At 36.8% G+C, this 219,635-nt stretch overlaps 2 protein-coding genes across 2 annotated transcripts; one reads left to right on the top strand and one right to left on the bottom strand.

Annotated features, from left to right (window-relative positions):
• The first annotated feature begins 8,451 nt into the window (after positions 1–8,451).
• On the top strand, positions 8,452–145,950 carry CNGB3 (cyclic nucleotide gated channel subunit beta 3). Its single transcript, XM_028108924.2, has 18 exons — positions 8,452–8,562; positions 12,027–12,102; positions 21,556–21,682; positions 67,346–67,500; positions 70,601–70,753; positions 71,738–71,946; positions 78,298–78,348; positions 81,357–81,443; positions 84,711–84,775; positions 85,515–85,637; positions 95,351–95,492; positions 100,812–100,971; positions 102,204–102,301; positions 115,980–116,063; positions 122,998–123,116; positions 142,828–142,974; positions 143,381–143,552; positions 145,690–145,950. Exons 1-18 carry the CDS (start codon positions 8,452–8,454, stop codon positions 145,948–145,950), a joined length of 2,340 nt encoding a protein of 779 aa, XP_027964725.2.
• A 19,875-nt stretch (positions 145,951–165,825) lies between these two features.
• On the bottom strand, positions 165,826–216,675 carry CPNE3 (copine 3). Its single transcript, XM_028111441.2, has 16 exons — positions 216,569–216,675; positions 202,390–202,527; positions 201,934–202,113; positions 199,848–199,922; positions 198,376–198,447; positions 193,137–193,220; positions 190,286–190,375; positions 185,693–185,791; positions 182,627–182,713; positions 181,393–181,452; positions 180,766–180,899; positions 176,024–176,078; positions 175,892–175,943; positions 172,059–172,192; positions 170,469–170,705; positions 165,826–168,944 (listed from the first exon to the last, which is right to left on the bottom strand). Exons 2-16 carry the CDS (start codon positions 202,519–202,521, stop codon positions 168,834–168,836), a joined length of 1,602 nt encoding a protein of 533 aa, XP_027967242.1. The 5' UTR covers positions 202,522–202,527; positions 216,569–216,675; the 3' UTR covers positions 165,826–168,833.
• Between the last annotated feature and the right edge of the window lie 2,960 nt (positions 216,676–219,635).

Consider the following 219,635-nt stretch of genomic DNA (forward strand, 5'->3'; position numbering starts at 1 on the left):
TGTATAAACAATCACAATTTGGGATGCCTGGGTGGCTCAGTCAGTTAAACATCTGACTTTGGCTCAGGTCATGATCTCAGGTTCCTGAAATGGAGCCCTGCATCAGGCTCCACGCTCAGTGGGGAGTCTGCTTTCTCTCTCCCTCTTCCCCCACCCCAACTTGTGTGTGCGCATTCTCTCTCTCAAATAAATAAATAATCTTAAAAAAAACCCACAACCACAATTCAACTTCTATAATGGAAGTGAGTAATGTTATATTAGCACCAAAGAGCAGTTGACCAAGTCTGCCTCAGTGTGAGCAGACAGTAAATGAGAGTAAAACTCCGCAGAATAGTTAATGCTCATGATAGGTTTGAAGGAGGAGGAATTCACTGAGTAGATGTGGAAAGGTAGGATATTCCAGACACAGAAATGACATCTGGTTAATTAAGGTATTATAGTAAATGACAGTTAATGTGGCCAGCATAGTGCCTTAGTAGCCATGTAACAACGATTTGCTAAAGTATTGTTGAATATTAACAATAAATATGAAATATATACCTAATTTTCTTTATAGTAAATATGTCATAGTACATATCATTTCCAAAAGGCACCAAGACACTGATTTTATGTTCTTTTCATTTTTGCAGGGTTAGCAAAACACTAAGTTCAAAAAAATCCGAAGAAACTTCCAAATATATTCATTTTTCTTGAGTTGATGACATTGAATATTTAATGGTCTTACAAAGTGGATTTATAGCAACATATACTTAGAGGAAATTTTCCATCATACAATATGTATAACACTCTAGAAATATTTGCCAGCATGATTTTATGTGATGACAAATTTAGAGTATTTAGATTTTTTTTTCAGTCACCTGCGGGTGTAATGTGTCCTGCAACTCAGCTAATATGAAGAATTTCTAAAACTAAAGTGATTTTAAATATAGTGTTTCACTTAGAAATGTTCTCTGTTTCTCTGATTATAACATTTGCATTACCTTTAATTTATAATTAAAATGCATGAACAGAAAATGTAGCAGATATTAAGGGTAAAAAATGCCTTCAGGAAATTGTTAATAACTAGTGGCATCTGTGACTAATGCATGCTATATTGGTTTAGACTGTTACTAATAGAATAAATGTTTTGAAAAAAAATCCTTATGTTAGTATTTTATAAACAGTAATCAGGTCGTGATGGATCTGTTATGTGAATATAGATGGGGTAACTATGTGAAATTTCCTCATTCTTTTACATTATTTTGAAAAGTTGATGAGCCTGCTTCAGTATTTGCTTCCAATTATGGACTATCATTGTTTATTTATTTATTTTTTATCATCTAGTGAGCTAACTGAAAGCACTTCAGTTAATTAAACCTCATGATCTACTGTTATATAAGGAGATTAACAGTACGATTTGTAAAGAAGATTGTCTATATACAATTAGCTTTCTAGCCAAGCCACTTTTAACTGGATTTTTTTTTCTGTATTCTAAATTTATGGATGATCTGAACTTAATATTTTAGGAATTTCTGAGTTATTATAGATTGTTCTTAGTTCTAAGAAAAAATACATCCAACTAATGAAAGTGGTTTCTGATTTATCAATAATAGTTGTTGGTTATCTCAACAATAAAAGCCCATGTACATGAGACAAATATATGAATCCTTGACCCAACATGAGAATGTTATTACTTTTCAACACTCAAATTTACCAATGGTGAAGACTTTCTTGGTCTCTTAGGTTGAGAGAGGAATGTAAAATGTAGCCTTTGAAAATCTGAGAATGATTATTAGTTCTTTATTTAGAAGCCAGAATCTATTTCATCTTTGGGTTTTAGCCTCAAGGTTCTCACAGTCTGCTGGATGTTTAATTTGGAATATCTTGAAATCACTTTACGATCAACCTTCTTAAAATAAATTTATCTTCTTTACCACTGATCTCGTAGCTCCTTCTGACTTGCTATTTTGCTGAAGGCACTATCATTCCTTTATTTCCTCCCTTATACTTATTATGTGAACTAGTTGCTTGTTTCTTGGACTCCTTTTTACAACTTCTGCTCCTTATTCTTTCTTCTTCAATCTCATTTCACAACCATATCTAAACACTTAGAAAATGCTTTACTGTTGTAATAACTTCTGGGTTGGCTAGAAGCTGCAAGCAACGCATTTGGAGTCCAGATGCTTAGCTCACATGTGTGGGGAGAGGCAGAAACCCACCCCCAAAAGACATTTAGGAGTCCAGCAGAGCAGTTGTTTTGAGCAATGTTGTCCATTTTTTTCTGTAATATCAAAGAAGTCACTGGTTTCATTGAATTTAAATTCTGAAATTGATTTATAAGTATCTCCAATGTTGACCATCCTAATGCACTTGTTAGAAATTTTAAAAAGGAACTTATTTTGAAATAATTTAAAATTTACAGAAGTTACAAAAACATTGCACATAAATCAGTATCTGTTTCATTAAGATTCCCCAGTAGGATCACATTTTACATTTTTACCACATTTGTTCCCTTTCTGTCTCACTGTCTCTCTATATATACGCTAATTATCCTTAGTCATTTCCTGAACCACTTGAGAGCAAGCTGCAAACATGATGTTCCATCACTCTGAAGTATTCCAATGTGTGTTTCCCAAACAAGGACACTCTCTTCTATGGCTGCCATTCAAACTTCCAAATCAGGGATTCAACATTGATATAACACTGCAATTCAATCCATACCCTCTAAATTTTCTCAACCATGTCCCTTTTCCCTTTCTGATCCAGGATGCAATATGGGATCATGTGTTGCATTTAATTTTCATGACTCTTCAGTGTCTTTCAATCTGGAATGAGTTCATCTTTTCTGGTCTTTTATAACCTTGACAATTTAAAAAAGTACCAACCTATCTTTCCATAGGATGACATTGTCTATTTTATACAACCTTGTCAAATTAATATTTTTGAAAAGTTTAATCAAATCTCTCAGGTAGTACAAGTCTAAATTCTACACTGCCTCTCTTATGCTTACAGTTGAGTTTGGAGGTCATGAATTTTCCAAATATTGTTTTGTCACTCATATGTCATTTATTGGATATTGCCACATATTATGCTCATGTTCATCTATTTGTTGATTCATGTATTCATTTATTCAGTCATTAGATGATTCAATAAACATAATAACCAGAGACATTGAAAGCCAGTCACATTATATGCATTATTTCACTTACTGCTCATAATTCCTTATCAGACAGGTTTCATTATTGGCCCCCCAAACCCTGAAACTTAAAGAAGTCAAGTAATTTGCCCAAAGTTGCATAGTTAACAAACTGCAAAGCTGGGACTCTGATGTCAAAACTATAGTGCTCTGTGAACTTATCTAATGACCACTGGAGATGTAGAAATTGAGACTTCCTGTCTCACAGCTTAGTGGAGAATACCGGCATGCAGATGAATAATGTTAAGTATCTAAATGCAGGGAATATAATTCATCCATTTTGAGTCCTGGCAATGCTTTGTAATACATAGACATCCAATATGTCCTGTTAAATAAATAAATGTATTAATGGGGAAGGGTTAAAAATCACCCTATTAATTACTTAATTATACTTAAGATTTGCAAATGTATTTTAACTTTAACTCTATTTTAATTTGAATATTCAGTGAAAATTACCTACATTTAAAAGTGTATGTAATTTTAAAAATTGGTTGCAAACTGTCTCTACATAGTCAGACAAATATAGAAAAATTTGACCATTACTAGTAAATCTGTATGATAAATTATTAAATGAATCTTCTTATGGGGATGTATATTACTTGAGTTAAATTACTGCATTTAATTCATAACATACTTTCTAAATTCATAACATTTAATCCATAACATATTTTCTAAATTCTCCACCTCATTCTTTTTCTGTAGTGTACTACCAGCTATGTAATTTCACTTATGTAAAGTTTTTGTTATGCCCATTCCCAATTTTCCAGAACAATTGTAACTAAAGTATTTATGAATGTGAACTAGTCCAATCCTCTGTCCTTAGGTGGTGTTCCAGAAAGAAACTTATGTGTATTATTATGGAAATCTATAACAATGAACTCACTTTCTCTTCTTAACATTTTGATATTTAACATATTTATTATTTGAATAAAATTGAAATACCAACACGAGTCATTAGAAAGAGGCATAGTTGACTTATCAGGGAAAATAAAATATTTGAAATTAGAGAATGTGAATTGAAGATTAAAGTCCAGCACTTACTAAGTGTATGGATTTTAGCAACTCACAACTTATGTGTAAAAAAAAGGAAATAAGCATGACTCCTTTTTAGTATCCCCTTCTATAAAAATCTTTTGATACCTAATTAAATTATATGCTTATGATAGTGATCTATAATTTTAAAAATGTTTAACAATAGAAACATTTATTTATTTATTCAAGAGAGAGTGGGTGGAGGGGCCAAGGGAGAGACCCCTCAAGCAGATTCCCCACTGAGCACAGAGTCTGACATGGGGCTTGATCTCAAGCCCTGATATCATGACCTGAGCTGAAACCAAGAGTCTGACACTCAACTGACTGAGCCATCCAGGTGCCCTAACAATAGAACCTTTAATGGTAATTATAAATAATAGGTTAAAAATTTATATCAGCACAAATTGAGCACCTTATATCAAGAATGCTAAAAATAGGTTATGTTATGTATCTATATATACACACATATGCACACAAAACTGCTTAGTCGATAATCTTGTTAACACTTGTTGTTATAATAAATCAGGATAATTATTTTAACATTATTTTCACCAAGACTAGCTTAGTAATTATTATAGAGGACCAGTAACTTATTCTATAAACACATATGGAGAGCACAATGAAATATAACTGCCTACTCACCAAAATTGTTATGAAACAATGGACACTCATACATTACTGATGGGAGTGTAAATATTACACCAACTTTAGAAAACTGTTTGTCAGTTTCTAATGTAGCTAAACACATATCTACTCTGTGGCTCAACATTTCCACTCCTAGAAACAAACCCAAGAGAAATGGATGCTTATGTCCGCATAAAGACTTCTTTGGTAATGTTTAGAGCAGCTTTATTCATAATTAGCTCAAAACTGGAAATAACCAAAATGTTGATCATCAAGAAGTTAGTTAAAAACTACCTAAAGCAATCTACACATTTAATGCAATTCTTATCAAAATACCAACAGCATTTTGCACAGAGCTAGAACAAACAATCCTAAAATTTATATGGAACCATAAAAGATCCCTAATAGTCAAAGCAACCTCGAAAAAGAAAAACAAAGCTGGAGGAATCACAATTCCAGACTTCAAGTTATATTCCAAAGCTGCAGTAATCAAAACAGTATGATCCTGGGACAAAAATAGACACATAGATCAATAGAACAGAACACTCAGAAATGAACCCACAACTATTTGGCCAATTAATCTTCCACAAAGCAGGAAAGAATATCCAATGGGATAAAGAATGTCTCTTGAACAAATAGTGCTGGGAAAACTGGACAGCAACATGCAGAAGAATGAAAACGAACCAAACAAAAATAAATTCAAAGTGGATTAAAGACCCAAATGTGAGACCTGAAACCAATAAAATCCTAGAAGCAAGCACAGGCAATAACTTCTTTGACATTGGCCGTATCAACATTTTTCTACATATGCCTCCTGAGGCAAGGGAGATAAAAGTAAAAATAAACTATTGAGACTGCATCAAAATAAAAAGCTTCTGCACAGTGAAGGAAACAACCAACAAAACTAAAAGGCAACCTATGAAATGGGAAAAGATACTACAAATGACATATCTGATAAAAGGTTAATATCTAAAATATATAGAGAACTTATAAAACTCAGCACCCCAAAAATAAATAGTTTAAAATAAGTTAAAATAAGTTAAAAAATAGTTTAAAATAAGTTAAAAAATGAGCAGAAGACATGAATAGACATTTTTCCAAAGAAGACATCCAGATGGCCAACAGACACATGGAAAGATGTTCAACATCACTCATCATCAGGGAAATGCAAATCAAAACTACAATGAGATGTCAAATCACACTTGTCAGAATGGTTAAAATCAACAACACGAGAAAAGACAGGTATTGGTGAGGATGCAGAAAAAGGGGAACTGTCTTGCACTGCTGGTGGGAATGTAAACTGGTGCAGCCACTCTGGAAAACAGTATGGAGGTCCCTCAAAAAGTCAAAAATTTCAATTGCACCACTGGATATTTACCCAAAGAACACAAAAATTCTGGAGCGCCAGTAGGTTAAGTGTCTGCCTTTGGCTCAGGTCATGATCTCAGGGTTCTGGGATCAAGCCCCGTGTTGGGTTCCTTGCTCAGCAGGGAATCTGCTTCTCCCTCTCCCTCTGCCTCTCCCCCCTGTTGTGCTCTCTCTCTCTCAAATAAATAAATAAAATCTTAAAAAAAAGAACACAAAAATTCTAATTCAAAGTGATACATGCACCCTGATATTTATAGCAGCAGCATCTACAATAGCCAAGTAATGGAAACAGTGCAGGTGTCCACTGACTGATGAGTGGATAAAGAAGATGTGGCACACACACACACACACACACACACACACACACAATGTAATATTATATTACTTGGCCATAAAAAGGATGAAATCTTGCCATTTGCAATGACATGGATGGAGCTAGAGTCTTATGCTAAACAAAATAAGTCAAAAGACAAATACCATATAATTTCACTCCTATGTGGAATTTAAGAAACAAAACAAATGAACAAAGGGACAAAAAAAGAGAGAGAGAGGCAAACCAAGAAACAAACTCTTAAGTATTGAGAACAAACTGATGGGTACCAGAGGGGAGGTGGGTGGGGAGATGGGTTAAGTAGATGATGGGGATTAAGGAGTGCACTTGTTGTGATGAGGACTGGGTGTTGTATGGGTGTTGAATCATTATATTGTGCACCTGACACTAATAGTACACTGTATGTTAACTAACTGGTTGAATCATTATATCGTCCACCTGACACTAATAGTACACTGTATGTTAACTAACTGGAATTTAAATAAAAATTTAAAAATTCTATTCAGCAAAGACTTGAGTTTCTATTCTATATAAAGATATTGTGGGAAGAAAATAAGTCTCCTCCTTCAAAAAATTTAACTTTATTGGTTCAGAAAAAAATCCATGGTGCAGTAGGATACATTTTTTTAACAATTTATGAAATTAATAATCCAATGGAATTATCTAAGCTTGTAAAACTAGGAATCACTTATGTCGCTTTTATGATATTGCAGTGATTTGTAAGAAAATTATAAACTTGTAATAAGTTTTAGAACAAATTCCTTCTGAGCAATGAAATACATATCATCTAAAATGTTTTTATCAAATATATTTTCTGTTACAAGCTGAATTATATTTTCTCAAAAATTCATATTGAAGTCCTAATCCCCAAAACCTCAGAATGTGACTGCTTTTGAGTTAGGGTCTTTAAAGAGGTAATTAAGTTATAATTATAAAGCTCATTGAGGTGGGCCTTAATCCAGTATGACTGGCATCCTTATAAGAAGAAGGAATTGGGACACAAACATGACCAGGGTGAAGACAAAGTGAAGACACAGGGAGAAGATAATAGCCATCTACAAGCCAAAGAGACCTAGAATACTTCCCTCCCTCGTGACCCTCAGAAGAAACCAACCTTACTGACACTTTGAACTAGGACATTAATAATTCTTCCAAAACTGTGATAAATAAATTTCTGTTGTTTAAGTCACCCAGTCTGTGGTAATGTGCTATGGCAGCCCTAGCAAACTAACATACTCTTTCCTTAATTCTAATATAATCATCATTATGAATCTGAGATGAACATTTAGGCTATTGGGAATGCAAAGCCTCATTTTCTCATTTTCCACTATAGTTTCTAAGAGTTCCATTAATCTGATCAATTAATAAAATACTTATTTAAAAAAGACCAGAGGGACAGAAAAAGGAAAAAAATAGTTATCTCATGGTGTAAGACTAGAGATGGGAACTCTGGGGGAACTCTTCCTTATAAGTCCTGTTCCTTATATTATAAGCCCTTATGCTAATATTATTTTTTAATCATTTGCATGTTACTTTGATTAAATTAGATAGATGGAGATGGGTAGGTGGGTAAATAGAAAAGAAAAATAAATAAACAAACCAATGGGCAACGTGATCACATTTAAACAATTCAAGTTAACAGTGAAGTTTTGTTTAATCCTCCACTTATAAACTATTCTCAGGGGCATTTTGACTCTTTAAAGTTCATAAACAGAATTCAAATCACCCAAGCAGAAGTAATTTGCTGCTTTTAAGCCAAAGTCCTGACTAGCTACAGAGTTGCCTCTAGGAATTAACGAGAACAAAATCCCGATTAAACAACTAATTGGCTTGTCTACTAATGAAAAGAAAAACAAAGTACATTGCTCTACCTTAAGACAGAGTCGTAAAAACAGAAGTTTTCAGAACCACCTCAGAGAAAATGTTTAAATTGTTGACAATAAAATCCAACAAGGTGAAGCCTAGAGAAGGGAATGATGAGAATAAACAAGGTCCTGATCCAAGCAATCAGCTTTGGCAGCCCACAAGACAGGTATGTACTTACATTCCTAAATCAGTATTGATTATTATCATTTTTGTCTAGTGATGGATTTTTGTCCAGTGTTTTAATATATACTGTAGTATGTAAGATTGCTTTGTTGTTTCACCTGCTACCATTTGGGTCATGCTGTTTGTCTTTGGAGTTTTATCCACATCATTTTATACATACTATATATATTTGCTTTATTTTTTATATATTTGCTTTAAAATGATTAACAAATGTTTAGAAGGAGTTGGAAAAGCCAAGTAGGACTTCTCGTTGCTGATTTACACTTCTACATAATCCAAAATGAAATAATTTCTCAAATATTAAATGGGCTATATGAATTAGTTTTCAACAAAGAATGTCAAGCATCCTGGCTGTGGTAAACTACAATTTAACAGTAATTGCTCTAGACTAGGAGTTCTTGAAAAGGGAACACTTTAGCCACTCAGGACAATTGGCAGTGTATGGAGTTATTTTTGATTTTCACAGCTCAGGGGTAGAGATGTTACTTGCATCTAGTGAGTAAAGACCAGAAATTATGCTAGACATCCTAGAATGTATAGGACAGCCCTTCACAACATAAAATTATCCAGTTCAAAATTTCAATACTGCTGAAGTGGAGGAACCCTGCTCTAGATAAGTATTTTTCATAAATTCTAGGTCTACTCATCTGTATAATGAAGATAATACCTGCTTCGTAGCCTTGTTGTATAAACTAGAGACAGTATATCTAAAGCGCATAGTAGAGGCTTCCCAAATGGCAATTATTATTATTATTATTACTATTATAAGTAATTTGTGTTTATATGACAGATTTAAGTCCAAAATGATAATTATATGATCAATATTCACTTACAACTATCTATAGAATAATTTTCATAAATTACTGACTAGATTTACCTAAAAGTGCTATGTAAGATTTTTAGAGCAATAATTATTTTCCCATCTAAAAGAATTGGATGAAAGATGTCAAGTACAAGCAGGACTGTACCTCAGGGACTAAAATAGCATGGTCTAATGATTCAGGTTTAAATGAGCCTAGAGTATAGAAAACACCAAGATTACTTAGCATTGGCCCTGGAAAATTTGCCTTTCATTTCCGATTAACATTGACTGCAATGGAGAGCAGATATGGAGGATGTGCTTAGCATTGCTTCATGAGAGTGCCCTTGACTTCTTTCTAATTCTTATCCTGAAATAAATAATCCCATGCTTTGAAAATTATTAATATGCTTAAAAACTCATGAAATATCACAAATGTTGAACTGAGTATTTTCCTTCAGCTAGTCTTGTGTTTCTTGCTGGGAAAGTCACTACAATGATATTTAACGCCTGCCTATCATGATTATTTTTCAAAAGAGCACATAAAAATAACTAATATGTTATTCTCTCAGAGAACATAATAGCTAACAATAATTACTATGTGCCAGGCAAGGTGCTAGCCTCTTCCAAGTACTATTGTATTAAATCTTCAGAGTAACCATGAGTCCTGTTATAATTTGCTGCTTACATACAACTAACAACTGGCAAAGCTTGGATTGGAACGCTGTTCTATCTGACTTCAGCACCTGAGAGCTCAATCTCAAGGCTATACTTCTTCAGAACAAATGAATATTAGTTGAATCAACTTTCTAAATACTCTACTCACAGGATAAAGGAATGTTCAAGAGAAGGTGAAAAGAACAAAAACTCCTTACAGAGTTGTCTTTCCTTCAGAAACAGTAATACTGAAGAAGTACCTACAGTAGACACAGGTAGAACAACTCTTGTGTATATCCCATGACATAAATTATCCCATAATTTATGGATGTTAACATGAAGTCTACTGACATCATGTTATATCTTAAAAGGCATATTTTGGGAAATTATTTGCGTCTACTCTTTTGATGTAATAACACGTTGGTAGAGGAAATAGAGTTATTCTCTAGTTTCAAATATGCTAAGTATTAAAAATGACAGAAAGTTAAAACCATTTTTATCCACAGAATATAACCTTTTAAAATGGCATTTAAACAACAATTTTCTGAAATACAAATAGATGATTTGAGGCCTATAAGAAGATATTCAGGAATGAATAAATCAATTTACATTGTTCCTTTAAAGTGTCATTTAAAGAGTTAGTTCTTAAACCAAAATAACATAGGTGACTTCCATTTGTCAATAACCAATAAATCAAGATCTGCAAACTCAGACTAATCCAAACTCTCATACTACAGAATAAGACACCATTCACATAAATCTACATTTGTATACATGAAAAGACTATGATGAATATGTTTATGAATAGCATCATAATATGATGTAAAAGTACTTGAAGTGAGAAGGTTTTACCACTACTCCATAATATATCCAGGGATCCATATCTTTCTAGCCTCTTAAGCAATTTCCTACTCAATAACATAAGAATAATAATAGCTGTCTTGCCTAACACATATGGTTACTGTCAGGCTTAAATTAAATCATCTGATTAATTTATTTCCAGTTTAAAATGTTCCTGACATACAGTGCCTATAAATAATGTCAAACTCCACATCAAGGCTTATGAGACTTTCAAGGCCCTTGTCCCTGCCTATTTAGCTAGCTTTATTTTCTCACACTTTTTCCCACTCAACCACTTCTACTTTAGTCTCCCCCAACCTCCTGTATACAATCACACCTTGGACTTTTGGTGAGCAGGCATCCTCTGCCTGGAATATTTTCCATGCCCTGTTCATCAAAAAAAAAAAAAAAAAAAAAAAAATCATCTTGATTTGTAATAGTCTCCTCCCTTTCCTTCTACTCTGGTAGAATTGACCCCTCCACCTTTATGCCTTGTTCTAGCCTCTACAGACATTGTCTCATCACCTATAACATTTCCTTGCATTTACATTTTTGTGTGTGTTTTTTTTTCCCTACTAGACTTTGAACAGCTCGGGAGCCAACATTTCTATGTTCTAACCTTATATCTTATTTCACTCTGTCCCCATAGGAACATCCTCAGACACACACTGGCCACATCCAGTGAGACATACATACATTTCAAAGGAAAGCTTAGATGCTCAAATGATGAGGTAGAGGCAAATGAAATCACAAAGAGAAGAAAAAAGAGAGTTCTGAATTAAGAAACTAGACACTTTCTTCTCTCCATCACTTTAAGTTCTACTACTAAAGACATAGACCAAGACCAATAGTAGGGCTGTGGGGAGTGAGGACTGAAATTGGGAGGAACATGTGCCAGAGAGATGCAGCAACCACACTGAGAAGACGAGTGCCTGAGGCCAGCAAGCTGTGAAGGTCAGGGTTGATTATGCAATAGTAGAGCCAAGAATATTCATTTAAGCACAAGAATTATCATTTGTAGTATACCATAAACAAACGATAAACTTTAATGATTGGCTTGTTCACTGAATGAAAACCTCTGTGTTATATTTTACATTTAAATTTACTTTATGTAAATTCATCATGTACAATCTTTATTTTGTTTCTTAAAGGGAGAAAACAAAAGTGAAAAGAAATCTCTCCAAACCAAGATGACTCCCGTTGAAGAGTCACACACCAAAATACAAGGTCAGAACCCAAATCTATAGGAAAAAGATCTATAAAGTAAAATGCATATCTCTCCAAAATATGTTACCTTGACTAGGTTGATCACCTAGGCTAAATCATACTTGAGATACTTTAAAGATCTGAATGTTTACAAAAATATATATTTCTTCATTCAGTCACTTACTCAATAGATGCTTTTTTATTACCTACTATGTGCCAGGCATCGGTCTATGGACTGGGGCTAAAGTAGCAAACAATATGGGCCAAGTCTATATTAACATAGGCATATAATGAACAATATAATTTCAGATAAGGGTTATAAAATAATAAAACTGATGTTGATTGTACATGTTTAAAGTTTCAATGCTCAGACCTCTGCTCTTCTTCCTTTAAACTCTCTTCATTAGAAATCTCATCTACTCCTAGGGCTACCATAACTCATTCCTCTGTTAGTGATTCCATAGCAGACCCAATTCCTTTTTTAAGACCATCCAGTATTTTCTAAGTAACCACTGGAAATATACACATGTATGTTCTGCTACCATTCTGTTTTACTATGAGTTATTTTATAACAGTGATGGTTTCAAATCAATACTTCTTCTCACATAAAAATAGAACCTTAATGGTTTGAAACCAAAGATCACACTTTGGGATGAAAGTTTATTCTTATCCTTGTTATTTTTGAAGTGTATTTATAAGCTTAATTTTTCATAGCTGGTAATAAAAACTCGTGTGGAAGCTTCATTTAACAGAGAAGCTTTTTGAGTGGAAAGGGAAAAAAATAGTTTCATTTAAATCTGCAGACTTAGCATGTCTTCAAAGGCCTTAATAGGAATAACAGTTATATTTAAGATATTTTGTTTTGAAAAAGCAAAATTATTAGTGTTTAAAGATAGCCTTTTATATGTGCTTGGTATTTTTATATTCTTCACTTCAAAACATGCAGGTGCACAATATCTGCAGATGTTGATTTCTGATTATAGAACTCTTATCTTCTGCAGAGCATGGTTTAATTTTTATCTGCCATGGAAATGGAAGAACGTAATACATTTTGGATTCAAATAAAGATAACTTTCTAAAGTCCTCTTTTGATTATAATCATCTTTCTTAGGTTTCCACTTCACTTATAGTACATTAAATCCTTCTTTAAAAAATGTTTTGGTACCAGTAGAAGATATGTAAATGACTTCCCTAGTAGTTTATGATACAGTAAGGTGACTTAGTATGGAAATGGATCAAAGTTAGGTGCCCATAGCTAGTATGGTATGTTAGGTTGAATAATGGCTCCTCAAAGACATCCATACCTTAATCCCTAAAAATTATGAATTTGTTATATGAGGTGAGGGGAAATGCTGATGTTATTAAGTTAAGGATTGTGAGATGGGAAGATTATCCAGAAGGCCTCAATATAATTAAGGGGTTCTTGTAGGAAGAAGGCAGGAAGGTCAAAGGCAGAAGAAGATAGGATGATGCAATATGAAGATGGAGGAAGGGACACAAACCACGGAACACAGGCAGCCTCTACAGGCTGGAAAACAATAAACCCAGTGTTGTTCTAAGCCTTTAAGCTTGTTTGCTACAGCAACAGAAAACTAATCTATATGGCTTTAAAAAACTCTACTTAATTTTTTTTAGTTTTATTTTATTATGTTATTTTAGTCACCATACATTACATCATTAGTTTTTGATGTAGTGTTCCATGACTCATTGTGCATAACACCCAGTGCTCCATTCAGTACGTGCCCTCTTTAATACCCATCACCAGGCTAACCCATCCCCTCACCCCCCTCCCCTCTAGAACCCTCAGTTTGTTTCTCAGAGTCCATAGTCTCTCATGGTTTGTTTCCCCCTGCTTCATTTTTCCCTTCCTACTATCTTCTTTTTTTTAAAACATATAATGTATTATTTGTTTCAGAGGTACAAGTCTGTGATTCACCAGTCTTACACAATTCACAGCGCTCACCATGGCACATACCACCCCCAATGCCCATCACCCAGCCACCCCATCCCTCCCATCCCCCACCACTCCAGCAACCCTCAGTTTGTTTCCTAAGGAAAATACTCTGTACTTTAAAAAGTAACAAAAAAGAAATAAGAAATTGAGTTTTGCTCCAATCAATAACATAAATTCAGTATACTGGCAGTATATTTACTAGAAAAAGCACTTGTTTTAGAATTTGACACGCTTGAATTCAAATTATATTTCTACCACTTAATAGCTTTGAGTGACCATAGTCAAGAGAGTTGACATCTCTGAGTCTCAGTTTGCCCATGTATAAAATAAGGATAATACTGTCATAAATCTTCTAGGTTGTGAGTACAAATTAAATTAGTTACTATATGTAAAACATTTAGCACCAAGGTTGATAAATTCCAGTGTTGATAGAAGTCAGATAGCCTAAATGAGGATCATGCATGCCCTGTCTAAGGAGGCTAGAGGCTGCTTAGCCAACCAATCACTGCCATGTGGGGATGAGAGGCAAGTGCTGCCAGACATCGAGAGAGACGGCAAATACAAATTTTAATTTGAAATCTCCCAATTTTTAAATGTTGACTTTTCTAAGTGTTTCAATATTCTCTTTTTAAATCACTGAAAAAAAAAACTGAAATCTTGTCAAATTTAGCCCATATAACCATGTTGTGACCTCTAACCAACCACATGGTAGGTACTTGATGTTATTCATATGTATGAACAGTGACAACCCTAAACAAGATTCTGAATCTTGCAGTGTTTTTATTTATCCTCTTACTCTTCCCTTTCTTTCGCTCATGCCCTCCATCCCAAATTTGTGTTGCAAACACACTGCAAGTGTGGTGTCCTCTCTGGGCCTCCCTGTGCCAAATAGCTGTCTACAGCCAAGATCTCTAGGTTCCAAGTCTAACACATTTCCAGGTCTGTAGAGGTGTCCCAGGCCTTGCCAGTTCCCCACCACTCTCCAAACTGACCTAGGCTGCATCTCAGCCAGCTCAGTTTGGACAGAAATCTGGAAAGCTAAAATCTGCTCTAGAACTTAAAACTACTCTAAAAAATAAAATATATTAACTTTTCAAACATAGCAGAAAAAAGGAGGGAAAATCCTAGCTTGTTTAAACAAGAAACCATTCTTTAGTCCTTCGCAATAACAATTAACTTATACAAATTTATTTTGCCTTGTATGGAATAGGAAAATAGCCAAACTATGTACAGAAATTTAATTTTTAAGAATCAAGAAAGGCTTCCCTATATAAGATCAACCAGTTCAATTGTCATGCACAAGAGTTACTATAGCTAATTTTAGTAGTATAGTCCACTTTCTGTAACTGTCAATTCTATTCATCAACCAAAGAATAAGGTGGGAATATAGGAACAACAACAACAAAATGAATGAAGCTTTTAACAAAACTACTCAAGCATATTTTTCTGCTTCATCCAAAAAGAAAAAAAGAGAAAAAAACCCTTATGTCGTAAACAATTACAGTTATTTTTTTAAAAAAGATTTTATTTATTTATTTGACACAGAGAGAGACAGCGAGAGAGGGAACACAAGCAGGGGGAGTAGGAAAGGGAGAAGCAGGCTCCCCGCTGAGCAGGGAGCCCAATGTGGGGCTCAATCCCAGGACTCTGAGATCATGACCTGAGCCGAAGGCAGTCGCCCAACCAACTGAGCCACCCAGATGCCCCAACAATTACAGTTATTAAGCTTAATAAGAAATATTCTTTCAAAATGATACCTGATGTGATGATGAACAAAAGAAATGAGAAATGAATGAACACAGCATGTGAAATTTCTGAAAACTTAATCTAGAAAAAAGACAAATATGATGTTCTTTATAATTTGACATGATGAAGACAGTTCCTAACCATGCAGATTTGGCAAGGGACAGAGACATGATTTGGCAAGGGACAGAGCCTTCAGTGGCAAGGGCTCAAGGGTAAGAAAACCTATGGGTAACTGGAACTGGAAAACCATTCAAGGAACAGAGCCAGCCCTAGGAGCTAATTGCTTTCTCTGCCTCTTGCTCATAGTCAACATGGCTTCATTTCTCATGACCACTGCATTTCTCTCTGCATATCTACTTTGGACTGCTCTCACTCCCGTCTACTCCTTTCCCACTCTAAATTCCAAAGGGAATGGTCTGACTTAGATAGCAACCATTATTTAACTGGGCTGAGCCTATCACACCACCACCCAAATCACAGCCATCTGTGGACTGACCGCCTTCTTTAGGTCAGGTGCCCATCTGTGTGCACAATCAATAACCGTAGAACAGAGATGGCTTGCTAAAGATGGAGAGGTAAGGAGAGCTGATCAGCTAGGAGAAGTTAGGCATAGACTTTATTCTTTGTTTTAAATATCAAACAGAAGACCAGACTCTTAACTGAAAACTTCCTCGGTTTCCACTTATTTATAAACTAAAAATTTAAGAGACTCTAACCAATATGGATAGGATGTTCTATTTTTATTTTTTATTTTTCTGATAAAATGCCATATATTTTATAGTTGGGATGATTTAAATATATCTGCATAATTCAATTAAATCAAACTAGATTTTTAGGCTTTTTTCTGCTAAAGAATATACCTGATTTGTAAGAAGTTGCATTCTGCTTTCCTGATTCCTGAAACACTTTTAAGTAAATAACAGCTCCTGCATGCCTCATATATGTCAATGCTGTGCAGCTCTGAAAGAGTTAATAGATATATTTTTTAAAAAGATAATTTACCCCAGTCGGGCTGGCGGAACACTTTGTGTTTATATTTCATTTTTCTTGAATGAGGTCTTTATCTAATCCTCACAGAAATCCCCATGACAAAAGTATTTCTCATTTTATGGGTGAAGAAACTGTTATAGAAAAGCAACTTATCCAGAGTTACCCAGAGAATTAGTGATATAAGGATTAGAGTTCTGTGCTTAGTACCCAGAACCAGTAACTTACCACACTCATTAATACCTATAGATAAAATGTATTTTCTAGATGAATTAATCCCAGTACAAAAGTACCTGAAACAAAGCATGACATTGAGAGAGGACAGGATCCCTAATCCTGACCCAGTACCAAAGCGACCTTAGATGGATCTGTATTTCTTACTTGTTGATTTATTCATTTCTTTATTTGTGATGATGTATCTTAAAATAAAAAGAAACCTGCCTAAATATAAAAATCCCTTCAGGACTTTCTGGCCCCTTAAGGCTGAGTAGAGGACTTCTAACCTCTGACCCAATGTGAGGACCCCATCTTACCTCCCTCAGTGCAGTCTCTAGCGTTCCCTGCATACCTCCAGCAACAGGGCTTTCATTGCCTCACCAAGCCATATGTTTCGCTACTAGACAAGTTTAGTTTTTAGAATGTTTGGATTTTATTTGCCTGTTTTGTAAATCCCATTGATGGATCTTTCTTCTGCCTTCTGGTCTATATGAAATAAGCCTTTTCTCTTCTGTGCAACAGCCCTTCAAAGAATCTGAAATAACTGCTATGTCACTAGTTGGTCTTCAGTACTTTAGCTAAAGACCCTGAGTTCCTTAACCATTCCTTGTGAGATGGTTTCCAGAACTCTCACCTACTCCGATTCCTTTTCCTCTGGGTTTTTTAGAGATTACATGAGCATTTGTAATATAAAGTATTACATTTTTCAAATTCTGTGACATTTTCGGACACCCCTTCAGGTTCCATTTTATATGCATCCCTATAATGTTTGCCAGCTTTCTCCATGTCATTTGACAATCCACAAAGATATCATAAAATTTCAAGTATGATCAAAATGTTATAATTAAAATTATTGTAAGAACACTATATATTCTAGTAACTACAAAATTAAACACAGGCTGAGTCAAAAATACCATCTTGAGTGCCAGAGAATAATCATAAATTATACTCTTCTTAAAACTGTGTTATTTATCATTTTATTCCAAACGTTCATTCATTATGATGAAAATGATAGTGTCATTTATGTATGTAATCAAAGTACTCAGACTTAGTTTTTGTTAATTCACCTAACATCTAATTACTCAGATATCGTTGGTGTGTAATAAAAGGAGTTTTGTTTTTGAGACAGAACCCACAATGTATTTGGTGTTTTAAGTTAGAAATTCAGGGGTGCCTGGGTGGCTCAGTCATTAGGCGTCTGCCTTCGGCTCAGGTCATGATCGCAGAGTCCTGGCATCAAGCCCCGCATCAGGCTCCCTGTTCCGTGGGAAGCCTGCTTCTCCGTCTCCCACTCCCCTTGCCTGTGTTCCCTCTCTCACTGTGTCTCTCTCTGTCAAATAAATAAATAAAATCTTTAAAAAAAAAGAGTTAGAAATTCAACCAAGGGATATCATCACCCACATCAAACATTCCAACGAATGAAAGCATTTAAAAGTCTTTCCCTTTTTATATCCATCCAAAAAAAAGTCAACTGAACCAACACCTGTCTAATTCACAGCCATATTCCCAAATTAGGTTCTTTGGATTTCTCCTTTTCCAGCAATTATTTAGTGCCACTGATAAAATGTGGAAGGTTAATGGCTTTCTGTATCACTTATTTCCTCACTTGAAGACAGAAGCAGATGTTTCACACCTGCACAGGTCTCTACAATGTGCTGCTACAAGGGGCCCAAGCAGTTTGAAAGTGTATTACAGAGGCCCAGAGTGAGATGCTGCCAGGCCAAATACAGAATCAGCCAGGTGTGTGGAGGGCAAATTCAGTACTCATTCTTGCACATTCAGTAAAAGCAACCATATCAGAACATTTTGATTCCAGATTTTACTATCTGCCAGGGGCTCACATTCCAGGGCAGAATTTGACTAAGTGTACTGATGAGATCTGGCAATTGCTACACAATGTGCAAAGAGCACAGTTCGCAGAAAAGACGTACACTATTCATTTGGGCAGCTACAAAAGCGGGAATCCTGCTCTCCGTGTGTGAGGCTGGGGAAAACTACAATGTGAGGTTGACAAAACTTCACCCAGATGCCAGCCCAAGATTTGCCGTGTATTTTAGGTTTCTTTCGTGATGAGAATGGTGCAAACAATCTGACCATCTGTTCACACAAACAAATAACATGCTGCATGGATAAAAAGACACCCACACTGACTAGAGTTGACAGGGATCCTTTTGTTTTAAGTCCTCATGAGTATGTTTAAAGTTGTTCTGCTTTGAATCCAAGAATGGGCAATAACTGGTTTCTCATCTTCACCAAGGAGCTATGATTAAGGACTTATTTTGTAATAAAAATGCTTATCCACAAAGCAAATTAAGCTGGAATTAATTTCTAAACAGCTTAGACCTGCCATAGTAGAGGCAGCGTCATTTTAGAAGGGGTTGGTAATGTCTAGAAAAGATCTAGTAAGGTAAAAGGATCTAATTAGAGTTACTTTAATCCAAATGTTATGATGATAAACAGAAATTCCTTATTAGAAGGGAAGAAAAGAACTGTTACAGAATAGTCAGTAATTTAAATGGTACTAGCAGAAAAGTAATACTGTAAATGTAATGCATATGCTATAACTTGAATGAGTAATGGAAGTATGTGATGCAACTTATATTCACATGCTTTTATAAGAAATGGTCAATAAAGTCCTCCTAAGAAATACTCTGTTTTACAGATTCTGCTTTTTTTATATTCAGAAGGGATGTTCTATTATTCTTTTACTCATATTTCTTGTTCTATTTCAATACTAATTTGGGGGCAGGAGTGCAGGTGCTCCTAGAAAAATATATGAACACAATGGTTCATAACACTTTTTTGGCCCAGACTTCTTTGAAGAGCTCATGTTAACCTTAAATCCTCTCCATGTAAAAAATGCATACAACATACAGTCTCAAAAGTTCCAGTCCATGAGCACACTAGACATCTGTGGTCAGAGGTTAAGAACTCTGCTCTAAAAGATCTTACAGTAATTACCTCAGTGTTTGTAGATATAGGAAAAATATTTGGCTGTCACTTTCCTAGGCAGCAATATGTAGTATAATGTTAGAGATTTGAAAAATTATTTTTTTGGTTAGATAAAAAGAAATGGGAAAATATGGCTTGACCCAAATACATAGGGAAAATAGGTCTTTCTCTCTTATTTCTACCAAAAGTCTCTTAGAGTACAAAATGACATATTGAAAGTGCAATTTTTTTACTCTGAAATCTGTTCAATACTGATAAGCTCACTAGTATACCACATGTGCTTGTATAAAAAGGACCCTATCCTGGCTTCTCAGTAAGATTCCATATACGGGGAAACATTTCATCTGGAATATAGTCTTTAGACACAGGCTCCAAGGACATGATTATAGTAATGGTCTTTTCTATCCAAAGTCAAAGTTAGGAATTTGAAGGTTTCTCATTTAAACATACTACTGTGGTTTCTATCTTCTAGCCTAAATTACTATAATTCCAAAATAAATGTAAGTAGGAGATACATAATGAAGAAACTTGTTTTCGGAAATCCAGAGGTTTAAGCTTCTTAGTCATAAACTTTTGAAAACTCTTAAGTGGTGAGTTCATTTTATGATTCCCTTTATTCCTGAAACATGTTCCTGAAAAGTTTTGTACATTGGAAGATTTTAGATGGATCATAGAAATTTTCATATTAAAAGACTTATATGGTAAAAACTTTTGTGAAAGTGATCACCCCATGATTTATCATTTTTGTGAGTCCAGATTTTCAATATTGGATTGGCTTAAGTTTTTCCAATTATAATGTATTACAAAAAAATAAAAGTTACGATTTGAGCATTGATTCTAATTTCCTAAGCACAGTACATCCAATTAAAAATAAATTAGAAACTGTGGACAATGAATAACCATTAAATTTTGTTCATTCTATTTCTTTGCTCCTTTGTTTTCTTTTTACATGAAGCCATTTACTTTCATTAAAGTCTTCTCTACAATCCAAATATTTACAGTGAATTGATTATTCTCTTGGTACACTACAATTTAAACTATATTAATTAGAAATTGTATTTGTAGGCTTGAAGGGAAATTTTTAATTTTTGGACTGAAAAATGAAACTAACATATATTAGTTTGCATTGTTTATTCAGAAAAGATATCATAGCTAAAGATGATCGGACCAAAAACAAAAATTTGGTTTCACTAAAAAACTAGAAAGCAAAATTCTAAAATAATGTCAGTGATATCACTTCTGCCTGTTTTATTTTTCTGAATTTTATGAGGCTTCAGTTTCAGCCACAAATTATGAATAATACTTTAGCAGAACTGAAATGCCTTTTGAATGATTACTCCTTATTAATCTCAGCTTTGCTAGTTTCAAAGAGGAATATACTATATGAACCTTTTGTTACATAATACACCAACTCTAAGTATACGTTTTATCAGCCTGAAGGTATCTACAAGATAACGTCTCCTGCATAAGGTCCTACTTTGTTTAGCAGGAATCCTAAGAGAGGCATTCTTAAGACTATTTTGGAGAAACAAACAGGATCTCTGTAATTTATGCTGTCCAATATGGCTTATCAAGAGTGGCATATATTCTTCTGTCTGTATGTTTTTCCCTTTCCATAGATAAAATCTCCGAGAAAAATTCGCTCAAAGATCCGACCACAAACCCTGACCATCAAAATCCAACAGAATCAAAGGGAACAATGCCAGAGCAGAAACAAATGGAAACTGGGAAAGAAGTCCTAGTCAGGTGAGAATTCAGTAATACACATAATACATGTTAGATATATTGCCCAGACCGCACTGAAGAAATCAAATGCCTATTCCTCGCTTTACCTGAGCAAAGGTCAAGACAACAGTAGTCACATAACACAGAGGAACTGGCTGGAAGTTAGAGGTTGTTTCTGTCCAGTTCACTGTCCCTTACTAGCTAGTCCTGGCCACTAATCAGGATCTCTAGGCAGCCATTTGGCTATAGGCCAAATCATACCAGCAAAAACATGGCAGTCACACGTCTGAGTCATTAATATCATCATGGAGGGGCGCCTGGGTGGCTCAGTCGATTAAGCAACTGCCTTCGGCTCAGGTCATGATCCCAGGGTCCTGGGATCAAGCCCCACATTGGGCTCCCTGCTCGGCCAGAGGCCTGCTTCCCCCTCTTCCGCTCCCACTGCTTGTGTTCCTGCTCTTGCTGTGTGTGTGTCTCTCTCTCTGTGTCAATTAAATAAATAAAATCTTAAAAAAAAATCATCATGGAAACCACCTACATATTCACTAGGCATGAATTTTAAAAAGAAGGAATTGAAGAGAATATATGATTCTTCTCCGAGTTCACAAAGAAACAGTCATTCCAATTCTGTAAGCATTTTATTGTTTAATTATTATTTCCTTTCATCTGCTAAAGAAAGTGTGGCATGGTAACCAAGAATAATTACAGAAACAGGTAATCTTTATGCCACTGAAGGAATACAGTTTTATAAACACTTCCCACAAAATTATTAGAAATATCACAAAAGAGATGACAATTTCAGTGAATCCACAATAAAACACAACTAGGAGACTCTTCATTTTGCCACTTCTTGGCATGCTATTATGTGCCTGCTGAACCAATTTGAATTGCTTAATTATAGTTAATATAATTGCAGTAGGCTTATGAAACAATAAAAGCACCCTCTTATTTAACAGACAAGAAGAGTTGTCATTTAAAAAGAAATTAGAAGTATCTATTTCTCCCCCCAATTCCCCTCCCCACTTCTTTCTCAGCAGCTCCTCCACTTTGTTGAACTGTGTGCTGCCAATAAGAGTTAGAGTGATAAACTAGGACCCAATGTATTGCAGACTGAAAAACAGGCATCAGAAATTGTATTTTCAATAAATACAAATTTGACTATATATGAAATTAAACACGAGCTCACTCTACCACATGCATACACGTAAAAAGTTGTTTGACAAAAATTAAACCTGACATACTATTTAGGCAGAGAGATGATTAAACTCTGGGATAAAGACTAAAATCTTACAACTGAGCTAAGTAATTATTTATATTATTTTTATAACTGTTGGTGTTTATAGAATGATTTGCACTTCTTTTAGTGGGTCATTATTATCTTCACTCTACAGATAAGCAGCCAAGGCACAAGGAGGTTAATTAGTTTGCCTACAGTAATAGGGTCAGTTCAGCCAAGACTGGACTGCACAGGACTTAAATTCCTCAGTGGAACCTTTTCCTCCCTCTCATCAATAAACTTACTTTAATCAACAGCTTAACCTTCTGAACCAATCTCTCTTTCTACCATTCATTTTAGTATACTTAATTTTTTGTAATAACCAATGGTGATAGGTATGTTTTCAAAGAACTGAAGTGGAAGCCATAGCTAACATTTTAGGAATACATTCCTCTTAACCCAAATCCATTTCCAGTATTGTACTCTTCTGAAATATGAAAATGGAAAACTTTCAGTTACCCAGAAAGTGGGTCAATCAGCATATCTCAAAAACACAAAACTCCTTGACATGACTTCTAAGACCATGCCTGGTATGCCTCATCCCCTACCTTCTTATCCCTCTACTCCAGTCACACCGGCCCTATTTCAATCTCTTGTACCTGTGAATTGATTTTTCTCTGGAATAATTGATTATTCTTTCTGCAATATAGGCAGCAAAATGGCTTGAGAATTATTGACAAACTGAGTAAATCCAAATTAGCTTAAAACTCTTACTTTATTGTTACATGGCTGGTCACACTCTTCCTCAGGAATGAGTGAAAAACAGCTACATTGAAGGAGCAACTTTAAAGGGTCACTACCCTTTTTCATACCCACCTCTGCCCATCTTCTGAATGTGACAGAAATTAAAGGTATAATCAATAATATCAAACTGTATTTCACACAGAGACACTTTTGACTGATATTATGGGAATCCTAATGTCTTAATACCATGTACAACTTACCAAAGCCTTCCCATTTTGATTTCATAGGCCTTAATAGTACCACATCTAGAATCCTAGACAGCAGGGTTTTTATACATCACTAGAAAATATCAATTATAAAATAACTTCCAATTGGCAGTGTTATTTCACAGTACTCTCAATGAGTAAAGACCATTTTGGTATTTGCAGTTATTAAAAATCAACAACTTCAACCTTGAGCAAGCCAGGTTTTAAAAAGTTTCTTTTTTCTAGAAAAACATTAAGGATTTGATTGATTGCAGGCAATAGATGCTTGCCAGTAGCTGCTTCTCACCTCAGTTTTTTTAATTTGCAAGAAGTTAGATTATTAATAAATAAAATTTTAAAGTAGATTTCTTGCTCTGAGTGCATTTACATTATCTTCTGCCTTAAGTCCTGTATTGAATAGGGATTATGTGTGTAGGCTTATCAATAAGTGTTGAGAATGCATGTTGTGGATTTTGCTGTCTCTGTGTGAAATACAGTTTGATATTATTGATTATACCTTTAATTTCTGTCACATTCAGAAGATGGGCAGAGGTGGGTATGAAAAGAACTAATAGTATATATATACTGTACTATATATACTATAGTATATATAGTAAATCTGTAAATATATAACAGATTTATTGTAAAGAATTGGATCACACGATTATGGAGGCTGAGAAGTCCCAATATCTTCAGTCAGCAAAGCTAGAGGCCCAGGAGAGGCAATGGTGTAGTCTGAATATGAAGGCCTAAGAACCAGAACTGTCTGTATAATTCCAGTCCAAAGGCTGGCAGACTTAAGACCCAGAAAGAACCAATGTTTCAGTTTGAGTCTGAGGGCAAGAAGCGGTCATGTCCCAGCCTGCAAACTGGAAGAGATTTCAAAACATAACATACTGGCAAGCTGATCATGGACTTCCAGCCCCCAGATCTGTAAGAAATAAATTTCTGTTGTTTACATACCACCCAATCCCTAATACTTTGTTACAGCAGCCTGAACTAAGACATCACCAACCCAACCCAAAACTCTTCAACATAGAGCCTTTGTAATGTTCCCTTGTGATAAGGGTCTCAGATATTGTTTTGTAAGGAGAAAAGAGTATAGATATATGTTTAAGCCAAATTCAGATATTATGTCTATTTAACTATTTATATAAAAACACAAAAAGGTGAGTAAAGTTTATGTTATTATTATAAAGATGTAAATTCATAAAATAAAAATCGCTTCTGTGATTTTTTTCATCCAGGCTTCAATAAGATTCTAAATAAAGCCTAAAACTAATTTTCTAGCCACAGGAATAATATTTATCTCAAATACAAGTCAGCCCATGAGGAGATATTTTTCAAGATATCCAGGTATTACATGTCCACAGTTCTGACTGGAATCCATTTGTATTAAACTAGCTTGCTTTCTTTATCCTTTCTTTTTATATCCTTTCACAACATTTTCTAAGTTGTCTGTCCAGGGAAAAGAAATTCTTTGCAAATCTTCCCTGAAAAATCAACCAATTCATTATCTCATCAGATGAATCATTTAGCTTCTGAAAGACATGGTGTTCACCCCTGGAAGGTCCCATTGACGTTATTTGTCCATTACCAAGAAAAATGGCCTATTTCTGGCATTCCATCTCAGCACATTCTTATTTTTTAATATAAAAAAGTATATTTTGATGGACACTAATGAATAGCAAGCAAAAGAAGATGTGTTTTGCCTGGAAACATCAAATAGCTATGTCTGGAAAAGGAGACAGAGTTGAATGGCTGATAGGTTAAGTAGTTAAATGATGAACAAGCCAGTGAGTGAAACGTTCAGTGCCCGTGACTGGGGTGCACTGCAAGACTGACTTTCACAGTATAGTATATGGCTTTTCATCACCATTGCTACCCGTAATGCAGAGGAGGAAGGTTATTTCTATGAATAGTCTTCTTTGTCCATAATAGCAATCAGTCTCTATTTGGGTGGTTTTAAAATAGGCAATCATTTCACAGCAGGAACAATGAGGACAGAATGGAATTCAGAATCTTATCAGCACTCATAAACACTGCCATTTATTGTCTTCTAGCTAGAAAAAGCAAGACCCACTGCAGTAAAGACGCTTAAAAATCCATATGTGATTTTATAGTTGAAATAGAAAAGGGATGTCAGCTATTGAGCTTACCAAAATAAAATACAATTTATACTTGAATAATTTAAAAGTTGTAAAAAAAAGGAAATCAGTTACGTATTTACCAATTTTATATAATGCATAATAAAAATTATGCACTATTACCTTTAGGCCCAGATTAAAATTTTCCTCTGTGGTAAGCAATACCTTTATAATTAGGCATTGCAAACACTTTTAACAATAGATTGGCATCTGTCTTTAATAATGGCATCATTTTTAATAATGATTGCTACTGCTATTTCTAGCAACATGGCAGACTAAACATTTATAGAAAATTCTTTGGGGAGAATATAATTAAAAATACTAGATAAAATATAAAACCTACATTTGAATGAATGCCTGAGCTGGTAGGAAATAATTCTATTGTTAGAAAGTTTCACGAATTGGTGTTTGCTCTGAGAATTTATTCCAAACTTTTATGGCCTAGATCTGGGTTAATATGTGCGATCGATGAGCCAAAACCTGGGACTAAAGTACAAATGAGGACAGGTTGGAGACTCCTCCATAAAACTAGAATTCTAAAGGATAACTCACTAGAAGGTAAACTATCCTCCAGAGAGAAATAGTGGGAATAATACTTGTCTTTGTCCTGGCTCTGAGTGGAGAAAAAGGAAAGAAATTTGACATGGGGAGAGGAAAGGAGAAAGAAAAGAAGAGAAGCGGAGAGAAGGGGGGCAGGGGACAGAAGGGAAGGAAAGAGAAAGAATTCTTAGCCATTAGCGTTATTCAAATAAATCTGGAACCAGAATTCCTATGACATCTGTATCTTAGAAAAAAAGATTGAAGAAAATGGTTAGGTTTGAGAACTGAGATATCTGCCAAAAACAACAACAAAATATGGAAGGAAACAGTCTTTAAAACCATGTCTCAAAGGATCCACACAGATAAAGTTCTAATGAACATGAATTCACAATCAAAAATTATTAGATACATAAGGAAATAAATCACTGTGAACAATACAGCAGAAACAATAAACTTCAATATTAGACTCTTAATATCTATAGATGGTAAAATGATCAAAAACAGCACATAAAATAAGTATATTGGGGCACCTGTGTGGCTCAGTTGGTTGAGCGTCCCACTCTTGGTTTCCACTCAGGTCATGATCTCATGGATCATGAGATGGGATGGAGCCCCAAATTGGGCTACGAGCTCAGTAGGGAGTCTGCTTCTCCCTCTCCCTCTGCCCCCCCACTCTCTCTCTCTTTCTAAAATAAATAAATCATTTAAAAATAAGTATATTAAATATATTTAAAGAAATGGAAGAGAAGATTGAAAATAAGGCAAAGGAACAAGAAATTGTCAGAATAGACAAGGCATTTTTGCAACTGAACTAAGAAGAACATCTAGAAATGAAAAATACAATCCCTAAAATTAAGAAGTCAGTGAGCCAGACAGATGATTAGACAGAGTTAAAGAGTTGGTAAAGTGGATGATAGATCTGAGGAAATCACCCAGAATTGTACCATGGAGAGAAAAAGATGGAAAAATCTGAGAGAGAAATTAAGAAGCAAGGAGGAAAGTGTGAGAAGCACAAAATGCATATAATCAGAATTCTAGGACATAATAAATCAAATGGTGGAGAATCAATATTCGAAGAGAGAATACAATTGATGAAAGATGGTAATGCTCAGATTCTGTAAATCAAATGAATACAAATCAGCATAAATAAAATTAATTAATCCTAAATATATTCTAGTAAAATTTAAAAGTACAAAAGGCAAAAAAAAAAAATATTTAACTTAGCCAGAAAGAAAATACAGACTACCTAAAATAGGAGAAGGAAACTAATATCTGACCTCTCAACAGTAACAATGGAAACCAGTAGACAGTAGAATGACTTTATCAAGATTCTAAAAGGAATAATCAACTTAGAATTTTTTAATTTATTTTTAAATTTTATTTTATTATGTTATGTTAGTCACCATACATTACATCATTAGTTTTTGATGTAGTGTTCCATGATTCATAGTTTGCATATAACACCCAGTGCTCCATTCAATATGTGCCCTCCTTAATACACATCACCAAGCTAACTGATCCCCTACCCCCCCAAAACTCTCAGTTTGTTTCTCAGAGTCCATAGTCTCTCATGGTTCATCTCCCCCTCTGATTCCCCCCCTTTCATTTTTGCCTTCCTACTCTCTTGTTTCAGAGGTACAGGTCTGTGATTCATCAAGCTTACACAGTTCACAGCGCTCACCATAGCACATACCCTCCCCAATGTCTATCACCCAGCCACCCCATCCCTCCCACCCTCCACCATTCCAGCAACCCTCAGTTTGTTTCCTGAGATTAAGAATTCCTCATATCAGTGAGATCCTATGATACTTGTCTTTCTCTAACTGACTTACTTCGCTTAGCATAATACCCTCTAGTTCCATCCACATCATTGCAAATGGCAAGATTTCAGGTTTTTTGATGGCTGCATAATATTTCATTGCATATATATACCACATCTTCTTTATCCATTCATCTGTTGGTGGACATCTTGGCTCTTTCCATAGTTTAGCTATAGTTCAACCTAGAATTCTATACCAGGCAAATTATTCAAAAATAAAGGTAAAATATAGGTATTTTCAGTCCAACAGAAATGAAGGGAGTTCAGGAAAATTTTAATGTATGTTGGGGATAATGTAGAACATGAAATCAGCCATAATACCCGGCTTACTAAATGTAACACAGAGGCGGCTGGGGGCAAGGGAAGGTTTTGGAGAAGGGCGTGAGCCTTTGGAATGCGGGTCTGCATGACCACTCTGCTGTTGGAATGCCGTGGGGAGTTACCTTCCCTGAAGCTCTCTTAGCCCAACAGCCACCCTGTGATCTAAGAGATGTCTGCATTGTCCCTTAGGCTGTGGTTAGTAGAACACACAGATTAGCATATTTTATCTTTCCCGTAAATCCTCTCAGTTTCAGTAAGACCCCTTGTGACATATCACGTGCTTGAGAAACTGTGATAAGGATTTGTGATTCTCCTGAAGGACCAATAAAAGCCGGAGCAAAGAAGAGCAAAGGGTCCTTGTCTCTGAGCGTTGACCCCCCCTTGCCTTCTCCTCTCTTTCATGGCAAAGTCTGGAGTCATCTTTCATCCTTCGGTACAGGGATTGCTGGCTATTGCCGGCAAATGTATACTGCAGAGAAAAGAAAAAAAAAAAAATCTAAGAAGGAAAGACTCAAGTTGGATTAGTCAAGGATCAGTCAGGGAAAAAAGAGTTTATTCTAAACATTTCAAGAAGAAAGAAATTAAATACAAGGAATGTGGTAGTGTAAAAATTGTTGTAAGAAAGGGTGGGAGAGCACAGCTCAAAGGTGGAGATTGCAACCCAGAAATCAGTAAGGGCAGAAAGCAGCAGCCACAGCGCCCACCATGAACTGAAAACTGGAGACTAGCAGTAGAATATGGCGTCTGAACAAGGTTCAAGAAACAGCTGTTGCTTCTGGGGAAGTACGCTCTAGTTTTCTGCCAGATGAAAACTGAATTGTGCTTTCCTTTCAACTTCCAAATCTCCTACAAATGTCTCTCATGGTCGAATCTAAATCTGAACCCTCCTGACAAGGGATTCTCAAAAATAAGGGACTCAGGCTTTCAGCCACTCTTAGTAACATGGGAGAGTGTAAAAAGGAACAGAAATGCTATTGACTGAAAATAAACAGTCCAGCACAGAGATTCAAAAAGTGAGCAAAGAAAATGCAAGCATGTGGATAAATAGAAAAAAAAATTTTACACCATAAAATAATCACTATAATGTCTAAATTGGGGGTAAAAAATTGAGATAGAATTAACTATCCCCTCTACAGTGAGGTGATTGGTATGCAAGAGAATTAAGGGTTTGACTAATTTTAGAACTTCTTAATTAAACATATAGGTTAAAATGTCTTTGAAGAAACCTAAATTAGTTAAAGCAAAATATTTAACCTCCATAAGCAAAATTTATGTGGTTTTAGTACCAAAGATAGTAGATGAGAGCAAGAGAAAGCACACAAGCAATTCTGCCAATTACAAAAGGAAATTGATAATTCCATACTCCTAGAGAGAGTGATTTTAAAATACTTCTTTGTTTATTAATAGACCAAATATTTTAAGTCATCAAAGATATACTATCTTTGAACAACAGAATTAACAAATTAAATCTAAAGGACATTTGGAGAACCCTTATATCCATTCTTTAGTAACTATATTTCTTCAGTAACTGAAGAATACAGTTGCTTCAAGCTTACATAAAACATTACAAAAATTCATGATATATTATGCCAAGGTACACTGTCAAATCTCCCAGGAGCTCTTTAAAAATACAAATGTTTGCATTCTACTCCCAGTATTTCTGACTTCATTGGTCTGGTGTGGGTCCCAGGCATTAGTATGTCTGAAAACCTCCTCAGGTGATTCTATTATATATCCAGGATGGAGAAATATTTCACTAGAATATGAGGTAGGTCTCACAAATTTTAAAGATTTTATATCATATTGAGTATATTTTCTAACTACATTGCAATGAAGTTAGAAGTTAATTTTTAAAAAAAAATAAAATTTGGAGGAAAATCTCACATAATTAAAATTTAAAACACACTTTTAGTGACCTCTGGGTCAACAAATAAGTCATGAGTAAAATAAGAAAATACTCAGGAATGGGGTGCCTGGGTAGTACAGTGGGTCAAGCAACTGACTCTTGGTTTTGGCTCAGGTTGTGATCTCAGTGTTGTGAGATCGAGCCCTGTGATGGGCTCCGCACTCATCCTGAGTCTGCTTAAGTCTCTCTCCTGGGGTGCCTGGGTGGCTCATGAGGTGCCTGGGTGGCTCAGTCTGTTAGGCATCCACCTTCAGCTCAGGTCATGATCACAGAGTTCCGTCGACTCCCTGCTCAGTGGGGAGTCTGCCTCTCCCCCTGCTAGTGCTCTCTCTCTTGCTCTTGCTCTCTCTCTCAAATAAATAAAAAAATAAAATCTTAAAAAAAAAATACTCTCCCTCTGTCCCTTCCCCCTCTAAAATAAATAAATAAATCTTTTAAAAAAAAGGAAAATGCTCAGGAACAACAATGAAAATACTGCATATCAAACTTGAATAATAACTTGTTAGGCATTTTTGTTTTGTTTTTCTGTTTTGGGCTTTTTCTTTATTTTTTTTTTAACTAGAAAATTTGATTATAAAGTTCACTTGGAAGAATAAACAAAAATGGCCAGGAAGACCCTGAAAAATAATAGTAATGGAGGTGGTATTAGTCCTACCAGATATTGAAACCTATTGAAAATCTCTATAATTAAAAAAAAAGTGTGATATTGGCACATGAATAGATAAACCAATAGAATAGAATAAAAAATATAGACATAGATCTAACTACATGTAAAAATGTAGTCTCTGATAAAGTCAGCATCTGAAATTAGCACAAAAATGGTAGATTTAAATAAGTGATATTAGAGTAACTGGATAGCCCTATGAAAAAAACTAAAATTGGATCTGTCCCTCATGCTACACATGAGGATAAATTCTCAATAGATCAGAGATTTAAATGTAAAATAATTAAACCATACAAGTACTGGGCAAAAAAGTTACAAATTTCTCTGTAATGTGGAAACATACATTAAGTCCTAAGATTAAAAATTCAGAAATAGGGCACCTGGGTGGCTCAGTTGGTTAAGCAACTGCCTTCAGCTCAGGTCAGGATCATGGAGTCCCTGGATTGAGTCCCGCATTGGGGTCCCTGCTCGGCAGGGAGTCTGCTTCTCCCTCTGGCCCTCCCCCTTTTTCATGTGCTCTCTCTCTCATTCTCTCTCTCTCTCAAATAAATAAATAAAATCTTTTAAAAAATTCAGAAATAATAAAAGAAGAGCTTGATACATTTTACTACATTAAAAAAAAGACTTTGCATTTAAAAAAAAATCATAAGCAAAAGAAAAAAGAAAAAAATCCAGATATAAAAATTCTCATTGCTACTTTCTGGGAGAATTAATCATTTTATTTTGGGATTGATGGCAGGCATTTAAATTTTGCTTTGCGTTAAGATACTTTAAGATTGTTAATGACTCAATCAACTTGATATCTTTGTGATATGTCACTACCATAATTTCATTTTCCTCTTTTCAAAATGTAATACCAGAAGTACAATGGACTTAATTAATAGCATAGAGTAAACCAATATATCATGTAATCCCAGGAGTAAAACAATGATCCTGATACTCAGTACGGTGCAATCTGAAGATCCATTTTACCTCAAAAAAAAGTAATTATTAGCAGTGTATATATAATCATATATTATAAGTAATATTAATATATTATGCATATATTAATCAAATACATATAAATGTATATTTGGTGGCAAATTACTTGCTAGAGATTCCACCTGTGCTTTCTACTCTAAAGTCATTAATAATGCTGCCAGAAATGAGATGTGGTATACAAAGATGAAACAGGTTAGTATCAAATAGCAAGAGTAATTTCCTGGTAGGTGGTTAGACATGAGTCAGCAGACAAAAGACGAAAATTTTGTGAGTATGCATAATAGCCTTGAGAGAGGAACAAGCCTACAGACACAGTTTGTGGTCCTGTTTTAAATTGTTTCACTATCTATCGTGGAGAGACAACAAATTAGTTGCCTGTTGCCATAGAAAACCAGAGCAGATAAAACTTGTGTCTATTTCCTTCCTCTTGGCATAGAAAGAACTTGGAAATTAGACAGTTTTATATTGTTTTATGACACCTAAGGTATGACTTCTTAAAAATGGGTCTTCATGTTTACCTAGCAAAATGAAGGGAACCATAAGATGATTGATGCATTGATTGAAATTTTTTTGAAAATTTGCAAGTAGACAAATTCTAATTACTATGAAGCAAGCAAGACCCATGAATAAAGCACACTGCGGATATGGATACAACAGAGCAAGCCTAATGATAAAAGAGACAGGAGAGAAGGGGATAGTGAGGTGAACTTGAGTACACCTAGAGTTTCTTCCTTATCAAAAAGAGCCAATCTGAGAGTTGTCATATGGAAAAGTGAGTCCAATGATGCCAGTATCATCTGTTTTTGTTTTGGTTTTGTTTTGTTTTGTTTTGTTTCAGGAAAACCCCAAATTCTAGAAGTCCATATCTTGAGTACTACAAAAATAAACTGAAATTCTTTTGAATTATAGGCCATAAAAACACAGTTATAGGTTATCAGTTTACCATCTCTGCCTTGAAATAATAGATTGGTTCTAAACAAGTTCACTGTTAAAAAATATAAGTCCATAATAGAATTAAAGGTGTGATCTATAGGAAAAACATTCATTAATGCTGTTCCCAAGCACTTACAGAGGATAGAATCAAAACTATAAGAAGAATGTTTTGTGTCTTTAAATTAACAACTCTATTGCTTTTCTTTCAAGTATTGTTTTTATTGTTAATTTTTGGATTTTGATTTATATTGTCTTTTTTAAGTATTGTATTTTATGTATCTTTGACATGATTTAATAAGCAGTCTTCCATATGACTAGCATGTTTTTGTAGCCAATCCCTTTAATGCATTTATAATAGTTCGAATATGCATCAATAGCAAGAGCGTAGAAAAGTGGTTAGATTGATTCTATTTGAAAGTTAACTAACTGATGGAGGCTGGAAGATCTGCTCAAAATAGGTAAAATGGAAGCTCCCCATTGTGAGAGAATAAATGGAAGACTCACTGTGTTTCTTAAAACCTTTAACTCCTTGGGAAGAAGAAAGTGTTGGTCTGCCTGGGCCTGGCATTAGCAGGAGACAAGAACAAAATGAGAGGAAAGGAGTAGAGACTGGGGGGAGGATATCTCCCCACCAGATGAGAGCAGCAGACAAAAGAGTTGAGTCATTTGAGAAAGAAGAGAAAGAGATTTGCACCTAGAGAGGGACAATTTCAGGCATGGGAAGTGGCAAAACTGGCACACTGATTTGCAGCATATAGATTTTCAAAAATCAGCAAAAATGCCATCCATGCAGTTTAAGTTAAGAGAAGCAACCTAAAGTAAGCTGGCCTGTGGGGGTCAGGATGGGGAAGCTTATCAGACTCCCCCATTCTCTCTCCTTCTTTTCTGTCCAAGGAAGGGACATGAATGTTTCCCCAAGTCAGCAAAAAAGGTATGGGGTATTTGCCAGAAGGACAATTTTATCTCAAATGTTTAGCACAGGGTCTAGCATCTAGCAGTCAAAGATAACCACTTTGTAAATAAAACATTGTATGTTTTACTCTACTTCAAATAGATTCCTAGAAGGGGAATCACAAAGTGAAATACATACATATTTTTCAATTCTGATGGAACTTTTATGAGTACAATTTTGCCTTAAATATTGTCCACATTTTAAATATAGGAATCTTTTCAAATATGTCTCTCTTTACTAGCCATGAAATGCTTGACAGTTCTTCCTTAAGTGGAGGGTAATGTTTTTATTTATTGTTATCTTCTTCTAGTATCCCATAGTGCCTGGACAGTTTGTTAGATAATATAGTAAAACATGAAACTGAGGGCTTAAGTGTCTAATAATTCTATACCAATAAATGTTCACCCTACTTCTGCTGAGACAAGTAATAGCCTAGCAACTAGTTTGTGTGCCAGCTGTCAGCTTGGTAAGTTGTTCCCACCCAGCCTGATGATTCATTTCACTGTAGTTGTTCATATGCAACTGTTCACCAGGGCCTTTATTTCGGCACCCAGCTCACAGAAACAGGGCTCTTTGAGTACAGTCAAGCACTAGTTATTGTAAGACATTGGCAGACATAGAGTAAAAACTATGTTTTATAGGAAAAAGCAGCAAGGGGATAAGTTGACAAAACAAGAGTGATCAGAAGAGAAATTCCACATGCTTCCACCACCAAGTATAACAGGTGTCAGTGTCTGTATCTGTAGCCATTTATTCAGGCTTTGCTCTTATCACAACAGATGAGCTGAACGTATTTGTATCTAAGGCCAACTCCTCCACTTTGTGCTCATCCACTTTCCTCTACTCACTGACATCTTTCTGACAATTATTTCCTTTCTCTTCGGCAACATCTAATTTTTTTCTTTCTGTTGGATTATTTCTATAAGCATATAAACATGTTGTAGCATTCCTCATATTTAAATAATAGCAACAAAAATGCCTCCCTTAGCTCCAACATGGGCAGCCAGCTATTGTCCTATTTCTCTTCCTGCCTTTACAGCAAATCTGTTACCCATATTCATTGTTTTCTACTTCTTCTCCTCCCATGTTCTCCTGAACCTGTAATCAGAATTTGATTCCTTCATTCCAAAAGCTTTTATCTACTTTTATGAAAGTTTTTTTTTTGGTTTTGTCCACCTTTACCAAAGTCAACAATGCCCTTAACACTGCCAAAGCCCGTAACGGCCACTTGTCAGTTCTATGTTTTTTAAACCATCAGCAGCAATCCACAGTTGATCCCTCGCTCCATCCTTGAGACACTGTCCTCATTTGGCTTCCCAGATACCACTTTCTCTGACTGATGCCCTATCGCACTGGCCTCTTTTCCCCATCTCCCAACCTCTAAACTTTGAAGAGCACAAGCCCAATCTTCAGACCCCTTCTCTGCTCTACCTGTGTCCCCTTAGTATATGATTTTATCCAGTCCAATGACTTTAAGCAACATTGACACCCTGATGACTCCCTATTCTATAGTTTTAGTCCAATCTCTCTCCAGAACCCCAGTTTGAAATCCAATTGCCTACTTAATATCTCCATTTTGATGTCTATTTAGACATGTCAAAATGTACATGTCCAAAATCAACTCTTAATTTCTTTCGCCTCTTCCAAACCTGTTCCTCCTGCAGCCTTCATTATCTTAGTATAAGGCATCTTCATTCTTCCATTTGCTCACACCAAAAATTCACCTCTTTCTCTCATACAGTACAGCCAATCCAGTAGCAAATTATATTGGCTTTTCCTTTGGGATATAATCAGAATTTTATCACATCTCAGCACCTCCACTGCTGCTACCCTAGTCCATCATCTCTCAGCTAGCTGTTACAATATCCTCCTAACCATTCACCTAGCTTCTATTCTTTGCCCCTCTATGGTTTATATTCAACACAGTAGCCCAGGTGATGATTTTGAAATATAAATCATCCCTTTCTCCTCCAGATCCTCTAATGGTTTCCCATCCCCTGCTGAGTAAAAGCTAAAGTTTCCACAGTGGCCCACAGGGCTCAACAGTATCTGCCTCCCAGGCTACCCCTGCTTCTCTGACCCTAGATCCCACCACTTTACCCTCTTTGTGTGACCCAACCACACCGGAACAATCTTTCCTCAGATATTTACGTAACTTCCTCCTCATTTCTTTTAATGTTTCTGCTCAAATGTCACCTTATTGAAGGGGCTTCCCCTAACCACTATAGAAAATAGCAGTCCCTTTCACTCTCCATCTCCCTTACTCTGATTTGTCTTTCTCTGTAGCATTTACCATCACCTGACATACTCTGTATTTTTTAAGTGTGTATATTTCTATCTCTCCCTTATAGAAGGTTAGAAGGTACTTGAGGGAAGGGCTTCATTATGTTTACTTCTAAGTTTATAAATAAATGCTCAATGAATGAATGGGATCTCCAAATAATATAATTTTGGAGGGAAGCTAAGGTTTTTCCCATAAATTTGTGACTTCATTTATTAATTCATAAATTTAAAATATTATAGTTAATTTAAGTAACTGCACATTTTTTCTATAAATATATTTGATTAAATTCCATGTCTTATTTCACAGTTATTTTTATCACAAAATACCACCAAGTCTTTTCCAAAGACTCATAGCAAATTCACAATTTAATGTGCTTTTAAGCTCTTTGGGGTCAATAACAGAATTGAACCCTCGTGCTTTAACTGATTCCACAAGTATAAGTGTATGAAGTAGAAGTTATACATTCGATTTCCTCTCTACAATTGTTGGTTTCAGTTGCAATCATCCTAATGACTCATGTGATAACCAGATTTGGAGAAAGCACTGTAATCAGGAGGTGATTGCACTAGGTGTTTACCTCAGAGTCTAGGACATGATTGAAGATTTGAATGAAAGGAAAACGATGGTTTAAGTCTGGACTTCAGTAAGCATCAGTCCACATAACAAAAGTATCAGACAGTGGGACAGAGTAAGCCTTCTATTCAGGGCAAAGCTAATTGAAGAAAGGTTTTGCTTTCCCCCAAAATTAAGATACAAATGGTGACCACATAAAAGGGCTCTCAAGGCTGTTGCACTTTTACCCATTTGGAACTCAGTGCAGTGCTTTTCTTGCACTAATGAGCAGTGCCTTTACTCACATGCTTTTAAAATTAGAATCAGAGGTATTTTTTAAAGTAATGAATGTTTTGCTTAAACTGTACCAACATGTGTTTTGAAAGGAACTGGAAATGTAACATATGGTTCACGTAGACTTAAATAGGCCCTTGTTCAGACATTAATCTGAGAAGAGGGGCTGTTTGCCTAGTCGGCCGCCTTAGGCACAGTGATCTTTATCAATCAATCTAATCTCCTTATATCAGATATTTTATTTTCATAGGACCTAAAAAAGTACTTCACTACATACTTTATAAAGACAATTTTAAAAACATTCACTGAAGAATATAAACTACAATATGAAAGGAACTTTGTTTCTGTTTCTTAACAACTAATTTTACAAGGAAATGCAATTAAATTAACAAACTTAGATCACTGTTCGTATAGGACCTCAATAAAGAAAATTCCCAAGTTAACAATCTTCCTCATCAATGACTTGGTGAAAATGTAGCCAGGTGTAACAAGTTTCTGTCTTGATTTCTACAGATCAGCATCTGGTTCTGCATCACCCACTATTCCTATTCCCTGTGTCACTATGTGCATACCATTTGATCAACTCCACGCATAGAGGCAAATACAAATTTAGCAGCCTCAGCAACTTACCTTCTCACTTCCCACCTGACACCAAAGCCTCTGACTCCATATGTAAACCATATGTGGCTCCATCCCAGAAATTCAAAGTGTAACTCTTCTCTGAATCCTTATGTATTCACATTGGGTGTGTCCCTGATATCCATTCTTTCCTCAGTATTTGGATTTGACTGCTGTTTTTGTATGCGGCCGCTCTTCTGCTTGCAACCAGAGAAGGTTTTCTTGCTTTTAAGGGCTTACATGATTAGATTGGGCCCCACTGGGATAATTTTAAAGTATATAACCTGCAAAGTTCTTTTTGCCATTAACATAACATATTCACAGGTTCCAAAAATAAGAGCATGGACATCTTTGGAGGGGCCACATTTTACTTTTATTCACACCTGAGGTTTATTCAATCTGAAAAATTTAAGTAGTTACTGACCCATAGTGTAATTTTGGCAGATAAATTCAGTTAAAGACTGAACAAAACTTAGACAATGAAAATAAAAACTTCCTAAGACTTGAGTTTTAATTGGCCAAAGGAAAAAGCTGCCTACTCACTGACATAAATACATATGAGAATTCTACTCAAAGTGAAATATTGGCAAAGGACTTCAGCAGATAATTAGAATTCTTAGGCAATTTGCTCCTTCCAAGATGCTTTTTGAGAGGTGTGGGGAGGGGTTTATTGCCTGTGGATAGCTTTAAATGCTTGGACATGGGCTAGTTTAACTTAATTCCAAATTTAATTTTTAACTCTAATCTGTCCTTAAAGGTAGCTGCTAACACCACATTCTAGTTCCAGGGCTGCCAGTGACCCCTGAATGGAGGAGACCTACTACCTCCCTGCCATTTTTTCATACGGATGATCTACCCCCCCATATTAAAAAGCATAGATGATGTTTTGAAAGTCACTGGTTGTTTGAAATTCCCAATGCATTTTTCCACTGGAGCAATATTAAAAATAACACTTAGATGCCAAGGTAGGCCTATGGAATACAATTTACTTAGAACAGAGCTGCTTGAAAAGAACTATAGAACTAATCTGTGAGAAATTGTATTCTGAGTTCCAGTTTGGAACACATCATGGCTATAGTGCCCCTGACATGGAGCTCACTATATCAACTCCCACAGTGGATCAAATCAGCTAGAGATCAATCTGCTAGAGAGAAACCTCCAAGTCCTTGATGTGGTTTCCAAAGCCTGGGCACAAAGCCTTTCAGAACAATGCCCGCAAGGAAGTGGCAAAAGCTACAAGGCTTTGGAGATGAGGCGCTGCATGGGGCAGAATTTGTCATATAGGCAGCCTAGTCTCCAGTGATTTACATCTTTCTTTTCTTCTCAACCAGCACTTTCCACTGGCTCCATCAATGCCTTATAGCTAAGTTTTCAGCATCCCTTGCTAACAATATAGAGAAATACAGTCTAATGGATTTTTCCTCCCTTTCTGTACCTATCATAAACACAGTTCTTTAATAATTTGCAGTAAGGTTTGACTGCTAGAAACAATAAGAAATGTTATTTTTATAACATTTTTATAGTATATTTTATACCTGTCCACTGTGGCAAATTTGAACAACTACCATAAAAGGAAGGTAAAAATCATTCATAATCCCAACACTCAGATATATTTTTCAACTCACTCTTTCAGTTGAAAAATTTGAATGAATGAATGAATGAGTCCATAGGGTAAGACCAAAACGAGGTTTTACTTAGTTGTATAAGCTCCCCGGCAGTATGTAATAGTCTGCTCAGCACTGGCTCCTACTGTGCAATAGACTGCTGAACCAAAGAATGGATTAAGGTAAGAAAAAGAGGCACAGCCGCAATCAGTCACAACAAAACTTGAACTTGATTCAGAACTGCCTTTGAGCGGCGTCAAGTTTTGTAGCCATAAACATGCACTTACACTGCCCTCTAGTGCCCTCCCACTAGATGTAATGCAGCAGTATACATTATTGGAATTTGTAAAGCTGAAAAGAGATCAAAGGAAAACAATGACCAAGGGGTAGAAGAAATGATTAGAAAAGAAATTCAGTTGTGTACACTCATATAATTCCTATTATGGAAATATAAGTAATCAGAAAGCTCTTATTTTCTTCTTTTCCCAGCTTATCCCCATCCCCATCTCTCCTTACCAATACAATACACACATTTTCCATTCTGACCATGCCTGTAAGTGGAAAGGAATGGATCCCTATAATAAAGCTATGAATTAAGAATTATATATTATTTGTAAATATTTGGATATATGTGACAGATTAATTAGCCTTGTTTGAAATAGGATTCTGATTAATAGAAAAAAATAATACAGTAAAAGAAAATTAAGATAGCATCATAAATCACAAGAAAATGAAAGATTATTCAAAGAATTGTATTAGGTGGTGAGCTATTTGAAAAAAAGAGAATATGTTTGGATCCTCTCATCAGGCCAAGGAGTCAAATAGATTTCAGGCAAATGAAACTTCAAACAAAATTAATTTTTGAAAATTAAAGTTAATCTTTATCAAATATAAGGAGAACTGTCTGAGCTGGAAAATGACAAAGAAAAATGTGGTATTTCAACTAAACAAAAATTAAAACTTTTCCCTATGTTAAATAAACCGAGAAAAATATTTGCATATATATAACATATGAAAAGTTCATACAAAGAGATAAGAAAAAGAATATAACCTCAAAACCAGCAATTAACAAGTGAAAAGAGTGACTTACAAGTAAATGTGAAACCATTCCCTGCAAAGTAACCAAAACCTGCTAATTAAAATTACAGGCCATTGTTCAGCCTACCAAATTAGCAGAAATGTTGTTAAATGAATTTTCAATGTAGAAAAGAGAGGGTAAAATAGACATTCTCAAATTTTTATGACTCACCCTTAGAAATACAATCAACATGTATCAGAATCCTTAGAGATAGCCATACCCCAAAATATTCAGTGCTACCATTTTTGAGAATTTATTTTAAGAAACTATCCTTAAATGTGTAAAAAGCTTCATGGTCAAAGATAATATTGCAAGATTACTGTAATAATACAAAATATATAAGCATCTTAAATGATAGAACAATACAGAGAAGACTTACAAATTGCACTACTGGTGGGTTCTATCACACTGCAGATGGGATTACAGAATCACTGATCTTCTCAGCCCTCAAACATAATAACAGGGTCTGTCTACCTGGCAGACCACTGCCACTGGCCTCAAGCTTCATCTATTCACCTCAGCCTGTCTTAAAAATACTCATTTTCTAGTGTGCCATGATATGAAAAAAGATTAGAAAGCATTTTACAGTATATACATTAAATGTGTTTATTATGTAACCATTAAAATGTTTACAAGGAAATTCTAATTTTATAAAAAGTTGTATTATTAATAATTAAAAGGAGAATAGAGATTTGTACATATCACCTAATCTCAAATGTTTTTCAACCTGTATATAGAACAAAAACTTAAAGAATACACCCAAGTGTTAATAATGACTTTCTTTGACCAGTATACCTAAAACTCCTATTGTTTTCTTTCTTCATTTTTCTGTATTTTCTGCATCCTCAATAATAACTATGTAGTCATTTCTAATAATTAAAAAATAATTTAAGGTCTTTAACTGTAAAATATATAACAAGGAGTACAAAAAAAAAAAAAAAACTGCCAGGGAATGACCATTTCCAACTGATTATCTATTGAATAATTTTTTTAAAAATCTACCATGAAATGGCATGATAGTGATTGTCCAGTAAGAGAACTATTTTAGATAATACACTATTATACTATGATCTTCTTATTTTTCCAGCCTTTTAAATTACCTCATGAAGTCAACAGAGGATCTATCCTGAAAGACTGGATAAGTATCTCTCTAGACACAATGTAGAGAGGATTTTTGTTTAACTGGAATTGGATTAAAAGACTTCTGAGACGTCCTTCAAATCTTACCTTCTGCACCTGAAATAGAGAGAGAGCCCTAGAGAAAGCCTTAGATGTATTTCAGGAAATGCTTCAACATTGAAAGAAATGAAATCCCATGAATTCTATAATATTACCAATGTTGACATATTTTGCCATTTTAGACTTGAAAATTTGAAGTTCCAGTCTGTACTCTTTCCTTCTGCTTGCCAGAGACTTTTCTATAGCCAGTGAACATCTGAATCTAAAAGAAAAGAGGGATAGATACTCTATGCATAAATTTTGATTTAGATAATTATTAGCTCATAGCTGGTAAAATAGGAAAAAAGTTCATTTTCATAGATTATCAAAGTATAAAAAAATGAAATATTCTTTCCAGGCTGATGAGGCAGGGATTTTAGTAGAGCCTAAGATTCAATATTTGCAATATTTTGTATATTTTAAATTACATTGAAAATGACAATTATCCAGAAGCTAATAATCCAGATTTGGAAACACTCCTTCACTTTTAGTATACCAATCCATCTACTTTGAGGCTCTACTGGTTTTGATTCATACCATAATCTCAAGGTATTGGAGGTGGGGAGAGAAAAAGAATTGGAATATAAACAATTTAATCTTGTTAATTGTAACTGAGAGATTTTTTGTAAATAGAAAATAGCATTAAAGGTATGTCTTACACTAAGAAAAATTTCCAGAATTTTTACTACAACTACTTTTTAAATACAACTAGCTGAAAATATTTACTCATGGAAATTCCCTAGTGGTAAATTTCCATATGGTCAATTAAATGGTGCTGAGTATATAAGTGTTTGAAAATGGCAAACAATATACTTTAATAATTTCCAAGATGTTATATAAATGTCCTAGACAAAAGTTGTTACTCAATGACAAATTTTTTAAAATAGCACAAAGAATTTTAGATGTTTATATTAAAGTGAAATAATCCTGTAAAATATATATATATATATATTGCTTCTCATAGAATATTGCTCTCATTCTGTAGTAATTAGTTATGGAAATGCTTAGGCCTCCTTTTTTTGATTATGAAACAAAAATTTATAGCAAGTAAGTGTCTTTGTATCACAAAAACAAGAAGTTGAACATGTTAAAAAATTTTGCAAATACACTGCTATTTTATTTGGCTTCATTTGGATTGAAAAGGGAAGAAGGAAAGAAGGAAGGAAGGAAGGAAAGAAAGAAAGAAAGAAAGAAAGAAAGAAAGAAAGAAAGAAAGAAAGAAAGAAAGAAAGAAAGAAAGAAAGAAAGAAAGAAAGAAAGAAAGGAAAGGTGGGTCGTGAGCATTGTACAAAAAAAAAAAAAACAAAACAGAAAAACTCCAACAACCCTACAAATTTAGCAAAAGAGATTTAACAAAATGAGATTTGAAAATATGGAAAATTAAAGTTCTCTCCAAACTCAGCAGGTTTCAAAAATGAAAGACTTGAAAACTCTCAGTAGCTCTTCCTTTTATTGATTGTTGTGGAGGTGAGGACATTATTTGTCCTGAGTGAGCTTCATATATAATATTCAACAAGAATCAATAAGTGTTAATAAATGGTCTATCAAACATGGTACTCATATGCAGTATTTTGACGTTCAGTAGTCTTAATTCTGTTGTTTATTTGTAAAATAAGAGCCAATTAATTTATAATTAAATTATTAATAATACACCAATATAATAATGAAGATGATTTTTAAATTCTGTTATAATTTCTAATATGAGAAAATGTATTAATTCTCAAAGAGGAATATGATTTAGAATTTGAAAACTGTGGATCACACAGTTTTACATGAATCCCTGGCAGAATTCTAAAATGGATTTTTCAACATGATTTTTGAGCACTTAGAAAATAAAAAGGTGATCTCTAGATAGCAAATGGAGGTTGCTAGTAAAGAAGTCCAGTTAACCTCATTTGAGAGAAGAATTTGACGATCTCAACTTTTTTTTTTTACTAGGATAAAGCCATAAATGATAGAAGTCCCAAACCTATAAATGAACAAAATAAGATAGAAAAAGTAATATATTTGTGATAGGATAAAAGAATAATAGATTGGAATAATAGGTTAATGGCACTAAAAGAACTTCTTCATTCTTCCACTTACTGTTCTTTTAGACTTGGACAAATCTCTCAATTTGCTAGAACCTCAGTGTCCTCATGGAAAAGGAGGATAATTACATTTGAGCAGCCTTATTCATGGAGTTATAAGAATCAAATGGGATGAGAGAAAGTATAGCATAGGGAACATAGTCAATAATATTATAATAACATTGTATGGTGACAGATGGTGACCACATTTATTGGGGTGAGCACTGAGTACTGCACAGAATTGTCAAATCACTATATTGTACACCTGAAACTAATATAACATTGTATATCAACTATTCTCCAATAACAAAAAAATGATGAAAACTTTTGAAATCACGAAATGCAATTCAAATATTTTTTTGAAATATACCAGAATGAGATGTAGAGTTCCAAATAAAAATTTAAAGTATTAAATCACTTGACTATAGACTGAGAGAGAGCCACATAGAAATTGCTGGGAGACTCAGATGAGGAAAATGACTCAACATGAATCAACTATTTTAAAACAAAAATAATAACAATAATAGCAGAATGCATAGTACCACTCTTATCTGTGTTAATTAAAACATATCTATAGTATTGTTTGCTTCTTGACATCACTTCTTAAAAGGAATTCTGACAAAATAGAATGCTTCCCGAGGAAGGCACCCACAATGATGATGAAGGGGTCTCAATATCATGCCACATGAAAACATCCTCAATAACATGGTATCCTAGCAAATTAAGACTCATGATGGGAAGGAAATGATGGTTGTCTTCAGATATATTTGTCCACTGTATGGAAGAGGGGTTAGACTTGTCCTGTGTAGTTTCAGAAAACAAACTGAGGATCAATATATAATATTTGCCTTACTTTAGTTCACAGTAAAATTTTCCCAGTTAAGAGAATGAAAAGACAAGCCACACACTGGAAGAAAATATTTCCAAGCACATATCTGATAAAGAATTATTATCCAAAATATACAAAGAACCCCTAAAACTCAACAACAACAAACAAACCAACAACTTCATGATACAAAACAAACAAACAAAAAAGATAAAAGATCTGAGCGCACACCTCACCAAAGAAAATATAGATGGAAAGTAAGCATACACTTCACATTGTCGGTCATTGAGAATCGCAAATTAAAACAAAGAGATGTCACTACACATCTATTGAATGGCAACACCTGTGCCTGCAAGGATGTACAGCAATAGGAACTCTCCATCACTGCTGGTAGGAATGCAAAATGGTACAGCCACTGTGGAAGACTGTACAGGAGTTTCTTACAAAACTAAACATAGTCTAACCATACAATGCAGCAAGAACACTCCTAAAGTATTTACTCAAATGAATTGAAAACTTATGTCCACACAAAACCCTGCACAAAGAGATTTACGGTAGCTTTATTCATAATTGCCAAGAATTGGAAGCAACTAAGATGTCTTTCAGTAGGTGAATGGATAAATAAACTGTGTATAGCTACAGAATGGAATATTATTCAGTGATAAAAAAAACGATATCAAGCCACAAAAAGACATAGAGGGAAACTTTAATTCATTTTGCTAAGTAAAAGAAGCCAGTCTGAAAACACTACACACTGTATAATTCTAACTATATGACATTCTAGAAGGCAAACTATAGGGACCAAAGATCAGGGGCTGCCAAGCATTCAAGAAAGGGAGGGAGGAAGGGATGAACAGGTGGAGCATGGAATTTTAGGACAATAAAACTATTCTGTATGATATTGTAATGGTGGACCATATTAATATACATTTATCAAATCCTACAGAACTGTATAAACAAAAAGTAAATTCTAATGTAAACGATGGACTTTAGTTAATAATAATGAATCACTTTTCATTCATCAATTGTAACAAATGTACCACACTAATGTTAATGCACACTAATAGAGGAAACTGTGGGATGGGGTGGGTGTAGATATATGGGAGAAGCTCTCTGTACTTTCTGTTCAATTTGCCTCTAACCCTAAAACTGCTCTAAAAAGTCATTTGGAAAAATAATAATAAAGTCTGTACATTTTTTACTTAAGTCTTCCTAGTAATGAAAGCTACTCATATATGAAATGGGCTACTTGCGATAACAACAATTACCATACTTGAGAATGTTCAAAGAGAGATCAAATTACCGTCCTTCCTGGATGAATTAGACTTCTTTCTTAGAGTGGAATGTTATACCACATGACCCTTAAAAGACCTGTTATATCACTTTAATCCATTAGAAATGGTCAAGGTACAGCTCTCATCAAATTACTTTGTCTTGCTTCCCACTGCTTTTAAAGCCATCAGGAATTCCTCTATTTCCACCACTCCCTTTCATTCATAATTCAGTAGTGGTAGGGAAGAGTTGTGTGTGTTTGTGACAGCAAAAAGATGCTCCCTTTCCAGGAACACCACAAACTGCCTTGTTTTCAGCCACAAGTATGAATCACTCATATTCTAGTGGAATTGATCTGTTTTGTTATGATACGATGATTTTTTTGAAATAAGAATTACCTTAAAAATTGATTCGTAAATAAAATACTTCTTTCTCATATTTCATACCCAAGGTTAAGCATCTGGCTCTATGAAGAGCAAGAATTCCCAAGATGCGAAAAGAATAGTATTTGCTAGCTCTTTTTTTCCCAGCAATATGTGAACTCTGCTATATCTTAACAGTTGAGATGTTACCCTTTGAAAATCTACTAAACATACACAGACATTTTCTCCAGCAAAATATATATGCACATTTAAAAAATTGCAGGCAATTTCAGGGGTTCATGGAATTTCTGAAACCAATATAAGAACTGTTAGGTAGTCCATGAACCCTGAGTTTAAAACCCCTACAGGAGGGAAGGAGGAGCAAGATGGTGGAGGAGTAGGAGACCTAAATTTCATCTGGTCCTGGGAATTCAGCTAGATAGGGATCAAACCATTCTGAACACCTACAAACTCAACAGGAGATCAAAGAAAAGAATAGCAGCAACTCTCTAAACAGAAAAGCAACCACTTTCTGGAAGGTAGGATGTGTGGAGAAGTGAATCAAAGGGATATACGGTAAGATAGACTACTGGGGGAGGGAGCCTCCGTCAGCCGGCTACCATCAAGTGATAGAGCCACGGAGCACAAAATCCGAACTTTTAGAAGTTGGCTCTGCTGAGGGACGTCACTCCAGTGGCTAAGCACGGGGTGGAACCCTCGCTGTGACAGTGTGGTCTCAGGACCCTTGGGGTCACAGAAAGACCAGGGGTGCCTGAGTGCAGCAGAGCTCCCAGGTATCGGAATGGGGAAGCCAGCTTCAAAGACTGAGCCGAGGAGTGGACTCTCAGCTCGGGGTTCCATAAACCGTGATCTTTGGCACAGTCGGGCCCCTGCTCCTCCAGCAGGGACCCAACAAGTGGCAGATCTGGGGAAACTCCCCTTCCTGCCCTGGGAGAAGTGACGCGGGAGTGCACCGCAGGAATCTGCAGGGTTTGGAGACTGCAAACCAGGTCGTGTGCCAGAGATAGAAACGCTCAGTCACAGGCCGGGTGAACACGTAGTGCAGCCGGAGACTGGGGAGATGGGAATGATTGACTGCTTTTCTCTGGAGGCTCACTGAGGAGTGGGGCCCCAAGCTCTCAGCTCCTCCAGATGGAGATTGGGAGGCCACCATTTTCACTGTCATCTTCCAAAGCTGTACGGAAAGCTTGCAGGGAACAAAAGCTCCCGAGAGCAAACCCAAACAGATTACTTAGCCCGGACCCAGCAAGGGCACGGCAATTCTGCCTCCGGCAAAGACATTTGAGAACTACCGCAACAGGCCCCTCCCCGAGATGGGATCAGCAAGAAGAGCCATCCAAGACCAAGTTTACCAATCAATGAGAAGGGCGGAACTCCAGCACTAGGGGAATACAGCACAAAGAATTTATGGCTTTTTTCCCCCTGATTCTTCAGTCTTTCAAAGTTAATTTTTTTAATTTCCTTTTTTTCTTTTTCTATTTTTTTTTAATTTTTCTTTTTCCCTTTTTCAACCAACATCTTATCAATCCCTTTTTTAAAAATCTTTTTTTTTTCATTTTTAGAGTCATATTCTATCCCTTCATAGTAGTTAACCTTATTCCTGGTGTGTGTGTATGTGTGTGTATATATATATATATATATATATATATATATATATATATTTCTCTCTTTAAAATTTTGGGATACAGTTGCTTCTAACAGACCAAAATATACCTTAAATCTCTAGTGTATGGCTTTGTTCTAGTCTCCTGCCTGATCATATTCCCTCTTTTTTTTTTTTAATTTCTCTTCTTTCTTTTTTCAACCAACTTCTTACCAATTCCTTTTATAAAATCTTCTATAATTTTCATCCTTATGGTCATATTCCATCCCTTCATTGTATTTACCCTTATTTTTGTACATAGATAAGTTTTTCTTTCTTTAAAATTTTGGGAGACACTTTCTTCTAACAGACCAAAATATGCCCAAAATCTAGTGTGAGGCACTGATCTATTCACCAGCATGATCATATCTGATCGTATTCTTTTTTTTTATCTTTTTCTTTTTTTTTTCTTTTTTCTCTCTTTCCCTTTCTTTTTCCCTGGCTTCATTTCTCTTCTGATTTGTTTAGTGTATATTTTTCTGGGGCCGTCGTTACCCTATTAGCATTTTGTTCTCTCATTCATCTATTCTCCTCTGGACAAAATGACAAGATGGAAGAAAATCACCTCCAAAAAAAGAACAAGAGGCAGTACCAACTGCCAGAGGCCTAATCAATACGGACATTAGTAATATGTCAGAACTAGAGTTCAGAATGATAACTTTATAGATACTAGCTGGGCTTGAAAAAAACATGGAAGATATTAAAGAAACCCTTTCTGGAGAAATAAAAGAACTAAAATCTAACCAAGTCGAAATCAAAAAGGCTATTAATGAGGTGCAATCAAAAATGGAGGCTCTAACTGCTAGAATAAATGAGGCAGAAGACAGAATTAGTGATACAGAAGACCAAATGATGGAAAATAAAGAAGCTGAGAAAAAGAGAGATAAACAACTACTGGATCACAAGGGCAGAATTCGAGAGATAAGTGATACCATAAGATGAAACAACATTAGAGTAATTGGGATCCCAGAAGAAGAAGAAAGAGAGAGGGGGGCAGAAGGGTATAATGGAGCAAATTATAGCAGAGAACTTCCCTAATTTGAGAAAGGAAACAGGCATCAAAATCCAGGAGGCACAGAGAACCCCTCTCAAAATCAATAAAAATAGGTCAACATCCCGACATCTAGTAGTAAAACCTTCGAGCCTCAGAGACAAAGAAAAAATCCTGAAAGCAGCTCAGGACAAAAGGTCTGTAACCTACAAAGGTAGAAACATTAGCTTGACAACAGACCTATCCACAGAGACCTGGCAGGCCAGAAAGGACTGGCATGATATAGTCAGAGCACTAAATGAGAAAAATAAGCAGCCAAGAACACTATATCCAGCTAGGCTGTCATTGTAAATAGAAGGAGAAATAAAAAGCTTCCAGGACAAACAAAAACTAAAGGAATTTGCAAACACAAAACCAGCCCTACAAGAAATATTGAAAAGGGTCCTCTAAGCAAAGAGAGAGCCTAAAAGTAACATAGACCAGAAAGGAATACAGACAATATACAGTAACAGTCACCTTACAGGCAATACAATGGCACTAAATTCATATCTTTCAATAGTTACCCTGAATGTAAATTGGCTAAATGCCCCAATCAAAAGACACAGGATATCAGATTGGATTTAAAAAAAACAAGACCCATCAATATGCTGTCTGCAAAAGACTCATTTTAGACCCAAAGTGACCTCCAGATTGAAAGTGAGGGGGTGGAAAACCATTTACCATGCTAATGGACACCAAAAGAAACCTGGGGTGGCAATCCTTATATCAGACAAATTAGATTTTAAACCAAAGACTATAATAAGAGATGAGGAAGGACACTATATCCTACTTAAAGGGTCTATCCAACAAGAAGATCTAACAATTGTAAATATCTATGCCCCTAACATAGGAGCAGCCAATTATATAAGCCAATTAATAACAAAATCAAAGAAACACATTGACAACAATACAATAATAGTAGGGGACTTTAACACCTCCCTCACTGAAATGGACAGATCATCTAAGCAAAAGATCAGCAAGGAAATAAAGACTTTAAATGACACACTGGACCAAATGGTCTTCACAGATATATTCAGAACATTCCATCCCAAAGCAACAGAATACACATTCTTCTCTAGTGCCCATGGAACATTCTCCAGAGTAGATCACATCCTAGGTCACAAATCAGGTCTCAAACAGTACCAAAAGATTGGGATTATTCCCTGCATATTTTCAGACCACAGTGCTTTGATACTAGAACTCAATCACAAGAGGAAAGTCGGAAAGAACTCAAATACATGGAGGCTAAAGAGCATCCTATGAAAGAATGAATGGGTCAACCAGGAAATTAAAGAAGAATTTAAAAAATTCATGGAAACCAATGAAAATGAAAACACAACTGGTCAAAATCTTTGGGATGCAACAAAGGCAGTCTTAAGAGGAAAGTATATAGCAATACAAGCCTTTCTCAAGAAACAAGAAAGGTCTCATATACACAACCTAACCCTACTCCTAAAGGAGCTGGAGAAGGAACAGCAAATAAAGCTGAAACCCAGCAGGAGAAGAGAAATAATAAAGATCAGAGCAGAAATCAATGAAATAAAAACCAAAAGAATAGTAGAACAGATCAATGAAACTAGGAGCTGCTTCTTTGAAAGAATTAATAAGATTGATAAACCCCTGGCCAGACTTATAAAAAAGAAAAGAGAAAGGACCCAAATAAATAAAATCATGAATGAAAGAGGAGCGACCATAACCAACACCAAAGAAATATAAACAATTATAAGAACATATTATGAGCAACTATATGGCAGCAAATTAGATAATGTGGAAGAAATGGATGCATTCCTAGAGATGTATCAACTACCAAAACTGAACCAGGAAGAAATAGAAAACCTGAACAGACCTATAACCACTAAGGAAATTGAAGCAGTCATCAAAAATCTCCCAACAAACGAGAGCCCAGGGCCAGATGGCTTCCCAGGGGAATTCTACCAAACATTTAAAGAAGAATTAATAACTATTCTTCTGAAACTGTTCCAAAAAATAGAAATGGAAGGAAAACGTCCAAACTCATTTTATGAGGCCACCATTACTTTGATCCCAAAATCAGACAGAGAGCCCATGAAAAAGGAGAATTACAGACCAATATCCCTGATGAACATGGATGCAAAAATTCTCACCAAAATTCTAGCCAATAGGATCCAACAGTACATTAAAAGGATTATTCACCATGACCAAATGGGATTTATCCCTGGGCTGCAAGGTTGGTTCAACATCCGCAAATCAATCAATGTGATACAATACATTAATAAAAGAAAGAACAAGAACCATATGATCCTCTCAATAGATACAGAAAAAGCATTTGACAAAGTACAGCATCCTTTCTTGATCAAAACTCTTCAGAGTATAGGAATAGAGGATACATACCTCAATATCATAAAAGTTATCTAAGAAAAACCCACAGTGAATATTATTCTCAATGGGGAAAACCTGAGAACTTTCCCCCTAAGGTCAGGAACATGGCAGGGATGTCCACTCTCACCACTGCTATTCAACATAGTACTAGAAGTCCTAGCCACAGCAATCAGACAACAAAAAGAAATAAAAGGCATCCGAATCAGCAAAGAAGTCAAACTCTCACTTTTTGCAGATGATACGATATTTTATGTGGAAAACCCAAAAGACTCCACCCCAAAACTGCTAGAACTCATACAGGATTTCAATAAAGTGACAGGATATAAAATCAGGGCACAGAAATCAGTGGCATTTCTATACACCAACAAGACAGAAGAAAGAGAAATTAAGGAGTTGATCCCATTTACAATTGCACCCAAAACCATAAGATACCTAGGAATAAATCTAACCTAGAGGCAAAGAATCTGTACTCAGAAAACTATAAAATACTCATAAAAGAAATTGAGGAAGACACAAAGAAATGTAAAAACGTTCCATGCTCATGGATTGGAAGAACAAATATTGTGAAGATGTCATGCTACCTAGAGCAATCTACACATTTAATGCAATCCCTGTCAAAATACCATCCACTTTTTTCAAAGAAATGGAACAAATAATCCTAAAATTTGTATGGAACCAGAAAAGACCCCAAATAGCCAGAGCAATGCTGAAAAAGAAAAGAAAAGCTGGTGACATCACAATTCCGGACTTCCAGCTCTATTACAAAGCTGTCATCATCAAGACAGTATGGTACTGGCACAAAAACAGACACATAGATCAATGGAACAAAATAGAGAGCCCAGAAATGGACCCTCAACTCTATGGTCAACTCATCTTCGACAAAGCAGGAAAGAATGTCCAATGGGAAAAAGACAGTCTCTTCAACAAATGGTGTTGGGAAAATTGGACAGCCACATGCAGAAGAATGAAACTGGACCATTTCCTTACACCACACACAAAAATAGACTCAAAATGGATGAAAGACCTAAATGCGAGGCAGGAGTACTTCAGAATCCTAGAGGAGAACACAGGCAGCAACCTCTTCGACCTCAGCCGCAGCAACTTCTTCCTAGAAACATTGCCAAAGGCAAGGGAAGCAAGGGCAAAAATGAGCTATTGGGACTTCATCAAGATAAAAAGCTTTTGCACAGCAAAAGAAGTCAACAAAACCAAAAGACAACTGACAGAATGGGAGAAGATATTTGCAAATGACATATCAGATAAAGGGCTAGTATCCAAAATCTATAAAGAACTTATCAAACTCAACACCCAAAGAACAAATGATCCAATCAAGAAATGGGCAGAAGACATAAACAGACATTTTTCCAAAGAAGACATCCAAATGGCCAACAGATGCATGAAAAAGTACTCAACATCACTTGCCATCAGAGAAATCCAAATCAAAACCTCAGTGAGATACCACCTCACACCAGTCAGCATGGCTAAAATTAACAAGTCAGGAAATGACAGATGTTGGCAAGGATGCAGAGAAAAGGGAACCTTCCTACACTGTTGGTGGGAATGCAAGCTGGTGCAGCCACTCTGGAAAACAGTATGGCAGTTCCTCAAAAAGTTGAAAATAGAGCTACCCTACGACTCAGCAATTGCACTACTGGGTATTTACCCCAAAGATACAAATGTAGTGATCCGAAGGGGTATGCGTCCACAACAGCCAAACTGGAAAGAGCCAAGATATCCACCAACAGATGAATGGATAAAGAAGATGTGGTATATATATATAATGGAATATTATGCATCCATCAAAAAAAAATCTTGCCATTTGCAACGACATGGATTGAACTAAAGGGTATTATGCTAAGCGAAATAAGTCAGAGAAAGACATGTATCATATGACCTCACTGATATGAGGAATTCTTAATCTCAGGAAACAAACTGAGGGTTGCTGGAGTGGTGGGGGGTGGGAGGGATGGGGTGGCTGGGTGATAGACACTGGGGAGGGTATGTGCTATGGTGAGCGCTGTGAATTGTATAAGACTGTTGAATCACAGGCCTGTACCTCTGAAACAAATAATACATTATATGTTAAAAAAAAAGAACAGAAGATAGCAGGAAGGGATAAATGAAGGGGGGAAATCAGAGAGGGGGACAAACCATGAGAGACTATAGACTCTGAGAAATAAACTGAGGGTTCTAGAGGGGAGGGGGTTGGGGGGATGGGTTAGCCTGGTGATGGGTATTAAAGAGGGCACATTCTGCGTGGAGCACTGGGTGTTATACACAAACAATGAATCATGGAACACTACATCAAAAACTAATGATGTAATGTATGGTGATTAACATAACATAATAAAATGAAATTTAAAAAAAAAAGAACCCTTACTTGAGCATATTCAATATATAACCTGATCGTTTCCATCTCTATACCTTTACTCATGCTGTTTCTTCCACTAATATGCCCTCCCACCTGCCTTCTGCTGGGCCAACAATTCTACTATCTGACCTCATTATAACTAACCAACTTTACATCTAAATACCAACCAAAACATTCCTCGTTTGGTCCTCTCTTCAACTCCCATGAGACCCAAACTCGTTCCTATCCCCGTGTGCCTTCTCCCTCCCTTACCCCCATACTTTCCTCCATTATTTAAACCCACAGACCTATCACAATAATCTCAAACCTATTTGCTTTGTGAAACCCTGTCTGACAATTCCTTCCTTATCACTCATTGTGAATATCACACAATTCTGTAAATGTGTTAACATTCATAGGGTTTTTTTAATTTTGATAAATTATTAAGAAGTAATGTGACTTACCTTCTTAGTATATCCCAATACCTCTCTCATAAAAGGTACTCCATAAACACTTGATCACTTTTCCTTGGCATTTAGCACACTATAATTTATCGTAATATTGTGATGTTACAATATTAGTAATAATTTGTTACTAATTGGGTAAATGAACCAATGGTGGATTTTTTTAAAGAATAATTGAAGTGAAGTTCATTCATATAACATAAAATTAACCCCTTTAAAGAGAACAATTTAGTAGCATTTAGTACCTCCACAATGTTATTCAACTGCTATCTCTAGTTTCAAAACATTTCTATCACGTTAAAGTAAAATATTTTTCCCACTAAACAGTTTCTCCCCATTCACTTCTCCACAAGCTTCCAGCATCCACTGATCCGTGTTCTGTCTCTCTACATTCATCTATTCTGGATATTTCATCTAAATGGAATCATGCAATATGTGACTTTTTGTGACTAGCTTCTTCCATTTAGCATAATGTTTTCAAGGTTCTCCCATGTTGTGGCATGTATCAGTACTTCATTCTTTTTTATGACTAAATAATATTCTTTTGTATGTATATACTATATTTGTTTATCCATTCATCTACTGATGGACAGTTCGGCTATTTCCATCCTTGGGCTATTTTAAATAGGATTATTATATATGCTTGTACATGTACTTGTTTAAATACCTGTTTTCCATTATTTGGGGTATATACCTAAGGGTGGAATTGTAGGATTATATAATAATTCTGTGGTTAACTTTTGGAGGCCCTGCCAAAGTGTTTTCCACAGCCCCTGAACCAACTTATATTCCCAATAATGTACAAGGTATAAGGGTTCTTATTTCCCCACAACCTTGCCAACACCTATTTTCCACTTTTTTTATTATATACATCCTACTGGGTATTAAGTGGTACCTCTGGATAGTGGCTTTTAAAACACTGGGCTATTTTGAACACATCTGTAATACCTACAAAGTTGAATTTACTGTGAATCTAATAAACCTTATGTTTCAGAATCCCTCACTGAAGACTCTGTGTTGAAATTAGAATTCATAATTTTTTATTCTTTTTCTTTAAAACAGCTCTATAAATTACAAAAGTTTCCAGGGGCACAATACCTGAATTTCGTCTACACACAAGTAAATAAGAATATCTACTATTCGTGGGTGTAACAAAAATATGGCTATCTCCAGCTATGGTGGTGTATTCTTTTGCTTCCAATGTCACCATGCCTAACTTAAAGGCTTTATGACAAATATCACCAGAGTAACAAATTTAAAAACCTCGTATACCAGGTAGCATGGCAGGAACCATAATAATTCCAGCCATGTATTAATTGCGGGACACCCTGAGTCCAGGTTATTGCTAGAAAGCCAAACATAAATTTCTGTTTCCGAAAGAGTCATACATAATTCTTCTAACAATTACCTCTTCTCAAATATCAAATTAAAAAGAACAAAGCCAGAGAGTGTCTGCAATATTTTAAAGCTATACTGTCTTTTACTTTACTTTTGCAGTTTGCTTGTAGTCAATAGGATGATTCTGTCACATTCACTAACAGAAATCAAGTTGCAAGTGCAAATTTATGACTATTGATGTCCCTGATTTACATAAAAATCTGTGATGCACATTCAAAATCTGTACTGACTACAAGTAGATCAAATAGTGAGCTCCCTCAACCATGCCCATATGATTTATGAGTAAGTTTTATCGCTATGTACTGTTATGCCCTTCAGAAACTAGGTTATTCGAATTGAATATTCAGGGTAATACAGTATGTGACAGACTATACAAATTATTTGCACAAGACATGATAAGTAATTTTGACCATAAAATTTGATGATAATGTTCATCAGGAGAGTGGCCTGCCTCTCTGAAAAGGCTTGAAAATTTATGTTATATAGTACCATATGGTGTTCTTGGTTTTCCACATTTTCCTCTTGAAGATTCAAGTGTTTTTCCATCTTTTATCATAATTTTATCCTGTGCAAAATATTAGCTTTACCTTGCATATAAACAAACTAAGTTTAAGTCACTGTCATTCAATTTTAACAAATTCACCTTCAAGCATGTATTGCTAAAGTAGGACCCGAATGAATAGATTCTCACTCATTTGTGTTCCATATACCTTAAATGTTCTCTACTTTTTAGGAGAAGATGTTCACTGCCAGACTAGTTCGGCTTTTTAAAATCAAAATACTCACCTATTAAAGATCAACAAACATTGAGTTCTAATTATTTCCAGTTTTCTCTTCTATAGCTTTGTCATAATTTGTTTATAGCCTTCTATCATCTATTTTCATGCATGGCTTCTCAGTCAGACAGGCTGGGCCTCAGTTCATCTGAAAAGAGATATAATAAAACCCATCTCTTTGAGTTTTGTAAGAATCATGTGTGATATTGATACAGCTAGCATTCAAGAAAAGTGAGGACTTTCTGCCCTTCCCTCAAGAAGAGAAAAGGGGTACATAAACCAAGGAAAAAGTGTGGCTCTTACCAACATTTTACATATTTAAGCTTGCAAGACTACTATTAATGGAACAATGTCTCTCTTACTTTAATGTGCAGACATGACCTGAAGAGCTTGTCAAAATGCAGATTCTGTTTTAAAAGTTCTGGGGCAGGGCCTGATATTTTGTGTTTCTGACAAGCTCAGGAGATGCTGATACTACAGGTCTGCAGACCATTCTTTTGAGTAGCAAGGTTATAGAACTCCATGTTTCCACCGAAGTATGCTGAACTTAACTAAGCAGGTAGATGGTGTTTTTCAGGTTAATGATGGTGGGTCTTTTTTTTTAATTTGGGGTAATCATAGATTTATATACAGTTGTAAGAAATTATATAGAAAATTCCCACATACCCTTTAACCAATGGTAATATCTTAACAAGTTACAGCAAGGATATTAACAGAGATACTCCACTGATCTTATTCAGATTTCTCCAGTTTTACTTGTATTCATTTGTGGATTCATGTGTGTTTTATGTAATGTTACTGTGTGTGTAAATTCATATCACCACTGTCAAGATACAAAACAGTTCCATCAAGGATTTCTCCTGGAAAGGATTTGCCCTTTTACAACCACATGCATCTCATTCCTTATTCCTACCCTGTCCCTTCCCTTCCTCCTGACAATCACTAATGTGTTCTCCATCTCTATAATTTTGTCATTTCAAGCACGTCATATAAATGGAATCATAAATGGTATTTAACCTTTAGATATTGGCTTTTATTTTTTTTAAGATTTTATTTATTTATTTATTTGAGAGAGAGAGAGAGAGAAAAGCATGAGAGGGGAGAGGGCCCAAGGGAGAAGCAGGCTCCCCGCTGAGCCAGGAGTCCAATGTGGGACTCGATCCCAGGACTCCAGGATCACGACCTGAGCCGAAGGCAGTCGCTTAACCAACTGAGCCACCCAGGCACCCAGATATTGGCTTTTAATCAGTGTAATTTCCTAGAGAATCATTATAAACTGTTGTGTGCATCAGTAATTCATTCCTTTTTTTTTTTCTGAGTAGTATTCCATTATATGGCTGAACCATAGTTCAGCCATTCAGTCATTGAAGGACATCTGGGTTGTTTCCAGTATTGGGTTATTACAAATAAAGCTTATGTGAACATCTGTGAAAAAGTTTTTGTGTGAGCACAAGTTTTTAGTTCTCTGGGATAAGTGTCCAACATATTATATGATAATTGGATCATATAATTGTATGTTTAGTTTTATAAGAAACTGCCAAAGTGTTTTCCAGAGTCACTTTACTATTTTAAATCCTAACCAGCAAAGTATGAGTGATCCAACCATTGTCAGCATTTGGTGAGGTCACCTTTTTTATTTTAGCCATTCTGATTGATGTGGGCTGATATCTCATTGTGGTTTTAATTAGCATTTCCTAATGGCCAATGACCCTATACATCTTTTCGGGTGCTTATTTGCCATTTGCATATCCTCTTCCATGAAATGACTGTTCATGTCTTTTGCTCACTTTATAATCAAATTGTTTTTATTTTTTAAAATGTATTTATTTATTTTACAGAGAGAGAAAGACACATGCACACACTTGCACACAAGTTGGGAGGGGGGCAGAGGGAGAGAATCTTCAAGCAGACTCCCTGCTGAACTTGGAGCCTGCTGTGGGGCTCCATCTCACAGACCTTGAGATCATGACCTGAACCAAAACCTGAGTGGGATGCTCAACCAACTGAGTCACCCAGGCGCCGCAAATTATTTTTTATTTTTTGCTGTCGTTTAGTGTTATTTATATATTCTAGATACTAGATTTTTGTTGGATATATTGTTTGAAAATATTTTCTCCCATGGTATCGCTTATCTTTTCATCCTCCTAATAGGATCTTTTCATAGAGCCCAAGTTTTTAATTTTGATTAGGTGTAATTTTTCAGTTTTTCCTTTTGTAGATTATGCTCTTGGTGTCAAATTTAAGAACTCTTTGCCTAGGCCCAGATCCAGAAGAGTTTCTTCTACCTTTTCTAAAAAGTTTTATAATTTTATGTTTTACACTTAACCTTATGATCCATTTGGAGTTAATTTTTGTATAAAGTCTGAGATTTAGGTTGAAGTTCACTTTTTTGCCTTACATGTCCAGTTGCTCTAGCACCATTTGTCAAAAGGGCTATCCTTCCTCCTTTGAAGTGCTTTTGCGCTTTTGTCAAAAATCAGTTGGTGTGTTTTTAATGATGGTATGAATGTCCTACATGTCTGTCCCCAGCAGTAGATAACTAACAGCAATCAAAACTATGGCAGTGTCCCAGTCAGTACAAATTTCTTTATGAAAATATAATTATTAACAGAGAAAGAAAGCTATTATGGTCTGCTTACATCTTAAGGAAAGTTCCAATGTAGAGCCAAGCTACTAGCACTGTTCTCTCACTGAGTTTCAGCAGTTATCAGCAACTTGTAATTTCATCTTGCTTTTTACTAACCTACTTCTAATAGACACTTCATCCTTTCATTTGTAGTTTAAAAGTCAAAATTATTTAAATTTTATCCACATTGCTAGCCACCCTCTTGAACATGTTTAGTTTGGCTCTTCAGTGCTTCAGATCGATTTGATGTCTCTTCCTGGCATTAATAAGGAAAAGAAGAAGCCATGAATTTGGCACTCAGAATATCCCTTAAATATATGCACTGTCCTCCCCTTTATGTCAACATCAAACTGAATATTCATTTGCCATTATTTCTGTATTAGATACTGTTAATTCTCTACTTGGAATATAAATGATGTCTCTCTCTGCTTTCAGAGAAAAGAAACTCTGCAAATATTTTCCAATCAAGGAAATGTATTCCTTCTAAGCGTTTACGACTCACTCACTCTTAAGGAAGAATCTACCCAGGAATTTTGTCCTGTCAGACACTGAACCTCCTAATTTCTAAATGGGCAGGGACTGGGAGCTGGTGCTCTAGGGCTCTAAGAGCTAACCACAGTCACATTCAGGCCACCAGAGTATAGACTTCTATTCTGAGTCTTGTACCGACTGTGCAGAATTGTGACCTAACTCTATGTGCTGATGATTAGCACTCTGACTTCTCCTCCCTTTCCTAGTCTGATTTCCTTACTATATCTGGTTTCTCTGAGCATGTCCTGTGATTTCCTTCATCAACTCAGACAGTCTTGGTTTCCTTCTTTCTACAAATTACCTCTCTTCATATTTAAATTATTGAATTAATCCAAATGGAACCCCTTCTTGCCAAGAGCTTTCTACATACATTTCCACTGGCATCCCTTTAAAAGAAGCCAATCTCTGCTCTGAATCATGAGATTCTGCTTCTGTCTCCAGGCCACAGCCACACATACTGCTGCCAAGGCAATGACAAACCTGCCTCAAGGTAATTGACATTTGTTTGGGGGAGTTGAAATAGTTCCACACCCCCCTTGTCACATCGGCTTCTTGCTATCCACTTTCTCATTCCTAATTTTCTCATAGCAGGAGAAATTGCTAATCTAGTCAGAACCCAAGACATTGATCTGCTATGTTTTAGTAGTGATTGGGATTCCTGTGCCTTAAAGGCAAGAAACCAGGCCCTCATCCTTTCTCTAGGTGTTTTTCCTCTTCTATGCAATAAACCCATCTGGGCATGGATTACTTCTCAGGGAAGATTTCCACTCAAGGTGGGTAGGTGGGTAAGTAGACCCACAATCTGACCTACAAAATAGCATATTTCTCTTCAGCCTGTGGTTCCCAAACTTAGATTCAGGGAAAGATTTGATAATCTACTTTAGCCTCAAGGCCTAAATTGAATTTCTCAACAGAGATTTTGCCAGATTTTACATCCTCTACTAACTAAAATCCCAACTCCTTCATCTTCTTCCTCTTTTTAAACATTTTACCTTTTAAATTATATTCCTAATGTCAAAGGAAGAGGCCACCATGCAATACCTGACACAAAAATTGAATTTGTTGCTTGCTAAGCCAGACAGAGCTATACTTGGAAGGTAAAGTCTCCCAGAGTAAAGCGAAAAGCTGATTTTGTATAGGGTTTGGCAGCATGGAGTTCAAGGAAAATTCATTTTCCCTTAGAAATTTTGAGATGCTGCTTTATTAGCGTCTAGTATCCAGTAGTGCCAATGAGAAATCTGATGCCGATCTAATGCTTCTTTATTTATGGGATTTTTTTCCAACTCTAGAAGATGTCAACAGTTTTCTCTTTAATTTTAGTGTTCTGAGATTTATAATGATGTGATGTTTGTGTTTTCTCTTATTTATTTCACTTGTATTTGGTGACTTTTTTAATCTGAAGACTTGCCTATTTCTTGAGTTGTGAAAAAGGGTTTCTCTATAATATCTTTCTTTGTTTTTTTATTATTATTATGTTATGTTAATCACCATACATTACAACATTCGTTTTTGATGTAGTGTTCCATGATTCCTTGTTTGCGTATAACACCCAGTGCTCCATGCAGAATGTGCCCTCCTTAATACCCATCACCAGGCTAACCCATCCCCCCACCCCCTCCCCTCTAGAACTCTTTATCTCCAAGTTCCTAATTGATTCTCTTTCAAAATAACCTATTCCGACTAAATATCTATTAAAATATATATCCTCTCTTATCTCTATTTTTTAAAAGATTTTATTTCTTTAAATGAGAGAGAGAGCACGCGTGCATGTGCACATAGACACATGCACGAGCAAGGGGGAGAGGCAGAGGAAGAGGGAGAAGCAGGCTCCCCACTGAGCAGGGAATACATACAGAACCCAAAAATCATGACCTGAGCCAAAGGCAGATGCTTAGCTTAACTGACTGAACCACCCAGGCACACCCCTTATCTCTATTTTTAATTATGGTCTGTTTTCCTCATTTCCTCGGGAATTAATTTTTCTGTTTATTTACTTTAGTGCTTCTGATAAAGTTGATTTTGCACACTTGTTTGGTAATTCTTGGCTTATGTGATTATCTTTGTACTTGAAATTCCCCATAACTTATATAGATCCATAGTGTACAAAAAGAGAACAATAGGAGTCATCTACCTTGGAAGTAGAAGTATTTTATTATCAACATTGTTCAGGATTATCAGCATATAGTGATAATGAAAAAGAGACCAACTTTCAGTCATTTATAGGTTTTATTAAATTGGCTACAGCCCATACCCCCCCCCTTTACTGCCTGCATCTGGAGAAAATCATTCCCATTCAACCCCCTCTTATTCTACCTCCTCACCTCAGTCCACCATAGGGTAAGCCATTGCTGTAGATTCTATTCCATTTACAATATTCTTTCTACAGGGATTGTGGGAAAGAACACATTGCCAAGAATTGTACCACCCACTCATTGTCTGGACATAGAGTCCCCCACTTCTTATTCTTGCCATCACCTGGGACACAGCTCTGCTTTTCCAGCCCAAATCCCATCTCACTGCTACATCCTGGAGGCGGTGGCTTCTGCTTCTATCCACTCAGCGAAGGTTAGGGATGAAAGAAAGCAAGCTACTTCCCTACTCTGAATGTTGTTCCTTGTGTCATCATCCCAGTGATTGACCGTGGCCCCTTCTGACCTCTTAAATCCACCCCCAAAAGGTAGAACACTTCCAGAATGTCTCTCACTTTGCAACAAATATCTTCTGTGAGTGTTTTGGGCAGTGTTTTCTTCATTAATAATAACAGCAGTGCTGTGCACATCGTAATTTGTGAGAAATAAATGAGTTAACATCTGAACCCATGTGCTTTCTGTCTTTAAGAAACTTCTCAAATTTCTTGTTTTCTAGCTAGCACTTTCCTGTTTGTTTTCCAGTACTGTAGATGTTTTAAATCTTTTTTGTCATTTCTAGACATTTATGGCATTCAGCCTATTATCTTGATTTAATTTTTCATCTGCTTCTTAGAATAACATTACCCCTTTTTTTTCTAGATATGTATGCATTCTGAAATAGTCTGCTCAGGCTGCCATAACAAAATACCACAGACTGGGTGACCTAAAAAATAAAAATTTATTTTCTCGCAATTCTGTAGGCCTGAAATCGAGATCACAGTGCTGTCATGATTTCTGGTAAGACCTCTTTTCCTGGCTTATGGATGGCTGCCTTCTCACTGTGTCTTCACATGCCTTTCTTCTATGCATGCACAGAGAGAGAGCCCTCTTCTTCCAAGGACACCAATCCTGTTGAATTAAGGCCTAATCCTTATGACCCCATTTAACTTTAGTTACCTTTCTAAAGACCCTATCTCCAAGTACAGTCACATTGGGAGATAGGGCATCCATGTATGAATTTGGGGGGGGACACAATTCAGTCCATGGTACATTCTAATCAGTCAGTTTTTAAGTTAAAAAACCCCAGAAATTTACTCAGAAGACACTAAGTAAGAATAAACCTAAGGGCATATGTAGAATGAAAGAGAGGACTTTAACTAAAGAATCTTTAAAATCAGGGTGCCTGATTGGTTCAGTTGGTAAAGCATGTGACTCTTTCGAGGCCATGAGTTTGAGCCCCACATTGGGTGTAGAGATTACTTAAAAAAATTTTTTTAAAGAATCTTTGAAGTCAATATAGGACATGTTATCTTTCCTGAAGCAAAGTAAGTGCACAATAAATATCTATTAAATAAATGAATGAGGTATTCAAAATGTGCCTTAGAACTTTCCCAAGACACCATTTTTCAGGAACATTTTGTGAGCACATCATTTGACTCTTTCAGGCTGCTATTATATGGGAAAAATGATAAAAACATAGTTGTTGCCCACTTTACTCTCAAAAAGTACCTGAAATCATTAGAGAAGTTAACATGTTTATTAACATGAAACATATTAGTATTATGATTATTTTATGTTTACATTGATATGTGTACCCATTCTCTTTCCTAATGGGTTAAGATTTGGGAAGGATTGCTAGTAGGCATGTTGGTGTGTGTGTATGTTGATGTGTATGTATACATGTGTACATATGCGTCTTATGGATATAAATGTATAACCTATGTGATATTTTTATAACTTTTTTGTTACTTTAGTCTTAAAATGTTAACTTTTAACAAAGTTAGGCACCACTACATTTATGGGCCATTACAATGTGATTCACTAACAATAAAAATAAATATCTTGGACACAACCTCCAGCACTTAGAGATTAACAAAAGAAAAGATCTAGAGAGTGGACTGCTGGCAGGGATTTAGAAATAAACTTTGGAGTCACAAATGCATTTTAGCATATTCTAGACAGATCAAGATTTTAAGATAGGAAATTGTGCATCATAACATCCATATGTACATTTCCATATGTAGAAACTAATGTGTATAAACAATACCATATGCACAAGTGAAATGCGATAAACAACTCAAAATCTTTACAGCATTTAGAGGTGAATATGAGAAGAAAGCCAAGTAAGACTTGGTTGAGTTATAACTATACCAGCCCAAATTTGCTTAAAATTTGTACGTTTTATGGTCAACCACAAGATACGTTGGTAATAATCAGAATTTTATACTAATTTCAAGTATTTTCATTCTGAAATTTACTCCTATAAAAATGTCCAGTCATTCAAAGCAGGTTTCTTTTCTTCAAATGTAACTTTTGAAAACAACTGTCTGAATTTATCATTAATTATTGAGAAAACACAACAAAAGAAAAAAAACATGCTCCTCTCCCCCATTTCTTCCCAAATTGGAATATAATATTCTTTGTCCAATCCCTATCTTCCAACAAGACATGAATAATGGTTTTAAAGGACTTTGATCAACTGGAATTTCTAAAGAGTTAAGTCATTGAAAAATGGATTTAATACTTAATTAAGCATTAAGAAGAATCTGGTAAATTTACAAAAGCCAAAGTTTATTCAAGATTTTACTAGAGGGAATAAATACCACTTTTAACTGAGCTTGGGAAGTAATGAATGGAAATCTAAAATACCACTTCATAAACAAAGGCAGAGCCTGTGCACTTTTACAAAATATTTGTGAATACAAAAATGACAAAATTTGCAGTTTGTGTGCAGCATGAGACACCACTGACCTCCCTTTCCAAACTCTTAGCTTCCCTGATTTTTGTGACATTTTTCTCTTTCAGATCTACCTCTCTAATTGCTACTTCCCAGTTCCTTATCTTATGCTACTCCTTAAATGTCAGCAAATTACAAGGTTTGACCTCCCAATCTTTTCTTGTTCTATGCAGGCTCTTACCAGTAATCTGATCCACTGTATAATTTCTACCATCGCCTCTAGAAAGGTGATCCTTCGTTCAACATCTCCATCCAGCTCAGCCCTCGCTGCTGAATTCCAAACCCAAATTCTCAACTGCCTGCTGTACAGAATGTATTTTAAAAGAATTTGATTCTTCATTCGCAGACATATACTGAACTGAATGTATTTATAGTTATTTTACAACTTAGGCCTCCATCTGAGTTGCTTATGCAACATCACAGTCACCCACTTTGCTAACTTCCTGGGACTGCCACAACAAATTACTATAAACTGAGTGGCTTAAAACAACAGAAATTTATCCCCTCGCAGTTCTATAAACTAGAAGCCCAAAATCCAGGTGCCTGCCAGTTTGGTCCTTCTGAAAGCCTGAGGGAGAATCTGTTCCATACCCTTCTCCTAGCTTCTGCTGATTGCCAGCAATTCTTGGTGTTTCTTGATTTGTGGTTGCATCAACCCAATCTCTGCCTCCATTGCCACAGGGTGTTCTCCCTGTGTGTCTCCTCCCTGCCTTCGCTTGGCCTTCCTGTAAAGATACCAGCCATCAGGGGTGCCTGGTGGCACAGTTGGTTAAGCCTGTGCCTTCAGCTCAGGTCATGATCCCAGGGTCATGGGATCAAGCCCTGCATTGAGCTCCCTGCTCAGCAGAGCGTCTGCTTCTCCCTCTCCTACTGCCCCTCCCCCACCAGGTTGTGCTCTCTCTCTCTCTCACTCACTCTCTATCAAATAAATAAATAAAATCTAAAAAAAAAGATACCAGTCGTTAGATTAGGGGCCCACCCAACTGCAGTATGACTTCATCTTAACTTAGTTACATTTGTAAAGACCTTATTTTCAAGTAAGGTCACAATCTGAGGCTCCAGTTGGAAATGAATTTTAGCAGAACACTATTCAATGTAGTTCACTGACCAAACTTGAAATTTCCACTGTTATATTAACCCATATATTTTAACTCAGCTCTCTCCTTTCGAGTCAGACTTCCTCCACACCACAACTAAATAACTTCTTTCTTTTTTCCATTTTTTTTTAAATATAGCTAATAATGTCCCTCTTCTGCTTAGAATCTTGCTCTACTTCCCCATTGGTCTCAACTGACCTCATAGGTGATTTGGGAATTTATGTTAAAATGTTTGAGCCTTTGTTATACTCCACAGAGCAGCAACTGATACACTTTTTCTCCAGCTGTATCCTTTGCCTTGAATATTTTCCCTTTACATTATCAAAGTGCCATTCATCTTTCACTGTGAACTCATCCCTGACTGCGACCATCCATTTTACCTCATCAAAAGAAGTCATCCCTTTGTGTTATACTAAAGCAACTAGTTTAAACTAGAGAACATGTATCACTGAGTGTACATGAAAACTTTCCAAGAGTCTTAATAAACACAGATAGTTTTAAAAGAATCAATTTCAAGATCCACATCTTACTTAGGTACTCTTTCTTAAAACTGATATCCTGAGTACATCTACAGACCACAAGTTTCTCTTTCCTATCTCCCCTTTCACAAATGGTTTTTCTCCTGTTTTGCAAGAAAAAAAAAAAAAAGGCCTCCTTCTAACCCATCCCAATATTACTATGATGCATTTGCCCTGGAGTGCAAAAGCTCCTGCAACCCCAAACACAAGAACAATTGTCAAATATGTATTTTTTTTTTGCTTATATCCCTGATTGAATTTCAAGAAAAGAGGACTACTGTGTTAATACTATTTTTTCATCAGCTCTTTTTTTAATTGAGTGTTCTCTATACTCTTATCAAAAAAATTAAAACAGGAACAAATGTCATTCTAACAGCTAGTTTTTTATTCTTCCATAGATACATAAACAAATTTTAAAAGCCTCACTCATCTCAATAATAGAGTTTCAGTAAGACTTTCCTTCTAGTTTTCTTTACCAAAGTTTATAAAATGTTTACATATTTATGTAAATATGGTTCATCGAGGAATTATGAGGAATAATTATTTTAAAATTACAGTTAGTAATATGAACAAGAAATATCAAATATCACCCAAATGAAGCATAGTTACATAAGTATATCCATTGCTTCTCTCTTCTACCCTCATTTGTTTGTCTCATGAAAATACATGTTTCTTCTTCTCTATTTGCCTTTTGTCATTCAGTCACAAAATTACCTCAAGAAAAAATACATTCATAGCTTCTGCATATAGGTAGGTGAGGGAAAACATGGACAAGGATTACTCTATATGAGAAGCTGGGGGAAAAAGGATGAAATAACTGGAAAGGAGCAGTCAGGGGCGCCTGGGTGGCTCAGATGGTTAAGCGTCTGCCATCGGCTCAGGTCATGATCCCAGGGTCCTGGGATCGAGCCCCACGTCTGGCTCCTGGCTCAGCAAGGAGCCTGCTTCTCCCTCTGCCTCTCCTCCTGTTCGTGCTCTCTCTCTATATATCTCTGTGTCTCAAATGAATCAATAAAATCTTTAAAAATTAAAAGAAAGGAGCATTTAATAGCGTACGGTCTATAAGGAGGGTGAAAAAACTTAATCTTTTCCCTATATATACTTCATGGATCCATCTCTATCACCATTTTTTTCCTCATTTAATCCAAAAAGCAAACCACTTGGAGCCCCTGTTATAAATGAGTATGCTGATGCCCAACTACACAACTTGGTGAAAAGGATGCATCAAAGAACAATGCTCTACAAGAAAAAGTTGGCAGAAGGAGATATATCCTCACCTGAAGCCAGCCCCCAAACTGGTAAGCATTGTTATCTCAAAGTACTGGAAAAAAAGAAGTTATGAGGGGACATGTAATGTCTTAGTTTGGGTTCTCCCAAGAGCTGACCCTGAGACAATGATTTAGGTGCAAATAGTTTATATTGAGGGTGATCCAGGAAGGTGAGAGCTGACGAGATGGAGACAGGAGTTAAGACAATAAAGATGTATTAATGAGAGGGCTTCTTCTGTGGGCCATCAGACTTGATCCAGCTAACAAACTGTGTGGATCACACTTAAGGATTCTCCTGAGAAACCTCCCCACTTTTTCCCACAATGGTTACATCAATTAACATTTCCACCAACAGTGTACAAGAATACCCTTTTCTCCACATCCTTGCCGACATTTGCTATTTCTTGTCTTTTTGATACTAGCCATTTTGACTGGTGTGAAGTGATATCTCATTGTGGTTTTGATTTGCATTTCCCTGATGCTGAGTGATGTACAGCATCTTTTCATGTGTCTGTTGACCATTCTTTGGAAAAATTGTCTATTCAAGTCTTCTGCCTATTTTTTAATTGGATTGTTTGTTTTTTTGGTGTTGAGTTGTGTAAGTTCTTTATGTATTTTGGAGGAAGTGGCAAGGGTATCAATCCACCAAATCCTGTTTTCCATTAGTTAAGGGTTACTGTTGGGGCATGTTGCTAACTTTCCAGTACTTTAAGCAAGCCATCTGAGAAAAAATGCTGAGGGGGACAGACACAGGGAGCCCTCTGCACAGGACTTTTAGACCCATGGTATACGAGCAAAGCAACAGCAATATCTGCTATGGCAAGTTTTATTGTAAATATTAATTAAGAATACCCCTGATAGGGGCACCTGGGTGGCTCAGTTGATTAATATCGAATGCCTTCAGCTCAGGTCATGATCCTGGGGTCCTGGGATCAAACCCTGCATTGGGCTCCCTGCTCAGCAGAGAGTCAGCTTCTCCCTCTCCCGCTCCCCCTGCTTGTGGGCATGTGTGTGCTCTCTCTCTCTCTCTGTCAAATAAACAAAATCTTAAAAAAAAATACCCCTGATATACAAAGCACTTATTATAAAAATACAAGAACACTACCTGAGGACACAACATAGCAAAGAACATCAACAAACTAATCACATGGTAGAGTGGGGCAATTATCAGCCTCCCTAATAACTACAGAAATGTGTTTATGAAAAATTAAATAAGTGCAATAAAGCAGAGCACAAAAGTGATATATATTATGATTACATCTTTGTAAAAATATTTATATATGTATAGATAAAAATAGAAGAAAGTTTGGTTGTTTAATAACAGTTAAAAATCAAACTGTTAATTATATAGGATAGAGCTGAGGGTTGCCTTGTAATTCTGTATAAGATAAGTTGGATTTTCAAATTAAACTATGTATTATATAGTAGTTTCCCTTTTAAAAGAAGAGGCTATAATAAATCAGTCATTATATTTTGATAAAGATAAGTTGAAAAAATATTTCGAGCTTTATCCATAACTTGAAAGATATGTGTGAGACTAAAGAAGCATGAAACTGAAACCTGTGGCATGATGTATATTTGTAATGTTTCTTTTCAATGTAAATCAAAGGACTGACTTTATTCATGCTACAGAATTTGTAAGAATTAAGCTTGTATTTAAAATATCCTGTTTGTGCAACAGATGTTGGCGGGGATGCAGAGAAAGGGGAACCCTCCTACACTGTTGGTGGGAATGCAAGCTGGTACAACCACTCTGGAAAACAGTATTGAGGTTCCTCAAAAAGTTGAAAATAGAGCTACCATACAATCCAGCAATTGCACTACTGGGTATTTACCCCAAAGATATAAATGTAGGGACCCGAAGGGGTATGTGCACCCTGATGTTTATAGCAGCAATGTTCACAATAGTCAAATTGTGGAAAGAGCCAAGATGTCCATTGATAGATGAATAGATAAAGAAGATGTGGTATATATATACAATGGAATATTATGCAGCCATCAAACAGAATGAAATCTTGCCATTTGCAATGACGTGGATGGAACTGGAGGGTGTTATGCTGAGTGAAATAAGTCAATCAGAGAAAGATGTGTATCATATGACCTCACTGATCTGAGTAATTCTTAATCTCAGGAAACAAACTGAGGGTTGCTGGAGTGAGGGTGGGGTGGGAGGGATGGGGTGGCTGGGTAATAGACATTGGGGAGGGTATGTGCTATGGTGAGGGCTGTGAATTGTGCAAGACTGTTGAATCACAGATTTGTACCTCTGAAACAAATAATGCAATATATGTTAAGAAAAAAAAGAAGAAGAAGAAGATAGCAGGAGGGGAAGAAAGAAGGGGGTAAATTGGAGGGGGAGATGAACCATGAGAGACGATGGACTCTGAAAAACAAACTGAGGATTCTGGAGGGGAGGGGGGTGGGGGGATGGGTTAGCCTGGTGATGGGTATTAAAGAGGGCACGTTCTGCGTGGAGCACTTGGGTGTTATGCACAAACCATGAATCATGGAACACTACATCATAAACTAATGATGTAATGTATGGGAATTAACTTAACAATAAAAAATTTAAAGAAAAAAAATATCCTGTTTGTGGGGTGCCTGGCTGGCTCAGTCAGTAGAGCATCTTGGGGTTGTTTGAGCCCCACCTTGGGTGTAGAGATTTTTTTTTTTATTTGAGAGAGACAGATGGAGAAAGAGTACACACAAGCCAGGGGAGAGGTAGAGAGAGAGAGAGAAGCAGACTCCCCACTGAGCAGGGAGCCTGATGTGGGGCTCAATCCCAGGACCCTGGGATCATGACCAGAGCCTAAGGCAGATGCTTAACCGACTGAGCCACTCAGGCACCCCTAGAGATTACTTTAAATTAATTAATTAAAATATCCTATTTGTAACACCTTTGGGATAATTTACTAGGAAGCTTTAAATCTGCTGTTTATTTCCAAATTTCAGTGTTTTCATTACCTGGATATTGTCATTAATGTCACTATTTTCAATGTCATAATATGCTCTATCTACCTATATTGAGAAGGGAAGATTCTGAAATGTTCTGACTTCAAGAAATCCAAGCTTTTCTCATTAACCTAACCTAACCTCTTAAAAATGTGTTTTTTTTTTCTTCCCTATAAAGCAAAGCCCACAGCTGTACCATCAACACAAGAAAGCAATGCTAAGCTAAAAGAAGAACATTACTATCACATACTGTGTTTTAAATTCCAGAAGATGCCTCTGACAGAGTACCTAAAACGAATTAGACTTCCAAGAAGCATAGATTCATATAGAGGTACCATCAAAGGGTTGACTATCCCAGTGGGAGGGCTAGCTATTACCAAGAACCCCTGGAACCCAAAGTCACAGATGGCTTCCATTTCTCCCTAGCCCACATTCTGAATCTATCTAGAAAGCAGAATTTAAACTATATTAAATATGCAATGGATTGTTTGACCCTCTCTGGTGAAGGCAAGAGGTAAAATATTCCTGCCTGTTTTTAAAGGGCATGCCAGTATAATGTGGAATAAAGTAAATGTATAATCATCAAAATAGATAAGTGATTGATAATAGATAGATAGATAGATAGATAGATAGATAGATAAAAATAAATAAGAGGCAGTCCAGTCTATGCTGCCTGTAATTACTTTTGAAAAGAAAGCCCCAGAGCATTCAGTGATATGTACACTGACACCCTTCCCCCAAAAAGTCATTATGAATTATCTGTCTTCTTCCATGCCTTCACATTGTTAATTATTCTAACTGAACAAATCCCTTCCTATGGCCTCCCTTGGGCAGAAGAAAGCAATGTGTGAAAGGACATGGATTGCCTTTAATGGGCTGATTCTCTGCCTTCTCCTGGTCAGCTATACTCTTTCGGCAAGATGTGGCTTTTTGTCAACCTGTCTGGGTGATCCTGCAGCTTAACTACTGATGCACAAAAGACCTGCTGTTGCAGTTATCCAAACAGGGCATCTCTGACCTCCCTGGATCTCTTCTTCCTTGATCCATATAGCACAGTTACCTGTGGGGACAGACTCAGAATGGCCACTTCTTGGCAAGAGGAGAAGGCCTCTCTCCAATGTCAGAAGAGCTGATAAGATCACTCAACATCCCTTGTAAAGCCCAGTGCTTTCCACTGTAGAGTCATAATTGCACTGAATTTTAATAGACCCTCTTATAGCAATTTGCTTATCTCCAGAGGACAGAGCTCCAACGTTACCAAACTAAGCAAGAGAATTATGTTAACGCTTGTTACATGCCATTTGGATTTTTCTAGATCGACTCTATCTCCTGTGGCTCTTGCTTGTCACCATTGCTTATAACTGGAACTGCTGGTTTATACCACTGCGCTTCGTCTTTCCATATCAAACACCGGACAACGCACACTATTGGTTTATTACAGACCTCATATGTGATATCATCTACCTTTGCGATATGCTGTTAATCCAACCCAGACTCCAGTTTATAAAAGGAGGAGACATAATAGTAAGTGGGGCTGGGGAAAAGCGGAAACTGACAAATATCAGGTTGGACTACAAAAATAGATTTGCAACACTGTTTATTTAAGGTCTGACTAGCTATCTCTGCCTGTATGAGTCTTTAACCTCTGGAAACCACCAGTATAGTAATACTAGTAACAACAACAACAACAACAGCAACCACTGAGCACACACTATGTGCAGGGGACCATGCGTCTCCCTGTGCTTTAGTTTCCTCATCTTAAAAATAGTAATAACAATAGTACCTTCACAGTGTTGATGGAAAGACTAAATGAACTGATGCCTGGAACTGTGTTGAGTGCCTAATGAGTGCATATTAAATGTTAGCTATCATTATTATTTCAGTTAATTTCTTTACAATGCCTTGCTTAATCCTTTCAGTCACCCTATAAGAAAGATATTATTATGAACCCCATATACAGAAGAGGAACCTGAGGCTTGGAGAGGGTAGGTGAGATGCTCAAGGCACAAAGCTGGACAGCAGCTAAGGCAGGATTCAAATCCAGACCTTGATTCCAACACCCATGCTCATTCCAACTACACCATGTTGGTTCATGTTGGTTAGTTTTTCAGAATTTGAGAATATGTGAAGATAGAAAGATAAAACCAGGTCTGAAATATCAAAACCATATATATATTTTATCTAAATAATGTAAAAATATATATAAACTATGTATGCAAAAAGAAATGATTTAATAAATATTTCTCTAGTAATCACACCTCAAATAGTCTATGAGGCAGTTGTTTTCCACCATATTGCAATCTGCCATTCACCTCAATATTTTTTTTAGAATAAGGCAGACTCTCATTCATAAGAGTCTATTCAACTTCCTCAGGAGACAACCTGGTATTGAGAGAAAGCACTGGGCTATAAGATTTTTAGGACACAGACTTGTACCTTATTTATCATTGTATAGTCAGCACTGAGCACAGGACCTGTACATAGTACAGAAAACAAGTCCAAGGTCTTAGGTCTTGACACTTTGGGAAAACCTAACTTAAAAAGAAAAGAAAAGCTGTCATGACCCTTTTAATCAGTGTAGATTCACGGCACTGTCCAATATAGTGGCCCCACTAGCAAGATGTATCCAAATTTAAATTTTAATTAATATTAAATAACATTAAAAGTTCATGTTTCTCAGCCACACTATCAATATTTCCAGTGCCCAGTGATCACATTTGGGTAGAGGCTACCATATCAGAGAGCATAGAATATTTCCACCCTTGCAAAATGTGCTATTAGATAGTGCTATAACAATGAGCCATCAAGATTTTCACTGAGACAGCCAAACCATAAGAAGGAAGCCACACACCCTGCAGACAGGTGCCAATCACAAGCACATAAAACACCCCTGTGGTTTTTTGGTTTTTTTTTAATTAGTATGGTATCTACTGGCCTCTCTTCTATTCACTCTTCCCCTATCCAGGTTTATCACATCCCAATTCTCACCATCAAATGCCCTGGTCTACTTCAGAAACTACCATTCTTACCCTTAGGAGAAACTATTTTCTCCTAGACTTATTCTCAGTATTGAGAGAATTTCATAAGCAACCCAGTCAATCTAACAGAAGAATATGTTTTCACAAGCACATACACAAACCTTAAAGCTTCTACTCCTCAGCCCTTCCCCCACTAACTAGAAGGATGCTTCCTTTCCAACTGATGTCCACTGTAATATCCTCGTCACAATCTCAGTGGGAACTGCACAGAACAGACCCTCCAATGGATCTGTCACAGTAGGAAGACCAGACTGAGGGAATACATGGCACCTTGGGTTCATACATATTTTTGAAGAATAAAGGTGGGTTCCTTAATCTCCCAAATATTTTCTTTTGAATCTCCAGATAATCTTAAATTATCAAAAAGCTGAAAGGAGTAGTTTTGGTTATTGTTTTCTTTTAGAAAAAAATGTATTTGCTGAAGAAATCTTATTATTTGAAAGCTTTCCTAGAAAGAAATTCTAAAGGCAAGAGCTATAGCTGTAGCAAGAATTTATTCAAAATATTCCTTATGTGGACCTCAGAGTGCTAGTCAGCTCACCAGCACTATCCTGAGAGCTCACTGGCAGCTTGATGAATGATGATGATGGTATACAAATAAGAAATAAACAACCCACAAAAAAAGAACACTAATTTCAACCTCCATTAGATGCACAAGGGGGGAGAAAATCAATGTTTGACAAATGGAAAATGACAAAATCAGTAAGGGGAGACTTATTTTCAATTTTCTAAGAGGGCTTTACACACAATGGAGTGTTAAAAACAAGAAAAATAACCAATAAAAAAACTCAACAGGCTCTATTTAAAATGCATTATCACAAACTACAAATACAGAGCAGGAACTAATTGCTTTGTTTGTTCAAAAGAAGTTCAATGGTTTCTTTAATTTGGAATAGGTAGTGTTAGCCTTTGAAACTTGATTACATTTTGTTAAGAAGACCATGCAAGTCAAGTACCCAAACTGAAGATCTGACTACGTTTAGCTATCTATGCTACTTTTGGCACACTGCCAAATTGTTCATTCATTCATTCAACAAACATTTATTAAATAATTACAATTGTCAGGTATTTCAGGGCTGGAGGATGGAAATATTAATTCCCCCAAGGCCTTGGAAAACAGACAAGTAACAAAAGTGCAAAAGGCCACAATAGAGGAAATTAGGAGGGTTTTGCACAATATTTATTTGCAATATCCTTCTTCTGAGATGGTGTTACACAAAAAGAGAATAGAATTTTGTATCAAAGACCAATAAAAGAGTCTCTTATCTGTAATTTCCTTTAAAACAGAAACTGAAAACAGAACTGAAAATGACAATGAGGATTACTGAGATATTATGAGAATCATACCCACAACACTGCTAAACCTACCCATCACAACGATTCATGGAAATGCTCAGTGCCACCTAGTGACAATGTCAATCAGACCTAATGTTATAGTCAACCACTTTTGGCACTTAGTCTTCTCAGTTACTGTTTATAACCTGACCTGAAGAAAATTAACTACTCCCTTCTCCATGCTCTGTACACTTTATTCATACTTCTGTTATTTAATTGTTAAATAAAAATGAGGCTAATTAAGATGTAGTAGAAACAAACAGACCAGGGTCAAATTCCACCTCTGAAATTTACTAATAGCATTACTTGAAGAAAATAAATTCACCTTTTCATTAAATACTATCTTTTCATCCATAAGATGGGAATTACAGTACCCACCTCATAAACCTATTGTGAAGATTAAATAAGACAATATGTACGCCTAGGCCAGAATCTGGAATCTAGAAGACATACAGTAAGTTGTTGAATGAATCAAATGAATGAATATCCACACATTTAACTTCCCCTAATGTCTCCTATTTGCATCTGTAGCTCTCTTTCTTACCTGATAATAAGTTTCTTGAGTGTAAGGACAGTATCCAATTCATTTCCCTCTCTACCTTAGGAACTCAGAGAGTACATTCAAGAAATGTTTGAAGGAGTGAAATAATGACAATCTTCGTTCAAGGATCTTCTTTCCTTGAATAATTATTTTTATATCCATCTGTTCTATATGAAATTATGGAATTTCTATGAATTATTTATCAGAAGAGGTAAATATAATTGTACCTGGGTAGAGCTTCTTCAAAAACTTACTTTTGGAAAAGGATTTAGGTGAAGTCAGCATATCCTTTCTAAAGCAAGCCTCCCCTGAAGAAAGGTTGCCTGCAAAATGATGAGGCTTAAAAAGAGAAAGAAAATTAAATAGGGTACCATTTTTTTAAATAAGTGCCTAATTGTTACCTTTAAGCATGCTGGTTGTCATAAAACTAATGATGCCAAATTTATTTAGTGCTCCAAAGAAGAGAGATTTTAGAATCACTATATCACATTTTCATCTAATCAAAGTTTTTGTTTCATTTACATTTATTTATTCAATCATAGGATCATAGCCTGAAAGTAAAGGGATAAAAGTGCTAAAAACATTCTTCCAGGGTTAGAGGAGAGAGTGGTATTTTAACTTTGTAGCACTTGAAATGTATCTGTCAGTCCCAGATAAGCTTTGAAGGAGCTGACTGATTTTACTCAAGCTTGGTACATGATTCAAGTTAAACTTCTATCTATGTCTACCTGTGGCTCAGTAAGCCACTGAGTTTCACAGTAAAATCATTAAATGAGCATGTCTTATATATCTTCCAATATATTTCTATAAGATTTAGTATATATGTTTGGGTAAAAATTATAGCCGAAAACAGGTGAGGGGAGCAGGAATTGGGGAGTTGGCTAACCAGTATTTAACACAGGTCGGCAGTGGTTTAAAACCTCTGAACTTGGATAGTCTGGATGATAATTGTTAGAAGACACTGCTTCCATGTGTCCAAGTTATAATACTTCGGCTAACTCACCAATAGCACAAAGACAGTTCCTCCCTACCTATACTTAAAATTTAAGAATGTAAATCCAATATTAGCATTAATTCTTTTAGGTCTGAATGGTAACAAATGCCTCTTAATCCATCACTTATCACATATTTATTGGGCACCTACTATGTGTTAGATATTGCTTGCATTAGAAACTGGAAAAACTAGACAAAGATATGGACCTTACCCAAGCAATTCAGCATATGAAAGACAGACAAAAGAAAAATGGTGAGGTTTGTAATGGGAGTCATGACAGAGGTAAGTCCTAAAGATTATGAGGCACAGGGAAAACCATGTGAAGGAGAGGACACCTGGTCCAAACCTTGATGAATGAATTTCAGTTATCTGCACACCTCTACCCCCACAAAAAAAGGAACAAAACATATGTTCGAAACTCTGAAAACAGCATAGGCAAAGTCATGAAAGTGAGAAACTCTGATGCTGAATAAAGTGGATGTGGGATGCTGCAGGAGGTGAGTGAGACAGAGAAAGTAGAGCCTTTGTAGACCATGGAAGGGAGCTTGTATTTTTTTTAAGTCGTGTGGAGTCAGAGGATTTCACATAAATGGTGATTGTTAAGTAATCTGATTTAGCATGATCATCTAGCTGCCATTATAGGATGGATCAAGGGGAACAAGACTTAAGGCAGAGACCCATGCCAAAAGGAGAGAATGAACATGAGGAAATTGTACTATATGCTAGCTAATTGAACATAATAATAAAAAAATAATAATAAAATTGTAGGAAGAAGAATCAGTAGACTTGGTTGCTGGTTGGATGAGGGCTGAGGGAGAATGAGTGGTCTAGGATCACTGACCAGTATAGATAAGGATGCTCATAGGATTCCTCAAGAGGAGGAAGGGTGGGGTGGGAAGATGGTTAGGCTAGTGGGGAATGGAGAATGATGATGAATTCAGGTTTGGTGTAGATTAAATTTGAGATAAAAATTGCTAAGTGAAGACAATAGGCAGTTGCTTGTCCAGTTCAACAGCTCCAGAAAGTGACATTAGATGTCAGTAGATATTTGAAACCATATAAGTGAATGAAATTTTCTAGGAAGCAAGTATGAAGAGGAAGAGAAGAGAGCTGAGTCCTGGGGAATGTTGACATTTAATTGGCTAACCCTAGAATCAAAAAGGACCCCAAAAAGTTAGAACTGAAGAAGTAAACCAAAAACAGCATTTCAGAGTCTAAGAAAGAAAAAGTTTCAAGAACAAATATCCCCCCAAATGTCAAATGCTTCGAAAAGTTTTATTCATCTCTTTATTCCTTTATCTATTCATCTACTCAATAAGTATTTATTGGGCTCCTAATATATTCTAACCACTAACTATGCACAGTTGCTAAACAGAGTCAACTCTGTCCTCCTAACTCTCAGAAATAGACAGACATTTGGGAGTTATCCAAGGTTACCCAATATGTATAGATGAACTCCAACATCCCATTTGAAGATAGATAACCATTTAATGGAATAAACTGAATTCAAATAAGTGAGTCAAGAAATATACGTGTGATTTCAAAACATGGTGAATGCCATAAAAAATGCTAAGTACTATAAAGGATTCCTTGGGTGTGATCATGAGGAGGTTGTTGGTGGCTGTCACATTGGTAGTCTTAATGGAATAAGAAAAGTGAGCAAAGGTCAAACTGCCACTAAATTGTCATGGGCTGAGCAATAAATATGAGAGAAGGATGCAGAATAAAGCAATGTAGGCAACTATCTTAAGAAGCTTGAGTATGACAAACAATAGATCAATAGCAAAAAGAAAACAAATGACAAGGAAGATTTTATTCTGTTTAAAGAGATGAGAGGATAGAGCATATTTATTGGCTGAAGTTACAAGGAACCAGTAGAGAGAAATAACTATAAATATTTATTCAAGTGAGAAAATAATTGAGGAAATTGGGTAAAATTAATATAAAATATAAATGTAACATTTCAGGTGGATTCAAATGAGTTAAACAGACACTACAGGAGTTCTATAAAGTTTCAGGTAGGTAACTGACAGTTTCAAAATTGTTCAAATAATCCATTACCATTTTGATTTTAAGTCCTATTTATAAATTTCTTTTTTTAAAAATTTGCTTCCTTTTTGAATCATAGCCTTTATGACAAAGTATACAGATGAAGTTCTGTTAGGCAAAGGCAAGCCTGAAGTTTTTGTTTCTCAATAATTACATGATACACTTCCATGAATGTGAAAATGTGGAATTCAATGCATGAATCTTTATCAAGCACAACAAAATGTTAGTGCTCACAGTTAAATTCTGATTAAAATGTCAGTAAAGAAGTACGGAGTATTCTTTGTCTTGTCCATACAGAATGCTAGCCTCCAATTCGTGTAGCATGATGATATAAAAATCTATCAAATTTTTTCTACTTTTATTTCTTTCTTGTCCATATAAACAAAATAAAAAACAAAAAGGAAGCAATTATTTAAATAACATGGCACTTTTCTGTCCTCAAATAACAATATAATTGTGGTTTTTTTCACTCAGAATTATTTACACCCAAGTACTTTATCATCTTTTATTTGTTCCTCCTAACTCTCAGAAATAGACATTTGGGAGTTATCCAAGTTTACCCAATATGGATAGGTGAACTCCAACCTCCCATTTCAAGAACAACACTTTTGTGGCCTCAAATTTTGTGTAACAATACAAAGCTGGGGTTAGGTGCCAAATTGTCCCCATTGGTGATCTATGGTGATTAAAATCTCTTTCAATTTGTTTTCATCTCCAACTAATTTTCATTGTAAAAAATTGTCACATATTTGGCATATTCATAATCTACACTACTTTGATGAACTCCACAAGAGGATGACTATTCTTTTTAAGCGTCATATATTCCAAATTCTTAATCACTTTCTTGAATTTGAATTAAGTGCAAATTTTACGTTTATTTAATTGTGGTCACTCCTTTTGAATTCCCTTAGCACATCCTGCTTCTCTATAGCATTGTATTATAACTATTTTTGTGTTTCATTATTCCACTATTAGATTGTTAACTTCTTGTGGACAGAAACAATATTTTACTCCTATTTCAACTGCAACATGTTTTGCAAAGTGCCTTGTACAGAGTTCAGTACTGGTCAGTTCTTACTCAATTCAATTTTCTGCAATTCAGTGAGAAATAAATCATCTTTATCTAACAAATAACACATTAATGTGTTAATATCAAACATGACTAATGACTCCATGGAGAATTCAAGTGGGCAGTTGAGCAATTAGATAACAAGTAAAAAGACCACAATTCTGACACATTAGTTCTAATAAATTTATTTTAAAGATTAAATAAAAGTTATTATGATTTGAGCCAGAAAACATGGGTACTGCAGTAGCACTAGACAAGTCAACAGTTCCATACTCCTGCTCTCTTACTTATAAGACATTATTTTAGTAACTGCTCTCTATACCTCTTAACTTGTTACAAAGCTCAATATCTGTAAGGTAAAACTAATGAGGTTTGAGGATATGATGTAATTTATAAACCAATACTCTCAGTAAGGAATTTGTTTATAATAGCCAATATGGTTAATTCAAACTGGAAGTTTCATTTCTTTTCAATAGCATGAAGATATTGTGAAATGCTGTTATGTAATTAATTACATAGGGGATGTACAAGGGAATCAACTTTCCCTTCTAATATGTACGGCCTTACAGAAAGCTCTTAACTGTTCTTAAATGTCTTAAATGTTTTTTAAATGTACTCTATGTTTCAAAACCATGGTTTCAATACCATGTAAAAATTAATGAGTATGAATAAATGAATGAAAATGAATAATTATCTTACATAAAAGAATTTCTTACTGTCATCCCTGCAATCAAGAAAGTATGCAAGTGATGTTGCCATTTCACAACTACCAGGGTAACAGAAAACCAGTATAATTAAATACATGACAAATTTTAAAAATTTTTTTTAGCTGTAATAGTACTTTTAATAACTTCTCCTATTGGAGTTACTGATTAATTGTAAATGGGACTGATTCCTTTCCTCTCTCTTAACCTGCACACTGTCTAATAGATAGATTTCATAGCAGTTTATTGTTAGCATCAACCCAAATGAAGAGCAATTGAAAGAACTGAGGCATCTGGGTGAACCACCAACAATATAATCAGCCTTGAATACTGGAGAATAGGCTGAAACATAAAAATATACAACTGCGGGGCGCCTGGGTGGCTCAGTCAGTTAAGCAGTTAAGTGTCCGCCTTCCATTCAGATCATGATCCCAGGGTCCTGGGAGGAGCCACACATCAGGTTCCCTTCTCCATTGGAAGCCTGCTTCTCCTTCTCCCTCTACCTGCCACTCTCCCTGCTTGTGTGGGTTCTCTCTGTCAAATCAATAAATAAAATCTTTAAATATATATATACAATTGCAGTTAATGTGCAATTGTCTCAAATAAAATCAAGAGTAGACTTGACGTTCAGTCCAAGAGCCCCACATTTAAAATACTATTAAAATGTATTTTAACATTAGTAGCCATGCCATCTCTGAAGTATATGTGACACTCAAAAAAATTGCAGAAAATGCAGCACCTAAAGAGAGCTCAGATGCAGGGCGCCTGGGTGGCTCAGTTGGTTAAGCAACTGCCTTCGGCTCAGGTCATGATCCTGGAGTCCCGGGATCGAGTCCTGCTTCAGGCTCCCTGCTCAGCGAGGAGCCTGCTTCTCCCTCTAACTCTCCCCCCTCTCATGTTCTCTCTCTCTCTCTCTCTCTCTCATTTTCACTCTCTCAAAATAAATAAATCTTTAAAAAAAAGAGAGCTTAGATGCATGAAGATAGAATGAAATACATTGGAAGTAGCCTACAAAATAGTTTTCTTATTTTCATGGTGCGAATATACCTTTCAGTGGCACCAGGCATACTACGGAAGGCAATTTTATATTAAACAACAAATAATTCATGGTGCCTGGTCAGCTTATATATACAATGGTATGAATCAATCCATGTCCAAAAAAGCACATAAACATAATATGATTGTGAATGTGTTTTTCCAACAGTTGGATGTTGCATCGGTAATGCCATTTGATGTTTTCTACCTCTTCTTTGGGTTTAATCCAATATTTAGGACAAATAGGATATTAAAGGTAAGATAACTATATTTAATTTTCTTTTTATAGTAATGGAAATCTTGAAATGATTTATGTCCTAAAAGTATAATATTTTTAATTTTTCCCAAACTGTCCTTTTTTTCCTTCATCAATTCTATGAATTTTTTTTAAAAAGGAAAAACATCATTGTTTCTACTGATGGAAGTTGCTCTTGATTGTTTTATTCTATATCTCACAAGAGATAGTTTTATAACCTAAAATAGGAATGCCTTTAATAAATACCTAAATACAACTATAATTACAAATGAATCTATCATAATCTTTCATTATCGTATTCTTTCCCATTTGTCCTTTTTCATTGGTCACTGATTGCCCAGAACACAGGCCGCAAAACGAGAGTTAGATTAGATTATTTCTAAGTTATCTTACTCATCTAAAATTCTATAATTCTAAAAAAAAGCTGCAAACACTTTTACATAACAAAATTATTTTCATATTTGTATACAACTCAAATATCCACCAACAGGGAACTAGTTAAACAAATTGCAGGACATCTATATAATAGAATACTTTGTAACACAAGAAATTAATAAATAAAAAGGAAGTTTTCTATGAACTTAAACAGGAAGATCTTTAAGATAAATTGCTAATTTAAAAAAAGCTAATTACAGAATAGTTTATAGAACGGTACTTACTTTTGTGTAACACAAAGGGAAAAATATTCCATTTCTTTGTATTTACATAAACAGTGGAAAATTACCAAAAAATTATAATAAAAATGGTTAACTGAGGTGGGTGGGGATGGGTGACAGGAGGGTAAATCAGAATAGGGGGAGGAGTGGGAGAAAGACTTTTAAAGGCATATATTTCCTATTGTTTTTGAACTATGTGCAGGCATTACCCATTCAAAAAGATTCTAAGACAGAAACATTTTATAACTCATAGCTTCATCAGGCACCTAAAACAAACCTGAGAGTCAGGATGTGAAATTTCATGTAAATCTTTAACAATAGCAATGATAATATATTTCCAAAGACAACCTGTGTAAAAGGAACACCAAAGATTTTATAAATTTTAGGTGGTTATCTCTCACACATTGGGAAGACAACACAACATAACCTGGGGACACGGTAGAACCTGACAACAGCAAAAATAACAGCAACAAAAAAAAAAGCAGCAACTGCTCTTCGTTGGATACATATGGGGTGGGGGTGGCTGCATACTTTGTTAAACTTAATATTCATAATTTCATTTATTCCTTCAAATAACTTCATTTTAGAGATGAGGAAAATGAGAACAGGATGGAAAAATATGCATTCTATCACATATTTTTCTGACTCCAAATTCTTTACTGTAATCAAATTGGCAAATAAACTTCAAGCTGAAGGGGGCTTTCCTTCCATGCCCATAGTTTTTTTCAAGTTGAAAGGGACCTTACCCTATATTTTCACATATTTAAAACAACTCTAGAGACTTCTGGTTTGACCTTGGAATATGGGTCTAGATTGGAGCAGAACTTAACTTCCCAGGCAGCTTAGCAGGTAGGCCATCCCTCATCAAATTTATAGTCTCACATAAGTTTCCAGAGGTTCCTGCTCAGAGATAACCAACTTTCCAGGAAGACTCAGGTTCCTATAGATTTGGGAGTTTGTCTGGCATTATAATAAAAACTTACAAAATGCCAACTCTTCATACTTCCTCTCTATATCTCTAAGGTGTCCAAAGACTCTCTATATTCAGTAGCTTTTTTTAAATATAGAATGTCCTGAAAATCAACATTGGTCTTGTTTTCATAGCCCCATAGTCCAGTCACTTCACATATAAGTGTGTTATTTTAATGCACAGTTCTGTAGGAAATTTTTCATTTATCTGTCTCCAAATTATATATGAGAAAATAAATTAAAAGTATAAATTTGCTCTACAGTGAACACTTCAGCTAAACTTAAAAACACATTTGTGCAAATTTCTATTAAGAGTACAATAAGGGGCAGCTGGGTGGCTCAGTTGGCTAAGCATCCGACTCTTGGTTTTGGCTCAGGTCATGATCTCATGAGTCAGGAGATGGAGCCCCATGTCGGGCTCCTCGCTCAACGGGGATTCTGCTTGAGATTCTCTCCCTCTGCTCTTCCCCCATTCATGCTCTATCTCTCTATCTAAAATAAAGATAAATCTTTTTTTTAAAAGCACATAAACAAGTTACCACAAATTGAAATTATCTCAATCTGAACATTTGAGGGATTTTTCCTACTTAGGAATTCTGGAAAAACAAATCATTTGTGTATATTTCTAGGTAAATAACAATTACTATTATATGTTTTTTAATTCCAAATGTTCTGTTATAGTCATATTTACAGTGGATGAATTTTGAACTCAATAAACTGTGAACTAAATAATCTTCAATAGTCCTTTCTGTAAGATTCTTTGAGTCTAAGCACATTAAATAATTAAATACACTAACTCTTGTATGGATACAACTCTTTTAGGAGGCATTTCCTCTTACTGTTCTCATTTTACAGATGAGGAAATCAAGGTACAGAAATATTTAGTGACTTTTCCAAGGTCGCACAATTAGTGAAAGGCAGAGGTGAGATTGGTGTTTGGCTCTGGATTTCGTGCTCTTTCTCTTGCCTTATACTGCATATAGTAATAAAAGAGGAAGGGAGGGTAGGAGTGCATGTAGGTTGTATGAGCCAAAATAGAAATAGAAGTAAACAGGAAAAGCCCTTGAGGGAAATAGCAACTCTGTATTAGATGCATATAAACTCATTGTATCTCTTTGAACAATGTCAAGAAGAACTAACTAATGCTCATATTACCGGACTTTAAATTTTGTTGAAATAAATACACATTTAATGCAACTCGCTTAAAAATAAAGCTAGTGTTGAACAACGGGACTTAACACGTATTTATAACTTCAATGGGTTATATCATACTTTTCCTATTTTACTTATGTCTTGGGTGGAGTGCGATTTTAATTATTGTAAAATAGGGTTCTACTAGATGCTTTAAAAAGAAAAAGGGAAGAAATGTGTTTAGGCTTGATTTTCGACAAGCATTACAAACAAGACTATAACTAGAGAATAGAGATAAAATAAAGCAAAAAGCACTGGGAGTTTGGCACCGTTCTCAAATGTACTGGCCAGAAGAAAATACGACTAAACAGACCTTAGTTTGCTTGTTTTAGAGACTTATGAATGGAATTATTTTCAGTAACAAATAAAATTTATTTTACATAGTTTTATTTAAATAGATGTATTTAAAACTAACACACTTTTGGATTTCTTCTGTTTGTTTTCTACATAGTACACTTCATTTTTTGAGTTTAATCATCACCTAGAGTCTATAATGGACAAAGCATATATCTACAGGTAAAGTAAACTCAGTATACTTCCGGGGGTGACAGAGAAAGCAATGGCACCAACAGTTTAGCCAGATTTGAGAAGAATATGATCTCCCTGATGAAGAAAACAGAATAATCTCAGAATTTTGGCTATATAAAATAAAGGGTTATGTTCTAAAACAGACTTGAATATTTTGAAGTGAGATTAAGGCATGAAAATCATATTAGATTTTAGAAGAATACAGAACTAAAAATAGAATGTATTACCTGCTCCAGTCAGAACAAGTACAGATAAGCGTGTTCCTTCACAAGTTGACTTTGCTTCTCTCTCATGACAGTTCATTCTAATCCAAATTTCATTCATTTGCTCTCCTGAACTTCACTTGCACAGAGACTTCTAGTCACTATTAATTGTAGCATAAAGTCCCATGAGCTTTTCAGAGATATCCAGTTAAATCAGTGTAGCGTATTTTATGGGACTCAAAGTGGAGAGGTGACCCCTGGGGCATGTCTTTCAGGGGGTTGATTCATACCATCTGTGAAAAGAGAGGAAGGTTTTTTTTTACACTCTGTCAGTCCCAGTCAAGACACTACAGTTAGAAAACATGCAATGGCACCATCATTTTATACTGTACTAATGAGAGTTAACAGTTCACAAATTTAAAGCAAGGAGGTTCAGTGGAGACTTTAAGGAATAGAAAATGTTAAAATAGGCTGTATTCCAGAAACAACATGAGTCCTTACTTTGCATTTATTCTCCTTGGCAGAGTCATTCGAACAACTGGATACTTGCTGTTTACTCTGCACATTAATGCCTGTATTTATTACTGGGCTTCCGACTATGAAGGAATTGGAACTACTAAATGGGTGTATAATGGTGAAGGAAACAAGTAGGTTTTAATTTGAAGGAAATTTTATGGATTCTTCTTCACTTTCTGTTTCAGTGTATGCGTTTTCTTAAGCCAGTGTTTTTGAAACTGTAACTCACAACCCATTAATGGCCAGTAAAAACCTTTTAGTAGATCAGTAAGTGAAAGAGAGTAAAGTAGAAGAGAATAGAATAGAAAATATCAGTCTGTCATACCTAGAAGTTAGGTGTGTGTGTGTGTGTGTGTGTGTGTATCCTGGGTTGGCCTGAGAAATGCATTTCTTGCTCTGGATTATGATCAAAAATGTTTGAAAGCCTCTGCTTTAGACATCTGAGTGGTAAGGTAACTTTTAATAACCCCAATGCTGATTGTTAGTAATGAACAATGTTAATTATTTGGAGGGCAGGTGCAGTAGCTAATTAGTTTACCACTGAAGGATTTTATGGGTTTATGAGTCAGCTATAACCACTAACTCAATTAAACACTTACAGAGTAACAAGGATCATAAATTAAACTTGACAGTTAGATATGCAAGTATCACAGGAATAAAAGAAATCATTTGAAAAATTTAGGGCAGTAGCATTATGACTAAATAATAGCAACCTGGGTTATTTAATAGTGAGATTTCCTTTCGGAAGATACAAGAGTCTGGCATAAAGTAGACTCCCCTAACTTTCTGCTCCAATGAAATGACTTGAGCATATTATAAGGCAATGTCGTTAATGGAAAAGGACAGGTCCCAGCATGACTTTGAAGAACAACTCACAGCAGCCTTGGGAAGGAGAGCAATTATAGGACAGAGCAAAGAGAGTGAAAATACCTCACAAAAATTACACACTACCTAGAGAAAGCAGGATGTGTGTGAGAGTATAACAACATTTTTTGAACTTTTAACCAGAACTGATTTTAGAAATTTGAAGTCAGAAGACCTACTGGTTGGGAAAACATACACATATGCATACACACACGCAGAATATCTATTCCTGGAAAGTTTATAACCAAATCTGTAAGTAATTCCTTTTAGAATATGTATTAACTTAAGTATATATTTAATTTAGTATAAATAACTAATTGATATGGAAAACTGAGTGAGGCACCAACTATATTAAATAATGCCTAAAAGTGAGCACGTAATCAAACATTATTAGATGCCTCAGTCTGATAACTGTTCTTATCATATTAGCAAAATAATAGGGTTGCATCAAAATGCCTTCCAGAAAAAGTGGAGCAACTTCTCTGTTCACACCTGGATGCCTCCCTGCAGCATTTCTGGACAATATATCTTATTCCCAGGGCCTAGAACATTGCTAATTATATAAAAAAACACTTAATATATGTTACGTACTCAAAGAAGGCAGGAAGGAAGAGAGCGAAGGAGTAAGGAAAAAAGGAAGAAATGATCAGATCTGTGTTATAACAAGAAAAAAAGAACTCAGCTTCAACCCCCAAGAAACTTAACTAATGTGTGCTAATATTTTAGACTTCTAATTCCCACTCTAGTGCAGACCAGATATCCAAAGTGCCCCAACTCTAAAGTACAAAATAAATTACTTTTAATTTTTGTCATAAAATTACTTGTTATACATTTCTAAATAAACTACAATAAAGTAGTTTTCAATGATAACTGAATTCTCTAGAAAGTAAAAAGAGACTTCAAAGTCTAAAAAAAAAAAAATGTGTATACTAAAGCTGGAACAGAGTGGTGAGATAGCCACTAAGGAACAGAAATAAAGAAGATAACTTCTTACTCGGCAGGAGGGAAAAAAACAGAATGAGAAAACTAAAATTAAAAAAAAATTCAACCAGTCCAAAAAAAAAAAAAAGAAAAAACAAAGAAAGGAAGTTGTAGGGAGAAATATAGAAAATAGAAAAGCAGAGAGGCAAGACAAATTGAAAGCACAAAATAAGATAGTAAAAACAACTTAAAAATATATCAACAAACACAATTAATTAATATGGACTATATTCACCAATTTAAAGTGATTGTCAATATTAGTCAAAATAAACTTTAAAACAAAAATTATTGTAGGTAAAAAGAAAATCACCATATAATGGTAAAAGTTTCAATTCACCATCAATATACCTTAATTCTAAATGTGTATGCACTAATAAAATACTTAAATCAGAGAAAGTCATAAAGCAAAAATTAATAAAAGGAAGAGAAATTGACAAATATACCATCAAAGTGTGAGGTATCAACACACAACTATTGATTGACCAAGCCACTTAGTAGAGATATAAAAGATTAGAGAACCCAATAACAAACTTGATTTTTTTTGTTTCTAGTTTCTAGTTTTTATTTAAATTCTTATTTAAATTATAGTTCACATATAGTGTTATATTAGTATCAGGAGTAGAATTTAGTGATTCATCACTTACATATAACACCCAGTGCTCATCACAACAAGTGTCCTCCTTAATACTCATCACCCATTTAACCCATCCCCTTGCCCACCTCCCCCCGTTTGTTCTCTATAGTTAAGCATATCTTTTATGGTTTGCCTCCCTCTCTTTTTTTTCCCCCTATGTTCATCTATTTTGTTTCTTAAATTCCACATATGAGTGAAGTCATATGGCATTTGTCTTTTCTGACTGACTTATTTTGCTTAGCATAATACACTCTAGCTCCATCCACGTCATTGCAAATGGCATGATTTCATTCTTTTTCATGGCTGAGTAATATTCATATATATTCATATAATATTCATATATATATAGTAGTTAAGGTTGTTATATATATTTATGTATATATAACACTTCTTCTTTATCCATCCATCAGTCAATGGACATCTGGGCTCTTCCCATAATTTGGCTATTATTGATAATGCCACTGTAAAAATATAAACATTGGGGTGCACATGCCCCTTCGAATCATTATTTTTGTAAACTTTGGGTAATACCTGGTAATGCAATTGCTAGATCAAAGTGTAGTTCTATATACCTTTTTGAGGAGCCTCCATGCTGTTTTCCAGAGTGGCTGCGCCAGTTTGCATCCCCACCAACAGTGTAAAAGGGTTCCCCTTTCTTCACAACCTCACCAACATCCATTGTTTCCTGTGTTGTTAATTTTAGCCATTCTGACAGATGTGAGCTGGTATCTCATTGTAGTTTTTATTCATATTTCCCTGATTAAGAGTGATGTTGAGCGTCTTTTCATGTGTCTGTTGGCCATCTGGATGTCTTCTTTGGAAAAACGTCTGTTCATGTCTTCTGCCCATTTCTTAAATGGATTATTTGTTTTTTGGGTGTCAAGTCTGATAAGTTTTTTATAGAATTTGGATACTAACCCTTTATCAGATATGTAATTTGCAAATATCTTTTCCCATGCCAAAGCTTGCTTCTTAGTTTTGTTGATTGTTTGCAGAAGCTTTTTTAAACAAGCTTGATTTAATAGATAAAAATAGTACCTTGCACCCAAGAATTAGAAGCCATCCACTCTTTTTAATCACTCATGGAAAATTACAAAAAGTGGTTATTTTCTTGCCAAAAGGCAAGTTTCAATACATTTCACAGAATTAGTATCATACAGCCCACATTCTCTGATTATAAGGATAAGAATTACTCCATGGCTCTGCTCTGCTCATTGAGATAGAAAGGTTCTCATTCAAAACCTAAGCTCTGGGGTGCCTGGGTGGCTCAGTTGGTTAAGCAACTGCCTTGGGCTCAGGTCATGATCCCAGGGTCCTGGGATCGAGTCCCGCATCGGACTCCCCGCTGAGCGGGGAGCCTGCTTCTCCCTCTGCCTGCCGCTCCCCCTGCTTGTGGTCTCTCTTTCTCTCTCTCAACTCTCTCTCTGGCAAATAAATAAATAAAGTCTTAAAAAAAAAAACCTAAGCTCCAATAACCCTATTACCAGCTGTCAGGGGCACGTGTTGCTATTCTTACAAAGAAATTGCCTTTATATATGTTTTATATATATTTAAGCAGCATTTTTATATATTTTTAAGATAATTTGCATATGACAGTTATTAATATACTAACTTTTCCTCACAGTTTTTAAACACCACCTTCTATTACTATGCCCCTTCTATTACTTCATATTACTCTTTGACCTCATAAGCCCAAAGCATTTTTTACTTAACCCTTGTGATGGTGTCTGATGACCTATAAAGTGAAGGTTGCTTATGAGGTCACTGGATTTATATACTTTGTCCTCATTAGAATTAGGCAGCAAATTTTGGGTCACAAGTGGAGTATGTGAACATTTAAAATAAGAGCCAAATTTAATACTATTCCATTAATCCTCACCAGAATAACAATATCTATTCATTTTAATAAAAGACAAGGAGTCATTTTCATTTATTGAATAGATGGCATCCTGTATTCAACTGCGAAATTTGACAAAGGAGAAAGCTTAGCTCAAAAAAAAAAAAACAATAAACAAATAGTTAAGATTATTTGGTACCCAGAAATATCCCCAATATACCTTTGTTCTTTGCCCATATATACCCCAGTTTACTTATTTATGGGCCTAAAGTTTCCAGTGTCCACAAATATCTTAACAAATCCCTAGCCCCAATCCCTAACATATAGATCTTCAAATGAAAGAGTAAAAGAGAGCAAGCAAATCTGTCATGGGAATCATGGCTTTAGACAGGGTGAGGAAGGAAACAAAATTACTATACCTTAATGCTAGGGAAATTTAAGACAACTTACCCCCACTTCATTCTACACATGAAAATGATGAGACCAAGGTAGGTGAAGGTATTTATTCACGGACTCCTATACTTCAGGTCAGACACTGGCAGAAAGAAAAGAAAAGAGAGAGAAAGAGAAAGAAGGAAGGAAGGAAGGAAGGAAGGAAAGAAAGAAACAAAGAAACAAAGAAACAAAGAAACAAAGAAACAAAGAAAGCAAGCACAAGAGGAAGGGAGGGAGAAGAGGGAGGGAGGGAGGAAGAAAGGAAAGAAAAAAGAAGTGTTTACACTAGACACTACACACCCTTTGGATGTAACAAAACACACCAGAACAGCAGTGAATTCAGTGGACCAGAAAGGAGATGAAAGGCATCTGGCAGCACAACAGGGAGGAGTCTACAAGGAGATCCCACAGATGTGTTCACAGATGCAGTCTTCCTATGTTCTTATTTTAATAAGTCTAGGGATGCATAACCATTCATTTATTCTTTCATATCATTCAACAAATATTTTTTTAAGATTTTATTTATTCATGAGAGACAGAGAGAGAGAGAGAGAGGCAGAGGCAGAGGGAGAAGCAGGCTCCCTGTGGAGCAGGGAGCCCAATGTGGGACTCAATCCCAGGACCCTGGGATCATGACCTGAGCCGAAGGCAGACGCTTAACCGACTAAGACACCCAGGTGTCCCTCATTCAACAAATATTATAAACTCTTATTGTGCTAGGTCCATAAATACCTGTCTTTGTGGAACTTACCTTCTACTGAGACCATTCTCCCTCCAGTGATAAATTTATAGAAATGTGGGACTAAGGTGGATAGCAGTAGTTAAGAAGGTCCACACACAAAGTATTAAATTAGATACTTTTAAAAGTTGCATGTCCCACTATACATCCACTACAATGGCTAAAAATTAAAAAGACTGAAAATATCAAGTGTTAGGGTAGGAACATGAAGCAACTGGAACTCTCATACATTGTTGGAGGGAATGAAAAATGACAACTATTTTAGGAAAAGATCTGACAGTTTCTTTTACAATTAAACATACAACTTACATGTTGTATGTAAGTGATAAATCACTATATTCTACACCTGAAACTAATGTTACACTATATGTTAACTAACTGGAATTTAAATAAAAACTTGAAGAAAAGAAACATGTACCTTACAAACAAAAATTCAAGCCTAAATATTTACCAAAGAAAAGTAAAAATACATGTCCATTAAAAACTTATATAAGTACATACAAGAATGTTTATTTATAACAACCAAAAACTCAAGACAGCCTAGGTGTTCATACATAGGAGAATAAACAAACTGTGCTATATTCATGCAATGGATTCTACTCAGCAATAAAAAAGCAAGAACTGTTGATATACACAACAACATGAATAAATTTCAAAATAATTATTCTGCGTGAAAGACATCTTACAGAAAAGTGTACATATGGTATGATTTCATTTATGTGAAATTCTAAAACAGGCAAAACTTATCTCTGGTAGAAAACATTAGAAGAGTGTTTGCCTCCGGGAAAAGGAATGAGGGAAATTTCTACAGAGATGGAAATGTTCTCTATCTAGATAAGTGTTTGGGTTACACAGATATATACATTTGTCAAAATTCATCAAATAATATACTTAAGATTTGTGCTTTTATTGTATTTTCAAAATTTAAAAATAACTCTATACAGGGGTTCCTGAGACGCTCAGTCGTTAAGTGTCTGCCTTCGGCTCAGGTCATGATCCCAGGGCCCTGGGATTGAGCCCCGCATTGGGCTCCCTGCTCAGTGGGGAGCCTCCTTCTCCCTCTCCCACTCCCCCTGATCGTGTTCCTGCTCTCACTGTCTCTCTCTCTCTGTCAAATAAATAAATAAAATCTTTAAAAAAAAATAACTCTATACAAATATTGAACTCTGGTTAATATATTTATTCTGAAGCACTGTACTTAGAAGGAAGTGACTTACCATCTGCAAATCACTTTGAAATGCATCCAAAAAATAAGAAGGAAAAGAAAATAAGATGGATTGCTGAATGGAAAATTGGAGGGATATGTGACAAAGTAGGTAGAATAAAATGTTCATAGTAGAATCTAGGTGTTCACTATAAAAGGTGGGTGTTCACTATAAAATTCTTTCAATTCTATTTTTATAACAAAATGTTGGGGGGAAGTTTCATGTCATGTTTGTTTCACAGAAGAATTTCTGTTTTCACACTAAATGTTTTTTATGGTTTTATGTCAAATTCCGCCTTACTGCTCTAACTTGGAACTGTATATATACAGCCTGTTAGATACTTCATGTATTAAATCAGCCAGATAGAGTCTCCTTGAAAAGATCTATCTGCCTGGCATGTTAATATTAGAGGTGGACACACTTGACTAATTAAGCTAAACTTAGAAAAATCAATAAGATGTCATCTAATTAAATTACAAATCTTACCTTTGGTTGTGCATGTCTGAGTGTATAAGACATGACTGAGAAGAGATCCAAAAATAAACCTCAAAGCATTAGGGCAGAAAACTTCCAATTAACATAGCAGACTATTTTGTACACAAAAAAAATAGTTCAAGGCTAACCCTTCAGATTCAAAAGATCAATGCCTATGTTTCACATTTGACTGTTTTCTAACATCCATAAATAAGAAAATGAGAGAAAGTAACTTATATTTGTTCCTGCTAACAATGCAGTGACTTTGAAGGGGATAGTAATCCCAACATTTGTAACGGAGTTGGCCATGTAGGGAGAGAATCTAGTCCCTGTCACACTCTTGGGTAGTATTGAGTTCAATATAGTTCCTTAATTTAAAGAGACCCACAGGTCCTAGGCCTGTGACCAAACTAAATCAGGTAATAGGAAATTATAAATTGGAATTTGAAAAGTTAAAATGCAATCCATAAAATTAATTCTATACTTCTTCAAGGTGGTTCTCTTTGACATCCAGTTCACTATAATATTAGCAAGGCCAAAGAAATCTGCTGGAAAAAATTACAGTGGTAATATTTTTATTCTCTTGGCACAGTGGTTTCAAACCTTCCCTAAGAGTTAATTATTTTTCTGTTCCTATATCCACCAGGTTAAAAAAAAAAAAAAACTCATGTCCTTCAAAAGTTATTGAATTTCAAAATGAGTGATTTCTTTCTAGATCTGCTTTTGAATATTGACTTAACTGCGGTTTGATTCTTTGTAAACCTCCAACTCCCTACTGTTTGAAGATCTGAAAACTGTAAACTTTTTCACAAGAAAAAGACCACTCTTGTTCAAAGACTAATACACAATTACTTGAAGTGCAAATATTTATGCGGCATACCTAGGCAAGAAATAAAAGCCAGACTAGGGCCAGAGTTCTGTAAAAAGTACTGCTTTTCTGTGTCTACCCTAGAAACTAGAATTGTTAGTTGGAACCCACTAAATCCAATGCCTCCTTGCAACAATATATGGAGATATTGTGTATATACAGCAAATTTTTCTTTAAGGATTCAGTGGGAATGCCTGATTCAGACCATGTTATCAGAGCTATATGAAATATATCAAGTAGTATACCTAATCATGCTCAAAAATTACAATAAATGTACAATAAGGTTGTAATACCAACCTTCAATCCCACCTCACTATGGACTCTATGAAACCCTTAACAAAATGTAGCTAAGTCAATCTTATACGTTCTGTCCTAATCTTTATCATAATATTTTCTGCTGCCTTGGTTTCTAATTCACTTCCTATCTGGGCTATAATGATCCCAGTCTCTCCACTTGCAATTGTTCAAGTTAAGTACAGAATCTTTATCAAGTATATTTCTAAATTTGATTATTATATTAATCAAGTATATTGTTATTATACCTGATTTTCTTCAATACTAAATTTCTAGATAAATTACCTCTTATACCCAAGAGAAATTTCCCTTTTAAGATTGAGGTCAGTATGCCTCTGTCTCTGTTATGATTATATATTCAATAATTTAATAAGTGTGGGTAGAAAAGAGAGAGGAGGAATATATCTGTTATATTTTCTGTCAGTAAAAACAACTGTATCTAAACTATAAAGGCTCTCCAATCTTTATAAATATCCTTGATCTCACAAATCACTAGTGTGGTAGTTTAAAGATGCCTCCAAATTCTTTGCTGTTCCTCTCATTGTAAGGATTCTGTAAAAAGTACTGCTATCCTTTCCCTCAACACTGTGACAAGAGATTAAGACATTATGGAACTTCTAAGTTACAAGAAACCTTATAGCTACTCTCTGTGCTACTATAGCCACCATGTAAGAAGCCCATCTACCCTGAGACTGCCATGCTCTGAAGAAGCTCAAGCTAGTCGTATTGAGAGGCTGCTTGAAAAAAGGATACCCAGAGAGCCCCAGCCATTCTAACCATCCCAGCCGAAGCTCAGACATGTGAGAGAAGAAGACACTTTGGGCATTCCAAACAGACATAATGTGTAGAACAGAAGAACCCAGTCAACAGAATCAAGGCCCCAGATATTTGGCCTCAATAAGTCTGCCCAACTATCTTCAGTCATTAAAGTCACCCCAGCTGAGGGTTTACTCATCACGGAGCATTGATGAGCCATCTCTGATGGGCTTTACACAAATACCCAACCCACAAATTTATGAGTCCTAATAAAATAGTTGTTTTATACCACCACTAAATTTGGGGTGGTTTGTTTTGTAGCAAGAGATAAGCAGAATAGCTAATAAACACCCTCCACGGGGCTAATTGTTTAGTAATTTCACAATATTTATCAAGAAGTTTATGTTAGGGGCACCTGGGTGGCTCAGTCATTAAGCATCTGACTTCAGCTCAGGTCATGATCCCGGAGTCTTGGGATCTAGCCCCACAGCAGGCTCCCTGCTCAGCAGGAAGCCTGCTTCTCCCTCTCCCTCACTTGTGTTCCCTCTCTCACTGTGTCTCTCTCTGTCAAATAAATAAATAAAATCTTTAAAAAAAAGTTTATGTAAGTCACATGGTATTTGCTAATGTTTCCTATAGAAAGAAAATCATGATTAGGAGGAAATGTGTTATAATTTAGTAGTAATCTATACTCCCAAGCATAGTGGTATTTTAATGTAATAATAAAAAGCAAAATGTATATATTTTCTTTTCACAGGTATCTGAGATGTTATTACTGGGCCGTTCGAACTTTAATTACCATCGGGGGCCTTCCAGAACCACAAACGTCATTTGAAATTGCTTTTCAACTGTTGAATTTTTTTTCTGGAGTTTTTGTGTTCTCTGGCTTAATTGGTCAGGTAAATGGAGATGTGAATCCCTAGATACATAATGCTACTATTTTTGAAAGCCTAATAAGTCTTTATAAATTTACAGAAGAAAAATCAAAATCCATCTAGTGCTTTCTTTTTTTTTTACTAACATTCATATATTTTAATGAATTGGAGGAAGATGTGAATGAGCCAACATTGCCTTTCAATTTTTAAACTGTTAAATCTATCAGAAGACCTACCCACAATGAGTGTCAGGTTGGACTCAAAGAAAGTCAAGTTTCTAAATTGACTTCTTGGAATTTCCTAAAAGACCTTTAAAATCGCCCTTCTTTAATTAAACTTCGAATATTGTCATAAAGTCCCTAGATTAAAATCAACTTCAGAGGTAACTTAAACCAGAGGCTAACAAATGCCATTTAAATCAATTTAATTAATAAGTCATTGGTTCATAAATGTTTATTATGGCATCTCTTTGTCCTTATTCTCAAGGAATCACAGTCTAGTAAGAAAGTAAAACAATCGCAAATAACTATTGCAAGATAGTTGGCATTTGCAAGGCATAGAGCCCAATATTTTTGTGGATTCCCAGATTCATAAGAAATAAAAATCTGGATAGCATAGCATTCTTAGAAGGTATACTTCCTTGGAAGGTACTTCACATACCATATGTTTGAGAACAAAAAAGTCATGTTGAGATTTGTATCCTGGGTAAAGAGTTAGGCAAAATCACAAAATGACTGTTCCCACTAGATAAATCATCAGTTCTCACCACATTCACTGTGGTATGAATAAATCCCATGCTTTAACAAAAGTTAGCAATAAAAACTATTTTTATAACATTTGAAGCTGACCACAAATAGAACTCAATCCTACATCCATGAATATCAGGTCTGCTATCCATGGTAAGTACCAAAGGAAAGTTTGGAAAGCTCTATATTAGTTCAAAATAGGGAAGCTTCCCAGAAGAATGTATTTGCAACATCTTAAAAAAACAGATAGGATTCAATAGTTACAGACAGATAGTCCAATCAATCAGAAACAGTATGTGAAAGATGGCAATGATAAAACACAAATGTGTTTGAGGAAATAGAGAAGGGCTAGAGTGAAGAGTGCTTGTAAATAGGTTAGAAATATACCTAAGGACAAAATATTTTAAGGGCTCTGAATGTTAAAGATGTTGAACTTTATCTTAACAGCAATGGGAAGTCAGCCAACGGGGAATTTTGAACGAAGGAGAGATTCAGGAAGATTAATCAAAATATAATATGAATTGGAGGAAGTGATACTGTCTTTACAAGTGGTTTTATTATGGGTAGCTCAGTTGGTTGAGCATCCAGCTTTTGATTTTGGCTGGCGTCATGATCTCAGGGTCGTGATCTCAAGGTCCTGATCTCAGAGTCATGGGATCAAGCCCCATGTTGGGGCTAGAGATTCTCTCTCTCTCTCTCTTTTTCCTTCTGCCCGTCCCCACCTCTCTCTCTCTCTCTCTCTCTCTCTCTGGTATGCTCGCACAAATAAATAAAATCTTTAAAAAATAAAGTAGGTTTTATTATTATTTAGGTATGGTGAGACCAACAAATCAGGACACAGTTGGCATTGAAAAGATAGTTTGTTAGATGAATGGATAAAGAAGATGTGGTATATATATGTGTGTGTGTGTGTGTATATATATATATATATATATATATATATATATATATATATATATAATGGAATATTATGCAGCCATCAAAAAATGAAATCTTGCCATTTGCAATGACATAGATGGAACTAGAGGGTGTTATGCTAAGTGAAATAAGTCAATTAGAGAAAGACAAGTATCATATGATCTCACTGATATGAGGAATTTGAGAAACAAGACAGAGGATCATAGAGGAAGGGAGGGAAAAATGAAACAAGATGAAACCAGAGAGGGAGAAAAACCATAAGAGACTCTTAATCTCAGGAAACAAACTGAGGGTTGCTGAAGTGATGGGGAGTGGGAGGGATGGGGTGGCTGGGTGATGGACATTGGGGAGGGTATGTGCTATGGTGAGCGCTATGAATTGTGTAAGACTGTTGAATCACAGACCTCTACCTCTGAAACAAATAATACATTATATGTTAAAAAAAAAAAAAAAGATAGTAGGAAGGGAAAAATGAAGGGGGGGCAATCAGAGGGGGAGACGAACTATGAGAGACTATGAACTCTGAGAAACAAACTGAGTGTTTTAGAGGGGAGGGGGTGGGGGGATGTGTTAGCCCAGTGATGGTATTAAGGAGGGCACATATTTCATGGAGCACTGGGTGTTATACACAAACAATGAATCATGGAACACTACATCAAAAACTAATGTATGTTGTAACACTACACCAAACTAATGTATGGTGACTAATATAACATAATAAAATAAAATTTAAAAAAAGATAGTTTGTTATACAAACAGACCCAGAAAGAAGGGTCACAACATGCCAAGTGGGCACATGGGGAAGCACCAGGGAAGGAACAGGTGAAGCAGGGTAAGCAGATTTAGGATTGGCTAGTTTGTATAATTTTAGCAGGTTCTGGGATGTAGGGGCTGTCTCTTGGCTGGCTGGCTGGTACTTGGCTCTGGAGTGATTAGGTGGATCAAGTGGATAGTAGCCTGGAATATGAGAGTCCAATAAAGAAGGCTGTTGGGAGTATGGCCTCTGGATTGTTACTTTGCCTATGAAAGGTGCACTCCCAGTAGAGTTGTTTGCTATCTCTAGGAATTAGCTAACTCTGAGAGAGATTGTACCAGATATCAAAGCATCAACGTACAGAAAATTTAAAAATATGGTTAAGAGATATATAGGGATATGGCAACTCCAGCCTGAATATGGTAACAGAGTAGAGAGAAAGATTGTAAAGGAAACTCTAGAAAATATTTAGGTTTGGGAAGAACACACAAGCAGTTAAAAACTGTAAGTATAAAATATCATAATCATAATGGCTTAATCATTGCATCGACAATGATTGAAAATGGAAAACTGGTTTAGAGAGAAATGCAATTAATTTGAACATAAATAGCAAAAATCTTATTATTCCATAGTTTCTCATAAAATCTGTATGAGGTAGCCACATCCCCTTCAATGCTGTCTCACTTTGATAGATGAGGCAACTCTAGTTTAAAGAGATTAAGAGGCATCCCTAATTCCTACATGATAATTCACAGTTGTATGATATGGCCATATAATATTGATAGTAATAGTAAAATTTAACATGTATTTAGTACTTATTATGCCCAAGGTAATGTCTACAAGATTAAAAAAAATTATATCTAGCTTCTGTTCAATTTTCTTGTTACTCCAAATGTAGTCTTTGTACTAACAAAAGAAGAGTCACTTGGGAAATTCAGATTTCAGGCCTCACCCCAGAACTATGGAGTTATAATCTGCAATTTAACAAGACCTTCAGGTGATTTATATGCACATGAAAGTTTGAGAAGTGTTGCTTTACACACCCACACCACATCTTCCTTTACATTGAATTTGAGGTTCCAACAGGAACAGAAAGAAATATCAAGCCACTAAAAATGTCATACTAGAGCCTCCCCCTACCCCTACTGCAGAAAAAGAGTGAGACAGGAGGTACAGATTTATGCCTTAATCTCTCATAGTGAATACAAGATGCTGAGGAAAACAGTTAAAAACAAAAGAGGAACTGGGACACAATCTCCACTTATTCAAAATCCCCACATATAACCACACCAAGTACTACACCCTGGACCTGATCATCACATTTTAATTACAATATTCTATTCTCTGATACAACTCATAGAGACTGACATTTTCTCCCCCTATTCTGGAACACATGTCTTCTTCACCAACGCTACCAAAACCAACACCCAGTGTTGCTGAAGGATAACACATAAACTGTTCAGATTACTGTCACTATAATTTCTGGGCCCTCAACGTTGATCAATAATGCTCTTAATTATCCTTGGCTCCCAACTTAAAACCCTATTAAATCTCCCAACCCAACCCCCAATATTCCAATTCTCATGGCCTTAGGTCTCTTGGTAATGTTTTCCATCTGTCAAGAATGGCTTGTAAAAAGGAGATCTAGTAACTGAGGTTGTTGAAGGATATTTGGAATAGCCCCAAGGAGTAAGTCAGGGACTGAAATGGTTGTATCCTGTTTGACTATCTGCGTAGCTCCTCAGCAGATACTTTTGATAAGAAGAAAAACCTAATGACTCTAAAAATATAAACTGAGGAAGGCACCACAATAAAAGTCATTTGAGGGCGCCTGGGTGGCTCAGTCGTTAAGTGTCTGCCTACGGCTCAGGTCATGATCCCAGGGTCCTGGGATCGAGTCCCACATCGGGCTCCCTGCTCAGCAGGAAGCCTGCTTCTCCCTCTCCCACTCCCCCTGCTTGTGTTCTTGCTCTCGCTGTCTCTCTCTCTGTCAAATAAATAAATAAAATCTTTAAAAAAAAAAGAGTCATTTGAGGTAGACCTCGAAGAATGAGTAATTTTTCTATAAGCAGAAAAGGCTCAGCTACTAGAATGAATGAGCAAAGTTTCAAGAATGTAAAAGTGAGACCCTGGTTTTCCTCTGTATTATAAACCCACAGTCAAAGCAAATTTACAACCACTTGCTTCCCTCTATGTGAGTGGAAGAGGCAAGCTATATATCTTTTTTGTGCTGAGACCTTAAAGATCAGCTTTTAACCTAGAGTGGGTTGTTATGGCTGAGTTATAAACATCCAAGAACTAAAACCTGACGGTTCCTTAAGTATTGTCACAGCATTGGATGATGCTTCAGTAATTTCAGCACATTTCAACTTCTGCTGAATACTGTGCCTTAAGCATGATGAGATTTGATTTTATCTGTCTAAACAACACAAAGTGAAGTACAGAGGTTGCAATTTCATGATGAATTGAGTCTATATAGCCAGCCACACTGGATAATCTATGAAGGATGTTTTCAAAGTGAGACTCACAAAAATGGACTAGACATTCTGCCAGGTAATTGCTCAACTCTTTGTACATCCCTTGAATAAGCACAAGCTGTATAATTTTTAAAATATCAACTAACATCTTTGCAGTAATACACACGTTTGCGAAAAAGATCGTGTGCAATCATATGCATTATGTGACTGAATCCTCACAAAAACTTCACATGGTAAGTAAGACAGGTCCTATTGTTGTCCTTATGGGGTCAGAGGGAGGATATGATTTATGTAAATGGTTGAAATTAAGGCTCAATATCAGCGTGTTAAAAATCAAGTAGTGCATTAGAATGGAATGTATCTCATAAAAACTCTTAATTCAACTGGGCTTTTAGTAACTTTTGCAGTTCCTCTACCAAGTGCAGAGTGACCATATTTGTGGTTTTAGATGCAAGATGTAATTGGGGCAGCTACAGCCAATCAGAACTACTTCCGAATCAGCATGGATCAGACCATTTCCTACATGAACACTTATTCCATTCCTAAGAGTGTGCAGAATCGGGTACGGACTTGGTATGAATATATATGGGACTCTCAAAAAATGCTAGGTAAGCAAGGCATATTACCAACTAAATCCCTGTATAGCATGTCCATATAATGCAAGTTCTATAAGTTAGAAGCAAAGACTAATTGGATTTCAACAAAAGATTGGAAAACAACTGGTTTTTAGAGTATTAGTTTAATACCATGAGACTTTTTCCTACGTATCCAGACATAACTTACCAGTTACAAATCCTGGAAAAGCATTCACAGCTATTCCTGAGGAAATGGCAAGTGAGGAAGAACAGCAAAAGTAGCAGCAATAGGTTCCTTCCTTCTCTCTAACTGTAGATACTGCTCCAACTCCTTGGTTTAGGAGGGAACTAAGGACAAACAGTCCTTGGAAACAAGGAATTATGTTTTTATATAAAGGACTTTCATATTTAGAATCAATATTGGAATCAAAATAAGGATATATCAATTTTTTTCTAAATGGTTGTAAGAAAACATCAAAAATAATGAACTCTCAGAAATTTGTACCATACTAGAGACTAAGAATAGACAGGTTTGTTTATGGAACATTTTATCAGCCTTAAGGCCCATCATTAAATTCACATACAAAAAAATCTTTAATGTATTCACATTCTTCATTGAGTTAATAAGCAAGTAAATAACAATAATTTGAATTTACTCAGCACATTTCTTTTTAGATTCCATTCGCAACTGAGCCATCTTCCAATTATACACAAATTGAACAAGTCACTTACAACCTCTCTGAACTTCAGTTCTTTTTTTTGTTTCTTCTTTCTGCAAAGCAGGATTGAGAACACTTACCCTTAGGTTTGTCAGGAGGGTCAAATAAGATAGTGACAGAGCTCAGTAAGCTTTCAAATGCCACATGGTACTCATTATAACTTGCCATCCCCAGGATGTTAGAGAAGAGCTGGAATCCACAGACTCAAAAGACAAGATCTAGATCCTTTTTCCATCAAGTGGTTCACTAGCCATTGTCTCACGATCACTAAACTTTACATCTAAAGTTTCAGTAAACACAATGTCCTGAAACTATTAAGAACTATTATGTCATCAATAGTTAATATACTTTTCTCCATGAAATTGATAGTGTGATTGTGATACATAGGTATGTCCAATAGAAGTAATAAAAGTATAGAATTTGATGCAGCTATTTATAAAAAGAGTTGGCACTTTATTTCCTCAATTTTTAAAATTTTTCTTATACTTTGCTGGGTTTTTTTATTAATTATTCTGCTTCTGGGTTCATGTGTTTGTCTTTGCAAAGATGAGTCCGATCTGCTCTGCTCCCTGCCTGTCACCATGCAATTAGCCCTCACCGTGGATGTGAATCTCAGCATCATCAGCAAAGTCGAGTTGTTCAAGGTGAGCGCTTTTACAATGAATACAAAAACACCATATCAATTTCTCCATAAAGTCTAAGCTCTTGCTATATATGGCATTTATTAGTTTTATTGCCTTATGTTTTAACAAAATCAACAACCTAGAATTTATGTGGAGTTAGAGTCAAATAAACTGTGAGTCTTTCTTCAGCAGATGACTTATTCTTTAGAAGCCACTCTCCCCTAATTGGTGTCAGAAAAGAGTTCTTCAGCCTCTTCTTGAATTAATTTAAATATAATTAAACTCTACAGCTTTATGTCTTTGCTACTATGCACACAATTTCCCATTTACGAATGTACCTTGGCAATGCGTGACAAACCCCAAATTAGCTCTGGATTGGCCTGACAATCAGAGAATTTTGCCTAACCATGTCTTCTATTACTAAAGTTTTGGATTTGGAGTTTTTAGATGGCCAAATTCAAATTTAGAGCCTTTTTTTTTTTTAGAAAAAATGCATAACAGAAATTTTTTACTTTTTGAATGTTTTTAATTTTACCACCCTTGCACCTCTTCTTAATGCATTGTACTGCATGTTTTTCTCATTAACATTTAATTCTGCATGCAGCATTCACTGATTCATCTATTTAATTATCTGTTCATTCTGTTCATTCAATAGATATTTAAGTTTCTACTATATTTCAGGCGTCATTTTAGCCACTGGGAATACAACAGTTGAAAACAAATACTTGCACACATAGAGCTTAAAATAAATAAAATTATTTTATGATAATACAAATCAAATCAAAAGAGGGGGATGAAAAATAAATATGAAACATGTTTGGAGGTGATAATGCCATGAACAAAATTGAACAGGCTACAGAGGATGAGAATGGTACTGGTGAAAAAAGACTACTCTAATGAAATGTAACTGAGTGTTTAAGCAAAGAACTGCAAAAGGCGAGGAAGTGAGCCATGCAGATATTGGGGAAAGGAAGGGAGAGTTGGGCAGAAGGGCAGTATTACAGGAGGATAGACAAGATGAAGCCCTGAGTTGGGAACATCCTAAAGAAGACAGAATAGCTGAAGCAAAGGTAGAGTGATGGGAAGCAAAATAGTCAGAGGACAGTAAAAGAAAGGGAGTCTGGGGCAACAGGGTGGCTCAGCCGGTTGAGCTTCTAACTCTTGATTTCAGCTCAGGTCTTAATCACAGAGTCGTGGAATCAAGCCTTGTGGCAGGCTCTGCACTCAGCTTGGAGTCTGCTTGTCCCTCTCCCTCACACTCTGCCCCTACTCCTGCTCATGCACATGCTCTCTCTCTCTCTAAAATAAATTTTTTTAAGAAAAGAGAAAGGGAGGCTGGGACACCTGGGTGTCTCAATCAGTTAAGTGTCTTGACTCTTGATATCAGGTCAGGTCTCGATCTCAGGGTTGTGAGTTCAAGCACCATACTGGGCTCCATGCTGGATGTGGAGCCTACCTAGGAAGCAAGGAAGGAAGGAAGGAAGGGGAGGGAAGAAAGAAGGAAGGAAGGGGAGGGAAGATGGAAGGAAGGGAGGAAGGAAGGAAGGAGGGAGAAAGGGAACCAGACAGGGGGCAAGTTAATAAGTTAATGAGGGACCTTGGAAGCTGTAGGGTAAACCCTGGATTGTACTGTGAGATGCAAAAACCAGTGAGGATCTTAAGCAGAAGATGACTTAAGATCAGTTTGAAGGGATCATCCCTCCTATAATGTGGACAATAGACCATGGAAGCAAATGTGAACAGTGGGGAGACCAAATAGTGGTTATTGCAACCATCCATAGAAGAGATGATCGTGACCAGACCCAGAGTAGTAGGAGCAGAGTTGTTAAGAAGTGGCCAAATATTGGATATATTTAAAAGAAGAGGCCAAAGTTCTCGTTGTTGATTATGTGAAGGGAGAGAGAAAGGAATCAAAGCTGATTCCATGGATTTAAGCCTGAGGAACAGGAAGAACAAAGATACCATTTGCAAAATAAGAAGTTTTAGAGTAAGTATAGGGTGAGGGGGAGAGAAACAGACTCTGTTTTTGGATATGTTCGTTTGAAGTGGGAGTTAGACCTCCAGATGAAATGCCATGTAGGCAGTTTGATGAATAAATCTAAGTTCAGGAGAGATGTCCAAGCTGGAGTAATAAATCTGGGCATATTAATACATTGATGTTTTTTAAGTCATGGGACTAGATGTGATTCTCTAGGATGAAAGTGAAGGCAGAAAAGAAGATGTAATCCAGACAGAAAGATATGCCTTGAAAATACATAATCAACACCGTCGGGGACAAGATGAAGAAGCAGAAGCTGTATGGTAAAATGGTTGGGCAGAGTCACTCCCAGTGTTAGGTTCACCCCTGGCTCCATAGAATACTAGTGTTGGTCAGTATCCTAGGACTCTTTTCTTGATATAACCAGATTTTGATGAGGATATGAACTATGTGATTCTCAAATTGGCAGATGACACAAAGTAAAAAGGAACAGTTTAAAATGTGTCAGATTACAAAACTTAAAAATAACTGAATATTTTAAACAATAAGCAAAGTCAAGATTAATTTCTACAGCATAAAAGTTCCAAATTTATGTCTAAAATTGAAATATTACAAATATAAAAAGAGCCACAGTTAGTTTTATAACAATTTTTTTAACTGGACATTTTTGCTGACCTCAAATTCTGTACAATGCCCCAAATTTTAACATAATTTGGCTTTCTTGATTATTTCAACAACATATCACATTGCAAATAACCAGTTGTAAGAATTTTGCAAGGTATCCAAGGGAATAAGAGTTAGGAGTTGAATAGTGGACCAAGGAAATAGTAAAAGGATGATTTTTTTAAGATTTTATTTATTTAATAAAAAGATTTTATTTATTTATTTGAGAGAGAGAGTGAGCAAGAGAGAGCATGAACTGGGGGAGGGGCAGAGGGAGAGGGAAAAGCAGGCTCCCCACTGAGCAGGGAATCCAATGCAATGAGGGGCTCCAGGCTTGATCCCAGGACCCCAGATGGAGCCAAAGGCAGATGCTTACCTTAACTGACTGAAACACCCAGGTGCCCTAGTAAAAGGATGATCTCATAAATAAAATTATTTTATGATAATACAAATCAAATCAATGTTTGCTTCTAATGGGGAGTGAAAGCCACAAAGCTAAATTATTTTCACAGTATTTTAAAAATGTTATAAAACTCTCTATACCTTAATGACTAGCTTAACTAAGAGTAACTAACAACAATTGGCTCTCTTAAAAAAAAAAGCTTTAACATATACCACTGACTTTTATGGGATTATCTCTAATTTGGGAAGTTATCAGTTTTTAGTCTCAGAGTTTTTTTCTTTGCTTTTACATATATTTTTTTAAATCCATAAAGTCAGCAACATCTGATTGAGAAAAAAGGTTAAATCGTCACATCTTGCTAATGTTGTTCATAAACTTAGATTCATTATTTTCTAACATTTCCAATAAAAATACATTTTCTTCCAGATAGAACCTATTTCCATTTATATGTCTATTAAATAAAAAAAGTTATCTTTTTCTAAAGCTAAATGAAGTAGAAAATAAGTAGGTATGGAATCTTTCTAATTTTATTTTTGTGAAGGCAGTCTTAGTAGATTATACAAATTTGTTATTTTTCTTAAGGAGAAAATAGGCTAAATAGTGATCCTATACCCCTACCTCATAAATTACACCCAATTAATTGTTGCTTCTGAATCAGTTACATACATTCACAGAGTGTCACCTATGCACTCAGGCTGAATGCACAATGGAGAGAACATTTGAAGTATGTATGCCCAAAGGATGCTTAGGAGTCTACAGCGTAAGAAGGTAGGGGCTCCTGGGCAGGAGCCTTCTTATAACTTATCATTACAAGTTTGGGAAATTATAACCTGTTCACAGGATGAGAAGAAGTTCTTTATAACCAGAGCATGGGGTGATAACCAAAGACGAATCTAGAAAGGTCAGTTGAAGCCAGGCTATGTAGTGTGGGCCCAATTCTATAAATGAAGGAACCTGGAAAGGAGGAAACTCAGTGTAGATTTCAGTTTTACAAAGACAAGAAATGGAACTACACTGAATAGACCAGAATATCCAAGGGTAACGAAGGATGACTGTCAACTGTCGAAAACCTCCATGTCTTGAATTCGTTCTGAAAATGAATCTTCCATATCTTTACAAGGCAGGCAGACAGGAAGAGAGAGAGAGAGACAGAAAAAACAGAGAGAGATCTGGCACCAAGACTGGAGGCTGGCAAGCATGTTTTGTGTCTTTCCAATCTTCAGGATTAGGGGAAATAAAAGTTACTTGAAAATCATTTAACTTACAAAGATGTATTTTAAGATGCCCTAAAGAATATTTTAGGTTTGTATCTGAGACCTTCAGTCAAAAATTTTTCAAGGACTTTTCTCCATCTTGTAAATTTGAGAATGGATACAGATGTAATAGAAGTTGTTTGCAATGCAGGACCAGAGAATGATTCTAAGCTAAATAACCTTGCTTCAAGTTTTTCAAAGGCATGTATCTTTTCCTTTAATTTTGTATTATTTTCAAATATTTAAAAAACTGAAACTGCTCTCTCTCTCTAAACAATAAATGAATACATCTTTAAAAAAAAAAAGGAAGGGGGTACATCTGGGTGGCTCAGTCAGTTGAGCTGTTGAGCCTCCAACTCTTGGTTTTGGCCCAGGTCATGATCTCATGGGTCGTGGCGTCAAGCCCTGTGTTGGACTCCATGCTCAGCAGGAAATCTGCTTGAGATTCTCTCCCTCCCTCTCGCTCTGCCCCTCCCCACCACTCGTGCACACACACACACTGTCTCTAAAAAATAAATGAAGAAATCTTTATTAAAAATTTAAAAATAAAAATAAATAAAAACTGCAAAAAGCACACTGTACTTATTTTTCCTTTCCTTTTTTTTTTTAAGATTTTATTTATTTATTTGTCAGAGAGAGAGAGAGAGACAGAAAGAGTACAAGCAGGGGGAGTGGCAGGCAGAGGGAGAAGCAGGCTCCCCACTGAGCAGGGAGCCCGATGTGGGACTCGATCCCAGGACCCTGGGATCATGACCTGAGCCAAAGGCAGACACTTAACCGACTGAGCCACCCAGGCGTCCTGCTTATTTTCCTTTCCTCTTAGCCTTGTGAAATTTGTTTATATATTAGTGGAACAATAACTGTTGTAATGCTTTAGCAAAAGTAATATAATGCTGGAGTAATAAAAAAGTAATATAATGCTGGAGTATCATAAATTATAATAAGAACAATGTCCCATGAAAGTTGTCCACTTGATCCTTCAATCCTAACACTGTCACCATAAACCTTGCTATACCCAATTTTTACATGGCCTCTATATTAGTCAGGATAGTCCAGAGAAATAGAACCAATAAGTTATGCACATATATAAAGAGAGAAAGATACTTGTTTTAAGAAATTGGCTAACGTGAAGGGGAAAATGAAACAAGATGAAACCAGAGAGGGAGACAAACCATAAGATACTCTTAATCTCAGGAAACAAACTGAGGGTTGCTGGAGTGGAGGGGGTGGTAAGGATGGGGTGGCTGGGTGATGGGTATTGGGGAGGGTATGTGCTATGGTGAGCGCTGTGAATTGTGTAAGACTGACGAATCACAGACCTGTACCCCTGAAACAAATAATACATTATATGTTAATAAAAAAAAAAAAAGAAAGAAATTGGTTAATGTAATTATCAGGGCTGGCAAGTTCAAAACCTGCAGGTCAAGCCAGCAGGCTGGAGACCCTGAGAAGAGTTAATGTTGCAGCTCAAATCCAAAGGCAGTTTGGAAACATAATTCTCTCTTCCTGAGAGGACTTCTGGGTTGTTGTTGGGTTTTTTTGTTTGTTTGTTTTTAAATATTTTATTTATTTATTTGACAGAGAGAGACACAGCGAGAGAGGGAGTAGGAGAGGGAGAAGCGGGCTCCCTGCTCGGCGGGGAGCCCGATGCGAGGCTTGATCCCAGGACCCTGAGATCATGACCTGAGCCGAAGGCAGACGCTCAACAGCTGAGCCACCCAGGCGCCCCTGGGTTGTTGTTTTTTTTAACTCTTAAGACCTTCAACTGATTGAATAAGGCCTACCCACATAATGGAGTGTTTCCATGCTTTACTCAAAGTCTAATAACTTAAATAGTAACCTCATCTAAAAAAAATACCTTCATAGTAACATTTAAACTTATGTTTGACTAAATATCTAAGAAGGCTATAGCCTAGCCAAGTTGACACAAAATTGATCATCACAGCCCCCAAGCACTGTCAGAGTTGTATAGAATATAATTAAGTCAAAGATAAGAAACCAAGCTCTTGCTAATGCCAAATTTGAAAATTGATACATGTGTCTTCTCAAAAATAATAGCTGCTGTTTATTATTATTCTCACTATGTACTACACTGTATTATCTGCTTCAATACCTTCTTTCAATTAATTTTCACAGCAAACCTCTAACAAAGTTTTGTTAGTATCCCCATTTTAGAGAAAGTGCAAAATACTTACCTGCCTGAGGCCATAGATCTCAAAGCTGTGGGACAGGGTTTGAGCACAGGTTTTTCTTACTCCACAGTCTATGAGCTTAACCACTCTATGATGCTATTTTTCAATTCCCCACCAGCCCTATCTGGATGAATGGTAAGATGTTGAGGAACCAGAGAAGTTTTCCTAGGGTCAAAAAACAGTGCTAGCTCAAGGCCATTCTCTAGCAGTTTTCACAGAATTAGTATTAGCACACCAGTTTCACACCAAGAAACCTAAATTCACACACACTTTGCTACTCTCCTACTAAGAAAAGACCCTAAATCTCATGTGGTTCTTTTCTCTCTCAGTCAAAGCAAGTAGAATTAGAGTCAGAGGATTTTACTAAAATTTTGCTTCAGTCAATTATGGTTAATTAGTAAGATTTGCTGCTTCTACATGAGGTTATCAGCTTCTAAAGAGCTTAGAGATTAATAGTCATATTAAAATATTTTTTAAATTTTTCCACAAAAAATGGCTCTCTTCCTTGCAGATTGCATGTTGTTACAGCCCAAGCTCAAGTATTAAGCTAATAAGGAACAATTCATTTCTATAAAGCTGGGCAGTTTTCTCTACTTTCTGATGATCTATTATTTTGATTTCAATTTTTAAACATCATTTATCAAATCAAATGCTAGGGAAATCACATTTTGCCTCTACCACTAAATTACCCAGAAATGGGAGAGAATTTAATAAAAGTTCTATTGTGCCACCCAGTGGTCAGAATTTAAATCTCATCTCATCCCTTAGAAACTGAAAAAGAGCTTAACAGTAGGAAATCAGGGATCCAGATACCAAAATGAGAATGTATGCACCACCAGTCTGTCAAGGAAAACACAATGTTTCTCATTATTTGTTGCTCTAGTAAAAATGCAGAACAGATCCCAAACAGGACACCTCACTGGGACCCTGTGACTCATTGTGATTATGTGGCAAGTGAAGCCTGGAAAGGTTTTGACTTTGGTGGTAGGAAAGATGCAGGGTGGGGTGACAAACTATGTGAGTGACAGACTGAGTCAGGAATGGAATGGAAATGATGTAATTATTTTTACTAGTCACTCACGATCCCCCAGAAGTAACATCCTAATCAGATATGCCATCACATATTTTCTCTGAAGGGTTTCAAATCAGAGCATTACAGTGACACTTACTACATTTCATTTTTATTAACTTTATTTTTACCCTGGTGGTATCAGTAATAAGGTATTGTTGCAGATTTTTTTAAAGTATTTTAAACAATGAGCTTATGACCCAGATGAACTCCATTCAACTATACACCTTGAACAGTTACTCTGTCTAAAGCATGAGGCACCCATATAGTCCCTGCTCTCCAGTGCCTCCCAGTAAGACAGGGAAATTCTAAATAATAATATCCTTGGTTGTGTGATGATTATGTGACTCAAAACATATAAAGTGTTTATATCAACATCTTCCACATAGTAAATTCTATTGTTATTATTACCATATTACTAACTGGAAAATAAAACTGATTCAATCACACAGGAGTTTCTACACTGGTAAAATCAGGTTCTTCATGCGGCCCTGCTTGAACCTATTTTCAAGATGGATTAGATTCATCCACAGGGTTGTGACTTCCCACTTTGACTATGATACTGAAGCTCCCAGAAAAATAGAATTATTGTCAGTTCTCAAGGAAAGCTTGATGGAGATGACTTTTACTAGTGTTTGCAAATATTGAGCAAAGGGTTGGGTCCAACATCACTTAGAATTCAATAAGTTATGACATAGTAACTTGCAAATTATTTATCACATTTCACTTTGCTGCTCCCAGTAACTACGAATCAGTAGCATGACTGGCATAGTCAATAGTATGGGCAACAGCATTCAGAATTCTCTACTCTACACATATCACCCATCACTTGCTTAATAAGAATAGAGTTTAAGATAAAGCATTTCCTTTTATAATAAATAAGGCTTAGTTGAGAAAATCCTTGAAGACTATCGTTTATACTTAAGGGACTCCTAAAGCCACAGTGAATTATAAATTATTGATAATATCTTAAGTTCTGTTTCAAAGAAGTTAAGCAAGAATAAACCTAGAAATGGAGAAATCCTACAGGACTGAGAAGGTAGTCATTCCAAAAATAAGTTTTGCCAGCTTTTCATTTGTGTTCAGAGTTTGGCATTATTAAAAGAACTTTCTAGGTACAGGAATCACCATCTAATATATATGTTATGTTTTGAATTAAATAAAAATAGAGGGGTGCCTGGGTGGGTCAGTCAGTTGAGCTTCCGACTCTTGGTTTCAGCTCAGGTCATGATCTCATGGGTCGTGGAATGGAGCCCCCCACCAGCTCCCCATTGGGGATCTGTGCTCAGTAAGGAGTCTGCTTGGGATTCTCTCTCTCTACTGCTCCCCCAGCTCTCATGCACTCTCTTTCTCTCTAAAATAAATAAATAAATCTATAAAAATAATAATAAAATAAAAATAGAATTTCTCTATTTCTGTTCAAATCTCCAGAATCTTTATTCAAATCTGTAATACACATTTATATAGCACTGAATTTCCCATTGTTGAAAATGGAATAGTATCTAACAACTTCATTTTATGCATCACCCCATATTTACTTAGTGCCCAGCATGCCCCAAACATTGGTGAGACACTGAGGGTACAGAAGTAAATAATACACAGATCTTGCCCTCAGTTGCTCAGAATGTGGATTTAAAAGACAACAACAACAACACACACACTCTGGTGATTCCCTTTCTCTGACATCTATTGTGTGTGTGACCTTAGGGAAGTAGTCAGTAGATTTCCTGAGCTTCCGTTCCCTCATCTAAAAACCAGGAGTGATAATATATTAATTAATGCCAAGCATCACAGGAAGGTTGAAAGAATAAAACAGGTAAACATAAAAAAATAGTAAAATTTAATACAAATGCTATTAACATAATGTTAATGTTGATACTTACACAGGTACTCTCGCTTTATTTTTAAAAAGGACATTTATGAAACAATGACTGTGCTCTGACCTTCTATAAATCACAAAATTTCCTAATGGCCTCTATAAAAGAAATGGAGCTGCATTACAAAGAAAAAACACTAGCCTTGGGATGTAATTCTTTTTAATCACACAATAGTGGAACAAAGTGTATCTCAAGAAAATAATCATTTTCAAGGGGTGGGCGGTGGAGATAATTGTTGTCAGACACATAAACTATTCATCATACAAACTTCATTTACTAAGCCTAAGTACAGATGAGAAGGACCTAGTTCTAAATCACAGCTGCCCCAAGACCAATGGCACCTGTCCATAAACCAACTGGGGACAGAATCTCTTAATTGATAAAACTTAAACTGTAAGTTTTTATTACATGCAGCTGCTATGTTCCATTTACATAAATTGATACATATTCTATGCAAATGTGTTAATAAAAATTCATATTTATAACAGTTCAGATGTTTTTCTCTGAGGAAATCCAAGCTATAAGCTAAAAGTTATTCATGTAGGCACTTGCACATTTCTACTGAGGAAAGCAATAATTGTTTGCTTATCTATTTTAGAGCTCATCTCCTAGTTTGGTCTAACACTTTCATGCATTGGGTTTCCTTTATTAATGCTTTCTGCCAGTGAGCTAACCTGAAGGTAGAAGAGAAAAGATGAAATGTGTTCTTCCTCAAAGGGCATTCTGCGCCTACAAACGATCTTGGGATGTGTGTTTTACTTCATTTTCATTAAAATTAATAAAAGTCAAGTCAACATCTCATCAGTTCTTCTCCCCAGTTCCATTCTCCAACCCTCCCCAGAGGGGGCCACTAAGATGATTTCAAGGTATCTTTCCAGTCCTCATTTTTATAATTTTACTTTATATCTATACAGACATCAGTGACTATTTTGTGTAGTGTTTTCATAGCTGGAGTCATAGTGATTATATTCTACATCTTGCTTTTGTGTGCAGTCCCATTTTTTGTCAAGTTCAATCATGTCTATATACAGAGAAAGATCTGATTTATATATTTTAACCACCTTGTGGTATTCCAACCTACAAATATTCAACATTTTTATCTGTCCACAGATTGGCATTATGTTGTTTTCAGTTTTTTCAGTACTGAAAACAATACTGCCACACACATCTCTGTGTATTTATAGAACAAGAATTAAGGTCACAGGAAAACATTTAAAATCATTAATAACTCCTATGAATACAATTTAATACAGTTGGGAATTTTCATCAAAGTTCATTCCAATAAAAGGAATGAAAACTTTATTTTGGCCTACAAATTAGAATTAGGATTGTAAAAATTAATGCCAAAAAAATTGCACAAATGTAAGTGGGTTTTTTAAATCATCTGTTTCTGATTATTTACAGTGTTCTTCTTCTCCATAGATATGAATGATTGAGAGTTAGCTTCATCACAATGATATTCTAAACATGCTTAAGAACTTCCAAGTATATTTCTAATGAATTTTCTCTAAAACATCAAGAACATGAACTTTCTTTAGTGAGGGAGATCCTAAAATTAAAGTTTGTGTTTTTTCTAAGAGTTCTGAATGATCAGAACACCAGTTTCCAAAATGAAATTACTCTGAACCAATTACAACTTTAAGAGAAATCAGGCACTGGAATATTAACCATCAGAAAGAAGGAATACTTACCATTTACATCAACGTGGATGGAACTGGAGGGTATTATGCTGAGCAAAATTAGTCAATCAGAGAAAGACAGTTATCATATGGTTTCACTCATATGTGGAATATGAGAAACAAGGCAGAGGACCATAGGGGAAGGGAGGGAAAATTGAATGGGAAGTCATCAGAGAGGGAGAAAAACCATGAGAGATTCTCAACTATAGGAAAATAACAGAGAGTTGCTGGAGGGGAGTTGGGTGGGGGGATGGGATAATTGGGTGACAGGCATTAAGGAGGACACGTGATATGATAAACAATGGGTGTTATACACAACTAATAAATTATTGAACACTACATTCTGAAACTAATCATGTACTATAAGTTGGCTAATTGAATTTAAATTAAGAAAAAGAAAAGAAGTCAGGCACATAATGGGGCGCCTGGGTGGCTCAGTCAGTTAAGCATCCCACTCTTGATTTTGTCTAGGGTCATGATCTCAAAGTCATGAGACTGAGCCCCACATTGGGCTCTGCCCTCAGCACAGGAGTCTGCTTGTTCACACCCATGTTCTCTCTCTCTCCCCCTCTCTTTAAAATAAATAAATAAAATCTAAAAAAAGAAAAAGAAATCAGGCCCATTAGCCATATATTTAGAGAATTTTTACTAAAAACAAAATAACCACAATTTTTAGAAAGAAATTAATGTTTGTCATTTGCTTTAGCAAATATGATAACCTATGAGACACAGTAGGAATAAAACAAATATAAATAAAAATTATATACCTTTCACAAAACAAATATATAACAAGGAAAGAAAAGGTAAATTTTCATTTATCTAAAAGGATCTTTCTGGGGTGCCTGGGTGGCTCAGTCGTTGGGCATCTGCCTTTGGCTCAGGTCATGATCCCGGGGTCCTGGGATTGAGCCCCACATCCGGCTCTCTGCTCAGCGGAAAGCCTTCTTCTCCCTCTCCCACTCCCCCTACTCGTGTTCCCTCTCTCGCTGTGTCTCTCTCTGTTAAATAAATAAAATCTTTAAAAAATAAAAAAATAAAAGGATCTTTCTGTGTTTTTGCAAATACAAATCATACTCATCTTCAACGGACTCAAATTGTGTTATCCACATGAGCAACTTCTTGGCGCTTCTCCTCTCTCCTGTCCCCACTCCCAGGAAGTAGTAACTGCCCCTCCTCTTAAAAGTTTTATGGATGTTTAACTGGAATGTCTTATGACATGATTCACTTCTACCATCAGTTACAGCTTTTCTGTTTACTTAAAACATCATCCCAACTAGCGTACTCTCTTTCATCTTTCATAGCTCCAAGGGCATGTACAAAGGCTTGCTAGTAGCAGCTTTTCATCAATATTTGTTCGACTGTATTAAGAAGGTATTGCTATTAGCCTTGGCCTTTTTTTTTTCCATCCTGGATAACCAAAAGCTATACTTTCTCACATAAATTTTTTAAAATTCTGACTTCAAGTTCATTTGAATATTCCCTACCAATGTAGGGAGTCACGTATTCACCCATACGTGAAGATACTTCAATCATAAATTATTAACTTTCCTTATCAGTCAAACAACCCCGAAGTCTAAATTTCAGATGGATCTAGGTCAAGTGTTTGCTACTGAAGTCATTATGGAAAACTGGTGATTGCTGAAAGAATGATTATCCAATCCACAAATTGGGAGTGTGCCTTTTGCATCTCCTCCTCCTTCCTCTGCTCCTGACTATGATTAGTTCTCCACAAAATAATCATTCCTCTAAGGGATGGGCAGGACCAACCACAAAAGGAAAGCAGCTACATGTTAGCTCTGAGAGAAAAAAATTAAAATATTTGGCGAAAGCAAAAGATTCCAAACCACTATGTAGAGTAACATTTTTGAAGCATCTATCAATTTTTTTAACCTATCATATAGATAAATTATAATTCTTTGGGCACAATACAAATACACACACACATTTCTAACAAATCAAATGTGTCTCTTACACTATTAAAGTGGATACGAATATCATTTACTCAACAGATACTGCTTTTGTATCTATTATGTACAGTTACTCTGCCTTTAAGAAGATAATAAGTTGGTAAAGAAAGACATACAAGCTTGGAAAGTTAAATAATAATATCAAACAATAGTATGTAAGATGTTATAAAAAGAAAAATATTCAGATTTTTATTTTGATCTAGGTCAGTCTTAATACTAATAATAATTATCACTATTATATTATAATCATTAATAGCTATCATTAACTAAACATTATATTAAATTTTACATGAGTAAAATTTTACCATTATGAAATGTACTCTTTTAACTCGCACTTAACAGATTAGAAAAGGTTCTGTAGTAATAGGTAGTGGAGAGAGGATTAAAACCCAAATCTGTCTGACCAGGATCCAAAGGGTTGCATTCACACTATAGGTTTGTTTGTGTTTTCCTAAATTTTGGGTCAAAACAAGTCCATATCCATCAGCAATTAATATTTTAATGTTAACACAGACAACTTCTATTACTATTTATTTTCATGTCATTTTAAAATTATTTGGAATGTTGTCTTTGTAGCTGTGTCTGTAAGAATTATTTTTCTGTTATTTTTTTCTTTAGGGTTGTGATACACAGATGATTTATGACATGTTGCTAAGATTGAAATCCACTGTTTATTTACCTGGTGACTTCATCTGCAAAAAGGTGAGTGCATGCTATCTTTTGAAAGCACAACTAGTAAGTAAGTACATTTAAGGAGTTCAAATATAGTTCAAGAGCATAGTTTAAACAGAATTTTCAGGGTGAATTCTATAGCATAGAAATAATTATGACACACAGTTTTGTAAAAGAATAATCTACTCTGAGTTCAAAATGGAACAAGACAATATGGATTTCATTACTTACATAAGTGTGGGAAGTCTGAAAAGTTGTTTTGTATAAATGTAAATCATCAATTGTCACACCCCATTAATGCCAAATACTTAAAGTGGAGAAAAAAGTTATAGAAGTGAAAGGTGGTTCTGCCCTTTTTATGTCTTCAGCAAGTTATCAGTTACCTCCATTTTGCTCTCCCAATTAGTGGATAATTAATGCCACATTCTTTCCAATTTTACTGTAATTTTTACGATTATAAAAGTAATACATGCTCATTATTTTTAAAACAGAAAACACATAAAGGCATAAAGACAAAAATTTCACCACCCAGAAATAACCACTACTCATATATTATAACCTATATTTTATACTGATTAGTGACTAGATAAAGCTGGTTTTATAAAATTGACATACTGTATTTATATTTTGTCATGTAACTATATATCATATGAATATTTTATTAACTACTCAGTTATCTTTTACAACCTCATTTTTAAAGCTGCATAATATTATAGTCTATGAATATATTATAAACAACTTTCAAATGTTTGCTATTATAAATAACTCTACAATGAACATTTTTGCACATCTCTGAGTTCTAACTTAAGGGAGGAGAGAAGGAATGCTGACTTTGGGTTTTGTATCTTGGGAGACTAAATCAATAGTGAAGTCAATAATCAGAATAAAAAGTAGAGGAAGATGAGCAGTTTAAAGAAATGAGAAATGATCCAAAACCCTGGGGAGTTCACAAGCAAGTGGTGAGAAGCACTTATATCATTCCAAAATAATGTGTTAGGTGTTATGGTAAACATAAGCTCAGACTGTTATAGGACACAGAGTAAGGATACTTGTCCCACTGGGGTACTGGCAAGTCTTCCTGGAGAAGATGCTATTCAAGCCAAGTCTTAAAAAGTGAATTTACATGGGGTCACCTGGGTGGCCCAGTTAGTTAAGTGTCCAACTGTTGATCTCAGCTTAGGTCTTGATCTCAGGTTCGTGGGTTCAAGCCTGGCATTGGGCCGGGCATGGAGGCTACTTTAAAAAAAAAAAAAAGAGCCAAAAAAATGAATTTACATGAACCAAGAAAAAGAAGAAATAGGCATTCCAGATAGAGGAAAGAATTGGCATGAGCTAAGGCAGAAAGAAACTCTCTGCAGAGGAAGTTCAGAAAATTACAGTAAGTCAAAAGTTAGAACATTCTACTACCATTTATTCAAAAAAGTCAGTATTTTTGAGTGTTATGGCCAGGAACTGTGCTGAGTACTGGGTATGATCAGCACTGCAGGGGTATTCAAGTCACAGTGTACATCAGTATCACCTGAAATTAGAAGTCTGGGCTCCATCCCCAGCAATTCAATGGGTTAGGGTGGAGCTCACATATCAATATTTTTTAAAAGCTCCCAGATGACTCTAAAATGCAGCCAAAGTTGAGATTCACTGGCCTGATGGAAGAGACAAACAATAAACAAATGAAATTAAATAATACATAACTCCGAAATGTGCTAACTTCTATAAAGGAAAAATAGAATTCTCTAGGGAAGCATGTGGTGGCAATGGCACTTATTTAGATTTGGAGGTTGAGAAAGGGGGAGGTTGTCAGGTTGTCAGCCATGACCTTTACAAAATATAAAGAGAAATATTTCTGTATTAGTAAGGTGGAGAAGACAGCATTTTAGATGAAGACTTGGAGCCAGGAGGTAGGACAAAGCTTGGCATATTTACAGAATGGAAGCAAGTGATCAACTGGGATAATGGTGTAAAACAAAGTCAAAAGTATAAGGTATTTCAAGGCATCTGGGTGGAGATAGCTGGTGCACAGGTAGAAATCAGTCTAGTTTGTGAGAGGATAGAACTAGAGGTAAATCTTGGGAACCACCATATGGAAACCAACTTCATTAGAAGCTCATGAAAGGTAAAAGAAGAGGGCCAAGGCCTGTAACTTTGAAAAATGCCACTATTTATGGAGGAGGTCAAGGAAGAAGAATCAGAGAAGGAGCTATCAGAGGTAAAGGAGGAAAAATGGAGGAGAGATTGTGACATAATAGAAACCAAGAATATGCAATCCTACACAAATTAGTCCAAGGTAAAAATAAGCAGGTTGGTGATATGAAATCATTTTCATTGAAATGGGAAATATAAACCACAGCTCAGTTTAAGGACCCCTTTAGGGCAATGGTACATTTGGAATGACATGGCCTTAATGCACCAAAATGGCCTTTCAATTTGTTCCAATAACAGCAGGGACTGGAAATTGAGATAACTCATAGAAACTTTAACACCCATGCCCCTAAGCAGTGCAAATTTGCTTAACAAAATGTGAAATGCAGAGTAGATACAGCCTTCTCATTTCTAATTCCTTCCTCACATACATCCAGCACTCAATAATAAAAACAGATCAGAGAACACAAGTGAGGGGAGGAAAGGAGTAAGTAGGGGAAAGAGCAGAAATGAGAAAACATGAGACTACCTGCCACATTGCTTTGCTTTTGTTTTTAAGAGAGGAGGATTTAATTCATAGTAGATATAGACAGAGATGAAAAGTTGTTAAATTCAGCTTTGTTTTTGCTTATCATTTCTACAAATCACTGTAGGAAACAGGAAGGAAAAAACTCATATTCTATTGGCATTTGCCTTAATAATTGAAGAAATGTCAGGGCTCGGGATGAAGTTTGCAGACCTGCCTAATCTTCAAGATGACTCCCAAATATACTGAGTGGGTAGCTTGAACCATTTCAAAGAATACTTGGGAATTTTCCCAGAATCAATTGCAAGAATTAATTTGAGTGTCAGAATGCCCCTTCCGAAGAATATATCCTTCTACGTAGGAACCCTGAAAATTTGAAGTGCTCTCTCACTAAGGGTTACTTCACTCTACATGAAGCTCTTGCATTTCTACACTTTCTCCAAATTAGTACATAAACCAACCATAAAAGCTTGGTTTGATCTTATTTTGCACATGCTGTCAGACCTTGTTCTCTGAGGAATGTCTACTTCATTTGAATGCTAATTAAACTTGCAGGAAAGGCTTAAATTAGCCTAGAAATATGCAAGAAATCGTGGAAGTTTTGGTTCGTTGATTATGCCAGATCTCCTTGGAAAATTATTGAAATGATCATTAAAAAATAATTAAAAGTGCTGAACTATATTTAAATGCCCATTATGTACTTCTACCTCCAGTCAGTTGTAATAACTGCCTTTGAAAAATTGTTCCAGTTCCTTGAGAATTACTTCATGCAAAGAATAAGGAATATAGCCCTGTAGTAATCACTATTTCCTGGAGTATCTCTTGGAAAACTAATATTCAGATACTTTTCCTTTTTTTAAATAATTCATAGCTATTTTATTGGTTTTTAAGAGATTGGTGTTGATACTGGATTTATCATTAGATATGATCTATCTCTATATATTTTATAGAGTCAGGTGACATAGGTGCTACTAGTTCTAATGCTACCATCTGCCAACCTTGTAAATTTGCTCGACACTTAACTTTTCAAGCCTCTACTACCAATTTTTAAATATCTTTGACCTCACTGGGATTTTTGCAAGAATTATATGAGTTAAGATCCCTGAAAATGCTTTGCAATTATAAAGTAGCATGTTCTGATGGAACAAATGCAGGTATTAAGATAAGGAGCAATGTAAATATCAGATATTATTATGATTTTTAAAAGTACTATGTAAATGTAAGATGTAGTTGTTAACATTGATATTATGGAAATAACTGTAACAAGATCCATCTGTCTTGGAATTCTACTTTGATCTATGTTTGAGAATAAATACATGCTTAATATTATACACAGTGCAAAATTTATAAATACTTGCATTGCACAGTGCATTCTAGGCTTCCTTTTTTTTTTTTAAGATTTTATTTATTTATTCGACAGAGAGAGACACAGTGAGAGAGGGAACACAAGCAAGGGTAGCGGGAGAGGGAGAAGCAGGCTTCCCACCAAGCAGGGAGCCCGATGTGGGGCTCGATCCCAGATCCCAGGACCCTGGGATCATGACCTGAGCAGAAGGCAGACGCTTAACAACTGAGTCACCCAGGCGCCCCATCTAGTTGCTTCTAATTACTGTCATGGAGCTTTGGCTAGTCAACTGTGCTGATCTGTGCCTTTATTTTTCTTTCTGTAAAATGGAAATAATAGTGCTTACTTTACCTTCCTCATAAAAGTAATGGGAAGATAAAATGAGAAATTCAATGTCACAGATGTTAACTAAGAGGTAGAATCTGAAAACTTTAGGGTGCCTGGGTGGCTCAGTTGGTTAAGCGACTGCCTTCGGCTCAGGTCATGATCCTGGAGTCCCAGGATCAAGTCCCGCATCGGGCTCCCTGCTCAGCAGGGAGTCTGCCTCTCCCTCTGACCTCCTTCCCTCTCATGCTTTCTCTCTACCATTCTCTCTCTCTAATAAATAAATAAAAAATCTTAAAAAAAAAAGAATCTGAAAACTTTAAATTCAACCTAACAATTAGAATATGACAAGAATTAATGTTCAGGAAAGGGAAACAATCAGGGTGCCTGGGTGGTTCACTTGGTTGAGCGTCTCTTTCTTGGTTTCGGCTCAAGTCATGATCTCATGGGTCTTGAGATCAAGTCCCGTATGGGGCTCTGCACTCAGCAGGGCATCTGCTTGAGATTCTCTCCCTCTGCCCCTTCCCGCACTTGCACTCACTTTCTCTCTTTATCTCTCTAAAATAAATAAATCTTTTTTAAAAGGGGGGGTGGAATGAAAACAAACCTTAGTATTAAAGGTCTTCAAAACTTCCCAGAAAATGGTTAAACTATAATTTCCCTCATTCATAAATGAGTGCCTATATCATAAGCCCTATGCTCAGCACTGGAACAAAATAAGCCATCACAGAGCAGAAACCGTAATCAACATTGTTTAATCCTGAGTTAATTTTATTGTATTTTAATCTTTTGAAAATATGGCTAATGGGGACGCCTGGGTGGCTCAGTCGGTTAAGCATCTGCCTTCGGCTCAGGTCATGATCCCAGGATCCTGGGATCGAGTCCCGTATTGGGCTCCTTGCTCAGCAGGGAGCCTGCTTCTCCCTCTGCTTGTGCTCTCTCTCTCTCTGACAAATGAATAAATGAAAATATGGCTAACAGGAATATTTAGTGAGTTCAAATAACCCAGTCCCCTCCTGAACCGAGTAAGTAAATTCATTGTGTTCATGCTATTATTTTATTCCTCAGGGTGATTGAGACCCAATTCACTAAGAGTTATAGGTGTTATTATCCAAATAGTTTGCCTAGTATTATGCAAACCAGCTTATTTAGAATTTAACAGCTTTTCTTGACCGAATTGCAATTAGGTCTCTTGTAAGACATAGTTATTCTTTTTGGATCTTGGAGCAAGAAGAGATCTTCAAAGGGTCCCACAACCACCCATTAGTTTGGTGATTTGCATAATTCAACATAAAATTATATTCATGGCTTAAGATTTATTATAGCAAAGCATACAGTGTAGGAACAGGAAGAAAAAGGTATACATAGTTAAAGACTAGATAAATCAGGTGCAGGCTTCCTAGGTCCTACTTCTGAGAGGGTCATAAGGATACATTTTTCTCTCCAGCTTGTAGACCTAAAGACAAAGACAAAATGTCTCCACCTAGGGAAGTCCATCAGAGTCTTGAGGTCAAAAGTTGTTAAATGGTGCTGGTCACATAGCTACATGACTAGCCATGATTCAGACTCCAAACCAGATACCAAATACACATCATAAATCTTTGTGTTTACACTAAACAATGTTGACAGCCTGGTACATCCTGCTACACTGCTCTAGGCATACAGGATAACACTATTAACCGGTGACTATGTGAACATTCCAGGATTTTAGTCCTCAAGGCTTGAACAAGCATCATTGCCCTGACTCCAAGAGTCCCCAGAGATAAGCAAGACTGAGTAAAACAACCTGATACATTGACACTTTCCTTTAAATATGGAAGAAGAATAATAGCTTAAAGGTCTCCTATGCTCCAATTACTAAATTCAGACCTCAGTGTTATAGGCAGAAGGGTGGAGTTGACCTTTAAATGGCTGTAGCCCATATGCTTTTGATATACCAAGCACCTTCTTCTAAGCATAGCACTGGCACCAAAGCTGGGGTGACTATGCTTACAACCAGTTATTTCCTCTACCCGTACCTGTTCCTGAAACAATGTGTTGGGTGCCTGGGTGGCTCAGTCAGTGAAGCGTCTGCCTTCAGCTCAGGTCATGATCCTAGGGTCCTGGGATCGCGCCCTGCATTGGGCTCCCTGCTCAGAGGGAAGCCTGCTTCTCCCTCTCCCACTCCCCCTGCTTGTGTTCCCTCTCTCACTGTCTCTCTCTCTCTGTCAAATAAATAAATAAAATCTTTAAAAAAACAAAACAAAAAAAACACAAAAAAATAAAACGCTAAGGAAAGAAAAAGAAAGAAACAATGTGCTGACTGAAACATCTTTACCTGTCCAGTGGTGGCATACAGTGCTTACCTGTCCAGTGGTGGCATACAATGCTTACATGTTGGGAAGTATCCAATGGAGTGGCATATAATGGTACATGTTGGGAAGTATCACTTTCCTAATAACTTCTTTTCACGTGCTATGTCCAACCAATGTCGATAACTAACTCAAGTCTTAAGATAATTACTTTTACACTGATATTTCTTGCTTTCTTTATTTGTATTTATTCCTCTGGAACAGTTTTTATTTCTTAATTTGGGACATAATTGTCAAGAGTAAAGTGACTACTATTTCCTCTTTATATATGGCATACAGGGAGAAATTGGCAAGGAAATGTATATCATCAAGCAAGGAGAAGTCCAAGTTCTTGGAGGCTCTGATGGTGCTCAAGTTCTGGTTACTCTGAAAGCTGGAGCAGTGTTTGGAGAAATCAGGTATCTTAAAGATACATCATAAGTATTAAAGTCTATTATTCATCATAAAAGAAAAATCTTATGTCATAAAATAACTAAGGTTCTTGCTCAAATTTGGCAAAGGTTTGATTGTTCTGAGAACATAGGTAAAATAAGGATTTTCACATTTCTATTTATCCCTTCTTCCCCCAAAGACCTAGCTCATTCAGCTCCTTAGTCCCAGGACCTGGTCAGTGTCTGGCATAAGGTAGATACTCAGCATATACTGAATATGTATATATGTGAATGAATCAATGATGAAAGAAGAGGTTGGGAGAGTTAGTTGTCAGATTGTTGGAAAACTTAAATGTCAGGCTAAGAGAGCAGTTTTGAGTAGGCCAAGGAGGTGAGAAACAACAAGATTTTACAGGTCTTTTAGGCCATGGTACAGAATTTATATTTTATTCTAAATACAAATGGATACCAGTGGAGGATTTTAGGCAAAAGTAATACAATTTGAATTATGATTTTAAATGACTACTCCAACAGCTATGTGGAGAAGAGACAGTAGAAGATCAAGAATAAAATAGAGGAAAGCAATTAAAAGTCAGTTGTAGCAGTTCAAGTGAAAGACAATGGAATCTTGAACTAGGTTAGTGGCTCTGAAGGGGAAGAGAAGGTTGCACTGTCAGGCAGTTATTAATATATCAATTTCAGAATTGAGAAAATTGAAACTTTAAGGCACCAGTTATCTTGCCCAAGATAACATAGCTAATAGGTAGAAGGGACAACATTTAAACCTGAGTTTTGTGGATCAGGGTCCAGTGATCTTTGCAACACGCTACAAAAGAATGATGTTCATCCAACCTCTGACTTCATAGCTGCTAAGAAATTATCTTCAGAGTTCCAGAGATATGGATAATTTCAGATGACTTCATATTTGTATAAGAGAGATTTCCTTAGAATGCTGAAGCATCTTATTTCTCTGTTGACAATGAGGCCTCCCTTTTTTTATCATTTTTTCCTTGCTTAAAATAGAGTGGACACTCCTGTGAGGATCCTGCTTTGGGGCAGTGATGGAAACACTTCCCAGAATGTCCAAGATTTTCGTTATTTGCTCATCTTCTATTGCTTCCTTACTGGGAGTCCTTGCAAAAGTGATTTAATATCTTAGTGACTTAACCACTGCAATCTTCAAGGTCATAAAACATGCAACAGTCTAATCTGAAACATTACAGAAATTAATTAGCTGACCTCTCCCAAGGGTTGAGTACTCCCTGAAGAATAAAGCTTTATAAATACAAGTATGTTAATTGCTGATACTATCATCACAGGAGGAAATACTCTAGGAATAGAATCCAGGTGCTGCTGAGCTGCAATTGAAAAGAATCTTAGATTCTTGACAGTAACTTCTCAAATAAATCTCCTATTACCATTTGGTTTCTAAGGCCAAATTGAAACCAGTAGACCAGGCAAGCTCTATACTTCCTCAGTAGTCTGGTTGATTCAAGCAAAAGGGAGTTTTTTTGCCTTGATTCTCTTCTTGGCTATAGTGGAGGAGAAACAGGATGCATCTGGCTCTTCCCAGATACCCACAGGCTACATAGGCTCACAGCTGTCATATGCCCCTGGAGCTCTAGTTATTTATTCCAATGATGGAAACATGACTGCCAAACAAACATCTAGATACTGGAAAGATCTGGTGATCATCTTTACTACTCAAAAATGCTGTGACCTTTGTTAAAATGAACTACATCCCGCACTATCATATAGCATTTTTTTATGTTATGTTAATCACCATACAGTATCATATAGCTTTTTAAAGAAGGTTCTTTTTTCTGAGGAAAAAAATAAGAAAGAAAAGAATTGAGGGCTTTCAAGGACATTATATATTAATCTAAAAGAGCAAAGCCCTGACTAAAATATAGATTTACAGCCTGTCATGGAGAAAACCCAGACCACACTTCCAATTAATATCTGAAGAGTACAGACACCCCATTTTTAATAGAGAGACCTAGGGTCTGCCAAAGCATGGTCTTGTAGTAGTTCTGACTCCATTGTTTTCCTTACACATACACTAAGTGCCAAGTCTTATTCACCAAATGTATTTAACCACTTCCTATCCTCCTGCATCTCACCATTCTTGAAACACATCTGAACTTCTACCATTGGTATTGCTATTGTGATTTCAATAGATTTGAAATGTCCTCCCCCTGGAAAATATCTACTCACTCTTCAGGATTCAATTCATGGGTCACCTTTCTGAAGCCATCTCTAATCACCCCCGAAACAATTAGATGCTCCCTGTTCTATGCGTCCATACTATTTTATTCATGACTTTACTATAGTAGTTACCACTGATTTATATTTAATTTGTTCAAATGGATCTTCCCAACAGATGAAGCTATTAAAATATAAGAACTAGAACTTTCCATTTCTATGTCACCTGCAGCCTCACAAAAATAATACAATAGACCAATGACATCACCAAGGTGGCAACATAAATTCTTCCTCACTTTGCTCTTCCTCACAAGCACAATTAACAGCTATTAGAAAACAAGACACTACTGAGAGAATCCTGGAACACATGGGTGAGGCTGAAGCACCCACTGCACCACAGAGACCAAAAGACTGCATTAGAAGGGTAAGAGAAGTGACTGCACAGTGACCACATTGCCACTCCCCAAGACCAGCATAGCACCACACAGAGAGGTCTCCCCTGAGCCTCCAGTTTCTCCAGTGTGAAAAGAGAACCCAAGGGGGACAACCATCCCCCCCAAGCATTGTGGGAGTCCATACTCTGATCTTTCACCACAGGGATTGCAGGAGAATCTGTGAGTCTCACCCCCTGGGAATCTGACTGTGATGGAGAAGAGAGGAGAGGCTTGCAATAGCCAACAAGTGGATCTTGTCAGACTAAGTTCATACTTGCCAGCCCAAGTAGTAATCCTAACCAGCAGCTTTGCAGAACCAAATCAGGAATGCACTCTGACCAAGGAACTCAGCAAAAGGCAGATCTGTCTGATTCTGATCTTCAAACAAGGAGATTTGCAGATCTTAGAGCCCTATTTGCCTTCATCCAGGCAAGGAGCTAAATCAGCCCCACCCACTGTGGAGAGTCTTCTGGCCCCATCTGACCAGAAGGGCTAGTGACAATTCCTGGAAGCAGTGTGGGCCAGTGGCACTCAAGCCAAAAGGCAGGCAGGCCAAGTTGAACACCCCCAGAAAAGCCAGTACTGGGCATGGAGCATCCCCATGGTATACACAGGCAGGGGGATTAATTCATAGCAAGGCTAAGAGCAGCTCTCCTCAACCACACAACATGTTTGGGAAATTTAGAAGAGCCTAGAGCAGTTCCTTTCCCTCCCACACAAGCAAGGGAGCTAAGAAATAGCCCCACCTGCTTTGGAGAGTGCCTTCTGGCCTTATCTGACCAGTAAGCGCTGGAGACAACTCCTGGAAACTATGCTGGCCCAGTGGCACTGAAGCCACTCAATCAAGGTAAGACAGGCAGAGCTGATAGTTTGCAAAGCAAAGCCAGTGGCCCTGTTCAGTCAGGGAACCTGGGGTGCAGGTTGGCTTGAGTTAGCAAACAATGAGTTTTACCTGCTTTAGAGCTGCTTTTCCTGCTGTGCCCAGGTAGGGAATCTAATTTACACCCCTGCTCATCGCTGACTACAACCTTTAGCCTATCCAAATAAGGAACCCAACCAGAATACACAGGAAGCTACATAGCCCATTCAACTGCCCTACATACAGTGACACTTGAACAGAGAGTACAGCCCACAACTTCTCCCATCTAAAGAGAAAAATCAGTGGCCTTACCTAACCAAGGAATTCAGTATACACTCTGGCCTGATTTAGGTCGCCAAACAATAAGCTGGGTCCCATCCTGCTGCCCTGCTACATCAGGGAAGCTCATTTATAGCTGCATCTACTACTGAATAGTGTACCCAGTCTAGACCATCTAGTAAGCCTGACCAGAGAATCCAGGCAACCATGGAGCCTGCCTTCCAGCTTCACTTGGATAGGAAGCCAGCCAGCAATCCTAGCCAGCTGTTCTCAGCCAATGGTACAATCCCCCATCTCCATCCTTAGAATTTGAACAATTGCATCATAAAAATTGACTGTAATAGCAGACCACACCTGCCCAAGGACTTACCAGCAGACACCTAGAAACTCAAATTGAACTGACTGGTGAAGAACTGTCTCTGCCAAAGCAAACCTGTAAAGTCTGGAATTGGAGCCCAATTATTCAAATGTGCAAATAATAATGTAAAAAATCAAGGATCATGAAAAATGAGGCAAATATGACAACACCAAAGGAAATTAATAAAGCTCCAATAACTGACCCTAAAGAAATTGAGATCTATGACCTGTCAGACAAAGAATTCAAAATAATCCTCTTAGGGAATTCAGGGAACTACAAGGAAACAAGGACAGACGATTGAACAAAATTAGGAAAACAATGCATAAACAAAATAAGAAATTCTACCAAAGATGTGTGGGGACATGTCGTCAAGAATCCTTGAAACCCCTGGATGTTCTATGTCTCTCCCTGGTCTCACTGCACTAAGTCTATGCCCCTTTCTCAACTTGACCTCACTTGGTTACATCAAGTAAGGAGAAGTAATAGTCATCTCTGCATATCAAAAACTAGAATCTTTCAGGATGCCTGAGTGGCTCCGTAGGTTAAGTGTCTGCCTTCGGCTCAGGTCATGATCCCAGGGTCCTGGGATCGAGCCCCACATCAGGCTCCCTGCAGGGAGCCCGCTTCTCTCTCTGCCTGCCACTCCCCCTGCTTGTGCTCTCTCTCTCTCTCTGACAAATAAATAAAAATCTTAAAAAAAAAACCTAGAACCTTTCTAAATGCCCACCAAGAGAACATTAAATACCCTAAATTGTGTTGTAGCTTTTAAATGGAATACTATGGAACCCTCAAAAATAATGCTATGGTTGGGGTGCCTGGCTGGCTCAGTTGGTGGAATGTGTGACTCTGGGTCTCAAGGTTGTGAGTTCAAGTCTCACACTGGGTGTAGAGATTACTTAAAAACAAAATCTTAAAAAAAAAAAAGAAGTTCAACCAAAGAAATAGAATGATCAAAATATACATATGTATATAAATGCAAGAGTTAAAAAGCACAATAATTGAACTGAAGAATTCAATAGATAGTTTCAAAAATAGACTCAACCACACAGAAGAATCAGTGATCTGTAGGTAGGACTTTGGAAATTACCCAGAAGAGCAAAAAGAAAAAATAATGAAAAAAGTGAAAAAGGCCTACAGGGGTTATGGGACACAATGATGTCTTGATACATTAACACTTTATCATTATATAATGACCTTCTTTGTCTCTTTTTACCATTTTTAACTTAAAGTCTATTTTGTTTAATATAAATATAGCTACACTAACTCAAAAAGATATCAGCAATCCCGTGTTCATAGCAGTATTATTTACAATTGCCAAGACATGGAAATAACCTAAGTATCTACTGATGGATAAATAGATAAAGAAGTTGTATTCAGGGGCACCTGGGTGGCTCAGTCGGTTAATCGTCTGCCTTCAGCTCAGGTCATGATCCCAGAGTCCTGGGATCGAGCCCCACATAGGGCTGAGCAGGGAGCCTGCTTCTCCCTCTCCCTCTCCCTCTGCCACTCCCCCTGCTTGTGCTCTCTCGCTCTCTCTCAAATAAATAAATATTTTTTTAAAAATAATTGTATTCCTATATTTATATATATGAATATCCATACATATGAATATTACTCAGCCATAAGAAATCCTGCTATTTGCAACAATATGGATGGACCCTAAAGGCATTATGCCAGGTGAAATAGGTCAGACAGAGAAAGAAAAATATTGTATGATCTCAGTTATATGTAGAATCTTGAAGGAAAGAAGGAAGGGAGGGAGGGAGAGAGAGAGGAAGAGAAAGAAAGAAAGAAAGAAAGAAAGAAAGAAAGAAGAAAGAAAGAAAGAAAGAAAGAAAGAAAGAAAGAAAGAAAGAAAGAAAGAAAGAAAGAAAGAAAAAAGAAAGAAAGAAAGGAAGGAAGGAAGGAAGGAAGGAAGGAAGGAAGGAAGGAAGGAAGGAAGAAAGAAAGAAAGAAAGAAAGAAAGAAAGAAAGAAAGAAAGAAAGAAAAGAAAGAGAAAGAAAGAAAGAAAGAAAAAGAAAGAAAGAAAGAAAGAAAGAAAGAAAGAAAGAAAGAAAGAAAGAAAGAAAGAAAGAAAGAAAGAAAGAAAGAAAAAAGAAACAAAGTAAATATTCATAAAAAAGGCTTGAGGTTACCAGAGGCAGAGGGTGGGGGGAGGAGAAATTGGAGGAAGGTGGTCAAAAGGTACAAAGGTCAAAAGGTTATAAGATAAATAGCTACTAGGGCTGTAATGTACAACATGACTATAGCTGACACTGCTGTATAATAGATAGGAAAGTAAAGAGTAAATCCTAAGAGCTCCCATCACAAGAAAAATTTTTTCCTTTTTTCCTTTTTCTTTCTTTTCTTTTTATTGTATTTATAGGAGCAGATGAATGTTAGTTAAACCTACTATAGTAACCATTTTATGATATATGTAAATCAAATCATCATGCAGTATGCCTTAAATTTATACAGTGATACATGTCAATTGTTTCTCAATAAAACTGGAATTAAAAAAACTATACAATAAATAATGATTTTCATTGATATCCCTCCTCTTTCCAAAAAGAATTTGTAGGTGTATTCAGTAATTTTTAGTTAATTAGTTCACTGTGATTTATAAAAACAAGTGAAATTTATAATGTGAAGTGCCTCAAAGAAGGCCATGCATGACATGGTAAACAAGAATGGCCAACAAGAAACAATTGCCTCCCTGAAGAGCCTTACAAACAGATAAGACAAGGAAACAAAAGATTCCAATACCAGGTGATGAAATGTTATGGATTACATCCAAAGATGGAGTATACACAGGATCTTACAGAGTACAAGGCTTCAAAATGACCAGTGTATCCCTTGGATTTGGCAATTACCTGAGCTTATTTGGGAACTGAAGGAAGACATTTCAGTGCTCCTCAAATGGCACATGCAGACAATAATGTGTGCAGAAAGGTCAATCCTGGTAGTCCCTACTGTAGGATCTGTAAATGATTATTCACATAATGCCTATAGTGGTTTCATGGTGGTCCTCACAAAGATATATCTATGCCCTACCCCCGGAACCTATGAATGTAACCTTACTTGGAAAAAAACACAAAAAAAACAAAAAAGGCTCTTTACAGATATAATTAAGTTAAGGATCTAAAGATAAGATCATTCTTAATTATCTGGATGAGCCCTATATCAAATGACAAGTATCCTCACATGAGACAGAAGAGGAAAAGACACAGATGCAGGGGGAAGAGGGAAAGGCCATCTGAAGACCAAGGCAGAAATTGGAATTATGTAGCCACAGCCAGGGAATTCCTGAAGCCACCAGCAGCTGAAAGAGGCAAGAAAAGGTTCTTCCCTAGATTCTTTGGAGGGAGCCCAGCCTTGCCAATACCTTGATTTTGGACTTCGGCCTCCAGAATTGTGAGGGAATGCATTTCTATTGTTGTAAGTCACTGGTTTTGTGGCCATTTGTTAAAGCAGCCCTAGGAAACAAATACCAAACTCTTTAAAATGTTAACTTTAAAATTTTTACTGGGGACAAAAGGTTTGCTTAACACCTCCCTCTGCTCACCCTACATGGCCAGTGCACCTCTGAGACCTATCAATCTTACCTCCTTGATATGTTTCCGATCATTTGCATCTTACCATCTCCATTGTTCCTGCTTTGGTCCAAACCACCTCCACCTCTCACTGGACAACTGCAATGGCCTACTCTGCATTTCCCACTCCAATATCTACATCTTCGGCAGTCCAGTCTCCACTCTGCAGCCAGAGGGATCCTTTGGAAACACAAGTATGATCGTGTCCCTCTTCTTCTGCTTAAAACAATTTAATACTTTTATAATGTTTTTAGGAATAAGAACAAAGTTCTTATCCTGGCCTACAAGGTCCTACAGAGGCTAGCCACTGCCCACCTCTCTACTTCACATTGCACCTCAGTCTTGTGCTCTCTTTAATTCAGACTTCAGTTACCTGAATATGCCACATGCCATATGGCCATGGGGAGTTTTTCACACATGCTGTTACCTCTGTCTGGACATTTTCCCATCTCCTTTACTTAATCTCAGTTCTTTCAGAATTCCCTATATTCTTTACTATAGGGACATCCCAGTTCTCTTTGCTATATGCTCTGTCAGACTATATTCCTTTCTTTCTGAGAACTTATCTTTGTAATTAAGCCCTCATTGGTGCATTTATTTCTTTGATGTCTTTCTTTCTCACTAAATTGTGGGCACCAGGACTATTGTGTATGGCTGTTCAGTTGTGCTCTGCATCAAGATGACCAGTGAGGGACCATATTCCACTCCTGAGTCATGATCTCTTCTATTGTGCTCTTCTTCATGCACAGGTACTCTTTACTTTGCAAATGGGAACGATTTTCTGGCCCAGCTTTGCACCCACAGGACTACATGTGCCCAGAGAAGCTACATTTTTCTATTTTGCACAAAGGCACAGGTTTCCGGGGACAATAACGGACACCACATTTGGTTTGTTCTGCACTCAATTCCCAGCCCTTAGGGCAGTGCTTGGCCCACATAGTAGCTAATAAATAGTTATTCAGTAAATAAGTGAATGTAATTATCTTTCTATCTTTGCAAATGTACTAATACACATTCATTTTTGTCATGAATATGCATATTCAGCCTTGTGCCCTTTTAGTTAATTTTTATTATTAAGAATAGCACGCTGTGTTCATCTTTATAAAATTACTTTGCTTTTATTTCTTTGAGGTTTATTCCCAAAAGTGAAATAACTAGGTCAAAAGGTACAAACATTTCTATAATTCTTGTAATATATGGGCAGATTACTTTCCAGAAAAATTGAATCAATTTACAATACAACATGCGATGTATAGCTATTTTTCCCTAACGTCACTGGCTTTATTATTCTCATTGGTTTTGCATTTTAATAGGTTGTTTTAATTTGCATTTCTCTAAATAGTGCCTGGAAAATAATAGGTCAGCAATAAATATTTTCTAAATGAATTAATTTTCTATGGACCTATTTATTTTCATAAATGTGATCATTTATTTACCTTCTGTATTTCTTTTTTCATCACCCTTTTTTCATCATATATAGCAGGTTATTGAGTAGAATTTAGGCATTGATGTATTCTTATGTATTTTAAATAGTGTGGTTTTCATTTAAAATATTTAAATTCTGACATTTCATCAATTTTATTGGTCAAATCACCCATTCTGAGAAAGCTTTTTTGATATTTACCTTGTATCATAGTGAAAAGTCCAAAAATTTTGAAAAATAATTCTAAACCTCTTTTTCCCTCTACACCATGTTTGCCTATGTATTTTCACTACATCCTTTTGTAGACCATCTCTTTGATTGTGTAGCGCCTTTTTGTTTAGAGCAAAAAGCAAACCTCATCTAAGTTTCACAGTATTCCTGTAAACAACTATATTTTCAGTACCATCGTTAAAACATGTATCCACATATCCTAAGGACACCTCCTAAAGTGACTTTGTCCAGTGTCTCTAATTCTATGAAAATCAAGGTTCCTTACCAACATTTGGAACAGCAAGAAGGGAGTCAAGATTCTGACAGACTTTGGCATAGTTTATCATGCCAGCCTGACTGGCTTCCTCCCTTATTTTTTCTAATGTCCATGGGCAAGTAAATATGTGTCATTAAAATAATTCCAATGACTTCACTGGCAGCACTAGAGTTCAAGTGTGAAAAAAAGGTCTCTTGATTAGTCAGCTCCGGTCTTACATTTGAATTTCAACAATGAAACTCATAGTTTTGTTTTTGAATAAGTCACTTCCCTGATTCTGGACCTCAGTGATTCTGTCAGTAGGTATTAGGTAAGAACCTACATCACCAGACTGACATGGTCATTAAGATATGTCATTGTTAGCTATTCTGACTCCAAAGAAACGCTTAATAAGCTAGTATATAGTTTATTGGATATGGTATTTTCTAACCAGAGTATCAATCGCAGAGTACTCTCCCGAACACTTGAAAGTATATAGGTAAAAAGGGCATGGAATAAAATGTACATGTTATTCTTTTTTTCCTCTCCACATCCTTAGAATTTTTACCTAGATTCTTCATTGTTCAGCTAGTTCAACTCTATTTTCAAGAACTGCTAGGGGGAGAAGGGCTTTGTGTTTTGTATATGTGAAATCTAAACTCTGACGAAAATCCACATACACAGATTTTTCTCAAACTACTTTACAAAAAAAAAAAAAAACCACCAAATTCTAGGTTAACATGTATGCCTTGTATGTATGTATGCCTTGCAGTAGTTTTATGAATATCAAAGTATCTGCAAAGAGCAAGCAGCTTGGGCAGAGGTGACACTAGAACATCTTCTGATATTTGCTCACCTACAAAAGTTTTGTTAGGATTTATTTTTAGTGAAGTGGTAAAAATTTTCAAGCAACAAAGTGTTTTCCAGTAACACTGAAAAGGATAAAAGAGTATCTCAGAAAAAGGCTACAGGTGACCTAACCTCCCGCCCTCTAAATATAATCCACTTGGAAATTTGCTTAATGAGAACAGACATTTGAAGTTTTAATCTCTCACTCAGCATTGGATGTGATGCTCTTTCCATCGACAGTATTCAGAGACCGTTTTATTTCTATTCTAGGAAATGATTCTTCTACATGGAAAAAAAATGCTTTTAAACTAGAAATATCTTTATTTTGGGAAACATTCTCATTTTTTTACATTTAAAGTATTTGCCATTTGGGTTTTTTTTAAAAGATTTATTAATTTATTTTAGAGAGAAAGAGTGCGGGGCAGGGGGGTAGGCAGAGAGAGAATCCCAAGCAGACTCCCTGCTAGCACGGAGCCTGATGCAGGGCTCGATCTCATGACCCTGAGATCATGACCTGAGCTGAAATCAAGAGTCAGATGCTTAGATTGAGCCACCCAGGTGCCCTGCATCTGCCATTTTGAACTGCATTTACCTGTTTAAGAAATCTGTATGGGTTTGCATCCCAGTTCCACAACTTATGAGCTGTGTGACTCTGAGGAAGTTACTCAGCTGAGACTTCATTTCTTCATCAGTCAAAATGGATTAATAAAAAAATATAACTACTCCTTAGGATTGGAAAGCATTATATGTATTAATACATAAAAAAGAACTTAGGGGGTGCTTGGGAGGCTCAGTCGGTTAAGGGTCAGACTTTGGGTTCAGCTCAGGTCATGACCTCAGGGTTCTGAAATTGAGCCCCACCTTAGGCTCTGCACTCAGCATGGAGTGTTTGAGATTCTCTTTCTCTCCCTCTCCCTCTGCTCCTCCCCCATTCACACTCTCTTTCTCACTCTCTCTTTCTCCAAAATATATAAATAAATAAAATCTTTAAAAAAAAGAAAACTTAGAAAAATACCTGACTCATAGTAAGCCTTCAAAAATATTAGCTCGTAGTATTACTATATTTGCTAGTCTGACAATCCTCACCCACATTTATCCCATTCCTAGATTATAAACGGTTTATGGGCAGATGTTAATCATCTGTATAGCCCCAGAACTTAGCATCATATCTAGCTCATTATGGAGTATGGTACTTCTACAAACTCCTATTTTATCTCTATTTTTTTCTTTTCAATTTATACAGTGAATTCCTCATATTCTCCCACATGATAGGCCTCTAAGGTATAATGTTCTGTACAATATCAAACTCATATAGAAACACTCTTTATCGAAAGTCCAGCTGAGAAAGGCAATGTTTAAGAGGGATTATTTGTTCTCTGTATATTCTAGATACAACAAAGAGAGGGCAAGTTACCTGGAAAGCATCATACTGATGCCCCTCCTCACCTACAGAATTATTCTCACTAAACTGGACCTTGGAGTGAAACACAGCCTTTAATGAGGACCATATCACAGTTTTAGCAAACTTATTTTTGCATCTATCATAAAAATATGAGGGTGATGTTCACCATTTACATGTAGTCTCTCCAGTAAGCCCTTCAAGAGACACTTTTATCTTTCTTAAAGCTAAGAATTCATCCACTTTTGAGGTATAAAAGACTAAGAGTCAAATTTGAAACCCTCTTATGGCAAAGTTTGCATTTGTATATGAATCCCATTTATGTCTCCATTCTTATTTTTCTTTTGCTCTTCCATTCAATTTATGCCCAATTTATACCCCTCTGCGTTCTACTTATCTGTGTGAATGCTTTCTGGATATGCTAGCTCTGCTAAAAAGGGCTGTGCAGGCTGTGCACTGCACAAGTCCAGGGAGCTCCAGTCACATAGTCTATGTATGCAGTGCACAATTTATGATGCCATATGAGGCAACTCTGGAAAAAAGCTGAGAATGAATGACAGACTGGGGACTATATCAATATTTTAGCTCTCAGTGATTTATATATATCACATATATGTATATTATATATGCATAATGTGCATATATATGTATATGTGTATGTACACGCATATATGATCTCCATGTCACTATTTATTCCTGACATTTACAGAGTTTTGCACATATAGGTCCTCTCATCCTGAATATACCTTCTCTCTCTGACATTCACACAATTGATTTCACTCACTTATCCACACACTACTGCTGTGTATAGTACCACTAGTACTGTGATGGTTAATTTTATGTGTCAGCTTGACTGGGCTAAGAGGTGCCCAGATAGCTGATAAAACATTGTTTCTGGGTGTGTCTGTGGAGGTGTTTAGGGAAGAGATTAGCATTTGAGTAGAGTGAAGAAGATCACCCTCACCAATGCAGGTGGGATCATCCAATCTATTGAGGTATTGAGGTACTGAAAAGGCTAATTTGCTCTCTCTGCTTGAGCTTACACATCCTTCTTCTCCTGCCCTTGGCCATCAGATATCAACACTCTTGGTTCTTGGGCTTTCAGACCTAGACCTGTATTTATCCTATAGGTTTCCCCCTCATCCCCCCAGTCCAATGACACCACCAGCTTTCCTTGGTCTCCAGCTTGCAGATGGCAGATTGTAGGACTTCTCAGTCTCTATAACAATTCCCATAATAAATCTCTTCTTATGGATTCCAAATATCTCCTTTCTGTATATATCCTATTTGTTCTGTTTTTCTGGAGAACTCCAAGTAATACAAAGTTATATTTATTATTACTTATTACAGTTACATACCACAAATTAGGGTTTAAAATTTTTCAGCCAGGAATTTTACCTAATAGTGCCTTCTTCATAATTAAATTATCAGTAGTCTATAAACACCTATTTCTCCCTAAAGATAATCAGATACTTATAGTAGGTAGTAAAAGATGGCCTTGTTTCCTAAAAGAGTGATTAAGTAACCTGCTTAGAAATGCACATAATAAATGGTAGAGTTATCTGGTCCCAAAGTCTGTATTCTTTCCAAAAAACCATACTAGACTTCAATAATTCTTCTTTTGCCATACTTTAACTCACTGCATTGAATACATGGTAGGTGCTTAATAAATACTTACATGATTGGAGTGAAAATCAAAAAGGTCTTTAAGTTATTGTCTAAGGTCACAGCACACAGAGGTGGATCTAAAATTAGAATCCATTCCTTTTTTTCCTGGGCCATTGCTCTATTCGCTATTTTTTGACCTACAGACACTTATCATTAACCTCAACTATTTATCCTCTAATACATGCTTTCAGAAACTATATAAGGTTGGGAATATTTAGGGATCTTCTTACTAAGCTATTTAATGCATGAAACTTTCCATTGGTGGAATGCTGGAGAAGCATTTTTTGGACAGAAGAAAAAAAAGAGGCTATTTTAAACGTTGCTGAGAGAGTTTGGGCAAAATCCATCTGGCAAACAGACTATTTCTTCCGTTCAAAAACTCATCAAGCACTCTAAACGTGTAACCTGTAGGCAAGTTTAATTAAAGCTTGAGAAATCTCAAAATAACCTGACATTTAAATATGTTATTTCCGCTCTGCTCTCATTGTCTGACACACACAGAGACAGTCTTAGGCCCAAATTAAGCTTCCCAGTGCCATCTAGCCCTGCCTAACTACTGGATTACCCTGTGCACAAGACAACAGGAATGTAAATGAAATAGGCTCATTCTATCATTGTCCTTCAAATACCAACATCCATTTCATAGAGAGACAAGTAAGAAGATAGGAAGTTGGATGGATGGATAGATAAATAAATAGATAGGCAGGCAGATAAGGTAAAATTCATTCCTCTTCCTTAAAAAAAAAAAAGAATGTGAAAGCAAAGCTTGTCTTGGGAAGAACCTCAGGAGAGGACTAAAGAATAAGTTTTTGGGGGGTTGCCTGGGTGGTTCAGCAGTTAAGTGTCCAGCTCAGGTCATGATCTCAGGGTCATGAGATTGAGCCCCATGTCAGGCTCTGAGCTGGGTGTGGAGCATGCTTAAGAGTCTCCCCCTCCCTCTGTCTCTCTGCCCCTTTCTCTTGAAAGAAAGAAAGAAAGAGAGAGAGAGAGAGAGAGAGAAAGAAAGAGAAAAAGAGAAAGAAAGAGAGAGAGAAAGAAAGAAAGAAAGAAAGAAAGAAAGAAAGAAAGAAAGAAAGAAAGAAAGAAAGAAAGGAAGGAAGGAAGGAAGGAAGGAAGGAAGGAAGGAAGGAAGGAAGGAAGGAAGGAAGGAAGGAAGGAAGGAAGAAAAAAGTGTTTTTGCCATGGAACAAGAAATTTAAAATGTGAAATCACCAAACAAAATAAGTAGACATTAACATGGTCAACATTTATGGATTCCAAATATCTACTTTCTGTCTTGAGGGAGAAATTTCATTTTTAAGTGGCCTGGATAGTCCTGGACCTAAGTTTAATAAGAAGTGCTGGTAAGAGGCCCTGTTTGATTCCTTAAGGTGGCCTAACATTAGGATTTTTTCTTCTTTTTTTCTGCCTTATCTGGTTTCAACTGAGCATTCAACTCTCCTCTCTTAGTATGTCAATTATACTTCTTTTAAAGACATTTTAGTGGTAGCCCTAGAGTTTGGGATATACATTTTCAACTAATCTAAGTCTACCTCCACAAAACACTACCTACAGAGCAAGAGCCTTACACAATATTCCCAATTCTTCTGTAGCAGCCCTTTAAGACATTGATGTCATTTATTTCATTTATCCATTTGCTATAATCACCCAAAGCATTACTACTTTATTATTTAAAGTTATTTTTTAGATCAATTAAGAATAAGAAAAACAAAGATTTTGGGCACCAGCGTGGCTCAGTTGGTTAAGCGACTGCCTTCGGCTCAGGTCATGATCCTGGAGTCCCGGGATCGAGTCCCATATCGGGCTCCCTGCTCAGCGGGGAGTCTGCTTCTCCCTCTGACCCTCTTCCCTCTTGTGTTCTGTCTCTCATTCTCTCTCTCTTAAATAAATAAATAAAATCTTAAAAAAAAAGAAAAACAAAGATTTTAGTTTTATTTTACCTCTATTTATTGCTTCTCCAATGTCCTTCCCCTTTTTATGTAGACCTGAATTTCGAACCTACATTATTTTCTTTCTTCCCGTGGAACTTCTTTCAACATTTTTGCAGGGTAGGTGAACAAATGTTGAATTCCCTCTGCTTTTATTTTTCAAAGAAAATCTCTGTCCTTTTTCACCTTGGAAGGGTAATTTCACTGTACATAGAATTCTAGCTTGCTGATTTTCTTTCTTGTTTTTTTTTACTATTTTTATTGAAATACATAATTGGCATATAATATTGTGTAAGTTTTAGGTGTACAACATATTGGTTTTATAAATTCATATATATTGCAATATGATTACCACCACTGCATTAGCTAAGCTCTATCATGTCACATAATTATAATTTCTTCTTTGTGGTGAGAACAATTATGATCTAATCTGTTAGGAACGTCAACACCATATTTCACTCCCCTCTCTTCTTACTTGCATGGCTTCTCATGACAAGTCTGCTGATTATTATCCTTGTTCCTCTTATGGGTGTTTCGTGCCAATCTAAACCTACCAGTGTTGTGGTTGGACTGGCCCTTTTGGTTTTTATTAAGACTGTAAGATACTGGGGCACCTGGGTGGTTCAGTTGGTTAAGTGTCTGCCTTCAGCTCAGGTCATGATCTTAGGGTTCTGGGATCAAGCCCCACCACAGGCTCCCTACTCAGCAAGGAGCCTGCCTTTCCCTCTCCCTCTGCCACTCCCCCTGCTTGTACTCTCACTTTCTCTCTCTGTCGAATAAATAAAATCTTAAAAAAAAAATTATAAGATGCCCTTCAGCAACAATCATCAGGAAACCTTAAAAATATATAGATTTATTACTTACAAGACCTCAAAAATCACACAGCCCACCTGGGGCCACACAGCGAGGTCACAGAGAGAGAAAGAGTGCACAGGCCTGGGGTTCTGTTTTTATTGGGGTTGAGAATGGGGGCCTAGGATTTTGTGGGCTCACTCTTTATTGGTGAATTTAAAACATAAGAGCAGGAATTTAAAGTATGAGAAGTGAAAAAAACAAGCTAGCCCAATGGTCAGTTATCAATCAAGATCTCTAAAACAAAGGAGCCTCAGTGGGGTAAGGCAGCCTGGCTCTTTATATAATTGGGTGGCTAGCAATGTGTTTAATTAAGGTCGGCATCTTTGAAGTGGATGCCTCTTTGAAATGGCAATCAAGCTTAGGTCAGGCACTTGGATTTCAAAAAAAAGGAATAAAACACAACTGTCAGGGGTAGGTATTTATTGTGTGTGGTAGTCTCGGAGCTTCCTGGATCTGTGGTTTAGTGTCTGTCATTAATTTTGGAAATTCCTTGGCCATGATTACTTCAAGTATTTTTTATAATATTAAAGAATGTTGTATGCTATGTATATATTTTCTGTATATGTACACACAATAGATACATGTCTATTTATACTTTTTGAGAAATTGTCCTACAGTTTTTGATGTTTGGGAGCAGGTTGTTGAGGTTTTTTTCATTCTTTTTTTCTCTTTGCATTTTAGTTTGGGAACTTTCTCCTGACCTATCTTCAAGCTCATCTATTTTCTTGGCCATGTTGCAGTCCACTGATGAGCCCAGCAAAGTTATTCTTCATCTGTTACAGTGTTTTTGATTTCTAATCTTTCCTTTTGAATTGTCTTAGAATTTCTTTCTCTCTCCTTTCATTTCCCATCCAAATATTCTTATATGATGTCTACTTTTTCCATTAGATCCTTTAACATATTAATCATAGTCATTTTAAATTCTCTGAGCATTTCAATATCTGTGTCATATCTCAGTCTGGTTCTAGTACTTTCTTTGTCTCACAAGGCTATGTTTTTCTTGTTTATTTTAGTGTGCTTTATAATTTTTTGTTGGAAGTTGTACTTGATGTAATTGTTAATAGGAACTGAGGCAGATAGGTCTTTAGCGTGAGGTTTTATGTTAATCTGGCTAGGAGTTGGGACTGTGTTTAATGTTTGCTGTAGCTCTAGGTGCCAGAACTTCCAAATTTCTTTAAAATGCCCCTGTTTCTATCTCCCCTTTTGACTTTGGCCTTCCCTAAGTACACTTCCTCAGAGAAAGTCTGCATCCTGCAGTTATAATCCACTGTTATTATACAAGAGCCCCATTGATACAATGATAAGATATGAGGGAGATCTATAATCTTGTAATTAAATCTCAGTCTTTTAGTGGATCTGTGCCTGGGATGTGACCTTTACAAGTGTTTCTTGGTTTCCCATCCCCCTTAAGTAAGACAGGAAGGCTAAAGGGGTCTGGGATGGGAGAAACACTTTTCCTTCAGGTGGTATGCGGTTCTGATAGTCTTTTTGCCTAGATAGCAGCCCTTTGTTATGGAGAACAAATAAGCTCTGGGTGTATTTTATGATAATTAATCATTCCCTTCCACTGCCAGAGCCACAAGCAGATCTTTCTTGGTTGTTAATCTTGAGAACATGGTGGGTTTCTCAAGGATAAACCCATACAGGTATCAGTTTCCCCATAATTGTGACCCCTGAGAGTTTCTTGACAATCCACTGTCACCCTAATAGTTTGTCAAAATTACCATTTAAATGTTTGAACCAGTTATAGCTCCAGGCCTTCTGTTTCAGGTAAGTAGGTCTGGCTGTGGCTTTCTGGATTCACCTATCTCTCCACATTTGGGTGGGAGTTTACCCTGTGTCCTCAATTCTCTGACAGATCCAAGAAAAGTTATTGGTTTCCAGTTTGTTCCAGGTTTTTTTTTTTTATAATAAGAACAAAAGTGACAACTTTTAAGCTCTTTACATGTGAGAGCTGAAACCCTGAGTTAGTTTCTTATCAATTAACAGCCAGTCATAATGTTCGTTTTTCTGCAACAGAGAAGCTCATATTGTCTAATACAAATCTTTAGGCATAGGACCCACGCAACTTCTCACACATCATTGCCCCCCAAAGGCAGGGCTGTGAAAGTATGAACATTCCTATTGCCAATTTGCTTTCTCTGTCCTTTCTACCCCTAGAGATTGTGTTTTTATTAATGTGAGCCTTCTCTTTCACACACACATACACACACACACACACACACGAACGAAAAAAACACAACTATTTTCTCCTAACTGGTTGACTCCAAGAGATTAAATACATTGTGTTACCTTGGCAATGCAGAGCTTGTAGTGTTTTTTTTAAACATTTAAATTTGTTTTTTCTTGTCTTGGTTTTATATACCAACCCTTATTTTCCAGATTATTGGTGAATGATATAATTTTTAACCATTTTTTAAATTCATTTGTATGTTCATTTATTCACCAACTACTTATTGGTCACTTCCCAAATACAAATGCCTAGCTATATCTCTAAGAGATATAAAGCCCAGAATTCACTGACATTTGAAGTGGGAAGTTGTATGTGAATGACTATACTACAGAGCAGTTTACAATATTGAGAAATGAGATGATTTGGGAGTTAAGTAGGAGAAGAGATTCGATTCACCAGATATAACCAGGACATCATTAAGATTTGATGTCAGGGCTCTATCAGACAGGGCCCAGGCAGAAAACAGAAAGTACACTCAAACAAGGTAATTTAATAAATGAATTATTGACAGAAGTCAATAGAAGGAAATTGCAAGAAAAATCTAAGTGTATCCAACAAGGGATGGTAATGCATCCTGAAGCTAGCAATAGCAAGGGAGTTTTTCTACAGCTAGGCCTAAAGGAGAGGGCACATTACCAGAACCAAGAAAGAGCTGTGGGAGTCATACTTCTAGAAGATGACCACCTGTGAAGCTTTGAATTTTAGTAAAGAACTGTGGCTACTGCTAACCTAAGGCCTAGCAAAGAGTGAACAGGGGAATAAATGTTCCAACACCACACTCCTCCTGCTTTCCAGTTTCTTAGTGATAGTTCCCATTAGCTACACTCAAATGAAAGTCAGAGGACAAGCCTATGGAGGTCAGTTTTCTGGGGAGCAAAGAGGATGGGGAAGATGAAAAGTGAATCTGGAGGAGCAAATAGAGGATACCCTGTCCAAAGAGACTATGAGCTTCTGGAATCTGGAATGGAGATTCTCATGGGGCACTGATGGCTACAAGTCCTTCATGTGAGGCGGGAATTTAATACAAAACATGTTGAAACCTATTACCACTTCCATCACCACATCTAACTTCCTCCATACAATCATCTGAACTCTCACCTTCACCTTTCCAAAGGAGTATAAATGGTTAAAATATTTGATACCTATTTTTAAAAAATCTTGGTAGAAGAGTGAAACTGGTGGTAAAGATTCACTTTTCTCCTCTTTTAGCCTTCTAGCAGCAAGAGGAGGAAATCGTCGAACTGCCAATGTGGTAGCCCATGGGTTTGCCAATCTTTTAACTCTGGATAAAAAGACCTTCCAACAAATTCTAGTGCATTATCCAGATTCTGAAAAGCTCCTCAAGAAGAAAGCCAGGTATGACCTTTAAAACCCCATTAGAGATTGAGCAGTGATAAACTTTCTCCATGAGGTGCATTTAACGAACAACTGTTTGTGCAACAATCCATTGAAAACTTCACAGATTAGGAGAAATCTTAGTGTCTGGTAGGTTTTTCCAGAATTCTTATAGTACTATCTAAAGTAGCCTTTCTCGGGCGCCTGGGTGGCTCAGTTGGTTAAGCGACTGCCTTCGGCTCAGGTCATGATCCCGGAGTCCCGGGATTGAGTCCCACATCGGGCTCCCTGCTCAGCAGGGAGTCTGCTTCTCCCTCTGACCCTCTTCCCTCCTGTGCTCTCTATCTCTCATTCTCTCTCTCTCAAATAAATAAATCAAATCTTTAAAAAAATTAAAAAATAAAGTAGCCTTTTCTTCTATCCACAGTGTGCTTCTAAAGAAGGCTCCAGCCACAGAGGCAACTTCTCCAAGAAAAGGACTTGCCTTTCTCCTTCCACCAAAACAAGAGATACCTAAAATGTTTAAAGCTTTCCTGGGAGGCACAGGAAAAGCAGGACTTACAAGACTACTCAAATTGAAGAGAGAACAAACCATTCAGGTAATAAGACAGAGTGGACAGAGGGCTGTAACAGACCACTGGACTAAGTATACCCAGACAAGCTTCTACTTTAATTCTTTTCAGACACTGGGATAGTTTGGATGTATCTAATGTGACTATTTACTACTTTATTTATAGCAAATTATTATTATCTAAACTGTATCCTCAAATATCATTACATTTAATCTCTGTTGTTTATTATAGATGTTTTTAATACATATGTATACACAAATATATTCAACTCTCATTATTTGTACATTCTGTATATTTGCATAGCTACCTACTCACAGAAATTTCTTTATAAACCCGAAGTCAGTGCTCAATGTAGTCATTTGCAAACATACTTATGTTCAAAGCAGTGAAAAGTTTAAGTTGCCCAATGCACATGCTCCCAGCTGAAGATGAATAAGAAGACACTCTACCTTCTTATTTCAGTTCTCACACTGTAAAAAAATGACCTTTTCATGGTCTATTTAAGTGCAATGTTTTTCTCATATTTGTACTGCATAGAGCTGAAGTGTTGTCTAGTGTTCCTAAGCACAAAAATGCTCTGATGTGCCTTACAGAGAAAAGACATGTGTTAGATAAGCTTCATTCAAGCATGAGTTACAGTGCTATGGGCCATGAGGTCAATATAATGGATCAACGGAATATATTAAATAAATGTCTCTAAACAGAAATACACATAAAACAAGGTTATATATTGATTTGTTGACAAAAATTTGGCCAGAGGCTCATAGGAACCAAATTCTGCATTATCCCTAGGAGCAATGGTTCAGTATTTGCTAATTCTGTGTTTGTGGCAGCTTTATAGAACAAAACTACCAAGAAAAATGAGAATCAATTGCATATGTATAAGCACACATACATACTTATAAATATATAACACATTTTACCAATGAGCCAATAAATATTTTCATAAATATTCTATCACTTATATATCACAAATGTTAGTAGCCAAAAATAACTTCTTGTTATAGACGAAGAAACTGAGCTCCAGATCAACTTATTTGGATAAGATCACAAAAAGTGACAGAGCAAAAACTATTACCTAGGTACTCAGACTTCTAGGCCTACACTGAGCTGCCTCTCAATTCCTAGAAATTTCAAGATACTCAAATGTTATTATTTTTCTCTCTTGATTTTCGTATTTCTTTGATTCTTGTAATAAGCCTATGAGGACAGATATCAAAAACAGAACAGGGATTCAGGTTTTCTGAATCTAGTCATGTTATCTCTAAAACTGTAAGAAATGGGTGGCTGTGGATCTTTCAGAAGATCGTTAAGCAAATATTATAAATCAGTCACACTCAAGAGACTAAAACTTGCCTCTTCCTTTCCACACAGAAATACTGTGGTGAAAATTAGCAATACAGTATAAACCAAATGCCTCATTTAATCAGCATAGAAGTAATAATTTATGTAAAAGATTAATGGGGTAAAGAAATATGGGTCATTGTATTAAATAAGTTTCTCAATTTTACATATGCACATTCATACCTTGTACAAACCTCTCTTAAACTGACCTGAAGTATCATCAGTGAAGAGCATAGTATGTTTTTTGCTATGAAATGTCTACAGATGATACTAAGCATAATAATTTCTAAAACCATATAGCTCAAGCACCCATGAGACAAGTGGAAGAGACTGTAAGAGGAAAGAGAGATGAGTTTCTCCCTGAGGTTCTCCCATGAGCTTATGCAGCAGGAAAACCATACTTTCTGTAGTATTTTTATGGCATTTGGTTAACAATTTTTATTAGAAAATAAATATTTAAAATTCCATCTTCCTAAAATAAATAAGTACATATTTTTAAAGCAAAAGCAAGGAATCCTGAGCACTAAGTCTAATAATTCAGAGAGCATGAGGACCAATGGGAAGAAAATTCCTTGTCAGGGACAAAAATGCAATCCAGAATTACTCTGTTAAGTCAAATGTGACAGCTCAGCTTCATTCTTCAGCACATCAGAAAGCTGTCAAATGATGGTCAAATGCAAGACAGACATGATTGCCACATTAACTTCATTCAGACAGTCTTTGTCTTGGTAGTGATCCTTAGCCATTGTATATTAATCAAAAGACTCCAGTGTCCTTTATTATGATCTCAAAACCAATTCTTTGTAACTGCTTCTTCCAGAAAGCAAGTGAAAATTCCGAAGAAGGAGAGGGTAAAGGAAGAGAACATGAAAATAAAGGAAGAGAGCCATCAGAGAAAACACAGGACAGCTCTGAATGTAGAGCAAATTCTATTACAGCAGAAGAAATGCCCCAGTCAATTAGAAGGGCAGCTTTACCCACAGGAACTACTTGCCAATCCCTCATCATCAGCATGGCTCTTTCTGCAGAGGCTGGGGAAGAGGTTCTGACGATTGAAGTCAAAGAAAAGGCTACGCAATAAATGTCTGATTATCTTTAGATGTAATCTAGCTAATTCCCAAAGAGATTGTACCCAGGATTGTGGCTTAAATTAATGAGGGGAAAAGACCTTGCCAGGACCCTTGAGAAACCATAAACAAATCCCTAGCTTAGTTTCTAGGACTTATCTGAGAGTGTGATCTTACCCAGTAGTAAGAAGATTACTTCAAAACTATCCCTGTTCTCTGTTGTCATTAGCTTTGTGTGATTGGTATTTCTCCTAATTTATATAGTAGGGCTTTTTCTTCCATTCTCTCTTGATCTTTCTTTCCTCTATTTTGATTAGTTTGGTCCTGGCCCTGAAGTGATTAACTTACCTTTTCAATTTGTGTGTGTGTGTTAAAGTCTTGCATGGCACTGTTAGTCTTGGTTAAATGTCCTATGTATATGAATATTACTTCTCACTTGTAGGGGATTATGAGATTTTAATAAAATGTCCAAAGTAAAATATCAGGTGATTTCCATTCAAACAAGGGTGATGAGTCACTCAACTATCAAATCAACCCAGCCACCGGGACTGAAGGGAAGCAGAGCTAATGGAGTTTATGGATGTGAAATATGACTTGCAGAAAAGTCCCCTAAAGAGCAATATTGGCCAATGGTACCAACAAACCCAGGGAGAAAAACATATTGTAGCAACATGTTGGAAAAATCATTCCCTTTGGGGCGACTGGGTGGCTCAGTCATTAAGCGTCTGCCTTCGGCTCAGGTCATGATCCCAGGGTCCTGGGATCGGGCCCCGCGTTGGGCTCCCTGCTCAGTGGGAAGCCTGCTTCTCCCTCTCCCGCTCCGCCTGCTTGTGTCCCCTCTCGCGCTGTCTCTCTCTCTGTCAAATAAACAAATAAAATCTTTTCTAAAAAAAATCATTCCCTTTGCTAAAGAAACAAACTAGCATTTTCCCTCATACCAACTTGAAAGGCAACAATCTACCTAACTCAGCTGGCTCCACAGACTCAGACTGGAGGAATCCGAAGGTCCCCATCTTCAGATAGGCTACAATGACATTTCCCAGAGTCTTCCTCGAGCATTTGCTTCAAGCGGTGCCAGACCTGAGCTTCTTATTGTTTTCAGCTTTAGTAAAAGTGATGAGGTTAGGAATGCAGACTGTACACATGTCAGATTGACATATCCCTACAATTTGCAGAACCTACATGTACAGCTGTTTACAAAATCTCCAAGTTAATTAAGTGCACTTTAGGAAGTTGTCCTCATGAATCAGCTAACATTAGCATAATTACTAAAGTCTCATGCTGTGAGGAGACTAAAAAAGCCAAGCTGATGTTGGAATAATACATACAGAATTCCATTCTAATAAATGCTATTAGTGTGTAACATGAAGTTCTGTATAATAAGGCTATTCCCAAGTCCCAGAAGATGGTCATTGTAACAGCACTTTGCTGAGAGGGTTTTAACAAATCGTATTAGCCAAAAAGCCTACAACATAGATGCATTCAGCAAACTATGTATGAATCGATCACTATAATAAAATGTATCATCTGGTTGAGTCACCATTTTTGAATATAGTGTTGGAGTATCATAAAAACATGGCAAGTTTTACAAAGGTTAGTTGGTGTTTTTCAGGAGTTGAGGGACTGTAGAGAAATTGTTAAATGGTGCTTGCTGATTAATGGGAGTTTGTGTGTAGAAAGAATGATTTAAAAAGAAAGAAAATATAGAAATAGGGGAAAAGTAACAGAAAAAAATCCTGAATATGTGAATAATATGTTCTTCCCCTACATCCTATAAAGAAATTAAAATATAACACCTTTGTAATTTATGTTCTTCCTCTGTTGCTTATTTTCCTTCCCAAACTATTCCTATTTTAGAAAATATCATCTTCATTTTCCCAGTAATCAGAATGCCCTTCCATTGCTTATTTAGTATCACCAAATCCTTTTTAGTTCTTAAATATTTCTAATTATCCTTTATTTTTCAGTTCCAATGCTATACCTCAGTACCTACTTTCCATTCAGTTCAAATAATCACTTTTTACTTACAATCTCTGCTAATCACTGACCTACCTTCACAATCCTTTTGTCAAGAGAAAAGTCAGATCTTTCTAAAATACTGCTGTCAGTCCATTCAGGCTGTTACTACAAAATACCACAGCCTGGGTAGCTTATAAACAACAGAAATTTGTTTCTCACAGTTCCGGAGGCTGGGAAGTCCAGGATCATAGCCCAGCATGGTAAAGTTAGGGCCTTCCTACTGGTTCATAGCAGACTCCTTCTCACCCTGTTCTCGCATGGTGGAAAGGGCAAGGGATGCCTCTGGGTCCTCTTTTACAAAGGCACTAACCCCATTCATGAGGGCAGAGCATCTGCCAGAGACCGCACCTCCTAATGCTTTCATCTTTGGGGTTAGAATTTCAATATGTCCTTTGGTGGAGGGAGGGGAACACCACATTCAAATAATAGCAACCCCTTTTGGCCATGTTACTTCTCTACTCGGGAACCTACTAGACTCTCCTACCAATTAAGTCTTATTTATCCAAATTTAATTACCACTACCCCAAACATACCTCCACTGACTCTGGTCTTCCTGCTTTTTCTGGACTACCACCTACCTTTCTTCCTCTGGCATTTGTCCATGCTGCCTGCCACAGTATGGAATGTTGTCTCTCCTCCATCACTTTCCTCTTCCCTATACTTCCAAATGTCTCCCAATTGCCTCTAAAAACAACCCATGATGGTTCTAGTCTCAAGGGATTATCTTGTACACTTTCACGTTCTCAGGAAGTACCACATAGTATATAGCACTCCATTGTTCTCTAATTTCTGCTTAACTATAAATTATTTCTACTTAAATCATAACAAGGCAAAGACTAGCTCTTATGCTTTATTTGTATAAAGACGGAAAAGCCCAGTTTTTTAAAGGGAGAGAGAATGTTGATAGGCAAATCATGGAAGTAAAATAAATATGCAATCGACACAGACAATATTCTTGACTTCACTTGCGCTCAAAGAAATATAAATCAGAGCAAAAATGGAGTATCACTTTATACCCATCAAATTGGATAATATTTGAAAGCAGATAATAATACCAAGTGCTGGCAACTTTATAAATTGGAGCTACTATTCTGGTAGTACTTAGCAAAATTCTGGCAGTATACCTTGGAACTCAGCAGTACTACTTCAGAAAATGTATCCCAGAAAATTCTCAAGCAGTTCCATAAGAGAAAATTCAAGAAGAAATGCAAAACTGTATGTAAAGGGGTTAACATCAGGCCTGGGCCAACAAGCATACTAGGGGTCACGTTTCCTTGAAAACTACTCAGTTAAAATAAAAACAGACTGTTGTTTCCAGAAAACTTTTACCTAAGTTACTTACCTGGCTGCTTCTCTGCATTGGAATTACTGAGATCCTTCAGGGAAAAGTCTAATGTTTCAGTCTTATTGATAAGATTTCAAACACTAAATGTTCTGACAGTCTTTGATTTTAGAGAATGAAGTTTCTCAACACCATGTCCTTTTGTTGACTAACAAAAGCAGTGTTTACAGGATCCCATTTATTTATTTATTTTAAAGATTTTATTTATTTATTTGAGAGAGAGAGAATGAGAGATAGAGAGCACGAGAGGGAAGAGGGTCAGAGGGAGAAGCAGACTCCCCGCTGAGCAGGGAGGCCGATGTGGGACTCGATCCCGGGACTCCAGGATCATGACCTGAGCTTAACCAACTGAGCCACCCAGGCACCCTACAGGCTCCCATTTAAAACATACACAAAACAGTATATGTCTTTCAGAAGTATATACCTGTCTAAGGAACCATGTTAAATGCATTAGAGATACTATTGAGGAGGAGAGAATGAAAGTAGCAATAGGAATAAATGATGTGAGAAAAAATAAAAAAACAAGAGCTACAAATAATAAGGGTAGTGAAGAGTGAACCGAGAAGCATGATTAACTCAATCCTACGCACTTAAGTTTCAGTGTTGTGTCTAGTAACAGGCTAGTAGAGAAGTGAGAACCCTGTCAACACCAGGATTTTTCCTTTAGCCTTCGTTACTCCTGAGCCATATAGGTAGCCACTATACACAGACCCACTACTTCATCTTCTTCACTAGTGCCCTGACCTGCCAAAGAGACTTCTCTCCTGCATGTGAGCAGGTCTCCACTGACCACTGCAGAGACTACTTATAAGAAGAAGAAGAAGAAGTACCAGAGACGCTCATGCACAGAGAAAAGGCCATGTGAGGATACAAGAAGAAGACGGCTGCCATCTACAAGCCAAGAGAGGCCTCAGGAGAAACCAAACCATCAGGCATCTTGATCTTGGACTTCCAGGTTCCAAAACTGTGAGAAAATACATTTCTGTTGCTAACTACCCATTCTGTGGTATTCTGTTATGGCGGCCCTAGCAGACTAATATAGTACACATAGTTTCATGAACTATGGTGGGAAAATCTGTTTGAGAAGTAGAAAAGGACAGTGAGCGGTGTCTGTTTTTGCAAATGGCAATATTTCATTCTTTTTTATGGTTGAGTAACATTCCATTTATATATATGCCACGTCTTTTTTATCCATTCATCAGTCAGTGGACACTTGGGCTGCTTCCATAATTTGGATGTTGTAAAATAATGCTGCAATAAACATGGGTGTGTACATATCCCCCATGTTTATTGCAAAAATGTTAGCATTTTTGTATTTTTTTAAATTTTTATTGTTATGTTAATCACTATACATTACATCATTAGCATTTTTGTATTTTTTGGGTAAATACCTAGTAATGCGATTGCTACATCATAAGGTAGTTCTATTTTTAAATTTTGAGGGGCCTCCACACTGTTTTCCACAGTGGCTGCACCAGTTTGCATTCCCACTAACAGTGCACAAAGGTTCCTTTTTCTCCATATCCTTGTCAACACTTACTGTTTCTTGTGTTATTGATTTTAGCCATTCTGACAGTTGTGAGGTGATATCTCGTAGTTTTGATTTGCATTTCCCTGATGCCAAGTGATATTGAGCATCTTTTCATGTGTCTGTTGACCATCTGTATGTCTTCTTGGGAGAAATGTCTGTTCATGGCTTCTGAACAATTTTTAATTGGATTATTTGTTTCTGGTGTCAGGTTGTATCAGTTCTTTATATATTTTGGATATTAACCCTTTATCAGATAAGTCATTTGCAGATATCTTCTCCCATTCCATTGGTTGCCTTTTAGTTTTGTTGATTGTTTCCTTCACTGTGCAGAAGCTTTTTATTTTGATGTAGTCCCAATAATTTATTTTTGCTTTTGTTTCCCTTGCCTCAGGAGACCTATTTAGATAAATATTGCTATGGTCAATGTCAGATATATTACTGACTATGTACTTTTCTAGGATTTTTATGGCTTCAGGTCTCACATTTAGGTCTTTGATCCATTTTGAGTCTATTTTTGTGCATGATGTAAGAAAGTAGTCCAGTTTCATTCTTTTGCACGTAGCTGTCCAGCTTTCCAAACACCATTTGTTGAAAGAACTGTCTTTTTCCCATTGAATATTCTTTCCTCCTTTTTCAAAGATTAATTGTCCATATAATTGTGACTTCATTTCTGGGCTTTATATTCTGTTCCATTGATCTATGTGTCTATTTTTGTGGCAGTACCATACTGTTTTGATTACAACAGCTTTGTAATGTAACTTGAGGTCTGGAATTGTGGTACCTCCAGTTTTGTTTTTTGTTTTGTTTTGTTTTGTTTTTTCAAGATTACTTTGGCTATTTGGGATCTTTTGTGGTTCCATACAAAATTTAGGACTGTTTGTTCTAGTTCTGGGGAAAATGCTGTTGATATTTTGTTAGGGATTGCTTTAAATCCATTGATAGCCTTGGGTAATATAGACATTTTAACAGTATTTGTTCTTCCAGTCCATGAGCATGGAGTATCTTTACATTTCTTTGTGTCATCTTCAATTTCCTTCATCAGTGTTTTATAGTTTTCAGAGTACAGGTCTTTCACATCCTTGATTAAGTTTATTCCTAGGTATTTTATTACATTTGGTGCAATTGTAAATGGGATTGCTTTCTTAATTTCTCTTTCTGCTGCTTCATTGTTACTATATAGAAATGCAACAGATATCTGTACATTGATTTTGTATCCTGCAACTTTACTGAGTTCATTTATCAGTTCTAGTAGTTTTTTGGTGGAGTTTTTAAAGTTTTCTACATATAGTATCATGTCATCTGTAAATAGTGAAAGTTTTACTTCTTCTTTACCAATTTGGATGTCTTTTATTTCTTTTTGTTGTCTGACTGCTATAGCTAGGATTTCCAGTGAATGAAAGTGGTGAGAGTGGACATCCTTGTCTTCTTCCTGATCTTAGGGGGAAAGCTCTCAGATTTTCCCCATTGAGTATGATGTTCACTGTGACTTTTTTATATATGACCTTTATTATGTTGAGGTATGTTCCCTCTAAACCTATTTTGTCGAGGACTTTTATCATCAATAAATGTACTTTGTCAAATGCCTTTTCTGCATCTATTGAAATGATCATATGGTTTTTATCCTTTCTCTTATTGATGTGGTGTATCACGTTGATTGATTTGCAAATATTAAAACACCCTCTCCCCCCAGGAATAAATTCCACCTAATCATGGTTAGTAATTTTTTTTAAGATTTATTTATTTATTTGAGAAAGAGAGAGAGACACAGAGATAGCGACAGCACAAGCAAGCATGAGCTGGGAGGAGAGGGAGAAGCAGGCTCCCTCCTTGCTCAGCAGGGAGCCTGACATGGGGCTCAATCCCAGGACTCTGGAATCGTGACCTGAGCTGAAGGCAGATGCTTAACTGACTGAGCCACCCAGGCGCCTCAATAATTTCTTTAATATTTTGTTGGATTTGGTTTGCTAATATTTTGTTGAGAATTTTTGCATCTATGTTCATCAGAGATATTGGCCTGTAGTTCTCTTTTCTTATGATGTCTTTATCTGGTTTTGGTATCAGAGTAATGCTGGCATCATAGAATAAATTTGGAAATTTTCCTTCCTCTTCTATTTTTTGGAATAGTTTGAGAAGAATAGGTATTAACTCTTCATTAAATGTTCGGTAGAATTTGCCTGTGAAGCCATTTGGTCCTGGACTTCTGTTTGTTGGGAGTTTTTTGATTACTGATTCAATTTCATTGCTGGTAATCAGCTCGTTCAAACTCTCTGTTTCTTCCTGCTTCAGTTTTGGTAGGCTATATGTTTATAGGAATTTATCCATTTCTTCTAGGTTGCCCAATTTGTTGTCATATAATATTTCATAATATTCTCCTACAATCAGTTGTACTTCTGTGGTGTTGGTTGGTTGTTATTTGTTCTGTTTCATTAATGATTTTGTTTATTTGAATCCTCCCTCTTTGTTTTGTTTTGTTTTTTTCTTTTGTTTTTTGTTTGTTTTTGATGAGTCTGGCTAGAGGTTTATCAATTTTGTTGATGTTTTCAAGGAACAAGCTCCTGGTTACATTGATCTGTTCTATTGGGGTTTTTTAGCTTCTATATAATTTATTTATGCTCTAATCTTTATTATTTCCTTCCTTTGGCTGGGTTTGGGGGTTTGTTTGTTGGGGTTTTTTTCTGTCTCCTTTAGGTGTAAGGTTAGGCTGTTTACTTGAGATTTTTCTTTCTCCTTGAGGTAGGCCTGTATTGCTATCAACTTTTGTCTTAGAACCGCATCCCAAAGATTTTGGACTGTTGTGGTTTTGTTTTCATTTGTTTCCATGTAATTTTTTTATCTTTTCTTTGATTTCTTTGTTGACCCATTCATTGTTTAGTAGCGTGTTATTTAACCTTCATGTATTTGTGCTCTCTCCAGATTTTTTTCTTGTGATTGATTTCTACTTTCATAGCATTGTGGTCAGAAAAGATGCATGGTATGGGGACTTCAATCTTTTTTAATTTATTGAGACTTGCTTTGTGACCTAATGTGTGATGTATTCTGGATAATTCCATGTATGCTTGAAAAGAATATGTATTGTGCTGTTTTAGGATGGAATGTTCTGAATATATCTGTTAAATCCAACTGTCTGGTATGTCATTCTAAGCTACTGTTTTTCTTGCTGATTTTCTGTTAGGATGATCTGTCCATTAATGTAAGTGGAGTGTTAAAGTCCCCTACTATTATTGTTGTATTACTGTTGATTAGTAATTTATGTTTGTTATTAACTGTTTTATGTATTTGGATGCTCCCATATTGGGTGTATAACTATTTACAATTGTTATGTCTTCTTGTTGAATTGTCCCCTTTATTATTATATCATGTCCTTTTTTGTCTCTTATTATGTTCAATGTTAGTATTGCTACCCTGGCTTTCTTTAGACATCCATTTGCACAATAAATGTTTCTCCATCCCCTCACTTTCAATCTGTATGTGTCTTTAGGTGTGAAATGAGTTTCTTGTAGGCAGCATATAGATGTGTCTTGTTTCTTTTAATCGACTGTGTCACCCTATGTCTTTTGATTGGAGCATTTAAGCCATTTACATCCAAAGTAATTACCAATAGATATGTATTTATTGCCATTTGTTACTTGTTTGTAGTTGTTTTTGTAGTTTTTCTCTGATCGTTTCTTCTCTTGCTCTCTTTCATGGTTTGCTGGCTTTCTTCAGTGATATAATTGGATTCTTTCTCTTTATTCTTTGCATATCAATTACTGGCTTTTAACTTGTGGTTACCACTATGTTTGTATATAACATCTTCTGCATATAGCAGTCTATATGAAGTTGATGGTCACTTAAGTTTGAACCCATTTTTTACTCCTCTAGCCCTCACATTTTAGGTATAGGGTGTCATATTTTACATTCTTTTATTTTGTGAACCCCTTGACTGATATACCTATTTTTACTGCTTTCATAATTCTTACTTTTCATACTCTCACTTACAGTGGTTCCTTCCCACTCAAAGAGTCCACTTTAATATTTCTTGTAGGGCTGGTTTGGTGGTCATGAATTCCTTCAGTGTTTGAGAAACTCTTTATCTCTTCTTGTACTCTGAATGATAGCCTTTCTGGATAGAATATTCTTGGCTGCAGAATTTTCCCTTTCAGTACTTTGAATGTATCATGCCATGCCATTCTGGCCTGTAAGATTTTGGCTGAAAAATCCTCTGATAGCTTTATGGGGTTTCTCTTGTATGTAACTGTCTCTTGCTGCTTTAAAATTTTTTCCTTTATTGCTATCTTTTGACATTTTAATTATTATTTGTCTTAGTGTGGATCTCCTTAAGTTGATTTTGTGGGGACATCTCTGTGCCTCTTGGATCTGGATATCTGTTTTCTCTCTCAGAATAGGGAACTTTTCAATTATTATTTCTTCAAATAAATTTTCTGCCACCTTTTCTCTCTCTTCTACTTCTGGAATTCCTTTAATGCAAATGATATTATGCTTGATGGAGTCACCAAGTTCCCTAAGCCTATTCTCAGTTTGCATAGTTTTTTCTCATTTGCTCAGCTTGCTTACTTTCCATTACTCTGTCTTCCAGGTCATTAATTCATTCCCTTACCTTCTCTAGCCTGCTCTTTAGTCCATCAAGTGTATTTTTAATTTCACAATTACATTCTTCATCTCTGATTGGTTCTTTTCTATCTCTTTGTTAAAAGTCTCACAGATGGGGAAATAAAAATCAAAACTACAATGAGATACCACCTCACACCAGTCAGAATGGCTAAAATTAACAAGTCAAGAAACGACAGATATTGGCGAGGATGCAGAGAAAGGGGAATCCTCCTACACTGTTGGTGGGAATGCAAGCTGGTGCAGCCATTCTGGAAAACAGTATGGAGTTTCCTCAAAAAATTGAAAATAGAACTACCTTATGACCCAGCAATTGCACTACTGGGTATTTACCCCTAGGATACAAATGTAGTAATCTGAAGGGGCACGTGCACCCAAATGTTTATAGCAGCAATGTCTACAATAGCCAAACTATGGAAAGAGCCTATGGTCATCAACAGATGAATGGATAAAGAAGACATGGTGTGTAACACACACACACACACACACACACACACACACACACACACACACAAATGGAATATTATGCAGCCATCAAAAAATGAAATCTTGCCATTTGCAACAACATGGATGGAACTAGAGGGTATTAAGCTAAGTGAAATAAGTCAATCAGAGAAAGACAATTATCATATGATCTCACTGATACTGGAATTTGAAAAATGAGGCAGAGGATCACAGGGGAAGAGAGGAAAAAATGAAGCAAGATGAAGCCAGAGAGGGAGACCAATCATAAGAAACTCTTAAGTCTCAGGAAACAAACTGAGGGTTACTGGAGTGGAGGGGGTTGGGAGGGATGGGGTGGCTGGGTGATAGACATTGGGGAGGGTATGTGCTATGGTGAGCGCTGTGAATTGTGTAAGACTGATGAATCACAGACCTGTACCCCTGAAACAAATACATTATGTTAATAAAAAATAATTAAAAAAAAAAAAAGAGTCTCACTGATGTCCTCCACTCTTTTCTCAAGTCCAGTGAGAATCTTTATGATCATTACTTTCTCTATCAGGCATATTATTTATATCTGTTTCACTTGGGTCTCTTGCTGTAGTTTTGTCCTATTCTTTCATTTGGGGCATCTTCCTCCGTCTCCTCATTTTGTCCAACTCTCTGTATCCATTTCTGTGTGTTAGGAAAGTCAGCTATGTCCCCTGCTCTTGAAGGTAATGATCTTATGAAGAAGAGGTCCTGTAATGCCCTGGAGTGTTGTGTCCCCTGTTCCCTATGGCCTGGCACTTCAGAGAATGTCTCCTATGTGTGTTGCCTATGCCCGGCTGTTGTGTACTGGCTGCTTTTTCCTCTAGTCCAGTTGTCTGCAGAGGTTCTCTTTGCCTGTTGTGGGCTGTGTTTGGTCCTGACTGGAGTGGGGCACATTTTAACAAGGTGCACGCTGGTCTGCTTGGAAAATGAGGCCTGCTGCCACCACTGCCTGAACCAAGCCTCTACAAAATGCTTGGGTCCTAAACGGTATTGCCAGGGTTTGTGTCAGTCTTCTAGGGGAGTGGACCAGCAACACCAGGAACGTGAGGCAAGTGTGATTGGGAAAGACAGATCCACCAAAGCACAGGAGTGGGGCTTGGTGTAAACAAATTAGATAGTGACTTTCAGCACCATGCTGGTTCCCGCAAGTGGCTGTGTGTTTATGTTGGGAGGTGAGAGAGGATTTATGCCTGCCCGCAACTTTGTTCCTAGAGAGGTCTCCCTGTGATTCCTGCCTCTCCAGGCCATTTTCTGAGATGAGTAGATAACTCCCTCCTGTATGCCCCAGACATGTTTCAAATTGATGCTTCTACGCTGTATCTCTGTGGGCTGTTTTTTGTGCCATCTCTTTAAGGGCAGGGACTCCACTTCCTAACACCCTCTGGGCTCTCCCAGAGCTGGGCCACTGATTTTTTTTTTTAATTCCAGGCTCTAAGTCTTGCTGGTTGTAAGAACTCATGAAATTCAGCCCCTCTCACTTTCAAAGCCAAATATTATGGACGTTTCCTTCTCTGTGTGCGTTCCCCAGTGTGATAGTCTTTTTCTCGCCCTTCTTTGTGCCACCAGCTCCTCCCCAACCATGGATGGCCATGGTCCCCTTGGGTCCCAAACCATGTCTCAGTCCTTCCTACCTTCTTTGATGTGGCTTCTTCTATGTCTTTAGTTGTGGAGTTTGTTCTGCCAGTCTTTGAGTCCTTTTGGGAGTTATTTACACTGATGTGAGTATTATCTAGTTATATCTGTGGGACAGGCAAGCTTAGGGTCCTCCTACTCTGCCAGGTCCCCTGGAACTTCAGGTCTTATTCTCCTATATTATTTTCACTCGTATCAGCTGAGGCTTTATAAATTCCTAGGAAGTGCTCATTCGGTTTTCTTTTTTCTCACCCAGATCCTTTCAAGATGGCAGGGTTTATCCTCCAATATCCTATACTCAATTTCAAGTCACAGTAAATATCACTGCTATTGACAAAACTCTATTGGTACAGAACACCCCTCCACCTCAGCCCTGATCTCCCCAAGGGCATGCTGTCTCCTGTGCGCTATCTATATTTGTGACAAGTTTCCACTTGTCAGGATGTAGATTAGCATTGACATCCTTCCCTCCAGGACCTCTCTCCCCCACCTGTCTCCTTGCCTAAACAGTGTGCTATCCAGCAAATGCAAACTAAATCTAGCATTAGCTTAAACCAAACATCATTAAGAATGCAAAATGGTTGCCCCGCTACTATTTTCTGAACACACACTAGGGCATTTGAATGTGCCCCAATAAAAATGCAAATGTTGAATTGCAGACAAACAATAAATTACTTTTAATGTTATGTGCCCCACCACACGGTGACCTACTTAATATGAACAATTAAAAACCAACTATTTTATTTTATTTTTAATATTTTATTTATTTATTTGTCAGAGAGAGAGAAAGAGAGCAAGCAGGGCGAGCAGCAGGCAGAGGGAGAAGCAGGCTCCCCGCTGAGCAAGGAGCCCGATGTGGGACTCGATCCCAGGACCCCAGAATCATGACATGAACTGAGCCGAAGGCAGATGCCCAACTAACTGAGCCACCCAGGTGTCCCAAGACCAACTATTTTAAAACAAGGTATTTTTCTTAATAATAGGTGAGTGGACAAAAAACAATTATTACACACATACATGCCTCCCCCAACCCCAAAAAATGAAATTGAGACAAAATTTCCCCCATGCTAAAGTTTCAAATAGGCTCAAAATAATAATAGTTAATATATAGCATTAACTGTGTGCCAGCTATTGTTCTAAATGTGGTACCACTACTAAGTCATTTAATCTTCTTAACCATCATACAAAGTTGTCATTATTTTTATCATTTTCACCACTTTTCAGAGTAGGAAAATGAGACATACTAATCATTAACTTGCCCTGGGTCACCAAGAGTGCAAAGATTTCCAAAGTTAGGGTATTGGAAAGGACTCACCATGTTCCACAGAGCCTATTCATACTCACATACTCATATTCATACTCACACTCATCCTCGCTGTTTTTTTAAAGGCAATGGACACAATGCAGCAAGAGAAAGAGCCCAGGCAAGCACTGAGAGGTCTGATTGGCATCCCATGAACAAGTTCCCAGCATTCCTAGTCACACAAGGACCTGATCACATTCTGTTTCAGGACTGAACCATCAATATCTATGCAAGGAATCTAGGTTACAAGAGAGCTCAAAACTTTACTTCCCAGTGGAGGTCATAAACCCCTCTAGCCACATAATGAAGGCAGGCTGATTAATCAATTAGGACAGTAGAAAAGCTTAAGCAAGGACCAACTCTGGGGGTCATCAGAGGAGTTTAGCACTTGAAATACCACATCATAAATCCCATCACCCTTCTCTTAACCCAAAGTCAAAACTCAGACATCCAGAGGTCTCCAGAGATAAAGATTAAGCTTTTCCCTACCACTTTTTCTTTTTTTCCCCTACCACTACTAGCCCACATATCTCTCTTCTCTGGATCCCTGATAGAGCCATGTTCATTAGTCATTTGACTAGGCAACAAGTAGTCTGTTGACTAACTGGCTAACTCATGGTGCATAGATATATGAAAATTCCTCAATCCCCACCTGGGTCTGACCTCAGTAATCAATTGCCAAAGCTTTAGTGCAGAATGGCTGGTTAAAAGGGATATATCTTGAAAAGATCCCCAGAAAAGGAAGAAGGAATCAAGGAGTCACTCAGCAGAAGTTCTACACTTTATAAACATTACATTGTTAAAGAAGTAAAGCAACATCTCTTTATATAAGTAAATTTTTTTCTGTGGAGCTAAGTGTTTATTCAATAAGCAATTTCCTCTGTCTCCCTGAAGCCATCTTCAAGTATTATTTGCTCAAAATTGATTACAAAAATTACCTCATATTACTTTCATCTGTAGCCCTCAAAATTCTACACAACCTATAAGCTGTCCACTAGTCTTTAAAAATGTCCACCTCTGCTTTACATTGTTAGACTGTATCAATGTGTTTTTGCTAACTAAAACTAAGTGACTTAAAATAATAATCATGATTCTGTAGGTTGCCAATTTGGGCTGGGTTTAGCAGGTGGTTCTTCTGGTCTTAGCTGAGCTAGTCCATGCTCTATAGTCAGCTGCTGAATTGGTTGGGGGCTGTTGGTCTAGACGTCTCAGATGGGTTGGCTTGTATCATCCATATAGTCTCCTATCCTCCAAACAGCTAGCCTGGGCTTGGAGGCTGCACAGGGTTCCAAGAGAGAGAAGGCAGAAGTGAGCACCGTTCTTGAGGTCTAGGCTTAGAATTCTATTAGCCAAGTCACAAAACCAGCCTAGATGCAAGGGCTGGAGAAATAAAATCCACCTCCTGATGGGAGGACTGCAAAGTCACATTGCGAAAGTAGTGGGTACAGAAAGTGGAAGGATTGTGGCCATTTTTGCAATCACCCAAACAGGATATTACCAGATAAAATACAAGACACCCAGTCAATGAGTAATGTTTTAGTATAGGTATGTCCCGTGCCATATTTAGGACCTATCTACACTAAAAAATTATTTATTATATATCTGAAATTCAAATTTAATTTGATGCCTGTATTTTTGTTTGCTAAGTGTGGTAATCCCACACACAGACCATGTCAAAAATAAACAAAACCTTTCTTTATCTAAAAGAGAGAACTTTGGGGTGCCTGGCTGGCTCAGACAGTAGAGTATGTGATTCTTAATCTCAGGATCATGAGTTCAAGCTCCATGTTGGGCGTGGAGCCTACTTAAAAAAAAAAGAATGAGAGAGAACTTTGAACTTGAAATTACTGTTGAAGTGTACAAGTATATCAAATGTTGTATTAGAATGAGCCCAAAACTCCAAGTACACCCACAGAAAAGGAATAATTTGGACCCCTCCCTATATTCTAGGAACCACCTTTGGTGAAACACTGCTAATAAATAACCCTAAAATAATATATAACAAACTGTTTCATTTCAGTTATGCATTAGATGATAAATTGCTACATAGAACACCAAGAGAAGAAAGAGTCTGTACTTTATGTAATTTGGGCCTATTCTATATTTATAATAATTCTTTTACCTTCCTATAAGGAATTTTTAAAATCTTTGGAAGCTATTAATCATTATGCTGTTCTGGAATTTATTATATCTAATCAAAGCAAAGATACTTGAAATTCACGTTTTAAGTACCTTACCCACACACTGTAGTAAAATTTGATGTTTTCCTCCATGAGTTTTTATGACTGGCTGTATTTTTCCCACTATAACTTTTCTAACTAGAAATGACAGTGCAAAGGTCAAATAAATGTGCATCGTTAAGCAATACAACCTGACATTTCTAGACAATAACTCCCTGAGATGAGGAAAGGGAAGCCTACCTGAAAGGTCACAGCCCCTCTTACTGTCCCTTTGTAGCCCTAGTCATCTCTGTCTATTGCACACAATGACTCTGATACAAGGACCCTATCTGCTGGAAACTCTAAGTAATGTTAAATTCAGCACACAGTGCATGCTAAGGGTTATTAACCAGGCTTGTGATGCAGTTTCTTGCATCCAGCTTTAAATAAATCAAGCTCTGTTGTTTATGCCAGAATCTTAGGCCTCCTTATACAAAACACAAAACAAAATCCTGTGCCCACGATCATACCACAGTATGGCAGAACCCAAGGACAAAGATACCACATTGTTGTTCAAACATGAAGATCGTGGCCTAACCTGATAAAAGCAGCATCCACCTGAAGAAGGAGTTTTTCAAATAAACAAGTATATTTCTCAAAATTTCATGGGGCAAAATGATAGTAAAGTCTCCCATGTAAGGATCATATTTATATTCTAAATCTGAGAGGAAAGTTTCAAACTTAGCTTGCACTTCAGAAACGGACTAACCACAAATTTCACTAAAATAGGAATGTGAAAAATTAACAGAGTTGAAATTTTGACATCCCATTTGTAAAAGTGGGTAAAGAGATTCGGTCATGAAATACAAGGGTTATTACAAACACATATTCCTCTCCCTGTACCAACAATGTTTGCAACCCACACTACTTTCTGACTTCAAGCCATAGACAATTTCAATTTCTTTGTCAGCAGGTTCTTCTGCTTTCTCTACATTAGAAAACCCTAAGTAACCTTCAAATCTCAGATGAAATACTAAGCCACCTGTGAAGCTCTCCAAGATCTCCCCAGTGTTCTGATTGCTCCCCACGATGAGATGAAAATCTCCCCACTCTAAACTTCATTTTCTCATATAAACTAATTTCTATCCTTGCATATGCTTTAACACATACCTTATTCATTCTTTTTTTTTTTTCCATGTCTATTAGGGAGCATCCACTAAATGCCAAGTTCTCCTCCAGGCTCAGGGTGCAGCAATCAATAAAATAACAAAAAACAAAATCCCCTGATTTCTTGGAACTGACATGATAGTGGGTGAAGAGGACAAGAAACAAAATAACTAAAACCTAAGCAGGGAAGAGGGATAGATGGTACTGGGGAAAGAGGTATAATTTTAAATGAAGTGATCAGCAAACGCCTTACTGGGGGATACTTGAATGAAGACCTTCAGTTGGTGAGGGAACAAAGCTCACAAGTGACTAGGGAGAGTTCTTCAGGAAGGGGCAACAGCAAGTGCAAAAGACCTGAGCCAGAGATATGCCAGGCATATTCACGTAAGAGCAAGAAAGTCCATATGCTTGGAACAGAGTGGCCAAGGCAAAGTCAGTAGGAAAGAAGTCTAGAGGGGCACCCAGGCGGCTCAGTCGGTTAAGCGTCTGCCTTCGGCTCAGGTCGTGATCCCAGGATCCTGGGATCAAGTCCAGCATCAGGCTCCTTGGGAGCCTGCTTCTCCCTCTCCCTCTGCCTGCCACTCTGTACACTTGTGATCTTTCTCTCTCTCTCAAAAATAAATAAATAAAAATCTAAAAAAAAAAAAAAAAAGAAAGAAGTCTAGAAAAGGAGTAGGAGCCTTTGAAAAGTTGGTAGGATTAGTAACTTGAAGGTAGTGATGGAGAATGATTTGTTGAAGTTGCAGTACTAGAGGGAGTGAGCTGTAAAGTGGGTTGTTATTGGAAAATGGGATACTTGAGATTAGGAAAGGTTTGTTACGGGTAATAAAGTCTAGGGTATGACTTTAATAAGAGTGAGGGCTGAGATAAGGCAGAGAACAAGATTATTACAGACGGATAGAAAGTGATCTAAACTAATGATAAGAGTTTCAAAACTGGAGGTTTTAAAGAAGAGGGAGAGGTTATCTAAGGCAGAAGGGAAGACCAAGGAGGACACTTTACCCTGCCTCCAAGCCCAATGGTAGATCAGGAAGAGAAAACAAGTACTTGAGAGGACTGCAGAGGAAGTAAGGTTCTTCAAGGGAGCTAGATTTTAATTAGAATAAAAACACAAAGGCATTGTTCTTTGGCTAGGTTTTAATTAGAATAAAAACACAAAGGGATTATGCTAATAAATGACCCAGTTCCTAAAGGCAGAGTGGAAGGGTTTGGGCAGCTGCAGGGAAGTGGGGTATGGTTAGGACGTGGATCATACAGAGGAGCCAGAGATGGGTTAGAGTGAGGAAGTTTATGATCTGAGCATCTTGTGAGGACTGGCAGGATCAATCCGGGCAGTCGTAGGACAGCGGTAGAAAGGAAGGAGTGCTGGAAGGAGGGAGGGAGGGGCATCTCACCAGCGGTGTTCAAGAGTCTCCTCTGCACTCTTGACTACAGATGCCTAACAGCATAAGAAACAGTCTTACTTTAATCACAAAGGGCCGCTTCACCTTGCTTATTCTTTTGTTTTTTATTTTAGCATCATATACTGTCTCCTTTTCCATATTAGATCATAAGCTCTTTGAAGCGACTAAGAAATTTTACTCATTTTGATGTTGCCTGTGATTGCCAGTACTAAGCTACTCAATAAATATATGCTCAAAAACAAGTGAATACTTCTTACTGGATGGAAGGACTGGTTGAAAAAGACAGAATATTTCCTACTCAGTCTTCTCTCTCAGAACTCTCTATAGCTCCCCAATTCTAGGACGGGACTCAGATATTCTGAGTCCCGTCCTAGAAGACCAGGTGCTGTTACAAAACCTGTTGTGCTCAGTCTGCTTGTGAAAAGGCCAAAGATAAGGCCTCCCTTTCCCTGCTGTAAGAGTAAAAATTCTGCTTATAATGATATTTGTCTCACTTATCACTTCTTTTTTTTTTTAAGATTTCTATTTATTTATTTGACAGAGAGAGAGAGATGGAGAGCACACAAGCAGGGGGAGCAGAAGTAGAGGGAGAAGCAGGCTCCCAGCCGAGCAGAGACCCCCACACGGGACTCAATCCCAGGACCCGGGGATTACGACCTGAGCGGAAGGCAGCTCCTTAACCGACTGAGCCACCCAGGCATCCCTCACTGATCATTTCTTCTTCAGGAGGAGAGAATCAATAGCCAAGCCAGAGTAAAATTCTCCAAGGACACTAACCTGTTGTGAATTTTCTGGGGAATGTAGCCAATGCTCACATGGCCATGCTTGATGACAAATGATAAAGGTCATGGTCTTGTTACAAGAAAGAGTTTGGTAATCCTGGGGATCTGCATCACCACGAGGTGCAAGCCAGCCTCTGAACCACTAAGGAGTTGATACGATATGGGCCTAATGGATGATTTGATGTGGAGTTAAGGTTGTGGCAGGAAAAGCACAGAATTCAGAAACTGACCTAGAATCAGACACTTTGCAAGTATGTAACCAAACAGCTGAGTCTCTACCATAAGATGACCACCACTAACTCCCTCATCAGGGCCTCACCAAGGCAAAGCCATTGTGGCCAGGCCCAAGTTTGGCAACAGGCATCCATCCGTCCGACCTAAAATGTAAGGCTCTCCAGTTTTTCAAGAACATAAACCTGATTACATCATTCTTTTGCTTAAGTCGATTCAGTGGCATCCCATTACCTTTAGCCAAAGACTGAACTCCTTTGCATGCCCAGAGGTCCTGCAGGATGTAAACTCTACCAATCACTCCACTTCATCTCTCCCCTCTTCTCCTACCACTTTTCCTCACACACTTTATATTCCAGCACACTTTAAGTTCTTTCCATTCCTAAAACATTCAAGTCTATACTTGCTGTTGACATAACACCTTCTAAATGCTTTTAACCCTCTTCAACCAGCTAACTTTATGGTCTTAGCTTAAATGGCACATCCTCAGGGAAGTGCTCTTTGCTGACTAGATGGGTCAAGTCTCCTGATACAATATGTTACATCATACACTGATCGCATGTCTCTGTAATTACTCATTTAATGTTTTCTCTCCCCCTAGTCTATTATTTCTATGAAGGCAGCAGCTGTGGCCACTTAGGTTACCATTGTATCCCCAAGGCCTTGCCCAATGACTGCAATATCACAGATGCAATTTAAAAAACAAACAAACAAAAAAGTAAGGTGGGTATACTATCCTGCTTAACACAACTGATTAAATGTAAGTGCCATATTTTTCAGGCCATCCAGCTATAAGCTGAGAACCTTTCCCTTACTGCACCCAGAAATGTATCTTGAGGGACGCCCGAGTGGCTCCGTTGGTTAAGTGTCTGCCTTCAGCTCAGGTCATGATCCCAGGGTCCTGGGATCGAGTCCCACATCAGGCTCCTTGCTCAGTGGGGAGGCTGCTTCTCCCTCTGCCTACTGCTCACCGTGCTTGTGCTCTCTCTCTCTCTCTCTGACAAATAAATAAATAAAATCTTTAAAAAAAAAAGAAAAAAGAAATGTATCTTGAATGCACTCAGCAGTATCTTTTAAATGAATAAATCCCATAAAATAATTTTAAAAAAACTCAAACTGTTCAATTCAGTAAAATATGAATACAGGCCACCTAAAATACTATATTCACTTTATTTCTAATTTTTCTACTGGTTTTGATAACATTTAGAGAAAGAATAAATGAAAACAAGGCACTATTGTATAATATCAAGAAATAACTTTATCCAACGGGAATTCAAATGGAAGATATATTTAACATCAATTCATATATTAGTAACTTACACACTTATTATCAACTATGACATCATTAAAGCACAAAATAGTCTCCTGCAATCTCAACCAAACTTCTGGCCTCCCTTACGTGTCACTCCCATGACTACCAACTGCACACATAAAGAGACTAGGGAAAATGTATTGAAGATGGTTTTCCAGGAAATGTATAAAATGAAAAAGGCAAAATATGTCAAATAAGCATAAACAGCAATAGGGCCCAGAATTTACTCTGGAAAGGCTGCCTAAGGCACTACCAAAAAAACAGTTATAAATCCCTGATCTGACTTTGAAATTTTATGGTCTTAAAAATTTCAATTTGAAGCACAAGGTGACATGACCACGCTAATGCGTGTATTATTTTCTCAGTAAAGACATATGTGAGAAATATTATGTCTGTCCAGGACACTGTCACCCCAATATGTGTTTGTAATACAGCTGATTATATAAGGTGTAAAAGTGAACTTGGTTATTTTTTAATGCATTTTAAAAACTAATGACACTTGAATGAATGGTGGCACAATAGGGAGAAGGGCTATTTTTATATAAAACAATATTAAATCAGCATGTGATGAGGTGAAATGGTGAGATTGTAAGAATTTTACAAAATGGTAATTTAGAAATTGTAAATGCTTTTATTCAAAAGTGCAAAAAAGGCATCAACTGTCCTCATTTGCTGGAATCACAGTTCTTAGGAATAACAGCATCTACTGATGAACCTGATCAAGAATGAATTAAAAAAATAATTTAAAAATTGTAATGAAAAATAAAATAAAAATTGGAATGATTCTGGTTAAAACCAGAATACAAAATTATGAAAACCAAATCAATTTGACAGTGGTAACAGTACTGTTATTTGGCTAATGAAAACAACGAATGTTCCTGACCAGTGGTTTCCGAGGACCCTGTCCAGATGACTCAGGTGCTTCCGGGAGCTGGTTAAGGAGAGGGAGAAGGCGGCCCAGTGAGGAGGGCTCTGGACCTAGAGAAGCTCTACTTCTCTGTTTTACCATACACTGAGAAGGTACGTATACCTTTTTTTTCTAAGGCTTCAATTTGTTTAAAAAAAATCCTGAAAACCACAGCAATATATATATATGCTGTTTCTAAGCACACAAAGAGAATTGAAATCAGGACATACGAGACAAAAAGGCTCCAAACTACTAGAAGTATTATCAGTTTTCTTCTCACTTAACTAATGTTAAAATGACTTGTCAACTGAGATATGCCATAGGGTAACAGACTACTAGTTAGGTACCTTCAGGTTAATAGCACATATGCAGAGGCGAGCTAGCTAAGTGGGAAAGTGGGAACTGCTCACATGAGCTAGGCAACCACAACAGCAAGCAGGTCTCCTCTTTAGCCTGACCTTGGCAACAAGCTGTTTCTGAGAACCCAAAGTTCTTCATGGCTGAGAGCTCATCTCCTTTAGACATTTCAGAGAATAAGCGATATGAGCTGTGGTACAACTTTTCAGTAAGACTGAAAGGCATGTCAGCAAGGCACTGGTGCATCCATTTAAGGATATAGGATGAACACACAACTTTTAACATTAAATTGTTAGAGATGATTGGCCAACATACGAATATGCATAGTACTTGGCACACAGGTTCTTCAATAAAATGTTACTGAATCTATTCTGAAAATGTCATATTTGTTAAGTAATATGTTCTAAAGGGTAAAAATCAGGAAAAAAAATTCTACTCTAAAAAAAAAAAGGATGTAAAGTCCACTCTATCCTAATGCAGCAGTGGGAATTTTTTTTTTTTAAGTTATAACAGGTTTTAGGCTTAATACATTTTGGGCTTAGGAAATCACATAATTACAAAGCAAAATTTGATTTTGATTAATACATAACCACTATCATGAGTTTAAAAATCAGACTAAAAATGTTACTAAAAAAAGGGAGAAAATGTCTAAATGAATCCGCACAAATATACAAATCAATGTGTGAGAGGGTAGCAAGGAAAATATAAAAACTGTCTTTTTTTTTATAAGCTTTTCATTAGTTAAAAGGAAATGGAATTCTGATTTTCCCCTTACATATTTGGTCCTCCTAGCTTTTCTGGACAAAGCAGTACTAACCATTTTAGCAAACTCCAATTAAAATACCCTCATAATGTTGAATCTAGGACAACCTATCATCTACGCAGACAAAGAATTCTGAATGTCACATACAGTAAATGAAAAGGTCAAATCTGACCATGTTTACAGTATTCTACAATGAAAATAAAAAATCCAGGAAGGCAAATAAAAATGGCTTACTTACATGAGGTTCCTTTTACTTGTTGATTGTATATTTTAAGAATTGGATATATGCCTTCCCTTCTTATCCAGTATTTTTAAAGAAGTCCTAAGTGAATGCATACTGTTTTGTAAACTGCATTGTCTAAACTGCAGCAAAATTCAGGCAAAAGTGAACGTAGTTTTATCCCCCGGAAAAGCACTGGATATGGTTATAGGAACAAATTCAATATCATCTAATTTAAGAAGTTCTTGTCATCAGGTATGGTTACATTGGTTTGTAAAACATATTGCCTAGAGCAAAGTACAGCAACCTATAAATCACAACCCAGCAATTTTTCATTCTTTCTATTGATAAACATTCAAAAACAGTATTTTCACCATGTGAAAGTAAACAACCATAACCTCCAAATCAACTTTTCTCACATGAGTTTCTAATCCCCAGAGCATCACTGTAAGTCACTAGCAATCACTGCATTGATTGAGCAAAGATTAACTTAGCACTTCCCTCCAAAAAAAAAAAAGTATAAAGAATGCTTTAAATAGATATAACCCATAGAGAACTAGGTCTATATCATAAATGCTGGGGATGAAAAGCATGTAAAATAACAGATTCATGATTCAGGGTAGGAGAGGAATCCATTGCTCCATATAGCACAAAAGAATTCTGCTCAGGCGGCCATAGCTCCTTTCATTTCTTAGCTGGGTTCTTGGGAGGAAGGAGTTTATATGTGTTGAAGTAGCCCACCACCTGCTGGGGGATCTCTGCCAAGACACACTGAGAGAGCGCTTCTTTTGGAGCCTTATGAAAAAACAAAATCAAAGCGACTTTATTAGTAACCAAATTTTACTGGCATTTTAATAACAGACTAGGAATACCTCACCTGTCAGTAAAAAGCAGTAATTCCCAATTCCTGGGCTCATATCCTGTCTTAGGTGAAACACAGAATAAGCTAAGTAACCAATATTACTTAGGAGCGCTTTATTACTCCCACTAATATTTATCAAGTCCTTTTCTGGTGCCAGCATTCTGGCATTTGATAATTATTTTTTTCTTTAACTTTTAAAGGTGGGTCTTTCATTCACTTGGTATTAATTTTTTTAACTTTTTATTTTGAAATAGAGATTCATAGGAAGTTGCAAAAATAATATTCACCAAGTTCCTTCCAAAGGTAGTATCTTTTATAACTATAGCAGAATACCAAAACCAAAAAACTGACAATGGTACAGTTCACAGGCCTTATTCAGATTTTACCAGTTTTATTTTACCTGCACTTATTTGCATGTGTGGATGTATTATTCTATGTAATTTTATCATCTGGGTAGATCTGTACAACCATCACCACAGTCAAGAAACAGAAGTGTTTCATCATCACAAGGATCCCTAACATTTAACACTTTTAATCACCTTCCCCCACACTCATACACTGGCTGCTGGTAATGTAAAAAAGCATAACCATTCTGGAAAAGTTCAACAGTTTCTTTAATAATTAAACATGCAATAATTATACGACCCAGCAATTGCACTTCTGGGTATTTAACCTAGAGAAATAAAAATTTATGCTCGCACAAAAACCTGTACATGAATGTTTATAGCAGCTTTGCATATAACAGACAAAAACTGAAAACAATTAAAGATGTCCTTCAACGGATGAACGGTTAACACCTACACCGTGGAATATTCCTCAGCAATAAAAAGGGACACATGCAGCAACAACCCTGCAGAAAATTATGCTGAAGTGAAAAAAAAAGCCAATCCTAACATTTCTATAACATTTTTGAAATGACAAAATTATGGAAGTGAGAACAGATTAGTGGTTGCCCAGGGTTAAAGGTGGGTGGAGGTGCAAGGGAAGTGAGTGTGGTTATAAAAGGGCAACATGAGGAGTCCTGAGGTGATGGACCTTGACTGTTTATCAATGTCTATATCCTGGTCGTGGATTCTGTGCTATAGTTTTACAAGATGTTACCATTGGAGTAAACTGGGTAAAACAAAGTCCTGAGAGATTTTCGTCAAATCAACTTCCAGTCTGGCAAATTCATCGTATACTTGTATAGAGTTTTTCTGTTGTTACATACATAGGTAAAGATAAAATATATTTTAAAACATTCACAGCAACACCATTTATAACAATTTATCATATAGACTGCAAGAGGCATGCAAGTATACAACTTGAAGCAAAACTGTGAAATCTAATCAGGGCTCTTCAAAAATCCATACATCCTCTAACCCCAGACACCTACTCAACTACTTGGTTATGCATTGGTGAAGGTCTGTGTTCACAGTCCTTAGTGTGCATGAAGAATAAGAAGAAGTGGTACTCACGTTCTGGAACTGTCTGAAAGGCACAAACTGGACAATATCTCGGATGGCTACCTCGCCTGATGGGGAGCGGAGACTTCCACCATCACCATCCAGAAACTCCATGGCACTGAAGTCAGCACCTCCTACTCCAACAATGATGATGGACATAGGAAGCTTGGCAGCATTAACTATAGCTTGTCTGGTCTCATCAAGGTCTGTTATCACACCATCAGTAATGATTAAGAGCACATAATATTGCTGCCAAGAAAGAAAATTATATCTACTGAGCAGGTTGAGCTCCCAAACAATAAAAACAATGGTTTAAAAACATCTCCAGCTAGGGCGCCTGGGTGGCTCAGATGGTTAAGCGTCTGCCTTCGGCTCAGGTCATGATCCCAGGATCCTGGGATCGAGTCCCGCATCGAGCTCCCTGCTCCTTGGGAGCCTGCTTCTCCCTCTGCCTCTCTCTCTCTCTCTCTCATGAATAAATAAATAAAATCTTTAAAAAAAAAAATGTTTAATAAAAAAATAAAAAAATAAAAAAATAAAAAATAAAAACATCTCCAGCTTGATGAGTCATTCAGTCTCTTTCTTGCTCATTTTCCTTGCCAGTCTCTACCCAGGATACCATCTACATAAAATATTCTAACATTCTCTAATGACAAGGAGATTTATTGATAGAAAAACTGCAGGGTTATTAAAAGTGCAACAGATGACAAAATAGGGTTGGCATAAATATACAGAAGCAAGACATCTAAATGTCAAAGATTAAACTTTTAATGAGCATAAGAATAAACACTTTAACGTAAGTATTAATTATGTTAAAGTACTGATCAAGGGAGTAAGTGGCAACTCCATTTTTTAAAAGTCAAATATGGAAGTAGAATTGTTTATCAAACTAAAGTGTACTTTTTAAAAAATGGGTATGGTTTAAGGGGGGGGATTCTTTCTCTCAATTCTGTCATTTCTGATAAATATTTTTAGAGGATGGTAAAATGTTGCATAAAATTGTGACTCCATCTTTTGGGTCATTTAAAGCTAGAATGGAAATAAGTTTTATAACAAAGCTAATATGTGCTGAGTGTTTACTCTGCCCCAGGCACTGCGCATTTTTTATCAGTTACCTTATTTCACCTTTCAGCAATCATATGAGGTAGTTATCACTGCCTTCCTTTTCGGTATAAAAAGTTATGAAGCTAAGAGAGATTTGGTATCAAGGTCCAACAGGTAATGGTTATCTAATCCAAACCTTTTAAATAATTTTTAAATAATTTTTCATCAGCAACTGAAATTGTAAATTTTCTCAACCTTAATTTGTTAAGTCTACCTTTGAAAAGGTAGATTTTAATCATTTCTGTTTAGTAAAACCTATTTAAGAAAATTAATTCAAATGGCAGAGAAAAGACTCAGGAGTATAAGAGTTATTTTTTTGTTGTCTTGCTTTGACACTGATCACTAATTTGACAATAACCGTTGTTACCCGCCCAACCAAGGACACCTATATTATGACTTTACGCTCTTTGTATCTTGATGGACCAAATAAATGGAAAAATGGCACCAGAAGCAACTACCAATCCACATTCTCCTTGTCCCCTGCACTACAGCACTTACAGAAGCTGTCTGTTGTTGGGTAGCTGCAGCAGCAAACCTGGCCACATGGTTTATGATTGGAGAAAAATTAGTTGGTCCGTAGAGTTTTATCTGAGGAAGGCAGGCCCGATATGCTTCTATAATGCCTTGGATTCCTAGACAAAAAAAGCAGTATTAAAAAGTCTCAAACACAATTTAATTGTTCATTGTTTACCATACTGGTTAATTTAATTTTATATACGTATGTGTATGTACATATATGTATGTGTATACATATATATCTATTGCTTTAGTGAAAAGTTCTACATTCAAGAGTTCTTCTTAAACCTTGTATTACAAAACTTCATACCTATGCTCCATTGCAAACACCTATAAATGCTACCCTCCTCCAATAAAAGACATTTATTTTCTTTTTTTTTAACGATTTTATTTATTTATTTGAGAGAGAGAGAATGAGAGATAGAGAGCACGAGAGGGAAGAGGGTCAGAGGGAGAAGCAGACTCTCCGCTGAGCAGGGAGCCCGATGTGGGACTCGATCCCGGGACTCCAGGATCATGACCTGAGCCGAAGGCAGTCGTTTAACCAACTGAGCCACCCAGGCGCCCAAAGACATTTATTTTCATCGCAGCCAAACTATTCATTAATCTACAGTAGGACTGTTATATTGCATAATTGTTGTGTTTTAGGAATAAGACTTTAATGGAAAAAGAAACATGAAAAAGGTGCTGCATCACACAACTGACAATAAGAGGAAAGAAACATCTACTGATTAAGTGGAAAAACTTTTGCACATGTGGCCATAGATTCTACAAAATCAGATGGCTATAAACCTAATGTTAATTGTAGCCAAGATCTTACTCAATGACTTAAAGGTTAAGCATAGTATGGTAAACTGTATAGTTCCAATACTTCATTTCCAGGTTATGTATTACATTTTGCTGCAGAAACACTAATGTGTCTGTTTATGCCGTACTGCCTAGGCCTGCTGGGATGTTGTATAGTGGAAGATTGGCAGGGCCGTTCGACTAGCTCTGACCAAGCATGTAAATGGACATGACATTCATGTCTAGGTAGACATTTTAAGAGCCACTGCCTGTTTTCACCAGCAATCTTGCTCTTTCCCCCTGCAAAGGGAGAAGCACATCCCAGATAAGGTCCTGAGTCCCAAAATAAGAAACATAAAGAAGATTAGTCACATGTAAAGGGATATATAAATGAGCAAGAAATAACCTATCACTAGAAATAAATTATCTAAATCACTGAGAGTTAGACTGTTTATTACAACAGCACAACTTAGTGGAGGTTGAATGGCATTCCTGGTAAAAGCACTGCTAGTGAAGCTTTTTTTTTTTTTAAGATTTTATTTATTTATTTGACAGAGAGAGACATAATGAGAGAGGGAACACAGCAGGAGGAGTGGGAGAGGGAAAAGCAGGCTTCCAGCTGAGCAGGGAGCCTGACGCGGAGCTCGAACCCAGGACCCTGGGATCATGACCTGAGCCGAAGACAGACGCTTAACGACTGAGCCACCCAGGAGCCCCAGGTGAAGCTTTAATGAGACATATGCACCTATGGGATCTACCCCTTATATTTGAGAGTCCAGGATGCAGGTAAGATACTAGAAATCCTCAAGAACATCCCTATACTTGTTGAGATCATCAAGGAATTCTGCCTCAAAAGATTTTTAATGTAAACCAAAACAGGTCTCTTGCTTAAAACATACCCAACAGATCAGAGATCAACAAGTAAATGAAGTAGATACTTGATTTAAAAGTTTCACAAGACCAACTCTCTTAACATTTAAGAGTTCTAATTCACTCCTCTTTGTCACTTTGAGCTTAGGAAGAAGTCAGTCCAGTACTAACAAAAATAATACTAACATAGGCCAGCAGCAGGATTTTACTGCAACGACACATACTGTAGAAAATTTGAGTCCCCAGAGCAATAATATTTTCATTTTTATCATCTCAGCTTGCTTTTCAATCTGAAGATATATAAACTATTAATTAAATTTCTTCACAGATATCAATTGCCTTCAGTTCCTCCACTAAAATTAAGTTATGCCAAAATCCTTCCTTTGCATTGAAGGAACAAATGAGACATGTTATTTCTGGGCAACTAAGTTCAATGATTAATTAAGAAAAGGGGATTCAACTTCCTTGCTTTAAAATAAGGTTGTATTTTTTTTCAGCACAGTATGTTCTTTGTCTAAAAGCAAAGGGATTTGGAATGCCTGGGTGGCTCAGTCGGTTAAGCATCTGCCTTCGGCTCAGGTCATGTTCCCAAGGGTCCTGTGATTGAGTCCCACATCAGGGGGCCGGGGGGAGACTGAATAGGAGCCTGCTTCTCCCTCTGCCTACCGCTCCCCCTGCTTGTGCTCTCTCTTTCTCTCTGACAAATAAATAAGATCTTAAAAATAAAATAAAAAAATAAAATAAAATAAAATAAAATGAAATAAAACCAACCATTCTTTTTTTCAGACTATGAACCAAAAGTAGAAAAGCTGCACTTAATGGCAGCCCAAAGATGGGCTCATTTTACTCAGAGTAAATGAACGTCTAAAATGAATTATCACATGATATGTCATCCATATTTATTGGCAAGAAAAGAGATGTAATTACATTGAATTCCAAAAATTGTTCCAATTTCATCATAAGCATGAAACACAGTGCTTGAAAAGAATTGCTATTCCCAGTTTCAAATGCTAGGGATAAAAAGGTCATAACTGGCCACTGAAAGTACATCAAAGGAACACTGAATTAGTAGGAAAAAAAGTGTCCAGGAAAAACAAGAAAACCCTAATATGGGACACCTGGGTGGCTCAGTTGGTGAAGCGTCTGCCTTTGGCTCAGGTCATTCATGATCCCAGGGTCCTGGGATCAAGTCCCGCATCAGACCCCCTGCTCAGCAGGAAGCCTGCTTCTCCCTCTCCCACTCCCCCTGCTCATGTTCCCTCTCCCACTGTGTGTCTCTCTCTCTCTGTCAAATAAATAAATAAAATATTAAAAAAAAAACCCTAATACAAATTATCCCAACAAAATGTTCATGCTCTTCTGCCTTAGGAATGTTGTTCATGAATACTGAAGATAAGGAAAGAACACCCTCTTTTGTTAGAAATCTAAACATTCTGTAATTGTCAACAGGACCCTTTGCAGAAAATTACCTATTGTCTAAAATTTTATACCTCTGCCCATACCTCCCTGTCTTCCTCCAAACTGTTCAGTCTTTTATCATTTTGTGGGATGTTTGGCATTTTAGGTTGAATGCCCAATGGGGTTAAAAGGAAGAAGCCCTTGGATATTTGAAGTATAAAAAAATGAAATTAAACAAATGTCAGCCTTCCGCTGTCTATACAGAGGAAAGCCACTATAGGAGTTTAATTCTTTGTTCCTTTAGCCCATTCAGATGTAGTCTGAGTAACATTTATTTGATGCCGGACATTTTTTTCCTTATAGAGAGTGACTGCTACTCTGAGAAAAGCTTCATAAATCTGATACTAGATAACTCATTTTATTGAAGGTTTGTTTTAAAATAAGATGTGAAAATAAAGTGAAATGTGAAAATAATATGATTATTTTTATTGATCTACTCTCAAAATTGAGAATTTTCTTGTTCTATTAAACCTCTTAAAGTAGAACTAGCCAACAATCATCATCATAATAGATTTGCACCATTAGTATCTTACCACTCAAACCAACAACGTGGTGTAATTCTTCTACTTTATACAACGGAAAGTTAAATATGTCACAAAAAGAAAACTAGGGAGGGAATTTGAGTAAACCACAAGAAAAAAACAAGTAACAAACTAGTGAGGTGTTCAGTATAAAATCTTCCTGTTTACTTTTTAGCTTACCGTTGCAGAAGGGATTGGATGGATTAAAGTTCATTGGAAATTCATGTGAAACCTGCCAAAAGAGGAAAGAATTGGTGAAGCCTGTTTTGCTTTTGTGGGAGACAAATATTTAAAAATAAGATTTCCTCTTACCTGCCACTGAGGAGGTATCTGAGCTCCAAAACCAAAAGCTGGAAACATTTTATCACTAAAAACAAAATTTGTAAAAACTGAAAGATCATTTTTTAAATAGAAAATTTTATCTTTACTCTTAATAAAACCAATAGTTTCCTTTTTAAATTCAAAATCTTAGGAAAATATAAAGATTAAATCCATAATAACCACCAGAGAGAGCCAATGTTAGTATTTGGCAACAATCATTCTAAGTATTTTTCTGTGCTATGAGGGAGAAAAATCTCTCTATATATTTATAAAAATGGAGTTTATATTCATATTTTATAGCATGCTATTTTCTACTTAAGTACTATATATCGTTTTGCTGAATAAATATGTAGATAAATCCATAACGCTCTAAAAACCACAAGTTCGTTGGCTTATGGCAAACTCATTTGGCAGCAAAACCTGACCTCAACTGATATGAGGTTATTTATAGCTTTTATTCATGCCACTGAATATGAATATTCATACATTTAGCCACAGAAACATAGTGCAAATGCCACATATAAAATCTTCACATTTTTTGTAGCAAAATGTGTGAATATTTGGCCCCAGTGGCTTAAGGATAAAGGATTATGAACCTCAATATATAACATCATGTGAATGGCTGCCAAGTATTCCACTGTATGGATATTTTCCCCCAACCAATAAACATCCAATGTTTTGCTATTATAAAACACTGTAATGAACATACTAATTTTTCTGCTAGGATATATATTTTTTAAGATTTTATTTATTTGTCAGAGAGATAGGGAGAGAGCACAAGCAGGGGAAACAGCAGGGAGGGGGAGAAGCAGGCTCCCAGCTGAGCAAGGAGCCCGATGCGGGACTCGATCCTAGGACCCTGGGATTATGACCTGAGCCGAAGGCAGATGCTTCACCAACCGAGCCACCCAGATGTCCCAGGATACTCTTTTTACATTAATCCTTAATGGTTCTTTCTCCACTGAGGATAGAACCTAAGTCAGACAGATCAGGAGTATTTTTCCCAGTTTGTATTCTGCCTTTAACTTTATTTAAAATATATTTCCTTTTATAGTTTTCAATATTAATGAATGTGAACAAATAAAATTTCTCTCATGATTTCTGCCTCTGCTGCCTTGCTCAGCCTTCCTCACTGCAAATTATAAACAATTCACACAAATTTATTCCTAGAATATTCAAGGTTTGATTTTGATATTAAACTTCTAATTCATCCAGACAGAGTTCAGGAATAGGCTATGAAACAGAAACTGCTACTCTTCACCTGTATCCATTCTCTCCCTTCTTAATATTAGAACACCCGTGCTAGAGACCACAGTAACTCTATCTATTCCAGCACCTCTGGGCTGCATGTGGCCAGGTGGTGGCTAGATTCTGGTCAGGAAAATGTGAATAGAAGTGGTCGTCAGTCACTTCTGAGTCACGATGCCCCTAGGAGGGAAGGCACCTGTACTCCCTTCCAGTTGCCTTTCTCCTCCTCCCACTGACCAGACAAGATGAGAAACATAGCAGTTGCCTTGGACCCAGGGGTGGAATCTACTACTTGACAATGGTAGAACTGCCGTACCAGTCCTATACTGTCTCTAGACTTGCAACATGAAAGAGAAATAAACCTCTCTTGGGGTAAATGCATTTTGTTTTGGGGGTGTCTATTCCAACAGTTTGTCTATACTCTATACAAAAGAGTATCCTAACAGGGGCACCTGGCTGGCTCAGCTGGTGGAGCAAGCAACTCTTGATCTCAAGGTTGTGAGTTGGAGACCCAGGTTGGGTGTAGAGATTACTCAAACAAAAAATCTTAAAAAAAAAAAAAATAGTACCTTAACATATACTGGTATGAGTATGAATTAGGGATCCAAATTCACTTCTTGTCTAGTTTAGCAGCTGTGACAACTCCTTTTCCCTAAAATGTCATCTCTGTCACATACTAAGTTCACGTACACACTAGGGTCTATTTCAAGACTTCTTGCTTTATTCTACTGGTCATGTGCTAGTTCTGTAATATTAATTATTATAGCTTTAAAATGAGTTTTAATATCTGCAAACTCCCCTCATTTTTTTTCCTGAAGAATTTCTTGGCTTTTCTGATTCATTTTTCCCCTCCAGAAAATTTTAAAAATCATTTTAGCATGGCTCCATTGCAATTTTGATTAGAATTGATTAATTTGGGGAGAAATTTTATATCTTACATCATTATGACATCTGCCTATCTAGAATCACTGTGTATCTCTCCACTTAAACAGGTTTTTCTTTGTCCCTTAGTACAATTTTGTAGTTTTCCCTTACTAAAGATCACAGACCTCTTAATGAATTCATTCTCAGTTTTTATTGCATTATGAATTGTGATCTTGTATCTGCTGTAATTCTTGAACTGGTTATTGCTGGCTGGCGAGAAATTGCTGATTTTTTAAATTTTATGTTGTATCTGACCACCGTTCTGAACTCTCACTACTTTCTAAAATTTTTTTACTTGATTGTTTTAGGTTTGAATTCATTCCTTACAGGTTTGCTAGAATGTATGTATGAAACTGTCTTGGCCTGGTGCCCTTGTGAGGAGTGGCTCTTTGACTAGCTATTCCATTCCTTCCATGGTTCCAGGTCTACGCAGCCTCTTTGAATCAACTCTGGTAACTTAAAGCTTTCCTCCCCCCAAAAAATAATCCTTTAATCAAGATTTCCCAATATAATAACAAAGTTTTACATACTATTAACTTTTAATTCTAAAGGTTTTTTCTTGAATTTATGTTTATAATCTCTGTCTCATTACCAATATCCTATGCATGTTTTCTCTTTCTTGGGGGTCAGCGTTGGCAGATTTACCTGAGTTTTGTTGAACTTGCAAAGAATCATCTCTTCATTTAATTTACTCATTTAGTGGGGTTTTTTAAACTTTCCAAGTCCCTACTTTTAGTGCTTAGAAGAAATCAGCACAGTACATAATACAGCTTGGAAAGCATGTCTCTGGAGCAGACAGCCCAGGCTCAATTCTGTCTCTGCCAGTTATCAGTTGAGTGACCCTAGACAAGTTAACTTCCTATGCCTCAGTTTTTTCATCTATACACTGCAGATGATAATGGATGATAATAGTACCTATGTCACAGCAAAGTATGAGGATTAGGTGAGTATCATGCAGAAACTATATTAAATTGTGCCTGACACATAATAGCTAATATATAGGTAGAATCTGCTATTATATTATATCTTTTTCTTCTTATTCTTTAATTTTATTTTATTGAAAAGCTAGTTCATTTACATTCAATTTTTCTTGTTTAAAAATAAAGGCATGTAAAGCCAGAAATTTTCCTCTATAACAACAGGACCACACTGTATGTTAACTACCTAAAATTTAAAAAAATTTTAAAGAGAACCACGTATAGTTTTCTTGGTGCCCCTTATTTCTAGATAGTCTGTTATACTTCAATTTCCTCTTTGATCTAAGAACTACTTAAGATTTTTTTATTTCCATATGGTAAATTTTATTTTAGTTATCCTTTTGTTATTAACTTCTAGGTGGCAGTCTGATAAAGTAACTCTGTAATTTTTTAATTTTTTATATAAACCCCATTATAATTGTGTTACTTTAAAATTTTTATTATATTTCTATTTTCAATTGAAATACTTTGATACTCTATTATCAAACATGTCCATGGTTATATTTTTCATTTTGGATTATGTAACAAAGTTTTCTATAAAATAATTTTTTATCATATTTAATGATAATGTCTTGAATTCTACTAGGCTGATATCAGAATCGCCACCTTTGGTTTAGATTTGTTTGCATTTGCCTGAAAAGTTTACCTCTTTAAATGGCATAGCAGATTAATGAAAAGCTCCAACAATATATGTAAGGGCTTTTATCATAAAGTAATAGGCAAAGACAAGTGAAAATTTATACAATGCCCTAAGAGATACAGAACAAAAAATTATTAATGCGGACTTTTTTTTCTATTGTTTGGTAAACCTTCAAGAGGGCCTATTTAATTCATTCAAAAATCTATACACTGAGAATCTATTCAAAATATTTTATAGCAATTAGGTCAAGTTATCTTTTGGCACTTAATCAAAGTTGCCATTAAGAAAATAATTTGAGGGGCTCCTGGGTGGCTTAGTCACTTAAGCATCCAACTCTTGATTTTGGCTCAGGTCATGATCTCAGGGTCATGAGATCCAGTCCCAAGTGGTGCTCTACACTCAGCAGGGAGTCTGCTTGGGATTGATTCTCTCTGGCTGTTCCCCCCACTTGCGTGCTCTCTCTCTCTCTCTCTCTCTATCGCTCTCTCTCTCAAATAAATAAATCTTAAAAAAAAGAAAAAAGAAAATAATTTGACAGTGACTGCCAAGAAATAGACATGTTAATAAACAGTGTCTACAAATGTTTACAAAATGTGTCATCTGGACTCCAATCACACAGATAACTTATCCCTAATAAGTAAGCCCCAAGGAAACAGTTGACTCCAGTGAGCTATTAAATATACAAGCTATATATAATACATTATAACTGATCACAGCTAGAGATAAGAGGTCAAAAGTAAACCCTAAGACTGCCACAAAGAGAAAACTAGAAAGATAACACAAAAGAAATTTTAGGGAGAAATTTACCCCCACCATACCCTCTCCCCTGCCCCCAATCAACCCCAGCGGCCTTATCACTACCAACTCTATCAGAGTACCAGCAGATGGAACAGAAACTGCCCTTTCTGGGGAGTTATAAAAACAAATATTTTAGTCATACTCACGTATCATAATCTTGAATGACCAGTCCCACAGACCAGATAGCAGTCAAATACTCATTAACACCATTGGGGCTGATGTAATGAAGGGAGTCAGGAGACCTTGGGTCACCATTAGAGCCAGTGAAGTCCACACCCACCTGCCAAAGAATAATCACAGCCCTTACTAAGGAGAAGCCATATGCTCAATGTCCAGGAGACAAACATTCATCCCAGAGCCTGCTGCTGCCATTTCCTAACAAATGCCTGGGCCTACCAGTATTTACACAGACAATTAAACAATTAAAGCTTCAGCCTGAAACAACCTGCTATTCATATTTTTTCTAGATGACTCAAATCCACGAATTATTACACCCATGAGTTTAGACATAGGGCTTGCTTTGTAGGTTGTTTGACTAACGCTTTCTATAATTTAAATTACTCTAGGACTTATCTGTTTTCCATCAGAAGGAACAGGTCTTATCAACAAAGTTAAAGGCTTCATGATGAACTTAGACAACCAGTCTGAGAAGACCACACTAAAAAGTTTATGTAAATTTCAAAGTCAGTTTTACAGGAAAAGAAAGAACACTGCAAAACGGTAGGAGAAAGTAACATGTTACAGCCTACTTTGAAAAAGTCAGTGTTACTTACAGTAAAATTCAGCTGACATCCTCCCATGATATAGTCAAGGAATGTGCATTCCACTGTAATCTAAAAACAAATAGCAAACTGTTAAAATAAAAAATCTCTTACTGGGGTACCTGGGTGGCTGAGTCAGTTGAGCATCCGACTCTTGGTTTTGGCTCAGGTCATGATCTCCAGGTCATGGGATTGAGCCTCACGACAGACTCTGCACTCTCTGCACTCAGCGAGGAGTCCGCTTGGGATTCTCTCTCCCTCTCCTTCTGCCCCTCACCCCCCCTTTAAAAATAAATAAACAAATCTTTTTAAAAAAATATCTTACTATACAAGCAAGAGCTCTCTGGCATATATTTTTAACAGTTTAGAAACTGAACACATGATATAAACAGGTGGAAATCACCCTAGCATTTGAGTTTAAGTACCCCTGCCCCTACTTGTCATAAATCTGTTAAGATTTTACTTTGAGATAATTAAAGCAATGTTAAGATTAGAATTTTTTAAAGATTTACTTATTTTAGAGAGAGAGAGAGAGAGCATGAGCAGGGGGGAGAGACATAGGGAGAGGGAGACACAGAGAGAGAGAGAAGCAGACTCCCTGCTGAGCAGGGAACCCAAATTGGGGCTCGATCTCATGACCCCGATATCATGACCTGAGCTGAAATTAAGAGTCGGACACTCAACCGACTAAACCACCCAGGCCGCCCTAAGATTAGACTATTAATGGCCAAAGATGAAATAAACTTACTTTTTTAAGAAACTAGTAATGAGTCTAATATGTTGAGAGCTTGATAATAATCAAGATTTAAAAAAAAAAAAAAACCCATTTGTTTGTTGTAAGAAATCTCTTGCATTTTTCCCTCTATTTTTAATATCTCAACTTGAAATTATGACCAGGATAGATGCACTGGGTCAGATCATTTCCACTAATGCCCTGGGAAAATACCATGATGTTTCACATTTCCTAAAAATAAGGAAAAAACTTTAATATTCTTTGTCTTTTGCTAAAAAGTTGTCAAACTTTAAAAGCAAAGTTATTTGAAAGATTTCTTTACTTTGCCTACTCTCTTCTTTTCCCTAAGAGTGTCCAGATGATCATATGATTTTCAACTGCCCAAAATTCAATTCACATTTCCTAAAATAAGGAAAAACTTTAATATTCTTTGTCTAGTTTAATATATACCATATTGAAAAAAGAACTTGAAATGTGATCTCATTATACTATAAATGGTTAAGATCAACTAACCTCACACTGTTTCACACTGATAACGCCTGAATTCTTGTAGCTTTTCTTCTTTTGCCTCTTTTTTTCATTTATGCATTCAAATTCCACCTGTAGGAAGAAAAGACAAAATATTAATTCTTACTAGTGATATAAAAAATGCCCATGTTGGGGCGCCTGGGTGGCTCAGCCGGTTAAGCATCTGCCTTCGGCTCAGGTCACGATCCCAGGATCCTGGGATCAAGCCCTGCGTCAGGCCCCCTGCTCATGCTTGTGTGTGCATGTGTCGTCTCTGTCTCTCTCTGAAATAAATGAAATCTTTTTAAAAGTGCCAATGTGAATTTAAATGAATGGCTTTTTTCTCTTGGAATCAAACCACCTGTTGATGTAGGTCTGTTGCAAAATACAATTTTGAAATACTTACTAATAAAGTATGTGAAATATTTATCACTGAAATTTCCAAAAGGCATCCCTAAGATTGTATAACTTTTAAAATAGTTCCTAATTATAGATTTTGCCTCTGTAGATGATCTCCTTGCAAATGCTCCAAGTAGCATTCTTTATTTTTTATAATAAGGGAAATAAAATATTACTCCAAGCCATTATTTTCAGAAAGAACAAAAATATGCTGCTTAGAAAAGAAGGAAAAAACCTACCAACAGAAAACGAAAATATATGGAGCCTGTGTGGTAAAATATGCAAAGATCATCTTTTTCCCCTGGGAATACTTTTAGGAATAGAACTTAATATCTTACGTCTTCTTTTCAGTATAGTTCCTTTCCCCAAATAGAAGGATCTTCTTTTCCACCTCCGAGCCATCTATCTATATATAAGGCTTGGCTCAAGCTGCCCTCCTCTATAACATCAACTACTATTCCAGTGTTCTATCTCCATTCATCTGTTTAAACTTCTACAACCATATAAAATTAGTTACATAGTTTGTGTTATCCTCAATTGTTTCATTTCATTAATTTTGTTTCATACCTAAGATATAATCACCTCCAAATTATACCTTCAAATTTTCCCTATCTTGATCAACTCATTGCACACTTGATGAATCACCTTTTCTGATTAATAGAAAGTAACTTAGATACTTTAGACAGAGTCATTGCTAATTTTCTAAGAATCAAACATTAAAAGGTACAATAGATACAATGATAAAAAACAAAATCATGTTAAACAAATTCTTTGGTAGTTCAGGATCCTGCCAGAATCTTAGTCATCATCATAAATATTAACTACTGAATATTTGAGATGCGGAAAAGCCCTAAAGAGAATTCTCATTGGTAAAAGGCTGTGTTACTTCAATTCATTTATTCCCACTTTGACAGAGTGTCTACCAAGTAGCAGGCGCTGTTCTAGGCACTGTAAACACAGAGATAAGATATGGCCCTACCTGTGAAGAACTAGAGTGGGTAAACATTGTCACTGCAGCAACATTAAAAGCCCCATTCTGTCACGGAGAAGGGAAGGATCAAGAAAGCTGGATTTAGAAAAACTCTACATGACCCATAAAGTATTACAGAGTTCGTTGTTCACTACCATCTAAAAGCAGGTCATTTACTAATTCTGCAAGATAGTGACAAAGTGAAATTACTGAAATGACAATCCAGACCACTCCTCATATTTAGTTCTTTTCGGTAGCTTGTTTTAGTTGAGCTGTTCAGACTTTTAGCATTTTCCATTAGTTCTGCTTTTAAAAAAAATTCTTTAAATAGGAGATTTACAGCTGAATTTTGCTATTTTAATTCAAAAACTCTTAATTCAAAGCTAATACAATTTTTGCACTTAAACCATTAGATATGATTTTAAAAGCCTTTCCTACTTCACACAAGCATTTCTGTACAGGCTACTTCTAGTACCTGCCCTTTGTGACCAGGGAGTAGGGACAGGGCTATAGATCTCTATGTGACCTACTGAAAATTCTCATTTCATTATGTTTGTTTAAAACTCGTTTCTCCCCATTACTTAAATCAAATGGCTCATAAGTGTTATTTATTTATTTAGTATTTAAGTTTTGATCTAAAACTATCAGTATCTTTTCTTAAATTTACTTCACTTAAATGATGAGGTAAAAAAGACCTCACCTAACCATAACCTCTTATCTCTTAAACCCCATGTTTCTGTTTTCAAAAGCAAAGGCCGTATATATGAACATTATGCAGGTCTCTAAGCATGTAATAAACAATTCATATTATTCATTTATTCTGTTATAAAGAGAATTAACAGCTAATCTCATTCAAACTAGAAAGGAAATAAGATGGGAGCAACTGATAAATTTTACTCATAAAATTCTCCAAAATAGTTTTTAGCCACCTAGGTCTGAGAGACAGAAAAGTTTCAGAAGCACTCTCAGATATATGTTGGGATGCTAAATAATAAACTGAATGTAGTTAAGGCACATGAATGATCTTAACAAAATTAATGCCATTAGATGGAGGCTTAATATTATATAATTTGAAATACCATAATTATGCTTTTATCCTTCTCTTTGGTGAAAACAAATCAGAGAGAAAAGCCAGAGGCAGACTGCACATTTATGTACACAGTCCAAGCCCAGGTATTTATCTAGTGTTGTAGAACTTAATTATTATGACCAACAAAATGCCAAATGCTTTAAAACTAGGATTTTCAATCAAACCATATATGTTGCCCGAAGCTAAAGGAAACCAAACCTCTAATTTTTTTTTTTAAGATTTTATTTATTTATTTGACAGAGAGAGACACAGTGAGAGAGGGAACACAAGCAGGGGGAGTGGGAGAGGGAGAAGCAGGCTTCCCGCGGAGCAGGGAGCCCGATGTGGGGCTTGATCTCAGGACCCTGGGATCATGACCTGAGCACAAGGCAGACGCTTAACGACTGAGACACCCAGGCGCCCCCAAACCTCTAATTTTAAATGTAAACTTATACTCCCAAGTATGGATTTTGGATCATCCAACTACTACACATATAAGATCCACAGATTTCAGAACATTTTGTAACACAGAGTAAAAACATGGTAGACTGTTTACTATACCAAGGAAAAAAATGAAATAATAAATACATGGCCAAACAGTAAAGCACATTCAAGTGACAAAGATTCAACTTACAGGTGAATTTCTGGAGGCTTCTTTCAGTTTTGTCATGGTGGTTTGAAATGTTCCAATGAGATCATGTGACCCATCATTATCATAATCATAGCACTCTACCTAGAATTAAGTAGCATAAAAATATATAAAAATCAACCTCATTTTATTTAAAAGGATTGACTGCAATAAATGGACTTACAAGAAGTACCCTATTAATTAAAAAAAGTGAAAATGTTTAATAGGAGAAGCAGGAACTAACTTCCTGGAAGACTAATACTGAAATACTTTCAAACCCCAGCTATCCTTGGAATGGGGCTCTAGGATAGATTACAGGCAGATGAAAAATGCAAATACCGTTTAAATTCCACATTAAGCAGTTTCCAGTTCATCTATCATGCCCTTTACAAGAGCTGATAAAATCAAAATGGAATTATACCTTCTTTCTCATCCACTTCTTTACTTTGTTATCACTATACAATGACTAAAAGCCTTCATCTGCAGGAAGAAAGGATGTCAGTGTCCTAGACAACTAAAACTTGTGTAATTAAATTCTAGATGGTTTAGAAATATGGCAAATGTATTTCATTAGCTTCAATCTGGTAAGGCTAGGCTTGTATTCAGAGTTAGACATGATGAAATCAGATTTGCATCCTAAAAATCACAACTCTTAGAATGAAAAAGAAAATTAGAGGAAAAGAGTACTTAATCCACTGAGGAAGTACCCAGACTGGGTCATATATTATCTCTACTTCCATGTAAGACAGGGTGAATTCTATTCCTATCTATGGCTCTCACCAAATGCTTGTTCTTTCTTAAAGCAGACAGAAGAGAGCTGAGAGTACTTGATGTGCATGTAGCTTTGTGCCAAGTTGACAGCGTAGCCAGAGGGTAAATATCCACAAGAATACATCATTATTCATTGCAATGAGAATATTAAGGTGGTGTGAACTGTTAGCAGAGGTGTTCATTGTGATCAGTGAATAACCAGTGTTTTTATAGTGCATTGTAATTTCAGAACAGATTATCTCATTTCTGCAAACATTTATTATGTACACTTCACACTTTATCTACATAGGCTTGTGAAGTAGGCAAAGGAATTAAACAGTGTTAGAAGATGATATCTTTTTTTAAATTTTTATTTATTTATTTGAGGGAGAGTGAGAGTGAGAAAGCACAAGCACGGGGGTGGGGCGGGGTAGGGAACAGCAGAGGGAGAGGGAGAAGCAGGCTCCCCACTGAACAGGGAGCCCGATGCGGGGCTCGATCCCAGAACCCTGGGATCATGACCTGAGCCGAAGGCAGACACTTAACGGACTGAGCCATCCAGGTGCCCCAGAAGATGGTATGTTTTATTTGGTAACCAACATAGGTAAAATAAAGCTGTGCTAAGGACACTTTTGAATTCTTCTAGAGATTTAAAATAAAAGCCTGTAACTGAGAGTATTTGCCAAGAGAGTATCCTTTACAAAGTTATATTAATTGCCAAGTTAAAATGCTTAGGATTTATGTGTTCACCAAGCAAAGTGATTTATTTTCTTTGCAGTCCTATGAGAAGTGAACTGTGTGCCTATCATAACAGGAAGTGTTTCATTCCTTACTAATATTTTCATTATTATTCCAGGGAGACTAAAAATCAATCAATAAAGACAAGGTCTAGAACTGCAATTTTGAGTAACTGTAAAAGATTTTTATTTTTTGTAAACAGTTTGGTCACTGACCAATTATGACACTTTGATTCTTGCCTTATATATCTGATACTTAATTTTTATTTTTTTTAATTTTATTTATTTATTTGAGAGAGAGAATGAGAGATAGAGAGCACAAGAGGGAAGAGGGTCAGAGGGTCAGAGGGAGAACCAGACTCCCCGCTGAGCAGGGAGCCCGATGCGGGACTCGATCCCGGGACTCCAGGATCATGACCTGAACTGAAGGCAGTAGCTTAACCAACTGAGCCACCCAGGTGCCCTGATATTTAATTTTTAAACCAAAGTCCCTTTATCTGACTCTTCAAACTGTGAGGGGAAAAGAAAATCAATGATCTTACTAATTTTTTTCCAGAGAAAGTAAAATTAAGATAAAGCCAAAGCAATCTTAATATTTTCATGATTGCACTTTTAATAGATTTTTTTTTTAACTATGGAAAATAGAACTTGATTTTTTTTTTTTTAAGTAAGTTCTATACCCAACATGGGGCTTGAACTCACCACCCTGGGATCAAGAGTAGCATGCTCTACTGAGGCAGTCAGGTGCCCCTGAACTTTGCACTTTAGATTTGCATTCAGGAAACTCCAACTTCTATCTAAGACAAGATCAAGCTTTGATAAGGCCAATTTTATTTTTTAAAAAAGCATATGAACACCTAAAAAAGCATATGAACACCTTCATATGTTTAGACTGACTAAGACTACAGGGAATGTAAAAAGATTTTTAAGTTGGAATTTCTTTTTTTTTTTTAAAGATTTTATTCTGTTTTGTTTATTTGAGAGAGAGATGAAATAGAGAGAGCATGAGAGGGGGGAGGGTCAGAGGGAGAAGCAGACTCCCCGATGAGCAGGGAGCCTGATGCGGGACTCGATCCCGGGACTCCAGGATCATGACCTGAGCCGAAGGCAGTCGCTTAACCAACTGAGCCACTCAGGCACCCCTAAGTTGGAATTTCTGATAGCTCACTCTAATAACTATATAGGAAAAATTCACCATTGCCCCACTGAAGACAAACATTCAGTGCTAAAGAAAGATGTGATGCTGGCCTATGTTCAGACACAGTTTGCGGTAAATGATGTAATGATTTGTGTTATTTAATTTCTCTTCTCAAAAATTCAAAAACTAATACTATTGGCTGTTTTAAACAATGATACAGTATCAGCAGTGCTTGTGACATTGAAATATATGCATATACACATATGTATATATATAAAAGAATGCACACACCACACAACACTACATTCATTAAGGCATTCCCATTTTAGGCAAGGTGGCAACATGCATGATTATTTCTTTTACTCACTTGATCTTATAAGAATAATAATACATGCTGGAGCGATAACACTGGCACGTTCACACAGCAACAAAAAAACTATTGATGATTCTGACTCTATCCTCTGCTCTAAAACTCTTTTCCACACCTCTAAATGATTTCCAAACACCAAGAGAATCACAGATGTATGACTTTGTGATATTGCAAAGAAATACAGCACTAAAGAAATAAAGACAGTCATGACGTGGCAAACCAAGTTGTGTATGGTTAAAACAAACTGAGGAAGTTTTAAGAACGGAAGACATTCATCAGAGAAAGCTCAGAAAATCAGTTTACTTACTATAATAAAATAGCCCTGTAAGCATGCCACTGTGTGCAAAAAACGTTTAAAAAACATTGTTTCATTGTTAACACATTATTACAAGCAATCAGTTATGGTTTAGGCATTTCTTTTCCCCAGCCTTTCCTGTTTCTCAGATCTAATAAAGTTTCAACTTATTATTTTTAATGTGAAAAGCAAAAGTTCTAGATTTAGTATAACAATAGAAAGTAATTTTTAAAACTACTGTTCTACTATTTATTTTTTACCTAAATTTTCACTGCTGTTTGAAATAACACATAAATTGTACTTATATTAATCTTTAAAGTTCTCTGCCAACTGAGGACAAATTTTTTTGGATCTAAGGAATGAAGCCATTTTCAAGGTAACAGTATCTGTGCTATGTATAATGGTTTGTAAAACTTTCACTTTCATTAATTTAATCCTTCCCTTTTTGGTAATCTAGACATTATTTTCTCTATTGTATAAGTGAAAAAGTTAGATGACCTGCCCAAGATCCCTTACCTGGTTGAAGGCCTAAGCCTGACACGAAATCCTGTGCTCTGTGCCATCACCTTTCCTGTTTTTACCGTATTCATTACCAAAAGAAAACAAAAACAAAAACAAACTCCACTTTGGTTTGCTGACAAGTAAACACAAGAAGAGGCTTCTATCTGGAATCTTATATAAAGAGACTCTAGGATAATGTGTCTTAAAAATAATAAATATTTTCTAATAAATGGCTACAAATTAAAACGTTAAAAAAATTCTCAGACACATGCTACTTCCTGTTCCCACTCTGCTTTCCTAATGCTTTATACTAAAGCCATCTAGAAGTTTTCAATGAATAATATCCTGCTCTGAAAATAAGCGATGGAAAATGCCACCACTATTCTCTACTGCTGATGGTAGAAGGAAGCTCTGGGTTTTTAGTCAAGTAAATCTGCTTTTATCTGCAAGGGGCACACCAAAGGCAAAGAGGGCAGTTAAAGGTTCCTATTTGCAGAGCAAAGGAATCTTTAATTAAAGGGAGGAAAGATTTAAATTGGACATTTTATTTTTAAAAATGAAGAGTAAAATAAAAATCATAATTTTTGATTAAGCATTAGGTGAACAGATCAGTCAAACGTGTCGACCCTTCAAACTGACCATTTACTCACCAGAGACATTTCTATTTTAATATTCCTAAATACAAATAAAATTCAATCCTTACAGGGATCTATCAGATCATTTACTTCTATGAAATACTATCTAATCAACTAGTTTTATGAAAGACATATATGTGTGTATATATAAAATATATATAACTTTAAATTACCTTGATCGTTTTGTCCATATCTCCATAGCACAGGGAGTTCAGAGAGATTTTAAAAGGTCTCCAAACAGGATTCAAGTTATTTTTAATAACCTATAAAATGAAGGTTCAAAGACTAGTTAGAAAAACATTCAGTCCATTAATATTTTGCTCTTCCTTTTCCTAGATTCTTGCTACACTCTCATCAATCATCCTTCACCTTTTCACCCAGTCAACTTTTTCAATGAAAAGCTATCTAGGACAATATTATACAAGCGTTAGAAGAAAAATGAGATAGATACATTCGAGAAAAGAAAAGAAACTACTTGGAAAATATATTTCACCCATATCAAGGTAAACTTAGAAACTACAGATTGTTGATTTTGTTGGAAACCAGGGTTTTCATTGCAGGACACAGAAGATTCAAATTTGGAATAAGAAACGATGAGAAAGAACCTTGCTGGGTTGGACTTGAATGGAAGAAATAGTCTAAATTTGTGATTTAAAATTTTTGTAAATATACATACACATAATAAACACAAATACACGTTTCCCAGCTATGTCCATCAAAAAGACAAAAATGAAATGACATCTCAGTAGCTATGAGCATATCTAACACTACTCCCTTAAAGGAATAGGGTTCCAAGAGAAAGGGCCCATTCCAGACCTGGGACAGAGTGAGCATAAGGTGACCTGAGAATATACTTTATTATTTTTTTTAAGATTTTATTTACTTATTTGATAGAGAGAGAGAGAGAGAGACAGCGAGAGAGGGAACACAAGCGGGGGGTGGGGGAGGGAGAAGCAGACTCCCCACTGAGCAGGGAGCCTGATGCGGGGCTCGATCCCAGGACCCTGGGATCATGACCTGAGCCAAAGGCAGATGCTTAACGACTGAGCCACCCAGGTGCCCCGAGAATATACTTTAATACAAAGTAAGAGAATGAGGGCACCTGGCTGGCTCAGTCAGAGCAGCATAATTGATCTCAGGGTTGTGAATTTAAGCCCCATGTTTGGTGTAGAGATCACTTAAAAAAAAAAAAAATAAACTTAAAAAAACCCCATAAATAAATAGATAAATAAATAAATATATAAAAGAATGCTTAAATACTAATGGGGTTATGTTAAAAGAACCCAGAAGCCTTTTGATGTCACTCTCCCTGGCCAAATCTGGATTGATTTGAACAGCAAAAATGATGACAGTAATGAATTATAACACAATGAATACACTGTGTTAACAGTCATGAGTCTACTAAAAATTAAAAAGGAAGCAAGAAAAGAGATGAAAGAGGAGTATCTGTTAACATATGTAAAGGGATGAAAGATTTAGAAAAAAATCACTATTGGGACGCCTGGGTGGCTCAGTCGTTAAGCGGCTGCCTTCGGCTCAGGTCACGATCCCGGGGTCCTGGGTTCGAGCCCCATATTGGGCTCCCCACTCTGCGGGAAGCCTGCTTCTCCCTCTCCCACTCCCCCTGCTTGTGTTCCCCCTCTCGCTGTGTCTTTCTCTGTCAAATAAATAATAAAATCTTTAAAAAAAAAAAAGAAAAAAATCACTATTTCATAACCCCTAATATAAAAATTGATCTAGGTATGGATCATCAATAGACAGGTGATAAGCTAAAAAACAGTTTAATCATGCAGTCTCCAAGTATCACACCACAGATCACTTATTAATTACAAAAGGTAAAAAATGGGACTTTATCATGGCAAGATCTGGTGGTCACCAGCTTAACCAAGTAGACAAGGTTGGCAACATCAATACTGGACAGCCTGATATCATGGGTCCTCTGATGATACAGAGCAAGAACACATAATGTTCTTGATGGAATTGTTTGATTTGGATACAATTATAAAGAAACAGAAGACTCAGAATGTTAGACATACTGGTCTTGATTATTCAGGAGATTCAATGGCATGAAAATATAAGGCAGATAGGGAGAAGAATCTTATATATTGAGAACATAAGAAACACATGCAAAATATGAAACTTGAATCAATCCTGGACAAAAATATATGGAGATATATATATGTATATATGTATATATGTGTGTATATCTATGTATATGTGTATATGTGTGTGTGTGTGTATATAAACATGTGTGGGACAACTGGGGAAATCTGAAGTTAAATGATATACTGAGTGATGCTATAAATTTTGAGTCCTAAATTAAACTCTCAGGTGTGATTGTATAGGAGAATGCCCTTGTTATTAATAAAAATCTGCTGTAGTATTAAGGTGAGGAATCATGATCTCTGCAGCCTACATTAAAATGGTTTTGCAGGGGCGCCTGGGTGGCTCAGTCAGTTAAGCGTCTGCCTTCGGCTCAGGTCATGATCCCAGGGTCCAGGGATCGAGCCCTGAATCGGGCTCCCTGCTCGGCAGGAAGCCTGCTTCTCCCTCTCCCACTCCCCCTGTTTGTGTTCCCTATCTCGCTGTGTCTCTTTCTGTCAAATAAATAAAATCTTTAAAAATTAAATTAAATTAAAATAAAATAGTTTTGCAAACGGGAAGTATATGCGTGTATGTCTGCATATGTATATATCTGTGTCTGTGTGTGTATGTGAGTGAGAGAGAAAGAACACACATGCAGGTATGGCCAGTTGCTAAATCTAAGTGAAGGATATACAGGTATACATCTTAGTGCTTTTTATAGGGTTTTAAATTTTTCAAAATAAAATTTTACTAGTAGTTCAGCATAGTAGCACCACTACATGAAAAGAAAAAAAAAATGAGTTTGTTGATCTTGTATCTCTGGCTCTACATGTCTGAACTCAGATTGATACTTTTTAAAAATACATAATTTTTAAAAATTTAGATTACTACAATTACAACGGAAACCTCAACTCTACTTTTTCAAATTCTGATATTCACCTCTGTTCGATGAACCATTAGCCAGTTTCCATCAGATGTCTGCTTGTGGAATTCCAGGTATGGATCTGACTTTCCAAATAGATCCTACATTTAAAAAAAGTCAATTATTCTCCTCTGAAACCATGTGAAACCACACTTTATACATGTTACATGTTAGCAATACCTGAAGTCTAACTCCATAGTACAGACATATACAGTATAGTAGTAAATACAAATCCCATCACCTTCCTCACAAACTCACAAACTTGCTGATGCCTACAAGGAGAACTATTAAGGCATTTGTGATAAATGCTCATAATCCTGTGTATCATACCTTTGCCTCTCAAAAAAACATGAGAACATGGCTTTAAAATATAGTGAACAATAGGACCCATAATTAATAAAATATGTTTTGGGTTTGTGTTCATTATTAAGAGTATTCATTCCCATAGCACTGAATAGTTTTATATAAATGACATCCCAAATATTAGTCATACTGACTCCATGAGGGACAGAGCTGTTATCAGCAATAAAATGTACTTGCAGGGGTTAAATGACTTTGGCAAGATCACACATCTAATGAATTCATGGATCTGAGTCTTGACTTTATACCTTCTATGTCCAATACTCTTCCACCAATTCCACACATTTCTTTACACAGAGAGGGAGTAGAGGTAAATATGTGAAGTGCATAATAGAATTATTTCAAGCGTACAAAGTACATCTTCTTTTTCCTCTGCAATTCACCACAGCACCCCTGTATAATGCTGAAACACAGTGAGTGCTCAAAATACCCTTATCACCATCCTCAACACACACACACACAAATACACACACACATACACAGAGATAAAATTCTGGAAGAATGACCAAATCACTTCCAGAGGTCAAACTCAAGTAGTGAGATTATAAATTATTTTGTTTTCTCATTTTTGTTTGCCTTTATTTTGAAATTTCCATACTCTTTAGAATATATGACTTATTGTCAAAATGAAAGGACACCTGTTAATTCCACAGTAATATATGCAGCTATGTCCCTGAATTGAAGATTTTTTGAGTCCTAAATTAAACGCAGTATTAAACTAAGAACTAAGATAATGTTATTTCCCTCCTCAGCAGTTCAATGTCAATCAAGTAATATATTTGGTACAGTCAAAAATATAAACACAGGGCTGGGGGTGGGGGGGAAGGAAGGACCTGGGTGGCTCAGTTGGTTAAGCGTCTGACTTTGGTTCAAATCATTTCAGGGTCTTGGGACTGAGCCCCATGTTGGGCTCCCCACTCAGTGGGGAGTCTGCTTCTCCCTCTGCCTCTATCCCTCCCCCTTCTCATGCTCTGTCTCTCAAATAAATAAATAAAATATTAAAAAATATATAAACACAGGGGTGCCTGGCTGGCTTAGTCAGAAGAGCATGTGACTCTTGATCTTGGGTCATGAGTTTGAGCCCCATTTGGGTGTAGACATTACTAAGTAAACTTTTAAAATATAGATATAAATATATATATACACACACACAAAAGTTACGCAGAACTTTAAAAAAAATTTTTTTAAGATTTTATTTATTTATTTGAGAGGGAGAGAGAGCACAGAAGGAGAGGGAGAAGCAGACAGCAAAGAGCCCAACTTGGGGCTTGATCCCAGGACCCTGAGATCACGACCTGAGCCGAAGGCAGACACTTAACTGACAGAGCCACCCGAGCGCCCCAGAACTTTTTTTAAAATTTAACCTTATCTACTAAGAAGAATCTTAAGAATCAATGTAATAAGCCTCTCTGTAAACCATTTTATAAAACTAATAGCAGCACTATACACAGAGAAGTTAACTTTCTAAAAACACATTAATGTACCCTGTCTGACCTATCTTAGAAATAAATCTCTGAGAAAGGTTAGAATATCATTATTACCATTTTGAAAGTCAGACAACAAACCTTTGAAAGTTCATTAAGATGTCAGTAGTAGAACTAAAGTAAGAATTAACAGTTCCTGACTCAGATCTCTAGAACATGTTAAGTGAAAAAAAGCAAGGTGGACAAAAGTGTATATATGCACATCCAGAGAATATATATATATGTCTGAAAGCATATGTATGGGGGCACGTGGGTGGCTCAGTCAGTTAAGTGACAGGCTCTCACCTTCGGCTCAGGTCATGATGTCAGGTTTGTGAAATGGAACCCCAAGTTGGGCTCCCCATTGAGTGGAGCCTAAGATTCTCTCTCTGCACCCACCCTGCCCACTCCCCACCCCCACTCACGTGTGCACACGCACACACACGTACTCTCACTCTCTCTCCCTCACTAAAAAAAAAAAAGTGTATGTATGTAGTATGCTACAGTTACCCAAGGGCTGAGGGTGGAGAATAAAATACAAATACATACATACATACATACATACATACATACATACATATCTATTTAGCTACATCAATATACACACATATATACATATATGTATATACACAGAGACATACAAACATACACACACAAAAAAAAACTTAGATTTTTTTTTAGGAAATTGAAAAATTAAACCATAAAATATAAATTTTAAAACACTATTACCTACAGGGACAAAGGAAGGAAAAACAGAGTGGACAGAGAAAGAAGCTAAATTTCTTGAATATATCTTGTTTTATAGATTTAGCTTTGGAACCATATAAATCTTTTATGTAATTATAAAACAAAGTTAAATTTTTAAAAATTAAAAGCAATCCCTAAATATCAAAAGCAAAATTCAAATGTGTCACTGTGATAGAATAACTAAAAGATTTCTTTAAAACACAAGAATTTGAATATATAACCCAAGTAGAATATATAACCCTAAAGACAAAAAGAATTTCAAGGAGGGGTGCCTAGCTGGCTCAGTCAGCAGAGCATATGACTTTTGATCTCAGGGTAGTGAGTTCAAGCCCCACAATGGGTGTAGAGATTACATAAATGAATAAATTAAGTTAAAAAAAAAAGAATTTCAAAGAAATCTCAATCTGTTTTCAGTAAAAATATTGTTAATTATAATATGGATATTTTTATTCTGAAAGTATTAGATATTATAAAAGGCAAAACAGATAAGCAATTATGTTAACATCCTTAGGAACTGAGATTTTCACCATAAGAGAAGGCAGGCACAAATATAGAATTAAAGAAGTAAGGCCCTGTAATTCTATATCTGAAATGGAAATAGTTATATAAATTTATGATTTAGTTTATCTTTAAAAAAACAAAACAGTCTTTCCTCTAATTGTCTACTAAAAAGCCTTGGAAACAGTAAGTGGCAATAATCGACAATAAGCACCCCTAGCACAAGACTGGTCTCTAAATAACAATTTCCACTAAAATATAACCAGGCTCTTTTTAATCTGCCAGTCTGGGGCAGAAATTACATAAAATAAGCCTGGAACATCTTGTCATGCCACAGAGCAAGGAAGCTATCCAAAGACTCCTGGAGATTTGCCAACTGATTTCAGGAACAAACTTAAAGAGGTTCCCACAGGCCAAAGTTAAGATAATTTAAGCATCAACAGGAGTTCACTGATAAAGAGTTCATAGCAATACTAAAAATAAAAAACAACAAACAAAAAAAACCCCCCTCATTGTCACATTTAGAGGATGATAGGGAACCAACTTATTCTGTGAAATGGTATATATGAAGGAAAAAAATCATACATTTTAAACTGCTTCCTGTACAATCATACCTCAGAATAAATAAATACCTAACATGGGTAAGAATACTTTTCTCTATAGAAGTATCCTCATTAATAAATGAAACAATGATAGCATGAGAATCTATTTAACGGATTCTTAATAAAATAACATATCTAGGTAGTATAATTATCATCAATGTTCACTGACGTCCCAAAAAGACAGAACTCAACAATGTGAGCCTCCTGATGGAATCACATGCCACCACCTATGAGACTGCCTTACCAACAATGCAAAATACCATTTTTGGTATTCCTCTAGATTCAGTTACCAGCTTATAGAAATCAGGAAATAAAGGTGGAGAGAGGAACATTTTAAATGACACCACAAGGATTTAATCAGCTATATGCAGTGTTACAACTTCTATAGGACAAAGTCCATTTCTTTATAGAGTAAGTTCCATGATGGATGGATGGATGGATGGGATGAAAGGAAACAAAGGAAGGAGGGAGGAGGGAAGCAAAAGAAAGGGGGAAATTTATGGATTAAAAAAGACTTGAAACATACCAAACAATTATACTGTTAAAAGAATCTTTGGAGGGGCGCCTGGGTGGCTAAGTCGTTAAGCAGTCCGCCTTCCGCTCAGATCATGATCCCAGGGTCCTGGGATCGAGCCCCGCATCAGGCCCCCTGCTCAGCGGGAAGCCTGCTTCTCCCTCTCCCACTCCCCCTGCTTGTGTTCCCTCTCTCGCTGTGTCTCTCTCTGTCAAATAAAGAAAATCATTAAAAAAAAAAAAAAAGAATCTTTGGAGAGCAACCCTGTTGGGACTCCTCTCACTCCTGAGAGCTTTTTCTGTATCCTTGCATAATAAACTTCTATCGCTTAAAAAGAAAAAAAAAGAATCTTTGGAGATACACCAAAATATTTATAGATGGAATGACATGATGTCTGCGAGGAGAGAAGATAGATAGGGGTGGTGATGAAACAAAATTAGCCATAAGTTGTAAGTGCTGAAGATGGATGATGGGGACATGCACAGTTTTTTAAAGACTATTCTATTTTTGTATGTTTAAATTTTTCCAAAATAAAAATAGTCCCTGGCTACTAGTCTAAGATGTTTGCAAACTAAATTGTAAGGTAAATGAAAATGATAAAAAAAAAAATACTGATTGGTTTATGTGATTAAGTATAAAATCACTCAAAGAATTATTCTAATTCATGCTATATACTAACTTGTTCTGTTATTATGTACTGTACTCATTCTTCATTAAAAATAAACATCGACTTCTGGAAGCAAAGAGAAAAATCCAATAGAGCATGGAATTTCTATTTCTTTCCTTAAGGTAATCCAACAATACTCTCTCAAATGCCTTTTACAAAAACATTAATGCTCTTAAGAACTCCTATTTTAATCTAGACAAGCCTTTTGATATCTAGAGGAAAGACGTAAAAGAAAATGGCTTCTGCTTAAACATACATAGAAAAGCAGAATTTGGAAGTAACTAAATATTCTAAGGGATGCTCAGATGATAGAGTTCATAATACTAATTGCATTATTATTTTTTCAAAAAGGAATCAATGTGAGGCAAAACATGATAACTTTGTGGACATGTGCCAACTACCCACCTTATTGTCGAGTTTTCTTGCCTCCATTTCAAACAAGACCACTCTGTTATCCTTTATTTCTTCAGCTGAAATCTATGAGGAGATAAGGTAAGTGAAAGACAATATGTTTTAGGGGTTCTGACAAACTCAGAAGTACTGATTTATTCTGTTATCTGATAATAGATACAATCGGTACTAATATAAATGAATTTTTAAATCTTTGATAAGAAAAAAGTACCATTCAGAAAGAATGATCATTATTTCTTTTATGTGTACAAAATATTTTCCCTAAATATGCCAAATCTGTATTATGCAACTTATTTTTCAAATGCTGTTGCCCAAACTGGATCTTCCCCATTCCAGTGAAAAATCAAAGCCCCGGAAGACTGCATGACCCTACTAAAGTGTGAGTAAATCATACCTAAAGAACACTTTAAATTGAAATATGAGATCAACATTTTTCATCCAATGTCACTGAAAAACTTACTATAGTTAAAAGCAAATTCCAAGCTATCATGACCCCCAAGAGCAATAGAGCTAACTACTATAATGTTCTGTCTCACAAAAGTCAACACCCCAAAGACACTTAACAGTCTTTAAACTAAAGCAAAACAGTTGCTTAGGGAAATGCCCTCATAATGACAATAACCCTCAAACATGAGGGAGCCACCCTTCCATTCTCAGACAGAGCTAAAGTTAGAAACTATTGCTCCAGGCAGTGATAATCTGGACAGAAACTATAGAAGATAATTATTTTATCCTATTATTTAAAGATACTTATTTAAAGTACAACATTATGTAATTTGAAATCTAAAACAGTATAAAGCATATATTCATTTGCCTAGGACCAGTAATTAGCAATGGAAAAATCTGAGTGGGAGGATGGGCAGGAGAGCGCAAGCACAAAAAAGATGGTTAAGAGTTGAGAGGTTCAGGGGCGCCTGGATGGCTCAGTTGGGAGAGCATATGACTCTTGATCTCCGGGTCATGAGTTCGAGCCCCACACTGGGTACAGAGATTACTTAAATAACTAAATAAAAACTTTAAAAAAAAAGAGTAGAGAGGTTCAATGGGCATGGCATAATATAAGATCCATTTGGGATGAAATCCATTATGCAGTTTCTGTCCTTTTGGTGGAACTATGTTTGCTTAGTAGATGGTCAAATTAATCCATTCAGATAATTAAGTCATTTCTCTCTAACATGGGGTTTTACACTTCCATGGGGGAGAGGCAAAGCATCACCAAGCTGCACCTGATTCCATGAGCAACTTAAAAGACTCAAAGAAGGAATTCCCATACTGCATTTTTCTCCTTCTTTTTGACCCAACATTATTTCCCATTTGTGATCATTATAAGGCAAGTACAGATTTAAAGTAATATTCAGGATCAAATGACAAAGCATGGCTATAGAGTATTTGTCTGATACGCACAGTTTCAGCATGTCCTATTATGCTAAATCTTTTCAGGCAAAAGACAAATATCTTATTGTTACCGTAATGTTCCCTTTCCCCGCAGGTCTGCCATTTTTAAGCACCAGGGGTCGAGTTAGCTTCTTACTGGAAACAATCTGTGAAAATTGGAAAGTGATACAAAGAGCTATTTCACTTCAGTATGTGAATTTTTAAGCTGAATGATTTCAAAAAGAGTTGAGTATAAAGTTAAGTCAACTTAAGTCATCAGAAATGGAAACATTAAGTCCATGCCTTAAAGATTTAGAGATTATAAAACACATCTACATATTTAAAACCCACTGGAAAAGATTTCCTAGGGGCTAGTCCTGGCAGATACAATCTCCCCAGCCACTAGTTTCTTTATCAATTACTTCAAAGTTTAACTTCTTCCCTGTAGTGGAAAAAGAGGGACACGTTCTCTTCACATATACCAATTACTGAGCTGAGAACCCTGTAGGTAAGAGGTGGGCCTCAGAACACTCAATACATGGGATTCAGTTTTTCAACTGACACATAATTTGAATATATAACCCCCACAAAATATCATTTTGATTAATATAGTAGACCTAAGTACTCTTAAATAGATACCTCTATCAAATTCATTATAATTTAGCTATGTGATTTTTTCCAAAAAAAAATCAATACTTGTTTAATTTTCTCTTTGATACTATTCATCAAAGTTTTAGAAAACTGATCAGCTTCAGCTTCATATTGTCCTTGAGACACAGGAAATACCAAGATCCCCAAACAATACATGGAAAAATAAACAAATCTAAGCACTGTCACCCGCTGAAAAACAATGACTCTTCCCTCCTGAGCCCTTTCCAGCTCTATTACAAATGGTCATGATCTCTCTTAATTGTTTTTTAAGATTTTGCTTATTTATTTATTTGAGAGAGGAACACGTGGTGGGGTAGGGGGAGAGCACAGAAAGAGGGACAAGCAGACTCCCCGCTGAGCGGGATCTCAGGACCCTGAGATCACAAACTGAGCCAAAATTAAGAGTCTTACAACCAACTGAGTCACTCAGGCACCCCGTGATTTCTCTTTAGGAGTCAGACTCTGAGATAGAAGCAAAATGGTGAGCCTACAGACACACCTCTACCCTGATCAAATCTGTCATATAGGAAAGACAGATAATTAAGCAACTATGGATGGATAGTGGACGGTAAGGCAGAGAGTACCAGGATGAGCACAGAGTGTCACTCCAAACTACTCAAGGGGGTCAGAGGAGGCTTACTCGGGGAGGAAGGCTTACACTGATGTACCCAGGGTTGAGGAATAGCAAGCCAGGTAAAGGGACAGCATTGGGCCATCGGGGATCTAGAGGGATCAGTCACGTTAGTTAGAACATCAGAGAAGGGCGCCTGGGTGGCTCAGTTGGTTAAGCGACTGCCTTTGGCTCAGGTCATGATCCTGGAGTCCCGGGATCGAGTCCCGCATCGGGCTCCCTGCTCAGCAGGGAGTCTGCTTCTGCCTCTGACCCTCTTCCCTCTTGTGCTCTCTATCTCTCATTCTCTCTCTCTCAAATAAATAAATAAAATCTGAAAAAAAAAAAAAAGAACATCAGAGAAGTTGCTGTTACTTTGAAAGTATTTATGACTTTAACATAAGAACAAAATTGTAGGGGCGCTTGGGTGGCTCAGTCTGTTAAGCCTCTGATTCTTGGTTTAGGCTCAGGTCATGATCTCAGAGTCTGCGCTCAGTGCAAAGTCTGCTTCTCCCTCTCCCCACCATCTGCCCCTCCTGACACCTTCTCTCTCAAATACATTGGGAAATAAAATCTTTAAAAAAAATTTTTTTTAAAAGAACAAAATTGTACTGAAATCTGTAAATAGTACACAAAGCAGCTAGAGCAATGGTATTATTTACTGAAGTGTCAAATGAAACACCTGTAACTCGAAAGAATTAATGGGCATTGCCAAAAACACAACAGTCCCTGCCCTTAGGAAAAATAACATAAATTCTATAATGTTCAAACCAAACATACGAATATATGAAAAAGGTCTGTAAAGTGATTATATACTTTTCAACCCTAAAAATTAAACTAATGAGCACTTATAAAAAATGCCCAATTCTCTGGTTAAAATTTAGACACAATATACTGCAATAGCTAATTATACTCACTTGTCCAAGGGTACATTCAAATTCTCCTAAGAAGTCATCATCATTCAGCTGGACGGTTTTGTTGTCAATGTCATAAATCCCAAATTTCAATTTCTGAACCACTTCAAAGTAGTAATCAATAATAAATGTCTTGGAAAATGTGGGATTCAAACAATTCTTAATCCTTTCTGTGCGATCAACCTATACTCACCCCCAAAAACAAAAATTTTCTTCAGATCAAAGAGCACTTACATTTTAGCATCTTTATGTACTACAGGTAACTAAATATAAGCGTAACAGACAGCTGAAGAAAGTTTCTATATGTAGATGAAAAATTCAACAATCAAGGACAAACTTGCCCCCAAAAACTGCATTAACAGATGAGATGTTTTCATTATTTTTAACGGTTTTAATAAGCGCTTCACATTATCAAAAGAGCAATTCAGATTGCTTTTCACCTACAGTATTTAACATTACCTCATACCACTGTTGACCGCTCGTATTCAAAAATAACACACATAAAGGGTCCGACTTCGACCCTACATCCATATCCAAAAGATTGTCACAGGAGACATTCAGCTCCACCTTCGTAACGCATTGGGCAGCCATCTCGAGCTGTGAGAAAACCAAGGAAATGAAGATGCTAATGAAATGGTGCCTTTAAGAAGTACATACATTCCCAGTGAAATAGCTGAATTCTTAGGACAAACTGTCAGAATAGGATCCGGAGTAAACTTGCTAGAATAAGACTGTTAATATGTGCCTCCTGACAATTCAGATGGGCTATTAGCCCATCCCAGTGATGTTGCTTTGGTCAGATTCTCTTGCTGGGATGAAACCCATTTAATGTATGACAATAAAATGCAGCTTTTAAAATGGCCAATAAGACATATTAATCTTCCTTTCACTTTACTATAAGTTTTACCATTCAGAAAAAGTCCAAATATAATCTTGATCTTTCACATAAAGGTAAACATAGTATTTAGGTGAAAAACAAAATGAATCAAACTACAACCTTTATTTCATTTGTATTCGTTTATTTAACAAGATACTGAGTGAGATATTTTATTTTCAAAGAATTTCGGGGGCACCTGGCTGGCTCAGTTGGTGCAGCATGAGACTCTTGATCTCGGGTTGTCCGTTTGAGCCCCACACTGGGTGCAGAGATTATTTAAAAATAAAATCTTTAAAAAAAAATTTGTCTAAGATTCAAACCTGGGGAATAAAAGACCCCAAATACCCTCTCCTTTCCCCACCCCATCCCCATACATTTTACAGCAGTGATTCTCAATCTTGGCTGCTTACTGGAATCACCTGCAGTTTTCAAAACCACTGATGCTGGAGTCCCACACAAAGAGATTTAACTGGTTTAGGGACAACCTGGGGATAAGCTCCTTGGATGATTCCAATGTGTAGACAAGGTTGGCAGACCCAGTCTTCCACAGAGAGATTCCAACGAATAAGCATGGCTCATGTTTCCCCAAGACTTGCTAAGAAATACCACAGTTAACCTAACTTCCACACACCCCTCCTCGCTCCAACTCCAACCAATATATGAAGATGACTGGGGACAGGGTGGAGTACTTGGGAGCTGGCCTTGAGAGCTGATGATGCATTGAGGGTGAGCTGCTTTCCTCCCTGAACCCAGGGAAAGAAAGGGACTGCAGGTGTCATCAAGAAGGGGACACAGGCATTGCATTCCTCGGCTGAAAGTCCACTTAGCCAGCTGTCTAGAGTGCAGTGGAGGCTGGTGATGGTAGGTCAGGTTCTAGAAGTAAGAAAGTAACTCCTCCCCTAGAGCTGCTGGTGACATCCTTAGAATATGGAGTATTTAATGCCCTTGACCTCCACTCTGAGACCAGCTGAAATTCTGGGACAACAGGAACAAATCCACTCGTCATCCTGTTACATTTAACAGGATATCTGTGCTGTACAAAATGCCTAATCAGGTCCGAAATGTTACGAATTACTATAAGAAGAGCCCTTCGGCAATGCCAGAAACAACTCATGTCTCATGGAAACTCTTTAATTACTCTAACAGACTCTAAAAATCATAGCAATCCTCAATGTGGGTCAAAAATCAAGGATAACATTTAGTATTTGTAAAATAATGAGGTCGATTTCATACTCTTAATAGCTAGAAATTCCTTTTAAAAGCAGAATTATTCCTTAATAAGAAACAAAATTCACAAATTCCCAATTTGCCAACTAAATACCCTACCCAGGTATTTTGTAAAACTAAACCTACTATAAATTCAGATTTCTTTGTTTTGCCACCTTACATTGTCAAAATTATTAAGTGCCAAAATACACAGTGCTGACAATATGTACTGAAGATATAAAGATCAAGGAGAGATCGCTGAAGCAGACAGAGGAGAATGAACAGTACCAAGAGTGTGGATGAGACTGACATTCCCTGGGCTTTGAAGGATTCCATTAGGTGAAGAGAGAGAGACAGCACAGAGGTAGAAAAGAATCAAGACATTAGAAAGCACAGTGAGGACACCTCATCATCGTGTGTCACAGAAATGAGCATCCACGTTGGGGGAAACCACGCTGGACAGGAAGAGGGTCAAGTCTGGTGTCCTGAGAGGCAGGCTGAAGGACTCGGGAGATGGATAAGAAGGTGCTACTGAAAGTTCTCAAACTAGGGATAATAGGATGAAGTGGCTTATTTTTAAACGTCACCTGTGTCGGGGCACCTGGGTGGCTCAGTCAGTTAAGTGTCTGACTCTTGCCCCTTCCTTTTCATCACCCCATATGACAGGCTCTGGAATCAAACAAATGAGTTCTCATCTGGATCCCACACTGACTTAATGTGTGACCTCAGGTGAGAGTCAACCTCCCTATAGCCCCTCGGTTTCCTCATCTGCAAAATGAAAATAATAACCATCCCTTTCTCATACAGTTGTTGTGAGGACTAAACGGGTGAATGTATTTAAACAGTGCCTAGTACATAGTAAGTGTTCCAAAGTTGTTTATTACTATTATATTATTTTAGGACTACCTGCCTCCAGGTCTGATCTTCTCCCAAGTATCCCATGTTTCTTTCTTTTTTTTTTTTTTACTAGTCTACTCCATGATGATTTCTCTAATTATTCCAACCTACACCAAGTCCTACACTAAGTCATATGAACTCCTGCTGCACTAATAGTAACAGGTAACTATAATATAGGAACCAGAACAAATTTGGAGTAAATTTGGAGTAATACCTGGGTTGAATCCTGCATCTGGTGACAGCTGTGTGACCGCAAATGAATTACTTTTTGAGCCTAGATTTCCTACATTTCCTATCTCCAAAAGGAGATACTGTAAGTAAACTTACAAATCGGGCATGTGCTGGGCATCTTGCTTTTCTTTTCTTTTTTTTGGGGGGGGCATCTTGCTTTTCATATCTAACATAGAATCTATGGAATAGATGTTAGTTGTATAATTTTTTCTTTTGCATAAGGTAGTTTAAGTCTCACAAGTTGTATGTCAGCTGTACCCAGGATAATGCAGTACCCTGTGAACAGATTTAGAATGATAGGGATTTCTTTTTTTTTTTTTAAAGATTTTATTTATTTGACAGAGAGAGACACAGTGAGAGAGGGAACACATGCAGAGGGAGTGGAAGAGGGAGAAGCAGGCAGGCTTCCCGCGGAGCAGGGAGCCCCATGTGGGGCTCAATCCCAGGACCCTGAGATCATGACCTGAGCTGAAGGCAGATGCTTAACGACTGAGCCACCCAGGCGCCCCTAGAATGAGTAAGGATTTCTAAAGCTCCTGAAGAACATGTAAAGAATTGTCTACCAGCAAGCAGAAAGCCCTCAAAGTTCCAAGGATGGGGAGAACTCAACAGAAAATGCATCATATCTATGCGTGAAGTCAGTCTCATAGCAAGGAGACACAACACGTCAGAGAAGCATTATTTTTTTTCCCTAACAATGCTCATACAAGAGCTACAAAACAACATGCCAGACACACCTGATTATTTAGTAAACTGTTGACAGTTACATTACTACATTGCTGTTAGGACACGAATTTCCTCTATTAACAGCATCCCCCCATGAAAATGACCCTGAATGCAGCCTCGTTTTTTTTCTAGAAACTCATTACGGCTGATAACAAATGGAAGAAATTACATAAACAATCAGGTCTGGAACCTTGTTAACAGCAACATTCACGATGATGCTCTTTTCATTTCCTTTCAGTGTCATCATCCAGCACATGATATACAATTTTAAAAAGAGCAATAGGGTATTCTTTTATGATGGAAGAAAACAAAGCAAATGTTTTGTACCCTTTGAGTATGGAAAATAGGAGATTTGGCCAGGATAAGTGACCAGGCAGAGGAATGTAGTGTGTATCACTAAAGAGTGATTCTGTGTATTTTACTACCCAAAAAGCAGGATGATAGAAAAGACAGAAAGAGCCTCTAGGAGTGGACAATAGCTTCTTACTACACAGATTATTTATTGGAGAATTGTCTGGTTTCTAAAATGAAAAGAACACCTGGAAATACTAAACCTATCAACCATTCTCCCAGTAACCCTAATTTTCCTGAACCAACATTATATAACACAAACAGTTCAAAGGAATTAAAAAATAAGACCCAATCATTGAATTTTATGAAATTTAAAGCATATGGTCACTCCTATGCCCTAACTGAAAATTCTTAAGTCTTGTGTGCTTTCTCTTTTCCCATCTTCCCTTAGAGGTACTCCTTAGATCTACTCAGCAGAGCAGATTCTCCCTAGTGCAATCTAAATCTCTCTCAACTGTGGAGGTGTAGAACGATCTCTACACCCACGGTCCCAACTACTTCAGGTCTTCTGTAGCTCTGCCTGCCTGCCTACTTAATGGTCTCCAGATGGGTACTCCCACTGTCATCCTCTCTTCATTCATATCATGATTTTATCACTTCTGATTTAAAAAAAAAAAAAAATCCAGGCCCCTGGGTGGCTCAGTTGGTTAAGTGTCTGCCTTCCACTCGGGTCATGATCCCAGGGTTCTGGGATCAAGCCCTGCATTGGGCTCCCTGCTCAGCGAGGAGTCTGCTTCTCCCTCTCCCATTGTCCCTTCCCCCCACCCCGTTTGTGCTCGCTCTCTCTCTCTCAGATAAATAAATAAAATCTTTTAAAAATAAAATAAAGGACGCCTGGGTGGCTCAGTCGGTTGGGCGTCTGCCTTTGGCTCAGGTGGTGATCTTAGGGTCCTGGGATTGAGCCCCAGCCTGCTTCTTCCTCTCCCTCTGCCACTCTCCCTTCTTGTGCTCTCTCACTCTCTATCTCTGTCAAAGAAATAAATAAAATCTTTAAAAAATAAAAATTAAAAAATTAAATAAAATAAATTAAAAAAAAAATCATTACTGGCTATCCAGGGCCTACCCTAGTCCAATTAGCTATACCTGGAATTCATGGCTCTGTCTACTTCTGCCCCTAGCCTGCCCAACTAAGTTTTTCAAGATCCATTTCAAATGACACTCTCCATAAAGCTGTTGCTGATACCCCCCCCCGTAGGGCAGTTATGGTACTGACACTATTGTTACTTGTCCACTATTGTTACTTATGCATGCGTGGCTCACACCCTAAGTCCTATGTGCTGAGGACAGGGACCCGTGTTTTACTCCTTCCTCTGCATCCTGAAGCACGATGTCTGGCGCAGGTTTTTCACGGCTGAAACAGCAGTAACTTTGGAGTCAGGAGGCTTGGTTCAAATTTCCTTCTCATTATTTATTTGTGTGTCAGCTTTACCAAATTATCTGTCTGAACCTCAATTTTCTCATCTATAAAATGGGATAAAAAAATTACCTGACAATTGTAGGTCTGCAGGGCACACAGCATTTTTAGATATTCTATGAATTGTAGTAATTATTATTTTATAAACTACTCAAATATTTTAATTGGTAGTCTCAGCATCAATGGCTTCTTATTCAATAGTAAGACATAATGCACCTTTCTCATCCTTGTTTATAAAGAACTTCTTAGAAAAATAATAAAAGAATGTCTGGGATTTACACAAAATTAATTTGCCAAGCAGGAAGCCTTTCTTATAGATAAGTGCTAATTTTCCTAAATCCTCTCAGTACAGTTTGTTTACCTGAGCTATTGCACAGTTGGCACATGGGGGAGGGAGGCAGAGCCAGGGTCAGTGAGTCGTTATTCCTCGTAGAACAATTGGGAGGGAGAAGTCAGGACCCAGCCACCAATGTCTTTAGTAAACTTCACTCTTTAGCTACTAAATGAGGAGGTTGGCAACATTACAAAGTTCTCAAAGGTTCCTCCTGGTTCTAATACCATGATTCACTGACTGCTATCCATAGTGCATCCTGCATGACCTCCACTGAGAGCAAGCAGGGGAACTTTGGGGCAGCTGGAATAGGGCCCAGCAACATCAGCAGGACACACCCCATGCAGTGTTTCTCAAATTGTGTGGCCCAGAACAGTAAAAATGTCCCCCTCAACCTCCCTCAAAAAAGTGGGGGAAGGGTAATATGGCAGTCAATTTAAAAGCTGCCACTACCTGGAGGTCCCGGGTCAAATCAACAAGTGTTTACATTAAGAGGTTACTGTGTACCCATTATCATGCTAAAGACAGTGGGGACATGATACAGCAATATAAGACCTTGGAACTCATTATAATCATATTGGGGAGATCCATTCATTCAACAATTATTTACTGAGTATCTTCTAAGGGTTCTATATGGGGTGGGGGAAGAATGCAAAGCAAAAGCAAAATACCTAGCTATCCACGTATACACAGAAAAAACACAAACAATATAAAACTGTGAGGTGCAGAGAGGAAGCAATCAAAGTGCCCTCAGAGCTGGAGAAGAAATCTACAAATCTCTATTTTTACCAAGGATTAAAACTATACTCCATTATAAAAGAATTTATATTCACGTTGCCACTTGCTACTGGATCTTTTTTATTTTCCCTTAAAGATAGAGAATGGGAGAGGGGAGAATGGAAAGAAAGAGTTAATAAATACACAGGGCCGGATAATTTCTTGTTTTTGCTTTCTACAAAATTTTCAAAATGCTTCCAAATAATATATTATCTTCTGAACTTTACAAAGGAAAAAAAAAACCTAGTAAATTGGGCAGGACAAGGAATTAGTACTATATGGCAAGAGGTCAATACATCAGAGCTATGACTATAATATCTGGATTGCCCCAGAATATGTTAATAATATTCAGCACATTGTTAACTTTCAAAACCACACATAGTGTCTATTAGGAAAAAAAATAATAATTTGCCCCAACATTTAAATTACTTGCCCAAGATAAACAAGCTAATAAGTAGCAAGGCCAGGACAAGAACCCAGATTTGCTGCCTATCATGCCAGAATGCCCTGAGAGCTCTAAAGCCTATAATTAATCATTACTTAGTATAACAGCAATATTCTTTAATTAATTTCCCTATAGCTTTTAGTTAGTATATCAAATGTAAATATTCAGCCTGACACAATTTAATATGATCTTATAAAATCATAGAAGAGTAATTTTTAGGCTACAATTATGATTATCTTTCTTGAACAAAGATAACCAGAATAAACAGTAAGAGCCCAATGGTGGAAGAACTGGAATGGTTTGTATTTACATCACAGCAGTTACTCTTCAGACAGCCCGTTACATTGCGAATTATTTCAGGCTAAGAAAGCATTTTCTTTTTGCTAGTCTCTACATACACAGATCTACATGGGGGACACAGGATCTCAGCGCTTTCTGAAGGCAGCAACATTAATTCTCAGGAATATACCACACTTAATATCCAGGGGAAAACTTACACTAAAGGAATGTACAGTAAGCTTGCCTTGTATTTATTAAGAAAGTGATGCCCTTGGGGCGCCTGGATGGCTCAGTCCGTTAAGTGTCTGAGTCTGCCCTCGGGGTCCAGGGATTGAGCCCTGTGTCAGGCTCCCTCTCCCTCTACTGCTCCCTCTGCTTGGACTCTCTCACTCTCTCTCTGTCAAAAAATAAAGTCTGAAAGAAAGAGAGAAAGAAAGGAAGGAAGGAAAGAAGGAAGGAAGGAAGGAAGGAAGGTGGGAAGGAAGGAAGGAAGGTAGGAAGGAAGGTGGGAAGGAAGGAAGGAAGGAAGGAAGGGATGACCACATTTTTTTTTAATCCCTGCAATGGAATACTAGAAATGGGGATAGATAATTAGAATTAGGCCAGGCATTAGAGCACATAAACAGAGAAAAGGGCACGTTTTCTTTTTAATGTGAAAAAGGAACCAACAGGAAGGGTCACTGGACCAGGAGCGGGAAAAAATGGGGTGTAGTTCTGTGTCAGTCCTACCACACATGCTCCAAGAGCTATAACTGCTCTAGGCCTCAGGTTTTTCAACGGTTAATTTTAAGAGTTGAGCCAATCACTTTAAGTAACTTCTAAAGCCTCTTCTAGTTAATGTTCTATGACTAATTTAATTACAGTGAATACAGAGCTTGTTAGGAAGTGGTACTAAAGGAGTAGAAAAATTTAAAAAGTAGAAAATAGCAGAAAATTTACAAGAACCAAAAAGAGAAATGGAAGGAAAGAATAAAATTTTCCAAATTCAGCTTCCATCTCCCACTACCGAAAAAGCTGTAGCTGAAAAAATATATATTTAGATACTTTCCCACCAGTTAGGTACCTTTGCTTGAAACTGTTATTAAATTCTCTCTCCCCGGATGACTTGAAAAAGTACTGTCTATCAACAAACAAAACACCAGGCCCAATCTATTAGGTACATGCAGCATAATAAGGAAGTGAGTTTTACCACCATCCGTGGAATGTCACATTAACTCCCAGCTCCTATCACAGCAGCAAAAGGAATCAGCTTTTGACCACCATTTTTTTAAATTAATTTCCAGATTCTTCAATAATCCTGAATAAAATCTAGATAGCAATGCTATGGCTGATACCTGAACATGCAGAACTGGGAAAAGATACATTTTTGTATTACTCTTATTTTATTTTCTTAAAAGATTTTATTTATTTATTTGTCAGAGAGAGAGAAAGAGAGCATGGCAGGCAAAGGGAAAGCAGGCCACCCGCTGAGCAAGGAGCCCATGCGGGAATCCATCCCAGGGTCCTAGGGACCCTGGGATCAAGACCTGAGCCGAAGGCAGATGCTTAACCCACAGAGCCACCCAGGCCTCCCTTACTCTTACTTTAAACACAGAAAGTATGGCAGTTTTATCCTGTCCTTATTGCTACAAAGTGAGCAATTAACTAAGGCCCCTTCCTTGTTTGTCTAGAAAATTCTTAAGAGTCTACTGATCTGTTCTATGATTCATAGCAGGCTATAGAGTTTACTTCACATGTGTTTCAGGTTAGACTGCTTTACTAATCCCTATGGCTGCTTTATACACATTTTGGAAATGTCACTGATTATATTGTCAAGTCTATCAAATGAACAGTTCATAGTAGATGCACTGAGTGTGGTGTTAATAAAAGTTAGAAGCAGTTGCAACAACTCAATATTGCCTCACTTTAGGAAACACGCACCTTGGCAAAATTAGCTACAAAGTAAGTATCTACAAAGTGAATCATCTTTTTTTTTTTTAAAGATTTTTATTTATTTATTCATGAGACACAGAGAGAGAGAGAGAGAGAGAGAGGCAGAGGGAGAAGCAGGCTCCCAAGGAGCAGGGAGCCCGATGCGGGGCTCTATCCCAGGACTCTGGGATCATGACCCGAGCCGAAGGCAGACGCCTAACAACTGAGCCACCCGTGCCCCCAAAGTGAATCATCTTTTACCAAAAACGGCATTGATAAAAATCAGAGCTACATCCCCTAGCAGAGAATTCCAGGATGCTCAGTTGAAAAATGTTAAAATTCTAAGGGCTCAGTGATATGAGGGCAGTTTGGGTATTACATAAAGGCACATCAATCTGCTGAGGCTCATGTCCCTTGGTGTTCAGAGCGCTTTAAGAACTCCCCACCTTCTGGAATCTCCTAGATGTTGGGCCAACCATCAGAACTTCCCACCCGTCCCTACCATCCAACTATGCTGAACTCAAAAAGCATGCTTCCTAAAACTCGGCTCCCTTCCTTTTCTTCTTAGCTGGGCATGTACAATATTTAGTTGGGCATTTCACATTTTGTCACTTTGCGCTCCTTTCCAGTTCATGGTGAACAATAACACAAAAAACTCTTTCAGTTTAAAGCTGGAACAACTACAACTACTTCATTCTCAAGATTTAAGTTTGTATGTTGAGCAGGGGCGCCTGGCTGGCTCAGTTGGTAGAGCATGCGACTCTTGATCTTGAGGTTGTGAGTTCAAGCCCCAAGTATAGAGATTACCTAAAAAAATCTTTAAAAAAATGATCGGGGCGCCTGGGTGGCTCAGTCGTTAAGCATCTGCCTTCGGCTCAGGTCATGGTCCCAGGGTCCTGGGATTGAGCCCCACATCAGGCTCCCTGCTCAGCAGGAAGCCTGCTTCTCCCTCTCCCACTCCCCCTGCTTGTGCTCCCTCTCTCGCTGTGTCTCCCTCTGTCAAATAAATAAATAAAATCTTCAAAAAAAAAAAAGATCAAATTTTATATGTTGAGCAAGGACTGCTGAAATGTTTATACATTTCCTGATTTCAAGAATATTCCGTTTATGGTTACTTAGCACATAAATTTCAACTGGTTTTAACTTTCTGGCAACCCCCTTTTATTTCCCAACCACAGTTTAATAATACTATTCATTCACTCAACACATATTTATAGAGTATCTACTGTGTGCCAGGTCCTGTTCTGAGGTGTTGGGAGAACAATGAACAAAACAAATAACCTGCCCTCCTGAGGTTACACTATAGGGAGAAAGACAATAAAAAAGATAAGTAAGGGGGAGGGGGGCACACCTGGCTGGATCAATCAGTAGAGCACTGGACTCTTGACCTCAGGGTCATGAGTTCAAGCCCCATGTTAGGCGTGGTACCTACTTAAAAAAAAAAAAGGTAAATAATCAACCTAATGGAATTATATAAGCCTGAAATGGTGAATACCTAAGATGGGGAAACCAGTCTCTTTTGAACACTATATATTATGTGATATTTAATGCACAGAAAAGAGTGTATGTAACATATGTGAGTTATAAAGTACAATAATCAAATAAACATCTGTAATACCACTACCCATCTTAGAATCTTTGAATATCTACATCAAGGGTCAGTAAACTTTTTCAGTAAAGGAACAAAGAGTAAATATTTTAGTTTTCGCTGGTCAAGAGGTCACTCATGGTCTCTGTCACAACTACTCAATCTGCCTTGGTAGAATGGAAGTGGCCACAGACTGAACAGGCATAGTTGTATTCCAATAAAACTTTATTTACAAAAACAAGCCATGGGCTGAATTTGGTCCACAGGCTAGAGTTTGCTGACCTTTGATCTAGGTCAAAGACTCTGAAGTGTTGAAATCACAGACTCTGAGAACATTGGAATCATAGGCTATTTGATCCAAGGGACCCTACGGTGTTAGTTACAGACTATTTGAATCACAGGATTCTAGAAAGTCACACTCGAACCTCAGAGTGTTAGAAGTATAGAGCTTCAGTTGTTAGACGTTAGAATTTTATAGATGGTCTGGACATTAGTCCAGGAGTTCTAGCCCTAGTTGATCAGTATGGTAGCCACTGGTCACATGAGGAGGCTACTGAGCATTTGAAATGTGGTGCCTCTGAAATGATGTGAGCATGATTTCAAAGACTGATCTGAAAAAGAAATGTGAGAACTCTCAGTAACTTTTCAGATTAGTCACATATTGAAATGATATTATTTTAGATATATCTGGTTAAATAAAATAAATCACTAAAAAAGGTTTTAAAAAGATAAGTTAGTAAAATATGTGGTATGTTAGGTGTTAAAAGTTCTAAAGAAAAAAATTAAGCAGGGGAGGAGAGTGAGAAGTATTGAAGGTGGGGTACACTTCTAGATATTTTATAAGCTTATCTTGACAACACAATCAGGAAATACCTGCTTTGATTTTCACTTCTTTTTAAATAATCCTGATCCCTAAACAGATGAAAATGTGTCCAACAAGTTCCTCTTTACAGTTGCAGATATCTATTTTAACATGTACTACCACCTTAGAGGAATAGTAAACTAAAGCTCAGAAAACTGAAGCAGCCTGATGAAAATGTATATTGCAACCATGCTGTGCTTTGGTAATTTTCACAGGAACCAGACATAATACAACCACTTGGTAAGAGGACATTTCAAAATGATTTGCTAAAATGAATATGTAATATTTCCTTCTAGTTTTCATGGGAAAACTGTATTAATATGCTATCCATCTAATTTATGTTGGTAAATTTGGCCAATAATACACTGATTTTAATGTTTTTTAAAAAATCTGATTGCAAAAAAAGATTGCCCACTCGTCAGCTGTTATATATTAAAAGAATACACTTCTCCAAAAGAATCCCAATATTCTTCTACTAGTTTCTTCAAATTTAAGCTAGCATAATCAACTTAAATGTAGTTATCATCATCTTACCAAATGTATATATAATGACTGGTTTTGATTATATGAGAAACTTAAGTAATATAGTTAAATAAAATCTATGATACTTTTAGGTGCTCATTTAAACCTCCTTCTCAGCCAATCTTTCAACAAATCTTCAACCACATACTCTACCTAATTGTTTGTTGGCTTTTAACCTTACTAGCAATCTTTATAATATAAATAAGAACATGAAGGAAAAACATTGGTGGCAAGGAAGCTGACCTGTAGGGTAAAGGCAATAGTGGGTACATTAAAGGAATGTCCAAGTCTGGGCTCCTCAAACTTGTCGAGTACCACCAACAGATGGTGTCATTGATCCCTGCTAAAAGAGCTGCCTCAGAGATGATGCTTTTGATGATCAGTGGTAGCTCATTACAGATCTTTGAAGGTCAAAATGTTATTTAGTCATATTTCATATCCAACACTAACTTTCTCAATTTTGCTGACAGGCATACTTTCTAGCATAATAAATCACTGACTAAAAAAAAATTTTGAAAAAGGAGAAAAGAAAACTCTAACAATAGTAGGAAAAAAACCACAGCAATAGTACAGAGATGGAGGACAAGTAAAACTATGTCTAAAGCTATACCAAGAATTGACAGGAGCTAGGATACAGTGTAAACTGGGTATCTGAACAGATGCTGCAAAGGAAATATTCAGGACTGCAGTGATAGCATTGGAAAGAGTATATAAAAAAATATTTGAATATGTATAAACTACCACAGATTAATCTATTGGTTTCACTATAATTGCCATCATATACGTCATCTGTTCTCAGTTCTCCTTTCTTATCCTTTCTTGCTTCTCTCTACCTATGCTCCATGCCTACACAAGTTTTGTTTGGCTCTGGCTGGCTGCACTCAGAGCTGGAGTTTGCTGACCCCAGTTCATGACAACAGCAAGATATACATAGCTGTACGTAGCTTAACACTAACTATGTGCCAGGCACTTTGTTAAGTGTATTACAAATATGATCTTATTTAATTCACATAAAAACCCTATGACATAGGATGTATTTTATCTCTATTTTACAAATGCAGAAACAGGCCCTAAAAGGTTAAGTAACCTGCCCAAGGTCACACAGCTAACAAACGTCAAAGCATAGACTTGAAACCCAGGTATCTGTCTTATCCCAAGCAGAAATGTTCTTTACATTAAGCCATAAAGCCTGTGCTCTGAAATCATACAGAGACCTGAATTCCAACCCCAATACTACTATTTAGCACTTGTGTAGTTTGGTAAATTATTTAATCTGAGTTCCGTGTATGAAACAATAACAATACCACCTAAGTTTGTGGTTGTGAGCATTAAATGAGCTAACATATACAAAAATTTTCTAGTACAGTGTTTATGGGTCACTGTAACCAAAAATCGCTACATTCAATCCCGCATTCCTTCTGATTCTCTGTTTAATCTATTGAGGCAGCCACAAAAAGATAACACCGAAGGTAAGCAGAAACTGTGGATCACCAACCAAGCGCAACGTTAATGGTCTATATGCTCGGTCTCCCAGAGGTTCTAGCATTGCAAAACCAATGCAACTGCACTTCTCCACGTCCCTGGTTGTAGTGAGCCCAAAACACTAGACAGAAGACTATGGGAGCCGGAGCTGGAACAGGAGCTCTTAGGACACCCTGTCTCACAACCTTCTGCTCTACTATGAAATCAAGAGTTACCTTTTCCCACTAGCAGCTTCTCCTAGAACCCCCGGCTGCTCTGAAGCGTGCCCTGTTCCTCCCAGCATTCGATTCAAAGCGTGGAACCCTGACCCAGTCCCTCACCCCACTGGGCGCTGCGGATTTTTCCAAGCGTGTCACGCTCCCCTGGGCCGCAGGCCTGACCCTCCCCGCTGGGGTAGGCTGGCGATCTGGGCACCGCTTGCCCAGGTGCACGAACGCAAGGCCCAGGAGTCTCCTCGCGGCCCAGAGCTGAGCCCCGAACTCCGGCTTCTCCGGGAGGCGATGGCTAGCCCCGGGCCTCCCCAGGCCGCAGACCTCGCATGCTGAGGTTAGAGAGTCCTCTGCGCGCCGCGGCCGACCCCACGCCGCACTGAGCCCAGGGTGCACTTCCAGCGCGAGGGCCGCGCGGAGCCTACGGGCCTGAATGGTCCCCGCGAGGGCTCTCTTCCTTCCCCGGGGGATCTGTGGGTTGCTGGGGTCCCGCTACACCCGCCCCGAAGCAGAGAGAGGCCCGCACTCACATCCCGCTCTCAGTGGTGTAAATCAGGTAGGGCTGGAGACCAGGCAGCCAGAGTCCACAGGGTAGCCGGGGCGCGGGGATTCACAGGAACCCGAGGCCGAATGGGCAGAGGGGCGGGGGAGGCGGGGCTACGGTGCAGCTCCGCCCACTACGGCGCTGGACTGGCCAGTACTGACTGGGTTCTGCACCTAGCGAGTAGACTGATGCTTCAAGCTCTTTAGGAGATCTCTTGCTTATGGAAAGCCCCAAGCTGATTTTAGACATTAAAATGAGTTGCTTCGTGCACAAAAATAAATTTCAGAAGGATAAAGGAATTAAAATATTTGAGAAAAATTATACTATCTGAAACCAGGAAAAAATCATCATGAGGGTAGTGAAATGCAAACTCCTAACCATTCTTATTTAGAGCGTTTTCAGTGTGCACACTACCCGACTCATTTTACATCCGAATCTCATTTAACTCTCACAATTTTGTGACGTAGTTAGTGCCATTAACCCCACTTCGCAAATGAGAAAACTGTGATTGAGTAACTTGAAGTTTGGTAGCTGAGTATTAGTCTACTTGCCTGAAGTCACAAATCCTTTTTTTTTTAAGATTTTATTTATTTGAGAGAGAGAATGAGAGATAGAGAGCACGAGAGGGAAGAGGGTCAGAGGGAGAAGCAGACTCCCTGCTGAGCAGGGAGCCCCATGTGGGACTCGATTCCGGAACTCCAGGATCATGACCTGAGCCGAAGGCAGTCGCTTAACCAACTGAGCCACCCAGGCGCCCCTGAAGTCACAAATTCTAAGTAAACTAATTTCAAAGCATCCTGCTTGACGGCTACTTGATGCTGCCTACAACTAAACAAACTACTACGGAAAATATTGCTACATTTGACGGCTAGAAATTGAGAACTTTTCTGCCCAAGGAAAACAGGGACAAAATCAATAGGCAAACACATGAGTAAAAATATTTGCCACAACCCTGACATTAAAGGGTTAGTATCTAAAGTATAAATTGATTTTTAAAAAATAGAAAAATGGCAAAAGATATATTTTTTTAATTGCACAAGACAGGGGCACCTGGGTGGCTCAGTAGGTTAAGTGTCTGCCTTCGGATCAGGTCATGATCCTGGGGTCCTGGGATAGAGCTCCACAGCAGGAAACCTGCTTCTCCCATTCCTCCCTGCTCCTGCTCTGTCACTATCTCTCAAATAAATAAATAAAATCTTAAAAAAATAAATTGCAGAAGACCTGGAAAATGAAACAAGTGAGGACTTTCCTAAGTTAAAAAAAAAGGGCTTTTAATCCAAAAAATGCAAACAAAACACTTTTAAATAATTATATCAGTGCAAGTGAAGATTCATTCATTTATTTATTGAATACCTTCTGGGTGCCTACTATGTGCCAAGCATTGTTCTAGACTTGTGATTAACCAGTGACAGAAGTGTCTATCCTAGAAGGAGAACAAATAATAACTTATTAAAAACAAATGAGATGGGGTGCCTGGGTGGCTAGTCGTTAAGTGTCTGCCTTCGGCTTGGGTCATGATTCCAGGGTCCTGGGATCGAGCCCCGCATCGGGCTCCCTGCTCCATGGGAAGCCTGCTTCTCCCTCTCCCACTCCCCCTACTTGTGTTCCCTCTCTCACTGTGTCTCTCTATGTCAAATAAATTAAAAAAAAAATCTTAAAAAAAAATAAAAACAAATGAGATGATTTCAGATAGTCATAAGTACCACGAGGAAAGTAATACAGGGTAATGTGATAGGGAGGGCCTTGGGGATAATGGAAGGTTTTTGTTTTGTTTTCTTTTGTTTCTAAGATTTTATTTTTAAGTAATCTCTATTCTCACCATGGGGCTTAAACTCACAACCCCAGATCAAGAGTCATGTGCTCTATGGACTGAGCCAGCTAGGTGCCCCAAACGGGAGCTTTTTTAGAGGGAAAATGTCTCTAAGGCAGTGATATTTGATTGAAACCTGAAAAATAAGAAAGAGCAAGTCATGCAAAGAGATCAGGGAGGGCGCCTGGGTGGCTCAGTTGGTTAAGCGACTGCCTTCAGCTCAGGCCATGATCCTGGAGTCCCTGGATCAAGTCCCACATCGGGCTCCCTGCTCAGCAGGGAGTCTGCTTCTCCCTCTGACCCTCTTCCCTCTTGTGCTCTCTATCTCTCGTTCTCTCTCTCTCAAATAAATAAATAAAATCTTAAAAAAAAAGATCTGAGATCAGGGAAATGATAGACAAAGACAGAAAGAGACTTAGCGAATTGCAGGGACGGAAACAAGACTTTTGTGGTTGGAGGACAGTAGGGAGAAGGAAGAGAAGGGCTTTATTTTGTTTTTACTGAGGGTTGTAGAAACAACTTTTTGTTTTACTTTTGATCCTGATTTTACATTTAAGTGAATGTCCTCAGATACCACTATTTAGTTGCAAGTTTCAAAATTTCAAGAATACATATCCATATCCATACCTAACTTTCCTGACTTTTGGCTCTACTAAAATAGGGAAAAAAATAGGGACAAGAGAATGGTTTTATATTTTTTATATTTTTATATTTTTAGTACCCAATATGCCTTCAGCTCAGGTCATGATCTCAGGGTCCTGGGATCCCTGTTGGGGCTCCCTGCTCAGTGAAGAGTCTGCTTCTCCTTTTTGCTCTGCCCCTCCCCCTTCATGCTCTCTCTGTCTCTCTCTCTCAAATAAATAAATAAAATCTTTGAAAAAATAAAATAAAAAAAAGGAAAGATGAATTGAAATTAGCTAAGAAACAGTGGAGTGGGATGAGAGCAAGGGGGAGGGTTCCAAGATAGCAGAATGGGAAGGACTCCTGACAGAGAGACTATCATGTAGGGAGGTCTGAAGCTCATTGTAGGTAAGAAAAGATAGTGTGCCTGGAGCCAAGAGAGAAATATTACATACTTACAGAAACTAAAGAAACATGACAGTTAATAAACTGCACATAAACATAAAATCAGGATTTGTTTTTTTAAAGATTTTATTTATTTATTTGAGAGAAAGAGAGAGAGAGAGCGCACACACAGAGGGAGAGGGAGAAGCATGCTCCCTGCCGAGCAGGGAGCCCGATG

The sequence above is a fragment of the Eumetopias jubatus genome, unplaced genomic scaffold (assembly GCF_037043125.1).
Source record: "Eumetopias jubatus isolate StellerSeaLion01/CBP00866 unplaced genomic scaffold, mEumJub1_p1.0 scaffold_4, whole genome shotgun sequence".
NCBI lineage: Eukaryota > Metazoa > Chordata > Mammalia > Carnivora > Otariidae > Eumetopias > Eumetopias jubatus.

Bases quoted from the DNA above. Each gene is read 5' to 3' on its own strand.
- CNGB3 (XM_028108924.2), top strand. From the start codon at position 8,452: ATGTTTAAATTGTTGACAATAAAATCCAACAAGGTGAAGCCTAGAGAA. The intron at 78,349-81,356 runs GTAGGTAACTGA...TTTTTCCAACAG, and splicing joins GGAGTTCTATAAAGTTTCAG to TTGGATGTTGCATCGGTAAT. The intron at 85,638-95,350 runs GTAGGTTTTAAT...TTCTTTTCACAG, and splicing joins TATAATGGTGAAGGAAACAA to GTATCTGAGATGTTATTACT.
- CPNE3 (XM_028111441.2), bottom strand. From the start codon at position 202,521: ATGGCTGCCCAATGCGTTACGAAGGTGGAGCTGAATGTCTCCTGTGAC. The intron at 198,448-199,847 runs GTAACAATAAGA...ATCTCCTCATAG, and splicing joins CGGGGAAAGGGAACATTACG to ATTTCAGCTGAAGAAATAAA. The intron at 168,945-170,468 runs GTGAGTACCACT...TTTTTTCATAAG, and splicing joins CTTTCAGACAGTTCCAGAAC to GCTCCAAAAGAAGCGCTCTC.